Genomic DNA, 288,358 nt, shown 5'->3' with positions numbered 1-288,358 from the left:
TAGTTTAATTTAATTTTGAATTGAAAACTTGATACTCAATTCAGTTATTGGAAAACTTTTAAGTTTGTTTGGAACAACTTGGGTGTGTGTCACTGTTTCAACTGTAAATTTTGTGGAAGTCTAACTACAGATCAAGTATTCCCAGTGAAAATTTAGTGTCTGAATTGAGATACGCTGTGAGTGAAAAATCCCCACTGATTTCAAAGATTCAGTATAAAAAAATATAAACTATCTCATTTGTAATGTGTTTTATATTGATTAATGCTGACATGACAATATTTTGGATATATTGGGTTAAATAAAATATATGATTAAAACTAATTTTACCTGTTTCTTTTTATTTTTTTAATGTAGCTAGTAGAAAATTTTAAATTACACATGTTTTAGGAAAACTGGCAAAATCTGAATAAAGTCTGTGGTTTAGTTGATAGTGTTGTGCCAACGTTAATTTCTTAGTTTTGGCAAATGTACTTTGGTTATGCAAGATGTTAACCTTAGGAGAAGCAGGGTGAAGGGTTTACTGGAACTGTCTGTACAATTTTTGCAACTTTCCTATAAATCTAAAATGATTCCAACATGAAAAGTGTAAAATACCCCCCTAATTACAGATGTAATTACATTATATTTCTATTGGAGAAATATGTAATATTATTATATTTCTATCACAGAGCTTAGAACAGTTTTCTAAGAGAGACTATCTTCATCTTATAGATGAGGAAACAGGTGCTCAGAGGGGTAAGGAGTGGGATCTTGGACCCTGCCTGTTTGGTTCGAAGCCCATGAGATTTCTGCTGTACTCCTGTCTTCTACTTTAAGACTGGCACCCACTAGATCGTTCTGAGAATTCTTCCAAGGGCACTAGTGTGGGTGTGTGGACCCTTTGGTCAGGCACGGGCCGCGGGGGCAGGGACTGGTGGGTGAGGAGGAGGCGGGGAAACAGAGAGCAGAGGCAGGGGAATTTGCAGGTTGCTGTGATAATGGGACCGTCCAGGTGAGAGCCAGGCAGGGACTAAGGCCCCAGGTCAAAGGGGAGGGGCAGGGCTGAGCTGCCCCTTTACCTTTTATTGACGGGCTGTTTTCTTTTATCTCTGCCTTGCTTCGGAAAGGATCTCGGGAGCATCTGCTGCTGTCTCAAGGAAAGAGGGCAGGGCTGCCAAAGCCTTAGATGTGCGAGCCCCAAAGGGGACAAATAACGGGACCTCAGGGGTAGAGCCAGGGACCTGGGCGTGTCCCGGTGTGAGGAAGAGTCAGCAAGGACGCTCTGTTTACAACAGGCCTCGCTGCACCTCCCTCCTTTCTCATTTCAAACAGGAGTATTCTCCGTCCTGATGTAGAAGACTCTGCCTCTCGACCTGTGGCCCCAGAGCTCGGCCACCACAAGCCTAGGCAATCCCCATTCCTGTCTGTTCCTTCTTTGCAGCGGGTCCTGAAGCTGCCCTCTGCTCCCCATCCTGGCAGGCCCACAGGACCCAGCCCCAGGCCTGAGGGCAAGAACACTGTGCATGGAGTGCAGAGCCCCTGCCTTTCCCCAGGACCAGGCCTCAGGCTCCCCTGCCAGCAAGGGCACTACTCGACTGGGCTCCCAGGGCCAGGGCCAGCCCAGCCGGCTGTGCACCGTCTGCGGCCAGCTGCCCACCACCTTCCCACTTCCAGATGCCTCGGAGCGCGCCAGGCGGCCCTGTCCTGACGTGCCCCTTCCCCTTTGCTGCCCTGCCGCGCACTCCGCCTCGCGGCGGCCAGATGTGCCGGCTTTGGTGCTGGCGGCCCCTAATGAGGTCCAGATGTGCAGTCTGGCTTGGGCCGTGGCGGCTACCAAAGGAGAGGGAGGCCCTGGGAGGGAGGAGCCGGGCTGCAGCTGGGTGAGGCGGTGCTGGAGGAGGAATGCGCTGGGAAGGATGCCCACTGGAATGCGGGCTCGGGATGTCTCTGCCTAAATAAGGGCCTGGCCTCTCTTCGAGCTGGAGGCCCAGCTCCTCGAGGTGCAGCAGCGCTGTGGACACGCCTTCAGCTGTCCCTCGATTCTTTTCCCAACAATTGCTTTTTTTTCCCCTTTTTTGACTACTTATAAAAGTTATACACTGTAACGAAAGGCAGTTCAGAAAACCCAAATAAGCTGAATAACAGAAACGAAGAAAGACGAAAATAAAAGTCACCTGTAATCCCACCACCCTAACTACCATTAAAGTTCTGAGATGCATCCTGTTGGACTTTTTTCAAATACAAATACATACAGAGATTTGTTTGTTAGTGTGTTTAAATCGTGCTTCAGAGACTCTCAGATCCCGTGTTTTTCGCTCAGCTCTTTCTACACGAGTCTGCTGTACCAGTGTTTCCCAAACTGGTCCCGCAGAACCCCAGGGCCATTTTGCTATTAATAGGGGAGTCCTTCCCCGACTGCTTGGGACACGCTGGCTTACGCCAACTTAAATGGGCTTCTTTCCTAGAGGACTTCTCAGAGTCTCTAATTTACGGATGTGCACTCTGAATCATCAAGAGGAGTCCGGCGTTTCCTAAACATATTTCACTATGAAATCCCTTGAGGGATCCTCTTGAGGCTTGGGTCTGTGGAACATCATGTAAGAAATGCTGTTCTACGACATTCTCATCAAGGCTGCTCAGAAGCCAATTGCGTGCAGACACCACAGTGTATTTCAGCCTCCCTCAACGGGTGCACGTTACGGTTGTTTTCAACTTATTGCTATTACAAATAACTCTGTGATGACCATCCTTGTGCTTCCCCCTTTGTTGTTCAGAAACATTCCAAGAAGTGGGACTATTTCCCATGGGAGAGACCATTTTTAACTCTCAGGTTCTGGGGTCCCAGTGGCTCTTGCCCCAACTCCTCACCCAGCCCTTCTTCGGTAGGGGAGGGGTTTACCCCACTACCACAAAAGGGGGCACAGGAGGGCATGAGGGTGGGCTCTGCAAGCATTTTTTTGTTAAGCATTAAGCATTTTTGAGTGCTTGTATGCACTGGGCCTTGGGGATTATAGTGAAGAGTAAGTTTTCTTGGGCTATTATAAATAACACTGTAATGAACATGCATGAACAATTATTATTTTCCAGGGCCGGCCCGCTGGCGCAAGTGGTTAAGTGCTCGCGCTCCGATGCGGCGGCTCGAGGGTTCGTAGGTTCGGATCCCAGGCATGCACTGACGCACTACTTGTCAAACCATGCTGTGGCGGCGTCCCATACAGAGTAGAGGAAGATGGGCATGGATGTTAGCTCAGGGCCAATCTTCCTCCTCTTACTGGCATCGGATGTCAGCTCACGGCTGATCTTCCTCACAAAAAAAAAAAAATTATCATCTCCAAAGAACTATTGCAACCAGAGAGTAAAACCACATTTGAGGTGAGGAGAACCCTTTACTGGGTCACCCATGAGGCCTTACAGCCCCATAGCACCCCTGGGTGCCTAACAGGTAGAATGACGCCGTACAACCCCTAGCATCCTGCTACTTAAGGTGCCGAGGGAAGGCTATTTGATTTGGACTACAATAAGCAGGTCAGAAAAATGGTGCAGACCTGTGCAAGCCCGCCATTTATGTCTTCCTCCATATTATTTCCTTTGATCCTTGCAATACCCAGTGAGGTAGGGAGCAGTAGACTTAATAAGTTTATTCCACAGATGAGGAAACTGAGACCTGGAGCAGGAGACTTGCCCAAGGTCACACGACTAAGTGGAGGAGAGGAACTAGACACCGCCAATGCCACTCCACACCTCTGATCAACGTGTCACCTTAATAGCTGCATGCTGCTGTCAGCAAAGAACGCCCCCATTCCTGTGCATGGGGCTTTATCCACACGGGACACAGGACCCAGGTGTTCTGACAGGTGGGGGAAAGAGCTCAAAAGGTCTGGAGCTTGAGGCCCGCACTTCGAGGCCACTCCTGGTGTGGCCTTTGGTGGTGGTGGTGGGGTGATGAAAAGGGGGCTTCTCAGAGAGGAACAATATGGCCCCACGGGAAGGGAGCAGGTCTTCTTCTTTGCATCGCCAGGCCAGCGCCAGCACAAAGCGCTCCACGCAGGCTCCTAAACTGAAGACACTGCCCCCAGCCCCTGGGAGACTCTCTCCTATGGCAGTCGGTGTCTATGGTCTCCTTGGCTCCCCTCACCCTAATCCTAACCCTGACTTCTCCTCCTCCCTGCTCCTTCTCCATGCCTAAACCTCTAGTGTTTGCCGCATCTTGTCCTCCTCCCTCACCAGTCATTGAATCTGTCCTCAGAGACTCATGTCCCTTAGATACCCAGGTCCACAGCTGAGGGGCTGTAACTAAGCATGGCTCTGATCTTCAAGGGCACCTTCTTTTTTTGTGTGTGAGGAAGATGAGCCCTGAAGTAACATCCACGCCAATCTTCCTCTTTTTGCTGAGGAAGACTGGCCCTGGGCTAACATCCGTGCCCATCTTCCTCCACTTTATATGGGACGCCGCCACAGCATGGCCTGACAAGCGGTGTGTCAGTGCGCGCCCGGGATCCGAACCCAGGCCACCAGCAGCGGAGCGCGCGCACTCAACCACTACGCCACGGGGCCGGCCCTCAAGGGCACCTTCTAACCGGCTCTTAGCCTTATTTGTGTAGCAGATTTCTTTTGAAAACCTGAGCAAAGATAGGGATCCCAGAAAAACACCCAAATGCACATGCACGTGCAAAGACGTGCCCTCAGTGTCAGGAGCTCATGCCTGGACCCTCCCAGGGCCCTGGCCGAGAGATCCTGCTCCTGGCCCAGTCAGCCAGCACACACTTCCCTGGGGGAGGCTGCTTTCTGTAACCTTCTATCATCACTGGAACCTCATGCTACCCAATGAGCTCGCCTCCCACGGAGCCGCCTGCTTGCGGAGAACTAACAGGTCCACTATCCCTCATTCTCAGTTTCAAAACCCCGAACCTCTGAAAACTGTATGATAAAACCATTTTTACCATAAGGCTTTTGACTGCAAAGCCTGACCTGATGTGAACTCATTGGGCAGCAAAACCGACCTCAACTGAGGTGAGGCTATTTACAGCCTTTATTTACACCACCTCGTGTGTGAATATTCATAGACTTTGCTCAGCAGTGTTTATATGTTTACCAGGTGCTGCCCCAGGCCCTGCTGGGGGTATTTTATAACATACAGTGTAAGTGAACTCATCATGGCACCATTTCTAAACTATGAAAAATTCTGAAACCTATCTGGCCCCAGTGGTTTTAGGTAAAAGATTGTGGATCTGTATTTATAAAATTTCTCCTAAAAAAGTTCATAGGCTTACAAATAAAAGGAACCAGACACAGAGTGTGTAGAAGTATGATCCTATATGAAGTTCAAGAACGGGCAAAGCTAATTGACAGTGGTAGAAATCAGAACAGCAATTACCTCTGGGGAGGGGAATTGACCAGGAGGGAGCATGAAGGAACCTTCTAGGGCGCTGAAATGTTCTGTATGCTGATCTGGGTGGAGGTTACACAGGTACATACATATGTAAAAATTCACCAAGCTGTACACTAAAGATGAGTGCACTTTGCTGTATGTCTGTTATACCTCAAAATAAAAGTAAAAATAAAATTTATGGGAATATATTATCTCAAATTCAGCAACAAGAAGCTGCTACCCTTGGCACCCCATCCTCTCTGTGATGTCTTTGATCTTCCCAACAAAGCTTAAATTAAAATCATCTTAATATGTGTTTGGCTTGTCTTTACGCCCAAGAAACGAGTTTAACACAAAAGTCAAATTGAGCGGACATTTTTTAAACTCTGATTTGCCCTCAAAAAGAGCCCATCCCTAGAGCATATCTTGGCTTTGAAAGTACTGCAGGAAAAGCGCTCAGGACCTGGCTCCCTTCGGTGAGAGCCTCTCCTCTCACATCACCCACCGGGAAGGATGCTTCCCCGTCCTGCCGCCTCCGGCACGGCTGCTCAAAACCTAACAGCCAGGCGGGGAGCGCAGATCCAGGCCTGGCACCCTACCCTGGTGTTGCAAGTCAGAACTTGCACCCTGCCAACAATATCCTTTAATTGCATCTGATTAGCTGGAATTTGGAATTTGTATCTGAGAACAGAAGGGCACGGGGGACTCCTTGATTAACAGGGCAGATAATCGTCTATTGCTTTTCCCGTAGCTCTCCCGTCACTCAACATCTGACTGCTCCCAACCTTGTCCTGTGACACTCACTCCCACGACATCCCCACCCCCGCTTTCCCTCCCACTTCCTATCTGGGCCCTGGAGCTCAGCCTGCTGGGGCCTGGCTTCTCCACTCATGACCCAGGTCAGCCCAAGCGCCAAGCTTCCCATCTCCAGCCAGAGAGCACTGGTCTGATGGCCTTGAGGGGTCCTCGGCTACCTCAGATCGTTTTAGGAACAAGCTTTGTCAGGGTAAAAACAAACAAACCGACCTCCTTGGGCTTTTTCCTCTTCTTTCTAGAGTACGCTGTCCAATAGAAGTGTCTGTGCTGATGGGAATATTCTATATCTGTGCTGTCCAATGTGGTAGCCACCAGCTACGTGTGGCTATTGAACACCTGATGTGTGGCTAAGTGTGACTTAGGAACTGAATTTTTTATTTATAAAACATTTAAATTTAGAGCCAGCCCTGATGGCCTAGTGGTTAAAGTTTAGTGCTCACCTCTTCAGCAGCCTGGGTTTGTTTCCCGGTCGAGGAAACACACCAGTTGTCTGTCAGTTGCCATGCTGTGGCTGCGGCTCACATGGAAGAACTAGAAGGACTTACAACTAGAATATACAGCCGTGCTCTGGGGCTTTGGGGAGGAAAAAAAAAAAAACATTTAAATTTAAATTTAATTTAAATGTATGTGGCTAGTGGCTACCATATTAGACAGTGCAGCTCTAGAGAGAGGGAGGGGTTGGGGCATAACACTCCTTTAACCTAGCCGGGTGGCCTGGTATCTCAGGAAGTGTTCTGCCTGCTCTTTGAAGATATCTAGCCCTCCTCTCTCCAGCTCTCAGGTCTGTCTTCCAGAATAACTGGGAGCATTTGTCAAGCTGCTACAATGTGTCAGATGTTTTGCAAATGTAACCCAGATATATTGGGTCACCTTGAGGCCTATGACAGCATTCAAAGGAAGCTCAGGATTCCAACACAGCTTGGAAAGTAACACAGTAGGTCTTTCCTGAAAAGCACAAAGGGGAAAATATGTCACCAAAGCACAGAGGGACTTCTTATCTCCCTCCCCAAGTCCCACTCCTCAGAACAGCTGCTCTGCCTCTCTCCTCTCACACCCTACACCCCCACACCCAGGAATGGTTCTGCTGGCTTCTTCATCCTTTCTTATTTAAAGAAACCTGACCCACTCTGGGCTTTGCCCTGTCTCACCTCACCTGAAACAGCATCCCAACAGGCCAGGCTTCTTCCTTGGCAGGAGAAGACAAAAGAGGCAAATACTTAGCACACAACCTTTTTCTTTTATCCTTGTTACACAAAGTCATTATTATCTCCAGTTTACAGATGAGTAAACTGAGGCACAGAACAGTGAAGGGCACACCGACAGTGAATGGAGAAATTGAGACACAAGCCCAGATTTGTGAGACTCCTAGGACAATGAGGGGTCTTTCTGACCTCTCTCCTCAAGACTTACCCCTCCAGGGTGCTATGCCATCCACCCCTGCTCTGACCATAAGCTCACTACTAATGGCTGGCTAGCAAACCCATCCACATTAGTTTAATACGCTAGCCATAGAGTTCCTGGGTTACCCCACCCCCAGGAAATTGTTCATTTTAACCAGGAGACAAACGCTTGAGCTCAAAAAGTGACTCAGTGAGGATGTCAAATCCTAATTTCTCAGCCTGGACTTCGAGGCTCACCAGGGCATGCTGAGCCTCCTCGCCCGTCTCGTCCTGGTTCTGACAAGGCCAACCTGCTCTCCAGCTCATCCTGACGTGGCTGTCCATCCGGCCCACGGGCCAGGCCTTCCCCACTGCTGAATAGCCTGCTGCTCCGTTTGGTAAAAGATAAGTAACATGAAGTTTACCATTTTAACCATTTTCAGGTGTACAGTTCAGTGTCATTAAGTACATTCACATCGTTGTGCAACCATCACCACCATCCGTCTCCAGAACTTTTTCATCTTCTCAAACTGAAACTCTGTACCCATTAAACACTAACTCCTTACTCCCCTCTCTCCCCAGCCCCTGGCAACCAACTATTTTACTTTCTGTCCCTATGAATTTGACTACTCTAGGTACTTCATATAAGCAGAATCATATAATATTTGTCCTTTTGTGTCTGGCTTACGTCACTAAGCATAATGTCTTCAAGTTTCATGCATGTTGTAGCAGGTGTCAGAACTTCATTTTTAAGGCTGAATAATATTCCGTTGTACATATATACCACATTTTCTTTATCCATTCACCTGTCAATAGACACTTGGGCTGCTCCCACCTGTGGCTATTGTGAATAAGACTGCTACGAAACGGGTGCACAAATATGTTTGATCCCCCACTTTGAATTCTTTTAGGTATATACCCAGAAGTGGGATTGTCGGATCATATGATAACTCTATGTCTAATTTTTCAGGAACCGCCATTCTATTTTCCACAACTGCTGCTCTGCTTTTACTCTCATCCCACGTTCCTCTGACAGCTTCTACACTAGCTGGCATATTAGCCATCACACTTAAAAGTGTAGGGCTAAACTCATTGCTTCCAACCCAAAGAGTGCAGATCAATCCGGAGGAAACGCAATGGCAGTGTGCCATGGGGCTGGTTTTGACCTGGCCCATTCCAATGTTTATATTAGAAATTCCAATAGAGGTGTGTAGGTCTGCTAATCAAATACAGAGATGTTATAAAATGAGAGGTCTGGCACACACAGAGCAAAGATTTTTAAATATTGTGACAGGCAGGAGTGATGGAGCTATAAAATTAGCTTCTCTTCACTGAGTGCCTCGATGGACCAACACTGTACTAAGGTTATTTCCTTTAGGTATCATTTAATTGTCACACCTCTATGAGATCAGAAATACTGACCTACTTTACAGATGAGGAAGAAGAGACTCAGAGAAGCTCAGTAACTTAGCTACCCTGAGCTTCCAGTCAAAGGCATCTGACCCCCGAGTTCATACTCTTTCCATGGTACTATGCCATCTCTTGCTCTGTTCTATTACCAAAATGAACATGGAGAGCCAGCCTTGATGGCCTAGTGGTTAAAGTCTGGCACACTCTGCTTCAGCGGGCTGGGTTCAGTTCCCGGGTGCAGAACTACACCACTCATTTGGTGGTGTCATGCTGTGGCAGCAGCTCACATAGGAGAACTAGAAGGATCTACAACTAGAATATATGTACTGGGGCTTTGGGGAGGGAAAAAAAAAAAAAAGAGGAAGATTGGCAACAGATGTTAGCTCTTTCCCAGCAAAAAAAAATTAAAAACAAAAGAACGTCGGAGGGGTAAATGACTTTGACACAATTCACATTAAAGTTGGAGGAGACCTGGTTTGTCAGCATTCATGACATCAAGTAATTTTTGCTGAACTTAAAAGACAGTGATATAGCTCCTAAGAAAGCTCACATAAACTTGGGCTCCATCACTAGGAGTATAGCAACCAAACTGAAGGAGCTCACTGTCCTACTGTGCACCACACCAGGCAGTGACATCGAGAGAATGTGGCCAGTTTCAGACATTAGGCTTTTTTTTTAACAGCTTTCTTGAGGTATCATCGACATACAATAAACTGCACATTAAAATTTAAAGTATGCAATTTGATAAGTTTTTTTTTTTGAAATCCACACTTTTATTTGGTTGGGAGATTAAATAACAGGTTATTTCGATGTTTTAGAGGCTGTATGATTGGGCCTGCAATTTATCTGTGGGATTTTAATTAACTAATTTTTTTTTCAATTATTTTATTGAGGTCATAATGGTCGTACAGGCGTACACATTATTTATCAGTTTCTGTGTAGACTGCATTGTGCTCACCACCAATAGTCCAATTTTTATCCGTCACCATATATATGCGCCCCTTTACCCCTTTCGCCCACCCCCCAATCCCCCTCCCTTCTGAGTAACCACTAATCTGTTCTCTTTATCCATGTGTTTGTTTATCTTCCTCATATGAGTGAAATCATGTGGTGTTTGTCTTTCTCCGTCTGGCTTATTTCGCTTAACATAATACTCTCAAGGTCCATCCATGTAAAATTTGATAAATTTTGACATATATATATAAACCTGTGAAACCATCACCAGTATCAAGTGAACATAACCATCACCTCAAAGTTTCCTTGTCCCCTTCATAATGCTTCCTCCTGCTTCTCCCTGCCTCTATATCCCCAAGCAACCACAAAGGTGCCTTCTGTCACTATCAATTACTTTGCATTTTTATATAAATGCAAATTTATATAAATGAATTTTATATAAATGAATTCATCCAGCACTGACTCTTGTTATTTTTCATCTGGCTTCTTTGACTCAGTATAATTATTTTGAGATTCATCAATGTTGTTAAGCACACCAATAGGTTTATTTTTTTGTTTTTTGCCGAGTAGTATTCTTTTGTATGCATATACCACAGTTTGTTTATCCATTCACTGTTGTTGAACATTTGGGTTGTTTTCAGATCTTGGCTATTACAAATAAAGCTGCTATGGACATTTGCCTTTGAATGGACACATGCGTTCAATTATCTTGGGTAAATATCTTGGTGTTGAATAACTAGGTCATATGAAAGATGTATGTTTAACTTTTTAAGAAACTGTCAACTCTATTCCAAAGTGCCTATACCACTTCACATTCCCACCAGCAGTTGAAGAATTTCAGTTGCTCCACATCCTTGCCAGTACTTGGTATCGTCAGTCTTTTTAATTTTAGCCATTCTAATAAGTGTGTAGTGGTCAGATCACTTTTTAAAGAGTCATATTACAAATCAAAAACTTTATGGAAGAAAATGCTAGAAGGAGAAGGATCTGGAACCAGGACCCACAGGGAACTGGGAGGTATTTGGTTTGGAGAAAGATGGTTATCTTAAATATCTGGAAGAGGGATTAAATTTCTGTGTTGTTTTAGAAGTGCACTAGAGCCAGGTGGGAAAACCACTGGGAAATAGACTTTGCTTCATTAAAGGACTTGCTGATACAGCCTCTCAAAGGCAGAATGGGCTTTTGAGGAAGTGAGATTGCTGTCATTAGGAGTGTTCAAAGAGCAGAATTTGGAGGCTCCCCCATTCAGGGATGGTCAATTCAAGCTCATTCACATTGGTTGAGCACCTACTGGGCACTATGATGGGAGAGGGGCAAAAGGATACAAAAGCAAATGTTATCACGCCTTCGCCTAAATAATGTCATGTGATTAGGGCTCTGGCAAGGGTGACAGAGGGAGAGGGAGGTGGAGCTCCCCAGAGGAGGCGACATTGACCTGGGTCTCAGAAGTGCAGGGGATGCTATGAAAGAATTCCTAAACTGGGTGGGAGTTTGGATTAAATGACCTTCCAGTTTTGAAGATTCTAAGATTAAGCTGCATTAAAAAAAAAAAAAACGAAAAGTCCATCAGTGGGGTCCTGATAATATAAATTAAGGTCTATCCTTAGAATGGAATAATATATAGCTGAAACACAATCTAGGGTTTTCTTTACATATTGATATAGAATGATCTCCAAGATATATTAAGTTAAAAAAGCAAGACCTAGATACTATGTGCGGTGGGCTACCATATGAATTTTTTAAAAGGGGTCTGGTGATGGGCCGGCCCCGGGGCTTAGCGGTTAAGTGCGTGCCCTCCGCTACTGGCGGCCGGGGTTCTGATCCCCGGCGCGCACGGACGCACCGCTTGTCCAGCCATGCTGAGGCCGCGTCCCACATACAGCAACTAGAAGGATGTGCAACTATGACATACAACTATCTACTGGGGCTTTGGGGAAAAAAAAAGGAGGAGGATTGGCAATAGATGTTAGCTCAGAGCCAGTCTTCCTCAGCAAAAAGAGGAGGATTAGCATGGATGTTAGCTCAAGGCTGATCTTCCTCACAAAAAAATAAAAAAATAAATAAAAAATAAAAGGGGTCTGGTGAGGAAGAACACACACACACACACACACTCACACGCTTTCATTTGCATAATATCTCATATCTCTGGCCTAGTAACAGAGGTTGTCTTCGAGGGGAAGTGGCTGGGAGATAGATGTGGGAAAGAAAGTGTGTCTGACAGACCCTTCTGTACCCTTAGAATTTTAACAGTGTAAGTGCATTACCTATTAAAATAAAACTAAAATCATTAAAGGTAACTGTCTGTCTCAGCGTATTTTCCTAGAATGCCTTCCTTAGCCTTTTCCTCAGTCCACCTCCCTCCATTGAACAGGCCTCTGGGTGTGTCTTCCCCTCAGAGGAGGCCCCCCCGCCACCGCCCTCGCCAAGGGAGTTTCTATTTCCTTCCCTCCTACCTCCCCACAGCACACAGCGTCTAGACCTATGTTTCCCAAACATTAATTTGCATATCAACTTGTAAAAATTGCATACGGTATCTTGTAAAAATTCATATTCTGATTCAGTAGCCTGGTGTAGGTCCCAAGATTCTGCATTTCTAACCAGCTCCCAGGTCACAAACCACACTTTGAGTAGGGAGGGTCTAGAGCTCTGTAGACTCCATGATGAAGCTCATGGGTTCAGCATCAACAGGTTCTGAGAAGCTGCCCTGCTCCAAAGAGGAGGGGATGTGATGGTGGAGATTCGGACTGATGAGGCATGTCCATCCCTGGTCTGGTCCGAGCCTCTCAGCACTGCCAGCAGAGTGGGGGCCACTGACCACTGCCCCTGGTTTCCATTCTCATCTACCACTGTTTTTGCCTGGAGGACAGACTGACTCGCCCAGCTGCCTCCACTGAAGGGGGGCCCAGACAGCTCCCAAAGTGAGCTGGAGAGGAAGATGCGCTGCGTTATAGCACCGTGCACTGTACAAGGCCAGCTGGCCTAGAGCTCACCAGCCAGAGAAATGCTTTTCTGATTTCTATGGGCTAACAGTGGCTGCGGGCCATCCCCTCTCTCACACCCTCCCTGAAAATTCAGAAGCCAAATCAAACCTCCTACAGAAAATGAAACCAGACAACGTTTGGCACAGCCTTTCTCCCCGGGTAAAGAGCAGATGTCTTGGATCCAGGTGCGGCGGGACCACCTGCTCTGGCAGAGAGCTGATGGCCCGCAGGCGGAGGTCTCCCCGCTTGCCCAGGATGAGAAGTGACCTGTGAACCTGAAAGCTGCTCAACACCCCACCGCACTCCTTGCCCCAGGGGCCAGGATAGTTTTCCAGGCCACACACATGGGTTTCCCTGATGAGGCATTTTTCTGTATGACAAAACCCTGCTCTTGGCCATTGCCAGACAGAAATGAGCGTGGTGTGAGTTCTGGAGGGAAACCTACAAGCACGTGCTCTCACAGCTGACACCCCTGGCTGGAGCAGCCCCCCCCCGCAACCCCAGTGACCACTGGAGGACTGCCAGGAAAGGTGCCCTCTCCCCCTACATCATCCCCACCCACCTGTGACCATGCCTAAAATTGCACCATGCATGTTCATTCTTTTGGGATGAGAAATTGCATCTCTTAAAATGCTCCCACCCACAGGAGAGGTAGTACATTAAGCTGGTATCAGTCATCTACACCTTAATGTGAGTTAGTTGATCAGTCCTGGAATGTTACACCTGGAATGGGCCTAGTCCAACCTCTCTTTTTACAAGTGAGAAAAACTGAGCCCAGAGAGGAGGCGACTAACTCAAGGTCAGGCAGCAAGGTGGTGGCCAAGTCAAGGGCAGGAAAAGGCATAAGGGATGGATTGTACACAGATGACTGGGGCGATGTGGAGAACCCCATCATAATTGAGAGGAATGTGGGCATCTTTGAGCTTGCACTTCATAGGCTAACTCAGAGCTGTACCAAGCTTTTCCCCCAAGAGATGGTAGGAGTCAGAGCCAGAAGCAGCTCCCCACCCCGTCCTACCCTCGAGCATAAAATGTCTTTGAATTCTCTTGTTTTATCTTAAAGTTCATTCAAATGCAACATTCTACTCCAAAATATATTCTGGTTTGTTTTCACATAAAAATAATAGATTTATTTTGTCAGACACCCTTTTCCATTTACCAGATAGGCCGAGACCCAAGTTTGCGTTTCTGGGGAGGGGACTCGGATGGCTGGGATGGAGCGAGGAGACTTCTCACTGTTTGTCCCTTTGTGGCTTTTTGAATTTTGTGCCATGTGCAAACATTATCTACTCAAAAAATTAATAAAATTTAAACTTAAAAATATGGGTGGGTTGGAGTATATGGAAACAGGCCCTCTTGTTCTGACGGGAGGAAACGCAAACAGAAACATCTGCCTGGTGGACCATTGTGATATTTATCTGAATGTTAAACACACACGCTTTTTACCCAACAACGCCTAGTCCAGGGATCTAGCCCACACCGGGGGAAATGACGCCCAAGCACATGCATGGCTACATGACTCATGCCGACCCCGAGAGCCTGGCTGGCCTGAGCATCTAACCGTCTTTGAAGGCCTTGCCGACCCTGAACAATGCCCAGGAGCTACGTTTCCTACTCTCCAGTCTAGCAATCTTCTCACACCACCTCCCAAAGAATCACTCAGCATATAACAGTCAGATAATAACAATAGCTGATGCTACAGAGGGCTCAATTTGTGCCTGGCTCTGTTCCATAGCTAGACTCCTTCAGTTCTCACAACCACCTCATGAACCAGCTATTATTCTCATCAGCCATGTGTGATGGACGAGGACGCTAGGGTAGGTTAGTGCTAACCTTGCCCAGGGCCACACTCGCCAACCTAGCAAGTGGTACAAAGAGGATTCAGACCAAAGTCTGTGCTTTGAGCCTCCGCACTATCTGTCTGTCTGTACAACAGCTCACGGGCACGCATTAGCTACCATTTATCAACCAACTTCCACGTGCTAAGCCCCTGTGCTGGTCACTTTGTGGTGTTTTTAGCAGGTCATCTCCCTGTTGAGTGCTGGAGGGGGTGGGGGCAGGGGGTGTCACTGAGAGAACTGAAGAAGAAAACAGAAGACACTATCCTTGCCCTCAAGAAGCTGACAATATGTGCAAGACGACAACAATCCTTACATTCGTGCAACACTTCACAGTGTTCAAAGCCCTTTCATTATCTCATTTAATCTTCTTGACAATCCTGCCAAATAATTTTCATGGTCTCTGTTCCTGGATGAGGAAACCACAGCTCTCCAAGTCACACGGGGCTGCCCCCAAGATCATCCTACCAGGCAGGGAGGGGCTGGAACCTGACCCCAGGTCTCATGACTCCTCTCTGCTAAAGGGGAATGACATGCTGCCTCAACAGCCCAGCTTGGTGGTTTCCAACCTGCTCTAACGCTAAGATTCCTTTTCTCCTTTGGAAACTGTTGCAATCCTGCAAACCAGAGTTGTTGTTATTTTGGGCTTTAGTCAACTGGGGAAATTCATGGTGGAAAACAACCGGGGCTTCAGCACAGTTGAAAAGGAGCAGCACAGTCATACCCCAGACATTACTTAGACAGTCGGCAGACAATATTTGGAGTACAAATAGACATAGAGACTTCTTCCAATAACTCTGCAGCCCGTGGGTAGACAACAACTGGCTGAGACCATACTGCCAGAGCAGTTCAGAGACGAATACATCTCCGAAGCGCATCGTCTCGACCAGGTCACGGGGGGAAAAGGGCACCAAAATTCAACAGGATTGGCGGAAAGCAAAGTGGAGGAATTATTGGGAGAAAAGGAGCTTGGCTGAGGGAGACCGGTCTGCAGGGAGGCCCAAAGGGTAGGTGGGTGTATTTGTATTTCTTTTGGAGGGAAAGGTTGATTCTAGATCCCCAAGAGCATTTGAGCAGTTGGGGTAAGAAGCAGACCAGAAGTGGAAAGAGTGGTCTAGAGCAGAGACAGTGCAAGCCCAAACCCCTTATCCGACGCCTTTGGGGTCTGATGTGTTTTGTAATTCAGAATTTTGGGCATTTTAGAAAAGCGACATAGTACCTGTACCATACATTTTGTAATGCCCCTAGCAGGATGTGGACAGCATTCTATATTCAAACACATTAGTATTTCTTTTTTTTTTTTAAAGATTTTATTTATTTATTTTTTTCCCCCAAAGCCCCAGCAGATAGTTGTATGTCATAGCTGCACATCCCGCTAGTTGCTGTATGTGGGACACGGCCTCAGCATGGCCGGAGAAGCGGTGCGTCGGTGCACGCCCGGGATCCGAACCCGGGCCGCCAGCAGCGGAGCGCGTGCACTTAACCGCTAAGCCACGGGGCCGGCCCCAAGCACGTTAGTATTTCTGCCATGAAGTATATGGATCATCACAGGAGGTGGGACTAAAGAAAGACTGTAACTGGCCTTGCATTTGTTCAGGACAGGTTTTGTTGCCAAATGTGTGGTTTTCAGAACTTTGTAGGCTTTGGGAGCTATAGATAAGGGGTTGGACTTAAAATTAAATACCTGCCATTTTTGGCCGGCTTGCTATGTGCCGGGCACTATTCTAAACTGATCTACATGCATTATCTCATTTAATCTTAACGTTAACACCATCAAGTTATTATCCTCAATTAACAGTTGAGAAAACTGAGGCTCAGAGATATTGAGTGACTTGCCCAAGGTCACTCAGCTGGTCAGCGGCAGGGCTGGGACCGAATCCCTGTGACTCCAAAGCCAGGGCTCTTCCCCGCACCTGTGGAGGAGACGTTCATTCTGCCAACCTCACGATTTTGTTTAGGTCACCCCTCTTCAGCAATGAAATTACCCTTCGAGAAACAGAGAACTACTGATGTCCGAGGCTGTGGTAGTGGGTTCTCACCTATTACTGAGTGGCCTCCCCCCATACCATACTGTTCCCCTGTGCACCCACGTCTGAGCTGAACAGAACAGGTAGCCCCTCCATGCCCTGGCCTGTGCAGAAGGCCTCCATGCCTGGTGATCACTTACTGGCCTTTCCAGAATCCGCTCAAGGCATGATGGGGCAGCGGTTAAGCTCATGGATGTTAGAGGCCGGAGGCCTGGGTGCACATCCCAGCTCTGCAGCAACCCTGTAAGACATTATACCTGTCAGGGCTTTAGTTTCCTCACCTGTAAACTGGAAGTAATAATTGTACTTGCCTCGTTGCTGTTGCAAGGATTAAGTGAATGAGCATGTTAAGTACTGAGAACAGAGCTGTCCTAGAATAAGCACTTGATATTATTCCTATGAAAAACGCTTTTCTGCCCCCAACCAGTCACTCTCTTCTCTCCTCTGCACACTTGGCCATTCAAGCTCTTCTGCTATTTCTTTCCCACTTATGTGCCTACATATCTGTCTCTTGCTATTAAACTGTGAACACCTGGCACATCACAGACAAACATTAAGTGCTGAATGAATGAATGAGGGAAGGACTGAAGGAAGGAAAAGGCTCTGCCTGCAAAAGCTTATAACTTTACTATGGAGAACGTCATCAAGGTGAAAAGAAACCATAATCATATGGCCATCTTCTATAGGCATATCATCACATCCTACTTCCTGCAAAGCTGTGCGGAGTGGGGTTTGCAAAAATCACGTAAGTTGCAATCCCAGCCTCCATGGAGCTGACAGTCTACCCTGGGTGACAGGATGCGCCCATGTGAAAAACAGCTGCAGAACAAGGTTGTGGTATTTGCCAGTCAAGGGACCGTCAGTGCCACTGAAAGTCCAGAGCTGGGAGAGGGTAGAACAATATGGAATGAGTCACAAATGTGTGTGTCATCCTTGCTCAAGGTAAAACAGGATTGTTGGGTAACAATAGGAACGATGTCACAAGGCAGGATGAGCCAAGCACATGCCTCTGAGTGGCAGGCCCAGCCTCGGGTGTGGGGTTCAGAGGAGGGAGAGAAAGAGGAGGAAGGCTTCTGGCTGGTGGTCAGGGCAGGCAGATGAGACAGTGGGATCTGAGTCCAGAGTCAGGGTCCGACCCTGGCTCACACTGACTTAGAACCCCCCGCGTTCAGAGGTGGCTTCTATCTTCCCTGTGCTGATCTCCCACTGGACTGTGAGCTCTTCTAGGTCGGGGTCTGGGTTTCTGATAAGTTTTTCATTATTATACAAGTAACATGCTAGGTCTGGGTCCCAGTTTCTGATAATTTTTTTATTATTATGCAAGTAACATGCTTAAAGAAGACAAAGAAGGAGATGTGGGAGAAGGGGAAGAAGGAAGGAGGGATAAGGAAGAAGGAAGGAGAAAATATAATCAGAGGGGGAAAAATAACGTATAATCCCATCTCCCAAAAAAGTCACTCAATACTTTGGTGCCTGTCCACCCCCCCCACCCTTCTCCCCACCCTTTATCCACCCTTCCACCCACCCACTCATCCCCCCTTTATGTACCCACCCACCCTTCAACCTACCCATCCATCCACCTACTCATCCATTCATCCATCTGTATCAGAGTTCTTAGTTGTAAACAACAGAATCCACTCTAACAGAAGAGGAATTTATTAAAAAATACTAAGAGGTTTACAGAATCCAGAAGGGAAGGCAGGCTCAGAGGCTCAGTATTCAGGAATGATGCCCAGACCACCCAGAGGTACTTTTCCAGCCAAGCTAGCATGGCAGCTATCAATCAGCACAAATTCTGCAACTTGCGTCTCCTCCCTCCCTTCAACAATGGTGGAAATTGAGTCCCAAAACATCCCTGCTGTTGCTCTAAAGGCCAGATGCCTCCTCCAGGCCCCTTCCCCAGGATGCCTGCTTCCTTAGTTGCTCTCGTCCAAATCAAAATCTCATATGTGGGCCAGCCCCGGCGGTGTAGTGGTTAAGTTCGGTGTGCTCCACTTCGACGGCCTGGGTTCGGTTCCCAGGTGCAGACCTACACCACTCATCTGTCAGTGGCCATGCAGTGGTGCGGCTCACATACAAAAATAAGATTGGCAGCAGATGTTAGCTCAGGGTGAATCTTCCTCAGCAAAACAAACAAACAAACAAATCTCATGTGGGTGCATCAGATTGGTGGAACCTAGGTCACATGCTTACACTTAGTGACAAGGGAGTCTGGGAAAGCAAATTTCTGGCCTTTACTTTGGAGAAGTGGGATTTATGACGTTGGGAAAACCCACCAACATAGGAAAGTTGATCAAAAGATACTAGTGACCATAAGGCATGGCAAATGTCCCCTACACTATGCATTGTTTTTCTCCTAACAAATATAGAGTGATACCAATTTCATCCTTCTCTGAATCTCCAGTGCCTGGCACATAGTAGGCACTGAAAAATGAGGAAGGAAAGGGAGAAAGAGAAGGAGGGATAGATTACACATTTTCATGCTGCCTTCCTAAGCTAGGCTGAATAAGGACTTGATGATTGAGTCCATGGACTCCCAAGGCCTTTTGCAGATCACGAAGGAAGGGGACTCCCTTGCCCGGCCCAGGAGCACAAAGCTGTCCTTTCACCCCCATCAGAGACACACAGCACATGGTATGCAGCATCTGGACCACATGGGATACTGTGTCCTGAGTAGTCACTTTCTCTGTAGCCCACTTGTTGGCTTAATGTCACTCAGGCTGTCACTGCATCTCCTCCCCTCCCCAATCCCAGAGTTTTGTGGGGTTTTAATAGTCTCTGAAGGCCAGTTTCAAACAGTTGCTACAAAGGCAACATGAGAAGCCTCCCAGGGTGATAAAGCTCACTGGCACTAAATTCAAGCGAATCTGTTAAAATCTGTCTTGTTCTTCATGGTCAAGGTGTGCTATCCCAGAATTACAGGCGTCCTGCCTCTTAGAAGTTTAGACTGTAGGTTAATTGGTAAGAGGTGGGGCCAGCCCAGTGGCATAGTGGTTAAGTTTGTGGGCTCTGCTTTGGCAGCCCCAGGGTTGCGAGTTCAGATCCTGGGTGTGGACCTATGCACCACTCGTCAAGCCATGCTGTGGCGGGGTCCCACATGCAAAAATAGAGGAAGATTGGCACGGATATTAGCTCACTGACAATCGTCCTCATCAAAAAAATAAAAATAATAAAATAAAATAATTGGTAAGAGGCAAGACATGCACACTTAAATGACAAGGAACTTGCTTGCTGCCAAATGGGGTAGGAAAACCTCCCTGCTCCCAGGCTTCAGGAACTGCCAGGTCAGCGTAGGCTGGGCAAGATGAGGGAAGGCTGCTAAGAGGTGGGTGTTGAGGGATGAAGTAGCGAGGGTATTGGCTTGGTTGCTGCTGCAAACCTGCATTCTTCCCCAACCCCTCCAAAGCAGGTCAGATCGCGTATCTTAAATTCCTATAGCGTCAGGTACCCCTCCTTATCATGGCTGGATTTCACTTTGGTGATTATCTGATCAATGTCTCCCTCCTCCACGCCACAATGAGCTTGCCATTGTGCCCTAGGAAGGCGTTGGGTGGGCAGAGGCTGGTAAGTACCAGGTCAGGGCGAGGCTGCAGGGAGGGGAGGCTGAGACCCATCACAAAGACTGTCTGCAGACTCCCCCTCCCAGCCCTTTCCCCCAGGGAGGAGCAGCTGATGTGTTTCTGGAGCGTTCCAATCCAATTAGCGCCCTCCCCTGCTCCAAGGAGGGGCCCAAGCCACCACTCGCTTCCCTGAGGTGGAGACCTGGTGGGGAGGGGGTGCTGAGGAGGTCTGAACACCCTGACCCAGCTCCTCCTGGCAGCATGGCTGGCTCGCCGCTACAGAGAAGCTGCTATGACAGCGCCCGTTTCTAGGCGACTGTTCTGGGGAATGGTCTGTTTTGGCAACCAGAGGGCCCCTGGGTAAAGGGGGCCGCCGGCCGCCACGTCATTTGCATAGCAACCTCCTCCCTTCCCCGAGCTGCGTGCTGCTCTGCGGCAGCCCAGCCAGGCGGCTCGAGCCCCTGCCCTCCGCCCGGCCCAACCCAACGCCAGGCCCGCCCTGCGCCCTTAGCCCTGCGCCCTGCTCTGTCACCGCCTTATTGCCCCGGTCCTACCTCCGGGGGAGGCGGAGGCTGCTCGCTGAGCTAGAGCATTTCCAGAAAGGCTGGAGCCCTAGGGAAGTGGGGATATAATGCTTGGGGACAAAACAGAAATGGGGGAGGGCGGATGAAATATAATCTTTTTCAAACCAGAGTCAAAGTCACATGGCTTGGTAGCATCCAAATGCATTGTGGATAACGTGGCTGGCTCACAAAATGTTTCTTGAGGTGAACCCTAAGCTAAGCCCTGGGAGGTACTCAGAAAATGTCTTTTGGATGATTAAATTGCAAGTCTATGTGTGAATTTGGAAATGGATAGGCCTGGAAAAGCTATTTCTTACCTCAAAAAATCAGGCAGTGATATTCTTAAGAAATATTTTCAAATACTTGCAGGATGTGACGTAGTTTTATCTGAATTTCGGAAGAAACCAAAATAGAAAATAGACGGATAGAGAACTCCCGGAGGCCCCCTCTGTCCTGCACACGCCCACCCCGCCCACCGGCTGGAGTCCATGACGCCAGCTGAGATACCAGGCTTGGAGCACGTGGACTGACATTAACTGCCCAAGGACACATGCGCGGGGCTGGAACCCGAGAAGGGGGTTGGGCAGAGGCAGGTCACCCCAGCGGAGCGATCACATTCCCTGGCAGCTGTCCAAGGGGCAGCTCCCGCTGCACCTGTTTGTGGGGCGATTTGCTTTTATCAGTATTGACACAGCAGCAGGGCCAGGGAATAGCATAGTAATAAATAAATGAGAGACAGAGAGGAAAAAAAAGGCCAGAGCCACCAAGGCGAGGCAGAAATGCTGAGGTCCCTTTTTGCTTGTTGTATGTCAGCGCGTTCCAGCCTGTTTCCCCACCCCTGAAATCTCTGAGGATCACCAGCAGGCTCGCCATGGGAGCGCTGGGTCTTAAAGAGAGAGAATTGCAGAGTCGGAAGCGCCTTGAGATCCTGTTGTGCCAGGCCTTCCTAACCAATGGATCTCAAGGTTACTTGGTATCCTCACCTGCCACTTAGGGTTTGTCAGGAATCTCAGCAGGGAACTCCTTCCTCTCTCTGCCAAATTTCAATATCAGGGAGAGAGTAGGATTAAAGTGTAGGTTTTGGAGTTAGTCAAAGCTAGGATCAAATCCTGGCTGTCTAGCTGTGTGATTTTGGGTATATTAACAAACCACTCTGAGCCTCAGTTCCTCCCCAGAAAAATGGAGAAAATAATACTATGTATTGCTGTAAGGATGCAAGAGATGATATAAACAAAGGCCTAGAATAATTCCTCAGTATATGTTCACCTGGGTGCTATTAATACCTATGAACATCTCCTTAGGTTTCTTTAGAGGTTTTGGAGAAAATGCCAAAAAACAAAAACCTGGGGAAACTGATCTGTTGCAGAAATAGGAGAGGGGAAGCAAGAGCCTGACACATTCTTTGTCCTCCAAACAGGGCCAGACATGGCCTCTTGGTCTCTCAGCCTTGTTTCCAGTCTTCAGGGGCTGTGAGCCGACTCACCTCCATTCTAGTACAGCACGGTACGCTAAGTAGGACGCAAGCAAACCTGGTCATCAGAAGCCAGCTGACCAAGCCCAGAGATAAACCGCATTTGTGAAAATTACTTACAATGAGTCATTTTAGACACGGAGGTAGTTTCTCCAGGGGGCAGGCTACTGTAGCCACTAGGAAGGCGGGTTGAGCTGTCCGACCACTGGACTCTAACCCCAGCCCTGATATCTGCTGGTCATGTGCCCGTGACAGGTTACTCAACCTCCATAAGCCTCGGTTTCCTTATCTGTAAATCGGACTTAATAATGCCCCGTAAGCTTGCTGTGAGGATCCAATGCACAAAACGTATGTAGTGAGTGCCAGACGCAGAGAAAGTGCTTAATCACGGTAGCACTTGTGGTCATTGCTGTTAGATGAATGAGGCCAGGGACTGTGTCATATCCATCCATGTATCCCCAGATCCTCCAAGAAAGCCTGGCATTTTGTAGAGTACAGTTATGTTTGATGAATGAATGAATGGCGAGGCCTCTGCCCTCAAGAAGTGAAATCTATCCAGGAGATATAAGACATAAACTGCCTATGCCACTCACACGTAGGAGAGAGCAGAGGGTTAAAAGCCATTCTGCCAGTCCCCAAGCCCCAGAGGCAGACAGCCCCTTTGATCCCAGTTTCATCTATCCAGGATGCTTTCAAGAGAGGAAAACAGGAAGTATCCCTGATAGCCCAGCTTGCTGTTTTTTTTTTTTTTTTTAATGATGGGGGTGGGGTGAGGATGGTCCTTTGGGTCACATTTTGCCAGGAAATCAACCTCCTTCCTTTCAAAGGCTGGGGCTTCCAAAGGGGCAGATAAATAGCTGCTTGCTCAATGCAGGGAGAAAGATGGGGTCCAGAAATGGTAAGGCGGACAGGTTGGGGTTCCTTAGAGGACCATGTGACAGTTACTAGGCTGCAGATGTTTCTAGAGCATGCGGCCCTTCGCATTCACTCAGTCAGTCGCTGTTGACTAAGGACCTGGCCTTGGGCTGGACCCTGGGGTTATGGCTCAGTGTCTACTGTCCAGGGCATGAACAGTCCAAAAAAGACAAAGGACAGTGAGCTCAGAGAAGATGAGCTGAACACAGAAAAATGAGAATGCGCTCAAGGAGAGAAACAGTAGCAGTTAGGAGAAAGCAGTTACAGGAAAGAAAATCGGAAGGGAACAAAAGAAAAAAACGAAAGAACAGAGAAAAGTAAGTGTACAGGAAAAAGAAAGGAGAGCTTCTAAGAATCGGCAGCCAGGGTAGTAAAGGCCTCGTAATAGAGTAACTGGACACGGAGTACGTGCAGAAGGCCGTGACCTCCAGGGACACAGGATGACAAGAGGGGACAGAGCAGGAAGGAGAATAATAGCTTAAGACTGCAGATCTAATTCTAACCTAGCCAGCCCTGAAAAGAGAGCATTTGCTACCCCTCAGCGTGCTAAACTCACATTTATGTTTAACTTGTTTAAATTCAGTTTATACATTTGCCCATGATGGACACGAGAGAACTTTCTAGGAAAGTGGAAATACTCTATCTCTATTGTGATAGAGGTATGGTTTCCATGGGTGAATCCATTTGTCAATATTACAGTTAAGATTTCTGCATTCCGATGTGTGTAAATTTCACCTAACTATACAAAATAACCATCAAGTGGGAGGAGAGGAGGTAGAGGGGTGAAAAAAGAAAAACAGAATGTTGATGATTATCCAAGTTGGGCAAAGGATACGTGGGGGTTCATTATGTTGTTTTGTTGATGTTGAATTTCTTTGAAATTTTTCATAATAAAAAAGTTTTTAAAAATTGCCCATAACGTGTCACTGTTGTCCTCAAGCAAATCCCTGTCAGGTTATCAGGAAGGCAGCAGAGACGTTTTATCTAATCCTCTCTTCCTGTTATAGATGAGGAAATTGAGGTGCACCTTGACTTGTTCGAGATGTTCTCAGATATCAAGTGGCAGAGCTGACGCTGGAATCTCAGGAGGGAGCAGCACCCTTTTGACCTTTTCAACTCTCACCCACTTGTGGGGAGGCAGCTGGAATTTGCCCCTTACCCGGGGTCGCCTTTCCAACCCCCAAGACCAGGTCTTGATGTGCAGGGAGACTGTGCTGGCTAGAGGGGGTCTCTAGGCTGCAAATCACTTTGCTCTCTGTTTTTTGGGGTTTTTTTTTGCTCCACTGTTTTCATTCTGAAAGGTAATCCTGAGCTTGCAGAGATTCAATTAGATCCCCTAGCTGCCACTTCCAAAAGCAGAAAAGGAAACCCACACAATTAAAGATTTCCAGTAACCAAGAGTTAAAAGAGCGGGAGGGCAGAGTCCCGGCTTTGTGGCTAACAGAGGCATTACCCTAGTGCAGTCGATTCAGCTCTCTTACCTTGGTTTCCCCTCATTGGTAAGAAGAGAAGGAAGATTTGGGGTTCTATTATCTTACAGGGCTGTCAGGAGGATCTCAAGAGGTGTGGTTGGAAAACACTTTGAAAAGTAAAAAGGGGCCAGCCCGGTGGCGCAAGCGGTCAAGTGCGCGCGCTCTGCTGCGGCGGCCCGGGGTTCCCCGGTTCGGATCCCGGGCGTGCACTGACGCACTGCTTGGCAAGCCATGCTGTGGCTGCGTCCCATATAAAGTGGAGGAAGATGGGCACGGATGTTAGCCCAGGGCCAGTCTTCCTCAGCAAAAAAAGAGGAGGATTGGCAGATGTTAGCACAGGGCTGATCTCCTCACACAAAAGAAAAAAAAAAGAAAGAAAGAAAAGTAAAAAGAGCCTGCTGTGCAAATGTGAGGTTATCACAGACAGAGAAGGAAGGGCGGGAGAGGGGAGGATGGAAAGCAGGGAGCCTTCTGCAGGATTCTTAAGTACTGTCTTTTGGGTTGTGCCTTAGAGGAAAGACTTATGGGAGACACGGGGATATAACATTTACTGGTGTCTCGCACTATGCCAGACACTGTGTTTTGCTCTCTCTATAACATCTCATTTTCTCCTCCAAAACACCTTATGGGGACTCAGGTACTATTATTTTGCTCACTGTACAGAGGAGAAAAGAGAGGCACAGAGACCCTTCAACAACTCGCCCGAGGTCATACAGCTGGTGAGGGCCGAGCTGTGACTCAAGGCCAGGCCATCCTGGTAGGGAAGCCCACGCCTTTATCTGAGGGCTGGGGGGCCTGAGGAGGCTCCTGGGCACCTGGGCACCCGACTCACTGTCAGGAGACCTGAACTGAGTTCCAGCTCAGCTGCTTATTAGCCATGTGACCTGGGCCGAGTCATGTCACCTCTTGGAGCCCCAGTCTCTTCAGCTGCACAACAGTGATAATAAAACCCCTCCACTTACCCCACGGGGAGGATGTGAGGATTCCATGAAATCACTGATACTGAAGTGCTTTCAAATAGCTGCAAAGGGCGACAGAAGTGAAGAGATCACAATTACTTCTTCAGAGAAGCATTCCTGGATTATCGCAGGGTGACATTCCAGCTCCTCATGTCCTCAGTTTACCTGGAAGTCAGAACCTGGCCTGCGGTCTCTTCAAATATCGTTTTGGTGGAAAGCGAGAAGAGAGGTGACACAGATGGTACCAGCTTAGGTGTTCCCCAAACCAACATATGAGAACATTGGCTGAAGGTCCTATCCCAGTTGCAATTTCAGTGAGGGCTCCTTTCTCCTGTTTGTCGTAAAACAAACAGGGTTTCAGCTACTTGGGCAGGATTTAACTAGTGATCAGTCCTAGAGATAAGTGGATCACGCTCAACAAGCTCACTTGGGAGTAATTTGTACCCAAGGGCAGTTTATAATTTATGTTTTTGAATCCACAGTCAGGGAGCTATCTTTGCAGTGACGAGAGGCAGTCTTCCCATACTGTACACCCCCATCTGTCCAGGACCGAGGTAACTGAGAAACAGGAGACTGAGCAGTGGGCACGGGACCACAGTCAAATGTGTGAATAGCTTGTTCTTAGAAGACTGTAAAAATTTGAGGGCAGGATCTCTTTCCGTTTATCTGTTCTGTACATCCCCCCACTCCCTTACCCTGCATACCCGTAGCACTTAGCACAGAAGCACAGAGAATGTTTGTGAAATGAATGGAATTAGGGGAAAGAGAAGGCAATGGTTTTACAAGTTTCCTGGAGGCCAAGGCAAAGCCTGGTGTGTGACTCCCATGGCACCAGCATGGCTGCCCTAGCCTGGAAACTCACTGTCCTCTCCTCATGCTGCATTCACCTCTATCTAACCTTAGAGCGACCGTATTTCTAAACCCCAAATCAGGAAACAAAGCTTGACAGAATATTTGAAACCAACGATCTATATTCCAGAAGGATTTGTGCCCTTCTGTTTGCACTTGGATTTATAATATCCTCCTTCTGCATTTTGGCAGATTTTTCTCAACCCAAGATGCTAGTTTACAGCTTTCCTTACAGTGAGTAAGTTGACTCCTAAATACATCCAGGGAGATCCCTTGAACTCATCAGTAGACCTTCAAATTAACTCACCCTGTGACTGGTTGGGCCTATTCTGAAGCTTGCCCATTTCTCCATTTCCCTATTCTAATGTCCTTCCTGGAGTCCACTAGACTATCGCCCACCACCCAGAGCACAAATGGGGTGAGTGACAGACTATGGTCAGGATTCTGCTCAAGGGGAGAACTCTTAAGGTTCTGGGTGGGGCAGGAGGAGCCTGGGATTCTAATTCCGATTCTGCTTCCAGTCAATGTGTGTCCTTGGGCAGGTCACTTCTCTCTGGGTCTCATTTGTAAGATGAAGGGGGCTGGTGGAAAGCACAGACTCAAAGTCTTAATTCAAGCAGGCAGTCATGGGGTGAGAGAATTTGCCCACATACTCTGCTTTCCCTCCTGCAGTTGGGGGATAAGCTGTCAGTGCTCCTATCTAAGGCCAACACCTTCACTGGCTGCTAGTTCACATCCCCTCTTCCCTCCAGCAATGCTCCCTCCTCTCTCCTGCATCATCTGTTTTTCCCTCTTTGCTGAATCATTCGCATCAGCATATAAATATATATAAATAAGCTATAATTTCACTCATCTTAAAAAGAGTCTCTTTTGACCCTACTTTCTCTCTAGCTTCTTTCTCAAACCCATTTCAATCACACCACAACTCCACCCAAACTGCTCTTTGTTAAAGTCACCAGTTCCCTCCATTGTGGTTAAACCTAATGGTCATCACTTAGTCTTCATCTCACTTGACTGCTCAGCAAGGATCAGCTGATCATTCCTTCCTCCTTGAAGCACTTTTTTCTCTTGGCTTCCAAGACACTACATTTTCTTGGTTATTCTTCAGGGTCTCTTTTGCCAGGTTGTCCTCATCTCCTTCGCCTCTAAGTGTTGGAGGGTCCTAGGGCTCAGTCCTTGGATCTGTTCCAAATCTTCATTAATCCGTTGGCCATCTCATTCAATGTCATGGTGTTAAATGCTACCTGTCTTAGCCTAGGTTCCCCTAGAAGCAGAACCTTAATAAAAGGTTTGCATGCAGGTAATTTATACGGGAATGAAATTCCAGAGAGCAGAAATGAGGGACAGGGTAAGAGAAACAGAGAAGAAAGGGAAACCAATTCAAGAATGCATTATCAAGCTGACCACCAGTATGGGAGACTGATGTTTTTCTTCACAGAACCTTCTAAGGAGATTCAGATGTCCATCATGGGATGAAAAGGGATCTGCATTTGTCCATCAGCTTCCATTCACCATTGGTTAAGGGCGGCCTCATGAACATCAACTCCCCCATAATTCTGGGTTGTACATATGGCAGTGCTGAGTGCATTCCCCCTGTTATCCTATAGCCACCCATGGGCAGGAAGGAAGAAGCACACAGAGCAGGCAGGGGTGAGGCACTGTCAGTTTATAGCCATTACAAATCTGGCCAATATCAGTTGCATTACATCAGCTGGAGGACAAGATGGGGCCAAAAGGATTTAAAGCGGTGCTTAAGAGGTGTCTGGGGGCCAGCCCCATGGCGTAGTGGTTAAGTGCATGCGCTCCACTGCTGGCAGCCTGGGTTCGGATCCTGGGCTGCACCGATGCACTGCTTGTCAGGCCATGCTGTGGCAGCGTCCCATATAAAGTGGAGGAAGATGGGCACAGATGTTAGCCCAGGGCTAGTCTTCCTCAGCAAAAAAAAAAAAAAAAAAAACAAAAAAAAACAGAGGAGGATTGGCATGGATGTTAGCTCAAGGCTGATCTTCCTCACAAAAAAAAAAAAAAAAGAGGTGTCTGATACATTATCTATATATCCCGATGGGTCTCACATTTATATCTCCAGCCTGGATCTCCCCCTTAAACTCAGGACTCATATATCCACCTGCTTACTCCATATTTCCACTTGGTTGTCTCCTCAAAACCTGCTCCTCTCATCATCTTCTCTTAGTTAATGACAAGTCCATCCTTCCAGATGTTCCTTCCTTCCAAGACAAAGACCTTGGAGACATCCTTGAGTCTGCTCCCCATACAATTTAGCAGTAAATTATGCTGGCTTTACCTTCAAAACATGTCCAAAATGTGACCACTTCTAACCTCCTCTACTCCTTGTCCAAGCCACACGACCAGCCCTCATCTGGATTGCTGCAATTACCTCCTAATTGGTCTCCTTGCTTACTAGCTTATCCTATTACAGTCTATTCTCCACCAGCAGCTAGTGAGCCTTTTAAAATGTAAGTCAGATAATGTCACTCCTTGGCATTTCCTTTCCCCCTTCTCTGCTTTATATTTCTCCATAGCACTTATCACCATCTGACATAATGTATACTTCACATATTTACTTTGTCTATTTTTGTCCACTTCTACTAGAATGAGGGCAAGGATTTTTGTCTCTTTTATCCCCAGTACCCAGAAGAGTGCCTGGTGCGTGGGTGGTGTACAATAAATATTTGTTGACTAAAGTCCATCTCGTTCAAGCCTTTGCACTTTACAGATGAAGAAACTGTAGCCCAGAGATATGACCATGCAAATTACACCTCTTGATGCCTCTACTGTTGTTCTGAATGGCTGGTCTCCATGTTCAGCAACATTGATTGTTAGTTATTATTATGGACATTGGCCATCTAGCCAGTCTGAATAGTAGTTTATAGTCAGGCTCAAATGCACCTCCATGAAATCACTATAGAACGATTCCAAGGCAACGGAAACTTAAGTAACCCATGATCACGTGGTGCAAAGGGAGCAAGCAACAACTGGGGGAATTCAAGGTGAGGGAGTCTCCGCGGTGTATTGAGGGAAGTGTCACATTGAGATCCCCAAAGGCGGAAGTGAGTATTTCAGGTGTGGGAGCAGCAGGAGTGAGGAGACAAAATTACTAACCCCTAATACAGTAGTCCCCCCTTATCTGTAGGGGATACGGTCCAAGACCCCCAGTGGATTCTTGAAACTGCAGATAGTACTGAACATTATATACACTAGGTTTTTTCCTATACATACGTACCTATGATAAAGTTTAATTTATAAATTGGACACAGTAAGAGATGAATAACAATAGCTAATAAAATAGAACAATTATAACAATATACCGTAATAAAAGTTATATGAATGTGGTCTCTCTCTCTCAGCACGTCGTATTGTACTGTACTTGCCCTTCTTCTTGTGATGACGTGAGATGATGCAATGTGATGCGATTATGTGAGGTGAATCACGAAGGCACTGTGACATAGCATTATTTTCGGACCACGGTTGAGCAAGGGTGACTGAAACCACGGAAAGCAAAACCGTGGATAGGGAGGGACTACCGTATATGCCCTTTCCTGCCCCTCATCTCCATGGAGTGGAATGGCAAGACTGGGTTCACTTTGGGTTTGACCTGAGGGGCTAAGTTCTACTCAGCCATGTTCTAGCTGTGTGACCTAGGCAAGTTACTTAACCTCTCTGAACCTTGGTTTCCTCTTCTACAAAATATGGAAGATGATACCTACCACAATGAGTTGTGAGGATTACATGAAATAACAAAAAAAATGCTCAACAGAGTGACACAGGCAAGCAATAAGTAGTACTAGGATTATTACTATGATTCTTTGACCAGGTCAGAGGACTATGCAGCAGTAAGTGCCTGGGCGGATCAGGAGAAAGTTGTGAATGGCACAGAGAGTTGTACTGGGGAAAACGCTGGGGCCAGATCATGGAGGACACTGAACGCCAAGCTGAAGTCTTGGCAGTGTGAAGTTACTAAAGGATCTAGACCAGGGAACACACAGAACATTGAGTGACTGTGACCAAAGAGAACTTGACGGCCAGAAGACCAATGGAAAGGAAGAGCCTGCCATCACCCAGCCCTCCTCAGGTCCCTGCACATCCCCCGATCACTGCTCTGTCGGTCCTGTTGCAGACCTGTTTTAGGTCTCTCTATCTCCTAGAAGGGCCTGGAGCTCAGGGACCAGGGCGCAGTCATCCCTACCCTCAGAGCTTGGCACACGCCTGGCACATAGTACGGCTCCATGAGTGTTTGTTCTGGTCTTAATAACCTAGAGTGACTGCTATGGCAGCAATTCAAGGGTGTCATGGTGAAAGCCTGGGTGGGGATAGTGGTGGTGAGAAGGAGCAGGCTCAAATCATAGGAAACCTGGAGGAATTAGCATCTGTTGCAATAATTCTTTCTAGTAGAAAATCAAGAAGACATGGAACCCAGGCCAAGAGGGAAAATACGCGTCTGAGTCCCAAGTCTGCTCCCGGCTCTGGGTCCTTGGGTAATTTTTAACCATTTTGTGGGCACATGTGGTGCGCATGTCAGGGAGGGGGCAGATAGAATGCGAGGTAACAGAGGTAAACGTGTGCTGAGCTTTTAAAGGTTTTGAACTCAAGCTCTGCCAACCAGTAGCTGGTTGAACCTGGATATGTCATTTGCACTTTCTGAGGCTCTATCTAGAAAATGAGGATAAAAAAGGGATAATAATGCCTGCTCTACCTTCCAGGGTAGTGGAAAGGATCAAATAGATTGTGGATATTCAAATGATTTGGAAACTGTCAAGTGTTTTAAAATGTAAAGCAGTGTTAGGAATATGCTTGTGATTAATACTTGCATCCTCGGCCCGGTGATGTATTGGTTAAGTTCGAATGCTCCGCTTACACAGCCTGGGGTTCACGGGTTTGGATCCTGGGCGCGGACCTACACGTCGTTTATCAGGCCATGCTGTGGCGGCATCCCGTATACAAAATGGAGGAAGATGGGCATAGATGTTAGCTCAGGGACAATATTCCTCAAGCAAAAAGAGGAAGATTGGCAACAGATGTTAGCTCAGGGCTAATCTTCCTCACTGAAAAAAATAAAATACCCCCATCCTATTCTATTCAGTTCTTCAGTTAAAATGATGAGGGTACCAGCTTTGAAGGCCCAAGGCCTAAGTCACTTCACAAACACATATATAGGTTTTGTTTTTCTTCCTCTGTAAAAAGGGGAAACAAAGACCTCTGGTGACTGGGTTTCTCAGCTCTAAGGGTGAGTTGTCAGTCCAGCTCCTGGGCGACAGGGAGTAGCAGGAAACCATAAAGTCTGAGCCAGTCCTTCAGTCCTTCATCTCCCAGGTGAAGTTCCCACCTCCTCAGAGATCTACCCCCTGCTGCTTTGGGGAGCTACAAAGTGTCCACTCCTCAACTAGGGACTAAGACAGAAGATTGCCCATCTGAATATTCAGTTATAAATTACCACAAAATGGGGATTAGAGGAGAGATAAGAAAGACATTGTTTTTTTTAAATTTTTTTTATATTTTACTTTATTTATTTATATATATATTTTGTGTGTGTGTGTGTGAGGAAGACTAGCCCTGAGCTAACATCCATGCCCATCTTCCTCTACTTTATATGGGACACCGCCACAGCATCTGGACAATCAGTGCGTCGGTGCGCGCCGGGGATCCGAACCTGCGAACCCCAGGCCGCCGCAGCGGAGCGCATGTACTTAACTGCTGCACCACCAGGCCGACCCCCGCGAAAGACATTCTTTTAAAGCTCTCAGTGGCTCCAGAAAACTAGGTTGTACTAGACTGAAGGCATTTTGGCATCCATTAAAACTGCAAACTCTCAGACTCCACCCCAATCCCCTCCCCCAGACCTACTGAATCCGAATCTGCATTTAACACCATCCCCAGGTGATTCCTGTACAGGTTTCAACTATAAAGCATCCCGTAAGGGAAGGGTCAAAGGCAGGGAAAAGGTGGAGTTACAAAGACTCAAGTTGACAGTGCATATCAGAGCACTATCAGGGCATAGAGAAGGGGGTCTTGGCCAGCAGACTTGGAATATTAAGGTCCCAAGGGCAAAGGTCATTCCTACTGTGGAGATAGGTGAGTCTGGCTATCCAGCCTGATGCCCCTAAGCTTTCAAGTCATCTGACCATTCCTTGCAATAAACCTGTGCTCCCCAAACAGGTTACCAGTTGGCTTCTCCTTATAGGACATAACATGCTGGGCATATTGACGCAAAGATTCAGGTCCACTCGACAGACATTTTTCTCTTTGTAAACTAAACAATTGGCATGCCTATTTTATATACTAATCAAACAAAGTCAGATGAGGGCCCACTTCTGGACTATGATAAATTAACCAAGGTGAAAATTAGACAGCCCTGTCTTGAGACAGCCCAGCCAGACAGCAGGCCTTTTCCAACTAACCATCTCTCATCTCCATCCCTCCTCTATCTTTAAATTTCTAGCTATATCACGGAATTTGACTCCGTTGTTCGTTGTTCCTCTAGCATCACATTTCTCAATTTTGTGCTACCAACTGGTAAGTTCCTTGAGGGCAGCCAAGGGCTGCAACTGAAAACATATTTGTTGAAAGGGTCCATCACCTGCTGTGAATATAAACCCAGAAAAGAAAGGAAGTGCCTGCGATTAAAAGAAACCACAATCTCTTGTCTGGGGATTATTTCACTGAGGTTTTGATACCGAAAAAAACAGGAAGTAAATTATATGTGGACCAATAAGGGAACGGTTAAGTGAATTACAGTGTACAGATATATATACTCAACGTAGTGCTATGCAGCTACTGTCCACATAGACTACGTGTAGAAATCTGGAAAATACTAATGATATATATTCTGTGACAATCAGAGTCCCAGCAGGAAACAGACGGCACACTCAAAATCGGGAAATCTGAAGAGTTTAATAAAGGGACTATTGACAAAGGTGTGGGCAGCTTTTGGAAAAACATCAGAGCAGAGGGGAGCTGTTTCCACTTCCGGGCTAGGCCTGAAGGGGTAAGTGGTGTCCTACTGGAACATGGAGAGAGGACTACATGGAGAGGGGCTCCAGACAGGTGCTGTGGCCTTTAAGGGAGGGAATCGGCTAGTCTGCAGTGACCCCGACGGGAGGGAGGCGGGGATGAAATATCCCTCAAACCCAGGCAGACGCCGGAGGAGGGCAAAGGAGCACACAGCAGGGAGAAGGCAGCTGGTGAGAGAATCTGCAGGGGCAAACAGTAGATATCCAGCACCCTGAATTACTAGGGGGAAGAAAAGAAACCACGATGCAAAATTGGAGGTGCAGTACAGGGATGTTAAGATATATATATATATATATATATATACATTTGAAAAAAGGTCCACCGGAAATCCACCCAAAAGGCAATCAATTTTGTAGGAAGGTGTCGGGGCGTGGGCCGGGGATTCGGATGAGATGGCGAGTTGTTGATTTTCAATTATTGATAATGTGGCTATGCTGCTTTTCTAATAAAACAGAATCAATGAAGCAAGCTGAGGAAAAGTGAATGCGGGAGGAGAGAGCAGCGTAAGCTCTCCTCGCCTTACTGCATAGCACCCACTGGAGCCACGCCTCTGGTATCCTTCCATCCCTTCATTGTACGAAGGGGAGAAATGACTTGTTCAAAGTCATAAGGCAGATTACTGGTAAACTGGGAGGAAATCTGGATTTCCTCCACCACACGCGCGCACACAAACACACACACTCAGGTTTCCAAACCGTCCTAACCTCTGCATTCATCTCCACGCCGCCCCTGCCTCCTTTCCTGCCTCCACTCACTCCCTAACCTTGTTCTCTTCTGCCGCCAGTTCTAGAGCTACCCCGATTTGAAGCAGCTAAACGCCTCACACCCTTCATCTCACAGTCTGAACGATAAATCCTGCAGGACAGCTCATTCCATTCAAGCCCTTCACACTCTCCTTTGAGTAGCTGGGTGGTCTCTTCTGCCAAAGCGGGGGCTGCTTGCCCTTCCTTCCACTTAGCATTCCCCCAGGAGCCAAGGACTTCCCGGGAGCCAGGCATTCGCCTCCAAAACAATATCCAGATACGACACAGCCCTCCCAACCCCCTTTCAGAGCCAGACCATAAAATAAAGCCGCGTGGGCCTTGCACCCCTGGATGGATTCCTTTGTCTGGGTTGGAAACAGCCTGAAAAGATGAAAGGGGCTTCCACTGTGACCTCTTCGCCTCTTGTTATCTTGTGCCCACTCCCCTTAGCCTCTCTGAAGCAGACAGCAGCCTTTTCCCATGGTCACTGGGGTTAACAACGTCTTAGCAGCCCTCGGAGAGAGGAATGTGAGGAATGTACCTGCCTAAGGGGCGATTATTTTCATCAAGGACAGGCTGAAATGGATAATGAGGTCAAAAACAAATGCCATCTCTTTCTCAAAGGACTCTCTAAAGAGAGGCTATTAGATGTAGCTCATTAGTTGGGGGGTGGCGGATAGAGAGCTACTTTTTAGACCGCTGCTTGAAGAGAGAGGGAGGCATTTTGCCCAGTTTAGATTCTTCTCCAGCTCAGTAGGGGGCTAAGTTTAGACTAAGATTTAAGCTTTTATATATCTGAATTTCATTCAAGTATAGGCAACAAGTGACATCCCGGACTGAAAGAAAAGATTTGCAAGAGAATGTATCATAACAATACGGGTGAGGTTCACGGCAAAAAACCAAATATCTGAAAATCAAATTTGGAAAACTGATGAACCTGAGTTTATATATAAAAATATATTTATCATGTGTTAGCGTCTTTACAAAATGTCCCCTTTGCGTTAGTTATCATCAGCACCGTAATTCGGTCACTAACTCCCCACCCCTCAACCCCAGATTTTATCATAACTTGCAAACTGGAATCTCCACTTCTAAACTCTTTCCCTTCCAAATCTTCCTGTATCCAACACAGGTTCAAATGAAACTGAAGGCATCGTGCCCTAATCAAAAACCCTCATTGCCCACCATGGCAGAATGTGAAAACATTATGAGCTAACGTAGTGCCCCGGGGGCGGTGGACACTCTTTTCCCTTCCCTTTTTCTTTATAGCACCATAAAATGAAGTTCAAACTCTCTAGATGGCATTTAAAGCTCTCCAAAATGTGAACCTAATTAACTGTCAATCTGTAACACCCCCCCAACTTTGCTGACATGGTCTCGGGCAGTGGCAGAGGCACAACAAACTCTTCTGAGCATGTTTCGGTTCTTTTTTGGGTTTAATTTTCTCAGGGAAAAAAAAACACACAAAAAAAGAACTTCAGGGTTGGTTCAGTGTAGGAGAATCACTTGCTGGAACACTATGGGGGGACAGAGAAGGCCAAAGCCGAATGAGTCGCCTCCCAGAGTGCCCCATAAGACAGGAGGGGGCCTGGATGTGCACACATAAACACACACTGGAGAAAAAAAGCACACCCCAAAACAAAAATCTACAAAGAAAAGGGAAAAGAATAAACTGAGGATATAGAGTGCAGTGATGAAGAGCATAGGCACTTCCTAACCGGGGCTAGTATCTTATCTTCTCTCTAAGCCTGGGTTTCCTCACCTGTAAAATGGTGTTAATAATACCTACCTCTTAGGGTTGTATTACAAAAGGAGATGTGAGAAAAGCATTTAGCAGACTGTCTGGCCCATAGCGAGTTCTATAAGTGTTAGCTCTGACGCTGATAATGGTGTAGACCAGTATCCGCAGAAGCTGTTCTTTGCATAAAAAGACAAGCCTGCTCCCTGTGGAACATGCTGGACTCCAAGTTCCCTGACCAGGCTGGGCTCACTCTGGCCTTTGTACCTTTGCTCCAGCTCCTCTCCTTCTGGAATGTACTCTCCCCTCCTCATATCTCAAGATTCCACTCAAAGAACACCTTCCAGTGAGGCCTTCGCTGACCAGCCCCTCACCTCCAGCCCAGCAGAACTAATTCCTCCCTCCACCAAGGGACCATAGCTCTAGGACAGTACTTCTCACAGTGTATAATAATGGCTTATGTATATGCTGGTTTCCACAGTTAGAATATTAACCTCTTGAGTATTAGTTTTGGAATTCCCAGTGTCCAACACAGTCGCGGATCTAAACTGCCCAGATGGCCGATCAGTGTTTGTGGAAGGAATGAACAAAGGAATGGCTTGTCCCTGAGGGTACCTGCATGGCCTCACACCAAATCCCACCCACGGAGCCTCTCAGCCCTCAGACCCTTGTTGACACCTGTTTGAGAGAAACACCACTCCTGGCGGATCCCTGGAACCTACCAGGGTATTATTGCATTTTCAGCTGCTGCCTCCACCCCACCTTGTGTGAGCTGCTGACCAGCTGGAGATGCTACAAGGAGCGTGACTCAGGGTGGCCAAAAGATAGTTCAGTCCCCAAACAACAGAATTCAGTTATAGGATGGTGTCCAAACTGCCACTCTAGGAAATGTTTGCAAATCCACCTGTACAATGTCGTTTATTAATACTAACAACTTGGTCAGCTTGCCTCTTCTTCAGCTACTAGGAAGCTCAGAAGAACAAAATGATAACTGATTACTTTGAATTTTTGTCCAGTAGTCGTGAAAAACACAAACGAGCCTGGTCCTTCTCCCAACGCAGAGCCCCAGTCCCGAGTATTCATTGCGAGATATGGGGTCAAATTCAAGGGTACAGTCTGTGGTCTTGGCATAGGACAAAGATATTGGGTCCTCATAGGAATAAAGCCAATGACCTCAGTCTCGTTAGCACCTGTTATAGACAAGAGAACTAATGGGCCACAGCCAGAGCTTCAGGGCTGCCAGAGGGGTGATCCAGGGGGTGATGCCACCAAGGTGATGTAAGGGGTGAAGCTGGGTCTCCAGTCAGGTCTGAGTCACTTTAGGGCTGCACCACTTAGCTATGGGAATATGCAAGTAGGTAAATCTCTGAGCCTTGTTTCTTCATCTCCGTAATGGGGATAATAACGTAAACCAGAGGATGGAGGTAGGAGGATAAATGTGACAATGTAAACTACGTAGTACCGTGCACATCATGAGTGATTCCTCAATGAAAGGTAGTGGAAAGTTATAGATATATAAGCTGGAATAACAGGGGTCCAGTAAATAAGCGGAAGTTAGGGAATATGTATGTCTGTGGGTTGGGAAGGGAGAGAAGAGGGGAAGACGGCGGCTCTAGGATGAACTTTAGTCTCCAAAGGCAAGGGTGGGGGAAGGACTGAAGAGAAGAGGCGGATATCAAGGTGATGAAATCGTCTCTCCCAAAGTCCGAGAGTCATCTGCTCATCTGACAGCCCCCACATTCCTCACCATGTATCCCGCCTTGTCCAGGGCCCTGCCCCACTAAATCCACTAGGATCCGCAGGGACCCTGGGAGTCATTCAATGATGGTCTTATATTTTAAGATCTGGAGGGAAATCTTCAACATCATTAAATCTCACCAGGTCATTTTATCAACATCATTAAATCTCACCATGTCATTTTATCAGTGAGGGAACTGAGGCCCGGAGAGAAACAGTAACTTGCCCAAGGTCATTGTTCTAGTCCTGCCTCTGCCACTAACGTGCTGTGCAGCCTTGGGCAAGTTGCTTCTCCTCTCTGGGCCTGCAATTTCCTCCTCTGTAAAATGCAGGGCTTGTAGCATTTAGAGATCTAAGTTCTCTTCAACTCTGACCTTTGCTGTATTAAAATAATGGTCCCTTCTACCACTCTCAAGTTTAGACAGTAGATTCCTCACTCCCCCCACCTCAACATCTGTCTCACACACAAAAGTCAAGAAAAAACATGGTTGAGGGCCAGCCCGGTGGTGTAATGGTTAAGTGCGTGCGCTCTGCTTCGGTGGCCCAGGGTTCACAGGTTCAGATCCCAGGCGCACATCAACGCACCGCTTGTCAAGCCATGCTGTGGCGGCGTCCCATATAAAGTAGAGGAGGATGGGCACGGATGTTAGCCCAAGGCCAGTCTTCCTCAGCAAAAAGAGAAGGATTGGCAACAGATGTTAGCTCAGGGCTAATCTTCCTCACAAAAAAAAAAAAAAAAAAGGAAAGGAAAAACATGTTTGGATAACTTTTGAGCTCACTCAATTTTAACCAAGTACTAGTTTTCACCAGGCATGAGGACAAGAAGAGAGTGGGCATGCAGTAGAATCTGCCAGAGGAGGCTGGTAGCTCCCAGGCACATGCCTGGTGTGCCCAGCCCCTGTGATCTCGTCCCTGCAGGGTTCCCCAGAGCTGGCAGCGTGGCGGGGATAAAGAAGGCCAGCGATCGCACCTTACATGGCCATCCCTGAGGCCGCCCGGAATCCCTGGGATTACACAGACTTCTGGAGGGCTTGGAGCAAGTGCACGTCACCTGCTGCCGCCACAAGTGTGCCTGGGCTTCTGCAGTCTCCGTCTTGTGACCGAGGAATTTTTAAATGGAAGCTCTGAGCTCACAAAGAAGAAAATGTCTCCCTGATGTCACACAGTTGCTGCCAATTCATCAGCTCAAGCTAAAGGTCAGAGAGAGGGAAGCCACTGCTCCAGGGTCCTGTGGCTGCTCCCTCAGATGGGGCTTCCCTTCCAGCAGGCTTCCCGCCAGCCACCCGGGCCAGCCCCGCCGTGGAAGCCAAGCCGAGGGCTGTTTGCATTTCCAGGGCACGCACAGAGGCAGTCCTAACACCACTTAGCTGCTTCTGCCCTTCCCTTCGCAGACGTTAACCAGTTCATCCCCCCAGCCCTCTCCCACCACCGCTCTCTCCGCGGACAGTCAGGGCGTACCTTGGAACCTTGAGATAATGCTGTCCTGAGGGTCCTTCCCTGGGATCACATCAGCGGTAAAACCAAACTGCATAGAGATTCTATTAGTATTTTAATAACTAAATGCAGTGGACAAATAGCAAAGACTAGGAGTCTTACTGCCTAGGGAGACAGCCTGGTTCCACCACTTCCTAGAAGTGTGGTATTTGCCAATTACTTAACCTCTCTGAGCCTGCCTCCTGACCTGGAAGAGATAATAAGAATATTTATCTCATAGTGTTGTGCTAAGGATTCCATGTGAAGCACTGGGACAGAGCCTGGCGTATAGTAAGTGCCCAGTAAATGTCGGCTTGTACTCAACACTCACAGCTAGACCTGGGCAAGTTACTTAATCTGAGTCTTCGTTTCCTCATCTGCCCAGAGGGGATAGGCTTATGCAATTGACAGGGTCGCTGTGAGAATTCAGTGAGAACGAACATAAAGCAATTAACAGCACCTAGCGTTGGAAAAATAAATGGTGGCTGCTGGGACTATTCTCTCCATCAATCAAACTGTGATCGGTAAGGAAGGCACGATGTATTCATTATAAAACACCTCCTCAAAGCCTGACACAGTCCTTGGCCCCCCACAAGTCATAACCTAAAGATGAGACAGATAAAAAACATGTATGTGATCAAACTTGGACACATCAAATTTTTTTTTTAATTAAGTTTTAGGGTTTTTCCCTCTTTAGAGGACTGTTTTCAATTCTGGCCTAAGTTTCCAGAGAGAAGAGAGAGACGAAAGAGAAAGTTACGTGGGTAAGAGAGAAAGGATTAACTGGGGTGACCACAAGCAGACAGTAGATGGAAAATGAAGTGACGTCAAGGAGGAGGCTGAAATAACTGAGTAATGAGAGAGCAGTGGATTTCTCTAGAACTGGAAGGGACCACAGTCTAGGGCTCTACTTCAAATGTAAAGAACAGACCTGGAAAGACAACAGCAACAGCCACTGCCTGCCCACAGTGGCTCACCATGCCTGCCCCGTGCTGCCTGTGGGTCTCCCTCTCGTGGACCCTCGGAGCGCCCCAAACCCAGACGCCACAGTCAGTGATTGACTGAAGGCTGCCCCTCATATCCGTCTGTTGTCAACCCTGCCTCTCCTTCCTCCCTGGCACCCCCCCATCCTTCACTTCTCCAGGCGCAGGGAAGTTCCAGATGAAGTTGTGATAAAGGTAAAATTGAGGCTTTTCTTCTGGGGTCCTCTCTCCCCTTCCTCTCGCTCCACTCTGCAGTGACACAAACAGGTGCGTCCTGTCAGGAAACACCTCATTCCCTGGGATTCTCCCCCTCACCTCTTCCCCCCAGGCCTCCCACTTTCCCTTAAGACAAAGGTGTTCCAGGATCTCAGTTTTATCTTTCCATGGGGCATTAATATTTTAATGACAAGATCTAGAGATTCCACATAAATACATCATCTTCTGTAAACATTTCCTGAGCCTATACCTAATTGCCAGGCACTATGCTAGGCACTTTCACTTTCTCACAAGTACCCTCTTCCTGTGGGTGGACGCATCAGCTTCCCAGATGCTTCAGATGGGAAACCTTGGAGAATCACAGCGCATGACTCTCCCCACCCTCCTGCCCTGCAAATCCAGGCCACGACCGAGTGTCGAGAGATTTTACTTCTGCCCCCATACATGCTTCTCCCTCTCCATTTACACGGGGCACCTCTCCTCAGCCCTTCCTTGTCTGTCACCTGTACCTTTTTCACAGATGCCCCTGTCTCTGGCCTTATCTTCCTCTAACCACTCCTGCACAACTGCCTCATCTTCCTCAAAAACCCGCTTCATCACATTATCCCCCCCAACTTCAAATCTTTCCATGGTTCCCCCCAAATTTTATTGAAGGTCCTTCGTAACCCTGCCCTAACGCTTCCAAGTGGGATATATTCATAGAGCCATGCCTTATCTATGACAGGGGTTTCAGGGAGGGGTGGAGGAGGGGGTTTCAGGGTACCGGTCTGACCAGAGGGCTGTGTACACAGGAGGGCCTGGTGCCGTGTGGTTGGGGTGAAAATCTGAATCATAGTCACTGAGGGCAGCCAGATTCCTATCTGGGAAATCAGGGCAGTGTGAAGGGTGAGGCCAAACTGTAAACAGAATGAGGAATGAGGTCAGAAGCTGATGGGGACCAGAATCATGTCTAGATGCAGTTCAAGGAAACGGAAATGGTACAGGACTGAGGCTGTGAATTGAATTATAAGAGGGTATTGGAGACCTGCTATCCTGCTCTACGTGGGGATGAGGGTGGGGAAGCAGCCCTCGAAATCTCCTTTTCCTCTGGCTTTGCTCTTTGGTTTGTCATGTGTGTGTAAATGCTGTCTTCCCTGCTGCCCACAGTTTCACACCCTTCACATGTCCGAGGTTGCATGGCGGTGAACGTGGAAACAGGGCTACATCTGCCCCTTAGCAGGGGATGTGCTAAGGAGGCAAGCTTGAACTCACGTTCATAGGCTGGCAAATTACTTTCCATCTCCACGTCTCAGATTCCTCATCTGTAAAGTGAGAATAATAATAACTCCACTTCATAACAGTGTTACATAATAATAACATTACTATGAGGATTAGCCAAGCAAATATTTGTAAAACGCTTAGGACAGTGTTTGGCACATAGTAGATGTTGTATAAGTGTTAGTTAAATAAAAATAAGGTGCCCTGCTGGTAAATACGGCCAGTACTCAAAGCCAGTTCTAATTTTAACATTCGAGTCCTTAGATCCTCCACCACTAAGGTCAACAGCAGGTTATGATGAACTGAGCTGACTATAGGACTTTCAAAAATTAATTTTCATTTTCAACTAAGAATGGAAAAACATGCTGTTGGCTTGTTTTACTTGGGCATACAGGAAATATCTTTTGAATTACTACCCTTACTTGTTCTTAGGAAACCACTAAGAAATCCAGAAGGACCAGTTCAAATAATAGTACCCAGGCCGGCCCCACGGCTTAGCGGTTAAGTGCGCGCGCTCCGCTGCTGGCGGCCTGGGTTCAGATCCCGGGCGCGCACCGACGCACCGCTTCTCCGGCCATGCTGAGGCCGCGTCCCACATACGGCAACTAGAAGGATGTGTAGCTATGACATACAACTATCTACTGGGGCACTGGGGGAAAAATAAATAAACAAAATTTAAAAAATTAAAAAAAAAACAAATAATAGTACCTATCCCAAATTTAATAGACCTTGGAAAAAAAGAGTCAAACTTAGAAAATGACTGTGGGTGTGAAGAAGGAACAGCATGAATTAGGGAAGCTCAGTTGAACCTGGCAAGGTTCAAGGCAATAGCTCAGGTTGGAAAGGTAGCAGAGAGCAGATAACGCAAAGAGGAGGAAAGATTCTATTTATTTTTTGCAAAACTGTTGCGGAGAGGGTGTTTGGAAAAGAGAGAAAGAAGAGGGAGAATGTGAGTGTGTGGTTTGTAAAATGATAAAAAAAATGGACCCCGTGTATTGTTATAGTTCAGTAGCAATTCGAAGAAGATAGTGCAAAAGTCTGTTTGGTCTAGCAATCTATCAACCAGAAACCTTTAATAACTGATCCTCTCCCGCGACTACAATATGGCACTAATAGATGTTTGAAAATGATGAGCCTGAGAGACTGCAAAATCCCAAACAGCTTTCAGAAACAAGAGAATAAAGATTAAATGAAGCTTGGTATGGTTTGTGACAAGTGTATTTTATTGTATTCTAATTTTTCCAAAACAAGCAATATTTTTGTCATCTGTAGCATGTGGTGATTTATATGCTATCTAATAACTTTCTACCCATCATAATACTAGAACAATACGTTGCCTGATTATGGTTGGTATCAGGATTTAATAAATATTCCTTTTCTCTGAATCTTGTCTGCTTCCATGTTCCCACTCCTTATCTTTTATGCCTGTCTCTGCCAGAGCAGGATTTTATTTTAGGTGCACACCTGACCTGATGGTCTTCCACTATTTTTATTCTTCCCTAAAACAGAGTGTGTCCCTGGCCTTAGGAACCACTTACCCCGCCTCGCACAAGTTTCACCCTCCTGTTTCGCACTCGGGGTGGAGGTTCTGAGGTGGACATTCCCTTTCTCATAACAGACAACAAGGAAGGTCACTCACCTGTGTAGAATTTAAAAAATAAACACATCTCTTGGGAGCTAAGGGCCTCGGAGAGCGGGGTCGGTGACCATTGTGTGGTGCAGAGCACGTGGCTTAACTAGAACAGAAACAGATCCTGCCAGGACCACCCCGGGGATGCCCGGGACACAAAGCAGATTGTGCCCACAGGGCCCCACATGCCTCACCCGCAGAGGAGGTTCTCCCGCCTTTTCTAATTACCTTCCCATTCCTTTCGCTCCCCTTCTCAGCCCGCAGTTCAGGGCTCTGCATACCACAGGGGTCAGACACAAATAAAATCCATACATGGACTCCATTCTCGGGTCACAGAATTTGGTTAACGACTCAGACTGAAGATGGCCCCGACTTCCGCCACCCTTCCCCACCACGAAATCTCTGCTTGTAAACAACAGTCACTTAGTAACACCCTCCATCAGTTTCCTTTGGGCTATTATTCATCACCGACTAACCTTAAACCAACTTCATCTTCACAGGCCTCCCCCCAGAAGAGAGGAAATTCCACAGCTCTGATGTGATGTGAAACGTGATCTGCACGCCCCAGCACTCTTTCTTTCTCACTCTCCCAGCCAGTTCCCAAACTGAGTCTCCCTGGCTCCTCTCGAAGCCGCCTGCTCTCGTCCCCCTCTCCACCCCCCACATCTTTCCCTCTCCATTTTACACACTGTAACCTGATAGGCTGGAAATGCAGTTTCTTTCATCTCTCATTTCCCACATCCTGAAAGTCTGCAGAGAAGGAGCCCACCCAGATAAAGGAATTCCAAGCATGTGCATCCCACTCCCCCTTTAACTCCATTCACAAAGCAGATTACTAATGGCCCGAGGCTCCAGGGAGGCCCTACTCCCCTCCTCACCCCGCTCTCCAAAGAGTTTACTCATTCCTCCTCCTTGCTCCCCACCGGCACAAAAGCCTGAGTCCACAGGCCCAGAACCAAAAATTAACTTTTCCTTGGACTCTGATTCTAAAGAAAGCTTTCAAACTTCACTCTGATTGGGACTGCAACGGCTAGGAGATTCTGTCTACCATTCATCTGTGCCCTCCGAGTGTTTCTAGATAAGAGGGCTCAGGGAAAATGTGTCATTGGATCAGGGGGAAAAGATAGAAATGTAACACATGATGTTTCAAGGAGACAAGCTCAAGATCACAGACCGTTCTAACCCAGAGACATTTCTTTCCAACAGAAATTGTTTCGAGGCCAGAAGAAAAGATGCTTTATTTGAGGGACTGGGCAGAGAACGGGTGTGTGTCCGTGGAGAGAGGTTCTGGTAACATTTTTGCTAATAAATTTCTGGAGCTGAAATATCCTATTATAATTCTTCACTACCTGGAAATTAGTGATTACAAAACATGCCCCTGAGTCAGTTCTTTAGTCACTTTCTCATGAGTTCTGTCACTGATAGGGAGAGATTCTCTGACCTCAACCTCAAAGGGTAGGAAGTACCTCCCAAGCATCCCCTTTCATTAAGGATGATAAACTGTCTTATCCATCCTTCAGGGAGGGTGTGAAAGCTGTTTTGAATCTGTACCAGCTCTGGAATAATCAGTTCCCTGAGTTTACTAGTCGCTGTGTGAATCAGAATTTCCTGTATCAAAGAGTCCTCCCCAGTCCTGATATTAGGGAGTACACTTAATAGATTATTAATTCATATCGTCTTTGCAACTCAGGATAGTTAGGTAGCTTGCTTAATGCACTAGCAGTGAACCAAAAATATGCTCAAGTCTGGGCTCATGTTAGTGCGTTGGGTCATGCGTTCAATAGATTTAATTATTGCCCAAGAAGACTCATGGAATTCCAAGGAGAATTCAAGAGGCCGCCCTGGAAGATGCAGCAATGGTGAGAAGAAATAACAGACTGTAGCAGAACAGCCACATGGCAGCTCCTCAGATCATCCCTATGGTGCTGAGGAGAAATCTGGACTGTAGCTCAGCTCCAGGCCTGGCCCACGTTTGGCCTCATGTAAGTGCAGCCTACTCCCGATATCCAGGTGGTAACATGGGCTCAGCCTCCTTAGACAACAGCAGCACAGAGTGATCTACTCGATGCCTGCAATTCAGAGCAAGTATTATTTTCTCTGAGCCTCAGTTTCCTTATCTGTAACATACTAATCCTTGCTAATCAAAGTGTCATCCCCAGACGGGCAGCCAGGCTTCTGGTGGGAGCTAGCTAGAAATGCAGAATTTCAGGCCCCGCCCCCAACCTACTGCTTTTGGACAGTATTCCCAGGTGATTCCTGGGCACGTTACAATTTGAGATGTTCTGACCTAGACTCAGGATCTCTAAGGTCCTCTTTCTAGTTCTGAAATTGTCTGATCTCATTAAGTGGTTTCCAAGGAAGTTTTTCTTCTCTGATAAATGGTTTTCCCTCTTTCTTATGCCTCTGGTCTCTGCACTCACTGTCTTCCCGGCCAAGGAACTCAAGTTTCGGTAGGCATCGGATTTGCACGAGGAGCTTGTTTAAAATGCAGACTCCTGAGCTCCATCAAGAAACTCACCGAGTAGGCTTGGGGTGGGGCCAGAGAATCTGCATTTCAGCCAGCCTCCTCCAGGTAGTTCTATAGATTATAGTCCTTGGATTGCATTTTTTTCTTTAACTTTTATTACGGAAAATTTCAAACATATGAAAATAGACAAAATAGTAATAACGAGCAATCATATTTCAAAACCCAGCTTCAACAATTATCAACTCAAGGCCAATTTTGTTTCACTCAGATTATATTTTTGAAAAACTTTTGCATCTAGACCCTTCCAGTCTTCTCTGTTCCCTTCACCTCACTGTTTGTAGTCCTTTAAGGCTCAGTTTATTCTCCTTGAGGCAAGAATTGTGTCATCTTGTCGGGGAATCCCCAGTATCAACACTGTGCCTGGCACATATAGGCACCCAGTAAATGAATGCAATACTACATTAAAAAGAACTTTAAAGTAAAACATAAATTATCATCCCCCTGGATGCTTTAAACTGGAGATAAAGGGGATTATCTGATCTCTCATTTTTTTCAATTCTTTGCCTGAGACTCTTTCAGTGAGAGAAATTAAGGCATCAAAATGCATCTTACTAAGTGAAAGAATCAAGAAAAAGTTTCCAGAAGTCCTGATTGACATCCCTTTCCTTCTGGTCTCAACATTTTAAGACAGATTTTGTGTCTGTGTGTGTGTGGCAAGAGAAGGTAGGAAAATACCTCTGGGGAATGAGGATACCGGCTCACGGCTTTTGTTTCACTCTTTAAACTGGTAATAAATCTCTTAAAGCTCCCGTGGTATTCAGAACATCCTGTACAGGGCAAGGTCTTCCCACAGTTGTGAAAGGAATTCAAGTTTACTAAGTGGACAGGGCGCTGAAATCCCAAAGGCACAGCCCTGCCCTTCTCACCTATTTGCTAATTATAAAGGCTAAATCTGAGAATTCAGATGGGCATGCTACATAATAGGAGAGTGAGGAAAGGCAGAACCAAACTGAGGAAAGAGCTCTGCAGTTCCCAAACTCAGCTGACAATCAAGGGATAAAGCGGTGATTAGGCCTGATTATCATGCAAGGCAGCCCTGGTTAAATTGGAATGTAGCCGGAGAGACGAAAGGCTGGTTGGAGAGTTTGCTATGCTGGAGACATGCTTTGATGTCTGCAGGGAAGGCTGTGTTTCATTCTGCCATCCAGCCAACCAAAAAAATGTTGCAGAAGCAATATGAAACCTTCTACAATGCCGCATACGGCAAGCTAAAGCGGAGAGCCGGCGGCTGGGTCCGAGCTCTCCTCGTGAGTGTGTGTGTGTGTGTGTACTTATATGCCACTTTTCTCAGATTTACCGCTCCAGCCTCTTGGATGTGTCAGAAGACAGGAAAAGAGGGAGGAGCACACGCTCCGACTATTAACTCACCATCCTTGGCTTAGCAGATTCTTACGACAAGGGAGAATGTGTCTAAGCTCGGGGCAGCCTTTTTACCTGCTGCAGGGAGGACGCAAAGGAAATAGAGGTAAATTACTCTGTGTGTCCCTGAGAGGCCCAGAACTATGATAACAGATGCAGATAGAGTCATCCGAGGCTGCCAGCTACCACAGCTTTTATACCAATTGATGTAGGAAGAAGAAGAAGAAAAGGAGCCAAGAAAGTAGGTTAATCTCCCAGAGAAACACAAAATAGGTAGCAAGTAGCATTTTTACACCTTTCACTCTTTAATTGCTTCAAACCCAGAGCTGGAGAGCACAAGGAATTCCTTTTGTGTCCTTACCTTACCCCACTCAACCTTTCGGGGGTATCCCCTATGCTAATACATTGTTTTCGTATTTGAGCTAATTGCTCAGCCAGGTGCGTTCCCCAAACCAACCCCCAGCTTTCATTTCCATGCAAAGGACTTTGAATACAACTTGGTATTGGGAGACGATCAACTTTTTTCTAAACCACTGAAAACAATAGTCAGGTTTGCAGTCAGATGTCATCATGTTATTCTTTTACTTACTCTCAGGGTGCTCACCATAGGAAGTAGGATATGCAGTCTTGATTTTGCATTAAGAAAGTCCACGAAAATACAAATATCTTACAGGGAAGACTAACTGCCATTTCTATTTCTTGGGGGTTACCAAAATAAGACCCGCTCACCACCATACTACACCACGAAGTAAGTTGTTGATCAAGTTATCTTGAAGGAATTAAAAGAGCATTTATTGCATATCCAACATAGAGCTTCTTGGGTTTATTTCAACCTTTTCCTCTGCATTTGCGATGGATCAGCCACAGAATCATCTGTTTTTGCTGCGATTTCTTCTATATCGATGTTCACTCTTAAGATTCATGTAGAATAATAGTGATATGTATTTACCATAAAGGAAGGAGCCCGGGGAATAACTACAGATGCAAATGTCTATTTCATCTATCACTACTAACATTGCTGCTATACTTCAGAAACTATGTGAGTGAAGAATGATGCTCTGATGTACTAGGCTGTTCCTTTTTTTCCCCCATGTCATTTGATTTAGGAAAAACTACTCAATCCCTTCTATAAAATTCCCTGAAATTACTCTTGTAGTGTGCAGAATTTAGGATAAGTAAGTTGCTCAAGATGGAAAATACCCTTTCAGCTATCTTATTTTGTATAATATTTGAAAATGAACTGTGGAGTTTTGTTTTTACTCAGCATAAAAAAAAAAAAAGAGGAGAGAGGGAGGAAAAATGAGTCTTAGCAGCTGTGTGTTTTTTTAAATAATAAGAAAATAGCGTTCCCCAGGATTTCCAGTAAAACCCATAAGATTTAGGCAGTTCATCCCTAAAGTATGTGTGGGATGCTGGGAGCTCCCTGGCTTTTCCAGGCAACCCCACCCCCCAAAACTCCCCACAAAAAAACAAAAGCAGATGGGCTGCATCTGAACGAATCAAACTCCCCAGGGGCCGGAGCTCTCTGCTCTAAATGCTAATAGAGTGAGTAATCAGAAACCTACATTTGGTAAATTATTTATCTTATCTCTGGAACTCAGCAAAGCATTGAAGACAACAACTTCTGTAGAAAGATGTTGTTAGTCAAGAACTCTAGCTGGAATTTGCACTTTTACTAGAAAAGGGAAAAGTTCAGAGACCAGTGAGGCTTATGAAGCAATAATTTTTTTTAAATGACCAAAAGCAAAGCCAAGGAAAACTGACTTCACAGTTCTGTGGAACAGGTCTGGTTCATGTTTTGTCTAATGGGCCTTACGTTCCATCCGTATTAGGGTAATGGCAAAGCAAAGCAATAGAGAGTGAGGATCCCTGAAGAGTTGGGAATAGGTTCCCGCACTCCCCATCTCCACCGTTCCCTTGTAAAGGGTAGCCAGCCAGAGTAACCGGAAACAGTGGTTCTGAAATTTGAGCTTCCTGAATCAGAATGACTTGGAGAGCTGGTTAAAATTCAGATTGCTGGGCCTCACCCCTAGAATTTCTGATTCTGTTGGCTTGCTAGGGTGGGGCCTGATAATTTGCATTTCAAACAAGTGCTGCTGTTACTGGTTCAGGCATCACACTTTGAGAACCACTGGCCCGGAGGGTGGGGTCTTTCCACAATCTGATGTGGTTTCTGTAGAATCTGAGCACCCGCCCGCAGGATGAGGTATGGAGATTTGGAGGTTTAAGGGCTATCACTGAGATTTTGACAGTGGAATTCGCCCTAATGAATATTAGTACTTTCACCTATTTTACAAAATAAATTAACTTGATAAATCAATTCCATCCATGATTAACATTATATTGATAGCACATATACTTCCTTTATGTCTCCCATAGTCCCAAGCACTTTTGAGTTCAGTAGAATTAGGCAAATAAAAAAGTGAACATTTCATTTGAATAAATACGGTTGTATAAGTCACATTCACATTTACAAACACATTACAAATTTTGTTTTGCCTCTATATAACCATTAGTTCATCCACATTGTGAACTCAATTCTGATGGATTGAATTGCGAAGTAAGAGGAACCCAAATGATTTTCTTTCCCTTTGCTTCTTTCCTTCAAACAACAAATATATTTGAAGCACATACTGTATGTATGGATAACATACAAAAAAAGGTAAGACAGGGTATTGAATCTAAGGGGAGATGAAACCTAATAATACAAACCACATGAGTTAAAGTCATTCCTCACCAAATGTGGCGGCCAGGGAATACTTTTACAGAGGTGATATTTGAGTTGGGTCTGTTCAGAATCCTTCTATGGCTTCCTATCACCCTTCAGATAAAATTCATCCTCACACACAGTTCTTTATGATCATCCTATGGTTACCTGGTCAATTGGATTTCTCTCCACTCCTTTTTCTCCCCAGGGGCGGCCATACTCAGCAACAAGGTAAAAATCTGTGACAACATGAATTTCAGAAGTAATGCAATTGACAATTAATCCTCTAGCAAGCATGGCCCCCTCTCTCCAATGCGGGCAGACTAAAGAACTCTTTGGAGGGGGTATTGTGGGACCAACTGGGAAATAACTGCCTCATGATCATTTGACCCTTACTTCAGTGAGCAGTCTGTTGTGTACATAATGAGGTTCTCTACCCTTACTTTGTGTGCTGTTTGTGACAGCACAGATCCAACTGAAAAATAATTGTTTTTCTTTAACCTCACAATAAGGCAACCGTTCCCTCTATTTCACGCTTATAAACTTTTTGGACCCTACTCACTACGATATGATGGGTTTTTTCTGTCGATGCAAATTCATGCCTCTGGGTCTTTACACACGCTGTTCCTTCTTGCTGAAATTTGAATTTCCCCTTCCTGTCCATTGACTGCTTGGTTCTTCTCTTCCTATTTATGTTTCAAGACCCACATCAGGTGCTACCTCCTCTCTGAAGCCTTCCTTGACCCTGGAGATCAGATTTAGAGGGTGTCATAGCTTTCTTTGCATACTTGGTCCTAACTTGAATCACTGTAGAGTACGTGTTTAACTGTGTAAGAGGTGCTCATTAAATGTTTGAGAAAAAACGAGCCAAAATGGAGAGGCAACATATAAGCAAAGAGAGAAGGGAAAATGCAAGTCTTGCCATGGGGACAGCAAGTTCTATCCTGCCCTTATCCTCTCCTCGCACTCATAGGGAAAGAAAGACATGCAATTATGAGCAGAAGACCTCAGAATAGCTGGGCCTTAGTTTCCTCATCTGTAAAACTGGGATAATGACAGTACCGGCCTCATGGAGAGAGGGGGAGTGTTGTGTAAGTCACTTATTGCTGTTCTTGGCACATAGAAAGGGCTCGATAAATGTTAGCCATTATTTGCTATGTTAGATTAATTCCATGCTTTTAGAGCAGTCATATGGCTTTCTAAGGTGATGTTTCACAGGTATCTGAGTAAGTAATTGGGATCCAACCTATTATCAACTTTAGACCTAAGATCTCTGAAAGGTATAGGTGGCACTTTGGGGCTTTTCTGTGCTACCGAGGAGCCTAACAGTTGAACAGTTGAGCAGTACCGAGTGACATCTCCTGGCACTGAAGCTACCGCAATGACTGGGGAGAAGGGGGAGTGCATGATCTCTGTCTCCATACCAAAATGGCTTCATGGAGAAAAGTAGCCGTTTTGAGTTCTCCAGAGCGCACGACAAAGACCAAATGAAGGGAAGTTACAGAGAAACAGATTTTAATTTAACATTTAAAAGCTTCCCAACAAGTCTAGCTGTATGGAACAGGCTGCCTCATGAGGTAGTAAACTCCTTTATGGTAGCAGTAATCAGGGTCCAGATAATCAAAAAGGATGTTCTAGGATCCTTATCTTTAAGATTCTCGATTCTAGGGGCCAGCCTGGTGGCGTACTGGTTAAGTTCGTGAGCTCCACTGTGGTGGCCCAGGGTTCGCAGGCTCGGATCCTGGGCGCAGACTGACATATCGCTCGTCAAGCCATGCTGTGGAGGCGTCCCACATGTAAAATAGAGAAAGATTGGCACGGATGTTAGCCCAGGGCCAATCTTCCTCAGCAAAAAGAGGAGGATTGGCCACAGATATTAGCTCAGGGCTAATCTTCCTCACCAAAAAAAAAAAAAAAAGAAAAAAAAGACTCTTGATTCTGAAATATGAAAGGCTGTTAAGCCTCTGTTACAGCCATAAACTTGGTAGTTCAAAGACTTGGTTTCAAATCCCAGATTTGCCATTTGACTATGGGATAGTCGCTTAACCTATCTTTGCCTCAGTTTCCTCATCTGAAATGGGGATAACAACCTCTATTTTCCTCAGTATCAGAGGATTGGATCTTTTAAAATATGTAAATACCTTAGCACAGTTAATATAATTAACGTCTGATAAAAGGCAGCTATTTTTATTATCAGGTTCAATGTTCTCTCATCTGTGTGCTCATATAAATTCATATCGATGTCTAGGATCTTTTCACCTGTGAAGCTTAGCGGTATACTACCAGTCCTTTCTCAGTGTTTGCATGTCCCAGCTCACTCATTTAGGTTAATCTAGGCACTAGTCACTCAGCCGTCCCCAGAGATTAGGTAGAGAAGAGTTTACCTCTAAACCCAGGGAATGTGTGCTTTCTGGGTAGGTTCCAGAGTAAATGCCCTTTTCCTTTAAGTGGCATAAATAGTCCAGTCACTGCTTCCAAGCTCTGTTAAGAAGAGTAACAGACCTGTTTCCTCTAATGTCCCCGGAGTGCTGATAACTGGATGCCAAGGAGTTGGCCAGATCATGTGGGATAGGCAGCTGTCTACATGGTGTAATTTGAGGGGTATGAGGAAATCCCCCTGCTTAAAATATCTTCCCCCAATGGCCAGGACACGTGCCTGAAATGTATTACTTACTCTTCACAGTAAGGTGCGGCTGAAATGCAATTGTTATCCAAGAACGGACTCACATTCAACCATTATCATTCATTAGCGCCTCAGTTTAAATTAATTTATCAGATTAGTTGGTTGAGTAGAGTCTCAAAGATAAGCAGGCACAAGCCAAGTTTTAATGAGGGAAGCTGATACCAAAGGGTCAGAAGTTTGGGGCAGTAGGCCACTGCAGTGAGGGGCCCTGAGGATGGTCAGAACAGTTTGGGGGCAGCAAGGAGGTCGCGGTCAAAAGGCAGGAGAGGGGAGATGTAGAAGTGGGTTGGAGAGGCTCTGAACCCTATTCCAGTATTTCTCTATTTTGAATATTACTATAATTGAAGACTTTTTTTAAATAACACTTTTTTTCCCTTTGGGGTTATTTTCTTAGGTTATTTCCCCAAAGCGAAATTTCCAGGTTAAAATTAAAGTTTTGATTGCACGATGCTGAAATACTGTAGAGCCACTAGTTTGGTGTAAGTATATTTGGGTTGAAATGTTTTTGTATAATTTGTATAATCATCCCTGCAGAAGGCCATTCATTCTTTCATTCAACCAAAAGTTGAAGAGCTTATAGTAAGTGCCAGGTGCCGTATTAGGCTCTGGGGACACAAGACAAAAGTAGCAATCCCTACCTTCATATAGTCTAATTACTTATCAATTTTACTATTTACTAATAGACAATTTTACTATTCTTGAGTGTTGCATCTTTCTGTTACATTCTCAACATTCTTATTCTTTTATTTCCCTTGACTTTTCAGTTCGTTTCTCCAGAAAAATACGTAATCTGTCATTTTATATAGTCTTTTAAAAAGTCACCACAGTACCATGCTTGTTGAACTGATTCAAGCATTACAGTAAAATTTAGCTGTAATTCCATCTCCCAGAGAAGGCCAGTCTGAATAATTTGGTTAATTACCATTTTTAAGTCACCATATACTGAATGCCTATGATATACTTGCCAATTATTGAGTTATGTCTAGGAGGGAGCTATTATTAGCCTCAAATTACAGACAAGGAAACTGAGTCTTTAGAGGTTAAGATTACACAACTTCTAAGTGGCTGAGTCAGGATTGAGATCCACCTCTGTCTGACTCCAAAATCTGTGCTTGTATTGAACATGAAAGACTAATTTCTTAAACACGTCAATGGTTAACATCTAAAAATAGGATTGTTTTGTCATAGGCTTAGATGGGAGTTCCTGGATTTCAGAACCAGTATTTTCGTAAAAATTTTTACAAAGTATATTAGTTTGCTAGGGCTGTCATAACAAAGTACCACAGTCTGGTGGCTTAAACAACGGAAATGTATTTTTCTCACAATTCTGGGGACTAGAAGTCTAAGACCAAAGTATCAACAGGGTTGGTTTCTTCTGAAGTCTCTCTTCTTAGCTTGTTGGTGGCCGTCTTTTCTTTGTCTTTCCTCTGTGCCTGTCTGTGTCCTCATCTCCTCTCTTCTTATGAGGACACCAGTCATATTGGATGAGGGCCCACCAACATGACCTCACTTTATCTTAATCACCTCTTTATTTATTTATTTATTTATTTTTATTTTTTGTGAGGAAGACCAGCCCTGAGCTAACAACCAATGCCAATCCTCCTCTTTTTTGCTGAGGAAGACTGGCCCTGGGCTAACATCCTTGCCCATCTTCCTCTTTAATCACCTCTTTAAAGGTCCTATCTCCAAATACACATTCTGAAGTATTGGGGGGTTAGGATCTCAACATATGAATTTTGGGATGGGGGAGACACTATTCAGCCCATCACATAAAGTGAGCCTAAAGAAGCTAATCATTACGTGAAGATAGTTGGATAATGGCATGCTTTGCCTTACCATGTCCACACCTATAGTTGTTTCAGAAATATTTATGAACATCCGCTATGCTCAAGACTTGGTACTAAGTTGGGGAAACAAAAACTGTGAAGGACGTGGTCCCTGCCTTCAAGGAGCTCACAATCTCTCTGGAGAGCCATTTAGAGAGACCAGAGGTTCTCAAGCTCAAAAGCACATCAGTGTCACCTGGAAGGCTTGTTACAACACAGATCACTGGGCCTCATCCCCAGAGTTTCTGAGTCAGTGGGTCTGGAGTGGGCCCAAGAATTTGCATTTCTAACAAGTTTCCAGGTGCTGCTGGGCTGGAGACCACACACTTTCAGAACTACTGAGCTAGACATATTACGATCACATGTGACGTGTATGATCGAGGTGGCACAGGTGCTCGGAGAGCAGAGGAGGGGCCATTTTCTGTTTTCATGCTAAAGCAGCTGAGGAGACAACTAGGAAAGTCCCTTTGCACCTGAAAATTCCCCAGAAAAAGTTTTAGCATTTAGACCTGGACCTTGTAAACATATTATGGTAGGAAACAATGCATTGCCTATACCATTAATTTGCTACTTGGCAAATACTACTTTTCATTACTAATTATATCTGTATAAGAAAATAGAGCTTGGGGTAGCAATCAAGTCTGGATCCTATCCTCGCTCTGAAAATGCTAAGAGAAATTTGGCAAATCACTTCCTCTCTGAGATTTGGTTTTGGTCATCTATAAAACTAAAGAGATTAGATGAGAAGATCTTTACGTGTCCTTCCAGCTCAATCTTTATGATTCTATGTATCTTGTCTTATCAGGATAAAAAGATCCTTAAGCAGTAACTAGGACCATGTATTTTGTCACTATGGATCTCCATGGTACTTAACACAGTACCTTGAATATAGTAGCTGTTCAGCAAATGTTTATTGATTAATTGACTGAATCAGTCAATACCACTGCAAGACACAGAGATTTTTGTCTCACTGCTACAGAGATTACAACTTCCCCTCACCCTAAGGCTAAACCTTACCCCACATGCTTAGCTGCTAGAAGCTCCCATTTTCAGCAGTCATTCCTTTTTGCCACCACTCACTCACACTGCTAACTTTTACATTGTTCTAATCCCCATTCACTTATCTTGGGCACAATATTGAAGGAAATTATCCACTGACTCTATTGTCTTTCCATTCATTACCTTGCTTCCTGATTTTATTTAACCTGGCTCGTGGCCCTCTGTGCTCTGAGTGTGACCTCTAACACACAAAGAGCTGCCCCACACATTGTCTATCTCTTAATCAGCATGTATTCCATGAATTAGGACTTGTGCCTCTCTCCCTGTGGAACTTAGGCAAGTTCTTTACCTTCCTGGGTATAATAATAATTAAGAGGATTAAAGAAAAATATATAAACATAGGTGCCATATGAACATCTATCATATATATAGTATATATGTGCCATATATATGGCACACAAAGTGATTAATTAGAATAGTGCTTAGCATGTTAGCACATAGTAAATGCTCAATTAATATTAGGTATTATCTCTATAAATTAGACTCTACCTACTTCTCTAAGCCTTTTACTTAGGAACCTGGCAATCTCAATTTATAAAATTGCTTCTCTGAAAAAGGGAAAAATTTGCTCTGAAATCTTTATTTTGAAAAGAGCAAATAGGGGGCTGGTGTCATGGTGTAGCGGTTAAGTGCACACGCTCTACTGCTGGCCCCCAGGTTCTGATCTGTGGCGCGCACTGATGCACCGCTTGTCAGGCCATATGCTGTGGCAGCGTCCCATATAAAGTAGAGGAAGATGGGCATGGATGTTAGCCCAGGGCCAGTCATCCTCAGCAAAAAAAGGAGGATTGGCATGGATGTTAGCTCAGAGCTGATCTTCCTCACACACACACACACACACACACACACACACACACACACACAAAAGAGCAAAGAGCCACCTGTCTTTTCATTATAATATGCAATAAAAGTAGCAGGGGCAAAGATTAAGGCAGGGGAAATTCACAGGATCTTAGCTGTGTTCTCTTTTGGTTTAATTCAATTCAGTTTTTAAAAATGATCTGTTTAGTACCTTCCAAAAGGAGCTATGTGGTCTTTAAAAATTTACAATATAGTCTCTCCACTTGAAGAACTTACGGTCTCATTGAGGAAACATGGGTCCTTTCATGGTAGACACTCAATTAATGCTTCACGCTCTTAAAGATGATGCTATATGACAGTGAACACTTAGATAACCAAAGAATATGATTGTGTCAGATGACTAGGACAAATAATTGCTGTGAGTTTAAGAACTGTTGGCAGGAGTGATCAGGAAAATCTGCAAAAAATCCAAATGGCCTTGAGCTGGTCTGAAAGGATAGACTGAACTTGGGGATATGTATGCAATTTGGGCTAAAGTATGTAATCTGTGTTGTCTTTACAGCCCTGCTCGAGAGGACTGGCTACTTGCCAACCTAACTCCCATTCATAAGAGTGACTTCAGAGATAACTCTGATGACTGCCAATGATAAGTTTGATTCTCATCTAGTGAGTGGGTGTCTTTCTAATAAAGTAGCATCAGTGAACACAGAGGCAAGCTTAATTTATCCAGGGAAAAGTAACACCATTTCTATAAAAAGGGAAGCACAGCTCACTAGTTCTCCAGCGTGAGCAAGATTGTACTCAGACATTCAAAGACTCTTTGACAAAGTTATACATTGAAGGCCATAAAAAATGGTTCCGTATTTGTAGTACAGTTGTTCTAGTTCTGGCTGTGGTGAGCTGTCCATGTTTGTTTTAGCAGCACCCAACCTAAAAAGAGAACTAAAATGGAGTTGGAAAAGAGGAAGTCAATGTTGAAAATTTAAGTTTCTCCAAATTATTGAGTGGATTTCATCCAATCATGTTAATGTGTGTCTTCTTTGTAATTTGGATCTTGAACACACTGTGTGTTAACCACAGTATAAGCTACTATTCCTAAACCATAAACTTCAAGAGATAATTTGAATGGAGAATCTGCCTAGTCTCTTCCTCAACAAAGACTGAAATAAAGTCTATCCTCTTTTTCATCTCTTTCTTTCACCTTTTGTATCATGTCATCAGGAGGTTCTACTGATTTCTCTCTCTGGCTTTCTGCTTTTGATTTACATAAAGAAACTTTTTTTTTTTTTTTGCCCACAAACCCTAAAATGTTTATTATCTGCCCCTCCCTTTTTTATTGAAGTAAAATTGATATACAATATCCTATTAGTTTCAGGTGCACATGATAGTGATTCGATAGTTATATACATTACAAAATGATCACCATGATAAGTCTAGTTACCATCTGTCACTATACAAAGTTATTACAATATTATTGACTATATTCCCTAAGCTGTACATTATATCCCCATGACTTTATTTTATAACTGGAAGTTTGTACCTCTTGATCCCTTTCACCTATTTCACCTGCCTCCCAACCCGCACCCCTCAGGTAACCATCAGTTTATTTCTTTTTTCTTTCTTTCTTTTTTTTTTTTTTTGTGAGGAAGATCAGCCCTGAGCTAACATCCACGCTAATCCTCCTCTTTTTTTGCTGAGGAAGACTGGCTCTGAGCTAACATCTATTGCCAATCCTCCTCCTTTTTTTCCCCAAAGCCCCAGTAGATAGTTGTATGTCATGGTTGCACATCCTTCTAGTTGCTGTATGTGGGACATGGCCTCAGGATAGCTGGAGAAGTGGTGCGTCAGTGCACACCCAGGATCCGAACCCAGGCTGCCAGTAGCGGAGCACATGCACTTAACCACTAAGCCACGGGGCCGGCCCACCATCAGTTTATTTCTTGCATCTATGAGTCTGTTTCTGTTTTTTTTGTTTGTTCATTGTTTTGTTTTTTAGATTCCACATATAACTGAAATCATATGGTATTTGTCTTTACTTATTTCACTTAGCATAATACCCTCTAGGTCCATCCATGTTGTCGCAAACGGCAAGATTTCATTCTTTTTTTTTTTTTTTTTTGTGAGGAGGACCAGCCCTGAGCTAACATCCAATGCCAATCCTCCCTTTTTTTGCTGAGGAAGACTGGCCCTGGGCTAACATCCATGCCCATCTTCCTCTACTTTATATGGGACGCCGCCACAGCATGGCTTAACAAGCGGTGCGTCGGTGCGCACCCGGGATCCGAACCGGCGAACCCCGGGCCGCCGCAGCGGAACGTGCGCACTTAACCGCTTGCGCCACCGGGCTGGCCCCAGCAAGATTTCATTCTTTTTTATGGCTGAGTAATATTCCATTATATAATATACATATATATATATATACACACACATATACCACATCTTCTATATCCATTCATCTATCGATGGACACTTATGTTGCTTCCGTACTGTCCACTGCTAATAATGCTGCAGTGAACATAGGGGTGCATATATCTTTTCAAATTAGTGTTTTTGTGTTCTTTGGATAAATACCCAGAAATGGAATAGCTGTATCATATGGTATTTCTATTCTTAATTTTTGAAGGAAACTCCATACTGTTTTCCATACTGGCTGCACCAATTTATATTCCCACCAACCGTGTACAAGGGTTCCCTTTTCTCCACATCCTCACCAACACCTGTTATTTTTTGTCTTTTTGATAACAGCCATTCTGACAGGTATGAGGTGGTATCTCATTGTGGTGTTGATTTGCATTTCCGATGATTAGTGATGTTGAGCATCTTTTCACGTATCTGTTGGCCATCTGTATGTCTTCTTTGGAAAAATGTCTGTTCAAGTCTTCTGCCAGTTTTTTAATTTTTTTTATATTAAGTTGTATAAGTTCTTTATATATTTTGGATATTAACCCCTTATCAGATGTATGATTTGCAAATATCTTCTCCCATTCAGTAGGTTGCCTTTTTGTTTTGTTGATTGTTTTCTTTGCTGTGCAAAAGCTTTTTAGTTTGATATAATCCCATTTGTTTATTTTTGCTTTTGTTTCTCTTGCCTGAGGAGACTGGTCTAAAAAATTATTGCTAAGACTGATGTCAAAGAGGTGACTGCCTATGTTTTCTTCTAGGAGTTTTATGGTTTCAGGTCTTACATTCAAGTCTTTAATCCATTTTGAATTTATTTTTGTATATGGTGTAAGATAGTGGTAGAGTTTCATTATTTTGCATGTAGCTGTCCAGTTTTCCCAGCATGACTTATCAAAGAGACTGTCTTTTCTCCATTGTATATTCTTGCCTCCTTTGTCATAGATTAATTGACCATATACTCATGGGTTTATTTCTGGGCTGTCTATTTTATTCCATTGAGCTATGTGTCTTTTTTCATGCCAGTACCTACTGTTTTGATTACTATAGTTTTGTAGTGTAGTTTGAAATCAGGGAGCATGATGCCTTCAGCTTTATTCTTCTTTCTCAAGATTGCTTTGGCTACTCGGGGTCTTTTGTGGTTCCATACAAATTTTAGGATTCTTTGTTCTAGTTCTGTGAAAAATGTCAGTGGCATTTTAATGGGGATTGCATTGAATCTGTAGATTGCTTTGGGTAGTATGGACATTTTAACAATATTAATTTTTCCAATCCATGAGCATGGTATATCTTTCCATTTATTTGTGTCATCTTCAATTTCTTTCATCAATGTCTTATAGTTTTCAGAGAAAAGATCTTTCACCTCCTTGGTTAAATTTAATCCTAGGAATTTTATTCTTTTTTATGCAATTGTAAATGAAATTGTTTTCTTTTTTTGTTGTTGTTGTTGTGAGGAAGATCAGCCCTGAGCTAACATCCATGCCAATCCTCCTCTTTTTTTTGCTGAGGAAGACTGGCCCTGGGCTAACATCTGTGCCCATCTTCCTCCACTTAATGTGTGATGCCGCCACAGCATGGCCTGACAAGCGGTGCGTCGGTGCGTGCCCGGGATCCGAACCCGGGCCGCCAGCAGTGGAGCTCGTGCACTTAACTGCTACGCCACGGGGCTGGCCCCTGAAATTGTTTTCTTAATTTCTCTTTCTGATAGCTTGTTATTAGTGTATAGAAACTCAACCAATTTCTGTATATTAATTTTGTATCCTGCAACTTTACTGAATTCATTTATTAGTTCTAATTAATAATTTTTTGGTGGAGCTTTTAGGGTTTTCTATATATAGTACCATGTCATCTGTAAATAGTGACAGTTTTACTTCTTCCTTTCCAATTTGGATGCCTTTTATTTCCTTTTCTTGCCTAATTGCTGTGGCTAGGACTTCCAATACTATGTTGAATAAAAGTAGCAGGAGTGGGCATCCCTGTCTTGTTCCTGATCTTAGAGGAAAAGTTTTCAGCCTTTCACTGTTGGGTATGATGTTAGCTATGGCTTTGTCATATGTAGCCTTTATTATGTTGAGGTACGTTCCTTCTACACTCATTTTGTTGAGAGTTTTTATCATAAATGCATGTCAAATGTTGTCAAATCTCTTTCTGCATCTATTGAGATGATCATATGATTTTTCTTCTTTCTTTTGTTAAAGAAAGTACTTAAAGAAACTTTTATTCATTCATTCCCCATGTATTAGAAAATACAAAGAACATAAAAGAAATCATCTTTTGCTTCAATTCCTGATGTTACTCCTTCCTTCCCTCTCTCCTTTCTTTTTTTTTTTTTATTTATTTTTTTCCCCCAAAGCCCCAGTAGATAGTTGTGTGTCATAGCTGTACATCCTTCCAGTTGCTGTATGTGGGATGCGGCCTCAGCATGGCCAGAGAAGTGGTGCGTCGGTGCGCACCCAGGATCCGAACCTGGGCCGCCAGCAGCAGAGCGTGCACACTTAACCACTAAGCCACGGGGCCGGCCCTTCCCTCTCTCCTTTCTATCTATTCATATCTTACTCATCCTTTAAGACCACTGTTAAGTTCTACATCCTCCATGGAGCCTTCCTTGACCTCTTTAGCTTCCTCTGAACCCTGCCCTTGTGGATGATACCCTCAATTAGAACTTAATCATAGAATATCTTGTTAAATCCCTTAAATTCATCTTGTGTTACTTGGAAAAGCAGAATGGTATGGTGCCACTCTGCCACTTTGCTATGCAGCCTCGAGCAAATTACTTCTCTCTGTTTCTGCTTATTTATCTGCAAACCAGTGAAGACAGCAAAACTGCCCATATCCTAGGATTTACATTAGGATCCATATAAAGTGGTTAGAAAAATGCCTAACACATCTTTGATGCTCAGTCAATGTTGGCTGCTTTACAGTGTCTTTTTTGCTCCTTTCACCCAACCCATTTTCAGCACTCAGCCTTTATGTTCAATGAAATGTTGGTTTCTGCCCTCAATACGTTTATAATATAGTTGTAAATAATACAGAAAATTAAGGCTGTATATTTATTAAATGATAAATGAGATATACAATAAATAAATATTTTCATTAGCATCTTTTTAGCGCCTAGCGAGATGTTCCATGAAATCTTTTTGAGTGAATATTTTTTTCCTGTTACTTAGATGCACTTTGTTGGTTTTGCAAGTCTCACATCAGCAATTTTATTCTACATTTTAAAAGATGGAAGACAATTCCCTCACCAACTCCCAAACATATGATATTCTGTGTCTGTCCCTCTCTCTCTCTCTCTCACACACGTGAGCGTGCGCGCGCGCACACACACGATGGCCCTTTTTCTTTATCAGTTAGATATGCAGGGTTTTTGTTCATGTGCCTGATCTTTTTGATCTGAGGCATACACTTTCCCAGTCTTCTAATAAGGTATTTTATAATAGTCTCCAGGCTTCCTCGAGCCTTTATACATTCTAAACTACTCCTTTTTATTTTTACCTATTCAGTAACACTCAGGAACTATAAAATCTTTGTGTACAGTGCCTTCAGTAAATACTGATTATTTTTACTCAAATTGTCAGTACTGAATGTGTAAAATCCCAAAAATAAATCTAGGTTATTTTTTAAAAAAAACAAATGAATTGGTAATGAATTTAAATATACTTTACTGGAAGATAAAAACCCTTTCTTTCTCAAACCTTGCTGAGGAAACTGAAAGCTGACTAGAAGAGATTTATAAACTTGAAACAAAGCCACATCTTATTGAGGACAAGAAGCAGTTCTAACTTGACCACACAGATTCCCTGACCATTCTGAAGCTGGCACATTCTGGATTTCCTAGCTGTCCACCACTACCACAATTATTACAACTTAAAAAAAGAGGCTTTAATCTTTTAAAATTTAGGTCTTTTCATGTCTTACAGTTTGTAGTGGATAATCACATATATTCCACATATAAGACATATATGTGAAATTTCAATTTTTCTAAATAATCTTATAACTATTGAGGTAATTGGAGATATTTTAAGGTAAAGAAAGAAGTACATTACAGTTGGCTTTCTCCAGTCCCGATTTTCCTTTCTTTGTATTTCACCAAACAAGGAGAGAGTAAAATAAAAAATAATGGTGACTTTTTCAAAATTAAACTTTAAACTGAAAAATTGAGTAATTCTCTTTTCAGGAGAAAAATAAGAGATGCAGACCCAAATTATGTCCACTCAATTAATTGCAAATATCTTATAGAGAGAAAGCTCTACAGACCTAGTTATATAAGTGCACAACTCAGAGGTACTTTAAAAAACAGTGTACAGTTCAAACTTTTTCTAAACTTCTGTGATTACAGAAATTGCTGAAGTCATTCCTTTGACAATGACTTGATTAAATCTATATCAGGTAGAATATGGAAACCACCTAAGGATTAATTTGGCTATTGTTCAAGTTAACATTAACAAATTCTCCTTTTTCTAGAGAATTGTTAGCATAATTACAGGCTTTATCTTTCCAAAAGCACTTGTCATTTAATTATTAGCATGATTTTTCTGATTCTTTGTTAGATTCTTTGAGACAGTACAGGTAGTGCTATTTTTATTATTTAAACTACATTTTGATGAATCAAAACATATCCTCAAAGAGTAACTTTTAATGCAAAACATACTTGAATGTTTAATGATCTTTAAAAGCAGTTTTAAGTAAATAAAAGCTCTTTGCCAAGCAAGGTCCATGTTTTGTAACTTCCAGCTGTGAGGCACCCACCATATAAAGCAGACATATTAAATGTTAATCACTTTAGCTCTAACTAATTAAATATTTAGCCCTACCAAGATCTAGAGAAAGTGAAAAAGGTTGAACTTGATTTAATGTATACAACTATTTTGAATCACATTCTCTCCTAAGAAGATTAAAATCAAACTATTTATCCAGCATTTCACCTTTGGAACCCCCAAGGTGCAAGACCGTTCCAAAATTCTTCCTTTTCATTATCATTGTCATAATCACAATCAGCATTATTGCCATCATAGCTAATATTTACTAGAGGTTTACTCTGTGCTAGGTTACGTGCTTTACATGCAGAATTTTATTTGCTCCTTACAACAGCACTATGAGGTAGGTGCTATTATTATCTCCATTCAGAGTCTAAAGCTTAGAAGGTTAAGTAACTTCACGAATGTCACATAACTAGTAGGTGCCAGATCCCAGATTTGAAAGCAGGCTAAGTCAGTTTGAAGCCTTTGTTCCTAACCTTTACTTTATTTTGCCTAAGACCACTTAATTCACTTAAATTTGGTATAAATTGACTTTAATCATGACCTTTTAGTTGGGACTCATTTTGGTGTTCCCCTTCATCAACAAATGTTGGATAAAGTATGTGTTCAAGGGCCAGCCCCGTGGCTTAGTGGTTAAGTGCTCACGCTCCGCTACTGGCAGCCTGGGTTCGGATCCTGGGCGCGTACTGACGCACCGCTTCTCCGGCCATGCTGAGGCCGAGTCCCACATACAGCAACTACAAGGATGTGCAACTATGACATACAACTATCTACTGGGGCTTTGGGGAAAAGAAAAGGAGGAGGACTGGCAATGGATGTTAGCTCAGAGCTGGTCTTCCTCAGCAAAAAAAAAAAAAAAAAAGAGGAGGATTAGCATGGATGTTAGCTCAGGGCTGATCTTCCTCACAGAAAAAAAAAAAAGTACGTGTTCAAGGAATAGGGAGACAAACTATAATTGAAAAGTTAATTAACAAAGAGATGAAAACAAACAAACACATGATTGTCAGATGAGTGGTATGGACAGTGAACGAATGTTTGGAGTTTGTTTAGCAATCTGTGGTGGAACCACAATTGTGTCCTGAAGCACGGAAAGGCTATAAATAAAAATAAAGAGGAGAGGGCATTCTCAGAACAGGTTGACTGCCTCTGCAAAGGCAGAAAGTCTGGAAAGTGCTAGGTGAGTGGGAACAAGTAGGAATAGTCCAGTAGGACTTGAGAAAGGAAAGGGAGGGTAGAGGAGTTAGAGGTGGGGGTCACATACATTTATACTTGATGTCTTACTCAGTACCAAGGACAGTTTTAGACCCCGATAAGCGGAAGGCTTTGAATACTGGAGAGTTGATTTGGGGTCATTTCTTCTCTTCCTCTCTCAGCTGTTGTATGACCCCGTGTCATCCTACTTATGTTTCATTTTCCTATCTGCAAAAAAGAGACTAATTCTTGTTCCCTTGGGTTTTTGCCTAGTCATCAAAAATGAATGAGTTAGGCCACAGTACACAAACAAAAGGAAAATATGTAATATTTTAGAAGACAAATTCATAAAAGTTGTGAAATATCTGAGCATCTTTATAAAACAAGCACTATAGAAAACTTTTAATGAAACATTTAAATTCATTAATGACTGCAGCTATACAGATCCTGGAACCTCCTCATTTTTCCTTTAACAGGCAGGAACTTGAAAAAAATTAAAATGGGATGTAGTTAGCTTTCAATTACTTAGGCCACTAACAATTCAATTTGTGGATTACATAGAATCTTTATTTACTCATTTCACACGTCGTTATCAACTCTACATGAAGTTTAAAAGGACAAAGGATGAAAGTCGAATTGGTCAGTTTTCTATGTTATTTCCATGGGGGGCAGGGTGAGGGGGGATTTCCTTTGAGGCAAGACTGGGGCAGCCAATAATTGCTGGTATTGCCTGACTGGTAATAACAGGCTGATGAAAAGGGGAATGTAACGTGAAAACTCTGATTAAATCAAGCGCACCCTCCCACCCTCGTCTTAGATGAGACATTTTTCTCTCCCGCCCTCACAGAAGGGGCTGAGACAGCATCTGGCATCACAATACTGACATTTGTTTCGTGATTTCCTCTTTCCCGGGCACTCTGACACACATCACTCCTTGGGAATCAGGAATCACACTGGTACCTTTCTGCATTTTTAAAATAGAAATCGGCTTGAGAATCTGGGGGCTGAGCTTTCCACCGGCTGTGACCACCGCGATCTGGTCCCCTCCCCCGAATAAGCGGAGCTCTCCCCCAGTTTGATCCCAGGCCTGCGACACCTCCACTCCCTCTGTGAAACCGCCGTGACTCACATCTTGCAGCTCCTTCGCCCCCCACGCGCCCCCAACACACAAACCCCGAGGAGCCCACAGCGCGTCGTCAACCCGCCCAAGCCGAGTTGGAGGTCTCGGGTCTGAGTCACACAGAAAGACCACCCTCGTCGGCATCCCCCCACACACAGTCCCTCACACCCCGGCGCGCCGGCGGCCCGGCCTCCCCGCCTGACACACCAACGCCCGTCGTCGCTGCGCAACTTGTTATGCTCCAGCTCGAGCCCTTGACCCAAAAACCTCCGAGAAACGGAGAGCCGCAGAGCCGGCCTCGGGCGGCCTTTGATGGCTTTGTTATTGTTTGGGTTTGAATCGATACGCCCCTCCCTATCCTTCCTCCCTCTCTGCTCGACACCCAGCTCCCGCCTCCCCTCACGCCCCGCGCCCCTCCCCCTCCACTTTGGCGCCTTTTCCTTCCCGCCACGTCGTGGCGGCGTAGACACCATTCTGACTGCGAGAGCGGGGCGGGGCGGGGGCGGGGTGCGCCGCGTTATGCAGATCATCCGGCTTCTGGTTGGCTGGAGACGCGCCGGCGGGGGCGGGGCCGGGGCGCGGCCTCGGAGCGGGCGGGGCGGGGGCCGAGGGGAGTAGCCCCGTCCCGCCGCTTCCCCACCCCCTCTCCTCCCTCGGCCGGCCCGGCAGCCCCGCTCCCCGCCTAGGCCTCCCGGAGAGGCCCCGCCCCATCCCCGCCCGCCCGCGCGCCCCCCCGCCCGCGCGCCCCCCCGCCCGCGCGCTCCGCCCCTTTACTCCTGGCGGCTGGGCGAGCCCGGCGTCTGCTGCAGCGGCCGCTGTGGCGGAGGAGGCCCGAGAGGACTTGGCGGCAGCGGCGGCGGTGGCAGGACCGGCAGAAGCAGCAGCAGCAGCAGCAGCAGCTACAAGTCCTCTGTGTCGCGGCGCTGCCGCACGAGCCCCAAGAGCCGCCCACCCCGCCACCCTCGGCGCTGCCTGACCCCGCCGGCGTGTCCGCCAGCCGCCAGCCCCGGCAGCGCCCCCAGTCGTCCTCCGACTCGCTCTCGGCCTTCCGCGCCAGCCGCAGCCGCAGCCGCAACGCCACCCGCAGCCTCAGTCCCAGCCGTAGGCACAGCCACCGGCGCAGCCCCAGCCCCAGCTCCTGCCACAACTCCTCCAGACACAGTCCCTGCGCCGACGCCCTGGAGGTTGGGATGCTCTTGTCCAAAATCAACTCGCTTGCCCACCTGCGCGCCGCGCCCTGCAACGACCTGCACGCCACCAAGCTGGCGCCCGGTGAGCGTCCCCCCAACCCGGGGCTGGGGGGAGGCTGGACCCCCAGGGTAGGAGCCTGGGGGCTTGCGGCCCGGCACTGAGTCCCCTGTGTCTCCCCCTTTCCTAGGCAAGGAGAAGGAGCCCCTGGAGTCGCAGTACCAGGTGGGCCCGCTACTGGGCAGCGGCGGCTTCGGCTCAGTCTACTCAGGCATCCGTGTCGCCGACAACTTGCCAGTGAGTGGGCGCCCCGCCGTGGGGAGGGCGCGCCGGGCGGGGGGCGCACGGGTGTGCTTTGGCCCCGGCGATGGGACCTAATGGAGACTCTCGGGGGGGTTCCCAGGTGGCCATCAAGCACGTGGAGAAAGACCGGATTTCCGACTGGGGAGAGCTGGTGAGTGCCTTGGAGGGAGCGACCCCCAGGATGGGTGGGGTGAGAGGCACCCTCCGACTCCCGCCCTAAAGCAGCCCCCTCGCCCCTGCAGCCCAATGGCACCCGAGTGCCCATGGAAGTGGTCCTGCTGAAGAAGGTGAGCTCGGGCTTCTCCGGCGTCATTAGGCTCCTGGACTGGTTCGAGAGGCCGGACAGTTTCGTTTTGATCCTGGAGAGGCCTGAGCCGGTGCAAGACCTCTTCGACTTTATCACGGAGAGGGGGGCCCTGCAGGAGGAGCTGGCCCGCAGCTTCTTCTGGCAGGTGCTGGAGGCCGTGCGACACTGCCACAACTGCGGGGTGCTCCACCGCGACATCAAGGACGAGAACATCCTCATCGACCTCAATCGCGGCGAGCTCAAGCTCATCGACTTCGGGTCGGGGGCGCTGCTCAAGGACACCGTCTACACGGACTTCGATGGTGAGCCAGGCCCGGGAGGGAACTGCCCGGGAGGGAGCTGCCCAGGTGACTCGGCCTGGCCTGGAGGCCTCGGCCAGCTTCCCTCTCCGGCCCTTTGTAAAGGTCATCTGGCCGCCTGGCTCGATGCTAGCAGGGGTGGGGCGAAGGAGAGCCTCCCAGCGTAGTAAAGCCGGGGATTTCAAGCCAGCTGAACCTGTAATGTTTCTGGCATGATTTTATTTTTTAAGTGGAATTCAGTGGGTTCCAAGCTTTCCCGATGAATAAGAGGTTGTGGGCAACCGGCCGTAGCCCAGATTTCTGAAGTCTGACCCAGTTTCCCCGCCAGTAAAAGGATGGGAGGGGGGAAGAAGGAGGAGAGAGCGGGAGAGAGAAAAATTGATGCCGGTTTTGTCATTTTTGTTTTGTTTTATGAGGGAGTTAGTTTTCTGTACGGTAGTTTTTAGAGCTGCAATTTTTTCCTCCCCTTTCATCTAGGGACGGATAGGGAATAGAAACAGTAGTTTCACTAAATAATTCATTTTGTTGATTTTTTTTTTTTTGGTGTTGTAGGGTGAGGGAGTTGGGAATGAATGTTGTGAAATAAGATCTCTTGCTGGTTTGAAAATTAGTTGGGTGTCTCCGCAGAGAGGATGAAAACCTATCCTAGGGAGGGGCTTGGAGCGGGTTCTTTCAGAAGAGATGGGATGGAGAGCTTGAGATCAAAGCAGAGAGGGTGGGTCATCATCTGAGCGGCTTAACCCAACGAACGACAGCCTTTCAAAACTTGTGACTGGGGCTTGTGGTTTGTGTTTATTTGCCCTTGGAGGACGCTGGGTTGGGCTGCATTTTTTTGTATTTAACAGTTAATGGCTGGCCGGGTCCTCCCATGTTTTTTCCTTCGAGTCTTTGCTGCCCCCTAGTGAGCACCAGCGGGATGGCCCCCATTTTTTTACAACCCAAAGTTTGTAAACAGGAATCACGTGGTCTGAAACCAGCCCTGCCGCTCTGTCTACCTTTCTAATGAGGGGAGGAAAGGGTGTGGGTATCTGCCCCTGCGCTCAGAGGGTGGGGAGGAAGGCCTGCCAAAGGGCACCCTGACTTAGGATGTTGTGTAAGTGTCCCCGCCTGGATTATATCTGAGATAAGAATCTCACACGGGCTGCTGGGCGAGGTTTAATGCAATTTAAGGATAGTCTGTGGGATACCTCCCTTGATTGTGCAAACATTCATCCCTTCATCCCATTGCGGGTGGTCCTGCCACATACAGGCCTCAGGCTTTGGGTCTGCGGCCAGCCCTGTTTGTTTCTTGGAGCAGTTTGTAAAGAATTTCAGTTTATGGTCTGGGCTGGTAGAGAGGTGGGTAATGCGTTGGGTTGGAGAGAAGCCGTAAGCCTACGCTCCTCCGCTCCTTTAGCCCAGGGGGAAAAACGCAGCTCCTGAGAGAAGTGGGGTGGTGCTTTGTTTTTTTAAAGAGTTGCTCAACATACCACTTAGTTGCTTTGTGTTTTATTTTTGCTAAAACCGTATTTTCCTTCCTATTCCCCTGGCTTGCAGGGACCCGAGTGTATAGTCCTCCAGAGTGGATCCGCTACCATCGATACCATGGCAGGTCGGCAGCTGTCTGGTCTCTGGGGATCCTGCTGTATGATATGGTCTGTGGAGATATTCCTTTTGAGCACGATGAGGAGATCATCAGGGGCCAAGTGTTCTTCAGGCAGAGGGTCTCTTCAGGTAACTTCTGTGAAGCCCCTTGTTGAGGAGAACCAGGAATCACAAGGCTGTTAGTTCTCAGGGGACAGTCTTTGGATTCTGAAGAGCTCCACTCTCCAGGAGATGTTACGACCCTTGGCTTAGCAGAATTCTAGGCCAATGCTTCGTACTTGAGAGCTGGCCCCCAGGAATCGAATGGTTTGCATTTGAGGGTTCCTTGGGAGGTCAGAGAAAGAGCACATGTGAGAATATTTAGAAGAAAAGACCATTTAGTTTCACTGAAACGTTTGTTTAAGTACCAACAGAGTCCTGATCCCTCAACTCCTGGCTGTTCTGCCAGGGAGTGAAGAGTTGAGGGTTCTTTTGAGCCTTCTCCCTTAAGACAGGCTCTCTAAATATTGTGGTTCCGGGGACCTCATTGTGGGTGGTGTTCAGATTTGTAAGTCGGTAGGTGAATTGAATCACCTCATCACGCTCAGTGATGTCTCATCAAAATCCCTTGTCATCATCTTTCCTATTTCTGTTGAGTGGGCGTCGTGGGAAAGGCCCCAGCTATTGAAGTTTGAAAACCACAGGTTTAAGAGGGGAGCTGTTTTTTAGCTGAAAGCAGACTGGAGGGTCCAGATGTTGATTAATACCTTGCCATTAAAGAATATGGGTTCTAAAAAGTTTGTGGTCTCTGTTGAACCCCAGACTTGTGGGCCCCCCGGGAAGCAAATTGAGAAGACCTTTGCATTGCAAAAACAAGTTGAGTCATTCATAACCTCTGTTGTCTTGCTTTCTGCAGAGTGTCAGCATCTCATTAGATGGTGCTTGGCCCTGAGACCATCAGATCGGCCAACCTTTGAAGAAATCCAGAATCATCCGTGGATGCAAGATGTCCTCCTGCCCCAGGAAACCGCTGAGATCCATCTCCACAGCCTGTCACCAGGGCCCAGCAAATAGCAGCTTTTCCTGCAGGTCCTCCCCTCCCTGTCAGATGCTCCGGGGAGGGGAAGCTTCTGTTTCCAGCTTCCCAAGTACCGGTGACACTTCTTGCCAAGCAGGACAGTGCTTGATACAGGAACAACATTTACAACTCATTCCAGACCCCAGGCCCCTGGAGGCTGCCTCCTGACACGGGGGAAGAGACTCTACTCCAGGCGTCCTAGGCCTCAACTCCTCCTGTAGATCCTCTCTCCTTCTCATAGGTGTCCAGCACTGCTGGACTCTGCAAAACCCCGGGGGTGGGGGGTGGGGATGGGTCAGAACCCTGCCATGGAACTGTTCCCTTCATCACAAGTTCTGCTGAATGCCGCGATGGGTCGGGTAGGGGGAAATCGGGTTGGGGTGGGATAGGACTAGCACCATTTTAAGTCCCTGTCACCTCTTCCGACTCTTCTGAGTGCCTTCTGTGGGGACTCCGGCTGTGCTGGGAGAAATACTTGAACTTGCCTCTTTTACCTGCTGCTTCTCCAAAAATCTGCCTGGGTTTGGTTCCCTGTTTTTCTCTCCTGCCCCCCTCCCCCCATCCTTCATATGAAAGGTGCCATGGAAGAGGCTACAGGGCCAAAACGCTGAGCCACCTGCCCTTTTTCTGCCTCCTTTAGTAAAACTCGGAGCGAACTGGTCTTCCTTTTTGGTTTTTACTTAACTGTTTCCAAGCCAAGACCTCACACACACACAAAATGCACAAACAATGCAAATCAACAGAAAAAAAACTGTAAATGTGTGTACAGTTGGCATGGTAGTGTACAAAAGGATTGTAGTTGATCTAATTTTTTTTTAATTTCTTGCCTTTAAGTTATTTTACCCGTTTTTTTTTTTTTTTGTTTTTTGGAAAGATGCGCATTCTAACCCGGAGGTCAACGTTATGTATTTATTTATTTATTTATTTGGTTCCCTTCCCACTCCAAGCTTCCACGGCTGCTGCCACAGTTTTCTTTTCTCCTTTCCTCCTCTGACTTGGGGACCTTTTGGGGAGGGCTGCGACGCTTGCTCTGTTCATAGGGTGACGGGATTCAGGTGGGGCGGCTGCTGCAGCTCCCTGATGGCTGCCAGGCCCCTCGTCTACTTACCCTGGTGGGTATGGGTTCCATGGGTGATGGGGGAGGGGCGTTGCTGACTGTGTATATAGGATAGATATATGAAAAGCAGTTCTGGATGGTGTGCCTTCCGGATCCTCTCTGGGGCTGTGTTTTGAGCAGCATGTAGCCTGCTGGTTTTATCTGAGTGAAATACTGTACAGGGGAATAAAGAGATCTTATTTTTTTTTTTTTATACTTGGCGTTTTTTGAATAAAAACCTTTTGTCTTAACTTTCGGTTTTTAAGTGTTGTCCATGCAAAGGTGTGCTAATGTGCATTTATCGAACACTTTGTAAGTGCCAAAATCTTACCCTAGAAGGAAAAGGGGAACTTTCAGCCTGAATCTGGTTTCCTTCAGCGGGACTTCTGGGGTGGTCACCTTTCTGAAATGAACTTGTGGCCAAAGGGTAGGGGGCTGATCTTGGGTGGACACGATTTGACCTGAGGCGCCCAAGGAAATCGCAACTCTCCTGATGCAAATTCTAGAGCTGCGCTAATGCAGCACGTGTGGCTGTTTCCCACTTGCGCTAGTGACATTTCATGAAATAGCCACTTGTCACCATTGGCAGTGGAACTATAGAACATTTCCATCATTGCAGAAAGTTCTGTTGGACAGGGCTGACCTAGAAATATCAAATATAGTCTTATTGCTAACCTAACAGTTGAAGCTTTTTTCAACTGTCTCTCCCACTAGTAAAACATTTTGAGCATGTACTCTTGATATGTAAGTGTACTGAAAAACTATCACACCTGTATTACCCTCAGTTCCTGATGCAAGTTCCCTTCACCTTTAGTGTGGATTTTAGTTATTAGCAATACCAGGTGGGTGGGAATGGGATTTTGACTTAAAACAGTTATCCCCTCCAATGTGCTTGGTAGATGGCTTATAATGGCAGTAGGTGAAAATTTAGCTCTGCCATTTTCTTACTGCTTGTGCTTGGGTAATTAGTATTTTTAGTCCATGATTTCTTTGCAGGAGACTGTTTAAGCCCCTTGTCCATTTTGTGAGAGTTTAGTTTAAACTGAGTGGTAGAACCCGTGAATCCACTCAGTACACGTGGCCTGAATACATCCTGCTATGCCGAAAGCACACTGGAGGGTGTACCACTGTCGATTTGCATATCAAGTATTAGTAAATGTTGGTTTCTTGTTTCTTTATAAGCATCTGCAGCAATTCTAACATTCTTCCCTCAGTGCGTGCACACACACCCTCTGGACACCGGCCCAGATGCTGTCTTGTCGGGTTGCTTGAGGGTCCAGGCCACCATACCCTTCACCCCTTATTGTCTATCCTGAAGCTTGGCCCGGATCCCAAACCTTAGCTCAGCGTTCACGTGGCTGCGGGAGAGGAAGGAAGGATTTCTTGGTTCTGGGGTTTGCTTTTCTGAGTTCCCCTTTTCTCTGTCCTCCCTGCTCTCCCTGTGCCAAACACACACAGGAACTCCCAATCTCAGAGCATGAAGGTTGCATGCCTCACCGTTTCCAGTAAAGTTGACACTTGAACAATTGAAGGTTGCTCCAAAGTTTTAAGGATATCTAGCAAAGCCTCACCCTTTCTCCGTTGAAGTGAGTTTCTGGCAGTTTCCCCATTCTCTGTTGAGACTGCTGGGGGTGATGGAAGACAGTGTCTCTTTGAAGAAATACATATTGTGCTCCTAATGGGTGCAAGATATTAGGGGTTGTACGGGAAGGGTGAACGATCATATTTAGTCTCTTCTCATGGGCAGTTTAAAATCTAGTGTGGAAAGGGAGTCAGATCACTAATATGACTGTGTGGCCACAGGAATATAGAGGGGAGCAAGGGTTAGGGGTACTGACTTGGGAATCAGCCTGGGGCCTTGATTCTAGACCATTACTTACCTGGATTCCTTGGGCAAGCTATTACACCGTCTGAGACTAATCTCTAAATAGAGATACTGCTTGATTGGATTATTGAGAAGATTGAATTAAATAAAGGGTGTAATGAGAGCAAATACTATCTCCTGCTCAGGGATGCGTACATATGTAGTAAAAGTACTAAGAAGTACAGGGCAATAAAGTCCTAGAGTCAGGATAGTGGTTATTACCTCTGGGGAGGAGGAAGGGAGGTTGTGATTTGGGGAGGGGTATCTGCACAGGGGCCTTCAACTCTTTGGACAATGCTTTATTTCATATGCTAGATGGTGAAGACTGAGGTGTTTGCATTATTCTTTATAGCTTCTGGTTTGTCTTAAATATTTCATGATAAATTTTTAAAAGTAATGAACAAATTTGTGCTTATCACACAGGGGGCAGCAGATAGAGTTATTACTATCTTTGGCTGAGGTGATCTGGGAAGGCTTCAAAGAGGAGGCAGCATTTCAACGGGACTTGGAAGGATGAGCATCGGTTTGTTTGCCTGTAAATTGAGGCACTGAACACGCAAACAGAGCAGAGAGATCCAGAGGGGCTAATGTTTTTTTCCCCTGTTAGACCAGGGATCAGCAAACTACAGCCTACTGACTGAGTCTGGCACACCGCCTCGGTTTGCACAGCCTGCAAACTATGACCTAGTTTTACATTTTAAATTGTTGAAAAAGGATTGAGTGAAGAATAATATTTCGTAACATGTAAAAATTATATGAAATTCATTTGTCAGCATTCATAAATAAAGCTCACCCATTTATGAATTGTCTAAGGCTGCCTTGGTGCTACAATGGCAGAGTTGAGTAGTTGTGACAAAGACCTACCTTATTTTGGCAAATCCAAAAATATTTACTATCAGGCCCTTACAGAAAAAGTTTGCTAACCCCTGTATTAGAACATGGTCTCACTGATTCATCTGCATTTTTCCTGACACTTAGCAATACTAGCTAACACTCATTCAGTACCTACTACGTGCTCCGCACTGTTCTGCCTGCTTTGTGTGTATTAACTTATTTAATCTTCCAACAATTCTCTGTGAGCTAGATGCTATTATTTATCCCTATTTTACAGATGGGGAAAACTGAGGTGCATAGCAGTTAATTACCATGTCAAAGGTCACATACCTAAGAAGTGGCCAGATCAGAATTTGGACCCAGGCAGTCCATGCTCATTACTACTCTGCTACACTGCCACCTAATAGATGTTTGTGGAGTAATTGTCTCCAGGTTCCTTCAGGGTCCAGGATCTGGAGGTCAGGGCAGTTCTTCCCCAAAGAGTCAGGTAAGCAGTTCTAGTCTGTGGAAATATTCATTACTGGCTCTTGTGAGCTACCCTTCACTTGGGCCTGGGTGGGGAGGAAGAGTTGGAGGCCGTGAAGGGAGGAGAAAGGGGATTGGGGGGGTGGTTAGGGGTGGGGCAGGGACTCATTTCTTGTAAATGTTGCTCAGCTCCCCCAACTGCTCTGCTGGTTCTTGGAAACCCTTACCACAAAGGATCTATCGAGAACAGTGTTAAAGCAGATATGGCCTCATCCCCCAGTTCATTTCCTGCCCAGCCTTGCGCTAGTAACCCCGATTGCCAAGAGCAAGGTTGCAGTGACCCCTCAGCATTGCTGTGGGAGGAAGTGCAGAAATGAGCAGAACTAGGGTCAAGCTGAGAGGGCAGTCTTCATTTTTATTTATTGTAACAGGACATCCGAGGTACAGAATTGGATTAATCATAATCCTTGGCTCATGACATATTCTCATCATTGGTCCAGGCATGGTCCGCTGTTATTATTATACTATACTGGGTGGTGAACCCACCACCCAACTCAAGAAGCTGACAGTAACAGTGACATCCATCTATCCACATGTGCCTCTGTTAGTCCATTCCTTGCCTCTCCCAGATAGAAACTGCTGTCCTGACTTTTGTGTTTAGCATTCTCTTACATTTCTTAAAATAGTTTTTATTTTATAGACATGTTTCAACTTTTAGTTGTTCTTGAACGTTATAAAAAGAGTACCATGCATGTACGTGATGATCTAGAATTTGCTCTTTTCACTCGACATTATGTTATAAAGATTCATGCATGTGGTAGCACGTGGTTCATTTTCACTCTAGAATATTCCATTGTATGGACAGGCATTTGGGTTGTGGCTGGTGGAGGCCAGTCTTTAGGGGCCCCCTCGGTTAAATTGCTTAGAAGGTCAGCACACACAGCAAGGTGTGGCCCTTGCCCAATACTCCAGGGTGAGAGCCAGTGACCATGTAGCCATTCGAGATTTATCCATGGAGCACCAAGTATGCACCAGCCACCGTACTGCAAACACTGAGAACTCCTTTTTCATGTGTTTTCTCATCTGCCCCCTTCAGAGTTCACCATGATGCCAGCAAGGAGACAAGTGTCACAGCAAAGCAAAGATCTCATGTTGCATGGGCTCCCTGTGAGATCTATGGATCTGGCAGAGACTGTTGTGTATGTAGTGTGGTGTGGGGGTGATGGTATTGTGTGATGGTGTGTGTATGTGTGCAAATATATGTATCTTTGGTGTGCGTGGTGAAGCATGGTGGTATATATGTTTTTGTGTATGTGTGTCGGTGTTAATGTAGAGTACAGTGTGTGTGGGTGTTGTATATGTGTACATATGTGTATGTATATGCCGCTGTACATACACACTCATTCTTGCAGTTACTACCTGCTCACCCCACCTGGACTAAGGAGTCCTATTTCTTCGCTCTGTGGCTTGGCTCCTCCTTTTCCTGCCTCTGCCCTGATTCTGTCCTCTGCCCCACTCCCTTCTCTCACCTCTCTTCATCTCTGTCTTCTTCCTGATCTCCGACTCAAATCTTTCCTCCCATAACCACCCACCCAATTCTCTCCATTCCTCTTCCCAGCTCCTCCTTCAGATGGCCCAACCCAATATACCTTTGAGGTCTCATCTTCACCTGTCCTCCTTGCAATCTTCATAAAACTGTTGGCTCCTCTCTCCTTCTTGAAACTTCTCCCCTGGTTTCACAACCGCTGGTTTGCCTTCGACTCCTCTGCCGCTTAGGCCGTTTCCTCCCCCTCTCCTTGTTCTTTGAACTTGATGTTCTTTCCTTTCCTCACCCCAAGCCCTCTGCGTTGGTCAGGACCCCGGCAGGAAACAGATGGCACACTCAAATTGGGTAATTTGAGGAGCGCTGAAAAAGAACTGTTTACAAAGGTGTGGGGCAGGTGTTGGGAAACCACAAGGGGCAGTGCTGTACCCTGGGGCTAGCAACAGTAGGAACATTACCTTTCTCAGGCCCCAGGGGCAGAGGAGGGAGCAGGGACAGGAACCACAACAGTGTGGAGGAGCCTGCCTGACAAGAGCTGTGACCTTCATTGGAGAGAAGCAGTCAGCGAGGTAACCTCACATGGAGGGAGCCAGAGAAATAAATACCCTGGTTTCTCTCTCTTCCCATCCTCTGATCTCCTACCAGAGCCTCCCACTGGCTGAGCCCAACGGAAGCCAGAAGGCAGGGAGTCTGGTGTGATGCAGTCTGCATAGGTCAGCCTCTCGGGCCCGGAGCTCTGGAGAGGCAGAGGGAAGACACCCAGCACAGCGGCTGCAGGATCGCGCCTTCCCGGCTAGCTTCTCTGACAGTATTCTCCATGACGGCTCCCATAACTCCGGCGCAGACCTCTCTCCTGAGCTCCAGGCCTGGGGATCAGTAGCCCCCTAGGTACCACTGCCCAGGGTCTCCCAGGATCCCAGTAGCAATGTCTCTTGTGTGCCTGGAGGCAAATGATTGACACTTCCGCAACCCCTGGATCCCACCCGGCCACAGCTGTCCTCTCAGCTCCGCTCGTGAAGTTACCGAGAGACACAGCTCCCCGCATATTTTCTAAGTGAAGATAGTGTGATTTTTTTCTGCTTATAAAAATGACACATGCTTTTTTGTAAAAATAATGGTATAAAGTGAATTAAAATTATGTGATGTAATCCTACTACACCAGAGAGAAATACTTTTACCACATCCAGACTTATATATATATATACATACACATATATATATAATATATATGTATTCTTATATATATGTACACACATATATAATATATATTATTATATATACATATATAATAATATATAATATTTTTATATATACACATATTATCTATATATAATTTTATGGAACAAAGCTCATGTTTTTGGTAACGTGTTTTTTTCCCCCTGCTTAATAATGTGCTATTGAAATGTTTCCATTTCAAGAACTATGGATAAACATAATCATTTTGATATGGCCATAATATGGATGCACATTATTAATTTGTGTAATTTCCAATTTTCTACCATTTATAATTTTATTTATTTATTTTTCCCCCCAAAGCCCCAGTAGATAGTTGTATGCCATAGCTGCACATCCTTCTAGTTGCTGTACGTGGGACGCGGCCTCAGCATGGCTGTAGAAGCGGCACGTCGGTGCACACCCGGGATCCGAACCCGGGCCGCCAGCAGCCGAGCGCGCGCACTTAACCACTAAGCCACTGGGCTGGCCCTCTACCATTTATATATGAAATATTCTGTTACCAGATAGGGCTTTGGGCAGAGATTAATTATTGCAATGTCAATATCCATTATCCTTTTCCTCCTTGGTAATGGAACCTCTGCTTTTTAGCTAGTCATACGGCCTTTGTTAAGAATAAAGACTAAATACCTCAGGCTCCCTTGCAGCTAGCTGCGGACACATGACAAAGTTATGCCCAGTGAAATGTAAGTAAAAGTGTTGTGGGAGCAGATTCCAAGAAAATTCCTTTAAAGCCATCTGGTGTGCACTCTTCACCCTTAGAGGAAAAGAGAAGCTGTTATGAGAAGAGGCTGATGGGAGTGCTGAGCAGACAGAAGTGAAAAGCTCCCTCAGGCCTCTCCATTCAGCCAAGCCCTCATCACTACCACCTTGTTTTGTGGCGAGCTTTTAATATTTCACCAGAAAAAATACTTTTCCCCTATAAGTTAGTGGGTTTTTTAAATGTGTAGTATCTTTATACTTTCATTCTATCTTGGTCCCAATGTCTGCCCTCTCACACTCCTCATGACACATCTCCCCAATTTTATAATACAAATCAGTTAAAAAGTAAGATTTGATAACAAGCCAATTCTCATTTATTTACCTGGACCCATGGGGAAGATGATACAGTAAAACGAATAATCTAAAATGGAAGATAACGTAAAATGTGTATTTGGCTCTGGAATGTTTTCCTTCATTCAACACATTTTCACTGATGGAAAAAGGAAGGGAATGAACATTTTTTTAAAAACCAAATTTATTGAGGGATAATTTACAGGCACTAAGTAGCACTCATTTTAAGTGCACAGTCTGATGTGTTTTGACAAATGGACACACCCATGTAACCACTACCACAATCAAGATATAGAACATTCCCCCACCCCCGAAGATTCCCTTGGACCTTTGCAGTCTTCTCCCTATGTCACCCCCACCAGCCCCAGGCAACCACTGGTCGACTTTCTGTCACTATCGATTAGTTTTGCCTGTTCTAGAATTTCATCTAAATGGTGTCATACAGCATGTGCTCATTTGTAAGAACCATCATTTATTGGTTGCCTAGCCTGTGACAGGCACTTTACATGTGGGTAAGCCTTTCCCTTTTAGAGATGAGAAAACCAAGACTCAGACATTAAGTAATTTACTAAGTTTACATGGCTAGTAAATGGAAGCGTAGAAGTCTGACTAAGTTTATCTGTCTCCAAGTTTAGGGTCTTCATTACACACCGCACTGCACTGTCCTGGGTTTTATGGAAGCCCTAAAAGATGAATGTGTTAGGGGCAGATGTAAAGTCAAGGTTTACAATCTCATGAAAAGGCGAGAGTCAGGAACACGGAAGACCTAGAAATCAGACAAGAGGCTACATAATAAAATGCTGAAATAAATTGTAACCAAGCACCAAAAATATGTTGTCTGCGTTGTGTAGACACAGATAGCTACTAGAAGTCTAAGAAGAGAACAGTGGCCGAAAGTGTCAGGTTCTTAGTGGGGCAGGATTATCTATCACCCGGGCATTTACTTCAGACAAAATCATGAAGCTGGGTTGGGAAAATATGACTCAGAGGGGCCAGATCTCAGGTCTTCTTCCTTTCAGTCCTAGTCAACTCCATGTTGGAATCTGAAGTTTAGACAATCATAATTTAATAAGGCAAACACAGACTTGGTCCCCAAATCCCAGAACAGTAGCTCCAGGAGGGCAGCTGGGATGCTTCAAGGAGTTTAAGGACAAGTAAAAAGAAGAACAGACAATTCTACAGCTTCTGAAGGGTCATGTTTCAAAAGTCTGTTTGTGTATCATTTGTTTGAAATTCAACACATCTTCCCAGAGAAATCACATTACAAATGGAGGTTGGCCTCTCAGATCTGCCCTCAAATGCTGAGTTAACACACGAGGTGGCTGAAATACTATACAACTGCTATGAAAACAATACTGTGGCAATTCTAGAACTCAGACAAAACAGTGGATTGTGGACTCATAGACAACTTGAGCTCTCGTTTAGACCTCCCTCTTACCTGGTACAGGGATCTGCTCCATCGCATCCCTGTCCACGTGCCTCCTGCCTTAGCCAAGTCCATCCCCCTTGCAAGACAGAAAATTCTTCCTTGTTTCAAGTTGAAGTTTGTCTTCTGCTACCTCCCCTTCCTTGTCCCAGCTCCACTCTCTGACTCTGCCTGAATCTGATCACTCTTCCATGTGACAAGTCTTCAGAGTTTATGAGCAATAGTCATTTTACTACTTTTTCAACTTTTCCAAATGCTTGAAATTTTTCATAATAAAAAGTTGTGGGACAGCGGTGAAAAAGAATTCAAATGTCTGTCACCTCAGTAAGCATTTTCTCTCTGATATTGGCAAGGCCTGAATAGAGTAATCAGGAAAAATTATTGGCCTACTTGAAAAAAATGTGACCACAAAGTACCCAGCTAATCAGACATCTGTCAAGGGTGATAAAATGGCGGAAGAGCCAGCCAACATTTAGATGACTGGGAGAAGTCTAAGACAAAAACCTTTCTTCTAGGATGGTGTCAGGAAGATTTGAGACTATGTCAGAGAAAGTATAGGGTGGACCAGGCATGTAGAAGTTGTTACTAAGTACTGTCGATTCTCATTATTCACAGTAGCTGTGTTCTACAAAGTTGCTGCGAACACTGAATTAGTGAAGACTGAACCCTTGTTCCTAGGGGAAATACAGGGTTAGGTTTCTGTGAGCCTCTGGTCACAAACATTTTATGTGTGTTTCTGTTTAAAGACGTCTTATTAGATATATATTATTGACTCATCCCCATTGAACTCATGGCCGACAGCCTTATAACTCACTATAACAGCCCCATAACCGGGGGGAGCTTATCTAATATGTGTTTTCTCCATGAGGCGTGGAGAAAACAGCCTTCTTCCACTTAGAAACACTAGACAGTGCTTCAGCGCTACACTTGGGGGCGGCTTTAAAGAGCAAAGTCACCAGCAAAAAAGCACAAAAATGCAAAAAACATGGCACTAAATATACCACAAAAAGGACACTTGTTTACAGTGTTCTTTTAGTCCCTACAGTGAAACTAGAAGGCAGGGTGTCACCTGTGCTCCCTTAGCTGGCAACGCCGGCAAGTCAAGCAGGCGTTAGGGGGATTCAAACTTTTTGACGATTTGCACGTCTGCAGTGACCATGGGTATCGATTCTGAGGTCACAAATAAATTCTAGCAAGAAGGAAAATTTACAAATACAGAATCCGTGAATAATGAAGATTGACTGCGTTATGACATTGATGGTTGGAGTCCCTGGGAATTAAGGAGCTTTTTTCCCTTTGCATTTACCCTTTCTTTCACATACTTTGTTTCTTTGGAGAATCGCGAGGTAGGCAAGGTAGCTGGTCTTATCCCTGTTTTATAGACGTTGAGGGTGCCAAGACTGTTGAGTGGCAGGGAAAAGACAAGAACCAGGACTTTCACCCTCTGTCCCAGGGTTTGTCCACTATAAGTGGGTTTTAGTTCCAGTTACCACAAAGGGTAATTATTCAAGCTTACCCAACTGCTACTCAATTTTGAAATCTTCATATTTCCAGTCATCTAGATACTCAGTTAAGGAAGTCATTTTTTATGCAATTATTTATTTATGTCAGTATGAACGTATGGATATTTATTTTATTCTCTGAGTTATAAAATCCAATACTATTGTTACTTACTTTTTTCCTCAAACTGTTCCAGCTTTGGCCATGGGGAGCGTTTTCAAGTTTGGTTCCTGAGTTTTCCATGAGCTCTCATCCTTTTCTGAGCACTTTTCCCCTTCCCACCACCACAAGATGCTCCAGGCTCATCCTACGTTTTCCTTCCTGAGCCCCTAATCAACCATTTCTCCAAGGAATCTTTGTTCCTTTTACCGAACAACGGTATTTAAAAACCAAATCTGGGTTCTAGAAGTGCTCAATTGCTCCTGGGGTGTCATTGCTGCTATGCTCTCTCAGGGGTCAGAGCTATATATATATATACTGATCATGCATAAACGCAGTTCTATATTTATTTCTGTCTCTATTTATGATACCAGTGAAGGAGCTTTTTATGAAGGTTGTTCCTATGTCTTTACAACCTAGTATGTAGTAGGTTTACAATAAATATTTGCTGAATTGAATTTAATTAGAAAATTAGGGGAACAACGTGATGCAGAAAAGGGTTTGAGGATTGAAAGAGAGAGCAAGATAAAGGCATCTTTGTCACCTGTTGACACTGAAGGGGCCCAGTCTTGGATTCAGAGATCGGGGTTCAAGGACCAGCTCTCACCACTTAGCCCCAGGACCTTGAATCAGTTACCAAACCTCTAGTGGCTTAGGTTTCCCCATCATAAGAAGAAGGACTAACTGGGCTAAGTGATTCTTAAGATTCCTTTAAGCTTGGGAACACAAATCTGATCACATCACTCACTTGCTTAAAATATCTTTTAAGGGAAGGTAGTTTCTTTTTTTTTTTTTTAACCATAATCCATAGCAATAAATATAATTTACAGTATGGCCTGGGATGTGTGTGTGTGTGTGTATGTGTAAACATTATACATATATGAACACACACATATGTACATACACACAAGTCTGTGTATTAGGGATTGGTCTGAAATAATGTAACAGAAATGTAAGTGTGCCTTAAATAAGACAGAGGACATCTTTCACATAACTTGACTTCTCTTTTATAGTCTGGGGGTGTGCTTTTCAAGGCTCTAACACCCTCAATGCACAGCTTCCAACTCTGGGCCCAAAGTGACTGCTCCAGTTCCTACCATCATGTCTGTATCCCAGCCAGTGGGAAAAAGGAAAGACACAAAGGAGTGCACGCCATTCCTTTTAGGAGCATGACCCAGAAGTGGCACACACCACCACTGTGCACACTATGTTGGCCAGAACTTAGTCACATGACCACACCTGACTGCAAAAGAGGCTGGAAAATGTAGTCTCTAGCTGGGCAGCCATGTGCCAATGTGCGGGGATCCGATTATTAAAATGAGGAAGAGGAGAATGGATTGATGAAAAACTTCCAGTATCTGCTGCAATATATGAAACCGAAACAACATTTTCACACAATGTACTTTTAACACAAAAGGAATTGTATCTATTTCATTCTAGTCTATTCCTTTCAATTTCCTTTTCATTTTTTAAAATACTGGTCTTGACCTACTAAATTAACTTCACCATATTTGAGTGAAACACGTGTTTTGAAAGACACTTCCCCAGAGCAAAGTGCAGACCCCTCGATACAGCACGGTGGTCCCTTCAAGACATGGCTCCCGCTCCCCTACAGCCTCCTTTCTGGCTGCTGCCCACTACCCCTGCGGCAGCCCAACCGAGCTCCCACATCCTCAGACACATGATCGCTCCCCACCTCCCCCCTTTGCACTTGCTGCCTTCTGCCCTTCCCCCGAGCCTCACCTGCCCCAACCCCAACCAAACTATCGGCCTGGTTAACCATCTTCATTGTTCAAAGCCTGACTTGTGTGTCCTCTCCTCTAAGAAGCCTTTTCTTATACCTGTAGAGTTGATCTGCCTCTTAGTGCTATCTCCAAACCCCTTATTATCCTATATCACAAGTTATGTTCTTAGCTGACGGCTTCCCCTCCTCCCTTGTGAGCCCCTCAAGGGCAGGAAAGCAGGTCTCAGGCATCTCTGTATCACCAACACCTTTCTCAAGGCCCAGCACAAAGTCCAGGCCCTCTGCACGTTTGTTGAATTGACCAGAAGATGGGAGACTTCTTGCAGAGGAGGGGAAGCCTGCCCTGATTTCCTCAGGCTGAATTATTTCTAACTGCTTTGCTCTCCTAATGCTTTCCTTGAACCCCACACACTGCCGGGTTGTGATTAACTTCAGGGGCTCTGGAGCTAGGCTGCCTGGGTTCAAATCCCAGCAATGCCACTATGTGTGTGACTCTAGAAAAGTGACTTAACCTTCCTGGGCCACAGTGTCCTCATCTGTAAAATGGGGAAAACAAGATGATTTGCTTCATAGCACTGTTGTTAGTTCGTTCATTTGGAGCAGTATCTAGTAAATACTTGATCAGCATTAGTTATTGTGGTCTATCTACATATTTCTCTCCACTAGAGTGGAGGGAAGCTTTACGTCTCCCTTGGTGCTTGTTGCACAGGGCTTGCTGATGGTAGCACTCCATAAACGTTGACTTTTTTTTTTGCAAGTAACATTAGCCCTGAGCTAACATCTGCCAATCCTCCTCTTTTTGCTGAGGAAGATTGGCCCTGGGCTAATATCCATGCCCATCTTCCTCCACTTTATATGGGACACCGCCACAGCATGGCTTCACAAGCGGTGCATTGGTGCACGCCCGGGATCTGAACCTGGTGAACCTTGGGCTGCCGAAGTGGAGCACGCGAACTTAACTGCTACACCACCTGGCCAGGCCCATAATAAATGTTGACTTTAATGGGCAAGTCATCTGGAAATCCAGACCAATATCATTTTCATATCTGGCTAGCCTGTCAAATTGTCACAAAGGGCAAGTCAATGAACATCCAGCCAAGTGTAACCTACTCAGGGAGAAACAGCCTGCCACATCTATTGAAATTCTTTGAGCAATTCAGCAAGCATGGCAGACAAAGGGAACTTGTGGATTTGTTTATCAAGACTGTCAACAATTCTTTGACCGAGTTTGAACTACCCTGAGGTAGTGAGGAGAAATGTTTTGTTATGAATGGGGAGTTGGCTCTGCCTTGGGAAACAGAAGGGGGGTAGATGGGTTCTTCTCTGTTTAACAGTGGGGTCTCCCGAGGGTGACAGCTGGGTCTCCCATACCCCTGTGTCACTTAGGACCAGCTGCAGGAAACCAGAGACAACTCCAGGTATTTGAGGCAAAAACAGATTGAAAATAAGGAATTGGTTCCTTCAAAATCTTTGCAAGGGTACAAGAGGCTTTGTGCTGGGCCTGTGGGAATGACTCCTGCAATAACACCACCGAGCTTGCCTGCCAGGAGAGCTGCTGTTGCTGCCCCCTGCAGGAAGGTGAAGATTAGGAGGCTAACTTCGGAAGTGTAGATTTTCAGAAAACACCACCACAACAGCAACTCAGGGATCAGGAAGCTACAGCTGCCCACAAAGCTAGTGACTGAGCTCTGGAACGTTGCAGCAGAGACACAGGGTGACCCCATGACCTTGCTTGCCAGCAGCAGTCGAAGGTGGCAGAGAGATGGCCCCTCCCTTACTTCTACCTTCCCACGCTCACGCTCCACGTCCAGCCTCCAGGACCACAGCTGCAAGGGACTCTAGGACATTTGGTTTTAGCTTTCTCTCTGAGACACAGGAAGGCACAGTGGAGGGGTTGGCAGGGATGCTGGGCCCATCGGTCCACCACATCCTCCACGCCTGCGCTCACTGTGCTTTAGCCACTGGCTTGCTGGCTATTCTTTGGACACACCAGACTTGTTCCTCATGCTTGGAACTTTGCATTTGCTGTTCCCTCTGCGTGGAATGCGCTTCCCACAGATCTTCCCAGTCCTGTTAATCATCACCTCCCCAGAGAGACATTCCTTGTCCAAAGGCCTCCTATGTGCCCCTCTCCACTGGGTCTTGGGTCTGTTCCTGAAACAATCCATCTCAAGAAGATGGAATGACTAGGAATGGCTAAATTCCACTATTTGGGATAAAACTCTATCGTATCACCTTGTTTTATCTTCTTCTTAGCACCTCTCACTAGCTGAAATTATTATACAGCATACACGTATACGTTGACTTGCTTACCACTTATCTTCCCTCCTTAGAATGCAAGTTTCATGAGAGCAGGAACTTGACCTGTTTTCTTCATGCCTGGAGCTCCAGCATCTAGAACAGAGCCAGATGAATAGCATGTGCTCAATAAACATTGGTTGAATGAACCACTGCGGAATGGTGATAACGTCGCCCTTTTGGACTTAGCTCTGTTACCTGATTTATCATATAATATTGTAATTACTTCCTCACAGGCCCTCTCCTTGGTTCAGGGCCAAGACTACATCTTGTTTTTTATTTTCGCTTCACTTTGTAGTACAATGCCCAGCAAATTGTTGACAAGTCGTGCATTTTGATGAATGAATAAAAGAAAGAAGGCGTGAATGCACATGCTTAGGAAGGATAGGTGTGTTCCAGGATGTCGGAAGGTGGGAAGGAGGGTGGCTATTGTACGAAGGTGATCAAATGCTAAATAAAATCATCTCAATCAGGCCAGAAAATGCCAGAGATCCTTGAGTGGGAGGGTGGGGCAGGCAAGGTCTGCCTGAGGTCAGGGTGGCCAGAAGGAGGCTCAGCCTGCTTAAAAGAAGGTGCAGGGAGCTGAGAAGGAGCTGCCAAGTGTCCACTTGCAGAATTACAAGCTCTCTAGTTGCTTGGGCACTTTTTACAACTACTTTCTCCCAATCCCTCTGAAAGGGATCCTTTTGTCCCCCTAAAACTCTGAGAAGAAAGGTGGCTTTGAGTTCCATTCTCCACAGAATTCATCAAATACATCTTGCTGGTGTCACACTGTTGAGTCAAGAGAAAAATCAAAGATCCCCTTTTAAATAAGATGCATTCCAGTGTTGCCCATCGTAGGATACATTTCTGAAGGGAAAAGGCAGCCTTGGTAGGAGGTAGAAGATTTTAGAAAAACATAATGCCTGAAAAAATTTTGACCTTTTTATATCTTTAAGTTGTAAATTATTTCTGACAATCACCATATAATTGTTTAAGTCAGCCTTTTACATATACACAAACACGCAAACACATGCACATAAACACAGATACCGAAATACACAGGCAAATATACACAAACATTCACATACACCAACACAGACATACAAACACACACAATCACTTGCACAAACACACGCACATAAAGCCCTTGTTTATGAAACAAAATTAAGACAGTCAGAAGGCGTTTGTAAAACCTATATCCCAGGGAAGAAAATCATGATCCATTCATGAAAAAAATTTAAGCCTTTAACCGAGTGTCTGTTTTACTAACAACTGGTGAGCGGATGAAGAGGAAGGGGAAGGAGGCTGAGGAGGGCTTCACTGAGGAGCTCGCCCATGCGGAAGGCTGTCTCCAGAGTCAGGAGCTCAGCCTGGGTCGCCACGGCAGCCTCACCCCGGCGCCGGCTCTCAGGGGCCTTTGTTCACCACTTGTTGGGTGAGCAAATTGACTGGAAAAAAAAGAGAAAAGAAAAGCATCAGTCTATATATACAGACTGATAGTCAGAAGAGACTGAAGAAAGGAAAAAAGAGGGCTTTGAAGGCCGAGAGCAGTAGCAATGGATGTGGGCAGTTCTGGGGGAAAGGAAGCAGGGGAAATGGAGACCCAGGGCCACGAGGAAAACAGAAGTAGAACAGGTGGAAACATTTGCACATCTTGAAAGCAGTGGGGAGAAGTCAACCCAGAATGAAGTCTGTCCTCCATGGGCCATGGCTGCTAGGGGAAACTTGAAGTCACACGGGACAGCAGTGAGGTGGGAAAGATGCTCAGAAATACTCTGGGGTTGTTTACCTAAGAGCAAGCACCTTCTGGGAGCAGCCAGCAGAGGCCGTGGGAAAAGGGGAGACCTTCTTCTCTCTGGGGAAAGTCAGGCCTGCTTGCTTCCTCTTGTCACCTTCGTCCCCTGCACAGAGCCCCTTACTTCCCCCTGAGGTGGAAATGATGAATAAGAGCTTACAGCTTACTATCCCAGGGGTATCTGCACCTTCTCAGGCTCCCACCTTTGTGTTTCCTCCCCTCCCTTCTCAGAGCTAAATCATACTCTCTTCCAGGAATCAGCTTAAAGGTCTCCTCCTCCAGGAAGACTTCCCTGATTCTCAACTCTCCAAGAGTCGGGATTCCTCCTGTGGCCCACAGTGTTTCCCCCAGCACCTATCATCCTGGGCCCAAATGGCCCGGAGCAGCTGGGCCCCTCACTAGGCTGGGAGCCCTTGAACATGGGCTGTGTCTTGCTTTCCAGGACATTCTCTCGTTCCTAGCTCAGGGCCTGCTACACTGTAGACACTCAGCAAACATTGTGAAGAAAGGGAGGACGGAAGCCGGAGGTCTTCACAGGGTTGGGTGGCAGCTCTCAGGGTACTGCCCTTCCCAGGGACACCTGCACCCTTCGAAAGTATTGGTGGCATGGAGCTGGAAGACTCCGTGGTGTTTCTAGTGTCAGCAGCTGTGTATGGGAAGAGGATTAGGGAAGGAGGAGAGCGACAAGGAAGCTGAAATCGTATCTTTGACTCCAGAAGTGAGCGAGTGAAGAAAGGAGTGGGAAGAGGAGGCTGAAAGAGGAGTGGGAATTTGCCCCTCAGCAGCCCATCCACCATAACCACCATTGGGAAAGTAAGGAAAACAGGCCGTTCTATTCTGCTGAGGGTTTGGGTCCATTCGTTCCACAAATATTTATTGAACACCTGCTGGGTGCTGGGTGTTGTTCCAGGTGCTGGGAAAACAGCAATGAAGGTAATATGGTGCTCATATTTTGGGGGTTGGGGGTGGGTACTAAAGAGGTGATAATAGTCAGGTGATAATAAGTGTTATGAAAAAAATAAAGCAGGGTAAGTGGGTTAGAGAGGGAGGGAGTGGGGAGGGGCTGTTTCAGGTAGGTTGGTAGGGAAGGCCTCTCTGGTGACTTTTGAGCAGACATTTGAAAGAAACAAGAAAGGAAGCCAGTGGATATCTAGAATAAGAACATTCCAGGCTGAAGGAACAGCAGGTGCAAAGGCCCTGAGGCTGGAGTGTGCTGAATGTGTAAGAGGAACTGCAAGGAGGCCAATGGGCCTGGAGCAGAGGGAAGGGGGACAAAGAGGCTAGAAAGGAGATCAGAGGGATGACAGGGAACTGGATCACTTAGCCCCTAGCATGACAGGGTAAAGACTTGGGATTTTTACTCTGAGTGTGGTGGGGAACCCTGGCAGAACCTCTAGCTGGGTAGAGGAGGGACATGATCTGACTTAGGTTTCAGCAGGATCCCTCTGGCTGCTGGGTGGAGAACTGACTGTAGAGGGAACAAAGGTGGCATCAGGGAGACCAGTTAGGATGCTGCTACAGCAATAGCCTGGGGCAAACAGTGGTGATGCTCCCAACTTGGCAGCTGGCTTCCCTCAGAGAGAGCGAGCAACACTGAAGTCATCGTCTCTTTGTAACCTAATCTTGGAGGTGACATCCCATCACTTCTGCAGTGTTCTGCTTGTTAGACCAGGGTCACTAGGTCCAGACTGTGTTCCAAGAGAGGTGATGAGTGTGAATATCAATTGGCAGGGATAGTTGGGAACCATGTTAGAGGCGCCTGCAACAGCAAGGAAGCAATTGGATCAGTAAGTGCAGATTTCAGGGGAGAAGTCCAGACTGGATGTGTCAATGTGGGGGTTATCCACCATGGGCCTGGGGAAGGGGAGCTGGGGGTGACAGAGACAGAGAAGAGAAGGGGACCAAAGACTGAGCCTGGGAGCACTCCAATGTTTGGAGGTCAGGAAAATGAGGAGACAGTGAAGGAGAGAGGAGGAGGGCCAGCCAGGCGGGTGGTGAATGGATAGTGGTGGCCCTGGCGTCCCGTAGGTAGAGAGAGAAACCTGTTTGCAGGACGGGGAGGGATCAGCTGGTCAAAACCCATGGAGAGGTCCGGCAAGAGAAGGCTGAGCTCAGGGTGGGGCAGTGTGGAGATGAGTGGGCAGTCTCAGTGCAGTGGAGGGGCTTCTAGAGAGAAAGGGAGGCCAGGAAGTGGAGGCAGATACAACAATGCTTTTGATGAGTCTTGGTGTAGAGGGGTGCAGTCTTTAAAGGTTTTCTTTGTTTTATAATTTTATTTATTTTTTCCCCCAAAGCCCCAGTAGATAGTTGTATGTCATAGCTGCACATCCTTCCAGTTGCTGTATGTGGGACGTGGCCTCAGCATGGCTGGAGAAGCAGTGTGTCAGTGCGCTTCTGGGATCCAAACCCGGGTTGCCAGCAGGGGAGCGTGCGCACTTAACCACTAAGCCACGGGGCTGGCCCGAGGGGCACAGTCTTGTATCTGAGCCAAGGTAACTCTTGGTTGAGCTGATTCTTGGAATTCTGCTTCTCCCTTCACCTCTTCTACACACAGGTCCCCAGTATCCCCACCTCCCCACCACCAAGCCAGCTGGAATGGGGGATCAGAACCCTGAAGTGTGCCCACGTTTAATTTTTTGTTTCTGGTACCAGTGAGTCACAACCAGTCAAGGCACGCCTTGTGAGACTGAAGCAGGGACACACAATATTGGTCCCCACTCATCAGTTAGAGGTTCTCTAAATCCCAAATCAGCCACCCCTGGAGGATCTGCCTTAGAAGGCAAACAGCGCTAAGCAAAAGCTTATTCCTGACTGCCATCTGGTGGTGATTTGGGGAACTGCCCTGGATCCAAATTGATCCCTTGTAGGATGGTGAGAATTGGTGAACTGTTAGAATAGTACCTGGCACTTATTAAGTGTTGAGTAAAAGTGGGCTACTGTTGTTACGCTCATGGTTTGGAGGGTGTGGTCAAACGAAACAGTGTCCCTTGACTTCACTCCCCAAATTTTTTGAAGGAAAAGAAAATATCCTAAAAGGAGGTCCCTCTTTTTTTCTTTTTTATCTTGGTAAGAGTGCCTCAGGGAATCAAGTAGGACATTCGTGTACGAAGTCAGATGCTCTAGATTCAAATCCTGCTTTTGCTACTATGTGACCTTGATCACATCACTTAAGTGCCCTGTCTCAGTTTCACCAAACCATAAAATGGGAACATTAGGATTAAAACTACACAAGGTGGTGAATGTAAAGGGCTCTCCGTAAAAGAGCTCTCCATTCGTGAATAGTAGTGGCATATTAGCTCTCAACCCTGGGGGTGTATTGCTTCAAAATAGTGGTTCTCAACTGGGGGCAATTTTGCCCCCCTGGGGAACATTTGGCAAGGTCTGGAGATATTTTTGGTGGTCACAAGGATGGGGGAATGCTACTGGCATCTAGCAGGTAGAGGCCATGGATGCTGCTAAACATCTACAATGCACAGGATAGGCCCCTACAAGACAGAATTACCCAGTCCAAAATGTCTACAGTGCTTAAATTGAGAAACCTGGAGCTTTCTTTCTTTTTTTTTTTTTTTTGAGGAAGATCAGCCCTGAACTAACATCCATGCCAATCCTCCTCTTTTTGCTGAGGAAGACCAGCTCTGAGCTGACATCTATTGCCAATCCTCCTCCTTTTTTCCCCCAAAGCCCCAGTAGATAGTTGCATGTCATAGCTGCACATCCTTCTAGTTGCTGTATGTGGGACGCCGCCTCAGCATGGCTGGAGAAGCGGTGCGTGCCCAGGATCCAAACCCAGGCCGCCAGTAGCGGAGCGCACGCACTTAACCGCTAAGCCAGGAGGCCGGCCCCTGGAGCTTTCTTTAATGGAGATTCTTCTTGACATGCTATGAACCAACATAAGGAACTGCTTTCTAAAAAGTATGAGGGAAGCAGAGCGATGCGTGAAGCTGGACAGGTTCTTTCTATGGTTGTATGCAGGAGTAAAATGAGGCTCCAGACTCCTGTGCTCTCCAATATGGCAGCCACAAGCCAGCCGCATGTGGCTGTTGAAATTGAAATTACAGGCACACCTAGTTTTATTGCACTTTGCCTTATTGTGCTTCACAGATATTCTGTTTTTTCACAAGATCCTCCACCAGCAAAGAGATTATGACTTACTGAAGGCTCAGGTGATGGTTAGCATTTTTTTTTATCAATAAAGTATTTTTTAATTAAGGTATATACATTGTTTCCTTAGACATAATGCTATTGCACACTTAATAGACTACAGTATAGTGTAAACATAACTTTTTATGCACTGGGAAACCAAAAAATTCACGTGACTTGCTTTATTGCGATATTCGCTTTATTACAGTGGTCTGGAACTGAACCCGCAATGTCTCTGAGGTGTGCCTGTAATTAAAATGGAATAAAATTTAAAATTTGATTCCTAGGTTGTAATAGCCATGTTCCAAGTGCTCAATACCACATGTGGCTAGTGGACAGCATAGATAGAGAACATTTCTATCAGCACAGAAAGTTCTATCGGAGAGCACTGCTCCAGCAGGACTCAGCAGAACCACGCGCCTGTGGGGCAAGCCACAAGAAAAAATTAGAAACTAAGGACGTGCAGAGAGGAGGGGACCATGAAAGACAAGAGCATACACCAGTGAGATGGCTAAGCAAGCACAAAGGCAGTATATAATTAAACGCTAAAACAAGTCACAAACACACACACGCACAACTCTCCGTCCTTCAAGAACCACCCTTAAGTGCAGAAAACTCAAGAACCCCGAAAAGGCAAGCAAAATCAGCAGAAGGCAGGCAAGTAAAGAGGGAGCCGTGGTTGGGGAGTGCTGTCTTCTCTCTCTTCTTCCTGGCACGGTTTAGTTCCTCTTGCGGTACAATGTTCCTGGCCTAAGAGGTGGCCCAACAGGCGGCCACAAATCGACTACACTGATGGAGGAGTACCTGCGGCGGCCCATCTTGCCTAACATCTTGGGGTCCTTGTAAAGGGAGTACATATGCTTGGTGACCAAGGGCAGACAGAGGAAATGCAGGAGCATGCGGGAGATTTGGATGGTCAAGTGCAGGTAACTCAGCTCCTTGAACTGCTCTTTGATGGTCCCGTTGATGAGCAGGACCATGGAGAAGTTGATGAGCTCATAGGCGATGATCCACAAGACATAGCACAGCAGCCCCACGTAGTTGTTCACGTGAAGGCAATAGAAGAGCAAGCAGCTGACCACGATGGTGACGACGGATAGGCCAATGCTGGTGTTTCTCCTGTTGATGACGACCCAAGAGACTACCTCAGAGTTCGTGTCTGTGTAGATGTTGAACTTGTCCTCGTAGCCAATGAACGTAACCTGGTTCGAGTCAAAGATGAGGAACTGGATGGTGTTGAGGACAGAGAAGATGCCCACCAAGAAGGAGAATGTCTTGTCATTCATTTTATATTTGTTTTACCAGAGCATCTGCTGCAGAAAAAAAAAATCATGGCAATACATGACAAGATGGCAGAGCTAGCCCTAGACAAATTCCTCCACACTAGATGCAAATGGGGGAGCTAAGAGCAACAGTGGCATATGGACAGGTAATGGGCTGGAAGTCAAGGGACATGGGGTCTTGTCCCTGCTCTGACCTAACTAGCTATAGGTGACCACATCATTGGGAAGTAAGCACATTATTGGCCTGGGATACTCCTCACGTAGCTTCCAGCTCTGCTGTCCAGTGACAGCTGTGCTTTAAGTTGCCAAAAAGGGTGCTCCTATCGGTGTCAGGCTTGTGGGAATTAGAAAGCTCCTGTCTCTGGAATAATGATAGAGTCAGTTCTGGGCTCCTTTCTGTGACATTTGTTTCTCTGAAATCAGAAAACTAGCCCCTTAAGGGCCTGGAATCATCCCTGACCCTCCCCCGGGCCTCTCTTTCTTTCCTTCCAAGTGCTTAGAAAGGGAATATCCCTGCTTTGCTCCCTGGGTCTGACCCAGACTTGTCCCAAGTCATGGGGTTGGGCCGGCAGCAAGTGAACTGGGGGAAGGTTTATGGATCCAAGACTTACTATCTTCTCTGCCCAGGGCGAAGGTGCCTTAAAAATAAGCCGCCGTTGTCCGGGCCAAGACCCAGCAGGCAGACCTCCCACTGCAACCTACGTTAGACCTGAACTCTAGAGACTGGCTCCAGCCAGGATGGAGATGCCTAAGCCCAGGCAAACCCTGCTGAGGGCATGTTTGTCACGGAGGGCCCAAGGCTAGGATAGGCTGGGCTCAGTGCAAACGTCCCTCCCAGGCCATCACCTTCTTACCAGCTCCCAAGTCAGAGAACTCCAGAGCAAAGCTCGCTCCTCTTCTTCACCACAATGGCAAGCTCCCACCGTGAGGGGAGAGGCAAGGGCAACAGTCACACGTGAGGGGGACGCATGCAGTTTTCTGGTCCATGTGTCTCCAATGGGGGACAAGCAGTTCGAAGCCTGACACGGCCTCCTTCTGAGGTGACTGGAACAGGGCTCCTGCTCAGTCCTGTTGGAGCAGAGAGGCTGCCATTGGCCCTCCTCCAGACTTCTTCCTCCCTCCATCAATCCCAAACATTCTTTGTTTGTCAGTAGTAATTTTTTTATCGCAGTAAAATATACCTAACATAAATTTTACCATTTTAACCCTTTGTAAATGTACAACTCAATGGCATTAAGTACATTGACATTGTTGGGCAACCATCAGCAGCACTCATCTCCAGACTTCTTCATATTCTTTCATATGAAAAACTCTGTATTCTGTACAGAGTCTCTTACAGAGAAAAACTCTCTACCCATCAAACACTAATTCCCTGTCCCACCCCACTCCCACCCCTGAGGTCCTGTCAACCACCATTCTACTTTCTATCTCTATGAATTTGATTATTCTAGGTCCCTCATATAAGTGGAATCATATAGTATTTGTCCTTTTGCATTTGGCTTATTTAACTTTGCATAACCTTTTCAAGGTTCATCCAAAATCTTCTTCTTCTTTTTCTTTTTTTGTGAGGAAGGTTAGCCCTGAGCTAACATCCGTTGCCAATCCTCCTCTTTTTGCTGAGGAAGATTGGCCCTGGGCTAACATCCATGCCCATCTTCCTCACTTTATATGGGACGCCGCCACAGCATGGCTTGACAAGCGGTGTGTCGGTCTGCGCCCAGGATCTGAACCTGTGAACCCCGGGCCGCCAAAGCGGAGCTGGGGAACTTAACCACTATGCAACCAGGCTGGCCCCTCATCCAAAATATTCTTACATGTTATTCCCCACTATCCTCTCAACTCTGCGTGACTCCAGAATTTAGTCCTTGATACACAAACCTCTCGCTGCACCCCAGGCCCTGGAGGGTCCCAGGTGGGGCAGGAGAGGCAGTGTGCTGGCCAGTGGATGGCTACATTGATAATTCCTTGTCCCCACCAACCAAACTTCACCTTGTCCCTGCTCACAGAGCAGCTTCCAGAGCAGCCATTACCCACGGAGTGCTCTCCTGCACCACCCGAAAATAGGGCCCCAAGCCACACGGGCTTGTTCCTGTGGTTTAAGCTGTGTGGCAGATTTCAAGGCAATGTCTTTATAACTCCCACTGGTTCCTCATCCTGCTGCCCCTGCCTTGGTTTGGGCCCTAGAACCTCCCTCCTCGGTCACTGTAATAACAGCCTAACTTCTCTTTCTGCCTCCTGTCGAGTTCCTCTGGTACATTCTATTCATTCAACATTCATTCAGCAAACATCTATTGAGCACCTAATGAGCTTGGTACTGGAGATACACAGGTAAACATTCTAGTGAGGAAGCTAGACAATTAAAAAAACAAATGAATAAAATGTTTTTTAAAAAATTTTAAAAAGGAAAAGAAAATTTACAATGCAGCGTGATAAATGCTGTGGAGGAGGTGGTCCAGAGTCCTTAAGATGTAACAAGATTTAACCCAGAATGAGAATCAGGGGAGACTTTCTGGAGAAGGCAATCATCGAGCTTGTGTCTTAAAGGACGTGGGCATTAACTGGGTGGAAAAAGGAGGCACTTCACCCCTGGCAAAGTGGACACATCCAGGTAGGCACAGGGACAGGCAAAAGCCATTTTGGAAACAGCAAGTTTGGTCTTGAGCAGAGGGGTCTTGAGCTACGTGGGTTGTCAGGCCAGAAGGAAGGGGCCTTATCTGCCACCTGCCATGTGGAAGTTTCTCTGAAAGAAAATGGAGAGATCTGGAAGAGTCTTAAGGGGGTGTGTGTGTGTGTGTGTGTGTGTGTGTGTGTGTGTGATTATCTGATTTGCATTTTAGAAAAATCTTTCTTGCTGCTGTGAGGACCATGGGTCAGAAATGGGTCAAGACGGGACCGGCCCGGTGGCGCAAGTGGTTAAGTGCACGCGCTCCGCTGCAGTGGCCTGGGATTCGCCGGTTCGGATCCTGGGAGTGCACCAACACACTGCTTGACAAGCTATGCTGTGGTGGCATCCCATATAAAGTGGAGGAAGATGAGCACAGATGTTAGCCCAGGGCCAGTCTTCCTCAGCAAAAAAAGAGGAGGATTGGCAGATGTTAGCACAGGGCTGATCTCCTCATAAATAAATAAATAAGTAAATAAATAAATAAATAAATAAATCTAGTGGATAGATTTTTAAAAAATTAAAAAAAAAAAGAAATGGGTCAAGAGTAGGGGCAGGCAGAGCAGTTGAGAGGCTGTTGAAGGAAATGGGATGAAGCAAGGCAACAGAGGATGTTGGGGGAGCATTTGGGTTTGGGTCTATGGCAGAATGAGTCTGGAATGAGCACCTGGGTGGAGGGTGGCCCATTCACTGACGTGGGGAGCATGAAGGCAGAAACATACTTAGGATGGAGGTGGGGAAGATGATGATGAAGACAGCTTGGGAAATGGTGGATTTGAGTTCCCCTGGGACATCCAAATAGACATGTCTACTACAAAGTCACCTCCATCAGCCTGGAACTCCAAGAATCTGAGCCTTTATTTTTGAAATAAAGGTTTGCCAAATATGGAATTCTTGGTTAAGAGTGGTTTTTTGGGGAGCACTTTGAATGTCATCCCACTGCCATCTGGCCTCCATTGTTTCTGCTGAGAAATTAGCTATTGATCTATTGGGATTCCCTTATATGCGATGAGTCATTTTTCTCTTGCTGCTCTCAAGATTTTCTTCTTGGCTTTGACTTGAGCATTTTTACTATGCGGTGTGTGTTTGTGGATCTCTTTATATTTAGCCCAATTGAAGTTCATGGAGCTTCCTGGATGTGTAGATTAGTGTTTTTCAATAAATTTCAGGTGTTTTCAGCCATTATTTCTGCAAGTATTTTTTCTGTTCCTTTCTCTGTCTCCTCTCCTTTCAATACTCCCATTTTGCGGGCCGACCTGTGGCTTAGCGGTTAAGTGCACGCGCTCCGCTGCTGGCGGCCCGGGTTCGGATCCTGGGCGCGCACCGACGCACCGCTTCTCTGGCCATGCTGGGGCCGCGTCCCACGTACAGCAACTGGAGGGATGTGCAGCTGTGACATACAACTATCTACTGGGGCTTTGGGGGGAAAATAAATAAAATTAAAAAAAAAATACTCCCATTTTGCATATGTTGGTTGGTAGGCTTAATAATGTCCCACATCTCTCTAAGGCTCTGCTTATTTTTCTCCTTTTTTCTCTCTACTCTTCAGATTGCTTAAACTCTAGCACATATCTTCAAGTTCACTAACTCTTTTTTCTGCCAGTACAAATCTACTTTTCAGCCTCTCTAGTGAATTTTTCATTTCACTTATTGTAGTTTTCAACTCCAGAATTTCCATTTGGTTGTTTTTTATAACTTCTATCTCTTTATTGATATTCTCTATTTGATATTTTATTCTTTTAAGATCAGGAACAAGACAAGGATCCCCACTTTTGCCACTTCTATTTAACATAGTACTGGAAATCCTAACCAGAGCTAATAGGCAAGAAAAAGAAACAAAAGTTATTTAAATTGGAAAGGATGAAGTAAAATGATGTCTGTTTACAGAGGACATAATCTTATATGCACAAAACTTTAAAGATTCCACCAACAAAAAAAAAAAAAAAAAAGAAAAAAGAAAATTGCTAGAACTAATAAACAAAGTCACCAAAGTTGCAGGATACAAAAATCAGTTGTATTTCTATACACTAACAATGAACAACCCAAAAAAGAAATTAATAAAACAAGTCTTTACAATATCATCAAAAAGAATAAAATACTTATGAATAAATTTAACCAAGAAAGTGAAAGACTTGTACACTGAAAACTAGAAAACATTGCTCAAAGTCATTAAAGGAGATACAAATAAATGGAAAGACATCCTGTGTACATGGATTGGAAGAGTTAATATTGTTAAGATGACAATACTACCTAAAGTATTGACCTACAGATTCAATGTAATCCCTATCAAAATACAAACAGCATTTTCTTTTTAAGAAATAGAAAAATTCATCCTAAAATTCATATAGGCTCTCAAGGGACCCCAAATAGCCAAAACAATCTCAAAAGAGATGAACAAAGTTGAAGGTCTCATACTTCCTGGTTTAAAAACATATTACAAAGCTATAGTAATCAAACAGTGTGAGTATCTGTCATAAAGGCAGACATATAGACCAATGGAATAGAATAAAGCCCAGCAAATAAACTGTCATATATATTGCTATGGACAAAATTGTCTCCCCCCAAAATTCATATGTTGAAGCCCTAACCCCTAATGTGAGTATATTTGGAGATAGGGCCTTTAGGGAGGTCATGAAACTTAAATGTGGTCACAAGGGTGAGGTCCTAATCCAATAGGATTGGTGTCCATATAAGAAGAGGAGGAGACACCAGAGACCTCTCTCTCTCTCTTTCTCCACCTGTGCCATGTGAGGACAGAAAGAAGGTGGCCATCTGCAAGCTTGGAAGAGAGTTCTCCCAGAAACTGAATTTTCTGGCACCTTGATCATGTATTTCTAGCATCCAGAACTGTGAGAAAATAAATGTCTGTTGTTTAAGCCACCCAGTCTATGGTATTTTGTTATAGTAGCTTGAGCAGACTAATACCTATGGTCAAATAATTTTCAACAAGGGTGACAAGACCAGTCAGTGGGGGAAAGGACAGTCTTTCCAACAAATGGTGCTGGAAAAAACTGGATATCCACATGCAAAAGAATGACGTTAGACCCTTATGTTATGCCAAATACAAAAATTAACTCAAAATGAATCAAAGACCTAAACGCGAGAGGTAAAACTATAAAACTCTTAGAAGAAAACATATGGGGAAAGCTTCATGACATTGGATTTGGCAATGATTTCCTGGATATGACACCAAAAGCACAGGCAACAAAAGAAAGAACAGAAAGAAAAACAGATACATAAATTGGATCACATCAAAATAAAAAACTTCTGTGCATCAAAGGACACAACCAATAGAGTAAAAAGGCGACCCATAGAAAGAAAGAAAATATTTGCAAATCAAATATATGATAAGAGGTTAATATCCAGAATATATAAAGAAGTCCTACAACTCAACAACGACAAAATAACCTGATTAAAAAATGGGAAAAAGACTTGAATAGACATTTCTCCAAATAAGATACACAAAAGATCAATAAACACATGAAAGATGCTCAACATTACTAAATATCAGAGAAATGCAAATAAAAACCACAATGAGATACCACCTCACACCCATAGGATGGCTATTACCAAAAAAACAAAATAATAATTTTGGGTTGGGTTTCTGGGGAGGATGTGGAGAAATTAGAATCTTTGTGCACTGTTGATGGGAGTGTAAAATAGTACCACTGTGGTGGAAAACAGTATGGTGGTTCCTCAAAAAATTAAAAATAAATTATCATATGATCCAGCAACTCAACTTCTGGGTATATACCCAAAAGAATTGAAAGCAGGGTCTCCAAGATATATTTGTACAACCATGTTCATAGCAGCATTATTCACAATAGGCAAAAGGTGGAAGCAACCCAATGTCCATCAACAGATGAATGGATAAACAAAATGTGGTATATATATGCAATGGAATATTACTCAGCCTTAAAAAGGAAAGAAATTCTGACCCATGCTACAACATGGATGAAACTTGAGGACATTATGCTAAGCGAAATAAACAGGCAAAAAAAGGCAAATGCTGGGGGGCTGGCCCCATGGCCTGGTGGTTAAGTTTGGCATGCCCAGGTTCAGTTCCCAGGCACGGACCTACAATATTCATTGGCGGCCTTGCTGTGGCGGCCACCCACATACAAAATAGAGGAAGTTTGGCACAGATTAGCTCAGGGCAAATCTTCCTCAAGCAAAAAAAAAAAAAAAATAGAGGAAGGTTGGCAACAGATGTTAGCTCAGGGTGAATCTTCCTCCAAAAAAAAAAAAAAAAAAGACAAATGCTGTTTGATTCTGCTTATATGAGGTACCTAGGGCAATCAATGCATAGATACAGAGAGTAGAATGGTGGTTGCCAGGGCCTAGGGGCAGGAGAGGATGGAGAGCTGTTGTTTAATGAGTCTACAGTTTTAGTTTTGCAAGATGAAAAGAGTTCTGGAGATCTGTGGCACAACAATGTGAATGTACTTAACACTGCTGAACTTTACACTTAAAAATTTATGATGGGAAATTGTGTTATATATATTTTACAATTACAAATATTTATATTTTAAAACATAGAAGTGAAATAATATTTTTCAGACAAACAAAAGCTGAAAGAATTTATTGTCAGCAGATCAACACTACAACAAATGTTAAAAGAAGTCTTTCAGGCAGAAGAAAAACGATCCCAGATAGAAATCTGGACCTACACAAAAGAATGAATAGCACTGGAAATGGTAACAACATGGGTAAAAAAGATAAATAAATAAAGATATTTCTCTTATTATTTGAAGCTCTTTAAAAGATAATTTAAGCAAAAATAACAATGTAGGATGAGGTTTATAATATATAAAAGTAAAATATATGATAACAGTAGCACAAATAGGAGAGGAAAATTGGAAGTATACTATTGTAAGGTTCTTATGCTATATGTGAAGTGGCATAATATTACTTGAAGGTAGAGTGTGATGAGTTAAAGATGTATACCATAAACTCTAAAACAATCATTAAAATACACAACAAAGAATTATCTATAATAAGGTAGCAAAGGAGATAAAACGAAACCATAGAAATATTAAATTAATCCAAAAGAAGGTAGAAAAAGAGGAAAAAGAACAAATGGGACAAATGGAAAACAAATAACAAGATGTCCACTAAGAATAAATGATCTAAATACCCCAATAAAAAAGCAGAGGTTGTTAGAGGAGATAAAGAAGCAAGACCCAACTATATACTGCCTATAATAAGCATACTTTAAATATAAAGACATAAATTGGTTAAAAATTAAAAGACAGGAAAAGGTATACCATGTCAACACAAATCAAAAGAATACCGGAGTGGATGCATTAATATCACATAAAGAAAGTTTCAGGGCAAAGAATAATCCTGGGGATAAAGAAGGTCGTTTCATAATGATAAAGGGGTCAGTTTATCAGAAGGATATAACAATCCTGAACATTTGTGCACGCACTAATAGAGTTTCAAAATACATGAAGCAAAAACTAATAGAAATACAAAGAGAAATAGACAAGTCCACAAGTATAGTCAGAGATTTCAATACCTCTCTTTCAGTAATTAATAGAACAAGCAGACAGGAAATTAGAAAAGATATTAGAAGATTTGAACAATACCATCAAACAACCTGACCTAATTGACATTTATAGAACACTGCACCCAACAATAGCGGAATAAATATTCTTTCTAGGTACACATGAAACATTCATCAAGATAGAACATATTGTGGACAATAAACTATTTTCAATAAATTGAAAATGATTCAAATAATACAAAGTATGTTCTCTGATTATACCAAAATTAAATTAGAAATCAATAACAGAAAGACTTCTGGAGAATCCCCAAATATTGAAACAAAGTAGCACATTTATAAATAACTCACAGATCAAAGAAGAAATCAAAGGGAAATTAGAAAATATTTTTAACCAACTAAAAATGAAAACACTGCATATCAAAATTTGTGTGATGCCATTAAAGCAGCACTTAGGGGAAATTTTATAGCACTGAGTCCCTGTATTAGAAAATAAGATTATAGACAGCTAATTTTTGACAAAGGAGCCAAGAACATACAATAGAGAAAAGAAAGTCTCTTCAATAAATGGTATTGGGAAAACTGGACAGCCACACGCAAAAGAATGAAAGTAGACCATTAACTTACACCATACACAAAAATTAACTCAAAATGGAATAAAGACTTGAATGTAAGACCCGAAACCATGAAACTCCTAGAAGAAAACATAGGCAGTATATTCTTTGACCGTGGTCTCAGTAGTATGTTTTTGAATATGTCTCCTCAGGCAAGGAACACAAAAGAAAAAATAACCAAATGGGACTATATCAAACTGAAAAGCTTCTGCATGGCAAAGGAAACGATCAACAAAACGAAAAGACAACCAACCAATTGGGAGAAGATATTTGCAAGTCATATATCTGATAAGGAGTTAATATCCAAAATATATAAAGAAATCATACAACTCAGCAATAAAAAAAACAAACAACCCAATTAAAAAATGGGCAGAGGGTCCAAACAGATGTTTTTCCAAAGAAGATATGCAGATCGCCAACAGGCACATGAAAAGATGTTTAACATCACTAATAATTAGTGATGTTGAAACCACGAGACCTCACTTCACACCTCTCAGAATGACTATTATTAAAAGACAAGAAGTAACAAGTGTTGGAGATGATGTGGAGAAAATGGAACCCTCGTACATTGCTGGTAGAAATGTAAACTGGTGTAGCCACCATGGAAAACAGTACGGAGATTCCTCAAAAAATTAAAAATAGAACTACCAAATGATCCAGCTATTCCACTTCTGGGTATTTATACAAAGAAAACAAAAACACTAATTCAAAAAGATATAGGCACCCCTATGTTTACTGCAGCAATATTAACAATAGCCAAGACTTAGAAACAACCTAAGTACCCATCAACAGATGAATGGATAAAGAAGATGTAGTATGTATGTGTGTGTGTGTGTGTGTGTGTGTGTGTGTGTGTATATATACTCAGCTTTTATTTATATATAAAATGGAATACTATTCAGCCATGGATGGACCTTGAGGGCATTATGCTAAGCTAACTGAGTCAGATGGAGAAAGACAAATACCATAAGATTTCACTCATATGTGGAAGATAAACAAACAAACACATAGATACAGAGAACAGATTGGTGGTTACCAGATGGGAAGAGGAGTGAGGGAGGGCAGAAAGGGCACATTTGTATGGTGATGGATGGCAACTAGACATTTGGTGGTGAACATGATGTAGTCTATACAGAAGTCAAAATATAATTATGTACACATGAAATTTATATAATGTTATAAACCAATGTCACCTCAATAAAAACGAAAATCAGAAAGATCTTAAATCATTGACCTCAGCTTCTACCTCAGTTTTGAGAAAGTATAAAAAGAAGAGCAAATTAAACTCAAAGTAAGTAGAAGAAAATAATAATGATCAGAGAAGAAATCAATGAGACAGAAGACAGAAAAAGAATCGACAAAATCAATGAAACCAAAAGCTGGTTTCATTAAATATTAGTAAACCTTGGGGCTGGCCCAGTGGCGTAGTGGTTAAGCGTGCGCGCTCCACGTCAGTGGCCCAGGGTTCACAACTTTGGATCCCAGGTGCAGACCTATGCACCGCTCATCAAGCCATGCTGTGGTGGCATCCCATATACAAAATAGAGGAAGACTGGCGCAGATGTTAGCTCAGGGACAATCTTACTCAAGCAAAAAGAGGAAGATTGGCAACAGTTGTTAGCTCAGGGCCAATCTTCCTCACTAAACAAAAACAAAAACAAACAAACAAAAAACTAATAAACTTCTAGTCAGGCTGATCAGAAAAAAAAAAGAGAGAAAACACAAATTAACAGTATCAGAAATGATAGCAGTGATTTCACTACATATTCTACAGATATTAAAAGGATAATAAGGGAATATTATGAACAGCTTTATGGCAATAAACTTGAACTTAGGTAAAATGGACAAGTCTCTTAAAAGACACAAACTACTAAAGCTTACTCAAGAGAAAATAGATAACCTCAACAGTCCTGCAACTGTTTTTAAAATTTGTAATTTGTAATTAAAAACTTCCCACAAAGAAAATTCCAGGTCCGGATAGCTTCACTGCTGAATCCTATCAAAGATTTAAGGAAGAAATAAATACAAATTTTACATAAGCTCCTACAGAAAATTGGAAAGGAAGAAATACTCCTTTCTATGAAGCAAGCATTACTCTGATACCAAAACCTGATGGAGACATTGAAGAAGAAAAGAAAACTACAGACAAATATCCCCCATGAACATAGATGCAAAAATTCTAACCAAAATTTAACAAATCGAATGCAACAATATATAAAAAGGATTGTACATCATGACCCAGTAGAGTTTATCCCAGGAATATCATGGTTGGTTTAACATCCAAAACTCTATCCAAGTAGTTTACCATATTAATCATCTGAAAAATAAAGACTATATGATCATCTCAACACATGTAGAAAAAACATTTGACAATGCAACGTTTACTCCTGATTTTAAAAAACTTCAGCAAACTAGGAATGGAAGGGAATTTCTTTAATCTGATATAGGACATCTATGAAAAACCTACCACTAACACCATACTTAATAGAGAAAGACTGAGTGCTTTCCCTCTAAAATCAGGAACAAGACAATAACATCCCTTTTTACTACTTCTACTCAACGTCATACTGGAGGTGCTAGCCAGTGCAATAAGGCAAGAAGGGGAAGAAGTAAAACTGTCTTTATTTGCAGACAACATGATTGACTATGCAGAAAATCTGATGGAATCTACAAAAACATTACTTGACCGAATATATGAGTTTAGCAGTATTGTAGGATACAAGATCAATACAAAAAAATAATTGTATTTCTATATCCTAACACAAACAACTGGAATTAAAATTTAAGAAGTAACACCATTTATAATAGCATCAAAAATATAAAATACTTACAGACAAATCTCACAAAAGATGTGAAAGGCTTGTATACTGAAAACTACAAAGCATTACTAAGAGAAATTAAAGAAGACAAGTGAATGGAGAGAGATACTGTTCTCACGGGTTAAAAGACTCAATATTGTTAAAATGTCAATTCTCCCCAAATTAACTATAGATTCAATGCAATCCCAATCAAAATCCCAGCAGGCTTTTTTAAAATAGAAATTCTAAGCTGATTCTAAATTCATATGGAAATGCAAAGGACCTAGAACAGCCAAAACAATTTTGAAAAAGAACAGAGATGGGGGAATGTGATTTAAAGACTTATAAAGCTACCGTAATCAAGACAGAGTGGCATTGGCACATAAACTAATAGCCCAGTGGAATAAAATAGAGTCCAGAAATAGGTATCTGGGTATATATAAAGTCAATTCAGTAGAGAAAGGATAATCTTTTCAACAGTGTTGGAACAATCAGATATCTAGGAGTAAAAAAGTGAACTTTGATCTGTCTCTCTCACCATACATAAAAAATACCTCAAAAGTGATTATATATCTAAGTATAAAACCTAAAACTATAGCTTCTAGAGGAAACCATAGGAGAAAACCTTCATGATCGTGGGTTAGGCAAAGATTTCCTGGACATAATAACCAAAAGAGTGATCCATAAAAGAACAAATTGATAATCGGACTTCATTGAAATTAAAAATCTCTGCTCTTCAAAAGACACTGTTAAGTGAATGAAAAGACAAGGAACAAACTGGAAAAAATATTTACAAATCATATATCTGATAAGGGACTTGTATCCAAAAAATATAAAGAACTCCCAAAACTCAACAATAAAATAACCTAATTTTTTAAAATGGGCAAAAGATTTGAAGAGACACTTTACCAAAAAAGAAATCAGGATGCTAAACAAGCACAGGAAAAGATGTTCAACATCATTTGTCATTAGAGAAATGCAAATGAAAACCACAATGAGATACCCCTATATACCTATTAGAACGGCTAAAATGAAAAACTTATTGTCCATACTAAGTGCTGGCAAGGATGTGGAGGAATTGGGATTCTTAGACACTGCCAGTGGGAAGATAAAATGGTACACCCACTCTAGAAAAAAGTTTGTCAGTTTCTTAAAAAGTTAAAATGGTATTTACCCAAGATAAATGAAATCATAAGTCCATACAAAGTCTTGTACACAAATGTTTATAGCGTTGTTATTCATAATTGCCCCAAACCGCAAACCACTGGATGTCCTTCAACGGGCAAATGGATAAACAGACTGTGGTATATTTATGCCATGGCATCCTACTCAGCAGTAAAGAATGAGCTATCAATATACATAATGACATGGATGAGTCTGAAGGCATTCGGCTAAGTGAAAGAAGCCAGACAAAAAAAGAGTACATACTGTATGATTTCATTTATGTAAAATTCTAGAAAATGCAAACTAATATATAGTAACTGCAGATCAGTGCCTTGTGATGGTAGCGGGTGGTGCAGAAAGGGGCAGGAGGCAGGGATTAGGAGGAAACTTTTGAGGATGATACACACGTTCATGAATTCAATTGTGGTGATAGTTTCACTGGGATGTACTTATGTCAAAACTTAACCAAATTATATACTTTAAACATGTGCAGTTTATTGTATGTAAATTATACCACAAGAAAGATATTATATAAATAAACAGTTAACATAATGTCTAATGTTTGAAGTGGAAATTTTCTCAGTTTTCCTTCCATCCTGGCTTAAACTGCTTCTGACAGTTTCTGCACCTGAACGCAAAGTGAAGTCTGTTGATCTGTGATAATGTGTAATCTTGTACTGTCTTACATGGGTGGCTAATTGATTCATAAATAGTGATTTAGTTTCTCCCACTAAAGTGCAAAATCCTCAGGGTCAGGCCTCATATCATACACTTTTTGTATCCTCCTACAGTGTCCAGCACAGTGACAGGCCAGAAAAGTTTAGCAAAGACCTTTTGATTAACCAAGTGCTTTTTGTGATTCTTGACAAATTTGGGCAAAGGAGGACTTAAGACAGAAAGTAAAGAATGATTTTTATCTATTTTTATTCTTTTACTTATCTGGAATATAGCAGGAAGAAAAACCAGAGCACAAAGCCACCCCAAGGCACCAACAGTATCCTTTGTGCTACAACAATCTGAGGTATAAATACAGATGTGTCTGTCCCAGGGTTAAACTAGAGAGCTGTGGGTTGACGGCTGATGAAGACATACCAAGATGAAAGGATTGGCAGACTGCAACTCAGCTTCATTTACCACCAATAAGGTGGTACAGACCAGAATAGGAAGGAGGAACTCAAGGAGTGCTTGATAAATAACAGTGCCCTTTAACTAAGCACTTTCAATGAGCAGGATGTTCCAGTTGTGATTATAATCACATTTCTCTCCACATTCCCCGAAAGGGTGGCAGTAGGCTCTTTGTTTGCTGAACAGATGGGCAAAAGTGAAAGAGATGGAAACAGAACTGCCATGAGAACCTGGGGGATCTGCCTCTCACGGGAGAGAAAAAGGCCAACGTTATTCACTATAGTGGCGGGAAAAGTTGACTATCTTTGATTTCTGCCATGGGAACTCTCCTCTGCCTGTAGAAATATATCTGTTGTAGGGAACTATATTGCCCTGGCCTTCATTTTTGTAGATGGTGTGGGCATAGGTGACGACAAAGAATATCCAGAAACAGTGCATGAATATACGGGACACCAAGCCAAACCAGCGCATGAACCTGACCTCTCCAATGAGAGACTCTTTGTTGGTGAGGACTTGTATTACAATGTTGGCAATTTCATAGGAAGGAATCCAGGCGATGTAGATCATCAAGCCCGTGTACATCCGGGCATATACGGAGTACAGGTGCAAGCAGCTGATGATGATGGTGATGGAAGACAGGAAGAGGACTATATTCCAACTCCAGCAGGTGATGAACTGATTTATCAGCATATTTACACTCTTGGCCCGTCCCTTCAGCTCAGCGCAATCGCTCCCCTTTAAGTGCTTCTGTTCGAAGGTGAGGTACATGTCAGTGGCCACGATGGTAAAGACCCCTGATAACACGGTGCCCGTTTTGGCGGTTATCCCACACCAGTGCTGAGGTCGGTGGGATCTCATGCTGAGACCTCCTGTGAAGACAAACAGGAGGAGGGACAATTCTGGTTCTTCCCAATGTCGTAAATTACCAGGGTTTCTGCCTTATTCCCCAAATTCACCCTGGAGAAACAACAGAGAGAAATATGGAAACCAGGAAATAGCTTTGGGAAGACAGAAGACTGTTTAAAACTGATTGGGAGCGTGACTGGGGAGGAGGGAGGATGCAGTCTGGGGCTGGTGGCCGTGAGCAGGTAAATTAGACAACTGGTTCTCAGGCCTGGCTGCACATTAGAATCACTGAAAGTACCCATGCCCAATTAGAACATTCTCTGGGTGGGATCCAGACATCAGTATTTTTCAAAACTTCCTAGTGATTTTTATATGTAGCCAGTATTAGAAAACACTGAGTAGAAAACGTTATTTAAATTATGCTCTTATCTTTCCTAGCACTGCCTTGGGCAACCATTGCCGCCCCCTGATGGAGAAAATGGGCTGCACTTGTCCAGACCTTGAGTGCAGGTGTCTCAGGAGAAAAATCAGGGCAGCACAATAGCCCTGCTGAGGTGAGGAGTTGATGATCAAGGCAGTTGGTGGACACCAATTGGCTTTGAGCAATCACTCCACCACTACATATCAAAACTTAAGAAATACAATGAAAGGTGTGCTTTAAAAGAAATTTAGAGGGGGCTAGCTCCATGGCGTAGTGGTTAAGTTTGCTGCGCTCCGCTTTGGTGGCCTGGGTTTGCGGGTTCGGATCCCATGAGTGGACCTGCACCACTCATCAGCCATGCTGTGGTGGTGTCTCACACTAGAGGAAGATTGTCACAGATGTTAGCTTAGGGTGAATATTCCTCACCAAAAAAGAAAGGAAGGAAGGAAAGAAGGGAGGCAGGGAGGGAGGGAGGGAGGGAGGAAGAAAGAAAGAAAGAAATTTAGAACCTTAGGATAGAATAGCCTTATAATAGAAAAGAAAAAGCAATAATGAGCTAAGTGTTCAACTCAACAAGTTAGGGGAAAAATCCCAACAATAAGAACAACAAAAAATAGGAGGAAAAAACTAAACAGAAGAGCAGAAATCAATGAAAGGGATATAAAGATAAAGTAGAGGGACTTCTGATTGGTTAAGTTATTGGGGCCAACTTGACGCTAAAAACAACTAAAAATGCTGTATACAATAGTTTTAAAATAGTCTTAACAGCACAGAAGTGCTGACAAGGTAGATGTAGAAGGCCAAAGTCTTGATACATAACAGTGGGACTCCGGAGTTCAGGAACTGGGACAGGTAAGCAAGCACGGATGTCAATTTTGCTCTGAGGGTATTGGTCAATCTGGGCAAACTTGAATTTCATTATGAGAGCTCTGTAAGGTAAAGAGGAATAAAATCAAACCTCTGGGTCTGCCAAGGTAGGGAGTCTCTTAGAAGGCCTTCCCTATATTAGTTGTGGCTCCCCAAAGGGCTGATTAGAGTAAAAGTGAATCAGAAGTAAACCTGATCTTTCTCCCAAGAGACTCCAAGGAAAGTTAACTTAGTACTACACTGAACATATGGGGAGAAAACTCTCCTCAAGACATTGTCATCATAGCTAGCTTTTTTGTGGATTTGTAGTCCAAATTACATGAAGTATTCAAAAAAACTTTTAAGTCATAAATCTAGTTTAAAGTAGTCCTAAATTGGAAGTGTCTCTAAGTGTCTGGCAGAAGCAAACTCAAATCCTCTCTGGAGGAATGCATCTTTGTGCTGGGCCTCAGAGAATCTCCATCAGTTATTTTTCAGGGACAGGGAATAGTACGTGGTGAAAAATAACCGAGCACACAAGGAACAAGGCCCTGTAAGTGAGAACCAGCAGAAATAACAGACAGCAGAAACAGAACTGCAAAAATACCCGATTATGAAACAATTATGATTACTACATTTTTTTGCATTATTTTTAATTGTGGTAAAATACACGTAACATAAAATTTACCATCTTAACCATTTTTAAGTGTACAGCTCAATAGTGTTAACTATATTCACATTGTTTTGCAGCCAATCTCCAGAACTTTTTCATCTTAGAAAACTGAAACTCTACACCCGTTAAACAACAACTCCTTATTTTCCCTTCCCCCCAACCTCTGGCAACTACCATTCTACTTTCTGTTTCTATGAATTTTACTCTTCTGGATATATGATATATCTCGATATGATATATCCAGAGTAGTAAAGTAGAATAATACAGTATTTGTCTTTTTGTGACTGGCTTCTTTCACTTAGCATAATATCCTCAAGGTTCATCTATGTTGTAGCGTGTGTCAGAATTTCCTTTGATTACTACATTTAAATAAATAAAATATAATATTGAAAATATATGTAGAAACAGGAAACCATAGAAAATAACCTAGCAGATTTGAAAGAGAACCAAGTAGAATTTCTGGAGATGGAAAACTCAATACCTGAAATTAAAAATTTAGTGGGTGTATTTGGTAAGATTGGACACAGATGAAGTGATAATTAGTTAACCAGAAGATAAGTCAGGAGAAATCATCCAGAATGTAGCACAGAGAGACAAAAGATGGAAAATATGGATGAGAAGAAACATGAAGGATCTAATAAGACATTCTGACTCAGAGAGAGAGAGAGGAGGAGTGAGGGAGGAGAGAAAATAGGGTAGAATATTTGAAGAGATAATAGCTGAGGATTTGCACAACTGAAGAAAAACACCAACCCACAGATTCAAGAAACCTCACTGATTGCTACTAGGATAAATAAAAGGAAATCTACACCTAGACATATGGTACTAAAATTGTTGAACACCAAATACCAAGAGAAAATCTCAAAAGTAGTTGCTGATCTTTTTATTCATAGGAGCACAGTTAGGCTTCTAAAGGAAACCAAAATCCAGTAGAATTATAGATGTGCTAAAGGAAAATAACTGCCAACCTAGGATTCTACACTCAGCTAATACATTTCTCAAGATCGAGAGCACATGGTATGATAACCTTTTTATAAAATTCAAAAACAACTAAAATTAAATAATATATTGTTTGGCCTACATATACATGTGGATAAAATTTGGTTAAAAAGCAAAGGAATAATAAACACAAAATCTGGGATAGTGGTTACCTCTGAAATATAAGGGTTCAGGGATAAGAAAGGGGCATATAAATAAATCTGAATTGTAGTTAATCTTCTGTTTCTTGGGTTGAATGAGGGCAGTCATAAATGCTCAATACAGCATAAAAAACAAACAAATAAATTAGTAAACAAAAGTGGGCCATGCATTGTATTAGTAATAACTTTTTTATGACATAAGATTATGAGTAATCCAATTTGGTACACCTGAGTTCCCTAAGGAAAAACTAGAGTAGATAAAGATGTGTAATCTAGTCTCACTCCAAAGGTCCCTGTGGCATAATTGGCCCTGCAATGTTTACTGCCTACCACCCACCTGAATCATACAGCAGACTTCCTCTTTCTAGTCCTAAAAAATCTCCTTAAATTTTAGGGTTCCCATTGGTCTATCTCTGGCAAAGACGGTTAATTGTTTCCCAACATCCATTTCTCTCTTCTTACTTTTCGTTTCAGCTAGATACATGGCCACTGGGCTAAAGACTACCTTTCCCAGCCTCCCCTGCAGCTTTATGTGGCCATGTGACCAACGGAATGTGAGTGGAAGTGATGTGTGCCACTTTTCAGTCTTGCTCATAAAAGGATAAGGAGGGGCCTCACCTTCTCCTTTTCCTGCTTCGTGATTCTTGGCCATGATCAGAACTGATCTTCAATCCAGACTTGGAAGCCCTTATTGAATGTGGTAAACACCCTATCAGCTATGGATCACTGTTACTTGAGAGAGAAATAAACTCCTATCATAAGTGAGTCATTGCCTTTTGGGGTTTCTTTGTTACAAAAGCTTAGCCTGTACTGTAATATACCTAAACTTCACCACATTAAAGCTAAGCCCAATGAGGACCAGCGATCCACTGGGATCTAGCACCTCTCTTGACTTTGCCCTTTTGAAGAAACCAGCAGATTCTCCCTGTCTATGTTTGTCTCACTGAGTCTATGGTTCTGTTCACCATCTCCTTATAAGAGATGTCTCCCTTTAACCTCAGGGTCACTATTGTCTTTACAATTAATTTGGTAACAAATCACGTATTGTCTTGTGACATCTTTTATATTGTTTTAAATTGCTATTTAAATATTTTATACTAATAATAATCATCCTAATGGCTACTAATGAGGACATTAGAGTTTGAGAAGTTAATTAATTTTGCCTAAGGCTGTATACTTGGTCAGTGGCAAAATCAGGATTTGAACTCAAATCTGTCTGGCTCCAAAACCAATCTTAACACTCAACCCACTTGTGTTTTGTCTGCCCCAGACATTTGTGAGCTCAGGAAGCCCAGAGACTACATCCATCCCACAGTTCCTAACAGAGGGCCTCAACTAAAGTAGGGCCTTGATTAGAACAGGCCCTTGAGAAATATTGCAATTCTTCCCCCATTGTCTCTCGTCTTAGTCATCTGTTCTCAGTATTCTCAGGGCCATTACGTTCCTCTCTATTTTTTCTCCCTTTCTCTCCTAGCTTCTCTCCTTTCTTTTCTTCCCTCCTTGTCTTCTTCCCTCCAACACAGTAAAACTTCTAAGTGTGTACTCTTGATTGCTCTAAGAGGAGGCAGTGGTCTTTAAGCTGGGAAAGAAGAACAGACTAGGAAAACCAGGGAGCTAAAAATTGCAACACGGCCCTCAAACATGTTTTGTTTGAACAGCACAATCTTTCAAAGGAATCTGAATTAAAATGCTTTCAGGTAAGGTGGATACTGTCCTGTTGCTACAGTCTCCACCACTCCCTATTATCTCTATACCCCTAACCTCATCCATTTATTTTACTTGCCTGGCCCCAGAAGGCCTTGCAGTTTGAGACTCTTGCTTTAGAAGTCTCTTTATTTCATTTGATAAAGCAGATGTGACATTTTCTGTAACATAAAAACATTATTATTAATACTTTTTCTGTATTCTTATTTGTGACTTTTAAAATCTTAGTATTGGCCGGCCTCGTGGCTTAGCAGTTAAGTGCACGCGCTCCGCTGCTGGAGGCCCGGGTTCGGATCCCAGGCGCGCACTGACTCACTGCTTCTCCAGCCATGCTGAGGCCGCGTCCCATATGCAGCAGCTAGAAGGATGTGCAGCTATGACATACAACTATCTACTGGGGCTTTGGGGGAAAAATAAATAAATAAGTAAAATTATAAAAAAAAGAAAAAATAAAATCTTAGTATTGGCTTTTTTTTCCCCTATAGGATTATATCTCTCTCAAGTTATATGCTAAGTCAATAAAAAATTATGCTTTAATTTTGCAAATTAAAATATTTACTTCTTGGGAATATACCAGTCAATGAAACGAGATAATAATAATAATGATAATAATATTAAACATTTACTAAAAGCTTACTTTGTTCCAGGCACTGTTTTAGAGTTTCACAAGAATCTTATGAGTGTAGCTGTAATTGTATATATTTATTTCCTTGTTGAGAATGGGGGGAGGGGTGCATTTGTACTATTTATGCATTCAGACCCCCCAATGTTGATTTTTACTTGTCAGGAGAGGAATCATTCACAGTTTCCGACAACCATTCAGAATTTAGCTACAACTTGCCCTGAATAGAGTAAGCCCTTGCCCCGTGGGAGGTGGCTCTGCTAATTTTCTGATGCTTCAACAGGACTTTGAAGAAGTCTTGATTCATCTCCCAAGTAACCTTCAACTTTGCTAGTGACTTTATTTGATTCATTTTATTATTTGGCTCGTTCTAAGTTAAAGTCACCTGTAGATTTAATTTCTAGTACTTTTCCTTAAGTTGTTGACTCTTCAGTTGGTTATTAATTTGTTTTCTATTGCTGCTATAACAAATTACCATAAAATTCGTGGCTTAAAACAACACAAATTTATTATCTCATAGTTCTGTAGGTCAGAAGGCCCGGTTGCCTCAAGACTCAACTGGTTTGTCTGCTTAGGTTTCACACGGCAGAAATTAAGGTGTCCCTGGCTGGTTGGGTTCTTATTGGTAGGCTCTGGGGAAGAATATGCTTCCAAATTCTTTCAGGTTGTTGGCTGAATTCAGTTCCTTGCAGTTGTGGAACTGAGGTCCCCATTGCCTTGCTGGATGTCAGCTGAGGGCCACCCTTTGCTCCTAGAGGCCTCCCTCCGGTCCTCGCCCATGGGCTCTCAGAGCCAGCAGTGGTGCACCAAATCCTTCTCATGCTTGGAATCTCCTTGACTTCTCCTTCTGCCACACCTCTTCTGCCTCTACTGGAGACAGTTTTCTTCTTTTACCAGCTTGTGTGATTATATTAGGCCCATCCGGGCAATCTAGGAAAATCTCTTTATCTTTAGATCCTTTACCTTAATTACACCTGCAAAGTCCCTTTTGCTATACTCACAGCTGTGATACCAGTGGCAAAGGTCATAGGAACTGTTATGGGCTGAATTGTGTGTGTGCCCCCCGACCCCAGTTTATATGTTAAAGTCCTAACCCCCAGTGCCTTGTGACGGTATTTGCAGATAGGGTCTTTAAAGAGGTAATTAAATTATTGTGGGTCCTAATCCAATTTGACTGACGTCCTTATAAACAGAGGAGATTAGGACACAGACACACACAGAGGGAAGACCATGTAGGACATAGGGAGAAGACAGCCATCTACAAACCAACAAGAGAGATCTCAGAAGAAACTAACCCTGCTGACACCTTGATCTCAGACTTCTAGCTTCTAGAACTGTTAGAAAATTAATTTCTATTGTTTAAGCTACTCAGTCTGTGGTACTTTGTTATGGCAGCCCTAGAAAACTAATACAAGGGCCAAAATTTTGCCTACCTCAGTAATGAAGGGCCCTCGAATTCTTCTTTGGATCTGGGTAAACTGCCTATCCACAATTGGACCGTTTTCTTACAAAAATTATTTTTTTTTGAAAAAGTGTTTTAACAATGAGTTTTCTTTTAAATGAAAATAACATAGCAATACAAAAAAAAATTTTTTTTAAGTTAGGCTGTGGGATTAAACCAAATCATTCAAGAACCTACTTAAATCACTGTCAGTAAACTCCATTTAATTTTTCAGAAGTCAACAGAAAGCTCATACTCTCTGGGTGTTCTATCCTTAATATGTATTGTTTTCAACTTAGGGTAGGGCTGCTGTGCCCTGGATTTGCTTACCACTTCAAGACCATTATTCCTCTTCAAACTGCTGCTTCTGAGGTCTGCCTGAGAGTGTAGCTAAAAAAAAATGAAGGACTCTCAGTCCCTAGCCCACACCTGCTGAAGTCAGAATCTCTGGATGTGGACCCAGACAAAAATCCCAACCTTGCATGAACCTAACTGTCTGCCTTCTCCATGCCTGACACTGGGTAGCTGAATAAAGCTGAAGGAAAAGTTACCGTAAAAAGTATTTTCTTTTTTGCTTTTGTACGTCTTTTTTGGGAGGGGCAGTGAAAAGAAATTTATTCTTGACTCTGGGCTAATATATTTGATTACCAGGTACAAAAAGATATCTTGTTCTAAAAAGTAGAATTTTCCCAAATGGATGCAAATAGAATCACAGATCACAAACAACATACAAAATAGCAAAAGTCAGAAGAACTCTCCACCGAAAGGCTTCTGCCCATAATGGATTTTCTATATACTTTTTCCAAACCTCCAAGGATAGTCCAGACCAAGGGTCCTAAGAGATAGTTTCGTACCACTATTAATTCATGGTCACCAATTTCAACTGGGCCTTCAACACTGGTGGGAAATCCTGCTACACTTCTCTGGTTAACTTCCTCCCCTGTTCCCTACAACAACTATTCCAAACCTTCTGTCCCTGGATCCACAGATCCCATTTCCACATACACACCCCTTTCCCCGCTACAACGAAGTACCTTTCTCCCTCTACCATCATCTATGTCCCAGAGCCCATGCTCGTGCCCTCTCTGGAACTGAAGCCAGGTACCTGAGGGTTACTGTAAATATTCAGTAAGAACACAGTCACCCTTCCACCTTGTTCCCAACACAGACACAGATGAAAGGAAGGTAATCCACGCATCATTGTAAGCTTATGTGCTGTTTTCTTGTTTAACCTGAGGGGTGACTCAAGGGTCACAAGGATTTATCAGCTTGTTTTGCAGAAGAAAAAGAATGCCTTTAAGGAAGTTACAACCACCAGATAACAAAGCCCCCAGCTGCTGCTGACACCCAGAAGTCTGGTTGCCCAAGGGCTTATCTGGAGTGGAAAAAACACAGACTTCCCCTTTGTTTCTCCAAAACTCCTCTTCCCAAGCCCTTTAGCTCTACAAAGACCCATGCTTTCTTTTTTCATGAAGGAGGATTTGAGAGAACCTATCCTCTCATCTTCTTGTTTTGGCCAATTCAAATAAACCTTTCTCTACCTCCAAGCACCAGGTGCCTCAGTGATTGGCTTACTGCGCATCAGGCACACAAACTTGAGATGAAGAGGTTCGGTATCAAAACCTTCCATTTATCACTACAGTTGACCACTCATCTCTTCAAGCATCTTTTCTTGGCTTCGGACAGCAAACTTACCCTGTTTTTTTCCCACTTCTCTGGCAATTCCTTCTCAAACTCCTTTACTGGCTTCCTTCTGCTTATTCCTAAATGTTAGTCTTGCTCAGTGCACAAACCAAGACACTCTTTTCACTTTATACTCTCTCCCTAGGTAACTTCACTCACTCCCATGGTTCAGTTGCCACCTACACGCTGACAACTCCAAATTCAGTTGAGTCTTCTATCTGAAGATTCAAACCTGCATATTCAAATATCCTCCTCCATCTTTAGACTACTCTAAACTCAACATGTCCCAAACTGAGTTTATGAAGTCTCCCATCCCCACCCCAACCTGTTGCTACTCCAGTGTTTCTTATTTCAATAAATATTATCAGCATCCATCTACTCATTTCCCCATGTGCCTCCCTCTGTCTCATCCCCTCATCCAGAAACACTCACTAAGATCTATCTACTCTCCCTCCCACATATATCTTGAGTCACTCATTGTTTTTCCCATCTCCACTGCCACCACCATAGTCCAATCACCATCATGTCTCCTCTGGGCTACTGCAAGTAACACTACTCATGAAGTTGTAGTCTTGATATAGCCACGAATGATGATACAGCCATGTAGGGAGTTTGGGAGAAAAGGCAGTGGGTACGTGTGTAGGGGATAAGAAGTCCTCATTTATCATGATGGAAAGTCAGTGGGTAATGTCTAAAAGTGATTATTCAAGAAATATCAGTATAAGTGTATAATTTAGAGATAAAGAGGTAAATAGGTGGGAAAATAGATGAATTGAAGGTGGTTGCCTGTGGGAAGTCCGACTACAGGTAGGGAGGGGAGGGCAGAGGACTGCTGCTTTTATTATAAGCCTTTAAGCATTATTACTACATCTACACATATAATTTTAATAAAAATAAATTTATGAAAATATAATTGTTTCATGAGTTCCTAATAAATCCAGATCATTAAGTGAATCCCATTGGCTCCCTTTACGCTGATGTAGCTTTCTTTAATACAATATCTTCTTAGCCCTGGAAATGGCTAAAGCTGGCATTGTGGAAGGACAGCTGGATAACTGTGCCATAGTCTAAACCAAGAGCTAAAAGTGTTAGCACGAAAAGTAGTTGGTGATAGGGCAAAGCCTTTTCATCTGTGAAATTTTCTAAAAACGATACACTATTTCAAACACTACACAACTAGAAGTGATTGATTCCACCTTTGAATATTTACAAAATTTTAAATTATTTTAAATTAAAGATATCTCTATGTAGATTTTAAATAAACTATACTAAAAAAATAAAAAAATTATTACTATAACAAAATATTATAAAAGAAAGAGTTGATTTTTATCCTTCCACTTCATTTTGAACTCAATAAAAGCGTGTAATGTTTATTTAAAAATATTCTTTGTTTTTGAATTCAATGAAAGTGTGTAATGTTTACTCAAAAACATTATTTGTTTTTCAGGCCCTGAACTAAGCTTTTATCTTACTTGGGCAGGTCTCATTCAACAATCTGCAGATCAGTCTGGTCCCTTCTGTGTGGGCTACATTTAGGGCACTGGCATGTATATTTTTTTGGAAGCACTGCCCTCTGGGGTTCAATCTCAGGATTGGGGGAGCGAGTTAATTGGTCGTGCTCTGAGCCATCAAGGGTGTCCTGAAAATGCAAGGGAAGAAACAGGTTATAGACAATTGTAAGGGAGGCATCAAGGTTAAGGAAGCAAATTTTCAAGTCAAATGGCCAGAGTTCAAATCTTGGCTTCCCCATTCACTGTGAACCTATCCTCTCCAGACCTTGGCTTCCACATCTTTAAACTGGGCATTACCAGTTACCGTTTTTTACTAATTTGACTAGTCTGCATAACAAATGACCCCCAAACTTAGTAGCACAAGATAACCACTTATTATGCACATGGATTCTGCAGGCGAGGACTTTGGACACAACACAGGAGGTTAGCTTAACACTGTGTGTGATGAGGCATTTGGACAGGGCATGTCCAGGATGACTTGTCCGTTCATGAATTTTGGGGCCCTCTCCTGGAAGACTCGTTCATTCATGTGTCTGGCAATTGCTGCTGGCTGTCAGTTGGTGGCCTCAGCTCCTCTCCATACGGGACTGTCCATGTGCTCTCTCTCTGTTGGCTCATTCGGCTTCTTCACAGCCTGTTGATTGGTTTCCCCACAGCGAGTGTCCCAAAAAGAGGGAGCCAGTGGAAGCGTTACCACCTCTTCCTAACTTAGCCTCAGAAGTCCCACAGCGTCTCTTCTACTGCACTCTATTCTTGAGAGTCAGCAAGGCTGGCCCATAATCAAGGGGAGGGGAATTAGAGTCTACCTTTTGTGGGAGGAGTGTTAAAGAATTTGCCAAGGTGCAGGGAATTCTAGTTATCCCAGTGGTCATGATCCAGGTTCCCACACTTGCCAGCTTGCTCAGGGAAGCAAAAGTGATCCTAACAAGGAAACATTCACCAATGACCTGACATTCCCCACCTTCCCCCCCGCCCCCACCAACATTCCTCATGGCTGAAACTAAGGGCTCTCTGTGTGCCCTAAGCCCATCAGATCAAAGTCTCTATGTGTCAGCCTCTCTCTGGTAGCACAAAGCAAGTAACTGAAAACACAAGGCAAATCATTTGCAAAGCATGATTGCAAGTCTTACAGAAGAGGCAGGATCTCATTGTGCAGCCATTAAAAAGGATGTAGAAAAACTGTTCAAATCACACGAAGCTATTGCAAACATGGACATGACAGAGGTAGACCAGTTAATAACCAGAGAAGAGAAAATCAGTACGAATGCAATAAATACCTCAATAAACAAGGGTTTGAGGATGAATAAACTGCTACATATTTGTATAATCGAACGTTAAATGGTTGTCATAATGAATGATTGTAGCAACACACAAGAAGAATATGTATGAATCTTACCAATGTAATCGTTAAGTGAAAACAGTACCAAAAGAAGACATAAAGTTAAAAACAACTATAGGTATATATTCTACACACACACTTTTTAGGACTATACAGAGATGCAATAAAACTATAAAACTGTATAAGGAAACTATATAAGGAAAGTAAAGGAATGGATGAACTTGGGATTCTAGATGCTGATCACCTCAGGCCAGGGGAGGAAGTGAGATGGGTTGGGTGGATCAGTCAGGTCCAAATTCGTAACCAGATCCTATTATTATTTGGGGTGGAGGATTTGAGGACTTTTAGTACTGTACCTATTACAGTACTAAAAATAACTAATATTTAAAAAGTAAATAAAAGAGAGCCATGCATGCACCAAGGATTACGATAAATCTAATTGTAAGAAGATAAGGTATAATCAAAAATACTAAAATAAAACAAGGATAATAACAGCACTTACCTCATAAAGTTGCTGTGAGGATTAAATGAGTTCATATATTTAAAACACTCAGAACAATGCTTGGATCATAGCAAGCACTATACTATATAAGTATTTTCACCATCATTATTTTTACTTTATGCCAATGGGTAACTACTATTTGTTATGCAAGTAAAACTACTGTTTATTAAACTGTGTTGCAGCAGACACCATTACCTTCCTTCCCAATACTCGATTCCTCCTTCTTTGCTAACAGAAGTCTGCTTTTGTTCAGGATAGCAATCAATCTAGACACAGGTAAAATATTTGCTTTTCCAGATATTTGCTTGTATCAAGGGTGTCCAGGGGACACAGTTCTGGCAAATGACATATAAGTAGAAATCTGCTAGGGACTCCAGGAAAACTTTTACTTTTCCCGATAAAAAAAGATGAAGTGGCTGGCACCATCCCTACATCTTCCTTTTTCTTAACTTGAATGGGTGTGATGCCTAGAGCCATAGCAGCTATTTTGTTACTATGAGGCAACAGTCATGAAGACAAAACCAAATACGCTAAGGATGTCAACACTGAAAGAGGAAGTCTTTTTGTATTTTACTGATTACTCCTGACGTTGAGTATTCTTACAAGTATTGACATGTGATTTAAAAATCTATGTCTAGGGGCCAGCCCCGTGGCGTAGCAGTTAAGTGCATGCACTCTGGTGCTGGCGGCCCGAGTTCAGATCCTTGGCGTGCACCAATGCACTGCTTGTCAGGCCATGCTGCGGCGGCGTCCCATATAAAGTGGAGAAAGATGGGCACAGATGTTGTTAACCCAGGGCCAGTCTCCCTCAGCAAAAGGAGGAGGATTGGCATGGACGTTAGCTCAGGGCTGATCTTCCTAACAAAAAATAAAAAAATAAAAATAAAAATCTATGTCTAAATAAGTCTAAAAAATTATTATGATAAGTAGAAAACAAAAATTCAAGGTGATGAGAAAGCACTGAGCATAATTTAATCAACAGTATTTTTTTCTCAGTGGTACCTGAAATAATGGTACATCTTGCAGTTGATGGCATCTTAGATTAACTCAATTATGGTAAGAACTATATATTTTCAGTTCCTTTCACAATGTGACTTGCAATCCCAGCAGAACATGTTGCTGCGGGCTCCTTTTCATTGGATTTCTTGCATTATTGGGTCAGGGGGAGGAAAATAACAATGACAACGAGCACATAATAAGGCTTTACAGCCTAAGGCGCCTATATCAGTTAGGAGTACATCTGACTGCAGGGAACAGAGACTCAAACAACAGAAGTTTAAACAAATAGAGATTTATTTTCCTTTCATAACAAAAAGTCTAGCATGCCCTCTGAGGGATGTGTCTGGGTGGCTAATTAGAGGTAAGATAGAAAACTGCTTGGTTTTTTTAAACCTTTAAGTATATTTGCCTATTTTCCTCCCTCAACTATTGTATTATTTACCTATCGCTCTGCAACAAATTACCTCAACCCTTAGAAGCTTAGGATAAGAAATGTTTTCCATCTCACAGTTTCTGTGAATCAGGCATCTGGGAGTGGCTTAGCCAGGTGGTTCTGGCTCAGGGCGTCTCATGTGGTTTCAGTCCAGCTATTTGCTGGGGCTGCGGTCATCTGAAGGCTCTGCTGGGGGAGGAGATCCTTGTTCAAGCTCACTCATGTGGTTGTTGGCAGGAAGCCTCAGTTTCTTGCTGGCTGTTGGCCAGAGACCTCAGTTCTTCACCTTGTGGGACTTTCTTTAGGCTGTCTGAGTGTTCTCACAACATGGCAGCTGGCTTCCTCCACGGCAAGTGATTCAAGAGCCAGAGAGAGACCAAAATGGAAGCTGCATTACCTTTCACAACCTAACCTCAGGAGTGACATCCATCATTTCGGCTGCATTTGATTGGTCACACAAACCAACCCTGGAGGGGACCATGGGGAGGGGCTACACAAGGGTGTAATCATCAGGAGGCAGGGATCATTGAGGGCCAACTTGGAGGCTGGCTACCTGTTTTAGCACAAATTTGCCATCATTTGGTATTATTATTTTAAAATCATTTTCTATCTGGATTCTTTCCATTTAACCTATGCAGTAGGTAAAATTTCATATTTTAATTTTTGCATCTTATTGATTACTCCTAAGGTTGAATATTTTAAAAGTATTTGTTAACCAGTTTTACTGCCCTTTTTACAAGTTATTTATGTCCTGTACCTAATACATTCATGTATTACAATGTTAGCGATTTTTTTTTCCAACCTGTATGAGTTCCTTTTATAATAAAGGTATTATTCTTTGTCAAAAAGAAAAAAATAGAGGTTCCTGTCTAGGTTGTGGGGAGTGTTAAGACCCTGCAATCTTACTGGCAGAGCTGCAGGGAGGGGACAGGGCCTCAAAAGGGATTTCTGGGTATTGAACTGGGACAGGGCTGGACCCCAAGCGCTAGGGACTCCCCCTTGACCAAACTTGAGTCAAGCTCCTCTGAGTCTTCTTTTTGACTAGGCCCCGACCTTGGGCTCTGTCCTTGGTCTGCTTAGTCCAATTTGAGCTTAGTCCAATTTGAGAATCCTGCTGAGTGAGTTGAGTGAAAATCCCTCACCTTTGGTATCTGATCACTCTGGCTTGCCTTCAGCAAGAATCCCCCTAGCCTTGACGTTTCCTCTTAGTAGTTTTCCACCTGCTGATCCCCACCCTGCTACTTAGCAACAAATCTCCACTTGTCCTTGTTGGACAGGGGTTGGGCCCGATTTCTCTCCCTTACTACAAAACACCCATTGCAGTAGTCCCTCTCGAATAAAGTCATCCTTACAGTCTTTAACAAGTGTTATCAGTAATTTTTTCTTTAACATTCTCCAACTTCAGTAAAAATACCTGCAACTCATATGGGGCTAGGAGCAGGAGCTGGTGGCCTTCAAGGCTCCACTCCATGGGCTTGACTAAGGTGGCTGTCACCACCCCCCATTTTTTTGGTGAGGAAGATTAGCCCCGAGCTAACATCTGTTGCCAATCCTCCTCTTTTTGCTGAGGAAGATTGACCCTGGGCTAACATCTGTGCTCATCTTCCTCTACTTTATATGTGGGACGCGTGCCACAGCATGGCTTGATAAGCGGTGTGTAGGTCCGCACCCAAGATCCGAACCTGTGAACCCTGGGCCGCCAAAGCAGAGTGCGCGAACTTAACCACTATGCCACCAGGCCATGGATGGCCAAGGATGAGAGGCTGGCCCCTATTTCTGGCATCAGGTTCTACATCTGGATTCTGAGGCATCCCTGAGAGCCAGGGGATCCCCAGTGATAACAGACATTGGATCTCCTTTTAGCCTGGCAGTACCAGGCCAATTTAATTAGATTTTAAAAAAAGAAAATGGATACTTCGTGTATATACGAGCTTGAGTTCTTAGAGACATATCATCTTCTATGTTTTCTTGTAAAAAATCCATCAACTTAAAAAAAAGCTACTGAGATAATTTATGACCTCTTCTCACTCCCTTTCCCCTGGTTTTATATACCACAGTACGAATTTGTACCATAATTGGACACTTTAACACAAGAAGTGGCTCTATTATTTTATCTTTAAGAAATAATATAAAATCCGACTCAGCTCTCCTCCTCAAGGAGTTAGGAGGAAATTTGATCTCAATCAGTTTTTTTCACTCCCTCCCTCTCCTTCCCCCTGTCCCTTGCTGGAGTCACTTAGAACTCCCAAGTTCACCCAATCCTGGAATCTCAGGGAAGGGCTCTGGACTTCAGGCTGGTGTGGTCACTGTGAGAAGCTTGATGTCCTAGCCTCAGCTGTCCCACTGCTCATAGCCCTGAACGCTGTGGCTTAGAGCTCAGTCTCCAGCCCAGTGTCCACACAGCTAACCCATCAGATATCCTGGCCCTCTAGGGTCTGGAAGGGAGTCAAACACAGGCCCCAAGGTGGGCAGAACAAGGCACCTCTCCCTTCTCCCAAGGTTAGGAAAATCCCACTTGCTGTAGGGGTTGGGATCCATTCCCTTCTCCCTCAACTTTTCAAATCAACATTCCCTACCCACCCACATAATCTAGATCTCTGCCTTCGAGAGCCTAGATTTTCCAAAACAAAAGTCTTTTAACTTTCTAATGGAGGAAGAGATGGGCAATCTTCTTAAACCTACAGACAGAAAATGCTTGGCATGCTTTGGTGGTGAATCAGCCAGCAAGCAGGGAAACCAGCCCCAACTCTGAATGAGGTAATTCTGACAATAAACCACACGGCTGCCTATAAAATCCTCGTGATCTGACTTAGATCCAACTTTCCAAGGATGTTCTCTGAGCATTCCTTCTCATGGATATAATGCTCTCACTTCCTCAAGTATCTTTTCTCTCAAGTATCTTTCCACCTGGCTCACCCCTACTCATCCCTCAAGGCCATTTGAATCCTCAGAAAGGTGTCAGCAGGCCAGCCCCGTGGTCTAGTGGTTAAGGCCAGTGCACTCTGCTTCAGCGGCCCAGGTTCGGCCCCGGGCGTGGACCTACACCACTTGTCAGTGGTCATGCTGTGGCGGGAACTAACATACAGAATAGAGAAAGATTGGCAACAGATGTTAGCTCAGGGCAAATCTCCCTCAGTAAAAAAAAAAAAAAAAAAAAGTGTCAGCACCCTAGGATGGCATCTGTAATTCTCTTGGCCTTTCTTTTGTGGTCATAAGCTGACTGCCATAGTGCCTCAGACCAGTATCCCACACAGGAGTGCACCAGTAAGCTCTCCTCCATGTTTGTCTCTTTCATAGGAAAGAAACCATTTCCCAGAACCCCCTGGTAGTCTTCCCCTCAAGGGTCATTGGTCAGAAGTCAGTCACATGGCCACCCAGAGCTGCAGGGGAGGCTGGAAAAGCAAGTTCCTGGCAAAGCTACGAAAGAGTGCCATAACTAGTCATATAAATCATGATTTATTCTCAGACTGGGAACACAGTTGCCCCATCCCTCCAAAAAATGAGTCCCCTTAACAAGTAAGAAAGAAGGAAATGGCTAATAATGTCTACCAGAGAGATTTTTTTCCATTAATTATCCCTTCTTCTCCATTGACATGGTAGGAACTATCTGTTTGCCCCTTCTTCCACAGAAGCAGAATTTTTAGATATACACAGAGTTGGCCAAAATAAGGTTTGCCTTTCCCAGCCTCCCTTGCAACTAAGTGTGGCCATGTGACCAGTTTCTGAGAATGGGTTGAAAGGGGAAGAAATGAATGCAATCACCAGGTATTAAGGAGAAGTCATGTCCTCCCTTTTCTTCTTCCCAATGGCTGAAATGTGGATGTGGTAGGGAGTCATCTTGGACCAAGTGGGCCAGGACATTATGGAGCATAGAGAGAAGGAGCCTAGGCCTCAGAAGATTTCACAGAGCAGAGCTGCCACACTAGCCTAGGCTTTTACATGAGAGAGAAAAATTGTAAACTTCTATCATGTTTAAAGCACCGTTATTTTGCAGCCACACTTACATCCTAATAAATACAACTGTCTCCAATCTTCTGCCTATAAACATGCTAAAGTCTCTCCCACCTCAAACAACTCTCCCTTGACCCAAGAGAAACTTGTGTTTCTCTCTAATTTACATTCAGTCTTTCTCTGTGTTAGAGCCAGTAACAGATACCAGCTCTTGGCTGATTTAAACAGAAAAGGCACAGCTCTTGGTCTTTTGGAGAAGGCTAGAGTACTGTCAGTTATCTATTACCACAATAATGCCACATAAACAACCACAAAACCACAATGTCATACAACAACGAACAGTACTTAGTTCACGGGTCTGTGGGGTTCAGCTTATCTGGGGCTGGGCTAAACTGGGCTGATCTCAGCTGGACTCACTCGAGCGTCTGGGGTCAACTGTTCGTTGGCTAGACAGTTCTGTTGATTTTGGCTGAGCTCATTCATATGCCTGAGGCTCAACTGGCTGTTGGCTGAGCTAGGATGGCTTCAGCTGGGATGACTCAGAGAGACTTGGCCTAGCACCACATCTCTCATCATCCAACAGGCTGGTTAAGACACGTTCTAATGGTAATGGCAACAGTGAGAGTGCTATTGATAGAATGTTTGTGTCCTCCCAAAATTCATATATTGAAAACCTAATGCCCAAGGTGATGGTATTAGAAGGCGGGGTCTTTGGGAAGTGATTAGGTCATGAGGGTGGAGCCCTCATGAGTGAAATTAGTGCCTTATTGAAAGAGAACCCACAGAGATCCCTAGCCCCTTCCACCACGTGAGGACACAGCGAGAGTTCGGCAATCTGCAACCCGGAAGAGGGCCCTCGCCCGACCGTGTTGGCACTCTGATCTTGGACTTCCAGACTCCAGAACTGAGAAATAAATTTTGGTTGGTTATAAGCCACCGTGTCTGTGGTATTTTGTTATAGCAGCACAAACAGACTAAGACAGAGAGCAAGCGCAGTCACACAGGTGCTTTTCAAGCCTCTGCTTGTGTAATGTTTGCTAACATCCATTGACCAAAGGCAAGCCACAAGGGTGAGTCCAGAGTCAGAATGGGAAGGTGTGACAAGATAACACGGATGCAGGGAGAGGTGAAGAATTGAGGCCATTAATGCAATCAATCTACCACACCACATTCAGAGATTTTGCTTACAGGGTGGTAGCCAACATCACACCACAGAGCTGGGCCACTGAAGACACTGCTGCTGCCACTGATGAGCATTTGACACCATAGTTGCAGTGAGAGACCTTCTAGCACCAGACCCTGGGCGTTGCTGTTGTCACAGCTGTTCCCCTAAACAGGATGTTGCTGCCACAACTGGCAGCACACAAATAGTGTGAATTCTTTTCTGTTTCTGCTTCTTTGTATCACAAGCCCCTCTTGATTCAAAGTCTAGGTTGGACAGATCTTATCAGCAGAGCCTATGGCACGTGCACATAACTTAGTTCACATGGAAGGATGGGAAAGTCAGGAGCTGGCATTTTTAGCTACCATACTGGGAGGTGGGCTCTGCTCCCCAGAAAGCTTCATAGGCTGAATAATTCTCTATACATGGGCATATACCATGGACAGCTAAAACAATCAAAACAGAATAACAACAATGAGGAGGAGAGGAGGAGGAGGAGGAGGAGAAGGAAGAGAAGGAGGAGAGAAGAAGGAGGAGGAGGAGAGAAGAAGGAGGAGGAGGAGGAAGAGAAGGAGGAGGAGAAGGAAAAGGAGGAAGAGAACACTAGCCTCTCACTCACTTCACAGCTAACTTTCTTGCAAGAGTACTTCTAGCTCACTTTTCTCTTCTACTTCTCTTCCATTTCACTCCTGTAGTAATCAGTTATTGCCACACTAATGATGCAAAACCCAGTGATTTACAACCAAAAGCATCTATTTTTCTCACTGACACTTCAGGCTGCAAGTTGGCTGGGTTTGGTTCCAAGCTTCAGTTTGGGTTTTTGTCTGCTCCATGTGCCTCCTTGGACCAGCAGCTCCCCAGGGTATGTTCTTCTCATGATTAATGGTAGGAAAGCAAGAGATGAGTGGAAACATGTGATGCCTCTTAAGGCACACTGTCACTTCTGCTCACGTTCGATTGGCCAGAAGAAATCTAGCAGGGAAATACACTCTGTCCACTCTCATGTGCTACAAGCGCACATGGTAAGGGGCAGTGAAGAACAGAGAACAATAATCCAGTCTATTGCAACTCTTCATCTGGCTCTGACCCTGCTGGCCCATGTGAGTCAACAGTAACCCCACAATTGCCAAATCAAATAGTTTTCAGAGGATGGGAGGCAGGCAGGTGCCAGGTCATGTGGTACATTTTAGGCCATGGTCAGGAGTTTGGATTTCATTCTACGGGTAGGGGAAGCCATTTAATGGTTGGATATGTGACGACAGTGGTCTTTCTACAATGCAAATCTGGTCATGTCATGCCCCTACTTAAATTTTCAGTGGATGTCCCATTGCCTGGAGGAAAAGGTAACACAATCCTTACATGGCATTAGAGGTCCACCATGACAGGACCCTGCTCCAGTATCTCCTGTCACAGCACCTCATTTTTTGGATTTTGTTCTTACCTTGTAGAGCTACTTATGGTTTATTTTAGTTTGGATTCTCCTAGAAGCTGATCCTGAGACAAGGGTTTGAGTGCAAACCATTTATTTGGGAGGTGACAGAAACACCAGTGGGGAAGAGGTGGAAAGTGAAGGAAGAGTGAGCTATAAAGCCAACAACCACTGTGGACAACAGGAGCTTAACTCTGTAAGGAAACTCTGGGAAACACACGCCTCACAATGATCCGACCTGAGGGTGAGCGAGCTGGGGTATTTACATACCAGCTCCTGAAAGTCATGTTGAGAACTGTTCCCGGGAGGAGTTAACTCCTAGGCACTTGTATATGCTGTGAGTGTGGGAAGTATGGCTTTCTGAAGTTCTTGGGAGCTGAGGGAAGAGCCTTCAGGCAAAGACAGCACACAGAGAGATCACGGAATACAGGCGAGGTACTGACAGTGTCTCCTAAGTAGTTTCTCAAATGCAACTTCTCTTGTAGATGCCCATAGTTCCATAAATGGTTCATCTTTCTGTCTGGGATGCCTTTCCCCCCACTGTCTACCTGGTAAACTCCTACTCATTCTTCAGGACCTTTCTCAGCTCCCTAAACAGAGAGGACCATGCCCCATTCTGTGTTTTCTTAGGACATAGTACACACCTCTACTTTTTATCACTTATCATGCTTTTCTTACTAGCCTGACTCCACTACCAGATGATACACTTGTTGAGGCAGGGGCTGCACATTCACAGCTCCTAATATAGTTTGGCACCTGGAATATAACAAATGCTCAACAAAAGCTAGTTGGATGGAAGGATTACTTTCTATCCACAGAGTCTGACAGTGATCCAGTGGAGTGCTGCATTGAACTGAGGCCAACCTGAGGTGAAATCATAACAGGATTTTTTTTTCGTGAGGAAGATCAGCCCTGAGCTAACCTCCAATGCCAATCTTCCTCTTTTTGCTGAGGAAGATTGGCTCTGGGCTAACATCCATGCTTATCTTCGTCTACTTTATATGGGACGCTGCCACAGCATGGCTTGACAAGCGGTGCTTCGGTGCGTGCCCAGGATCTGAACCTGCGAACCCCGGGCCGCCGAAGCAGAGTGCGTGCACTTAACTGCTGCGTCACCTGGCCGGCCCTTCATAACACTTTTTCTACCCCTTTATCATCTCCATGGCATTCCCCTTCCTTCATTCACCCGATACCTTCCTCTTCTCTCTCTCTATCCTAATATCAAAATCTGCTCCTAGATACGTCTTGTACATCAAAGGAAGACAAAACCAAGAGATAGGAAACCTGGGTTCCTGTTCATCTTTGCCATTGACTAGTTGGGGCATCCTTGGGCAAGTCTTTTCCTTTCTGAGCTTCAGACTCCTCATTTGTAAAATGATCTTGAACGTCCCTGCCGATTATTAAGGGGCTCTGTAAGAATATCTTTAGAAAGATGACACACAAGGAACTGGCAACAGTGGTTGCCACTGGAAAGGAAAAATGAGTAGCTGTGGGCCAAGGATGTGAGAGAGACCAACTTTCTCTTTATACCCTGCATTAGTTTCCTAGGACTGCTGCAACAAATTACCACAAATTTGGTGGCGTAAAACAACAGAAATTTGTTCTCTCCTAGTTCTAGAGGCTGGAAGACCAAAATCAAAGTGTTGGCAGGGCCACGTTCCCTCCTAAGGCTTTTGGGGAGAATCCTTCCTTGCCTCTTCTGGGTTCTGGTGGCTCCAGGCATTCCTCGACTCATGGCTGCAACACTCTGGACTCTGCCTCCATAGTCACATTGTCTCCTCCTCTCTGTCTGCATCTTCTCTCTCATAAGGACACTTGTCATTGAATTTAGGGTCCAACCAAGTGAACCAGGATGATCTCATCTCAAAATTCTTTATTGAATTATATCTGCAAAGACCCTTTTTCCAAATAAGGTAACATCCACAGGTTTCAGGGATTTGGAGGTGGACATATATTTTGGGGGGCCACATTCAACCTACTACATACCTATTTGTATGTTCTGAATTGGTATCATGTACAAATTTATGAAAGGAAAGAAGGAAGGAAAGAAAAAAGGAAGGAAAGAAGAAAGAAAGATTTATATGTGACTGAACAGATACTAAGGTTTCTACTTTGCCTCCTGGTCAAGCCAATTTTGTTCTTCTCATAGGATCTGGCTTTGAACCACCTTTTCTCCCCCAAATTTTTATTTACTGTTGAAACCATGTTATAGGAAATGAAAATGGAACTCTCGACACATGTATGCAGAATTAGTACAGCCACTTTGAAAAACAACTGGGTACTATTTTGTGGAGTTGAACTGGACAAAGAATTCCAGACCAGCAAATCCACTTTTACATTGATATCCTAGAGAAACCCTTCCACCTGTCCACTTATCCAGGAGACATGGATAAGAGTGTTCAAAGCAGCAGAGTTCACAGTAGCACAAAATATGAAACAACCAAATGCTCATCAGTACTAGCATAGATAAGCTGTGCTAGTTATAAAATGGAATATAATACAGCAGTGAAAATGAGTGAACTATAGCTACACTCATCCACATGGGTAAATCTCAAAACCATACTGTTTTCTAAAAGAAGCAAGCAACAGAAGAATAGATACAATACAATATCATTAATACAAACAACATATTATTATTATTTTTGATGAGGAAGATTTGCCCTGAGCAACATCTGTTGCCAATCTTTTTTTTTTTTTTTTTTTTTTTTTGCTGCGTAAGATTCTCCCTGAGCTAACATCTGTGCCGATCTTCCTCTTCTTGTATGCAAGCCACTGCCACAGCACGGCCACTGACAGACTAGTAGTGTAGGTCTGCACCCAGGAACCGAACCCGGGCTGCCGAAGCATAGCACGCCAAATTTAACCACTAGGCCACAAGAGCTGGCCCCAAACAACATATTTAAAGTTACAAACATAGGTGGAAAAGTATAAAGAAAAACAAGATGATTAATACAAAATTCTGCATAGTGGTTATACCTGAGTGGGGGAGAAAGGGGTATGCCCATGGGAAGGGACCCCCCAAGAGGCTTCTAAGGTACTGCTGATGTCCTATTGTATAGTGTGGGGAATGGGTACCTGAATGCAAATGTTATTATTATTCACTGAACTGTACATATTAGTTTTTTTTGTTTTTGCTTTTTTTTGGTTTTTTTTTGCTGAGGAAGATTCGCCTTGAGTTAACATCTGTTACCAATCTTCCTCTTTTTTGCTTGAGGAAGATTCGCCCTGAGCTAACACCTGTGCCAATCTTCCTCTATTTTGTATGTGGGTCACTGCCACAGCATGGCTGACAAGTGGTGTAGGTCCACATCCAGGAACCAAGCCTGGGCCGCTGAAGCAGAGCACACGAACTTAACCACCAGGCCACTGGGCCAGCCTCTGTACCTATTAGTTTTATATATTCTCTTGTGTGTATGATATAATTAACATCCCATGAGAAAAACCTACTATAGGTGAGGATGTGGAGCAATGGAAACCCTCACTCATTGCTGTAAGGACAAACATAGATTGGAAAAACCATTTTGGAGAGCACTTTGCAGTATCTAGTAAGGTAGAATTTATGTATGTTCTGTGATCTAGCAATGCCTTTCCTAGGTATTCCTAGGTACCTTAGAGCAGTGGTTTTCAAACTTTCTGACAACAACGTCTTATCAAGAAATACATTTTCTGGGGCCGGCTCTGTGGCTTAGCGGTTAAGTGCGTGTGCTCCGCTACTGGCAGCCCAGGTTTGGATCACGGGCACGCACTGACACACTGCTTCTCAGGCCATGCTGAGGCCGCGTCCCACATACAGCAACTAGAAGGCTGTGCAACTAGGACATACAACTATCTACTGGGGCTTTCGGGGGGGGAAAAAAAGGAGGAGGATTGGCAATAGATGTCAGCTCAGAGCCAGTCTTCCTCAGCAAAAAGAGGAGGATTAGCATGGATGTTAGCTCAGGGCTGATCTTCCTCACACACACAAAAATGAATAAATAATAAAAAAAAAAGAAATACATTTTCCATTACAACCAAGTACACATGTACACACACACACACACACGTATAAGTGTGTATAAAGTTGAAACACAAATTTTGCAAAACAATGCCTATCCATATTACATGCAAAACATTCTGATCATTCCTATTCCTGTCTCTTCTTTCTTTTAATTGAGATATAATTGACATTTAACACTATGTAAGTTTAAGGTGTAAATATTCCTGTGTATTCTACTTCATGAAAGTTCCCAACCTTTAAATTTATTTCAACCCATCAAGAGTTGACCAACCGTAATTTGAAAAAGACTGCGCTAGAGAAAATTTTGCATAAGGTAATGTGTAAAGGAATGTTAACTGAGCACTGTTCAAAATAAAAATAATTGGAGACGACAATTAAGGAATATTCACATAGTGGGACACTATATCGCAGTTAAGATGAATAAACTAGAGCTCCATGTATCAACAGAATGCTGAGTGAAAAAGGCCAGTTGCAGAAGCATATGTACAATGTGATGTTATTTATAAAGTTTCAAAACATGGAAAACATGTTGTTTACGGATACACACATATGTAGTAAAAGTCTACAACATGCATGAGAATGCTGAACACATAACTCAGGATGATGGTTTCCACTAGAGAGACGGAGGGTAAGGAGATCAAGGAGGGTCAAAAGGGGACTTGAATTGTATCATAGGATTCTTTTGTTTCTTAACCTTGTTCTTATATGTTATTTAGTTTTTATTCTTTGGGGATTGGCAAACTACCACCCACGAGCCAAATTTGGTTTGCTGTTTTTGTATGGCCTGTAAGCTAAGAATGGTTTTTACATTTTTTAATTGTTGAAAAAAATTTGAAAGAAGAATACTTTGTGATGTGAAAATTACATAAAATTCAAATTTTCATGTCCACAAATAAACTTTTATTGGAATACAACCACGCTAGTTTATTTTCATATTGTTTGTGGTTGCTTTCATGTTACACCAGCGGAGTTGAGTAATTCCAACAGAGACTGCATGGCCTGCAAAGCCAAAAATATTTATAACCTGGCCCTTTATAGAAAAAGTTTGCCAGCCCCTGGTTTATTGTGTGACATACATTCCATAATAATTTAAAAAATTGTAAAGCCATTCCTGATTGCCTAGTGGTTAAAGTTCAGCACTCTCACCGCTTCAGTGGTCCGAGTTCGTTTCTTGGTCACGGAACCACACCACTCGCCTGTCAGTTGCCATGCTGTGGCGGTGGCTCATATAGAAGAACTAGAAGGACTTACAACTAGGATATACAACCACATGCTGGGGCTTTGGGGAGGGAAAAAAAAAAGGAGGAAGATTGGCAACAGATGTTAGCTCAGGGTGAATCTTTCCCTGAAAAAAAACAAAAAATCTCATTTTACTTGAATGGATAAGGGGGGGAAGTTTAAAAAAAAAAATTGTAGCATTAAAGAAAAATTCCAGAAATAAAAAGATGCATAATTCTATGATCTAACAAAATTTGCTTAATTTTTCCATGTTTTCTTCCAGTCTTTGACAAAACCCATATATTTTTATTGAAATCAGGCAAAGACATTGTGCATTCAGCTTTTTCCCCACTGTATATCATTTCATAAACTTTTTCAATGTGGTATGTAGCAAATTTGCACATTTTAATGGCATAGCATGGTTCAAATTTACAAACCACACACCATAATTTGTGTAACTACCTCCTCATGTTTAAACCTTTATATTCTTTTCATTTTCCCCCTCTTTATTACTGGCTACACCACAAAGAACATCTTTGTACACAGAGCTTTTTTTCCCCTCCTTTTGGCTTATTTCCTTAGAATAAATTCCTAGGAAAGATTCTTTCTAACCTTTCTAAAGATTCTTTCTTAATCTTCCCTCCACGCCCCAAATTCTAACGACTCTCTCTTCCTTTCTTTACTCCAATAACATCTTACTTCTTCAGTATTCCTCTTATCCCTTTGCCTTCCCTAATATAACCGATGTCTCTCATTTGGCTCTTTCTTGTGGTTGCTTAGGGACCAAAAAGTCTCTCTTGCTCTTAGATCCCAGTTTGACTTTACCATTCCTTTGGTGGTCCAACATTCTGCAGTGCACTGTGAGGGCTGTTTCTTGCTCTCATTTCTTAACCTTTCCTCTCATCACAGGGTTCACTCCACTCCTTTGCCAAGGTTAAAGTCCGCCAGTGATCTCTTTGTAACTAAGTCCAAAGACTTTTTTCTCAATTTTTATCTTCCCTATGGAACTCCTGCTCTGAAATGACTTCCCTACTGTACTTTAGGCCTTTTCTCTTTCTTTTTCTGTGTGCTTCTACACATGGTTTATCTCTCCCATAGAACTTTCTTTAAGGATTGGGATATGCCTACCTCTTTTGAGTGCACATTCAACCCATGCATAGCTCATTCCCTTAATTCTACTTTGCCCCTGTCTAAGTTGTTTTACTCTCCTTTGAATGAATATGACGTTGAGGAGGGAAAAGTTAAAAACCTGCAGGCAGACAACATCTACAGTTGTCTCGCAGGCAACAACTCTACTTACAGTTTCAAAACAATCAAACCTTTGAGATAGATTCAGGGATCACAGGTCATACTGTGCTAGTAATAGAGATTTACAAAGTGAGGTCCACAGACCAGCAGCATCAGTGTCACCCGGGAGCTTGTTAGAAATGCAGAATTGTAGCCTCCACCCCAGACCTACTGAATCAGAATCTAGGCTTTTACCATGATCTCCAGGTGATTCAGTAGGTACCCGAAAGTGTGAGAAGCACAAGTCTAGTGGACCAGAGTGCCTGCCACTACAAGCCTCCATCAAGAGTGTTCCAAGGACCCCTTGGGAACCTAAAACCAATGATTTTCACCTCTAGTTGGGCAAAGTTTGGTGTGAGGGTGATCAGGCTGCCACGGCTAACACTCCTTTGATGGACAGGGTTGATTTGATGGATCTCCTGGCTAGGTGGGTGGCCTCCCTCCCTCATCATTCTAGGTAGAGGTTCATTCCTCTGAAGTTGCAAAAGGATTTGAAGAGGACAATCTTTCTCAAGGGAGGAAGGCTGTTCTTCAACCAAGAGCTTAGGCAAGCTTATAGAATCTTTGGTAAAGCGGATACATCCTGCTGGGGATTAGAAAACATGGTTAATATCACCTTTTCCAACAAAAAATGTGCATGAACAACAGAGAACCAAAAGACAAGAATAGTTTATCCTCTTCATTCTCTCATTCAGTAAATATTAAGCACCTACTATGTGCCAAGTGCTATTCTGGGTGCTGGGGTTATAGCAGAGAACAAAACAGACAAGATACCTGCCTTAGTGGAGTTTACATTCTAGGGGATGGGATGACGACAAACAAGTACATAATATGGTAATGAGTGATAGTGCTTTAAAGAAAAATAGAGTGGTGGAGCCCGCTATTTAGACGGGTGGTCAGGGGAGGCCTCCCTAAGATGAAGAGACTTCTGAATGAAATGAGGGAGCAAGCCAACAGATATCTGGAGGAAGAGAATTCCAAGCAGAGAATATGGCTAATACAAAGGTCCCGAGGTAGGCACATGCTTGGAGTGTTCAAGGAACAGCAAAAAGGCCAACCAATGTGACTGGGGCAGATAAGCAAAGAAGAGAGTGGAACCAAATCACGCAGGGTCTTTAAGGAGCTTGGATTGTATGCCAAGTGTGATGGAGCCATTGCAAGGCATTGAGCAGAGGAGTGACATAATCTAACTGGCATTTTATTTAATTAATTAATTTATTTGCTGAGGAAGATTCTCCCTGAGCTAACATCCATTGCCAATCTTCCTCTTTTTTTTTTTTGTTTGAGGAAGATTAACCCTGAGCTAACATCTGTGTCCATCTTCCTCTATTTTGTATGTGCGACGCCTCCAAAGCATGGCTGACGAGTAGGTCCAGGCCCGGGATCGGAACTCACACCGCCTAAGGGGAGCATGCGGAACTTGAACCACTCGGCCACAGGGTCAGCCCCTAACTGACATTTGAAAAGGCTCTCTCTGGCTGCTGTGTGGGGACAGATTCCAAGGGGAGAGGAGTGGAAGCAGGGAGGCCTAACAGGAGGCTGCTGTAGGGACGTGGTTGGTTTAGATTCAGGTGGTCATGCTGGTGGTGAGAAAGGGCCCAACAATCTCAACTTCCCTCACAAAGACTATTTAAAAAGTTATCACCAGATGACTTGAGTGATTTTTTTTTTTAATCTTAGATGGCAAACTGGCTTAGATGGAGCAAAGAGGAGAAATAATAGCACTTCTCTGGGTTGAACAATGTTACCAGCACCCCCGGGGAATCGGTGTTATTTAACATTTCATAAATGATTAAGAAAAAAGAATACTTTGAGACATTTCTAGATACACAAATTATACTCTGCTTTCCACATAGTGAAATGTCAAGTCAATAGGGAGCATCTTCTGGAAAATTTCTAAAGCTATGTGAGTAGTCTGGAAAGTGCCAGGTGACTAGCTACAGGAACAAGTGTAAGACAGCTCACACAGGGGGAGACAATTCAGATGATACCTTTAAGATAATCAACTCTGAACTGCCAGTTGCCACCAAGGAAAGTGATCTAGAAATTGCTGTCGATTATCCTTTCAAGACACCAGCTCTTGTCAAGTCCAAAATGCCAGCAAAAGTTCTGGGTGGTGTTTTGAGAAAACACCAGTTTCAACAAAACCTCAGGAAACCCCTCCTGGAGTTCAGTGTGCAGTGCTGGTCACCACAGCCTAAAAAAAAAACCAGAGCCAAAGAAAGGCAGCTAAAATGACTAACAGGCTAGAGGGGCTTTTGTTTGATGCATTAAATGCCCATAAATGTGACTGAGACAAGATAAGATGAAAGTCTATAAAAGCATGAAAGAGTCAGAGAAAGTAAAAATAGCCCTTTTCATACAATCTCATGATTGTGAAATTAGGGGACAAAAGAAGCTTGAAAATGGGGGTAATGTCTATGTAGAAAGAGGCCATTGGAGGGCATATAAAAGAAGGTCCTTCTTTAGACAGGAGGTCCTTAAGCATTCTCCAGTATGTGGAAGGACATGTGGTAGCAGTAAACAGGAGTGGGGATGGGGGACAACCAGCCCACCTCAACAGTAATTTGTTGGGACAAAAACTACTCTGGACTTGGGTGTGCCCCCTGCCTCCCCCCACCCCACCCCATCACTGTGACATACAACCACAGGAACTCAGAGCAAAAACACCAAGACATGCAAAGGATTTAAATGCTAATATTAAATCCCATTCTGAGTCAAAATTAGATTGAAAATAAATTAAAGAGTGAAAGATTTATAATAGATTAATAAGGGAAATTAAGATGTTTGGGAGTACATCCTTAATCAGTGATTCATGCCATGGAGATATTCTATGTCCTTGCAAGAAATGTTACTCGGTAGTCTAAATTGGATGGATAAAATAAGAACATTCCCTAAACACTATTTGTCAGCATCTAGGTTCTTATAGTCAGAAAGTGACAGTTATTGACTGAAAGAGGGATTAGACCATTTGAACTTCACCCACGGCTTAAGTCCTTTGGCAGTGTTCAATTAGCAGAAGAGATGGAGACTCTGACGAACTAACGGTTACTCACGTGTGGAACAGTTAGCAGCCCTGGGCTATCGGATCCGTATTAGTCTTCCTTCACAGAATTAAAAAAAAGAAAAAAAATCCGGGTCCACGTAACAGAGAAGGGGAGGGTAATAACTAGAGTATAATTGAGTTGGGAGATGTTAAAAACGGGCTGCAACCAACACATAGGACCTTACTTTTAGGTCAAAGATTTATGTATATTAATACATATGCTCTCTCTTTTCAAAAAATATTAGACTCAGAAACCTCGTTCTCCCCAAGATAAATAGTATCCTTTCCTTCTTCCCCTAGGTCCCTTACTTTACCTGCCTCTTCCCCTCCCGGGCAGTGGGAACTTTCAGCCCCGCCTCCCTGCTCGTCCAAGCTCCGCCTTCCTGGTCCACCTGTGTGCCCAGCCCCTGACGTTACCGCTCGGCTTCAGCGGCCTGCAGGATTCCGGCTCCCGATTGGTCCGTCCCACCACGGTCTGCGCAGCCCACCAATGGCAGCTGCGCTGGGTTGGGGGGTGCCCACATCCAAGATGGCGCCTCCAGCAGCTGGGAGCGGGTGACCGGCGGCTTGGAAGCGGCCTGGGTTGGCCCTCCGATTGCGGGGTCCTGGGGGCATCTCGCCAGGTACCACCCCCGGCCCGCCTACAAGGCCTTCCCCGGGCCAGAGCGATGGCCGCCGAGAACAGCAAGCAGTTTTGGAAGAGGAGCGCCAAGCTGCCGGGGAGGTGAGCCCAGGACGCTGAGGGAGAGGGGATTGGACCAAACCGTTCCAGATCCTAAACCATAAATCCCGCGGGCCTGGGGCGCCACCGACCCCGGAAGGCTGGTTTGGGGAATTTGGGCTGGAAGAGATGGGGCTGCCTGGTGGCGGCAGGACAGCTGTCAGGCAGAGGACCAGGCAGCGAGCTTTGGTGATGGCTGGTTGTGGGAGCAGACTGGGGTCTGGGGGCGGAGGGCTCAGGAGGGGCTGCCCTCAGCCGGGAGGTGGCTGAAGTCCTGGGGTTAGAGACAGTGGAGTTGGATGAGTAGCCAGTGTCGGTCCTGGGTTAGGAGGGCCATCCCCAGAGCTGCTTTTCGCTTTAAAAAGAACTCCCTCTTGGTGGTCGGGGGGGCGGTCTCCACCACACACAGGTAGTTGTTTGCACGAGGATGGCCCCTTCTCTTGCTCCCCGAGCTCAGTGCGTACGAATCTTTCCCCTGGACTCCCAGGAGGTTCTGGTGGGCGCTTGGGACCGTCTGCGAGGGGACAGGAAAAGTGAGGAAAATTCCCAAGTTTGACCTAACTTTAAGTTGGTTTTTTCCCATTAGGAATTAATACAGGGTGACCCAAGAATCGAAGTTATTTCTTTAGCATTTTCTAAGGATTTATTCAACCCTAAGTGGCTTCTTCCCCCCTGCGTTGTAGTGTTCTTCTTGTGCAAATGCACTAAATTCTTTCTTTCTTCAGTTATTTAGTTGGAGAGTTGACTTTCTAAGCTTTTTTTTTTCCCTTTTTGGTGTATGTTGAGACGCTTAGCAGTTGTACATCCATCAATCTGCCGTTGATTTATAGTTTCAATTTGTTTTGGGCAGTCTTGAGAAGTATAAAGAAGAGTGTATGTTTCAGTAGTGAATTTAAGATTTCTGCCAGCTACAGTCTACTTGGTGATGAAATTCATGTTTGGTTGGGCCCCACATGCAGCCTTTACTAATTGATTCAGGCCTTATCCTCCTGGGATAATCCTTTGAACTTGTGGCCTTTTTTTCTTTTTTAATAGCAAGAGAGAAATGAGGGTCAGTGGTGGCTACAGAGCAGTCTTATTTTATTCAAGATCCTGTTAGACATATGGAGAATAGAGTGTGAATCAGCTTTTAGCAATATAGTATTAAAATAATGCAAGGCAATACAGAGATAGCTTCACATTGAAGTGCTGTGGAATTACAGTGTTAATATTACTGCTAAAGACTTCTATGTTTTTAGATAAGCATCACTTCCTGCCAACTGATTCCTTTTCCTTCCTGGTCTAGTGAGCTCTCCTCTCTCGCTAACTGCTGTTCTCTGGGGTTTTCCATGGTGAGATCATTAAATTTCAAATCCTAAGGTTATGATCAGAATCAGTGGGAAAACTGTTAAATCAGGAAGCAGTATTTGGGATGTGGGACATGGCATGGTCTTTTGTGCCTACTGATTGCTGGTTGTTATTTACAATTTTTGTTTTCTCTGTTTCTTCTTTTGGACTGTGGGAATGGTCAGCCTTTCTGAAAGCACTACTTTCGTGAGCTAGGAAGAGGAGTCTTTTTGGTTTCTTAAGTTTCTGGCTTCCTTTTTCATTTTGAAGAGGAATATAGAGGGATAATGGAGAGAACATTTGAGTTCAGAAAGATTTGGGTTATTTTTTGGACTCTCTTACCTCTGTGATCAAGGACAAATGATTTACTCAATCTCTCTAGGCCTCAGTTTCCTTATCTGTGAAATGAGGATACAAATACTTTCCACAGGGTTACCGTGAGTCCTAAATTAAACATCCTATTTGTAAAGAACCTAGGACAGTGTTTATTTAGCACATTATAGTTGCTCAATGAATACTAGTTATTAGTATTACTGTTATTATTAGAGCAAGTAAACATTTGAAAGAATGTTTTCTCAGATCCTTACCCCAGTACTATGTATTTATGTTCATTGTTTATTTTAAGGCATTAAAATGTTGCCCCAATTCATAATAGTTTTTAGTACCTTGCTTGTGGAAGAGAAGTAGTGTTCAGCTGTGTGCTCTTAGCAGGGAAAGCCCTGGGAGCCCCTGATTGTGGGAGAATACTAAAGTTCTTTTAGATAGAAAGTGCTTTGATTTAAGGAAAATGTTAGGGCATTTTCTCAAGAATAGAACTTTTGTATTTTTACTCTTTCAGTCTTAGTGAAGTAAAACTTTCTCCTGGGTGGGGAAATGACACAGATGACTGTGTCTAAGCCCATGGCAACCTAGAAGTGAAACTAGTTTACTCTGCAAATTGAAAAGTAAAAATTCAAAGCAGTAGCAGATTACCTTCAAATTCTTTGGTTACGATCAAGCAACTTTAATGACAACAAATAGGAATTATATATAGTACAATAGCCTAAGTTCAAAATGAATTAAACATCCTTTTTAAAAATAACAGCTTTATTGAGATATAATTCACATACCCTAAAAATTCACACTTGTAAAGTGTACAATTCAGTAGTATTTAGTATATTCATACTAACTGTCTAGTATAGATGGTTTTGTGCAACCATCACCATTAATTTCAGCACATTTTCTTCACCCCCAAAAGAAACTTTGTATCCATTACTAGTCACTTCCTGTCTCCCCCTCCCTCCAGTCCCTGGCAACCACTAATCTTTCTGTTTCTATGGATTTACCTATTCTGGACATTTCATATAAATGGAATAATGTGATTTGAGGCCTTTTGTGACTGGCTGTTTTTATTAAGCATAATTTTTTTTAGGCTCATGCATGTTGTAGCATGTATCAGTATTTCATTCCTTTTTGTGGCTAAATAATATTCCATTGTGTGGATATACCTTTGTTTATCCATTCATTTGGCATTTGGGTTGTTTTCACTTTTTGGGTATTATGACTAATGCTGCTGTGAAATTCGTGTGCAGGTCTTTGTGTGGATGTATGTTTTCCATTCTTCTGAGTATATGTAGGAGTGGAACTGCTGGGTCCTATGGTAACTTGATGGAATTAAACATCTTTTTAAGTTCTCTCAGTTATTCCTAAGAGCCCCATGTGCTTATTACATCAAATGGTCCTTGTGCAGATGCCTAGGAAGATAGGAGGCATGTGGTTGGGAGTGCAGGCTCTGGAAACTGGGAACCAGTAGATAAATAAGTTCTGGACATCTGATGCACAGCATAGTGATTATAGTCAACAGCACTGTATTATAAATGTCAGAGTTGCTAAGAGACTAGATCTTAATTGTTCTCACCACAAAAAGGAAATAGTAATTATGTGGCATGATAGAGGTGTTAGCTGACACTATGGTGGTAATCATATTGCAATATATAAATGTATCAAACCAACACATCGTACACTTTAAATGTACACAATATTATATGTCAACTATATCTCAAAAAAAAAAAAAAGGAATGCAGGTTTTGGAACTTGACTGCCTGGGTTCAAATCCCAGCTCTGCCACTTCCTTGCACTGTGACCTTGGGCAAGTTACTTAACCTCTCTGTGCCTCAGTCTCCTTATCTGTAAAATGGGGACAGAGTATGTGCCCCATAAGGCAGTTATGAGGATTAAATGAGATAATGCATAGAAAGTGCCTAGGAGAAACTCAGTAATATTAGCTATTATGAAAATGATAGTTGTGATTACAGTAGCTCCTGTTTTTATTTGTTTCTCCCCCTTGCTCTAGTTTCTGAAACTGGAATTGAAAAACTTTGATCAGCGGTGTGTCTGGAGCCCCCAGTGAGTCCTGAGCTCGGTGGGGGTGGGGGTGGGGGTGGGGTGGGCAGGCATCACCTGTTGTTAATTAGGCAGAGGGTTTTTGGAGGCACAGGGAAGCCTAATGCAGGGCAGCTATGGCTATCAGGTGTTCATTAGTGATGAGGAGATGATTTTGAGCCATGTTCTCAAACTTGAGTGAGTCACCTGGAGGACTTGTGAGTTTCTGATCCAGTAGGTCTGAGGTGGGACCTGAGAGGTTGAGCTTCTAAGAAGTTCCTAAGTGATACTGCTGCTGCTAATCTGGGCTGCGCTTTGAGAACCACTGAGAAAAGAGCCCTGAATTAGACTGAAAGAATCCTGAGTTCTGTTTGGGGAGCGAGGGGGCGGGGCTTTTGCCATGTGGGTCTTAAACAATGTATGCATCTCCTCTTGGCTGTGTAATAAGCATCTCACATTCGACAAGTCCAAACAGAACTCTTGATTTCCACATCTGCCCTCTCCTGGAAAGCTGTTCTTTCCATCTCACTTAATGGTCCCACCATTCACCATGTTCTTCAGACCAAAAATCCCAGTGTTTTTGATTCTTCTCTTAACTGCTGGGCCTTCCTGCCACATCCAATTCATCAGCAAGTCCTGTTGGTTTATCAAAATATATTCCGAATCTGAGCTCTTCTCACCACCTCTCCCCCTGCTACCGTGATCAGACTGAGTCCTCTCTCGCCTGGGCTACTGCTGTTGCCTCCTGATTGGTCTTCCTCTTCTCTTCTTGGCGCTCTACAGGCCTCTTATTTGTAGTTAGAATAAAATCCGAACTCTCGAAGTCTTCCAGGCCCTTCATGGTTGGAAAGATGGGCCAAGGTAAGGACTTGGATCGTTATCCTAAGAGCAGTGGGATGCCATTAGGAGGTTGGTGGGGGCTGTGACAAGATCAGATTTGCATTCATAAAAATATCATTCTGGCTGCCCTGAGGAAAATGGCTTGGACAGATGTTTTCAATGGTTAGGGTTGGGGACACACGGTTGGTGTTTTGGGTGGGTTAGTTTTAGGTTGTACTAGACTGTAGGACGTTTAACATCCCTGGCCCCTGCCCACTAAATGCCAGGAAGGCAGTTATTTGTACCAGTTATTGGTACAAACACCCTTCCCACACACATGTACACATTTCCAAACCCTCCAGCCTCCCCTCCCTTTCAACACTCCCAATTTCCCCCTCCAACCCCCACCCCCACCACCACCCCTGCCCCTGCTGGGGATCCAAACAGTTTAGTTAAGAGGCTACTGCAGTCAATAGAGGGAGAGGCTGTGATGGCTTGGACTAGGGCTTGGCGAGTAGAGGTCAAGTTTGAGAATATCCACAGGACTTGGTAAATTATTGGATTTGGGGAGTGAAGGAGAAGGAGATACCAAGGAGGTGTCACTTCCAGGTTTCTGGCTTAGGTGGTCAGTTAAGATTTTGTGTCATATGCTTAGAGAAAAAGCCAAGTTTTAGGGTGAAGTACTTAAATACTCTACGCTTGATTTCCTTATCTGTGAAATGAGAGGTTTGGCTTAAGTGAGCTTCAAGACTCCTACAAGTTCTGAGTATTAAGTTTGAACTTACCTAGTCCAACCCTTGTCAGTGGGTATTTCTCTTTTGCTCTGTCACTCACACCAAGCATGATTGATAGGTAGGAGTAGATGGTGGGTGGGGGCGCTGGAGGCAGCCTTTTCTATCTTGTGCTTTTGAAAGTAGCAAATTGCTGGCCCTGCTGAATGTCTGAGTGTCATGAAATTGTAGAATGTTAGAATTCGACCCTACGACCACTGCAGGTGAGGAAACTGAGACCAGAGAGGGAAAGTGACTTGCCTCAAATCACACTGTAGGTTTCTTGACTCCTTGTCCATGCTCTTACTACTGCTTCCCCCTTCCCTCAATCTCTGCTAAGATTAAGACACCCTCTGTCCACGCACCTTATCCAGTCCAACGGATGCTTCCAGTGAAAGGATGTGGATGAGACTTGGAATGGGAGAGGCAAATGTGAGCCAAAGCCTGGCTCATTTCTCACATTCTTATGTCCAATCCTTCTGGGAAGGGCTTCTCCCACTTTTTAAGCAAAAGTGTTTATTGTTAAGGAACTCTTTTTAGCATTAAATGAAGTTGAGAAAAATGCCTGATCACTTGAATTACTTAGGAGCCCATAGATTTTAACTAAATCCTTCTCTGTTATTTGGTCATTTTTCATAAAATTAATGACTCTGATGGTAGACTCAGGGTAATGGTCCCAGCCTGTCTGGGCAGGTACATTACAACCTATTCTTAGCTTGAAAATGTTTTACTGATAAAGTAAGTGACTAGAAGATACTAAATTGTCACCGGAACAGCGTAGATCCCCAGTTCTGGAAGACTTCCATCGAGTGAGTGTGTGAACCTGAGTCAGCTGCCAACATGTTTGGCTTTAAATTGGATAGCTCTGTTCCCATATTTGCTTTAGCTCCTTTGTTGGCGCTAAACAAACACCTGTTGATTTTATCTACCAAGGTTTTTGCCCTATTCCAACTATGTAAACGAGCTATGCCAACACATTCCGTGGTGCTGGTTTTATTAGAGAGCATGACGGAGGTTAACCCGGATTTTTGCTTTGTTTTGTCTCCGTTGCAGCACATCCCGGGGCATTCTTTTCTCTGCGTATTCAGGGTGATTTCTCTGAGATGCGGTGTGTTTGCCTCTAGTTTTTAGGTCTAGCTAGACAAGAGTCAGCTTAAGCAGAGGCCCGGGTTTGTAGAGTTCTAGTCTTCACTCACGAAGTATTGTTCAGTGCCTGCTGGTGTGTGTCACGGTCTGCCAGGTGGTGAGGGGACTACAGAAAAAGACATGGTGCCCCCCTCCCTGCTCTCTAGAAGCGGAAAATCCGACTTGGCACCGTGGCCTCCTCTGGTGAGGATGCTGTGTGTTATTGACTTTCTGGTTTTTCCACTAAGCGTATGTTACTGTTGTAATCAGAAAAACTTAAAAGTGGAGCTGGGTGAAAACACATTGTTGAGTGAGAAAAGCAAGATGTAGAATGTTATGTACAGTATGCAGGCTTTTATGTGAAGTTTTAAAACATGAAAGTATGTTGTTTATGGATACATGAATACATGTAAAAGTACAAAAACAGATGGGAAGGATTTCATGCCCACTTTAGGATAGTGGTTATCTCTTGGAGGAGAAAGGGAGACAGGCCTGGGGATGGCAATTGGGACGCCAGTAGTCTAACACCTTATCTTCTTAAAAAAGGAAATATGGCAAATATTAACATTTGTTAAATCAGAGTGATGGATTTATGGATGTTATATTTTTCTCTGTACTTTTCTTTGTGTTTGAAAATATGAATTAAATGCTTTTTACGCTTGTTGTTAGAGCATTTTAATGTTTTTTAAATTTGTGTTGGAGAGATCAGCCAGCCATGAAATTAAGTAATATTTAAAGTAACATGATTCAGAGTCAAAATAAGTCGTATATACAGTGTGATGCCATTTATATAAGGTTTTAAAAAAATGTAAAACAATGCTATATATCATTTAGGGATAAATATATAGAAAATAAAAACAAAAATGAGGGTTAAAAATGCCAGATTCAGTAAAATGGCTTCATAGGAGGGGAGGGAGGGATGTGCTGGGGTTTCAGCTTCATAATATCTTATTTCTTATGTAGGTATTTAGCACCTACCTGAATGTGCCTCATATTATGATCTAAAGCTTTTTTTATTTTAAAAAGTTTATTTTTTAAAAGCAATATGAACCCTGATTTATATATTTTGGGGAATCAGAGAAGGCATGGGTTAGTGGACACTGGGGATAGGGTCAGAGAAAGTCTCATGGCGGGGTGTAGAATTTGAGGGGAATGTTTCAGGATGGGTACGATTTTGAAAAGGAGTAGGGAGAAGAGCCCAGTGTAGTAATTCAGGTATGTTTGGAAGGCGGAGTGGACACCAGCCTGCTCTAGAGTTGAGTTTGGGTTTGGAGGGCTGGGGGCAGTCAGCCCCATAGGTGACTTATAAGTGCCAGGAAATTGAGCACCTTCATCCCCAGGCTCTTTCAGTGTATCTTCATTTAGTCTCTATGATCATCTTGCTTTCTCTTCCTTTTCTAACTTCTTGCCTCTCCTTTTTGAGATTCAATAAACTGATTAATAATACAAAATGTTCTAGGTACAGATACATCACGATTTAGTTCCAGAGTATGTTGACAAATTCACTTTGAGCTTTGATGCCTTTGCTGATGAAGTCCAACATTTATCTTGGCCTTTCTGGCTGTGCCAGCACATTGGGCTGACATCTTTAAAACAGTCTACCATGGGGGCCGGCCTGGTGGCGCAAGCGGTTAAGTGCACGTGCTCCGCTGCGGTGGCCCAGGGTTCGCCATTTCGGATCCTGGGCGCGCACTGACGCACCGCTTGTCAGGCCATGCTGTGGTGGCGTCCCATAAAAAAGTAGAGGAAGATGGGCATGGATGTTAGCCCTGGGCCAGTCTTCCTCAGCAAAAAGAGGAGGATTGGCAGATATTAGCTCAGGGCCGATCTTCCTCATTAAAAAAAAAAAAAACAGTCTACCATGATTTTAAGAGCCATTTTCTGGATGATAAGTGATGGCCTTTGGCCCTTAATCCTGCGCAATTAGGACTGTTTATTCCTGCATGGATTACTGGCGGGTGGTAATACTCTTTTAAGGAGAGAATCTAACGATCCTCTCTTATTTTTCTACCCAGTCACCTGACCTAACTGGCCCACTGAGATCTTCCTGCAGAGTTTGTCCTCTGATCTTTATATGTTACTACAAAGAGGCTTGTGAACTTGGAGTTCAAGTGTACTCATCTTAGAGTATTTGCAAACAGTAAAATACAAATCAGTGGCCCTTTTGGTTTGTTTATGCTTTAATTTTAGTTTTGTCTAAGCCCTCTCTCTCAGCCAAGCTTTCTCTTTGTTTTTTGATCCCTCTTATTTTCTCTCTCCTTTTCCTCTGCCTAGTAAACACATTAAAGTAGTATTGTTTGTATTTCTGTAGTAGTATATGTAATGGTTTGTTTACAAATTACTTAAAAACCTTCCAGAGGAGTTTAAGGAGTAGAGATTCTTACAACTGCAAGAGTAGGGGCCATATCCATAACTAAACATCCTAAGCAAGATTATTCCCCCTGGAATCTTAGTAGAAATCAGTGTGAAAATGATTGAATTAGCAAAATTTTTATTTAAAAGCAACTTTGGGATCACATCTTTTATGTCACACAAGGTACTTGGCAAACTTGTTCTATTTTCTAAATGTTGGGTAAGAAATAAATTACAAAAATGGGGGGAGGAAGAAAACCAGCATTTCTTGGGCACTGAGTATGTGCTGGGCAGCGTTTTAACATTTGCAAATCTACCTCACTACCTGATGGTGTTACCACCTGCCAGGAATTGTGCTAAAGGGCTTTCTACACGTTGTCGCATTTAAACCTCCCAACCCTCTTAAGGTTGCTTAATTTATTTCTTACAAAGGTGATACATGTACATAATAGTAATTCAGAAAGGTCCAAAAAGGTTTGCAGTGAAAACTAAGTTTCTGCCACGGGGTCCTCCAGTCATCCTGTTCTTCTTCTAAACCACTGCTGCTGGTGTCTTGTGTATTCATTCAGAGATACTCGATAAATACATAAACCTGATCATATATAAATATGTGGGTTTTTTTTTTTTTTTCTGCTGAGGAAGATTTGCCCTGAGCTAACATCTGTTGCCAATCCTCCTCCTTTTGCTTGAGGAAGATTGTCCCTGAGCTTACATCTGTGCCAGTCTTCCTCTACTTTGTATGTGAGTTGCCACCTCAGCGTGGCTGGGGAGTGGTGTAGGTCCGCACCGGGGATCGAACCTGCAAACCTGGGCCGCTGAAGTGGAGCAGGAGAGCTTTAACCACTATGCCACGGGGCTGGCCCCATGGATATGTTTTATTTTAAAGATTTTTACAAAAATGGAGGCATATTAGGCATGCAATTCTGCATCTTTTTTCAATGAATGTTTTAGAGTTTGTTTCATGTCAGTGGATATAGAACTACCTCGTTCTTTTCAACAGATGCACTGTAATTTATTTAACCAGTCTCCTGTTGATAATAATCCTTTTTCTTTTAATAGGTAACTTCAGTCCATTTATATGTATTGGTATGACTGATAAATTTGGTCTTAGTTCTATTTTTAATATTTTCTTTTAAAAATATCTTTCACCATAAAGACTATTTGCTTTGGGATGTGGGTGTGCAGGTGTATATTCTGATAATTTGGAAGGTTTATCTTTTTATTCTAGTGATTGCATGTAACATTATACCATATTTTTTCAGATAATATCTATTGACTCCCTACCATGAGCAATGATGAAATTAGTATATATTTCCTGCCCCCTTCCCCACTTGTGTTTAGTTGGTTATGCTATTTTTCTTAGTTTTATTTTATATCTTAAGACATACTTATGCTTCTATTACTTGAGCTATCAGCTTTAAATATCTTTTGAGCTTTGTCAGTAAAAGATGAGGAAATCGATGTACTTATTTGTCCACTTTTTCCTCTGTCCCTTTTTATTTATTTATTTTTTTTGCTGAGGAAGAGTCGCCCTGAGCTAACAACATCCTCTGCCAATCTTCCTCTTTTTGTATGTTAGCCGCCGCCACAGCATGGCCACTGACAGATGAGCGGTGTAGGTCTGTGCCCGGGAACCGAACGCAGGCTGCCAAAGCGGAGTGCACCACGCTTAACCACTAGGCCACCAGGGCTGGCCCTCCTCTGTCCCATTTTAACATTTACCGGTTACATTATTTTTACATTCTCTTCTGCAACCATAAAGCCTCAAATTTAAGATTTAGTCTTAAGGTTAAAGCAATTAAATGCTCCCCATCAGTCCTTTTGCCATAGTTTCTCCATTTGTCTCTTTGTTAATTGAAGTTTTTTGCCTAGTAGTTTCTTCCGGAAGGAGTCAAGGAAACCATGTGCCCTGAGTTCTTACATGTTGAAACGTGTTTTTCTGTCACCTTTGCACTTGAACAACAGTTTGGCTTGATATATAATTATTGTCAGATCACTCTTATTTTTATTGTGAATAATTACAGAAAAGTACGTGAAACAACTGTGTAGTATGATAGCTTGATGAATAATCACAAAGTGAACACCCTAGAAGCCCCCTTGTGTCTGTTCTTTATCACCTTCCTTCCCCCTGGAAGTAAGCACATTCTTTTGTGTTAATCACTCCTTGCTTGCTTCGTAATGTTACTACCGTGGATGCATCCCTAAAGAATAGAAATCATTTTTGCCAGTTTTAGAGGTGTATATAAATAGAATCATACAGTATTTGCTCTTTTATCCTTTACTTCTTTTGTGCTCAACATGACATTTGTAAGATTCATTCACGTTGTTACTTGCAGCCTTCATACATTTGCATTGCTGTATAGTATTCTATTATACGAACCTATCACAGTTTATTTTTCTGTCAGTGGACACTTGGGTTATTTCTAGTTTGGGTCTAAAAGGAACCATAATGCTATGAATAGTTTGCTCTATGTCTTCTGATACATATATGTGTATATTTCTCTTAAGATATATATTTGGGAGTGAAAATACTGGGTTTCGGAGTATGCATATTTTGTTCTCCTAGATATGGCCAAACTGATTTTTGAAGTGGTCATATCACATTGCAGCCCCCCCAGCAGTGTGTGAGAGGTCCTTGGGTCGCTCTGCCCTTGATATATAGTGTTGCTTCACTGTCTTTTAGCCCAAGTGATCCTTTGGGGAGGCAATATTCCCATTTTACAGAGAGAAAACAGGTTCAAAGTGGTCAAGTAGCTTAGTGCAAGTTGACAGAGGTAGTGGATCCCAGAACTGGCATTTGAACTCTGCTCTCTCCAACTCTAAAACCCGTTGTCTTTTCATGCTGCCTTCTTTACAGATAGGACTTCCCGACAGTCAGGTATGTAAGACACTGAAACCTCACTGGTTTCAGTCTCAAAGACTTCTGTTTAAAGAGTAGGTTGCTGTCCTTTGGCTTGGATATAGTTGTTCTTGCAGGTAACCTGTTTCTAAAAGTCCCTTCCAATTTTGTGATGCAGATGGTACTCATCCAACATATTTAGTTTCCTGACAACTTGCTTCTTCCTTTCTTCTCTCTTTTAGCATCCAGCCTGTGTATGGAGCACAGCACCCTCCTCTGGACCCTCGGCTCACCAAAAAGTAAGTCAAGATATTTTTCCTTTCATGCGTGTACTTCTTCCAAAACCTCTGAACCCGCCCCTCCCCCCCACCGCCACTTTGTTGAAATGACGGTTTCTACTTTGACTTTTTCTCCTCTGTGCTATTTTGGATCAGAAGATGAGCAATCTTCTTACCTCTAAATAGTCCATTACTAAGTGGGAAGTTAACTCACATCAGAGATGGAAACTGGTATGTGTAGGGTTTGGTGTTGGATTCTCTGTTCTGGTGAAAAAGTCTTTATTGATTAAATATTGTCCTGAAATTGATTGATCAATGACCTTCTAGCAGGAGATCTGGTTTCTGGGGCTCATTGCTTCCGAATGTATATAGGTCTGCCACCTTTTCCTCACTTATACTATGAGAGCTAGGGCAAATAGAGCGTAACTGCAGGGCTGGCATTCTTCAAGTCTTCTTTCTCTTTGACACACCCAAGGAAACCCAGCCTTACAGTGGAGTTAAAAGCTCTCTGGAGGCTATTTCTCTAGTAACATTCTAATAGATTATTTTCTTTTTTTTTTAAATTTTATTTATTTATTTTTGCCCCCCAAAGCCCCAGTAGATAGTTGTACGTCATAGCTGCACATCCTTCTAGTTGCTGTACGTGGGATGCGGCCTCAGCATGGCCGGAGAAGCGGTGCGTCGGTGCGGTGCGCGCCTGGGATCCGAACCCGGGCCGCCAGCAGCGGAGCGCGTGCACTTAACCGCTAAGCCACGGGGCCGGCCCATAATAGATTATTTTCAAACACAACAGAGACCCTAGTTAAATCCAAGATGTGTGGGTATGTATCTGTACCCCCAATTATCGCTTTATCACACCTTTCTCTCATGGGCCATCAGCCACAATGAATTTAAATGAGGAGATGGGTTGTCTTGTTAGATTTTCTAAGAACTTTGGCCTCTATCTTTGGGCATGCTTAATTATAGACTTATTTATAGGAAAGCTGTGGTTTGTAGTGAAAGCTGAATGATTTGAGAGAGACAGGAGACCTGGGTTCTCAACCTTCTGGGGTCTGTGTAATAATATACACCCTTTCTTCCTTCACAGTCAACGGGGAAGTGAAGATAACGTATGTTAAAGTATTTTGAATACCTAGAAAAATGCTATATCAAATATGCATTATCAATATTTTAATTTTTTTAAATAACTTAATGTGTGGTGAACTTTCTGTAATTCCACAACTCGTTCTTTTTGCGATTTGGCCGGTATGTAGAAGGTGCAGTCTTCTGAATTACTATGGGAGCATGACTGCTGTTCTTTTCCATAAGATGCACGATTTTTTATCAGAAACCACTAGAATATAAGCTCTTTGAGGGTAGGGACTTTGTTTTGTTCACCACTATACCCTTAGTACCTAGAACAGCACTTGGCATGTAGTAGGCACTGAGTAAACATTTATGGAATGAAGGGATGAAATCACTGCAGTTACTTACACAATGAGCTTTTCTTTAATGTTTCTTACTTTGTACCTTGTATTAGCTTTTCTTAAGGGGAGCATATTTTCTATGATATTTGTGTGATATTTCCATTAAGTAGAATGAATTCTATGATTTCCTGGTTTGACCAGCACTGGACTCTCTGGTCTGTTGGCCAGTGTAGCAGGCTCTATTGATTACCTACCCAACAGCCTTTCCAACCCCTGCTGCTTCCTTGCTCAAGAACCATAATTTTGGGGCCGGCCCAGTGGCGCAAGCGGTTAAGTGCGTGCGCTCCGCTGCGGCGGCCCGGGGTTCGCTGGTTCGGATCCCAGGCGCGCACCGACGCACTGCTTGGTAAGCCATGCTGTGGCAGCGTCCCATATAAAGTGGAGGAAGATGGGCACCGATGTTAGCCCAGGGCCGTCTTCCTCAGCAAAAAAAATAAAATAAAAAAGAGGAGGATTGGCGAATGTTAGCTCAGGGCTGATCTCCTCACCAAAAAAAAAAAAAGAACCATAATTTTATTCAGCTGTTGAGCAGGTGACAATGTTTTTAGAGTAGGCATCTGGATTAGGTTAAGCCTTTTATAATAATTCCTTGGTAATCCCAGTGACTGGTCTACGGTGGGCTCGTCTCATTGGTTCTGGCCAACGAGAGGCAAAATAAAGTCTCCTGAGTGAGGGTTCTTAGAAAGATTTTCTTTTTTTTTTTTTGGTGAGGAAGGTTAGCCCTGAGCTAACATCTGTTGCCAATCCTCCTCTTTTTGCTGAGGAAGATTGGCCCTGAACTAACATCTGTGCCCATCTTCCTCTATTTTATACATGGGACACCTGCCACAGCATGGCTTGATAAGCAGTGAGTAGGTCCACACCCGGGATCTGAACCTGCGAACCTCAGGCCGCTGAAGCAGAGTGCACAAACTCAACTGCCACGCCACCAGGCCGGCCCCTGAAAGATTTTCTTTTTCGATCAGAGAGAGATCATTTTGTGAAGAAAGCCTCTTTTTGCCTTCACTCACATTTCATGCTTTTGACTGTGGTAGTGTGAAAATGAGGTGCTGAAAGCTGTAGCAGCTGACTATAACGTGAGGGAGAGACCAAGAGAATTGCAGACACCAGCCCGGTGCTGTGACTTCATGGTCTTTACAATTGAAGCATTGTAGTTGATTATTCTGTTCCTTGTAGCCAGTTCCGTTCACAGCCAGGATTTGTTGATTGGTAATAGATCCATTCCAGCGTATTTCATAATGGCCTTTGATAAACACGTGGCTAACATGGCCGGCCGCCTGTACGTAAGGCAGTGGGGTGGACTGTCCCATTTTCTGTTTGGGTCAGAGTCACCGTTCCTTGTCTGGACCTGTCTGTCAGTGTTCCCTGATTCTGTGTTTAGGACAGGTCTTGAGGAATAACATCATATCCCAAACTGCCAAGATAAACTTTATATGCTCTTGTTTTCCCACCTGTTAATGATATAAAACCGTGAATGTTTTCACTGATCATACAGCAGAGCCGCAATCCTACTTTCAATCGAAGTAATCACTTAGCTCGGCAATTTGGGAGGAATATAATTGTCGCTGAATAAATTGCTTCCCTTTTTATGCACGTGGTGGTTTGGTGTTATTAATTCTCTATAACATGGGACAACATCTAGGTCTGCACTGGACCACTTTACAATTCCAGATTGTTACTGTAAAACATTTATCGCCCTTATTTTAGTACCTTTGTTGGGACATTTTCATTACTTTCTCTGCTGCATGATTATTGTTCCACTTCAGACTGCCATTAATTACTGTGTGTTTAATCCCCATCACAGCAGAAGCCTTTACATTGGGTCTTCAATCATCTAAACTGCAGGAGCACAGTGAGGCGTTCCCCATCTGTGTATATTGACTTTAATTTGCCAAATTATTGCCATTAGTGATAATATTGCCTGCAATAATTTTTATAGCTCAGATAAAACTAATCTTACTTCAGAGTGGCCCCACTTGATGGTATGACAAGCTTCTAAATTTATTGTTTTCTGAGTTGATACTAAAGTATGATAGGTCCTGGGTCTGACTTATAAAGCTAGTTCATGTGAAGCCACACTAGTTATTGAGATGACTGGATTTATTTGAATGTCACTAAATTCCCCACTTGCTTCACATCTCTTACCAGTGTCAAACATTTTTCTAAATAAATTTGTTTTTGTTTTTGTTTTTTTGTGGGGAAGATCAGCCCTGAGCTAACGTCCGTGCTAATCCTCCTGGTTTTTTTTGCTGAGGAAGACCGGCTCTGAGCTAACATCTATTGCCAATCCTCCTCCTTCATTTTTTTCCCCAAAGCCCCAGTAGATAGTTGTATGTCATAGTTGCACATCTTTCTAGTTGCTGTATGTGGGACATGGCCTCAGCATGGCCGGAGAAGTGGTGCGTTGGTGCGCGCCCGGGATCCGAACCCGGGCTGCCAGTAGCGGAGCGCGCGCACTTAACCGCTAAGCCACGGGGCCGGCCCTTTCTAAATAAATTTGTGTTATATTTCTATTAAGCTGTATCAGTAAAACAGTGTAGTATTAATCAAATTACAGAATGATTGATCTTTTGTTTCCTAACCAGAATAACCTGTAGGCACTCTTTTTCAAAATATCCTTAGGTGTTTGTGTTACCATTTAACACAAACACATTCACCAAACAACTAAATTTCTCTCAAATGTGCCATTTATTATGTTTTTGTGAATATTTAGTGTCACCTGCATTTCTTGCATCCCTTTTTCTTCACTACTTACTAGTTCCATGGTCTTGGGCAAATTACTTAACCTCTCTGAGCCTTAGTTTCCTCATCCATAAAATAGAAATAAGACTCATCTCACAGAGTGGTTGTGAGGATTAAATGAGATACCTGTGAAAGTGCTTTCTAAACTATAATTTGGCATACTGTTGTAAGGGGATATGGTAAAGGTGTCTATCAGAGGCCAGTTTGGTTGTAACTTTGATTTGGTTGTATTTAAATAATCTTAGTTAAACTTCAAGCCACACTGTGGCATTCTTGAACCTTGGGTTAGGTATAAATTATGTGGGACCTTGTTAAAATAAGGCAGCCTCTAAACCAGAGGCACCCCCAGCTTTGACTTTGACTACTGGGGTCAAAAGGGAAGAGAGACATTTCTCCTCCAAAGACCACATCCCTAGATGTGGCATCTTCCCATTCTGGCTGCCAACATACATAGCCCGTTCCCAGTAGACAGGAAGTTATTCCTATTAGGTGAGAGAATCAGGGCTATCAGCCGTGCATGCTTAGAGAAATTATAGCTGTGGTGTTATGTGCTCAGTTTGCTTGGCAACTCCTCTTCCCAGGCTGCAGATCCTACTAGGCCTTGACTCTCTTGTTTTTAATCAGTTTTTCAAGGTTAAGTAGTTAGAGAGTGCATGCAGCCTCTCTGGTCAGGTAGACCTGGATCTGAGCCCAGACTTCGCTGCCTGCTCATGACCTCAGTAAGCCTCAGTTTCCTCATCCGTAAATGGGAATAATAATAATAATAGTACCTCACAGGCTTATGAATGAGCATTAATGAGAAAATGGGTATATACAAATATTAGCACAGAGCCTGGCACCTAGTGAATAACCAACAAATGTTAACTATTATGTATAATTTTATTTATTTATTTATTTATTTCCCAAAAGCCCCAGTAGATAGTTGTATGTCATAGCTGCACATCCTTCTAGTTGCTGTTTGTGGGACACGGCCTCAGCATGGCCGGAGAAGCAGTGCGTCAGTGTGCGCCCAGGATCCGAACCCGGACTGCCAGCAGCGGAGCACGAGCACTTAACCGCTAAGCCACGGGGCCGGCACCTTAACTATTATGTATATATGAATTTATATTATCTCCTCTGGAGAGAACAAATTCATAAACATGGAAAAGCTTCAGAGCCTTAAATCTGCCCATCGTTGTCACTGGTCTGTAGGTTTTTCTGCTTCCTCTGAGTGGTAAGCCAGGTGCCTTTCCACTCTCACTCTGCTCTTTCATTTGCGTGGTTCTCACCAGCTGCCTGCTGTCCTCAGACTCCCAGCCCTCCAGGTGATACCAACCCCTTCCTCCATGACGGCCTCTTTCTTCAGGACAAAGCTGACTTTTTTTAATCAGTTGGTTGAGTTTTGGGTTTTGTGGGTTAGGTATCCCTAAAACAATTTCTAGCAGCCTCCAAATGGTCTGCTTTGAATCGCATGTCTTTCTGTCACAGAGAATGACAGCCTTTCCTCCCTTCTTTCCTTTTCATTGTGTTGGAATATGTCCTTCCAATTTCTGTTTGCAGAAGTCTTCATGTGAGTAAATTCCTGTTCTTGATCTAGTTCACATTTATATTGAATCTTCATCTGCTTTAAAAAATACAATGGAATTCGTTAAATGCGTGAAAAAGTGTAAAGAAGAACATAACAAACACTCATATACCCACCACTCCTTCATTTGTATAGGAGGCTCAGTGTCTGTTAGAACCTGCCACTCAGTGTGGCCCATCTCTTGGGGTAGTGTTTTAATCCAGTCCAGGGTGTGGATATGCTCCTCCCAATGTTAGACTATCAGCATCCAGTCAATTCTTTGACCTGAGTAAAATTCAGCTTCTTGATTTGATGGTTTATTTAAAGAATTCTCAAAATACCAAGAGGATTTTTAGGAAACATCAAGCAGAAGAAGACAGTAGTTGGGGCCGTCCTTGTGGTGTAGCGGTTAAGCGCGCGCGCTCCGCTGCTGGCGGCCCAGGTTCGGATCGCGGGCGTGCACTGACGCACCGCTTGTCAGGCCATGCTGTGGCAGTGTCCCATATAAAGTGGAGGAAGATAGGCACAGATGTTAGCTCAGGGCTGATCTTCCTCACAAAAAAAAAAAGAAGAAGACAGTAGTTAACCCTGGGATCCAAAGTACTTGATAGCACTGTAGGATTCATCATGTGCAGTGTTGAGGTACGCGTGGCCTCCAAGGAGGAAAACAGTAGTAATAACCACATACTCCTATGCAGTATTTTATTGATGACAGATCTTGCTTACACGGCTGCCTATCCGTTCTTGACAGTGGACCCTCGGAGGTGTGTACTGCAGGTGGTGGATCCTGGATCCCCCTTTACAGAGGAGAAGCAGTCATAGTGATTAGTCTAGAACATGCAGCCTCAGCAGGTCTGCAGAGGAGTAATTTGCCTTCTGGCTCGTGGGTGGATTTTTGACGTGCAGATATTTGCACCGCGTTTCCTCAGTTTCATTTTCTTTGATTTGGGCTCTTATTCATTTCCAATTGTCCATTCACTAGGTTTATAAGTACTCTTACTTTGGGGATTGATAATAGGCAACAAAACAACCTTTTCCCGTTATTAATAAAAATAATATACTCGTAGAAAACATGAATAATTCAGAGAAGTATAAAAATGAAATTAAATATCACCTATAATTCCACAGCCCAAAGATAAGCACTGTTAGCATTTTGATGGGTTTTGTTCCTGGTGTTTTCTATGCATATACTTTTTTTAAATATAGAGATCATAAAAATATGTGATTTTGCTTCCGATTTTCGCTTTATTGAGATCGTTTTCTGGTGATGTTAAATAGCCTTCAAGATGTGATTTTCAGTGGCAGTATAACATTCCATCTGGTCTGAACCATAATTTATTTCAGCGTTTCCAATTTCTAGATGTTTGTGTTTGCAGTTTTTAACCAAAATAGATAACACCGTTATAACTGTTTTAGATCATTTTTGTTTGACTCTCTGATTATTTTCTTATGGTCAGAGATTGTGAACTGTTTTAAGGCTCCTGGTGTCTATGTTGCCAGGGTATTTTCCAGAGGGTTGAACAACATACAGCCCTACCTGCAGCGTTAGAGAGCTGATCTCACTAGACCCTGGTCAGCACTGAAGAGAATAAACCTGAATCTTTGCTAATTTTGTGGGTGGAAAATGGTATCTTGTTGCCATCACATTTGAACTGTTATATCTTTTAATCTTGTGTTCTTTCTTGTATTTTGTGAGATGTATTTTCCTTTACTCTGTGTGAGACTAGTATATGAAAATAATGCTTCACTGATATCTTACTGCTTTTTGGGTATTAATAATGGGGACAGTCCCATGAGCTGTATGAGTTACCAGACGGTATTTATCGATGTTAATGATAATTATCTTTCAGAATAAGTATTGGACTCATCTAGGGATATGGGACAGGTTAGTAGACCACCCACCTCTACCCAAAGGGAAGAAGCATCTCTTGGAAATGGGGGACCTGCAGCTCTTCTGGCAGAGCCTTGCTTTCACTCTAGAGCTGGCATGCCTTGCTGGGGGAAACAATGAGACATTGTAATGATGTTTTTACTCCATTGCATTCTAGTCCCCAGGTGTAAACTCACACAAGGCTCTATCCTCTGCTTCCCTGTTTGGGGTATGAGGGGCGCTAGATAAGACTGAGTTAGAAATGTCCCGACCACGTAGTCCCCTAGAACCAGAATAAGGGCCCCTGGACCTTAAGGAGGAGACATAAAGAGAAGTAGTTCAGGAAAGTAGGAATGGTCTACGTGACTCAGGACTAGACTCTCTCTCCTAATGAGTTTATCTAGTGTTTCCCAAACTTAAGTCATGTACCATCTTCAGGAGTTTTTGCTATATTCTGTACTATTATTTACTAAATGCATTTTAAAACATAAACTAATTTTATTTACTCAAATAGATTTATTTTTTAAAATAAACTTTATCACTTCTATAAATGGAAAACCATTATCATTTGGCAAAGATAGAAGGTATCCTTAAACACAGTGAAAAATAAAATAATCTTATTAATTAAATTCTAGGCCAGATCCTGTTGCTTGCAAATATGTTAATCCTGAGGCAGCCCTCACTTTGTTAAAAAATAGTCTTAAAGACAGAGTAGCACCAAACTGAGACTGTCTCCTCAAGGCTGGCAGGAGGACTTTAACTGAATAAAAAAGGAACAAACTTGTTCATTTTGGAACTCAATGTTTAATGCTACATGTGGAATACCTAAAATTATCTCTTGTTCTACCAGTAGTTGATGTCCTAATCTAAGGAATAGGTTAGGTTATGTTGCTATAACAGATTAACTCTGAAGTCTCGGTGGATTGACACAACAAAGGTTTATTTCTTGCTCATGCTACATGTCCAAAGTGGAGTCGGGCGGGAATGATGGGCAGACTGCTCCATGTAGTCACTGTTATCCAGGCTGAGGGAGGCGCCATCATCTGGAGTCTTGCCAGTTACCGTGATAGTAGAAAGCTTATAGAGAACTCACACCTGTTCTTTTATACTGTGGCTTGGAAGTGATTACCTCGCTTCTCTCCTCAGCCCATTGGCCAGAACTAGTCGTATGGCCTTGCCTAAGTGCAAGGGGGCTGGGTAGTATAGAGGAGCACACGGAATATTTGGTGAGCATTGCTCTCTTTGCTACATCTGTGTCTGTAGCATAGGGCTGGTCTGGATGCATCTAGATGAGAAATGTATATGGGCGGTTTTTGTCTGGAGAAGGTAATGATAGTATAAGATAGTTTATAATACTATTAATATTATATTAAGCAAGTGAAGGTGGTCAGATGTGTAAGACCATTCCTTGGTGATGGTGTCTCCTTTCTTAAAGCTTTATTAAAGAACGGTCAAAAGTCCACACGGTTCCTCTGAAGAATAAGAAGGCCTCCAGTTTTCATGAGTTTGCCCGGAATACCAGTGATGCTTGGGACATTGGTGATGATGAGGAAGAGGACTTTTCTTCACCTTCTTTCCAAACTGTGAACTCAAAAGTTGCTTTAGCAACTGCAGCCCAAGTCCTAGAAAACCACAGCAAGCTGAGGGTGAAACCAGAACGATCCCAGTCGACAACATCCGACGTTCCTGCCGGCTATAAAGTCATAAAGTCCAGCAGTGACGCCCAGCTGTCCAGAAATTCCAGTAAGTCCATCCTGCTCCCCACCCTAGCCTCAGCCTTTTCGACAGAGTGCATTTTAAATAAAAACAATTTTTCTTGAGGGCATCGCTCAGGTCTTCCATTGGACAGTCAGTCAACAAACTCCAGCCTGAGGTGTGACATCAGTGAGCCTAGCTGGTCATAAGCTGTGCTTGCTCCTCCCACCTTGGTGGCTGCCTGGCCCTGGGATCTAGGCTTCATTTCCTGACACCCGAGTGTTGCCTGCCCTTCTCTTCTTCCTTTATTTATGGTAGAGTCCAAAACTTTTGTGTTTTGATTCCTTCACGTTGCTTTAGGCCTGGTCAGGTTAAAGAATATTGGCAAATGTATTTAAAGTTGTTAGTGGCCGAATTTCACAAATATTTGGCATTGTTGGTTGGCCTCCTCAGCTGTGGGGAACAGCCACTAGCATAAGGTCATCTTTTTCCTGTTCCGGGGGGAAGGAGCAACATGTGCCTGAAGGCCCTGTGTCACAGCTCCCTGCCCAGCAGGTTGGGTGGCGTGGGAGGACATGCCCCTTCTGTTTCTTTTCAGGAAAGTGGCTTCAGTAACAGCTAAGGTGATGGTTTTATCTGATGTTTGGGAACGCTCAGTGTACTCTTTTAAGTATCCATTGCTGTATTTAATGTTGCGCTAAAGGGTTTCACGGAAGCCAGTTATTCTGAGCTGGAGAGGGAAGTGCCATCATTCTAGTGAAAGTTGAAACAGCTGACTGGTAAAGGGTGAAAGGAAGTAGAATGTCAGAGCCCTGGAGCCTGTGCTGGCTTATGTTCTAAGAGAACTTCTTTTCCAGTTTCAAACTAAGCATGTGGTCATGAAATAAGGCTGTGAGGCCTTAAAAATCATTCCACAGTTGCTTTCCATCGCCGATTCAGGCCCTAGCTCGAATCTCCAATACCATGTGCAGATGGACATTCAGTGTTGATTGACCGGGTGGACACAGCTACAGGCTATGGAAAGTGTCTGTACACCGTGATTGACGGTCTCCAGGGGGTTCCAGTGTGAGGAAGGCCCCAGCCCAATCCCTAATGAGCTGCCCTTGTGCAGCCAGGACTGCCTAGAGCATTCATTCCCTTTGGAGGTTCCCTGCTGTGAGCATCTCTCTGTTAGTCACTAATATCAGAGGTGCTCATCGGTCTCAGCTCTGCAGTGTGTGGTCTGCGTTTTCTAGGCCCCGTGTTAAACCAGGCATTTAAGCCAAGTGCCCTGTGGCACTTGTTTCTGTAAATCTTCTGGTTGTGTTGGTTGGTTAGTATTCACTAATTCTTGTTGTGACTACTGCTTTTTAAGACCCAGATATGTAAAGAATATGAAACAATCATGAAAGGACAGTCAGAATTTAAAAGTGAGTTTTGTTTAGGGTAGTAAAATAAATAAGGGTTGTGGAGTCAGATAGACCTAAGGTAGCATCTCGACTCTCCCTTGCGAATTACTTAAACCCTCTGAGCTGCAGTTTCCTCTTCTGTAAAATAGTACTAAATTGCTGCCTTATGTTTTAAGTATCAAATGCGATATCATATGTAAGTGTGACTAGCATGGTGCCTTATACTTTGTAAGCACTCAATAAATGTTAGTCCTATATGGCTTATTTCTCCTACCTACCATCTAGTTTAGAAAGGTCTAGAACCAGGCAGGAGTTCAGCTTGAGTCTGTGTTCCTGTTATTTCAGTTGTATCCTGGCAGAATTGAAAGCTGGTTCATTTCGGTGGGAAATGCAGGAGCACAGAGGAACTGCAGCCACCCAAAGCAGCATTCTTTAGGCCAGAGCGGCTCACCCGGTGTGCAGGGCCCACTGGTGGGCTGAGGACAGGCTGGAGTTGTGCGGGGGATATGATCCTCTCAGCCCGTGGGGGCAGCAGGGTGGGCCTGGTGCCTTAGGAGAGCAGCCACCTCCTTTTATATTGCAGTGTGCTTTACAGTTTCTTATGTGCTCTATGACGTGGAAAGGGAAGACAACACTGCCTTAGACCACCTTGCCTCCAAACTCACTATTAGGCACCAAGAAAAGTTCCAGATTGAGGTAGCAAGAAAACATTTGCTTTTCCTCTGGAGTCACCAAAAAATTTCCCTAAGTTGCTACAGCATCTGGAGTCTCTGTTAGCACATAAGGTGCGTTGATATGTGTGATAAAAATGCAGCCCTTCCTCTGGGCGGACGAGTGAAGTGCAGTTGGGTTTCTGTCCCCTGGCTGCCCCTCAGCGGGGCACACACCGTGCAGCCGCAGCTCTGGGAGAGGAGACCAATACTCAACAGTCAGGTTTAGGGTTTCTCAGAGTCTGTGCTCTTCAAACAGCCTGTTCTCTTTCTCTTTCAAATTATCTCAGGTGATACATGCCTGAGGAACCCACTCCACAAACAGCAGTCACTCCCTCTCCGACCCATCATCCCCCTCGTTGCCCGGATCTCGGACCAGAACGCTTCTGGGGCACCCCCGATGACTGTCCGGGAGAAGACCCGCCTAGAAAAATTCCGTCAGCTTCTCTCCAGCCACAACACCGACTTAGGTGAGTCCCTGTGAGCCCCCGGCAAGGTAGGACCTCTTGGTGACTGGAATTCTCGGAGACCTGGAAGCTATTACTCTTTATTCTTCCTTCTTTTACTTTTCCAGCATCTCCTGATCTGGTGCCCATTGCAGTGACATGCAGGTATTAAGTCAAAAGTATGTTACTAGAAATTAGGGACCAAATTAGGTGGGACTGGATTCTGGGGCCTGTAGACCATAGTGCGACTCTTCTGGCTTTGGTCTCCTCTGCCTCAAGGCGAGTCTCCCTGAAACCACACCCACTGGTCTTTCTCTTCCCTCTAACTCTAATCTCTGAGCTGACTGGATCACCACTGCAGGGCCGCGTCCTTGGCACTTGGCTGCTCAGGGCTGGCTGTCTGGGGCTTTTTCCCTGTGCTTGTCAGTAGCTGGTGGTGGTGGTGATCTCTTCCTTGAATGGTGGGAGGCGTCAGGCAGTGCTGGCTGAGGTTTGTTTCAGGGTGTCTGTGGGAAGAGCTAAATCCAACGAAGCTGTTATCTGTTTGCAGATGAACTGAGGAAGTATAGCTGGCCAGGGGTTCCTAGGGAAGTTCGACCCATAACCTGGAGACTCCTGTCGGTGAGTTCCACCCACTGTGTAGAGAAGCGTGAGCCTCACACAGCCCTTCCCACCTGACGAGGTTAGTCTGGGCACATGAGTCTCACTCCACAGACTTCTCTAGTCCTACTGGATATGATGGAACTGTGGGACTGTAGGCCTGTTTCTGTGCATGAAGAAACACATTCTCGAGAGTTTATTCCCGCACATGTAGAAGAGCACAGGTTTGTTCCTGTAGTCACAGTCTCACTTTCTCAAAAGCCAGGAGGCAGAAGGTAGTGAGGCGGGGTGATCCCAGCACGTGTTTGGGCAAGCTCCCACATTCCCTGTGCTTCACTCCTTTTTCGGGAAGAATAACCGAAGTAGTTGAAACACTTTGCAGCTGTGAAGAGCAGATAAATGGGCCTCCCGCCAAAGCCTGCTCTAGTCCCCCTCTCACTAAGTACAGAGCACCGTGCCAGCTACTGGGATAGGACCTCTTGGACTTCCTGAGTGTGTAAAATTCATTCATTCATCTAGTAAGGATTTATTGAGGCCCTGCTGTTTGCCAGGCACAGTGCCAGGTGCTGTGAGGGTATACAAAAATGAATAAACCACAGTCCCTGCTCCCCAGGCACTCGCTGTGGAATGTGTTACATAGCTGTCTGCAAGAGAAAGGGTCTTGCTCCTGACTCTCCCCACCAGAGTCTTGCGACCCTGTAATCGTTGCCTCTGTCACTTGTAGTAAATTTGAATGCTATTAAGAGTAGATTTGGTGAGAAGGGAAGGGGAACAGGAGATATAAGAATGGGGAGCAAGATCTAGACCAGGGGTAAGAGTGCAAGTTGGCCTAGAGCTTTGGCTAGGAGTGGGGCTGTGCCAGAAGTTCTGTGTCTAGGCTCTGCAGCTGCTGTGTCACAGATTACATTCAGCTTTCTAAGCTGTTAATTCTGAATGTTACTGTGGAAAAGAATGTGTAACCTCACAGACTTACATGGCACCCCACTGAAACGTGCTGCAGGTGGCCGTCTCCCTCTGATCCTCGGAACTATTGCCTTGCACACATGCAGCCCTCCGAGGTCCTGACTTGGGTCCAGTTCCCTTCTGCTGACCTACATTCACTGCTCTCCTGTGCCAACTCTGGGAGCTCGGACTGCTCACCAGCAGTGCGAGCTCCGAGCATAGCTCAGGGCTACAAGAGTAAATAACACTGGGGCAGTTGGCTTTGCTTCATCTGCCCACATGTGGATCTCATTGAATGAGGAGAGGACAAACACTGGGTGGCCAAAACCAAAAAGGATTCACCCTTGTCCTCTTGGCAGTTTTCCTTCTGTTCCTTTGATAGTTTCCAAACCACTGCTCAGGCTGAAATAAAAAGTAAAGATTCATCCAACCCGTGTCTGTCCCCATCTGACTAGCAGTCCTGTCTATAGGGCTATCTCCCAGCAAACACCGAGAGGAGGAAGTTGACCCTGCAGCGGAAGAGGGAGGAATATTTTGGCTTCATTGAACAGTATTATGACTCTCGCAATGAGGAACATCACCAGGATACCTACAGACAGGTACGGTCATCACCACTGCCTTTTTGCTTACTAGTCATAATCTTAAGGTGTGTCTCCTGGGAGTACTATCAGAGTACAAGCTTTCCAAGTCTTCAGGCTGTGGTGTGCTGGTTAGGAATTAAGTTTATTCCCAGAAGTGTTTCTCCTCTTTCTAATTCAGTAGCGCTGACTTTAGCCATTTTAAATAGCTTTTGGGGGGCACTGGTCAGTGGCAGTGCTTCTCAAACTTTAATATGCATACAAATCACCTAGGATTTTGATAAAATCACACCTAGGGATTATGATAAAATGCAATTTCTAATTCACTAGGTCTGGAGTGAGACCTTCACTTCTAACAAGCTCCCAGGTGATGCCAATGCTGCTGGTCCACAGACCACCCTGCGAGCAGGAAGGGTTGTGGGGCACCAGATGAAAGATGAGTTCACTCAGGAGAGGTCCAGTCCCTCTGGACTCGGACATCAGTGTGTCCTGGCAGCTGCAGTGCCTGTTCAGCACCCACGTCTGTCTGTCTGTCTGCAGGAGCTGTAGCCATCAGCGGCCTTCACAGGGAGTGTTTCATCATTGCTCGCCGTGGTTCCCACAGCCTGTGGAAAGGTGGAGGAGGGGAAGAGCAGTCTGGTGGTTGCAGAGGGGAAAAGACTTGGGGAGGCAGCTGTCTACAACAAACCCCAAGAACTGAAGTAGCTTCTGCCACTGCTGACACAGTCCTTAGGATTGTTAGGCTGGGCACTGGGAAATCCAGAGGCTGAAACCAACTATGGTAACCTCTTTGGTAACAGAAGTCAGAACTTTTGGTGCCAGTTGCTTAAGGCCAACTCCCCCGGTTCCTCCCCAGTTCTTACACGTCATGACTTCCTGAACAGGTCCTTCTCTAGTTCCCTGTCCTGGCACATTTTTGCAGCCGTCAGAGCTCTTTTACTTCTTGGGAACTGTTGACGAGTAAGATTCTGAAAGGGGTACACATTTTGATCTTACCTGTTAAATAAGTACCAGCCCAGAGTGAAACAGACTTTAGAGCAATAGGAAAAAACAGTTGATTCTCTTAGGTTGTGAAGCCTATTGCTATTTGATGTAAGTGGTTTATTAGAGGAGCTTTCCTCACTATTCAGTAAGCTATTGCTATCATGGAAACGTATTCCAGATGGACAGGTAGGTTTAACTAGCCTTTGTGTGTGTGTCAGTTCTTTCTAAAGATAAATTGTGCTCTCACTCTTACTCCCTAGATTCCCAGTTCTTAAGAAAATAACTTCTCAAAAGAATAAAACGGCATTGTGTTTTTGGACATGGCTTCTCTTTTTCAGATTCACATTGACATTCCAAGGACGAATCCTCTCATTCCGTTGTTCCAGCAACCACTTGTACAGGAGGTGAGGGAAGTACCTAACATTCTCGCCCCTCCCCTGCCATGTCTCTGCGGTGCCTATTCTGCGTAGATGAGTGCTATAGCCCTCCCTCCAGCCATGGGCAGGTTTATGGCTGATCATGGTAGTACCTTGTTTTCAGATATGGAGCTTTGGTCCTTTCAGAGCACTTTCTCGTGCATTCTCGTTTGATCTTCATAACAAACCTGCAGGCCGAGTAGTGCTTTGAGAGGGTGAGGGACTTGCCCAGAGCCTTGAGGCTACCTGGTGACAGAATGAAGACTAGAACCCGCATCTTAGAATTCCTAGTCCTGTGTTTGCTCTACTTTATCAAGACAGGATAGTGATTTTTTTTTTTTATTGTGGTAAATATACATAACATAAAATTTGCCATTTTAACCATTTTTAAGTGTACAGTTCAGTGGTATTAAATACATTCACATTGTTGTACAACCATCACCATCATCCATCTCTAGAACTTTTTTTCATCTTCCCAACCTGGAGCTCTTACCCATTAAACAATAACTCTCCATTCCCCAGCAGCCACCTTTGTACTTTCTACCTCTGTGAATTTGACTTCTCTCGCCACCTCAAATAAGTGAGATCATACAGCATTTGTCCTTCTGTGACTGGCTTATTCCACTTAGCATAATATCTTCAAGGTTCATCCGTGTTGTATCATGTGTCAGAATTTCCTTCCTTTTAAAGACTGAATAATATTCCTTTATATGTATATAACATATTATTGATCTATTCATCTATCAATGGACAGTTGGGTCGCTTCCATGTTTTGGGTATTGTGAATAATGCTGCTATGAATGTAAATGGGCAAATATCTGTTTGAGTCTCTGTTTTAAATTCTTTTGTATGTATATCCAGAAGTTGAATTAGTAGTGATACTTGGAGACCTAACAAGTTAGCAAAGCACATGGAAGGTCTCACTGGAACTATTATCTTTTGACCTAAGCAGTACCCATGAACTCCTTGAGATTAGAGATTTTCTTTGCAGCTTCATAGTAGCTAGGACTCTGGGTGTAAGTGCTGTTTGAATTGCACTCAGTTATCCTCATGATAGAGACAGATGGTGGTAGAAATGCTCAAAATAATTACTCTTTGATTTTAGGTCATATTCATAATTCTGTTTAAGTATATATATCTCTACTGGTGGAATTTCTCATGACTTACCAACAGCATAAGGAAGATTTTGAGGGTGACACCATTATTTTGCCTATAAGATTCAGCTCAGGGCCGGCCCCGTGGCTTAGCGGTTAAGTGCTCGTGCTCCGCTGCTGGCGGCCCGGGTTCGGATCCCGGGTGCGCACCGACACACCGCTTCTCCGGCCATGCTGAGGCCGTGTCCCACATACAGCAACTAAAAGGATGTGCAGCTATGACATACAACTATCTACTGGGGCTTTGGGGGGAAAAAATAAATAAATAAAATTATTAAAAAAAAAAAGATTCAGCTCAAAGGAAGTTAAACCACACTCAGGATCCTTTTGTGTCTCCCATTCACTTTCCCACAGCTCAGCCCTGCTTATTCCTCGTTTTAACTTGGAGATGTTTAGATACTTCTCTTTTACCTGTGCATGCGTACTCTAAACTTGGAGATGGGGAAAGTAGTTTGTTTAAAAGGCTTCTCCTAGTAGTGGAACTTGACTACAAAGAAGGAAACTCAAACTATAGTCTTCCCAATTTTTCTTGAATCATCTTTCCACCTAGCAGGCTATAGTCATCTTAGAGTAAAATGCCAACCAAGGAGTAGAGAACTAAGTAACACTGAGTATTGAAGGACTTGCTTTGCAAACCAGAAAGACACTTGAGCATTGACTGTAGTAAGTCAGAATTACCCACACTCATAGAAGAGGTGTAGGAAAAACCTTTAGGGATTATCCTATCCTCCCCTCTCTGCAAGGCAAGATTATCCCAGTCTTTTTCTGTAGTGAGGATTCTGTAGTCTCCCCTGGTAACCAGGCTTTGTGCCTTTCAGTTTCCATCTCTTTGGCATCTTCATTTGTACACTGTGAGTGCACTGCATCGTCCCATCCTTACAAGAGAGGGATTATTGCAGATCTCCTCCTGATTCTGAACAGCTGGCTTCCATGCCCTTGGCCAGTGTTAAAGCCAGTCACCAAGGATTTGTGTATTCACAAGGGGCTGATAGTGTGGAGTAGAAGCCCTGGTGAGTCCTTCAGAAGGACTGACCTAGAGGAGCTGACCAGAGACGTCCAGGAAGATGCAGACTACAGGAGGTATGAGGAGACAGAGTAGGGCAGAGAATCCTTGAGATCTTCCTGAGCATGGTGGGTCTAGCTTGAGCTACAGCTTCAAGGGAGGGAGGGGGTCATTTAGCAGCAGAGAGGAAGAAGGTAAGAGGTCCCCCGTTAGAATGTTGGGCCTAACACAAATGAGGATGCCACATACTTCTCTCAGCCCCAGAGAGCAAGTGGGCAAGTCTAGTGGAGGCAGAGAGGCCAGCTCCTTCTGGGCAGGGCTTTGTTCTCACTGCCTGTAAGGGCAGGAGTGTGGACGGTGGGAGTGCTTCTCAGCCGTCTCTGCCAACTGGAAGGCAGACTCAACACAGGGGCTGGGCAACTTCTTTTATTGTGTCTCTAGATTCTCCACTTCTCTCTTATACTAGCTAACCAGCTCCAAAACCATGCGACCATTTCCTTTTTGCTGTTTTCCCTGGGAAGTGTTTTCTCCCTTGTGCCTGACCTTTGAGAGGGCCTCTTCAGTCTGCCCCCAGAGCCGACTGGTTGGGGCTCTGCAGAGCCTACGCGCTGTGGAGGCCCTCTCATCTCGCATCCCCCTACACGTAGTCATCGTCACCTCTGCCGTCCCTCTGGTGTGTTTCACGGAGACGTGAGGCAGCCTGGTCAAAGCCAGTCTAAGGAATGTGTGGGGCCCAGGAATGGTGGTCACCAGGATGAAGCCAGCGAATGAGTATTATCAGGTCAAGAGAAGATGAGGGAAAAGCCCAGAGGGCCTAATGAAAGCAGAGGGGCATGTAGCTGAATGGGACAGGGCCGGACTCTCTAAAGGGGCCATAAAGATTTTTTCTTTCTCCTCAGTCTAGGCCTCTGGCCTCTTAATGGCTAATATATTTAACCTCAGAGGCTTTCCCGTGGAGGGCCTGGCTGATTTCTCTGTTCTCAAATTCCCAGCTGTAGGAGTCCATAGGATTTGGTTTATTTGACTTCCTATCCCCAGCAAATGTCTGGGTTGCATCCTGATATATGAAGTGATTTCCTGCATTTATAAAAGTCTGTCACTAGTTCCTAGTCAGGCTGGGTTAGAACTAAATCTAGATCTAGATCTCCTTCCGTCTCAGCAGGGAGAAAGGGGAGGGTGGAGAGAAGGTATTTCCTCTCTTAAGTCCTGTAATGACCAAAAGATTTAGAACACTTAGATGTTCTGATATCTTGCTCCTGAAATAAAGAAACGTATCTACAAGTGAGACTGTGGTGGCCTGATTAATGACATCTGTAGCAAACCTTTTTCTAAGCCATTTGTGTCATTACCGTTTCCTTTTCCCAATTTTCTGTCATGGTGACTACATACTGAAAAGATAAATAAAGAGCAAGAAGTATCTACCCCTGCTTAAAAACAGCTAGCGTCTTAGAAACTTTTTATATTTATATACTTTCTGTGTCCCACGGTATTCAAAAATTTTTCTAAAAATTCTGCAACCCTGAGATAAGCTGTGAGGTTGGTAAATGGAGGGAGGGAGTGTGTCCCCATGATTTAACAGTCATGTCTTCTTTCTCGTTTTCCTAGATCTTCGAAAGAATTCTATTTATTTGGGCCATCCGACACCCTGCCAGTGGGTATGTCCAGGGAATTAATGACCTGGTCACTCCGTTCTTTGTCGTCTTCCTCTCAGAATATGTGGGTAAGAAGCATGAGCACCAAGTTGAACAAGCTATTGCTCTTTCTTATCTGCGGTCTGTTTGTTTTTCCCAAGAGTGCAGCCGGTAGGCACGTATTGCTAGAGAAGAGATAGTGGCTTTAGAATACACAGCTAAACCTGTTTTAGCAGTAGCAGCCTGGAATTTATCTCTTGAGGTGGTCACAGATCTCACCTAAAAGGACCTGCTTTGTCACAAGAATGACCAAATTGATACATTTATGTTCTGCCGTAAACAGATGGTTTGATGGTTTGTTTGAGGTTGCTTTAGGATTTTTTTGAGCTTAGCTTAAACACAGGCGCTCATCCATGGAAGCTGGAATTTTAGATTGTCCATCAGGCCTTCACACTTCAGTTTACATGCTGTCCCTTAGGAGCAGGTCTGGACATGTAGAGGAGGGAAGATTGTGGCACCAGAATCCAGCTCACGTTGGAGGTGATGGAATGGGCCAATGCGAGCTCCAGGACTTGACTTCTCCCCTCCTCCACCTCTTACCCCACTGCGTTCTTGTCACTTTGGGTAGAGTGATGAGATGTCACCGTGGCAGTTAGGTTTTCTTACAGCCCCAGGCTTCTCCTCCCGTCAGCCTAAATTAGGCAGAGTCTTGAAAGGAGTTGAGAATCCTCCACTTCTCCTCTTGGTTTCCTTAATCACTTGTGCTTAGAGATTCACAGGAAAACCCGTCTGTTATGGCCTGATGCTTTGTTCTCTTAGTCGGTTAAGGAGAAGCTCATGTGGGAATCAGAGCATTAAAAGGGATCTTAGAAAACCATCAGTCTAATCCTCTCATTTCACAGATGGGTTATGAGATTCCCTGCCTCCTTATTGGTGGCAGAGGTAGAAGTAGAACCCTTTTCTTTAGACTGGGGGTGGTGGGTTATTGTGGTGTCTGGAGGAAGTCATTGCTGTAGGGGTGGGAGGGTAATGAGAAGTGGACTAGAGTGGAGCTCCTTAGAGGGAGAGGGCATAAGAAGTGTCTCACTTGATCCATCCCATTCAGGTTTTCTGGTGGGGCTTAAAGGGATGGTGTTTTGGTCTTTATGAGGCAGTCTGAAAAAGTTAAGACAACTGAATGACACCATCCCTTGTTCCCCTTAAATGACAGCAGCCAGGGCAGAACTGGGACTAAGGGTAGAAGGTCACGCTTGCCCACTCTACAGGTGATGCTAAGCAAAAACAAGGCTACTTAAAATTTAGCTACCAAAAGCATATATATAAAGCTTTTGCTAGTGGACTTTTTATTTTCTGCTCACATTAATAGGTCAACTTTTGGAGGCAGCTTAATTCTGTGTGTGTGACTTTAACTTTATTAAGAGCAGTGCAGTTCATCTTGGGTTGCTTCTTGCAATAGTTCTTTTCTAAAATAGTGTTAAACTGGGCTGGCCCCGTGGCTTAGCGGTTAAGTGCGCGCGCTCCGCTGCTGGCGGCCCGGGTTCGGATCCCGGGCGCGCACCGACGCACCGCTTCTCCGGCCATGCTGAGGCCACATCCCACATACAGCAACTAGAAGGATGTGCAACTATGACATACAACTATCTACTGGGGCTTTGGGGGGAAAATAAATAAATAAATAATATTTTTTAAATAAATAAATAAATAAAATAGTATTAAAGGATGAGTCTAGGAAGGTATTAATCCATTCATTAATCTCCATTTGAAGTCTAAATGCTGGCATGGAATCTCAGTAACAGTATTATGCCAGTTAAAAATAATCCTCAGCAGCTGCAATTCTAATTGAATATTTAATTATCTTGTTAGCTGCCATTTATATTTTGTAACCAAATTTTCCTTTACTTTCTATAGGCGCCCATCCCATTACTACTTCCAAGCACTGTGCCTTTTTTTAATAGATGTAACTGCATTCTAATCTTGGTATTGGTTTGTCAGCCCCACCTGCTGACCAGTGAAACCTTTGCTGACCCACAGTGTTTCCACAGTGAAGCCTGGGCTTCTCTGCCCTTTCTAGGCAAGGAAGCCTTTTTGGCAAGGCTGCACTCAGTTTCACTTCTGCAACAGACTTCAGATGAGTCTCTGGTACCTTCTCCTAGACCTAGGAACGTGGGGTCCGTTTTTTTTTTTTTTTTTTTTACAAAAACTTTAATCACGGTAAGTGTCAAACATATGGAAAAGGCGCCATGGCATAGTGGTTAAGGTAGCGCACTCCACTTCGGCAGCCCGGCTTCGCAGGTTTGGATCCCAGGCGCAGACCTACACCACTTGTCAGCCATGCTGTGGCAGCGACCCACATATAAAGTGGAGGAAGATTGGCACAGATGTTAGCTCAGGGCTAATCTTCCTCTAGCAAAAAAAGAGGAGGATTGGCAACAGATGTTAGCTCAGGGCTAATCTTCCTCAGCAGAAAAAAAAAAAAGTAGAAAAAGTAATAACATAAATCCCCATATACCTATCACCCAACTTCAACAGCTAGTCCTGCTTTGTCTGTACCTCTATCCATTCTCCAACCCTTTGTGAATTATTTGGAAGCAAATCTCGGTATCAAGCATCATATCGTTTCATCCATAAATATTTCCGTCTATATCTCTAGAAGGTAACGATTAAAGAAACTCACAACCATAATGCAATGATTACGTCTAAAGAGTAATAATAGCTCCTTAATATGATCTAATATACAACAATATTCAAATTTTCCTGATTCTCATAAATATATTTAACAGTTTGTTTGAATCAGGGTCCAAATCAGGTCCACACATTCTAATTGGTTGATATGTCTCTTAAGTCTCTCTTAATCCATCAGTTCCCATCCCTCTTACCCTTAGGATTTTGTAGTGTTAGCCTTGTTTTTCCAGTTTTTAACGTAGGGCTTTCCAATGCCAACCAGTAATATCACCCTGATTTTTAAAGCACTTTACCATTTGCAAAGTACTTTGACATACCTGATTTCATTTAGTAGGCCCCAGTGTCTCTTTAAGGTAGATGTATCAACCCATCTTACAGGTAGAAATCCAAGGCTCAGAGATTTAATAAGCTTTCCAAACTCAAACTCAGGTCTTTTGACCTTAATACCTGTGCTCTTTATATGACTTGGTGGTATCTCAACTTAGATCCGTGTCCTTAGACCTCTAATGGCTCCTTCTACTTGATTCTCTGCTTCAAAGCAGGCAGCACATTTCTTATTGCTCTTTGCCTTTTTAAAAAAATCTGCAGTAGAAGTAAATGCTCATCAAAACAATATAGAAGTGGGCCAGCCTGGTGGCGTAGTGGTTAAGTTCGTGTGCTCCGCTTCGGCTGCCCAAGGTTCGTGGGTTCGGGTCCCAAGCATGGACCTATGCACTGCCCATCAAGCCATGCTGCAGAGGCATCCCACATATAAAATAGAGGAAGATGGGCACAGATGTTAGCTAAGCGACAATCTTCCTCAAGCAAAAAGAGGAAGATTGACAACAGATGTTAGCTCAGGGCCAAACTTTCTCACTAAAAAAAAACCAAAAAAACAATATAGAAGTGTTATTACCCACCCCACCCACCCCGAGATAAGTACTATTGACCTTTCGGTGTGTATTCTTCTAGACCTTTTCCAGTGTGTGGATAGACCTGCATATGTTATTTTCCTTTGTTTTGTTCAGAACCATGAGATCAAACTAGCCATAGTTTTTTATATCTTGCTTATTTCCATTCACAAATATCTTGGCCAGCTGTCCAAGTCTGGACATAACAGATCTACCTCATCATTTTTACCACTTACATTTATTTCCATAATAACGCTTTACTGTAGTTTATTTAACAGTTCTTCTCTAGAAGGACATTTAAATTGGCTACAATTTTTAGCTGTTATATTGCAATGAATATCCTTGTACATATTTTCTTGTGCATTTGTGTTAAAATACATATTTCTCTGAAGAAGTCCCTAGAAGTGAAATTGCTAGTTCTAAGAGCGTGCCAAATAGGTACTACTAAATTATACTCCAGAGAAGTTTACACCAGTGTATCCTCCAACCTCTAATGTAGGGGTGCACTTTTCTTCACATCCTTAGCACAACTGGGTATCTTGGTCTGAATTGTGCTTCAGCAGTCTGGCAAATAAACCATGGTTTGTGTTTCCATTTTTATTTCCATTTGCTCATCAGTGAGGCGGTTTATCTTTTCTTATGTGTATTAGCATTTGTTTCTTTTGTGATCTGCTTGTTCAAATCTTTTACCCATTTTTTCTATTGAATTGTTGGTTTTGTTGTTTTGTAAGAACTTTTTGTAAATTAGATATATTCATCCTCCATCTGGTATGTGTTAAAAATATTAGGTTGAACCACATGAAATTGCTAATATTCAGTCATTTTTGACCCCCCCCAAATGGGAATTTTATATGGTTCAACCTAATGTATTTTTTCTCCAAGACCATTATTTGTCTTTTTAACTTTGTTTATTGTGTCTGCTGATATAGAACTTCCTAATTTTTATGTAGTCAGATCTATCCATTCAACAGGTATTTATTGAGCTCCTACAATGTGCCAGGGGATCGAGTGACCAAGATGATAGTCACAAGGGCTTTGCCCTTGTGGAACCTCCATATAGTAGGGAGATGGGAGGGGGGCTGACAAACAAGTAGACAAGTCATTGCAAAGCTGGAGGAGGACACAAAGGAAAGATCTCCTCTGTGGTTTTTGGATTTGGTATCTTGCTTAGAAAGCCCTTCCTTTGCCACCCCAGTATTATAAAAATACTCTCCCAGGCCAGCCCTGTGATCCAAGTGGTTAGGCTTGCCCAAGTTCCACTACGGCAGCCCGAGTTCGTGGGTTCAGATCCCAGATGCGGACCTACTCCACTCATCAGCCATGCCGTGGAAGTGACCCACTTACAAAATAGGGGAAGACTGGCACAGCTGTTAGCTCAGGGCGAATCTTCCTCAAGCAAAAGAAGGGAAAGACTGGCAACAGATGTTAGCTCAGGGTGAATCTTCCTCACCAAAAAAAAAAAAAAAAAAACTCTCCCATGTTTTCTTCTAATGAGCTTGTGGTTTTGGTTTTACATTTAGCTTTTTAAATTCTGTTGGTAATTTATTTTCCTGTATGATGGGGGTTGAGATTTAAAGTTACCATTCCAACTGGATAATTTATTGTTTCAACAACACTTATAAATAGTACATCCTTTCTTCACTGATGTGAAATCCCTTTTCATAATATAAATTCCTTTATTTACATGGTTCTACTTATTTCTGTTCCATTTATCTCCATTTCTGTGTAAGTACTACACAGCTTGGATTTTTGAACTTTATAGTGTGTTTTTTTATTATCCCAAGGCCAGTCTCTTTCATCATCCTTTTTTAAAAATTATCTTGGCTCTTCTTCCAGATGAACTTTAGAATCAACCTGCCGAATTCAGGAGATGGGGAAGCCTTTGGAATTTTTATTGGAGTTGCAGTAAATTTATAAATTAAGTTTTGTGGGGTTTTTTTTATAGCAGCTTTATTGAGATATAATTCATACGCCATACAATTCACCCATTTAAAATGTACAATTCAGTAGTTTTTAGTATTTTTATAGAGTTTTGTAACCATCACAACAATCAATTTTAGAATATTGTCATCGCTCTGAAAAGAAACCCTGCGCCCCTTAGCCATCACCCCCAAGCCCGCCATCCTCTCTACCCTTAGGCAACCACTAATCTACTTTCTGTCTTTGTGGATTTGCCTTTTCTGGACATTCCATAAAATTGGAATCATACAGTATGTGGTCTTTTGTGTTTGGCTTCTTTCACTTAGCATGTTTCTGAGGTTCATCCATGTTGTAGCATGTATCAGTACTTCATTCCTTTTTAGATATTCCACTGTATGGATGGATATACCACATTTTGTTTATCTGTTCATCAGTTGATGGATATAAATTACGTTTCAAAGAAACAAGGCATATAGACTTCTCTCCAGCCTCAAGGCCTTTCTTGTACATAGATGCAGCATTGTTTGTGGTCTTCAAGAATAATTCTCTTGTCTGAGTAATAATGCTGCTTTCTTCCCCTTCTCAAATGGTGCCATATTCTAATAAGGCAGCTGCTGTAAGAAGCATTTTGCTGGCCTCTCTGATATGACTGTCCCTACTGCAGGAGGCCTCAGGTATCCTTCACGCATGGAGCAAGCCAGGCAGTTGCCCTCGTCGTCCTGGGCAGGTAACACTGGCAGCCTTACCCCCCACCGCATCTCTCTGAACTATAGCATGGAGGATCTGCCCTAGTAGAGCTGTGGGATCCACAGGCCGCCGGGACATTGTTTAGCCTCTCTCATATCTCCTCCTGTATCTGTTCCCTAGCACTTTTATAAATCAGTACCTGAGCTTACTTCATGCTTTGTGTCATGTTTGCTGTAAAATAGTTGGAAACAGGGACATCCAGTGACTTTCCTCTGGGTTGCTAGAGAAGTTTTCTATAGCTAGCCTGGCCCCCAAGCAGCTTCTTTATCTGCTGAAGCCAGCTGCTTGTATAGAAGTGGATCCTCTGTGGATAAGCCAGCTGTGTCTGGGTCCAGGGGTGACAGTGCTAGAGGGTCACCTCTGGGGAGATACAGTCTCTAGACTGTGATCCCCGAGACTGTGGAATACTGCTAGACTCTCATCTCCGAGACCTGTAGGGCTTAGATTATTGATCTAGCACTGAGCATTTTAAGGTCAAATGTAGTTGAGAGTATGATCATCACCAAAATAAACTGCTTAACAGTAGCTATTTCAGTGATGCATATGCGGAAATCAGGTAGAAGAGTGGAGCTCATGACATGTCCTGTTTTCAAAAGAGTGGTGCCTGGTGATTTCTTTCATTACAAAGTGAAACGCTAAGTATCAGATACCTCTCCCTCTTTTCCTCTGCATGCAGCAGTACAGCAGGATTTTCATTTCAGGTTTTACTTAGAAGCATGACAGCGTGGAACTGCCAGAAGGAAAGTCTTTCCCGTGCCTCTGACCCGTGTGTTCAGTTCCCTGCATGGCATTTCTGCTTGGTTGTGTCATAGGTCATCAGTTAGGATTAGCTTGGCTGCGTGTGACAGGGAACCCCAAATGATGTACCTTAAGCAAGATGGAAAAGCTTATTTCTCTCACATTAAAAATCAAGAGGTAAGTAGTCTGGGGCTTGTATGCTGCTTCAAGATATCAGGGATCCAGGCTCCTCTCTTGTTCTGCCATTCTCGGCGCGTGATTTCCTTCTCTTGATCCAAGATAGCTATTTGTGCTGCAGCCATCACATCTCTACTCCAGCCAGTATGGAGGAGGAAGAAGGAAAGGCATTCTCCTTCTGTATAAGGACACTTTCCAAGTTCGTGTTGCTTGGGTTTGAATCTCTTTTGTCTGGACTTAGTCTTACAGCCATTCCTATCTGCAAGTGATGCTGGAAAACACAGTGTGTATCCCAGGTGGCCAGTTCCTTTAGGGGTCCTATCACCAAGGAGAAAGGGGGAAATTATCTATGGACAACTGGCAGTCTTTGCTACCCCCAGACTCCTCAGACTCAGTGTTTGACTGACTCCTCTCCTCCTCACCCCCAGCCACTCTTTTCTGTCATGTGGCAGCATTTCCCGTCAATCAGAAATGCGAAGAATTGTTCATGATTCTTTTTTCTCACTCTTCCATATCCAGTCAGTTACAGAGCTCTGATGGTTTTATGTCCTGAGTATTTCTTGAATTGTTTCTCTCTTCATTCCTCCTATAACTGCCCTAGGTCAGGCCTGGATTGCTGAGATGGCCAAGTGTGTTTTCCCATCTCCAGTTTTATCCCCTTCATACCCATCTTCCAAACCATTTAAACGCAGGTTTGCCCACACAGCTCCTCTGTTTAAATGCCTTCAGTGGCCTCCCCTCACCTACAGGTTGAAATGTCCAGGTTCTCCAGCTTGTTGCACAAGATCCTGTGTGATCTGCTCCCTGCCTCACCCCTTATTTCTCACTCCAAAATTGACATTTTTAATCTAAAGGCTTGTCCTTGCACCATCTCTTTATCTCCTGGGCTAATCCGTTAAGACTCCCCTTCTTCCTGGAAGCCTGCCCTGAGCCTTCCCTCCTGCCCCCGCCACCCCAATAGTACTTTCCATAACCTGCACCTTTCTTTTGTAGCACTTTATCACACCAGTTGTTGCCTGTGTATCCCTCCTGTCCTCTACCACCAGACTGTATGATTCTTTGAGGCCAGAGACCATTTTAAACATCTTTATGTTCCCAGTGCCGTCGTTTTGGTGTCCAAAACAGGCATTCCATACGTGTCTAGATGATTCAGAGAATGAAAATTTCATAACTTTGCAAGATATTCAGAAATTAGTACAGCTTTGCTGGGCTTGGCCACTGGAGGGCAGTGAATTACAGTATTCTGATACTGGGCCGAGTTAGCCAAAAGTTCTCTCTCTCCTAAGGGATGGAGTTGGAGTACCACTGCTCATTCAGCAAGTATTTATTGAGCACCCATACTGTGCCAGGCACTGTTCTAGGCACTGGGGATACAACCACAAACAAAGTAGACAGAAATCCCTGCCTTTTACTGCTAGGTATTCAAGGAAAATGAAAGCCTGTAGTCCCCAAAGGACTGTACAAGAGTGTTCGTAGCAACTGTATTCATACAGACAAAAACTGGAAACAACCCAAATATCTGTTAACCAGAGAATGGATATTCATACAGTGGAATAGTGCTCAGTAATAAAAAAGAACGCACTACTGGTAAATGCAACAACATGAAAGAAACCATCTCAAGAGCCATTGTGTTGAACAAGAGAAGAGAGAGATCAAAAAAAGTACACGTTGTATGATTCCATTTAAACGGAGTTCAAAAATGATCTATGGCTACAGAATTCAGAACAGTGGTTGACTCTGGTGGGAGATGGACTGGAAAGAGACGTAAGGAAACTTTCTGGGGTGATGGAAATGTTCTCTGTTTGGACTGGGACATTCTTTACACAGATGTATACATGTGTCAAAACAGAACTGTGCACTCATGTGTAGTCTACTGTATGTGAATTATGTGTAAAAAGAAATCCCTTCCACAAAGCTTAAATTCTGATGAGCGGAAACAGATGATAAATAGAAAAATAGGTAAGGTATTTGTTAGATTGTAGTAAGTGCTGTGGAGGAAAACTATGCAGGAGAGGAGGGCAGAAATGTGCCCTCTTGGCAGGAGTGGGAACAGGAGAAGGTTTTAAACAGAGTAGTCAGCCAGGGTCACACTGAGAAGACAGTGTTTGAGCAAGGTCCTGAAGGAGGCAAGGGGGCAAGCCATGCAGTGAATTTTTTGATAGTTAACACTCAAATTTTTAGAGAAAAGGAGTTGTTGTTAATAACTCCCCGCATTCCCAGGTGCCATGGACCCTGTCGCCGTGTCTTCCTCCTGAGCTGTTGTGGATTATACCCCGGCTCCATGCTCTCAGTTCTGGGAGGCTTCATTCTCCATCTCATATTCAGTTCTTTGTAGCTGCCCTGCCCATCCTGTTCTCTGTCTAGTGAGGTGTGGGGCCAAAGATGAAACTGGACAAACTTCCGTAGTAATGGTGGGTTTTCATTATTGTCTTAAGAGAACTTTCCTATTTTGCTTCTTAGAATGTAAACTTTATATTGAAGGATAACATACATTTTTAAAAGTACGTATATGATACATGCACAGCTTGATAAATTTCCCCTAAATAACCAGCACCACTATCAAGACATGGAACGTTTCCAGCATAGCAGACGTCCCCTTCTGTCCCCTTCTAGTTCCTCCCCCTCACCCCTGCAGGGGTAACTACTTTGCTGACTTCTAACACCTCAATAGTTTTGCCTATCTCTAAACTTTATATAAATTGAAGTATATAGTAAGGATATTCCATTTTCCATTTTAATGCTGTTATTTTGGAGGAAATTGGAGAGTGGGGCTGATGCTGAATTTTTTAGCACTCACTCACTTGGGACTCTAACCCTCTCCTCAAAATGCCTCCTGGCCCCGTCTTCATAGATAAAGCAGCCTCATACGTGGTAGGCAGTTGAGGAATATTCGAGGCTCTTCCCAGCAACAGACGTATATGTGGAGATAGCCCCGTCAGAGTGCAGAGCTGAGCTCCCTTCAGCAGACACCTGAGAGCAGTGTGTGCGTTTATGGGATGCCTAGTGCTGGATTTCCTACCAGGTAGGAGGTGAGTTCTCCAAGGGCAAGTTGTGGCTTGTCATCTCTGGGACTATAAGACCTAGCCTGCTCTCTTCCTGGCAGTGAGCCGAGTGGCACGTGCATGCGTGCTTGCTGGCACTCTCTCTCTCGTCTGACCCAAGAATAAGTGAGAAATTGTAACGGAGAAATTGAGGTAGCCAACATATTTAAGATGTTTGAGCCTAGATGAGGAGTCTCTGGGCAGTGGACGTTGGCATTGGGAGCCCTGGACTCCCCACAGCCTGTTTGTATACAGTGTCTTGGTGACATGCTGCCTGTCTCTGTGGGTGGTCTTTGGGCAGGTCCTAGAAGGTTACGTGTGTGTGCTGGACCGGGCCCTTCCCTTGCCCCCATAACCTGAATACTCAGTTTGAGCTCATGTAATCTGGTATCCTACAGCCAGCACCAAGAGGCTGAGTTAACAGGCACTAATGTTTGCTAAATAAAATTAAAAGTAATATAGGAGCCTGAGGAAAATAGAGAGAATTTGGTGGTATGTTGGTTTTTAAAATTAGTTGTAACCAGGGTATCATGACACAATGTCCGCCCAGGCTACCCCACACTGAGTAGTGTACAGCCAGAGTTCATGTTTCATTCTGAGTTAATCTTTACCTTTTAGTCACTGCCCTGATTGACTGGCACAGTGTCAGGAAGGGCTCCATGGTCAGCTGCTTCTCTGAGTCTTTGAAACAGCATGTCTCCTCTTACACAGTCTGAAACACAGTCCTCGTGAAACAGAACTGCCTCCCTGTGGGTCTCTGCTCTGCGGGAACCTCAGAAGGAGTCTTTCCTCTGACCTCCTCCCTGGAAGAGACCAACTCTCCTCACTCTCCTTTCTCTGCCCGGGTGGTTTGTCTTTCCCAGGGTTAGCCAAGGGCCCTGCACCCTCTCTCTCCATGCTAAGGTTTGCAGTGTGTCCTGGTCTTGGCTGTTGCCGTCAAATACTTGCCTGAAAATGAATAACACCCAACAATAAGTTTCTACAGCACTTGAATCACTTAAAAATTATTACATACACGTGTATGTATAGCAGATGAATTCCTTGACACTTTTCTTAAAAATGTATTTTTCTGGGTGAAATATTTGTTTCTATTTTATGAGGTTCTTTAGACCATATGGCCAAAAAGATTTATATTTTTCTTTTCTCGGTTTACTTTTGTGATCAGAAAATATTACGTAAGGTATTCTTATGAGTGCAGTTTTAAAAAACAGAGAGCAATCATGTAAGCTGAGGCTTTGGAAAATAGAAAGGCTGTCTGATGCCCTGAATCCTCTCGTGCCTGCCAGTCAAGGTTGAATCATTCTGACCCAACAGATCACAAAATCTAGAAATTGCCCTGCAATCACAGATGGTTCCTGGGAAGTGCCTAGAGCAGTGAATGGACAAGTTACTGTTGTCAGTTTAAGCAAAACCAGTTCTTCCCAAAGCTGTTGGGGAGTTTTTAAGGCATCTGTGAGGCTGATTTTAGACCCAGGACCTGGAGTTCTTAGAAAAAGAAACACTTTGCTGGAGCCACCACTCAAGTACATTTTATCAGCTAATAAATGGGCATGTTCTTGTCAAGCCCAGGGTGGGCAATTGGAGTTTTACAAAGAGTTTTTGAGTTTCCTCTTTTTGGATGCTTTGCCTCTTAAAATAGCCATAAAATATTCCTTAAAATCTCATTCCCTGCAGTCTGAGTCCTGGCTGCTGTGTGCTCTGTAATGACAACCAAAGACGCTGCCCTCATTGGAGACTGCGTTGCTGGCGTGGTTTCCCATTCCAGCTTCAATTATATGTTGAATTTTCTCAAGTGGATGTTTAATGATCCTTCTGAACAGACTGTTTATGCTGAATGAAGCCCTTCAGAGAGCATTTGGACCTCGCTTTCTCTACTGCTTTTTGCTGGTGCACTCAGCTCACAGTTTTTGAGTGAATGTGTGAATTTTATCCTCCCAGCAGGCAGAACACTAGAACTAAGCTCTCCTCCCACATTCTGAAATGCTTGTAAACTGTCCCACTGTCTGTGAAAGCAGAGGGCTAATGGGCAGGCCAGGCATAAGGGCAGAACATGAGAGAACAAGAGCCCCCGACTGGACGCCCCAAAAGAGGGTCAGCGTCTTGTCTGTTGGTCCCTTTGCTCCCTGACAGCTAAAGGTGTGGAATTGGTGCAGTTACTGTGAGCAGCGTCTTAACAACTTAAGACCTCATGTTGTTAGATTTTCCTCCTTAAGACCAAAAGGTGGAGATGGAAAGCTTTGAAAATTGACTTATTTTTAAGGTATGTTTTGGGATTAGGTTAAATTTGGCTGCAAATAGAGATCCAAAATAACAGCAGCTTAAAGAAGATAGAAGTGTATTTGTTCCTCATTTAATAACAATAATACTAGCTAACACTTACATAGTGCTTATTTTATGCCACGCACTGTTGTTAGCACTTTTCACCTATTAACTTATTTAATCCTTACAATATCCTGTGACGCTGGTAGGATAATACCACCTTAACCCATAAAGAATTGAGGCACAGAAGGTAAAGTCATTTGCCGAAAGCCGCACAGCTAGTGAGTGACAGAGCCAGGATCTGAGTTACACGGTCTGGCTCCAGAGTCTGTGCTCTTGACCGCTTGCTGTTCTGTCGGACAGAAAAGCCCCGGGCCGCTAGGGCTGATGCGGCAGCTGTGCCTTGTTCTCAGGGACCCAGGCTCTTTCTCCCTTGTTACTCTGCTCTGTGTGGTTTCCATTCCCAGTGCATTTCCACTGCAATGTTCTGGAATTATAGAATGCCCAAGTTGGGAAAGACCCTTCAAATTATTATGGAGCTCTGGCTCTGCATTTGGGAAATGTGTGGGAGTGGTTTTTGTCTTGAGCTTTCCTTGTACAACTCTGTTCTCTTAAAGAGGGAATTACTGCCCAGGATGGTTAGCGTGAGCAGCCACGCTCACTAAAAAGGAAAAACACTCTCTTCGTGCGCTGCTGAGAGCCTGGTCCTGGAGAGTGGTCTGGCGGTACCTGTGGGCTAGGTCAGCCTGAACCTGTGGCCCAGAGCAGCTCTCATACAGGGGCAAAAGGGACAGTTCCTTGGGGCATTGTGTGTGGTAGTGGGGGTTGGAGGCACCTGGACACCCATCCCCAGGGGACAGATCCGTGACATGGTGGAGGCACACGTGGGACAGTGACCTTGAGGCGTGTGCAGCAACACAGAAGGATCTTAGAAATGTAGTACGAAGCAAAAAGAAAAAGGAAGATTCTCAGCTGGGTCTTAGAGCCCAGTATCATTTAATTAAATTAATAATATATATATATATGGCCACCAAAGAAAATACTTCATAAGTGTTTAAGTTAGGAAAAAAAGAAGATGTATTTCTCAGAAGGATTTTTTTAACGTGATTTCTCAAATGGACTTGTATATATTATGTGAAATCTTAGTTTCTGCAAGCTTAGTAGTGTTTTCAAAAATATTCTTTATTCTTTTTTGGTGATAAAATGCAGGTATAGTCAATTGTAGCCCTTTTTTCCTAAAATAATGTGCATTTTTTTTCCTGATTATAAAAATTTATGCTTATTGTAGAAATTTTTAAAAGTCTAGTAAAGCTTGAAGAAAATAAAAATCTTTCATCCCTACCACCTGGGGAGTAAGCACTGTAAACCTTGTGATATATTTTGTCTTTCCTCTGTGCTTATATAAACACACATAAATATTATATGTAGAGTAGAGAGTAGACCGTAAATAATTTTGTACCTTGCTCTTTTCCCTTAACACTGTGACACGCTTTCCCATGTCATGACAAATTCCTTAAAATTTTCATCTCAAATAAACGATATTGTGCCTGCCATGTGCCAGGCACTGTTGTTAGCACTTTACACGTACTAACTGTGGCTGTACTTCGAGTAGGACTCTTAGGTTGTTCCCAGGATCATAGCTTTTCTGACAAAGCACCTCCCCTCCACCAACGGGTTTTTACAGCCCTTGATGTCCATTAAAAAAGGCTGTTTATACAGGATGAGGATCCGAGAGTTGTTGCTCATTGTCCTGAGAAGGTTCAGTTGTAGGTCTTAGTAATCATTCTCGTAAATGAAAGGGCTGGATTCTGAATACGTTTTGTTGGATGCCTGTGTCTGCAGCACAAGGGACTGCAGTGAACATCCTGTTTTCAAATTGGGGCTTGTGGGTCTGAGGAGAAAAGCTGCCTTTGACACAGAACTCCAGGGCCTGAACATTTCCATGTGTGGCCTCTGACAGGCATGCAGGGGCCTGTGGGTTGAGGTGGCCTGTCTTGTTGGGCAAAGAGAGCCTTTCTTACTACTTGCACCTTCCTGTAGCAGGAAGGAAACATCACATGGCCTTTCCCTTCTTCAGGCTTCTAGAGGACTCCTTATGTTCTCCGCACTTTCGTCTCAGACCTCAGTTGTCTGTATTACAGACAACTTCTCACTCCTGTTACTTAGTGTGGGATTTCCATGAGAAGCTAATAGATGGTCCTCTTTAAAGGAAGTCTCATGGCTAAAGAAGCTTGGAGAATGCTGGATAAGCAAGGTTGAGCAGATTTACTTAATGCAGAATTATACCTTATACCTTCTCAGATCCTTTTGTATGCTATAATCTTTGTGAATCTCCAAGATGGGGATATGTAATGCAGCATTTATCAACCATATTTGTCTATGGAACCCCTTTTTTCTTGAGTATCGTATAGGATTGATGTTTTGCAGAACCCATCTTGGAAACTACCAACTTGGTGAAATTAGATCCTAAAAGCTCCCACAGGTTTGGGCCATCTTCCTTCACACATTCATCTTCCCTTCTGAATGGTGAGGCTGTGGGTCTGCCTTGTCAGAATTTGAGGATTCCATCTTTAAAATAAACTGTGGGGGCTATCAGATCTCAGCTCTTCTCACTACATATAAGTGTGAGTGGCTAAGCTCACTGAATTTTTGAAATCAAAGGATTTTTCCAGACCGCCTCCAGGGGGCTGGATATAGCTTGTTGAACGTAAGGCCTGAAGTATCTTTTCTGAAACTGAATGAATAAACAGAGGAAGAGAAAGATATGTTGGACCCAGTGGAATTGGTGTGAGAAATGGCCTGTTCAGTGTTGTAATGAGATCCTCAAGAACTTTCCTGGGACACCTTGCCCCCCTGACAAGGGGAAGAGGAGGGCGGGCCCTTGTCCTTGGCATCAGGTTAGCCTGGCTCTCCTCTGGCCTTAAGGACCCCATTGAAGATACTAGATTTCATCTATGTCTATTTTTTAGAGAAGACGTCTCAACTTGCTTCATCTTTTGTTTTACAGAAGAGGATGTGGAGAACTTCGACGTGACCAATTTGTCTCAGGATATGCTGCGAAGCATTGAGGCTGACAGCTTTTGGTGCATGAGCAAGCTGCTGGATGGGATCCAGGTGAGCAGGTTCTCCCCTTGAGGGACGCCTGGGTCCAGGGCCTCCTGCAGGCCTTGGGTTCCTTATTGCTCTTCCGCATCAGACAGGGCCCCCACCAGTGTGGCTCCTCCTCTTTTCGGTTGATCCGTCTCTACCTCTTTCATTAGCTTTAGCTTTCAGCGGACAATGGTCTAGTGTCCCCTGGAGTCTCAGGAACTCTGCACGTTGCCCTGGCTTTGTCATCAGAGCAGGCCCCTCCTTTCTGCTGTGCACCCCGAGCCATGTGGTTTGCCTCCACAGTGCAGGGCTCTGTTAGGCTCTCCCCACACTCTGCTGTTCTGTGGATTCCTTTGTTCCTCGAAACACTGGCACTGGCTTTGGAGAAACAGCTTGTGCTTTTAAAGGTGTTTCATTGGACTCGGGGGGTGGTAGCATGACTGTTTGGAGTCCCTGTTCATTCTGGCTCACGTCATTTGCAGGATAACTACACCTTTGCACAACCAGGGATCCAGAAGAAGGTCAAGGCATTGGAAGAGCTTGTCAGCCGGATTGATGGTAGGTTCAGAGGAGGAGGAATTCTCTAGAAAAGCACAGTATGATCTGACACAAGCCACTTATGCTCGTGGGTCCCCTCCTCAGCCACTTTCCTAGCCAGGACCCTTTCCAGTTCACTCTCTGCTGTTGGCAGCACCAGCATCCTTCCGAATCTCAACAGGAAGGTGAGGTGAGAACTCAGCTGTTACCTCAAGTTCTTTCTCTCCTTAGTTTTCTGTCACCAAGTTCTGTCTGTTCTCCAGCATCTCTCCTCACACTCACCCTTTCTCCTCCATTTCCCTATCCACAGCTCTGGTCCAGCCATGCCTGAATTTCTGCACCTTCTTCCTAGAAGGACTTGCCTGCTCCATACTCTTTCCTCTTCTAAACCATCTATCACACAACCACATCTTTCTGGAGCACTGTTCTGGGTCACGTTCCTCTTCTACTCTGAAACCTCCTGTGACTTTTAGCATCAAGTCTGTAGTCTCACCTTGTCCTTCGTGTGGTGGTGTGACTCAGGACTCCTGGGCTTGACGCAGGGTCCTCGGGTCTGGCTGATACCCCAGCAGGACTTTCCATAGCCCCCTATGACCTGTGTGGGCTGGGGGAAATGAGACGTGGCTCTTCCTGAAGCAGAATATCTTTGAGGAACAGGAGCCTTGCAGTGATTCCTTGGCTCTGACTTGGAATCATGGAATGTTAGAACTAAAAGGCAACTCAGGAAGCCCGCCTATTGATGGATGAAGAAACTGAGGCCTAGGGAGAGAAGTCAGAGTTAAGTTTCATGAAGAGCATAGATCCTAACAGCGAGGTCTTCTGTTAGGTGGGATCTCTAGCACCAGTTAAGTTCTAAAGCTACCTTAGGACTCCACCAGTTACTACACGACAATAATTCTCATTTCCTGGTTTCCTCAGTCATGGATTTTCTGCTTCACCCAAGCTTTGCCTTCCCCTCCCCCATACAGAAATTGCATATCTTTTTCTTTTCTTTCCCAGCTTCTCTTTTCATGAAAACCTTCCCTGATTTGTTCCACTCACTCCAGCTCCTTTTATGACTTAGGATTTCAATCTTTCCAGCTCATTTGCTTATTTACAGTTATTTCCTATGCATCGTATGTGGGATGTTTTCTTCCTCTTGTTGCCCTGACCCAGCTGTTAGCCCTGTGGCGGGGCCCACCTCCAGCTCTCTTACATCCCTCACCTGGGTCCTGGAACAGGGCACATGCTGCCAGAGGCAGGGCTGCTAAGCTGTCCGACAGAGGCCGGTCATCAGTCAGGTTCCAGAGGGCAGAGGCTGTGGTTTCTGCCGCTGTCTGCCCTATCCTTGTTTTCTCTGCCCTCACAAATACCAGATAAATAAAGGCATAGTACTTAAGATAGTGGATTTTTAAATGTATATATCTTTACTGTTTCTTTGACTTATAGAAGTAATTCTTACTCATTACAAAAATTTAAACAATTCAGAAAAACACAAAGTAAAAAGTAAAAATGCTCCTCCTTCCTTAAATTCTACTCCCCAGAAATAACTGTTGTTAATAGTTATTCTTTCAAAAATTATATTAAGTATTTACCACATGCCAGGTGCTGTTGTAAGCTTTTATTTTCTCATTTTGTCATCCCTAAAACCTTCTGAGTTATGAATCATCATCCCTATTTTATAGATTAGGAAACTGAGGAAGATAGTGATTTTTTAAAAAATCTATTAAGCGTTATTTGAAGGGCCGTCATGTAGAACAGAGATCAGGTTTGTTTTGGGTTGCTCCAGAATATCACATAGACACCAAGGAGTGAGAGATTGGAGGAAGCTAGTTTCTGTTTAATACGGCGAAGCACTTTCTGGTGAATCACTTAATACGTCAGTAGGAGAGGCTGCCCTTGAGTGGAGTCAGTGAACCTCTTTCACTGGCAATGTTTGAGTCCCTGCTGGCTGCCATCTGTCAGGGATGCTGAAGAGGAGGTCCTCACCAGCAGGAGGATCGCCAAGGTGACCCCCAAGGTTCTTTTCCATTCTGTCTCCTTCTCTGATGAGTAATAAGGTCAAGCAACCAAGTGAACCTTATGTCTCCTGCTTTATGGCTAGAGCAGCCCTGTGAAGGAAGGCAGGCACCTAGAACATCATTGTGGGGTATTAAAATAGCTCTTCTGTGTGTGGGGCTGCATCAGTTATCCGTGGGGTGTTGCTGTGAGATGGTGAATCAAACACACCGTCCTATAGACAGTCAGATTCCAGTGTGGCCCCTCTCTGTCTGGCTTCCCCAGGGGGAGGTGGTGAAAAGGAATGGAAACTGCCTTTTTGGCTCATGTGACTTTTTCAGTCCGATCCCCTAGGTTGTGCCCCCAGGGCCAATGACACTTCCTGTTTCAGAGCAGGTACATAATCACTTCAGGAGGTACGAGGTTGAATACCTACAGTTTGCCTTCCGTTGGATGAACAACCTGCTTATGCGGGAGCTTCCCCTTCGCTGCACCATCCGCCTGTGGGACACATACCAGGTATGAAGAGATCTCCTGCCCGCTCCACGCCAGGGTGTCCCTCAGGCGCCCAGCCCCCTGCCCTGGGGTGGAGTTTAGCTGCTCAGAGGGTCCCCCACCTCCTTTCTGCTTCTGTGACTGCCTTAGCCTCATGGGCAGGGCCTCTGCGAAGTCTTTACAGGCTTCTGTTTGCCCAGCCATGAGAGGGTGCTGTGCTGCTTTCCCACCTTGCAGAGGATTGGAACGGAGAGGACTAGAGCCTGGTGCTCGGACGGGCTTGACCTAACTCTGTTCTTTCCCTTCCCAGTCTGAGCCAGAAGGGTTCTCCCACTTTCATCTCTACGTGTGTGCAGCCTTCTTGATCAAGTGGAGGAAAGAGATCTTGGATGAGGAGGACTTTCAGGTGAGTGGCCAGAAGCTCAGCCTGGGCTAGAGATGAGCATCAGAATGGGAGTCATCCGGTTAGTGGGGCTGCACAGATAGAAGGTTTCTCAACAGCTGCCTGGCTGGGAAGAGGAGAGGAGAAAGGAGGCTCAGAAGAGGTTGCCCCTCCCAGTTGACAGGAAGTCACTGTGGCCCAGAGTTCTTCAGTATGAAGGGTCTTAGTGGCAGAAAGGCTGCAGAGCAGCTGGGCAGGCCTAAGAGACCTTTCATCTGTTCATTGACAAGAGTTGTTGAATGCCTGCCACATGCTAGGCACTGTTGAAGGCGGAGGATATATGGGGAAAAAAAATAGACAGAGATCTCTGTTCTCACAGAGCTTATGTAGTAGTTGGGGAGAGATTTATGGTAAACAAACGCATGGTAAATTAAAAATGTTAGAAGATGATAAGAAATATTTGTTTAAAATAGAGTAAGATAAAGAGATTATTAGGTGGTAGAGAAGGGACAGGTGGCAATTTCAAATAAAGTAGTCAGAGTAGGCTCACTGAGAAGGTGACATTTGAATGCAGGCTTTGAGAAGGTGAGGGAGCGAGCCATGTGGACATCTGGGGAATAATGTCCAGGCAAAGGGAATGGCCAGTGCACAGGCTTTAAGGCAGCAGCGTGCCTGGGCTGTTGAAGAAATCGTGATGGTGGCCAGTGTGGCCTGGAGCAGAGTGGTCCAGGGGAGGAGTAGGAAGAGATGAGGCCAGAGAAGTCACAGGGACCAAGATCATGGAGGACTTTGTAACCACTGTCAGTGGCTTTTACTCTGAGTGGAAGGGGAGCCATAAGAGGGTCTTGAGCAGAGGAGGGACATGATCTGACTTATATTTTCAAGGATCACTAGTTTCTCTGTAGACTGTAGGTGTGGGCAAGGGTAGAAGCAGGGAAACCACCCAGGAGGCTATGGTAGTCCCCCAGGTGAGACATGAGGGTGGCTTGGACCTGGATGGTGGCAGCGGAGGTGTGACAAGTGGCCAGATCTTGGGTATATTTTGTATGTAGAGCCAACAAAATTTCCTGATGAATTGGGTGTAGGGTATGACAGGAAGGGATGGGTCAGGCTGACTGTAGTTTATGAGAAGGCTGTAGGAGGAACAGGTTTACGGAGGAAAATCAGGAGTTCAGTTTGGGGCATGTCGAATTTTAAATGCCCTTAGACTTCCAAATGGAGATGTAAAGCAGACAAAATAAATCTTAGGAGTCTGGAGTTTGAAAGAGAGAGAGATCTGGGCTGGACATATATGTTTAGGAGCCTTTGGCTAGATAGTACTTAAAGCCAGGACACTGGGTGAGATCTCTAAGTGAGTGTGAACACTGGAGAGAAGAGGACCAGGCCAAGCACTAGCACAAAGGGCTCTACACGAAGAGGCCGGGGAGAAGAGGTGGACGGAGCAAAGGAGGCAGAGGGGATGACCAGTGAGGATGCGGCATCCTGGAAGCCTTGGGTGGGGACGTGAAGAAGACTGAAGGGCATGCGTTAGGTGGCGGAATGCCAGGCAGCTGCTCCGGGGGGCCCAGGAAAGGGGAAATGGAGCAATGGGGATTGAGGAGACAGTTTGCCAGACTCTACGGTCCACAGGGAGAGAGGCCTGGAGATTGTTCATGGTCCTTATCTTTGGGGGCAGCAGTGGGCTTTTGTTTTTCTGCTCTGCATCTTTCTGAACTGAGAGGTTTTTTTAAAATGGGCATATATTTCTTTTAAAAGCAGGAGGAGAGAGCCAGAGAAGACTGAATGTTTTTCTAACTAATAACGTGTGTGTTCTCAAGAGCGGCAGCTCTCCATGTGACCCCTGAGCACACCACTTTGTAATTGGTGTTAGGTGGTTCACGAACAGAAGCCTGTTCCACAGATAGATGGAAAGACAGGACCCAACTTGCCCAAGTAAGGGCTTTGGAAGAAAAAGGGGAGAGTGGGCTTCTGTGGGTGGGTGCTAGCTATGGCGCTGAGGCTGCAGGCGGCTGATGAAGAGCCACGGCTTCTGCCAGCAAGCAGCATGTGCGACGTCCTAGGATAAATGAGCACAAGGGGCTGGAATGGCCGTGTGCCATGTGAGCTATCAATTTTGATCATGTGGTTGAGGTGGAGCAGGATCTCAAGAGCGTGAGGTTTAATTTAGTTATCATGAGCCAGGCTCAGAGGGCCTTGTATGTGATAAAGGTACTTCTCAGATTAGCTCAGGGAGGTGGAGGTGATTCCTGGAATGGCTTCTAGCAATTCACAGTATTGACAGCATAGGACAATAGTCTGTGACTTTAAAACTATGTTAGATATAGAGATGTTCTTCTTTACTGGGTAGCATATTCCATTATCTGATGGATTTGAGGTCTTTCTGCAGTAACCCACAGAATAACAGTGGGGCTTTTTTTTTTTTTTTTATAATGTTATTTATTTATTTTTTTCCCCCAAAGCCCCAGTAGATAGTTGTATGTCATAGCTGCACGTCCTTCTAGTTGCTGTATGTGGGACGCGGCCTCAGCATGGCCGGAGAAGCAGTGCATCGGTGCGCAGCCAGAATCCGAACCCGGGCCGCCAACAGCGGAGTGCGCTCACTTAACCGCTAAGCCATGGGGCCGGTCCAACAGTGGGGCTTTTTATCCGCTGCTGTGTTAACACCTCAGTTAGTCCTACTCATGGAGGAGTCGCGCCTCTTTTTTTTTAGACGAAATAGAATGGACAATTAAACTGGATGGTCTGCAAAGTTCCTCCCACCCCCGCAGTTTTATAAATCTATGAAGAATAGAAGAAAAAAATGGCTGTGTTAGGAAAGACAGGCGGTGTCCTTTAGGAGACAGAAGCGTGGTCCGGGTGTGAGGAACAAGGGCACAAGAGCATGTGTGAGATCTTGAGATACCAGCCCATGACCGCTGCAGGGGGAGAAGACCCACACACCCTAACGGCTGACGGGCCGCCTATAATGAAATCCCTGCGAAGGAAGCTCTGTCAGCAGACACAGGCATCCCCGAGGGCCAGACAGGCCTCGCCTGGGAGAGAGGTTTTAGGGCTAAAAGCTGGATGACTCGAAGAAAAACCAGGTGAGGTAGCTGCAGAAATAACAGATTGTGGCAGGTTCAGCAGACCAGCCGCTTGTCGCCCTTAAATTAAGAGCAGGGAAGAAGAGCCCGCTGTGAGGGGAGCCATGGAGGGAGTCAGGGGGAAGCAGCACCTTCCTTTTAAAGTTGGGGACTATGTAGAATAGTGCAGTTGTTAAGCCACCATCTCTGGAGCCAGTCTGCCCGAGGGCAAGTCCTGGCTCTGCTGCTTTTCAAGGTGTGCAACATCAAGCAAGTAACTTGGCTCTCTGTGCCTCAGTTTTCTTACCTGTAAAATGGGGATAAGAATGTGGTGTGTGTGTATATATATACCGTGGAATACTACTCAGCCCTAAAAAAGACAAAATCGTCCCATTTGCAACAACATGGCTCGACCTGGAGGGTATTACGTTAAGTGAAATAAGCCAGAAAGAGAAAGACAAACAGTGCATAATTTCACTCATATGTGGAAGATAAACCAACACACGGACAGATAGAACTGTTTGGTGGTTACCAGGGGCTAGGGGGGTGGGGGTTGGACACAATGGGTGGAGGGATGCAGTTAATATGGTGACTGATAAACAATAATGTACAACAAAAAAACTCACAACAAAAAAAAAAAACTACCCATAAAAAAAAAATGGGGATAAGACTAACATGTGAAGCAGTTAGTGAGAATGGTGTACTTTGCATATCGCCCTCAAAAAACAGCTTATTATCATTGATATTATCACTCCCTGATATTACTTCCCTGTCCTCCTGAGTCCGAGAACCAGTGAAGTAGACAGAGCTTTAGGAACCCAAGTCTCTAATTAAGCGGTTTTTAACTTCCCTGAGCAAATCACGCTAGGCTAATCCTGAGTGAAACTGCCCAGCTGGTGAACAAACAGGGCTGGAGAAGGGGGTGTCAGAGGGTGCGGGGGCAAAGGGTAGTGGCGAAAGCCCCCAGAAGGAAAGGCACCTACTTCTCCCTGGCCAGGCAGTTGTCTAGGGTCACACTGCCTGGGAGAGCGAACCAAAATCTGATGACAGGAGGATCACATGAAGAGGTTTCCTTCCTGAGACCTCTGAGCAAGTAAACCTGAGGCCCATCTGTGCACAGGTACTGCAGGGGCAGAATGGCCCAGTCCTCTGGGGCCCATTGAAATGAGGGCTGCTTGAAATGAGGGTTCCAGCAGAGCCAGGCCAAGGCTCTTTCGCGGTAGAGGGAGCCCTCAGCCATTCCGGCCCTCAGCCTGGGCTGGTCTAATAGAATAATGATGGTAGTGTTAGGTTGAATTATACGAAATTGTTCATAGGTCAGAACAGTCAAATATTGGCAATTTCATAAGGTTCACCCTGATAATAGCCAATTCTTAGCACTTGTAATGTGCCAGGCACTATTCTAAATGCTTACTTGTGTTAATTCATTTAATCCTTGCAACAGTCTCACAAGGTAGGTCGTAATTACTGTCCCCACTTTACAGATGGGGAAAGTGAGTCACAGTGAGTTTTTTTTTTTTTTTTTTTTTAAGTGACTAGACCAAGGTCCCCCAAGGAGTAAGTGGTAGAGACCTGGAATCCATGCTCTGTGTGTGGATTGTGCTCTGCTGTCTCTGCCTCCTCCTCCTGCTCTCCTCAAGACTTCCCCCACCCCGCAGCACTCCTCCCTTCTCATTGGTGATTGCTAACAGGCTTTCTTCTCACAAGGTAAATGTTTGACAAAAAATTAGTGGTTTTCAAATTGAAACAGAATTCCTCCCAAGTCCTCCTTTTGATCTCCTACTGTTCTGGCTCCTGGGTTTTTCTCCTTCCACTTCCAGAAGGACCTGTGACCTCCTGATCCCCTTTCATGCTTTCCCTCCCGGGGGCCTCGAAACCACCCACACATGTCTTTGTGGGAAGGAGGAGCTCTAATGGTCACCAAGACTGACTGCAGCGATGCAGCCCGCTGGAGCAGAGAGGGGGCCTAGGCTCCTGGCCCCCAGAGAGCTGCCAGGCTTCAGAGCTACCGCACATGAAGGGCTGAGCATCAGACTCAGGAGGGGCTGGGGATGAGGGATTCCACTAAGACCAGGTTTTTAAAAGTGTTTCTCTCTCTCTCTCTCTAACTTTTTATTTTGAGATAATTTTACACTTATAAAAATATTGCAAAAATAGTAGAGTTCCCATATACCCCACCCATATCCATTTAATGTTTACATCTTACATAACTGCTACAATTGAGCAACGAGGAAATTCATGTTGGTAAAATACTATTAATCTATAGACCTTATTTCAATTTTTCCAGTTTTCCCATTAATATCCTTTTTCTAGACCAGGATCCTAATCTGGGACAGTTCTTAAGTCTGTCTTTGTCTTCCATGACAAAGAAAATTTTCAAAACTTTTGAAGAATACTCATTAGTTATTTTGCAGAATGTCCTTTAATTTGGGTTTTTTTGATGTTTTCTCATGATGAAATTGAGAGTTATGCCTTTCGGGGAAGAAACCACAGAGGTGATGTGTCCTTCTCAAGACATCGTGTCAGGAGTACATGGTGTTGGCATGTCTCGTCACTGCTGCCCTTGATCACCTGGCTCAGGTGTGTCCACCAGGCTTCTATTGTAAAGTTACCGTTTTCCCCTTGGTAACTAATAAGTATTTTCTGGGGAGATGCTTTGAGACTATGTAATTACACTGTTTCTCATCGTTCTTTCACCCTTTAATTTTAACATCCGTTAATGGTTCTTGCCTGTCACAGTCATTACTGTGACGTTTGCCTAATGGCAATTTTCTATTTTCATCATTCTTTCTATATTTATTAATTGGCCTTCTACTCTTAGGGAGAGTTGTTCCTTCTCTCCCATTTATTTATTCAAGTATTTATTTATATCAATATACGATTCATGGGTATTTATTTTATGGGTTATCCAACACTGTCATTATTTATTTTGCTGTTCACATCATCCCAGCTTTGCCCCTTGGGTGCACCTTCAAGTTGGCTCCTGTGTCTTTTTGGCTCCATCATCTTTTAAGCACTTCCTTACTTTGTGGCACCACAAGATGTTCCAGGCTGATCTTGTATTTTCTTTGCTCCAGCCTCGGAATCAAGCATTTCTCCAAGGATCCCTGGTTAAGTCAGTTTTTTTGCCACTGAAAAATATTTAAAGGTGTCATGATAACTTTGGAAATAAGACTGTAGGAAAGCATTTATGTGAATTTCGAGAACAGGCAGAACTAATTGATGGTTTAGGTCAGGTCAGTGGTGGTGCAGGGAGTATTGACTGGAGAGGAACGTGAGTCTTCCGGGGCCCAGGTAGTGTTCCCCATCTTGATCCGGGCATCGGTTACGAATGTAAAATGTCATCCAGCTGTACGCTTAACTTGTGTAGTTACCATATGCACATTATGCTGCATTTAAAAGTTAACGAAAACGACAGAAGGGCACATGATAGGAGAAAGGCACATGGTTCACTTTGTCGTGAGGCCACCATTGAAAGGTTGGGAGGAAGTAACTTGGTGGAGGAAAATGCAACAACACTAGGATCTGCCTACCAAATAGACAGTTGATCATGTAAAAATTACATCAAAATGGATAAATGCTTCCTTTCTCACGTGGGAAAGCTCAAGGGTAAATGAGTGTACTTGAATTTTGGTACCAAGTGAGGATCTTGTTTTTGGCAACTTGGAGGCTTGCAGGAAAAAGGGCGACCACTAGGACTCAGGGTTGACAAGTCACAGAAGCGGTGGATGTAGGGGGGCAGTGTGCAAGAGGTTGTGCAGCACTGCATGTGCCGGAGCATGAGCAGTAATGGTGGGAACCTTCCTGGCTAAAGGAAGCTTTGGTGGTGGTCAGGGAGAGCCATGTCTGCCTCACCCTAATGCAACATGGCCTCCACGTGCAGCGTGGCCGAGGGAGGGGATGGGGGCCTCTCTCCCCGGGCTGTGAGCGTGAAGAGGGCTGTATCTGCCTGAGGGTCCTAAAAGGAGGAGGTAAGCAAAGGGAACTCGGACTCGGAGGAACTAGGCTGAGCATGTGAGAGCTGAGAGGCGTGCCCTCCCCACTCGGATGAAAGGCTGCTCCAAGAGCAAGCCATTCACGCTGCCCCCGGCTGCACTTTGCCTGATGCTAGCTCCCTGATGACAAGGTAGGAGAGGACGTTGCAGCTGCAGCCCCCACACCAAGATCCGCAGAGGAGTTTTCCTGGCAGAGGAACGGCCAGAGCAAAGGCCCTGCAGGGTAAGAGGCTGAGGTGTTGGAGGAGGGGAGAGGCAGGGAGAAGGCAGGGTGGCCGGAGTGTCCCGGGGCTGAGGGAGAGCGCTGCCAGGACTGACTTTGGAGACTGTGGGAAGGAGATCGGGCTTGATTCTAGAACAGGGGAACGTTGACCACCTTCTTTTGTCACATCAGCAGCCCACCCCCTAAAGCCTGGCCCAGTAAGGTCTGGGCCTTGGCCTGCACTGCTGGCTCTTTGGAAATGGAAAGAGGAGGGAGACCTTGGCCCACCCCAGAAGGCCGGCCGAGTGAATAGGGGTGTGAACTAGGAGAGGTGTACACTCCATTGTTAAATAACAAAATCTCAGCAATGAGAGTGGACTTTCAGCTCTGCCCTCTGGCCAAGGCTAAACCCAGAATGTTAAATGAGACTGGGAAAGCCACAGAATTAGGTCACTGGAAAACATGTTTTTATTCCTGACACCCAATGGCACGGTATGCCATCGAGGCAGGTTGTGGCCGTCAGACTTCTGGGGGAGACTTGCCAAAGCTGGTTAATGTTAAATCCAGGACAGGAAATCTGAGTGAGTGCTGTGAGTGAGGAATGCATGGCAGGCCCACTGTGGGTCAATGCACCAGCACATAGTTACAGCCAAAACAAAAGGAGTTGTTGGGAGGGAGAAGGGAAACACTTCCAAAAATCGAAAAGTCAGTGTGTGTTTAGAAGAGCATGAGCCATGCCAAATTGTAGGCACTCAGACAAACAGCGTACAGAACATTTATATAGCCTGGCAGTGGTTCCATGATGGTGGGCAGCGCTGGGATGGAGGAGGCCTCCTGGAGAACACTGACCCGCTCATCTGTGAGTGCGCTCGGGAGCGGCTGGTGGCCATGAGTGAGGAGGACCAGCTGGTTCCTGACAGCACTGGCATGCGTGAGATCTTCAGTCTGATTCGCTCCATTGATGACCCGGAGCATCCACTGACACTAGAAGAATTGAACGTGGAGAGCATGTCCGGGTTCAGGCGAGCAACCCCGAGATCACAGTGGCCGAAGCCTTCACATCCACCATTCCACACTGCAGCATGGCTACCCTTACTGGCCTGTCCATCAAGGTCATCAAGGCCCATCAAGGTCATCAAGGCCCATCAAGGTCAAGCTTCTGCGATCCCTTCTCAAGCATTTCAAGATGCACATTTCACCCGGGAGCCATGCCTTGGAGCATGCAGTGAAAAAGCAGCTTGCGGATAAGGAGAGGGTGGCAGCTGCACTCGAGAACACCCGTCTGCTGGGGCTTGTCAACTGGTGCCTGTCGCCTGCTCCTGAGCCGGGCTTTCAGTCCCCAGCGCCACCCAGCACTCATGGCCTTATTTTCTTCAATCACTAACAATGAGAAACTAACATTTTGCATTTGATAGTAAACCCCTAATTTATATTAAAAAACAAAATTTGTGCAGAATAAAGTAACCCACAGGAAGCCTGAAAACTCTGGCTGTGGCATAATATATCTTGGGAAAGCTTCTGCCCAAATCAGAGAGAACAGACACCTGAGCAAATGCTTGGTCACCGTACAGTCGAAAAAGTCATCACAGGAAAAGCAGGTCTGTGAGAGCCTGGAAGAGCGTGGGGCCTCACAAAGATGTCGGGGCAGGTGCCAACAAGGCTCCAGATGGCACAGAACTGATTTTAGGGGGACTCTGAGGACCAATAATCAAAGTTCCTTTAAATTTATAAAAAGGAACTGGCAAGGGAGTCGATGGGACCAGCTGATGACTCGAAACCAAAGCAGCAGCTGGTTTCAGAATCCTTTGCTTTCATCTTATGGAAGAAAACCTTGGAGAGAGTCCCACCCCGAAAGTGTCTTTTGTAAGAGACAGGTCAGAGTTACTAAATGAAATAGTGCTAAGCCGGTGGGATGTTCCAGGCCGAGGTAACAAACTAAACGTAAATAAATCCCTTGAACCAGATGGCATCCACCCACCACTTCTGCAGGAACTCCAGTGCGACTGTGAGACGTTGCCCATCTTCACAGATAGCCAGTGCATTGCCAGTTTGAATCCTGCCCGGAGGAGGGGTTCAGAGGGAACCCCTGGAGCTGAAGATTTTCCACCCAAAGCAAGCTGGTGTGAGGAAAGACATGATTCCTAGACACATAAACAAAACAAGCCACTGAGGGGACCCGACATGACTTGCTGTGAGGGGAAACTTGCTAAATGCACTAGGTACTTTGACGCTGGGGAAACCAATGGAAAAGTTTAACTCTCAAAAAGTTTACAGCCAAGGACATGTTTTTGAAAATTTACATTGAGACCAGGGGAATTGTTTTGCTACCTCACTGATTCTCAAAACAGGAAGGATTTGTTTTAAAGCACTCGTTTGACTAGGAAAGTATTTTTACATGCCTGAAGACACTTTATATTTGCAAAGAATGTTCCAATATTGTAAGTGATTCAACACACGGTATCTGATTTAATAGCATATGTTTTGTGTGGCTTTTAAGTTCTTTTGCTGTTAATTATCAACATGTCCTGTCTGTGTTATGCTGGCCCTTATCACTGAGTAAAATTAATCAGCTCTCCCCGATTCCCTTCAAACAACCTCTTCTCTGACTTCTTTCTGTTCCTTCCACAGTATGCCCCACTTCTCTTTTCATGCCAAGGCAAGTAGTAGTTATGAGCATAGTAGTTATGAGCACAAGCTCTAGAACCACATGGCCTGTGTTCGAATCGCGGCCCAGCACAACTCTGTGACCCTGGGCAAGTTCCTGAACCCCATTGCCTCAATTTCCTCATCTGTGAAATGGAGGTAATAATATGTATCTCATGAAGTTGATGTGCAGATTAAATGAGTTAATATAGAGTACATGTAAAGCATTCAGAGCCCATCTGGTCTATAGTCAGTGCTCAGTAAGTGGTAACTCCTGAGATGATTGTCCTTGAGGTTCTCCCTCTTCCTCTCCGTTCTCCCATCTGTTGGACACTCTCTAATGGGGTTCCCCTGCACCTTCTCCTCACCAAGGTCTCTGCTGATTACCTACTACCCCTTCTCCTTTGGCCCCTGTATCTAGTGGTTGTCTTTTCTCCCCTCACACACACATACGGCTCAGATTCCTCCTCTGCCATATTCCTTTTCTTTTGGGATCTGTGGATTCTCAGCAGGTACCTGGGCCAGGCCCTTTTCTGCTCTTTCAGCCATTTCCAGCTTTTCAGCTGTGAAAGCCATTGCCCCCTTTCCGTTAATTTGGAACTGCTCTCTGCTGCTTGCCCCACAAGCTGTCTTCTCATGACTGTAGCGTTTCATCTGACACATGTCATGCTTAGTGCTCCCAAGAGCTGGCTTTGTAACAAATCTTCAGTCGTTCCCTGCCCCAGCAGTGTCTCTTCTCTACCCCTAGATAAAAGCACCTCTTTTGTGATTAATACCTTCTTCCCCCAGCCATGATCATTCAGTTTCTACCTCTTTATCCCAAATTTATCAGTACTCTGGGCAGTGTTCCCATTAACAGCACTGATGGGGTGCAGTTCCTAGGCATAGCCACCAGATGGCAGAGTGGTTCCTCATACCTCAGCCTCACTGCCCTTGGGGGAGGTGGGGAGTTAAGTTAACTTGCCCAGGGGTAGAATTATTTCAAGGCTTCTGGGAGGTTTCTAGCAAGGCTAGAAGGATTGGAAATTACAGGTATATCCTATCCCAGCAAAGAACATTCTTGTCTAGAGAGATCACCCCTTTCTTGTTTTTTTTTGTTTATCCAAGTGTATGTAACCGTTATAGAAAAATTAGAAAATACAAAATAAGCAAAAAGAGAGAAAAAAATCAAGTACCTGAAATCTTACCACATAAAGGTGCTATATTTCCTTCCAGACATTTTGCCATGCAAATCTATATGAATAAATACATATTGTGTACATGTGACCATTAATGGAACAATTTTGTATATTTTGTTTTATAACTTCTTTTTATCACTTTGCAAAATATAGTGGATGTTCTCTAATGTCAGAAAGTATAAATCTATATAATTTCCCTATTTTTGTATTTTTTAGACATTACATTAGTACATACTTGTGCAAAAATTGTGGAAACATTAAAATAATACCTTGGCTACGGGGTATTCCAGTTTACACATTTAGCTTAAATTATTTAATGAAAGGTCACTCTCTGTGTGCCATCTAGGGGTTTCCTTCCTTGGGATCTCACTGTTAGGCCTGCATCTCAAGTGTGCTTTTATTTCTTCAAGAGCTTTTTAATCCCTCTAGTGCTAACCGCAAACCTGGGCACCTACTAGAATCATTGGAGAAGATTGTGAAAGGTGTTGATTACCAGGTCCCATCCCAGGTCTTAGAATCCAAAACTCCAGGAATGAGGCTTGGGCCTGTGTATTTCTAAGAGTTTCTGCAGTCACTTCAGCTCTTGCAGCCTGGTTGGAACCACTGGCTATGATGACAGGTGAGACATCACTTAAAGCCTTAAGGGTCTCATTGAGGTTCCAGGCCCTGGAATCTTCTTGCTTATGTGCTGGATGAGGCTAAGCAAGTATCCTTTCTTCAGCTCCCCTTCCATGGAAGGCAGGGGCTGTTCTGAGTCAATGAGGTATTTCCTTAGGAAATAGGATAGCAACTTGATCTCACCTAGCAAGTTGATTGAAAGTAGGAATGAAGGGGCCAGCCTAGTGGTGTAGTGGTTAAGTTCAATGCACTCCACTTCGGTGGCCCAGGTTTGCAGGTTTGGATCCTGTGCGTGGACCTACACCATTCATCAAGCCATGCTGTGGCAGCGATCCACATACAGAATAGAGGAAAGATTGGCATGGATGTTAGCTCAGAGACAATCTTCCTCAAGCAAAAAGAGGAAGATTGGCAACAGATGTTAGCTTAGGGCCAATCTCCCTCACCAAAAAAAAAAAAGGGATGAAGTTCTATCCCAACCAAAGCAATTTGTACAAAAAAAGAAAGCTTTCCAATGAATGAATGAAGTTAAAAAATTTAATATTATCGTTAATGTGGACAGGGGTGTTAAACTAGATTCTGAAGGGAAGTATAAGAGTTCTTGTGGGCTGTGATGTGGATCGAGAGAAGGGCGAGCTACCAGAGCAAGGGACTTTAACTAGGGTCCACATTTAGAAGTCAGGGGATCCCTAGACATGAATGGAAAAATAGTTACCATTTTATTTTCAATGACTCCTAACTCAAAGTTAGCATTTCCTGCAATAATGAATGTAGGCCACAAAGCGCAATAATATTAGCAGTACCTGTCTTTGTCGTTAATGGCAAGTATTTTCATATCGTGTTAGGTTGTTGTGGATATCTCAAAACGTTGCTTATGTTCATCACTGCTTTTAAATTGATGGTTATTTAATCTGCCATTAGATCTTGTTATAGAATATATTAATAAAGTACATATATTGCAATATCACAGGTTTTTAAAATATTTTGATAACTATATTTCAATTTAACTGGTCTCCTTTGTGATACTATGTATTTTATTTTATGTATTTAGAACCATTATTCTGAGAAGTAATCCATAGGCTCCACCAGACAGCCAGAGAGTCTAAGGTACAGAAAATGTTAAGACCTCTGTAATAGTCTGCCAAGAGTTAGGCTAAAGGTCAACTCCCTGAGGAGGATGCCGGCAGAAAGAGGGATACCTTTTCTAGTTTGTAGAGGTGGGGGCACTTAGGGCAAGGAACAGGAAGCAGGAGAGAAGAGTCACAGGGGCCAGAGGTTAGGGAGTTCATGGGGGAAGGGCAACATTCAAAAAAATAAGTTGAGATGGAAATGATGATTCTCTTTTAAAAAAAAAAAAAAAAGTACTGAGGCAGACATAAAGGACATAGAACCAAGGCCAAGACAGAACCCAGAGAGAACTGTTATTGTGAGAAATGAGCACTCCAGAGATGTTCAGAGCAGCTAAAAGTAGGGTTTTTGAAAGCAACGTTAGTATCTGGGTGGGTTGAGTGACATCACTAACTGGTTGAGTAACTGGTCTGGTTGAGTGAATTCAGTAACAATGATGTGATGGGAGGGAATGTTTACCTGGAGAGTGTGGGAAAGAGAGAAGGTGATGCCAGCAACCATGGACTGGAGAGTATGGACCTATACAGAAGAATATAGCCTGACTGCTTTCTCATTATGTTCTTCCTGTGGGTTCACCATTTTGACTGAAGGCTTTGCATTCTATTCTCAGGCTTGGAGATCTCTGGGAAAGGGGTCACAATTAACAGTCTGTTTGTTTAATGAGAGTATTCAGTCCTGGTGGAGATCTAGGTAAATGAACATTGCTCTGGAATGTATTTTCTTGGTGAGCGTTAAGTACCTTTAAAATGTTCATGCCCTTTGACACCATAATTTAATTCCTAGGAATTTAGCCCAAGGAAATAATCTAAAATATGACTTTATGCACAAGACTGTTCATTATAATTTCATTCTAGTGAAAAACCAGAAATAATTAAGTGCTCGAAACAGGAGGATGTAGAGTAAATGATGGTGCATCTGCATCATGGGAAATTCTTTGGCCATTGAAAATGTCTACAGGAGTTTTTAATATTGAAGGAAATGCTTATGATAAATGCTAAGTAGATTCAAAATTATAGAGAGGAAATACTTCAACTGTGTAAAATGTGCAGAAAAAGGACTGGAAGGAAATATGCCCAAATGTTTAAAAGTGACTTCCTCTTGATTATGAAGTTATGGGTAATTTATTTTCTGCTTTTTTACTTTTTACTAAACAAAACTTCCACAGAACGTGTATTACTCAAAAAATATTCTATCACACAAGTAATATACAAAGACTTTATTGTAAAAATTGAAAACAAGGGACTCAAAAGATATAGAAGTATAATGAGAAAAACGTGAAAGTCTCCCATCCCTGGAGGTAACCACTATTGACGGTGTACCACCTGGCCTTCCAAAATTTCTGTGTGTGTATATATATATATACACACACATATATACACACATATATATGCATATATTAATTTTAAGTATATTGTTGTGTTTATATATTAAGTATATTGTGTATATATACGTATATATGTATATATATGCATATATTAATTTTAAGTATACTGTTGTATTTTCTAGTTTACCTAAGTGGGATCATACTATAAGTATTTTTCTGCAACTTGCTTTTTTTCCCTCAAAAAATGTCTTAGATATCTTTTCCACCTTGGCACATGTAGTCCTACTTCACTTGTTGTAGGTGCTGCCTTGTATTTCACGATATGGAAAATCGTGGTTTATCTAACCATTCCCACACTGACGGACACTTCCCTAGTGTCTTTTCCCCACTATTTGAAGCACTAATGCAGTGAATACCTTTATACAGGAGTGTGAGTATTTCCCTAGGAGAGGGACATAGGAGTAGAGTTTCTGGATCAAAGACCAGTGCATTTCTGGGGTGTGTGTGTGTGTGTGTGTGTGTGTGTCTGAGGAAGACTGGCCCTGAGCTAACATCTGTTGCCAGCCTTCCCCTTTTTTTGCTTGAGGAAGATTGGCCCTGAGCTAACATCTGTGCCAGTCTTCCTCTAGTTTGTATGTGGGTCACTGCCATAGCATGGCTTGATGAGTGGTGTAGTTCTGCACCCGTGATCTGAACCTGCGAACCCCAGGCCCCCGAAGCAGAGCACACCAAACTTAACCACTACACCACCGGGCTGGCCCCATGCATTTCTGATTTTGATAGACATGGCCTGTGTTTGTTAAGATGATATAAACTTGTCTCCTATAACCAAGACCCTAGAATAACAGTGGCTTAAAACAAGATAGTTGTTTACTTCTTTTCAATCAACAGTCTAGGGGTAAGCAGCCCAGGGCTAACGCTATGGCTCCCGAGTGGCAGGGATGCAGATTTCTTCTCTTTTGTTGCTCTGCCATCTTCAACACATGGCTTTAATCTTATGGTCTGAAATGACTGCTTCCACTCCTCCATTTATATCCATTTTCTAGGAAAGGGAGAAGTTTAGGGCAGAATCCAGAAGTGACACCCTCCCAGAATTGGCCAGAACTTAATTGTATTGGCCATGCATAGCAGTGATGTGCCATTGGCAGCTTTGTTCCCAGCTAAATTTCTGTTGCTAAAGGAAGAAATCTCATAAAAGATATACAAGCCCTTTACACTGAAAACTATAAAACATTGCTGGAATGTTCGGATTAGCTAAAAGCAGAGTTTTTAAAAGTAATCATAGCGTGTGGGTGGGCCATTGGCATTCTGTATGTTACCTATTCACATCACTCATATGTTTTCCTATTGGGTTGTTTCCCCGTTTTTCTTACTGATTTGTAGGCACTCCTTTTTGATTATGGATGTTAGCCTTTTGTCTTCATAGGTGTTAAAATATTTTCTTATAGTCAGTTTCTTATATTTTAACTGTTTTTGGTACCTCTTGACATGTTAAGGTTTCAAAATTGTATGTAATCAAATCTATCAGTCTCTTTATGGCTCTGGGTTTTGTGTCTTGCTACTATTATTTTTATAATTAGAAAAATAAGAAGAGGGCCGGCCCCGTGGCTTAGCGGTGGAGTGCGTGCGCTCCGCTGCTGGCGGCCCGGGTTCGATCCCGGGTGCGCACCGGCGCACCGCTTCTCCGGCCATGTTGAGGCCGCATCCCGCATACAGCAACTAGAAGGATGTGCAGCTATGACATACAACTATCTACTGGGGCTTTGGGGGAAAAAATAAATAAATAAAATTAAAAAAAAAAAAAGTAAGAAGAATATCCGAGTAAGAAAGAGTGACAGAGAAAGAACACGAAGCAGCAGCAACAGCATGGGTAGATAAATTACAGAGACAACCTAAAATCTCACATTCATTTTTTATTCTAATATCCTCTTTAGTAGGCTATCTCCATGGAGCTGTCTGAGGGACGTGGGCTTTGAAAACTGAATAGGATTTAGATAGGTGGAGGAGAAAAGGTGTTCCAAGTGAAAGGAACAACATAAATTAAACTGTGGAGGCACAAATAAATCTGGCTGAAGTGGACCTGGCTGCGTGAGGCGTGTACGTTGGCAACAGCAGGAAATTAGCTGGACAGGTAGGTTGAGGACAGTCTTTGGAGAACAGGGTAGAGGAGACATATAGCGATTACAGGTGAACATTGGGATTAGGAGAAAGGTGTCAAATGCAAAACGATATGCAGCAGTCTCATCAATAAAGGTTTTTTAAAAAAGGAAGCAAATTAAGTATCTAACAAAAGATAAATGGTTGAATAGATCAGGGTTTACCCACATGATGGAATACTGATAATGAGTATAATCATTTTTGAAGGCTGCATGGAAAAACATGAAAATTACATTAAAAAAAGATTAAAAAGCATATGAAATCCTAATTATGATTACAACTATTGAAAGAAATATGCATGTGGAAAAAGACTGAAAAGGAACACTTCAAAGTTGAGAGGTATATTCAGATGATGAGTGGTTATCTTTCTCTTTTAAATATCCTTATTTATTGTTGTCATTCTCTGTAATATTTTTAAAGAGGCAGGTGTTAGTGGATCAGAGAATCAGCAGAGGCTTTTCAAGCCTTCCTGAAGGTGAACTAGGGGCCGAGGGCTGTGTGCTGCTTGGGAGAAGGGAGGCCAGATCCTTTGGGATGGATGACCCAGGAGAAAGGGACCCATTCCAGGGCCTGCTGGTCCCTTGCTCTGTAGTCCCGGGATGATAAAAGTCCTTTTTTGCATTCCAGGGTCTCCTCATGCTGCTACAAAACCTACCTACGATACACTGGGGCAACGAAGAGATTGGGCTGCTTCTTGCCGAGGCGTACAGACTCAAGTACATGTTTGCCGATGCCCCCAATCATTACCGCCGATAGGTGCTGCCTCCCCGTGTGGACCCAGACTGCCCCCATCTCTGATGGCAATCTGATCACTGTGGCCACTGTGCGAGCCGTGGACCCCAGCCAGGAACCACTCCTGCTGTAAAAAGCTCACATCCGCCGCCCAGGTCTTAACTTTTTGGCGTGCCTGTCCACCAGTCGATGTCTCCAGATGGGTCTCTTGGACCGCTATCAGTATTCCATGCCGTGTGGATGGGCCCAGCTCTGGGAGAGGACAGAAAAGGAGGTACAGGGTTGTCTGCCCCTTTAAAAGAAACTGGACAAAAGAAGGGGAAGACTCAGGGTCTCAACTCACATTGTCCCTACACAGACTGGCTATCTCTTGCCTCCCAGCCCCAACTGATACTGTTGTTTTTTGTGACATAGTTTGATTGGATCACAGGTCAAAAACGCCTTATGTTTTCAAAAGACTCCTGGTCCCTCTGCCCTCTCACCTGTTCCTAGCCCTTTCCCTTCTACCCTAGTCTGAGCCAGTGAGGGGCAGCTTTTTAAGACCATTGTTCTCAGATGGAGGAGGCACTGATGCTTGTAACTCTGGGAAGAGGCCTACACCCAAGGGCTAGGAATTTTATTTTTCCTTTTCTCACCAGTTTGTGTGTGTGTGGGTATACACACCCATCAGCGTTTAGTTACATGTCTGAATTTCTGTATCCAGACTAGCCCCGTCAAAACCAGCTGGCAAGGGCCCCAGTGACCAAGTGTACAAGCGTCCCTTGAGAAGGATCAGGGCAGGGGAGGGAGAAGGGGCTTTTTACCTCTCCAAACCCTTTTTCCGTGATGACCCACTCCAAGATATTATGTGTAAATTGTGTTATTATGTATATGGTTAAAGATGTACAAATATATGTCCTGTTTGTAGCAGATATGATTTTATATTTATAATGTACATCAACATGTGAAAGCAATCTAGGTCACTAGCACAGACGAAGTTGCCAGACAGGTGGCTTCCGCGCCTCCAGGTTGGGTTCTGGGTGCCCTCCTGTGAGGGAAGTGAATGGGAGTCTGCTAGAGCGAGCATAGCTGAGCAGATGGAGCTGCTTTGAAAACCACTGGCAGCCATCCCAAGCATCAGTGTCTCAGAGTTCTCTCCTCTTCTCTCTTCCCACCCCTCCCCGGGCCTTTCTGGAGCATCTACCCTGCTCCTTCCCCCTCTTCAGCAGAGAGAGCTCTCTACCCTTCACCCCAGCAGCCTCCCAGAGAGAAGACTAGAGGCATAAACCCTTCTGCATGTTTTTAGCCCCTGCCTTTCCCCCAGAATCTGGGGAGGGCTTTTGTTTTTACATTTTTAAGTCAGCATTGGATTCAAGACAGAAGCTGTGACTGACTTGTCCGTGCCAAGGAAAGAGGTTTCCTGTGTGTCCCTGGGGTTTGGGGCTCTTCCCAGAAAGAGACATTCGATGTCGCCCACTGTCACCATCACAGCCCACACAGCTCATGAGAGGTGTGACCCATGTTCAGTTTTTGGTGTTTGGTAATGGAGAAGTGGGAGGGATGCAAGCAGCTGGCAAGCAGCTGTCATCCTCTTGGGAAGTCAGGCAGTGTCCCCAGTGGGTGACACCCTTGAGTCTCTGCCAGTGAAGCCCCACCACGCTGGCATGTTGCATTTCTCACCTGGAGCTGTTTCTCAGGCATTCTTCCTAACCCTTTTCCTTTTCCCCATCAGTGTGCCTCGATAGTCTCCTTCACAGAGTGAGAGGGCTGTGACCTCCCTCAACCGGACTAATTAAAGAGAGACACTTGTGTTCCCAAGTGGTGGTTTTATTTTTTTAGTTTTTATGTTTGTATGGGAAATTGTGGATGACGTGAAAGAATTGTAAATAAATAGTGTATTTCCTCCTCCACTGCTGATTTTTCTCCCGTGTATCTGTGTAACCTGGAACATAAGGAGTCTCCTTTTCTGCGTTTTTTCTTGCTGATAATGGTAAGTATGGGGTACAGGCCTTCTGTAGGGCAAGCAGAGGATCAACAGAAGATCAAAAGCTGTCTCAGAAGAGGTCAGCAAACACTCATTGAGTACCTACTCTGTGATGGTGAAGGTTTTCTCTTAGTAACCTGTCTCAAGAAAGGCAATTGACTGCATTTTGCATCTACAGAGGATAGATTGGAATGGTTTCTCCACCCAGAACTTCTTCTTAGGATTCATTTGAGTGTTTCTTGGTTTCACTCATTAGGAGTTATGTTAGGATTAAATTCAGCTACATGTAACAGAAACCAAAAATAACTGGTTTACACAGCATGGGAATTTACTTCTCCCTCACGTAAAAATTCAAAAGTAGGCAACCCAGGGCTAGTATAATGAGTCTGTTTCACAAAGTCTTTAGGAAGCTGGACTCCTTTTCTAGCTCTTCATGGTCTAGATGGCAACTAGCACTCCAGCTGCTACATCCACTTTCCAAGCAACTGGGTAGATTACAGAAAGGACAAAGGAAAAAGAATGAAGGACAAAGAAGAAAAGATCAAATGGAATGTGCCAGCAGTGTTTTAAGGAAGGTTCCAGAAAGCTGTCCCATAATACCGCCTCTTACAACTCACAGGCCAGAACTTAGTCCCATGGTGGGTCACCCCTAGTTGCAAGGGAGGTTGGGGGTTAGTCTATTCCTGGCAACCATATGCCTGGCTCAAAATCAGAATTCTGATTACTACGGGGGAAGGGAGATCAGATATTAGGATTCAGGTAGCAATCTCTACAATAAGGACTTTTGAAAATAGAGACCAGACTTTCCCATAAGCATATGTTCACAATTAACCTTGGAATTTAACTTTTGTCAAAACATGGACAGTATTTCTACTTGATATTATTTGGACTGGGGCTATTAACTGTTCTTAAGGCTGGTAGAGAAAATAACTAACCTGAACTAGTCTTCATTCAAAATTTCTGTTTTTCATTTATGTAGGAAGTCAAGCATTTTCTGAAGTGTTTGATCATGATTAGAAAATTGATGAAACCTTTCAAACTAATCCTGGCATACTCTGAACTGCAGTTTATGCAATGTTTCTGCAGTCTAAATCTCTACAATTCTTCCTAAATAGGCCCTACCTCTGTTTTTATTCATCTGTGAAAGGAGAGGAGCACAGATTCCTCATATAGTGACCTCATTTGCTTCTAGAGGCAAGAGCCTCTTGTTGACAGCATTTGGCTTTTCTTGGATTGGACTGTGCATGTCAAACATCTTTGTAAAGCTTTAAGGATTGGAGTCAGAAACTAAGCCCCAGTAACTGAGCCCTTCATACCTCTCCTTGGGACTACCACACTCAATTCCTGGTTGGAGACAGTGTTGGAAGCTACCCTGGACACCAAGGAGAGGACACCATAGACTCATGATGAAAAAGAGGAAGTTCACAAAGAACCAGAGAACATAAAGTGAATTGCCACAAGACCAGAATCTTCTGAGCCTGTGCCAACTTGCCGGGATAGTTGCAGCACACCTGCAGCTAGAGCAAATCAGAGCATGCCCTTATTTTGGCAAAGGCTGAATTAGAATTCTTGGAAGCAGGGAGAACCTCGTTGGTTCAGCAGGTGGCCTGTGAGCTATGGCTTCTGGGTGATGAGTGTGACAGTCCCTGCTTGAATTGATAGCTGTGGTGTGGAGTCTGTGAACCAGGCCCTGGGGACTCACTACTTTTGCTATAGGGACCCCACCACACCTGTCCCACCCTACCCAGCTACCTGAGAGAGGAAAACCCAGACCTTCTCTTCCAACTACTGGTCTCCAATCTTTTTGTCTATCCTTTTAATCTATGTCTTTATATTTAATGTGGGTTTCTTAAAGACTTGGGTCTTATTCTCCAATCCAATCTGACAATCTCTTGTTTTTAACTGGTGCATTTAGGCCATTTACAATGAATATTATTAATATGGTTGGATTTAGGTTTACCATTTTATTTTTTTTCTGTTTGTTCCCTTTGTTTTTTGTTCCTCCCCCATTTCCTGCTACCTTTTGGATTATTTGTATATTTTTCAGTATTCTTTTTTTTTTTTTTTTTTTTTTTTTTTTTTTTTTTTTTGTGAGGAGATCAGCCCTGTGCTAACATCCGCCAATCCTCCTCTTTTTTTGCTGAGGAAGACGGCCCTGGGCTAACATCTGTGCCTATCTTCCTCCACTTTATATGGGACGCCGCCACAGCATGGCTTACCAAGCAGTGCGTCGGTGCGCGCCCGGGATCCGAACCAGCGAACCCCGGGCCGCCGCAGCGGAGCGCGCGCACTTAACCGCTTGCGCCACCGGGCCGGCCCCAGTATTCTTTTTTAATGTACCTATTGACTTTTGGCTATATCTCTGTATTTTTTTAAGAGGTTGCTCTAAGGATTACAATATACATACCTGTTTACAGTCTACTTACAGTTAATATTTGATCACTTCAAGTAAAATGTAGGAGCCTCACAACCATGTAGATCCTTTTACCTCCCCCTTTTATGTTATAGTTATATGAATTATGTCAACGTACATTGAAAACCTCACCAGATGCTGTTACGATTTTTGCTCTCAATAGTTATACATATTTTAAAGAACTTAAGAGGAGACTTTACCTCCTTTATTCCTTATGTTCCAAGTTTCCTTCTGATATTGTTATTTCCATTCAACCTGAAAAACTTGAGCATTTCTCTTAGATCAGGTGTGCTAACGATTCTCTTAGTTTTCTTTCATCTGTGAATTGTCTTTATTTTGCCTTCATTCCTGTATATATTTTCCCTGGATATAGTTATTTTCTTTCAGCACTTTAAAGATTTTGTTCCACTGTCTTCTTGCTCCCACGGTTTCTGATGAGAAATCCACAGTCTGAAATCATTCTATATTTAATTCATCATTTTTCTCAGACTGCTTTTTTAAAAAAATTGTGGCAAAATGTACATAACAAAATTTGCCACCTTAGTCGTTTTTAAGTGTATAGTTCAGTAGTGTTAAGTACATTCACATTGTTGTGTGACCATTACCACCATCCATCTCCAGAACTCTTTTCTTCTTGCAAAACTGAAACTCTGTACCCATTAAACAATAGCTCCTTATTTCCCCCCTCACCTCAGCCCCTGACAACCACCATTCTGCTTTCTGTCTCTATGAATTTGACCACTCTAGGTACCTCATATAAGAGGAACAATACAGTATTTGTCTTTTGTGACTGGCTTATTTCATTTAGCATAATGTCCTCAAGTTCATCCATGTTGTAGCATATATCAGAATTTCCTTCCTTTTTTAAAGCTGAGTAATATCCCATCATATATATACACCATATTTTGTTTTTCCATTCACCTGTCAATGGTCAGTTGGCTTACTTCCATTTTTTGGCTATTGTGAATGATGCTACTGTGAACATGGGTATATAAAAATCTCTTTGAGACTCTACTTTCTTTCTTTTTTTTTTTTTGTGAGGAAGATCAGCCCTGAGCTAACATCCATGCTAATCCTCCTCTTTTTGCTGAGGAAGACTGGCTCTGAGCTAACATCTATTGCCAGTCCTCCTCCATTTTCCCCCAAAGCCCCAGTAGATAGTTGTATGTCATAGTTGCACATCCTTCTAGTTGCCGTATGTGGGACGCGGCCTCAGCATGGCCGGAGAAGCGGTGCGTCGGTGCGTGCCCGGGATCCGAACCCGGGCCGCCAGTAGCGGAGCGCGCACACTTAACCGCTAACCCATGGGGCCGGCCCTGAGACTCTACTTTCAATTCCTTTGGATATAACATGCAGAAGTGGAACTGCTAGATCATATGGTAATGCTATTTTTAGTATTCTGAGGAACCACCGTATTGTTTCTCAGACTGCTTTTAAGATTCTTTTCTTTGAGTTTCAGAAGTTTGATTATACATTTTAGTGTGGGTTGTTTTCTTTTTTGTTTTTTGGAGTTTTTTTTTTTTTTTTTTTTTTGCATTTATCCTGTTTGGGGTTCACTGAGTTTCTTGAATCTATAATTTTATGTCTTTCACCAAATTTGAGAAGCTTTCAGCTATTATGTCTTCAAATTTATATTTTTTTCTGCACCAATCTCATACTCCTCCCTTGGGACTACAATGACATGAATGTTGGACCCACAGTCCCTAAGACTCTGTTTATTATTTTTTCAGTCTTTTTTTTTCTTCCTGTTCTTCAGATTAGATACTTTCTCTTCACCTATATTCAAGTTCATTGACTCCTTTTCTGTCAGCATCATTCTACTATTAAGCCCATACAGTGAATTTTTATTTCAGATATTGTAGTTTTTGGTTCTAACATTTCTGTTTGGTTCTTTTTATAGTTTCTCTGCTGAGAACTTCTATCTGTCCCTTAATTTCAAATGTGTTTACTTTTACCTTATGGAACATAGTTATAATACCTATTTTAAGTCTTTGTCTGACAGTTCCAACATCTCGGTCATCTAGGGGTTGGCATCTTTTGAACATCTTTTTCTCATAAAAATTGACCACATTTTCCTAGCTCTTTGTATGTTAAGTAATTTTGGATTGTATCCTGGACATTTTGAATATTACGTGTGAGACTCTAAGTCTTATTAAAATCCTCTAGAGCAGGGGTCAGCAAGCTATAGCCTGTGGGCCAAATCCACCCCTCCTCCTGTTTTTATAAATAAAGTTTTATTGGAACACAGCCATGCCTATTCATTTACACGCTGTCTATGGCTGCTTTGGCACTACAGCAGCAGAGTTGCGTAGTTGAGATAGACCATGTGGCCCACAAAGCCTAAAATATTTACTATCTGGCCCTTAATGAAAAAAGTTTGCTGACCCCTGCTCTAGAAAATGTTGATTTTGTTTTGTTTTAGCAGGCAGTCAATCTAGTTAGGTTCAAACCGCAAGTTCTGTGGGCCATCGTTCCAATGTCATTTCAAAGCAAAGGCTTTGCTCTGCTGCTCTGGGTTTGTTTTGACCATGCAAAACTTGTGCCAGTTCATGTACAGGATTAGAGGATCCCCTTCTCTAACTGGCTTCTCTCTGGGATTCCCCCATACGCTCTGGCTCACAGGTGCTGTTTCCTAGTCAATTAGCCAGAATGACAGCATTTCTCTTGAAATTTCAGCTGCCCATACACTGCTCCACAATTGAGGCCTGCCCTTGGGACAGGTCCGAGAGAGAAAAAAATTTTAATTGTAATTCCTCCCACTCTAGTTCGCAGCGACCTTTTTCCAAAGTCATCTGGTCAGGGAGATGGGGTTTGTGACATAATAAGAAATATATATTTGGTCTCTTCCCCCAGTTCCTGACACAGAACTTTTAAAACCTTTGGAATTTCCTGAGTGATAGGGGTGTTGGGAGCATCTTTTGTTCTAACACTTGGTCTTTGACCCTGGTTTCTGACAGAGAACTCCTAAATCCCTTGGAATTTCCTGAGTGATAGGAGCATCTTTTGTTCTAATGAAGTGACTCTTGGTAGGCTCCTGGATAGCTTCAGAATGGGGGCTGGACACCAAGACACCAAGCCATGATTAGAAGCTTGGAACTTTCAGCCCCACTCCCCATCCTCTGGGGTGTGGACAGGGGCTGGGAATTGAGTTAATAATCAATTATGCCTATCTGATGAAGTCTCCATAAAAAACACCCTTACTGAAGAGGTTCAGAGAGCTTCCGGGTTGGTGAACACATCCACGTGCCGGGAGAGTGGTGTACCCCAATTCCACAGGGAAAGAAGCTCCTGCACTCAGGACCCTTCCAGACCTCACACTATGTACCTCTTCATCTGTAAACATAAGTAAGTGTTTCCCTGAGTTCTGGAGCAGTTATAGCAAACTATCGAACCTGAGGAAGGGGTTATGGGAACCCCTAATTTGTAGCCAATTGGTCAGAAGTACAGGTGACAACCTGGGACTTGCAACTGGCATCTGAAGTGGGGGCAATCTTGTGGGACTGAGCCCTTAACCTGTGGGGTCTGCACTAACTCCAGGTAGTTAGTGTCAGAATTGAATTGTAGGACACCCAGTTAGCATCTGGAGAGTTGGAGAATTGGTTGATGTGGAAAAAAACCCCACACATTTGGTTTCAGAAGTGTTGTGAGTAGAGTTGTTTTCTTTTAGGTTTCTCCCAGAATTTGTGCTGCCTCTGCTCCTGTGAAGCTCTGCACTGGGGCCTACTCACAGGTCAAAGCTATGAGAGAAAGGAGGAAAAATTTTTGAGAAACTCACTCCATACAGATAGCTTCTTCAAGCTGTGACTCCTCTCCCTAATTTGCCTGCTTGTTTACTTTTCAGAGTTCTCAGGTAGTTGTGTTTTGTCCAGAATTTTTAGTTGTAATTAGTGGCAGAGAGAGGCTGCAGTGGGTTTACTCCATGTTGTCTAGCACCAGACATCCTCCAAACATTTTTGACCACAACCTACAGTAAAAAACACATTTTACATTGAGCCCAGTACAGACACACACACACACACACACAAATATGAGCAACATTTCACAAACGATACTTACCCTCACTATGTGTGATGGCCTCTGACTTGTTCTATTATATTCCTTTTTTTTTTTCCTTTGGTGAGGAAGATTGGCTCTGAGCTAACATCTGTGCCCATCTTCCTCCATTTTGTATATGGGACGCTGCTATAGCGTGGCTTGATGAGGGGTGTGTAGGTGCACACCCAGGATTCCAACCTGCAAACCCTGGGCCACCGAAGCAGAGTATGTGTGTTTAACCACTACGCCACCGGCCTGGCCCCCTATATTCCTTTTTTTTTTAAATGCTGGTCAAGATTCATTACTGAATGTTAACCTGAGTTTGAAAAAAACAGCTCTAAACATTACGACTGAAATGGGAGAGTTAATGCTGCTACTAGCTGAAATAAACTTAGGCACATTTCAACAAATCCTGAATAATAAATACCAGAGCTGATAGTGCAATAAATCTGTGAGTCAAAAAATGTAATGAGAATTGTATTATAACCTTGGATAGTAGAACTCAGGGTTCTCCATGTAAGAAACACCCACTCTCCCTTTCTTTAGCCTTGGCAAAGGTGACTCAAGTTAGGAATTTTTGTGATTTTTGTAGTCCCAAAATAGCCAACTCAGAGTGATATGATTCAATTGTAAGTCACCCTGAGCCTAATTTTATATTAGGTGCTTGATACCATGTATTACTTGCAAAATAAATAGCCTGAAGCCGACTCTGCAGTGAGAGGAAAACAAGGCAGTAATTACTGGTGCTGATTCCCACTGCCTTCTTTTCCTTCCTCTTGCCTATCTCTTTCTTTCCTCCTTTCTCCCCCCCTCGTTAATAAAATCAGATGGGTAATAAATATTTGAATGGATACTGATCCTTGGCAAGTTCAAAGATGTGCATGCTTAAAGAAACAGCCAGGGCCACAAACAAAAAGGAACAGGTGATTTCCTGCAGTACTAATTTCAAGCACCTCCAGAACAGCCATCTTAATTACTGATTACAGATAACCTTCAGAATATAATAAACTTGATGACTCATTATAAGTACTTCCAAAATATAAAGAACGTGATTAAAGCTATCAGAAATATCTTACGACTCTATACTTGAAATCCTACGTTTACGTAAAATAGCACTTAATACAAAAGCTGTCCAGAGCAGATGGTCCCTTTTTCCCTCCTCACCCACTTCTGGTTTTCTAAAACATTTCCCTTTCAAAAATAAGAGACATCTTTCCCTGATTCCTTCAGCATAGAGTCTTACATTTGGGGATGTGTGGAGAAGAGATGGTGGTAGAACAAATGAGTAAAAGAAAAGGTGGGAGTGCATGAGAATATGGAGCCATCAGCTCCACCTCCCCACTGCTGCCACAGACACGCACACACACGCTGGATCACCCCATCTGGAATTTTACCTCCACCCAGTCACCTTGAATTCCTTCAAGTCTAGGGATGCCATCTGTGTACTCACTGCCCACCCCACCCCAAAAATGATGAAATGCAGCAGTCTGTTGAAAAGTAGGCCTGTGATCTCAAGGTTAGAGAGTACTTAAGGAGAAACACAGGACTTCACTTGAGGTGCTACATCAAGACCCCTTTCTTCTCTGCTCAGTCTTTTGAAAACATAATGAAAAAGTTCCTCCTCACCCTTATTGAACCCCACATAGGGGAACCACACTTCAAATCAATTGGCAGAGCTGTGCCCCCAAAGTGGATCAACGCTTGCTCACAGAAGGAATTATTTGGGTTAGACATTTTTAAAAAACTCATCTTGCTTGGAGAGGGGTAATGCAAGAGTCTAAAATTGATCGAAGAGATTTCTACTTGATAACTTCACCAATTTAAAGAGGAGAAAACATCTTGTTTTCATGTCTCTCAGACAAGAGAACATGGAAAAGGCATAGGGAGATAGAGTTTATACCTGTTAGAGGTCGCTACTGCAGAAGCTGGCACTCCATTCTTCTACAACAGTAGCTAACAGTTTTGAGGGATTTACTGTGTACCAATCATAACTATTTTACAGGAATTAACCAAATTAATCCTCATAACAATCTTGTAAGTTAAATGCTGTCCTTATCACCTTGATCTTACAAATGGCGAAACTGAGGCTTGGAGACAGGTCAAGTAACTTGCTCAAAGTCTCATATCTAGTAAGTAGCGGAGCTGGGATTTGAGTCCAGGCAACCTGGCTCCAGACTCCACGCACCTCACTACCATGCAGCAGTAGCCTCTAGTTTACCACTGAATTAAGTAAGGGCTGGCCTCACACAAAAGCCACAGAGTTAGCAAAATGTGGTCACTTGTACTCCATCCTGTTACCTCACCTCTATTCAGGGAGGTTAAAAGAAAGGAAGTGGGAGAGAAGGAGAGAAAGAGAAAGCTCTAGCATCATCATCATTTTAATTCATTTACTTGATTTCTAAGGTTTGCCTGAGACAGCTCACTGTCCCCCAAAATTCATGCTTCCCTTTCCATAGTATAGAGTTGTTTCTGGGAACTGGCTGATCAACCAGGGACTACGTTTCCCAACATTACTTGGATCTAGGTGGGGTCGTGTGTCCAGTTCTCTCCAATAAAATGTGAGCAGAAGGAATATGTGTCACTTTTGGGACAAGACAGTTAAGAAGCAGGTGTGCCTTCTCCATTCTCTCTTTCCCTGTTTTGCTTTCTGGATGCAGAGGACCCCAAGCCCTGAAAAATAGAGAAGCCATAGGATGAAAGTAGTCCAAGTTCCTGAATGACTTAGTGGAAGGCTGTCCACCGACCAGGAACACTGCACTGAACAATTACGTGAGTAAGGAATAAACTTCTATTGTGGTAAACCACTGGAATTTGGGGTTTGTGTGTTACAGCAGCCAGCATTACTCTAATATATAAAGCACACAATCAACAACTGTCCAAGAGCTCCTCTGCCACACCCTTCCTGTTCCAGTTTTGTATTGCCGCATAACAGAACACCCCAAAACTAAGGGGCTTAACACAACCATTGTATTATTTTCACAGACTCTGTGGGTCAGGAACTCAGATGAGGCACAACAGGGATGACAATTCAGGGATCACTATTCCATGATGTCTGGGGCCTCAGCTGGAAAGACTCAAAGGCTGGGGGTGACTCATGGTCAGGGGGCTGGTATCATCTAGGGGCACCTTCATTCCCACGTCTGGCAGTTGATGCTGGATGTCAGTTGGACCTCAGTTGGAGCTGTTGGCCAGAATTCTGTATGTGGCCTCTTCCTGTGTTCTCTCCACTTCCTCACAGTGGCTGGGTTCCAAGAGCAGCCCAAAAAGGCCAGGTGGAAGCTATCACCTTTTATGGCATAGCATCACTTCTACTGGAATCACATGCCCACCTAGATGCAAGGGGAGGAAATAAAGACACCATCTCGCAACATGAGGGGTGTCAGTGTCACACTGTAAGAGCAAGTGGGATGGGCGAGCTTGCTGTAATCATCTTGGAAAATAATCTGCCACACTTCCTTTCCGTATTTCTGTCCTCCCTTTCCCTTTCTTCTTCTTGTCCTGTGCTTCCTCCTCTTCTTGTTGTTTTCCTCTCCCACTCCCTAAGCCTCTCCATTGTCAACTCTTTCTAACATTCCTCAGCTCTGTTCAGTTAACATTAATTGAGCACATGTAATGAGCCAGGTGTCAAATCCACAGATCTAGATAACACCCTACTTCCTTTTCTGCATCCTGCTCTTTCTCCTCAATTTTTCCCTCTTGAGATGGATATAAGGCAAGGTTTCTTAACCTTACTGCTATTGACATTTTGGACTGGATATTTCTTGTTGCAGGGGCTGTCTTGTGATTTGTAGCATCTCTGGCTTCTCACTAGATGCCAGCATCACCCCTGCCCCTGTCATAACAATCAAAAATGTCCCCAGACATTGCCAAATGTCCTCTGGGGGGCAAATCACCCCCAGTTGAGAACCACTGAGATGAAGGAATATAAAGGGGAGGTGGAGTTAATAAAGTCTCCATATCTTAGAAGGCAGTGTCTCCAAACTGTTTTGATCGTGCACTCAGCAACAAAACAAAGTCTAAGCATACAGCCCAATATATGCATATTTATTTATTCATATAAAGTCTATGCATATCCTCTATGTTGTTCTTTTATTTGAGTATAAAATATTCACAAAAGTGGACATTTTTAAACGAATGGAATTAAAACCTACTTAGACATCCTGATATATTCTTCCACAAGCAAATGGGTCATCTTGGGTGCTCCCTGGGGTATGGCCATTCCACCTTACAGACCACTGCTAGACTCTAATGAGTGCAGCGTTTGGGGCTCTATAGAGAGATCCAGGCTCACAGCTCTGGCTTCAGTTTCCTGCACTGCCATTTACTAGTTGAGCTTCATTCATTCATTCATTCATTCAATAAAAATGTCAGGAATACAGTGGAAATTAAGACACACCCTCAAGAAGCTCATGGTAAGGAGATTCTTGAGTAAACCACTACACATGTATGCTGGAAATGACGATTAAGTAAATGGATGGCGATAGTGGGAGCCAGGCTTCTCACTTAGGTAATGGAAAGTTACAGATAAGCAAGGGGGGAATGACTAGAATGGTCCAGGTGCCAGGTGGTAATGCATTAGAGTTGTAAGACATCAGTATGCACATGTTTAGCTTACAGATAGAGATAGACAAGTATGTATATGTATGTATACATGTGTTGTTACATACATACATACAATATATATGCATACATACATAAATATTCATAGATATATAGATATAGAGGGGTTAGTAATCACATATATATTTACTTGCTCTGTCATCTAAGAGAGCCTAGAAGCAACAACATTCCAGTGGCAACGAGCACACCTAGTACCCAGATGTTGGTTTCTAATGTTCAATAAAACACAATGATGGGAGTAATGTGGCCAAAGTAGGAGTAATTTGAGTAACAAAGTGGTTTTGGATTATAACCCAAAGTATCAAGTAAGTATCCATGAGTCCATACTGATATAAATAAATGACTCAATAAATAAATGGGGGAGAAGAGACAAATATCCTATGCAGAAGAATTTCAAATAACTTACACAGATACCCTACCCTTAAGGAAGTGGAGCATAACTCCCCACTCCTTAAGTGTGGGCTGTGCATAGTGACTTCCTTCCAAGGAGTACAGTATGGAAACGGGGGGAAAGAGTAACTTTACACTCCCTCAGCCAGGTGATCAAGATTACCATCAAGAGTGATAATTCATGTTGATAGCATGTACCCGTAATATGATATGATGAGAATGGCATTTTACCTCTGTGGTCTTCCTCCCCAAAACCTACAGTCCCAGCCTAATCATGAGAAAAACATCAGAGACATCCCAATTGAGGGCCATTCTACAAAATACCTGGCCAGTACTCCTCAAAACTACCAAGGTCATCAAAAACAAGGGAAGTCTAAGAAACTTCACAGCCAAGAAAAGCCTAAGGAGACATGCCAAGTAAATGTCAGGATGGCCTCTAGGCACACTTGCTGTTCCTGGGACAGAATGCTAAGGTGAGGTACAGGCACCCACAGACACCCATCCAAAGCTTAGGGAAGCGTCTGCATGAGTGTGCAGTTACAGCTCCCACCAATTTTCCTGACCCTCTTTGACATCACAGGCCAAAATTCCTGATCTGGCAGTGCCACGCAGATAAGACGCTCCTGGCTGGGCTTGCAACCAAGGTTAAGAAATTAGGTTCTGGGCTGGCCCGGTGGCGCAAGCGGTTAAGTGCGCGCACTCTGCTGCGGTGGCCCGGAGTTCCCCGGTTCAGATCCCGGGCGTGCACCGATGCACCGCTTGTCAAGCCATGCTGTGGCGGCGTCCCATATAAAGTAGAGGAAGATGGGCGTGGATCTTCCTCAGCAAAAAAAGAGGAGGATTGGCAGATGTTAGCTCAGGGCAGATCTTCCTCACAAAAAAAGAAAAAGAAAAGAAATTAGGTTCTGAAAACAGACCTGAATTGGCATCCTACTCCACCACTTAATTTGTTACTTTGAGAAGATTACTAAACCTCTCTGTGCCTCTTCTGATCATCCCTAAAGTAGGAATTATAATCGTAACCACTATCATCCTATTGTTTGTGAGGAGCAAATAAGATAAAGTATGTAGGGTGCTTGGCTTAGTACTTGGCACTTAGCTCTCAATAAATGTTAGCCATTTACTTTTGCACTGTGTTTGATTCATTTAGTATGTATATCTTCTTCTGACAGAATTTAAGAAAATCGTTAACCAGGTATTGGAAAATCGAAAAGCATTGAGTTATCAAAGAGGTATTCACTACAGGGAGCAGCTACCACACTGCACTGGCGAATCAAAAGGAAAGAGTTTGAGGTTTTTTTCTTTTTTGTTTTTGTTTTTTAAAATTAACAGCTTTATTGAGGGTAATTTACATACCATAAAACTCATCCACCGGAAGTGTACGTATGCTTCAGTGACTTTTTTTTTAATAATCTTATTTATTTTTTCCCCCAAAGCCCAGTAGATAGTTGTATGTCATAGCTGCACATCCTTCTAGTTGCTGTATGCGGGACACAGCCTCAGCATGGCCGGAGAAGCAGTGCGTCGGCGGGCGCCCGGGATCCAAACCCGGGGCCGCTAGCACCAGAGTGCACGCACTTAACCTCTAAGCCACAGGGCCGGCCCACTTCAGTGACTTTTTAGTAAACATACACAATTGTGCAATCATCACCACAATCCAGTTTTACAACATTTCTATCACCTCCCAAAACTCAAGCCTATTTGCATTCAAACCCAGCTCCCACACATAACCACAGGTAACTGTGCTTTCTGTTTCGATAGATTTGCCTAGTATATTTTTAAAAATTCGTTAGTAAAAGGAGCTCGTGCAAAATAGATGCTATGTAGGAGCAGACTTAGATTTAAAAATTATCACAAATTTAAAGTTGTTTAAAAGTTATAGTTTTAAATATCCTGGAAATCGTCATAAAGCAAAATTTAAAAAAAGAGAAAAAGGGAGAAGTTCTAGTTCGGGGCAGCTAGGACTGGGGTGATGGTTCTCGAGAGGGTGTGACCAGAGTTTTAGAATGCCTTGGGCGACCCCGGCCACACCTGGGGCTAGGTGCCTCCACACCTGCGCTGCCAGCCGCGGCTTCCTCTCGCGCAGGCGCAGTGACTCCGCGTGCTGGCCTGAAGCCAGCAGGGCGCGGAGCCCGAGCGAGTGTTCGCATCGATCGCGGCGAGCGCGTAGCGATTGCTTCTGTCTGTTGTTAGGTATGGCGCCCGCGAGGAAGCGTAGAGGCGGCGGGAACCTGGGTCGGGGTCTCGCTCTGTGTTGACCACGACCCAGGGCCGAGTGGGCTATGGGGGAGCCCGGTTCCTTGGTTACGGGAGACCGCGCCGGTGGCCGGAGCTGGTGTTTGCGGCGGGTGGGGATGAACGCCGAGTGGCTGCTGCTGGAGGATGGAAACGAGGTGAGGGGGAGGGGTCTTCCCGAGGCGAGGGAAGGGGGTTGGAGGAGGCAGGGGCCGGAGGGGGCCAAGGCGTCGGCGGGAGGGGTGAATGGAAAAGAGGAGGTGGGAGCGGGGAAGAGGAGAGAGACGTGAAGGGTGGGTCCTGGGGGAGAGAAGGGAGAAGGGGGTTCTGGTGTGAGCGGTTGGTGGCTCCGAGGTGGGAGGTGGGGGGAGGAGCAGGGACCGCGGAGGAGAAAAGATGGCCCCTTTGAGGGAGGCCTGGGCCCGCGGCGCGAGCAGGGCAGGGGGCCGGGCTGCGGGAAGGAGCCTGGTAGAGGGGCAGAGCGAGTTGAGGTGGGCGTAGAGGATGTGAGGACCAGCTGGGGTTTCGAGGGGAAGGAGGCGGCTGGGTTGGGGAGGGGACCGGACAGCCGTGTTTGGGTCGCTCGGAGCCCTGCGGTGTCCTCCACGGGCGGCGGACCTGTGAGGCGGAGCTGTCCCAACTTCCCGGAGAGTCGCGAACCGCCCAGGGGCCGAGGGCTGCGGAGCCGGAAGGACTGCCGAGAGCGTGAACTTATCGAGTTTGTTTTGAAAACGATTGCGAGTTTCGGGTCACGTCCCTTAAAACACTCTGACTTTGTTGTAAAAATCTCTCTTCCTTTCCAACACTTGAGGAAAATGGACGCTTTAGGGTGGCCACATTTGTCCTGTGAGTCTGGGTACTGGGTACCGCCGAGTGGTACCCCCTGGGTGGGGTCGGGAGTAGGGATTCAGAAATACAAGCGTCTCTTCTCCAGAGGCTGCTTATATTGTTTTCTAATGTAATAAATGCAAAATACTTAAAAAAAATTTTTTTTAAAGAGGAAAGGTGAGGCACCGTTCCGGTTGGAGGCCCTAGGACTGGAGTGGTGGTTCTAGAGGGGGTTATGGAAGAGGAGGCAGAAAATTAAGAGTGCAGTCAGCTTGAGCTGCTGCACTTGAGCTTGAGCACAAGCTGGATCAGGGACCAGCTTGTGGTAACTGAGAACCATTTGGGTTTTGGAAATAATTTGTATGACAGATAAAGAAGTCTTTTGATTATTATGTATGTTTAATTAGATTTATCCTGTAAACTATACAGTCTCAATTCAGTCTCCCAGGTATTTATGGAGGACTTACATTGTTTGGCGTGCTATAAGAGAGCCAAATAATAATGACTTCTGCCTTCAAAGAGTTTGTCGCTTGAATGGGGAAAGAGGATTTTATACAGTGAGGCAGTCTGAGAAGGTCCAGGCAGGCTGTACGATCAAGTGCCAAGACGTGGATTACTTAGTACTATCCTAGAGGAGGGGTTTCTCAAGTCAGAGGAGGGATTCGCGTCCAGCCTTAAATGTTGCTAGATTAGGGGGTTATAAAGGGTTACTTATATGCTGTGATTTGAAGAACACCAGGAAAACACCTCTGCCCCTAAATCTCTCTTCTATCCAGGTGTCATTGCCTAAAAGTCCACATTAGGTTTTCATTCTTTTAGCTTGAACATTGATCTTTTTCTGCACAACCCCTTCCAAAAGCATATACCTTTGGGAAGTTTAACAAGTTGAAGATACTAACACCTGAGTAATAGTAGCTATACAGGCATACCTCAGAGATATTGCCGCTTCGGTTTCAGGCCACTGCAATAAAGCGAGTCACAAACTTTTTGGTTTCCCAGTGCATATAAAAGTTATGTTTACACTATACTGTAGTCTGTTAAGTGTGAAATAGCATTATGTCTATAAAAACAACACATACCTTAATTAAAAAATACTTTGTTGCTAAAAAATGCTAACCATCATCTGAGCCTTCAGAGAATCATAATCTTTTTGCTGGGAGGGGGCTTGCTTTGATGTTAATGACTGATCAGGAGGGTGGTTGCTGAAGGTTGGAGTGGCTGTGGCAATTTTTTTTTCTTTTTGTTTTTCACTTTTAACAGCTTTTTTTTTTTTTGTGAGGAAGATCAGCCCTGAGCTAACATCCATGCTAATCCTCCTCTTTTTGCTGAGGAAGATCCGCTCTGAGCTAACATCTATTGCCAATCCTCCTCCTTTTTTTTTTTTCCCCAAAGCCCCAGTAGATAGTTGCATGTCATAGTTGCACATCCTTCTAGTTGCTGTATGTGGGATGTGGCCTCAGCGTGGCTGGAGAAGCGGTGCGTCGGTGCGCGCCTGGGATCCGAACCTGGGCCACCAGCAGCGGAGCACGCGCACTTAACTGCTAAGCCATGGGGCCAGCCCTTAACAACTTTTTATTTTGGAATAATTTCAGACTTACAGAATGGTTGCATGAAAAATACAAAGACCTCCCAATACCCTTTCTTTAGATTCCCAAAATGTGAAATTTTACCACTTTTGCTTTATCATTCTCTCTCTATATATATACATGTATGTAAATTTATTTTTTCCTGAACTATTTGAGAGTAAAATGCAGATATGATGCTCTTTTACGCCTAAATACTTTATTAGGTGTTTCCTAAAACAAAGACATTCTCTTACATAACAACAGCACAATAATAAGATCAAAAAAATAGCGTTGATACAATAATACTATCTAACCTAGAGACTTTGTTCAGATATTACCAGTTGTCTCAATAATGTCCTTAATAACGAGAGGAAGAAAATTATTTTTCTGGTTCAGGATCACCCATTGCATTTAGCTGACAAGACTCTAGTTTCTTTTTTTTCAAAATTATTTTATCGAGGTCGTAATGGTTTATAACATTGTGTAATTTCAGGTATACTTTATTATATATCAGTTTCTTTTTTTTTTTTCAAGATTATTTATTTATTTATTTTCCCCCCAAAGCCCCAGTAGATAGTTGTATGTCATAGGTGCACATCCTTCCAGTTGCTGCATGTGGGACGCGGCCTCAGCATGGCTGGAGAAGCGGTGCGTCGGTGCGCGCCCAGGATCCGAACCTGGGCTGCCAGCAGCGGAGCGCGCGCACTTAACCGCCAAGCCACGGGGCCGGCCCTATCAGTTTCTGTATAGACTACATCGTGCTCACCACCAATAGTCTAGTTTTTATCCGTCACCATACATATGAGCAATTTCTTAAAATAAGACAGCAGTGAAGTTTGCTACATTCATTGACTCTTGAAAGAACGATTTCTCTGTAGCATGCGATACGTAGCATATTTTGATGCTGTTTCATAGCATTTTACTCACAGTAGAACTTCTTTCAAAATTAGACTCAGTCCTCTCATACCCTGCTGCTGCTTTATCAACTAAGTTTATGTAATATTCTAAATCCTTTGTTGTCATTTCAGCAGTCCTCACAGCATCTTTAACAGGAATAGAATCCATCTCAAGAAACCACTTTTTTGTTCATCCATAAGAAGCAACTCCTCTTCCATTAAAGTTATGTCATGAGATTGCAGTAATTCAGTTATATCTTCAGGCTTTATTTCTAATTCTAGTTCTCTTGCTCACATCTGCAGTTACTTCCTCCACTGAGGTCTTGAACCTCTCAAAGTCATCCATGAGGATTGGAATCAACTTCTTCCCAACCCGTTAATTTTGATAGTTTGACCTCTTCCCATGAATCATGAATATTCTTAATGACATCTGCAATGGTGAATCCCTTCCAGAAGGTTTTCAGTTTACTTTGCCCAGATCCAAGAGAGGAATCACTGTCTATGGCAGCTATAGCCTTACGGAATGTATTTCTTAAATAATAAGGCTTGAAAGTCGAAATGACTCCTTGATCCATGGGCTGCAGAATGAATGTGTGTTAGCTGGCATGAAAACAACATTAATCTTGTTGTACATCCCCATCAGAGCTCTTGGGTGACCAGGTGCATTGTCAATGAGCAGTAATATTTTGAAAGGAATCTTTTTTTTCTGAGCACTATGTCTCGATAGTGGGCTTAAAATATTCAGTAAACCATGTTGAAAACAGATGTGCTGTCACCAGGCTTTGTTTTCCATTTGTAGAGCACAGGCAGAGTAGATTTAGCGTAATTCTTAAGGGCTCTAGGATTTTCAGAATGGTAAATGAGCATTGGCTTCACCTTAAAGTCACCAGCTGCGTTAGCCCTTAACAAGAGAGTCAGCGTGTCCTTTGAAGCTTTGAAGCCAGGCATTGACTTCTCCACTCTAGCTGTGAAAGCCGTGGGTGGCATTTTCTTCAAATATAAGGCTGTTTTGCCTACACTGAAAATCTCTTGTTTACTGTAGCCATCTTTGTTAATGATCTTAGCTGGATGGTCTGGATAACTTGCTGCAGCCTCTGCATCGGCACTTGCTGCTTTACCTTGCACTTTATGTTATGGAGACAGCTTCTTTCCTTAAACCTCATGAACTAACCTCTGGTAGCTTCAGACTTTTCTTCTGCAGCTTCCTGACCTCTCTCAGCCTTCACAGAATTGAAGCGAGTTAGGGCCTTGCTCTGGATCAGGCTTTGGTTTAAGGGAATGTTGTGGCTGGTTTGATCTTCTATCCAGACCGCTAAAACTTTCTGCATATCAGCAATAAGGCTGTTTGCTTTCTTAGATTTGTGTATTCACCAGAGTAGCACTTTTAATTTCCTTCAAGAACTTTTCCTTTGCATTCACAGCATGGCGCAAGAGGCCCAGCTTTCAGGCTGTCGTGCCTTTTGACATGCCTTCCTCACTAAGCTAAATCATTTCTGACTCGTGATTTATTTATTTATTTATTTATTTTTAAAGATTTTATTTATTTATTTTTTCCCCCAAAGCCCCAGTAGATAGTCGCATGTCATAGCTGCACATCCTTCTAGTTGCTGTATGTGGAACTCAGCCCCAGGATGGACGGAGAAGCGGTGCCTCGGTGCGCGCTCGGGATCCGAACCTGGGCCGCCAGCATCGGAGCGCGCGCACTCAACCACCAAGCCACGGGGCCGGCCAACGTGATTTATTTTTTATTTTTTATTTTTTTTGTGAGGAAGATCAGCTCTGAGCTAACATCCATGCTAATCCTCCTCTTTTTGCTGAGGAAGACCGGCTCTGAGCTAACATCCACTGCCAATCCTCCTCCCTTTTTTCCCCCCCACCCCCAAAGCCCCAGTAGATAGTTGTATGTCATAGTTGCACGTCCTTCTAGTTGCTGTATGTGGGACGCGGCCTCACCGTGGCCGGAGAAGCAGTGCGTCGGTGTGCGCCCGGGATCCGAACCCGGGCGGCCAGTAGCGGAGCGCGCGCACTGAACCACTAAGCCATGGGGCCGGCCCCTGACTCGTGATTTAAAGTGAGAGACATGGGATTCTTCCATTCACTTGAACACTTAGAGGCCATTGTGGGGTTATTAATTGGTCTAATTTCAATATTGCTGTGTCTCAGGGAATAGGGAGGCCCAAGGTGAGGGAGAGAGAGGGAACAGCTGGCCGGTGGAGCAGTCAGAACACACACACTTATTGATCATTTGCCATCTTATATGGATGCAGTTCATGGCGCCCCCAAACAATTACATTAGTAACATCAAAGATCACTGACCGCAGATCATCATAACAAATGTAGTAATGAAAAGTTTGAAATATTATGAGAGTTACCAAAATGTAATACAGACAGGAAGAGAGCAAATGGCTGTTGGAAAAATGGCGCCGGTAGACTTGCTCGATGCAGGGTTGCCACAGACCTTAAATTTGTTAAAAAACAGAGTATCTGAAGCACAGTAAGACAAAGTATGCCTGTACTTTATTTTGTATAGGGTTTGACCTTTCACATAATTACTTAATTTGAGCCCTGCACGTGTACTACAATCCCCCATACAACCCTGGCAGGTACTTAGAGGTCAAGTGTTAACTCATTCTTTCAGATTCAATTGCTGTAGATTAATTTATTACTTTTGAATAGCACAGGGAATCTTGGTGGCAGTGGGGACAGAAAGAATTAAAGCACCTGTGGCAAGGGCAAGAGGACTATAAAGTATTCCTCGGTGGATTTTAAACTCTTGGATAATTTTGTGTGGGGCCATGTCTCTGGGGAGAGACCTGTATAAACCAGAGTGAATGGTGAAGATAGTAGAAAGACTGGCTTGCCTTGGAGCCCTATGTGAAGGAGAGGCCTACCAGGCCTGGCTGGCTGTGAGGTTGGGTCTTAGGAAGTAGTTGGAGTAGATGAGAGGCCTGAGTCAAAGCCAAGAGATGAAGTCTTATTGTAATGGTCCCCAAACTGTAGTCCACATGCTGGTAAGCACACTATTTTAGGATGTAAGCTGAAACCATTTAATTATAACAGCAGAGTCAGGTCAGTTTCCTGCCTTCCCAGTTCCCCTCACAGTTTCAGACAAAATTTCACAGATAACGTAATAAAGCAAGGTTCCTCTCATTTCACTGAAGGGAATACTGTAGTAAATTGTCTCCCTGAATGTGTGTCTTTAAACTTCTTAAACCAATCCAGCGAATTTGCTGGAAAAACAAATTAGGTAAAGATTTATTGCAAATTAGCTGGTTTCCTGGCCTTATAAGTATCTAGGTTTGGGAAAAACCATAGTATCTTCATTTTTTCCTTTTTCTTCTCTTGTGTTTGGTTTTCATGAAACTTTCTGCCCTAAGAGGGTTGGACAAGGGAAAGGATGATTCTAGAATATTTGCTGGTCACGTGGGAAACAGTAACAGTCGTGGCCAGGAAGAAGAGGATACTGTTAGTGAAGGTGGGTAAAAACAAGATGATCTTGTAGACCAATAATGTCATTAAGCTCAAAGGCTTGCAAAACTGTTGTGAATGGAAACAACCCAACATGTGAGTTGGCGGTTTGTTGGCACTCAGTCCCCACGGGAAATTTAGTTTTATGTTACAAATGATGGTGGGATATCCAGATAAGCTCATTGCAGACTCTTTAACCGTGGTGTACCAAGGTAAATTCTAGGACCAGACAATGAAGGAAAGGATGAAAAAGTCTTTCCTTTTTTCCTGGATTCAGAGTCTATAGGAGGCAATTTCAGAAAAAGGCACTCATCTGCCTTTTCTGTAGTACTTTCCCTAGGCTACTCACAATGGCAATCTGGCTGTCTCCCTTCAAGTATTAAAATGGGATATGCAATACTTCGTTTATTAGAAATAAAGCTGCCTAAATGGAAATTCTTACTGAATATGGATGCCAGTTAAATCCTTAAACATTCCATTTTTAAAGGATATATGTATTAATTCAGAGGAACTTCTATAATTAATGGAATTTCTGGAAAACTGTCAACTGAAAAACTTCAGACTCAGGGTGTTGGTGGATGTGGTCACTACAACATTTTAAAGGGGAACAAGTCAGATTGTAAGAGTTCCTGGCTGCTGCTCATAGTTTTCAGTGGTAATGACCCAGTTTCCAACTTCTGACCTAAATAAACACCCATCCTAGAATCTGGGAGCACTCATACGCAAAATCTCTTTTTTCTTCCATTTATTTGCAAATATTTACTGAGCACTGGTGCTGCCAGGTACAGAAATACAGTGGTACACAAGACAGATAAGGGCTCTGCTCATGAAATTTATATTCTAGTAATGGTTCTGGTAAGGGGGAGACGGAAATAAATAGGTAAAACAAGATATTTTTGGATTGTGATATATGCATGCTAATAATGTGAAGGAATATAATGGGAGGGGCCCAGGGAGGGAAGCAGGCAGCAGCTTTAGACTGGGTAATCAGGGTGGGCCTCTGAGGAGCTGAAACTTGAAAGATGAGAAGGAGCCCATGCAAATGTCTGAGAGAAGAGTGATCTAAGCAGAGGGAAGAGGTGAAGTGACCTGAGGCAGTGAGTATTTCTGGTAGCAGTGAGTTTTTCTGACCGTGGTGTGAGATAGACATTTAGGGCCTATTGGAGAATTTTAAGGAAAGAAGCGAAATGATCTGATTTAAAGTTTTTACATTACCATGCCAGCTGCTAAGTGAAGAATAAAGTTTGGGGGGTTAGCACAGGAGCAAAAACAGCATAACTGGAAGAGGCCAAGCTATTTGGACTAAGGTAGTGGTCATAGAGATAAGAAGTGAGCAGATTTAGGACATATTGAATTACAGCCAGTAGAATTTGCTGATGATTTGAATGTGAGATGAGAGACAGAGAAGAATCAAAGATGGCATCTGGCATCCAGGTGGTTTGATGTAGTGTCAGTTACTGAGATGCGAGTTTGTGGGGAGGAATAGATTGGGGCAAGGAGAGTCGTGATGGTCTTTCAGGGTCTGAGGAAGACAGGCATGATTCTGAAAGATTTTCAAAAGGAGCAAAGGGGGCAACTTTTAGAAAACCACAGATCATTTGGCTTAATGTTCCCAAGTAAAGTTGTGGTATGGGTCATTAAAGAGGTGGCTTATGCACCAAGAAGAATAAGCAGGGAATTCTAAGATCTGGATCTCAGAAGAATTGCATTTCCTTCCTTGACAGGGTTATTATGAATTAGACTGTCCGTCAGGAAAGTACGATAGATGTGAATTGGGGCTTCTTTGCAACCCTTTCCAGTGGCTCTCATGCTGTCCTTGTGGATCTGATGGAAAATATGGACTCAAGGCAAAGACTTTGGTTGAATTACAGCTGGTTGAAGGTGTACCCAGATTGTGTGGTAGAATGTTTATTAGGCTTTCCTGACAGCTTTGCCATTGGCTGCGTCCTGTTTCAATCTTTTATCTGTCTTGAATGTAGGTACAGAGGGCATCATATCAATTTGGTGGGTGACTCAGAACTGTAAGGGGTATTGAGTATGTCTGATGGCAGATTAAGAATTCAGAAAGGTTTTGACAAGCTCATGTGATAGGCTGAACTAACAAGATGAAATTTAATAGGAATCAGTGTAAGGTCCTGCACTCGAATCCAGATTTACCAACTAGTCAAGTATAGGATAGAAGAGACATGACTTAGCATAGCAAGTCTTGGGGGAGGGTTAGACCAGGAAATTTAGTCATTCCTAAGCCTGAGGATACATTGGCAGTGCGATAGATCTGCTGTGAAAGCTAATGCAATTTATATGCTCCAGTGATAATATCTAGAACTGGGACAGTGATACTTGGATTTGACTGTGTAACAGAAATTAAGTTTATTTTTCTTAATATGACATCCAGGAATAAAACTAAGCCAGGAGTCTCTTCACAGACCCATTAGAATGACAAAGAGACTCAGACCTATGCCCTGAGAGTTAGGTTGAAGTAACTGGGAGCATAGGGCCAAGAAAAGAGAAGACTCGGTAGACACTTTATAGCTGTCATGTGGGAAGGGGATTGGAGATTTTTCTGATGGTACCCAGGGCAGAGCCAGGGCCAACGGATGGAATTTTTAGGGAGAAAGATGCCAAGTTAGAGATATTAAAAAATTGGAGGGACTGTCTTGTATAGAGGCTGTCATTCTTGGCAGTGTTTAAGACTAGTGGGTGGGGGTATGTAGAAAGAATTCCTCCGTCTCATGACTTTTCAGAGTCCTACCAACCCTGACGTTCCGTGATTAACTCCATTCAGCTGTCTCTTGTCACAGCTTCTTTTTCTACCTGATGGCTCCCATGGCAGCTGGAGGAGATAGTGGATGAGCTATTTGGGTTTCACAGGAATCTGGTTTCATAAGTCAGGACATGTGTACACTGCTAGTTGACAAGATTGTAAAGGACCTCCCTTTTCAGCACAATGGCTGATTGTGTCTCTTACATTGTTGTCTTCCTAGGTGACTGTAGGGCGAGGATTTGGTGTCACATACCAACTGGTATCAAAAATCTGCCCTCTGATGATTTCCCGAAACCACTGTGTTTTGAAGCAGAATGCCGAGGGCCAGTGGACAATTATGGACAACAAGGTACAGGAATCCATAGAAGCGTAATGACTTTTATTGAGTTTTTATTTTTAAATTACTTTTTTTTTTGGCATAGGTGATACATGGTATAAAATTACAAGATTCAAAAGTATATCTTCTCCCCTAGCCACCCAGTTGTCTTCCCCAGAGACAACTACTTCTGCCTGATACCAGAAATTTGATTATGCCAAAATAATTTCTAATGACTTGAATTGAAGTTAGTTACTTTGAGGGAACACCTGAATTGGGGCAGTAGGTCCTGCTTCAGAAACTGGACTAAGATACCGGGGGAATTGGCCTTTTGTAAGTTGAAGGTCCAGAAACCTTGGGAACCTGAAGAAAATTCTGGAGTACACCTGTGGTTCAGGGCATGAGGAGGAGAGAGGAGCTGAGCTGACTGTACTTAGCTCCTTCCCTTCCCCACTCCTTTCAATCAGAGCAAACCACCTCCCCCCTTTTTTAACTTATTTTACGTATTGGTGTTTGAGGAAGATTTCCTTTGAATAAAGCGATTTTCTGCTTTAAAAAATTTGAAAACCACTTATCTAGTGTGAATACTAAGGCATGTGAAATAGTATATAAAGCCCAGCAATTAGGAAATACATAAAGTGCAGATATATAAGCACCCAGGAATACAATGAAAATAGAGGTTATGAGGTAAGAAAAATTCTAATGTAGACAGTTTAGGATTAGAAAGTATAAAATATCTTCAGACACCATTTTACACTGCTCTGGTTGGAAGGATTTTAAAGAGACCTGTTAGAAGGAAGAATATTAAAATGGTTCTGAGACCAATTCCGATGTGTGTTTGAGAGGTTTACCTCCACACCGCCAAGTGATGCTTGGGTGTCCTACAGTTTGACTCAGTACTGACACTGTCTACGGAGATAGCGTCAGATTCCACAGGCTCAATCTCACAAGACCTCTCCACTTCAGATGCCATTCACCAGTTGCAAGGCTAGATTAACACCTGTGCTTCTGACCAACTGGCTATAGATTGGAGGTTCCCATGACCTCCTCCCCCTTTGGATTCAATTAATTAACTAGAGCGACTCGGAACTCTGGAAAATATTTACTTATGTTTACCAGTTTATTTATTTTTTAAGATTTTATTTATTTATTTATCTTCCCCCCAAAGCCCCAGTAGATAGTTGTATGTCATAGCTGCACATCCTTCTAGTTGCTGTATGTGGGATGCGGCCTCAGCATGGCCGGAGAAGCTGTGCATCAGTGCGCGCCCGGGATCCGAACCCGGGCCGCCAGCAGTGGAGAGCACGCACTTAACCGCTAAGCCACGGGGCCGGCCCCTGTTTACCAATTTATTATAAAAGAATATGATAAGGAATACAGATGAACATCCAAATGGAAGAGATGCATAGGGCAATGTATGTGTGAAGAAGCATGGAACTTTCATGCCCTGTCTGGGTGTTCCACTCTCCCGTCACCTCCATGTATTCACCAACCCGGAAGCTCTCTGAACCTGTCCTTTTGGGTTTTTATAGAGGCTTCGTTACATAGCTATGATTCATTAAATCATTGGCCATTGATCATTGGTGATCAGTTCAACCTCTAGCCCCTCTCCCCTCCCAGGACGTCGAAGGGTGGGACTGAAAGTTCCAGCTCTCCAGTCACAAGGTTGGTTCCCTTGGCAACCTGCCCTCATCCTTACTTAGGTGACCTGGGGCATTCTGAAAGTCACCTCATTAACATAACAAAAGACACCTTTATCTCTCACCACTTAGGAAATTCCAAGGGTTTTAGAATCTCTGTCCCAGAAATGGGAATGAAGACCAAATATATATTTCTTACTATAATTCGTGGTATCACAGGTATCCTGCATGCTGCCCACCAGTCTCATTCTGCATGCATAAAAATGCTAGATTTAAGCTGTTAGAGAAAGTACCTTCCTGCATGGATTAAGTTAGGTTGGCACTGTGTTGAAGGAGAGGCTAGAAATGCTAAGTAAATTGGTTCAGCACTCTTAGCAAGGCCTTATGAGTAGAATTGAAATTGGCACTGAAAAGGAGACCTTAGAGATGATCTTGTTTAACCTCTTCTGGGGACAGATGAATCTGAGGCCCAGAGAGAAACTGACTTGCCCAAAGCCTTCTACATAACTGACTGGTTGAGTGAGTGAATGAGCCAGGGCTCAAATGCAAATAAGTCTCTCTGCTATGCTCTGTTGTCAAATACCAGTAAAGGACACAAGCAATTTGCTATACTGGTTGCATAATTAAAAAAAAAAAATAATTATGTGAATTTAAGACATTGCTGCAAGGTTTTAAAGCCCCTGCAATAGCTTATATCAGACCACCTTATGAAAAGATGTTTTCCTTGTTAGAGTTAGCTATCTGAGAAATGGGGTTACAGTATTATAGAGGTGAGTTCTCTGCTGCTTGTTTCCTTGGTTATGTGAGGTATAGACTTGCTCCATTTATGGGAGAGCAGATTTTGAGAGGTTGGGAAGCCACTAGCTGACTGATTTTAGTGTTCCTTGAATGTCAACCTCAGGGACACAGAGGCAGCCTGTGTTAGCAACAGATCATGGCTGCGCTCCCAGGCCACTCTCCAGTGTTTGCTTTGTACTGTTTCTTCTAGGGTTGCTGTTATCATGACACTCCTCTCTCAGGTCTCAGACCAATAGTATAGAGGAAAGTTACGCTCCTGATTCTTCCAAGTCTTTTCTGTGCAAGCGATGTAAGCCATTTAGCTTTGATTCAGTTTGTGAGGTAACTCTGATTTTTGAGAGAAGCTGTGACTAGGGTGTTTTGATGTAGCAACTATTCTTATAGGTAAAAGCCCCTCCTCTCCCCTTTTTTCCTTAACAGATGCTCTTTTTCTTTCTGATTTCTTTCTGGCATGATGCCTTGGCAGCCTTCTGTTGAAGGATTTGGATTTCAGGTGCAGGATATTATTGTTATGGTCATATTTGAAGTCATTTGCCAAGTCTCTTTCAAGAGGTAGATATTTCTAATAATTCAAAACTCAGAACTCCATTCTCTCTTCATGAAATGGTCTCATGTGCTGGAATAGCCAGAAAGTGAAAGCTTAAGTACAGATCCAAAAATTGCAACAAATGGATTTTGGTTTAAAGTTGGCTTTAAAAAAATAATAACGTTGCAGGACTTCTAACTCTGCACACAAAATATGAGGATAGTTGTAGCTGTGTAGATTTCAGTTAACTGAGAAGCTCTTCAGATAGTTCGTCTTATGTATTGGTATCCAGCTCTTTCAGAAAGTCAGTTGTTTCAGAGTCACAATCTGAAATGCCTTGGTGGTTTGCTTGTCTCCAGTCCTAAGGGCTCAGGTGTATCGTTTGAGCCTGTCTCATTCTTCTCCCACCATGTTGCTGTTCACCTGCTACCTGGTGATTCCTACCTTTGTCGTTCTGTAGGCTCTGGCATTTAAAGTCTCTGGTGAGTTACACTTTGTGTGAACAAACCTTGCTGCTTGGGATAGTTCAGCTTCTGGTTCTTTAGCAGCCGGAGCAGTGGTTCTCAACCGTGTTTCCATTTTTGTCCTTACCATCAGTATTTTTTTTAAATACCATGTATCACATTAACATTAAGAACTTCCATTCACCAAAAGACATCATGATATCAAAAGAGAGTGAAAGGCAAATTCAGAGTAGAAGATATTTGCTACACACAATTGATGAAGGACTTATACTTGGATAAATACAGAACTCCAAATCAGTAAGAAAGATAACCCAGTTTTAAAAATGGGCAAGAGCCAGGCACTTCACAAAAGATTGTATCCAAATTTTCAATATTCATGAAAAGTTGTTCAGCCTCATTAATGATCAAGGAAATGCAAATTAAAACCACAACGGAATACCACTACACATCCGCCAGAGTGGCTAAAATTAAATACCGATGATGCCAGATATTAGCAAGATATGGAGCAAGTAGGGCCGGCCCGGTGGCGTAGTGGTTAAGTGTGCGTGCTCCACTACAGCGGCCCGGCGTTCGGATCCCGGACGCACACCAACGCGCCGCTTGTCAAGCCTTGCTGTGGCAGCATCCCATATAAAGTAGAGGAAGATGGGCATGGATGTTAGCCCAGGGCCAATCTTCCTCAGCAAAAAGAGGAGGATCGGCATCGAATGTTAGCTCAGAGCTGATCTTCCTCACCAAAAAAAAAAGATATGGAGCAAGTAGTCTTTTGGTAGAAGTGTACATTGGTACAACTATTTTGAAAAATTATTTGGCAATATTTGTTAAAGTTGCCCGTATATATACCTCATGACAATATTTTCACTCCCAGGGAAGCAACCCAAATGTCCATCAATAGTGGGATGGATAAATAAACTGAAATATTCTTACAGTGAAACAGTATATAGTAATGAATATGAGTGAACTACTACCACAGTCATGTGTTGCTTAACAACGGGGATACAGTCTGAGAAATGCATTGTTAGATGGTTTCATTGTTGTGCGAATAAGAGTGGTCTTACACAAACCTAGATGGTATAGCCTATTATACACCTGGGCTATATGGTACAAATCTTATGGGACCACTGTTAGATATGCGGTCCGTTGTTGACTGAAACAGTGTTATGCAGCGCATGGCTATATATCCAATAACATGGATAAATTGCACAAACATATTGAGTGAAAGAAGACAGACACAAAAGAATACACATTATATGGTGCCATTTATATAATTTTCAAAACCAGGCAAAACTAATGTGTGATGTTGAGCCAGACTAGTAGTCACCATATGGAGGGGGAGGGGCTTAGTGGCTAAAAGGGGGCACTAGGTGGTGTCCGGGTTGCTGATAATGTGGTTTGTTTTTTTTTTAAGCCTTGTGGTATTACATTGAGATGTTCACTTTGTGATTATTCATCTAATTGTGCATTATGATTTGTGCACTTTTATGTTTGTATGTTATGTTTTAGTAAAGAATTTAAAAAAATACTGACTGGTACACACCTGTTAGGATTTCTAAAATAAAACAATACCAAGCAGTAGTGAGCATGCAGGGTAACTGGAACTGTTAAACATGGCAGGTGAGAGTACAAAGTGGTATTGGCCACTTTGAAAAACAGTTTGGCAATTTCTTACTGTTAAACAGTTAAACCCAGTGATCCTATTTCTAGGTATTACTATAAACTAATGACAACTTAGGTTCTTACAGAATCTTGTCCATGAATGGTTATGGTGGCTTTATTTGTAGTCACCCAAAACTGGAAAAAACAGCTAGGGAATGGATAAACAAACCGGTACACCCATACCCTGGAATACTACTCGGCAATAAAAACATCAGACTACTGTTAATACAACAACGTGGACGAATCTCAGTCATTATGCCAAGTTAAAGAAGCCAGACTCAAAAGGGTACATTTTGTATGATTCCATTTATACAAGATATGTTTGCCTATGTAGGGCAGAGAACAGATGAATAGTTGCCTGGGAATGGGGGAAGGGTTGACTGTAAAGGGGCACTGTGTGTTGACACAATTACACACTATATGTGTTTGTATATAAACCTGACTTTAAAAATCCTGATACCTAGTTCCCATCTCAGACCAGTTAACTCAGTCTGAGGGTGAGACTCAGCTACTGCTATTTGTTTTAAACATTTCCATAAATCATCTGGAAAACTCCAAGAAAACATTGCCTTTTGGCTTTGAGTTTCCACTGTCCTCAAGAACTGATTAAAGACACTGGACAGAGATTGAGCATCAGGTGAAGTAATTAGTGTTTAAGAGAGTGTGGGTTATCCCACCTTTTCCCCGTTGATGGCTAAGAGACATCGGGCAGGCGTTTCTTTGGTTATCACTTTGCTGCTGCTGACACTGTTCAAACTGGTGATTATGAAAACCAATATCAAGAAAGGCTTGATCGGAGTTTGATTTATTTAAACCATTGTATTTGAGATCATATCCTGGGCAGTACTCAATTGTTTTCATTCTTTTCTACAGTCATCTTGTGAACAGACCTGACTCAGGGCTGTGGTCCAAATTATACCACTAGGTGTCACCAGGGGGTGATGAACGGGTAAACATAGAGGGATCCAAGGATAAAATGTGATGGGAAAATTTTGAGAGCTTATTTTCCAGACCTAAATGGGCTCTGAAGGAGGCAGGTTACTACAGACCTTCTAGTGGAGGGCTGCATTGTGTCTTGAAAGTTTGCCCCAGCTTTTTAGGATTCCTTGTTCTCTCTAGCCTTGGGCTGCTTTGTAACCTTCTTTATTTATTTATTTAACCATATCTTTGCCTTTGAGATTTTTCTTAAATGTCTGTAGCTTGGCATTAGGTGCAGGTGGCCTCCTGTGTCATATTACTTTCTTTGAGATCTTTTTCCTACATATAATCTAAAATTGTTCTACTAAAAAATTGTTCTCAAATAGATTCTTCTGGCCTCCATACCCCTCCTTTGTTATTTCCCCACTTGTTATATCAGAAGTCAGCACAACTGATCACTCCCCATAATATCTCGCGCTGAATATGAATAGAAAGTTTGAGAGAAGGTTGGCCAGATAAGCCAGGTTAGGCCCAAGGCAGTGGGTTAAAGCCTGTCTCTCTGTGTATATCTATGTTCTTCTTTTTTTCTCTCTCCTCGCTCAAGCCAAATAGTATAAAACCAGAAACAAGGGCCTAATACCAATCCAGAGCTGAGATCCTACTGCCCTTCATCCTCTGTGTCTTATGGTGAAGCCCCCTGTCCTTCATATTTGGGTTGACCAGGTATTTTTTCTGGCTGAAAGGTAGCTGTTGTTACCAGCATAAACAGAAATCAGTCCCAATTCAGATGTGAGCTTCATCTCTGGCCTGTCCTCCAAAGTTCAGTCCTTCATATGGGTTAAAATGCCCACTTGTCTCTTTCAACTCTAAATCATACATTTGTTTCAAGTCTATTTTAGAAGCCTTCATCCCCATTTAGCATCTCTTAGCTAACCCAGCTATAGATGATATCCCTTTGCATTTATAGGCTGTGCTGTGTAATCCCACATTTGCTTATATGTGCCCTGTGTTTTCCTTTCCACAGTCAGCTGCTAAAAGTTGTTTTCATATCTTCTACTTTTACACTTGGTATATTTACCTTGTAAGATGCTGAACATAGAATTGAAGTGATTGTTGATAGATCAACTGAGCCAGAACATAATACTAGTAGTGAAGACTTATATAATGCTTACCCGGTGCCAGGCATTTTTCTAAGTACTTTACATATGTTATCTCTTTAAATCCATACAGACACCATAAGGGAGAGACTATTATTATCCTCCATTTTATAGATGTGGTAACTGGGGCATAGAGAGGTTAAGAAACTTGCCCAAAGTCACACAGCTATTGAGTGATGGAGCCAGATTACAAAACCAGGTAGTCTGACTCCAGGGTCCATGCTCTTCACCCCTATGCTGTGATTTAATTAAAACTATAAGAGTAAATATTTCTCGAGCATTTATTATATGTGAGTCCCTGTGCTAAGTGTTTACATGTATTATCTCATTCATTCCTCGTGGGAACAGTATGGGGTAGGTACTGGACTATCCCTATTTTACAGACAAAACTGAGGCATAGAGAGGTTAAGTAAATTGCCAAAAGCCATGCAATTAATAAGTCCAAGGTGGTGCATTCGAGCTGTGTACCCAAGTCTGTCTGAGTCCAGAGCTCCTGTTCTTAGCCACTGTGCTGTATTGCCCATGGACCTCTGGTGCTGTTAATGGGGTCAGATCCTACCTGCGGTTTGACCCCAGTACAAGGTATTGCTACTCTCTTTTTTGGTTTGTGTACTGGGAAGTGCTTTGCTCATTCACCAGTGTGTTCAGGGGCCACATCCAGAGACAGTGTTGTATGACTTTCCTGGCCAGGCCTACCTTTTGAACCTAGTCATTAGATGCCGCTTCCTTCACTAATAGCAGTTTTTTCAGTCGTGGGCCATTGCCCCCAGTGTAGGTCAGTAGGAGCAATTCAATTTCTGTTTCTGTTAATGCTACTGTATTTATTTAAGTAATTCTTCCACAAGTAAAAAGGTGATTCTGCCTGTTATACAGACAGTTCTCTGTGGAGACATGAATGTGAAATACAGGTAAAAAGCCAAAGCGGTGTTTGAAGAATGCTGTTTCTGAACCTTTCATTTCTATTTGTTCTCAAGAGTTTTCCTTATGAAAAGGCACAGAAGGTTTTGCAGCAGTAGGAGAGAAATTCTATTAAGAGGAGGAAGATCATGAAGCTTATCTTGTCTTTCTTTCCCTTTCCTCAGAGTCTGAATGGTGTTTGGCTGAACGGAGAACGTCTAGAACCTTTAGAGATATATTCTATTCATAAGGGAGACCACATCCAGCTTGGGGTGCCTCTGGAAAATAAGGAGAATGCAGAGTATGAATATGAAGTTACTGAAGAAGACTGGGAACGGATGTATCCTTGTCTTGCCCCAAAGAATGGCCAGATGATAGAAAAAAATAAGGGCCTGAGAACTAAAAGGAAATTTAGTTTTGATGAATTAGAGGGTCCTGGAGCTGAAGGCCCCTCAAATTTGAAATCCAAAATAAGTAAAGTGTCTTGTGAACCTGGTCAACCAGTGAAGTTACATGAGAAAGGTGAAGTGGTCAGTCCACCCTCTGAATATTTGAATCCTAAGTTGACTTCTCTTGAGCCAAGTGAGAAGACCACAGGGGCTCACGTTTACCCTGGCCCCGCAGAAGTCGTAGAGCTTCATCGAAAGAAGCAGAAAGCCTCAAACCCTTCAGCATCTCAGAGCAGCTTAGAGCTGTTTAAGGTGACCATGTCCAGGATTCTGAAGCTGAAAACACAAATGCAGGAAAAGCAGGTAGCTGTTATGAATGTGAAAAAGCAGACCCAAGAAGGGAACTCAAAGATGATTGTGAAAATGGAGCAGGAACTGCAGGATTTACAGTCCCAGCTCTGTGTAGAACAGGCCCAGCAGCAGGCCAGAGTGGAGCAGCTAGAGAAGACTTTCCAGGAAGAGCAGCAGCATCTCCAGGTACGACACAGGAGGGAAGGACAAGACTGCCCCTCGGGGGGGTGGGCAGGCTCTTTGTGATTCTCTGGCCAGACCTCTCTGTTTCTGGGTCAGGGACCAAATGCTGAGTGCCAGGGACAGGAGGTGGAATGGGAACAGAAAACTGAGATGAGAGAAGGGGGTCGAGTAAAGGGTTAAGGCTTCAGCATGGTGATCAAATCAAGAGCCAGAGTTGGGGTGCCGAGATGGAGTGTAAGGTGGCAGAGCCACTTGGGATGTAACTGATCTCAGGATGCAAAGCTGAGGCATCTCAGAACTGAGGTAAATTCAGAGAGAGGTTGGATGAAGGTCAGGATGCCGCAAAACCACAGCATACTCTAATTAAACCGAGTTGTCTTCATGAGTTATCTATCTTTGCTTTGTGGTCAAAGGCAAATCATTTAGCCTCAAGGCAGGTATGGGTCAGCTGGTTTCTCTGCCTTGTTGTACCTGGCAACTTGTTAGCTATGATGGTTAGTTAACTCTAGCTAACCTAGGAAGTGGGAGGCTGGAAAGGCAGGCAGTGTTTTTGTTTCTATCCTGAGCAGCCAGCATAGGAGAGAACAGGTGCACCATAACTCAACTGTTGAGTTAAGTGATAAGCCACCTCCTATAGTGCCTTTAGCAGGAAGGTAGGATAATGACTGTCTTAGCTGTCTCAGGGTAAGACCAAATGTGTCCCCATCCCTGAGTCATTTGCTTAGATGACAAGCTCTTGCACAAAGCTTCTAGGCTAGAGTTGATCTGGTCCCTGTTCAAAATGTCAGTTCCCATCTGGCAAGAACCGCACATTTTACTCCCACCTACTTGCTCAGGTAATACGGAATGTCAAGAATTCCCCACTGTGATCTTAGAACTGAGAAGGGCCAATCAGGATTGAAGTGAATAAGCTTTTATCTTTTGTTTACCTTTGCTCAGGGCAAGGAACAACCAGTAGTGTCGACTGAACAATTTATAAATTTCATTCTAATCTCTGGAATCCCCTTGAACTGGTAGTATTAGCAAAGGCCATGGATTAAATAGGTCTTTCTAAGGGTATATGCTGAGTGCCTATGTGTACTTTTTTGCTTCCCTTATCCAGCCTGGACTAGTTCTTGAATTAATAGAGGGAGGTTTATCTCTACATATTTAGTGTATCACACCTTCACCAGAGCAGAACTCTTTTAAAGGCTAACGTGTTCAAGAAAAAGAGTTACTGTTAATTAATATTGTGGCTGCTCTGGGCGTGCTTCAAGATATAGCTGTAAAATCTTTTTCCATACCAAAATGGTAAAGAAAGGCAAAAAGCACTGCTTTAAATAATTTCTCTGGGTATGAGAGGGTCATGTGTAAATTGCTCTTGGTGAAGTGTATCTAGTCCTTTGTTTATTAGCTGCATTTCCGTCTGCCACCAAGCCCTTGGGATTTATCTTACCCCTACTACTAGTTCAGAAGCTCATTTAACCCTTGCTCCTTCACACAGATTTTTTTTGAGCACCCATGTTGCCTGGCCCTATACTTGGGTTTGGGTGGTTATAAAGATGCTTAATAAATGGTTTTTGCCATTAAGGAATATGTCTTGTGGAGGAGACCAGATGTATTATACACACAAAGTAATCAGAACAGTTTTGAGTCAATATATTTAAATTAGAGAATAATTTCAAGTTGGCATATTAAATAAGTAGGTAATTCTTAAAGTAAGGAGGGAAGGGCCCGGACGTACTTGTGGAAGGTGCTGGATGTAGGGTAATGATGATGTGGAAGGCATTCACATCAGAGGGGGCTGATGGAGGAAATATAGCATAAGCTCAGGCAAGGCGGGAGAAGGAGCAGTTTATGCGCCGGAAGTGGTAAAGAGACCCAGAGTGAGGGACAGTGAGGGAGGAGACATGGTGGAGCTCATGAGTGCCAGTCTGGGGGAGTCTATCTGAGTTTAGATATCAGGTGGCTCAGAAGCTCTCAGTTTACATCCTTTTGGGAGTCACAGCCTTAACCAGTGGAGACGTGGAGGATTAGCCCAGAGTTTCTCCAGAACAACCTGAGTGGTGGCTTGAAGGTGACAGCCCTCGGGTGTGCAGTATTTGAGCAGTTAACTCTGCTTAAATCCATTACTGCCAACAGCTTGAAGTAAAACGGGAGGTTTTCCACCTGCTCCCTGCCCCCTGTTGTTCCCAGATGCTCACGCTAGCTGGTTCATTCTGCTTGTTGCTGGATTTTATTCCTTCTTTCCCCTCCCAGCGGGAAACTTTCCATTTTGTTTTTGGCTTTGCAGGGCTTGGAGAAAGAGCAAGGAGAAGAGGACCTGAAGCACCAGCTGGCCCAGGCTCTGCAGGAGGTGACTTATCTCTTGCCATTGTACAGAGATTATAGTGGGCTGTGGAGTTGGGGGCAGCCAGGCTTTGTGTGGCCACTGGCTGCCTCTGCTGCTTAGCACACACCTCTGTGGCATTTCCAGTCCGTAGACAGAGGAGGTGGCAGCTGCTCACACCATCATGTTGGAGGTTTGGAGCCTCACAGACATGCCAGACCTCAGCATGAAAAGTTACATCTTCATCTGAGCAGAAGTTGCTCTAGTGAAGATGGAACGGAGCCTGTAGCAATTAGGAGGCTCCCTGGGGAAGTGGCTGCACTTCCGGGAAGGTGAGGGCAGCAGAAGGGAATTGCGAGCTGTGACTTGGCCACCAGGGCCTATTAGGGCCTCTGTTACCTCACCATTCTTGAGCTGAGCCATCCAGAAACTATTCAAGAATGTTCCAATTAAGCATTTTAGGTCAGATTGAGAATGTACAGTTTAACAGTCAGCAAAACATCAATTTACTAGAAGGGCAAGGCTCACAGGAATAAAATTCTCCTAAAAGATTACTTGTAATTTATTTCATTTAACTTGACTACCTCTTTCATCTGATTATTTTTTATAAGCTGTTTTGCATCTTTAAAACCTACTTTGTCTTCTCTCCTTTATGTGTTATGATTAGTGGTTTGATGCAAGTTTAGTCAGGAGGTTAGTGGGACGGTTCATATCTCCTTGAAAAAAGTGACCAGTCACATTAAAATTTGGTCAGGAGAATCTATCCTTATGTTCTTTTATTGCATATCTATCCCCCAAACTTCTTACAGTGTTAACAGTCACATATTATTGTAAGCTTGGGATGGTGCCTGCCTTGATTTCCTTGGGCATGCACAAACAGCCTTGGAAAGAATTAGGTGAAAATTAATTCAGTCTTTTTGGAATTTTATTTTCTAAGCTTGTTTATTTTTTAAGGTGGGAGGGTAGGCATGTTTCCCATTTAGAGCATTATTAAATTAATATTCAGATACTGTTTTGAAGTTGACTGGAAAAGAGTAAGGTTCTGCTACTTGGAAATCTCCAAGGGATCATTGAGTACCCTGCACCTACTACTCTTGTTCCTCTTCTGAGACAGACAGGAAAACATAGTATCATTTTGCGTGAGGTACTTGGCCAGTCTCCATTCGTTAGCCTGAAATGGGATACCTTTAGGTCATGATTCTATAACAGCCTGCCTGGGCATACCACTCGCTCGGCTGAAACATGGGTGTTTTTTGGTCCACCCTGTTGGTCCCTCTGAAGCTGTTCTTTTTCATTTACCAGGCCATTATAACAACTTTCATTTACATAGACCTTAAAAAACTTTTCTAGTGCTTTCATTATCTGTTATTTTATTTTCTTATGAACACTGATGGAGGAGGGGCACCTGTTTTCCCATTTTAATAGATGAGTAAGTTAAGGTGCACATCTAATTAGCAGTCCAGATGAATACCCAGGCCTTCTGACATAACTGCTTTTTTCAGGAGACCACACATTTTCTTTTTTTTTTCTTTTTATTTTTTTATAATTTTATTTATTTATTTATTTTCCCCCCAAAGCCCCAGTAGATAGTTGTATGTCATAGCTGCATATCCTTCTAGTTGCTGTATGTGGGACACGGCCTCAGCATGGCTGGAGAAGCGGTGCGTCAGTGCGTGCGAGGGATCCGAACCCGGGCCGCCAGCGGCGGAGCGCACACATTTAATCACTAAGCCATAGGGCCTGAGACCACACATTTTAAAATTTGTTTCTTGAGTAATAGCTTTTCAGAAATACTTACCTTTACTTTACCTTCTTTAAAAAAGGATTTGAGATGAGATTTAAAGTATAGGCTATACTGAAGCATGAGGAAGCTCAAAAATTATGTTCCATAGAATTGCAACCTCTTGACATTCAGTGTAGGCAGTTAGTCACAATGAATGAGCTGTTAGCTCTCGGGCGTGCCAGCTTCCGGAATACACAGGCAGGGTTCAGGCAGCATTGCCTTATGAGCATTGCAGTGTGTAATTTGTAGAATAAATAGGTTAAAGGTCTTTTTTATTTTAATGAAAATGATTATCTAGTTTCCCTGAATCCCATTTCTCCCTGATTATTTCTTAAAAGCCACTCACAGTGCTGGGTAGCCTGAGCTACTTACTAGTTCTTGATCATTGGTTCCCAGTATTACTTGGGTGGCTTTTTAAAAATATGCACATTCCTGGGCCCCGAGCTAAAACTACAGAATCAGACCTTCTGGAAGGTGGTATAAGTTCTTCATTTGATTTGGGTGGCCGTGGAGGTTGGGTTATTTCCTGTGGGATTAATGGGTTTGATAGCCTCTCTCCCTATTTGCCCCCTTCCCTGAAAGAAAACAGCAGGTGAATGGGATGTCCTCAAGCAACAAAGGCATTATTATTATTATTATTATTATTTTTGTGAGGAAGATCAGCCCTGAGCTAACATCCATGGCAATCCTCCTCTTTTTGCTGAGGAAGACTGGCCCTGAGCTAACATCTATTGCCAATCCTCCTCCTTTTTTCCCCTTTTTTTTTCCCGTCCCCAAAGCCCCAGTGGATAGTTGTATGTCATAGTTGCACATCCTTCTAGTTGCTTATGTGGGACGCGGCCTCAGCATGGCCGGACAAGCAGTGCGTCGGTGCGTGCCTGGGATCCGAACCTGGGCTGCCAGTGGCAGACCGCGCACACTTAACCACTAAGCCACAGGGCAGCCCCAAAGGCATTATTTTGAAATTGCCAATTCATTGATCCCTTGAACCAAAGCCATTGACAGAGAGAGGGAGCAGGCATGTGTGTGGCTAAAAGGAAGGATGCCGTGTAGCTTATCTTGAGTATGTATCTGCTATGTTTCTGCAGCATCAGGCTCTAATGGAAGAGCTAAATCGCAGCAAGAAGGACTTTGAAGCAATCATTCAAGCCAAGAACAAAGAATTGGAGCAGACCAAGGTACTGGAAAGAAGATGAAGGTTTAGAATTTGGTTAGTACATGCAACTCAGCATTTTCAACAGTGCAAGGGTTGCTATGGTGAATGAAAAGAGAGATTACAGCTGTTCCCTGCCTCAAGGGAAATAATCTGTAAAATTATTCAGGCCTGTGGAAGGTTCTTCTGCCTGTAAGACAACATCTATTTCCTTCCCTCACTCAGAAGCGAAACGCTGGGAATAAAACAGTCACATCCTGCAGTCTAGTCCGTTGTCTATGGGTAGGTGCTCCTTCAGAGTGTCTCACTGACATAGGTGAAGGAGTGGTGCAGTCAGAATAAAAAATAGTTCATTCTGATGGGTTATGTAATTATTTCCCACAATCAGATCAATGGAACTCTTAAATTAGGGGTTATAAACACAAATGCCCACTAGGGTCAGACTGGTAATAGAAATGAGTGAAGAACACAGTAGGGAGCTGTGAGGACACAGGCACTTGACCCCCGCCACCCCACCCTAAGAGGCAGCTCTTCTCTGTTGCAGCCAGTTGTTGCCATTGAGAAATGCTAGCACAGTGTTGTCAGATCTTCTGAGTTTTCCGCAGAAGACAGAAATCCAAATGTTTATGTGAAATATCCCAATTTTCAAATATTGGCAACAAGTTCAATTTTTTATTTTGTTTTTTAATACCATGAGGGCCAAACTACAAGTCTATGGGCTGGATCCAGTCCACAGGCCACCAGTTTGTACCCTCTGACCTGAAATTAATGCCTGAGTCTGACTGCATCTCTCAGCCCACCCCTCCTCACATACAGACCTGGAGCAGAATACAGAAAAGAGGAGACTCTCTTTTCAGTTAGTTTGATATCCTTATCCTCTGGTTAAGTCACAGTACTTTTCCTCCCAATTTATAAGTTCTTAGGGAACTTGACTCCAGTTAGAAATGAGTCCACAGAGCCGGTCTTCCTCAGCAAAAAGAGGAGGATTAGCATCGATGTTAGCTCAGGGCTGATCTTCCTCACACACACACCAAAAAAAAAAAAAAAAACAAATGAGTCCAGATCCTCTTCACTACCCTAAGCAGTCTGAAAGTCTTTGCTTGGATTAGAAGAGAAAATAAAAGATGAAAAGTGATCAGCCACTCAGATATACCCTAAATGACTTCTCCTCTCCCCCTCAGGGGCTCCTAATGCTTTCTGTTTTGGGGTTGAGGTGCTAACTTAAATAAATGTATGCTTCAAGAGAACACACTTAGGATCCTCCCTAAAAAGTGTATCCACAAGTGGTCTGCCCTCTTAGGGAAAGCACAGGGAGATTGCGCTGCAGACCTCTGCAGGAGTGGGCAGTCGCTAGCACCGTAGAGCTTGGGGCCTGAAGGTACTTCAGAGAGGCTGTCTCTTCAGCCTCCTGCCTGCAGGGAATATAGGTATTATCCTTATTTTATAGAAGAGGCAACTGCAGAGAACACAAGGGACCTTATACACTAATTCCAGCTTCCTACCTTTATGAACTGTTCTTCATGTCTTCTTTCTTGTCCAGTAAGTTCTTAGTTGCTTGGGATGATTTTATATCACCTCTAAACTGCAGTTCGCTATAGTATAGCATGCTTAATGCCTTGTTCTGGTCTTGGGTGGTTGGTGCTTGCCTTGAAATACCTTCAGTTTTTCTCATTTGGTTAATTTTGGAAAGGAGACAAACTACAAATACTGAAAAAGTGGAGAACAGAAAGAGAGGAAGATAGTGCCTTATATAAGAAAGCAGTTCCGAGAAACAGGAAACCCTAGGGAAAGTGTTTTATTCTTGTGTTGCTGCACCAGGATGAATTTTTAATGTAGACTCCTCTTGAATCCTATTCCAGAGGATTAACTCCATCCCTGTTCTATTTTGCCTTCTTGTTGGCTCTCCCGAATGACAGGTGGGGTTGTGTGTCTTTACAGGAAGAGAAGGAGAAGGTGCAAGCACAGAAGGAGGAAGTTCTTAGCCATGTGAATGACGTGCTAGAGAATGAGCTCCAGTGTATTATTTGCTCAGAATACTTCATTGAGGTAATTAATGAGCAGTGGCTCACTCCTCCTCACTCTCGCAACCCTGCATGAGGCCTCGGCTTCACAGGCTGCTTCTGCTATAGGAAACATTCTGAAGAGATTTTTCTTCCAGGAACTTAATGTAGCTATTTGACTTCAAAGTGACCTCTAGAGATGGCTATTTCTCATTTGTTTTTGCAGTCTTCTTTACCTTCATTGTCCTGTTTCTTATTTCATTTGTTCTTGAGTATTTATGTGGTATTATCAATATTTTTAGTTACAGTAAAACTCTGTCTTTATTGTTGGGGAGAAAACAGGGCTACATGGCATTGGGTTTTTGAAGTATCAGAATAAAGCTGATCATTGAAGCTCCTCTCTTTACTCTGAATGGGCACGGTGCTGAGTGGGTGTGTAGTGCAGCCTTTAAACAGGGTGGTAAATGTCACTGATGTGTATGGTTGCTTTGGGAATTCAGCAGCCAAGTGAAGCAGATTTCAGGGACTCTGAGGCTCCTTATGAAAATGAAACATCTCTCTTCTAGGTTACCGTTTGTGATCCTGTCATATTTTTGCATAGCTCTCTTTTATTTTTCACAAATTCTAGCATTTGTGACCAGTTCATCTTACACCACAAGTGTTAAACTCAAGTTGTTAAATGATGACAGTGCTTTTCAGACTCCTTTACAAAGGAAAACGCATACACATGCTGCTTCCTATTTTCTGGTGGTCTTTAGGGAGGTTGAGTCTATTAGCCTCCTGAAAAATCTCTCTTGGGCAGACCTGTTTCTTTTGCTCTGGATCCGCTTTGACTTCAGGTCATAATTTCCCCCATAGTTTCCAGTCATTTGATTTCCTACTTTGGAGAAACTCAGTGTTGTTTTGACAGGGCTTATGGACTCTGCTAGACAAGGAGAGAGGGGTTGGAATGGGTGATGAGTTAGCCAACCCGGAGCATCTGCACAGACACAGACAAACAACTTGACCTGTGTTTTGTTTACAAACACCGCCTGACCTTTTCTGCTGGCCAGCTCTTAAAGTCAGTGTTGGAAGGAGGTTTCATTTTAATCAGACAGGTTTTTACTCCTGTGTATGAGAATTTATCTCATATAGTAAACAGAATGTCTCCTAGTTGGCTTTCTGGGCTCAACTTGGCATTTGAAAAATACATAATTTCTGTGTTATTTTCCACTGATATCCTAAAAGCAGAAATGAAGACTTTTGAGCCTCAGGATAAGTAGTATCATAGGAAATGTACATAAAGAAGAGTAACGAAGAGAATGGTTTATATTCTTGGGAGTGAAAAGGGCCCTGGCAGAAATCTGACCATTGGAATTACTCAGAGGAGCCCCTCAAATACAGGTTTCCTTTTGCTTTGTCTCTTCTCATAGGCTTATTTACTTAGGGGTTCAGGCACTGTCAGTGAACCCACTACACTTCTTAACATTTTTTAGTTCCTTTTTCCTCAGCCTTTTTAGTTGTCTTTTACATTTATTTTGCTTTTTTAGTTTCTTTTGAATAGAGATGATACCTCCTACCATTCTGTATTATTGCGTATTCAGTATGTGCTCCCCTTCGTATATTAGAATTGAGGTTCTGATTCACCATTAGGAGGACATAATTTGTTTTTCCTAAGAGAATTCGTGATGTATTTCTACGAAACATTCACACACTTACTACTCCTACTTGTGTCCAGTGGCATTTGTTTGCAAGGTAGCTAACCCACATTGGCAGTGTGGTCTGAGTTCGTGGAACAAAATGGACAAATTAGCCTACCTGGGGCCTGAGTCTGTGAACTTAACTTTCAGAAAGAAAATGAATTGTCTAACTTGAAGCTTAAAATTTCCCATCCCCAAGAATGATTCTAATACCCTTTGTAAGCCCTCTAGATGGGGTTATGGTTAAATTTCCATTTGGCCTTGGGAATTAACTCCGGGCCTAGCTTTGAGATCACAACTGCCCTGGGAAAGTGTGTGACAGTTCTGATGTGTGTGTTCCCACTCCTATTTTAGGCTGTCACCTTGAACTGTGCCCATAGTTTCTGCTCCTATTGTATCAATGAATGGATGAAGCGGAAGATAGAATGCCCCATTTGTCGGAAGGACATCAAGTCCAAAACTCACTCCCTGGTCCTGGACAATTGCATTAATAAGATGGTAGATAATCTGAGTTCAGAAGTGAAAGAACGACGAATTGTCCTCATTAGGGAACGGAAAGGTGAGTGGGTATGAACAAGAAGGTGAGTACCCTCAACAAAGGAGTTATTTATGAACTTCAGCAAATATTTTTTGATTGGAGAAGAGAGTCAGATAAATGATTCTTGAGCTAAAGAAGAAGTGGAAGAAATGGGAAAAAGTAGAGTTAAAGATGATGAATGTGTGAGAAAGAGTTGAGGTAGAATTAATTCAGTTATTTGAGCAGCAGAGAAGGGGGAGGCTAAAGAGTACGTGCCTTGGTTATAGGGGGTAAAAAAGGGTGTGATTAGGAAACACACGGTCGGACAGTTTGCTGCACTGATCACTAGAAGGTGCCGTTGTTCAGGACAGTTTAGTTGCTGTCTGGGGTTGCAAAAACCTTGGGTTGGATATACAATCAATTATAGATAGGATGTATACAAGTCAAAGATTCACAACTTGGAGAATGCCTGAAGAAAACATATATACAGGTTCTATCTATAAGAGTCACAGTTTAATTACCAAATTGGGCATATTGTTAAACCAGAAAGATAAATTTAATCTTACCATGTTATCGTTGGTCATCCTAATATATTTACCAACAAGGCTCCCAGCTGGAGAGAGCTTAGATAAAGAGATTGGGGAAGGGATGGGTGAGTTTTCCTAACAAATGATGCTTGCATAGTGAATAACTGCTCATTTAAGCAAGTGATCTCATCACACTTGGGACCTGCTGCGTTGAGGGTTGCAGAGCCACTCTGCAATGTCCTTGTGGCAGAAGGAAATAGCCTGGGGCAAAGCACAAGGAAGCTAATGGACAGGAAGGATTGGTTACTGGGCAGGGATGAGAGTGCATAGAAGCAGGGTGGATCTGATTATCGTGTTCAGTCCCTTTAATAATTCAGTACTGCACTACCTTCTGGGAAAGCTTCAGGGCCAAAGTGCTGTGATGTCAATTCCTGTACATAAAGGCCTAGCAGAGAAGAACCAGAACCTTGCTGCCCTTACAGGTGCTTCCCACCACCTGGCCACTGGTAACCCATTGTTCATGTGTGTCTTTGGACACATAAGTCCAGAGAAGCTGACGACTTCAAAGCCACACTGTTAAGAATAGGATCTTCTGTCCACGGCTTCCTTTCTCCTAGCCCTTCAACAGATATCAGCCACTTTGAGTAGGGCCAGGAATCTGATGGTACTTTGCAAGCAGATGTGGTATCAAACTGGTCCTCAGTCGGTCAGCGAGAGTGGAGGCAGCAAGCCTGTCACAGAGCCAGGTGGTGCAGGTGCTGAGCAGGAATCGTGCTTGAGCCTGATATGCCCAAGGAAGACATTCTGACCTGTGGGAGGGTTGGGTGGCCGTCGGGTGGTTCTTTAGAACTAAAGTGTTTGCCGCTTTTCCGACAGCTATGTGCTACTGGATTTTTTGCCCAGTTTTAAGCCCCCACAGATTTTTTTTTTACCTCTCAGGAGACACTTGATTCTGACAGAATCCCATTGTTCTTCCTCTCCGCCTCCCATCACTCTATAAGCATTTATGGGAACACCGTGCACTGGGATATAAAGAAAGATATAAGGCATTGTCTCAGCTCGCACAGCACTCATAGTCTGTGGAGGAGATAGAAAGGCAAGTAGGTAGTGTGATAAGTTCCACAGCAGGGTGCTAGGAAACTGCAGAGGAGAGGACACTCAATTTGGCCTGGGTAGGTGGAGGTATGGGAGAAAGCTTCATGCAAGAAGTGCCATTTGAACTGAGTCTTAAAGGTTCCCTGGGGGTAGCTTTCCAGGCAGAGGAATCAGCACAAGCAAAGCACAGAGGCAGGAGAAGCAGTGACCTGTTCCTAGCAGCGCCCCCCTCATGGCCCACACAAGACATAATGTCTGCATGGTGCCAGAGCAGCATGAGGACAGCCAAGGCTTAGGAAATGTTTACTGAGGCGTTGTGAATGCCTTGTTTTCCTCTCTCTTCACTTTCTGAGAGGAGCAGTGACCTGGGAATGCAGATTTGACAAACATCAACCTTTGAGCTGAAGTGTGATGGGTCTGTGTGGGAGTGGGGACTCCCAAGTACTTTCTTATTTTTATTTTTTATTTATTTTTATTTATTTATTTTTTTTGTGAGGAGATCAGCCCTGAGCTAACATCTACCACTCCTCCTCTTTTTGCTGAGGAAGACTGGCCCTGGGCTAACATGCGTGCCCATCTTCCTCCACTTTTATATGGGACACTGCCACAGCATGGCTTACCAAGCGGTGCATCGGTGCACGCCAGGGATCCGAACTGGTGAACTCCGGGCCACCGCAGCAGAGTGCGCGCACTTAACCACTTGCGCCACCAGGCCAGCCCCACCCATGTACTTTCTTCACCCAGCCCACTGACAAGATTTCTTATCACAAGTCCAAGCACAATAGATACTTCATGCAGCATTGGAAAGGGAAAGAGGAGCCCCATGTCCTAAGTTCATCTCTGACTCCCCTCACATAGAATTAATTCTGCAGAGAAAATAATATCAAGCCCCCTTTTCTCTCCAAAGGCCAAAGAGGGTGCCTCTTTGCCTTTTTGGTAACACTAGGAGCCTACACAGTAAACCTGATCAGTCTCCCTGTTGCATTCATTGGCTGAGAGCAGTTCTGGCACCAGTCTCAGTTTCTGCAGTTATCACAGTGAGTGCAGCTTTGAGGTTTTCTTTGGAGACAGGCAGAAGGTTCTGAGGCCCCATTTAGGGAAACGTGCCAGAGCCATCAGCAGCTTCACTGGGCTGCAATGTGGGGTTTAGAGAAAATTCTCAGTTCAAATACCAACCTTCCTTGCCAATTGAAAGCTGGTTTAATCCCCAGTGCATTGGAATTTTAAAAAGGACCAAACTTAGGATCTGGGAACTAGGATTGGCAAGCCTATAATTGTCAAAGTTGTGATACTACAGGGCTATTTTCCTGCTGAGCAGGGATTGCTCTTATCGCAAGTTCAGAGAGGGAGACCTGCCTGTGTGTGGCAGCATGGGGCTCTGATTCTGCCAAGAGCAGCCCCACTCCAGGCCTCCCTGCCTGGTTGTCTTCAAGTTCCACATCCCCATGGGAGGAGTAATTCCTCTTGACTGATTAGCCATTGATCCCTTATAAACTCTGTGAGGTCAGGTTATACAGAGGAGGGGAGGAGGAGGAGGAGAATGTTAGGATGCCAGATCCTGTGTTGGAGAAGGGATGCTCTGGAGCTGGGGCAGATAACAAACATCCAGTAAGTGCTTGTCGCATGAGTAATTGTGGCTCTCTGGGATATTGACATGAGATTTTTCTGAAGGGAAGACATTTTTTGGTATCCCCTGTGGAGGATCTCCCTCGGGAGCTGGTGAGATGCTGGAGCAGAGTGTTCTGTCAGCTGCTCTCCCTCCTCCGTTTGTTCTCATTAAATGTTGGTTGGTTGACAAGTGTTAACATTCTCACTTTTAGCTTTCTCTAGCAGTTTCTTTGGGTTGTGGTCAGGAAAGAAGAAAGCAAATTATCTAGAAATAAAATCTTAGTCTTTTAGAACAGTGATTTTCAGGCCAGGGGCTTTTTTCAAACTACATTCTCCAGCTCCCTTGACACTATAATATTGAACTGAGGCTGCTAGTAGGAGTGTGCCATGGCCTTCAGGTGTGCTGAGGTGGGGAGAAAGGTTTATGAACCACAGCTTTCCTGAATCTGTGAGGCAGAGGCCCATCTAGTGGTTGGAAGTCTCTAGGAAGATCTGCCCAGGCCAGACCACATGGGCTGTGGTTCTTGCTCCCTCCTGTAAGCTAGGAGGAGAGTGATCCAGACATGGGACAGGAGAAACTGGCAGTCTCTGAAGAGAGTCTCTGCCTGCCCACCTGGAAGGCTTTCCTTAATGTTGCTCATTGTCCCTTGCTAAAGGACAGAGCCTTGTAAAGGAGTATGAGGGGAATGGCAGCAGACTGCTCCTGAACCTGGGCCTGAAATCAACCCTCATCACCGACGGCTCTGCTCCCATCAACCTCCTCATCACAGCCTTGTGTCTGCTGGGGCTAGGGTCTGAGGCCCACCCCTGGCCAAAAAGGCAGCCAAGGGGCCCAGCCCCCGAGAAGGCCTGCTTCTCCAGTTTCCTGCTGCCCCTCAAGCTCTTGGAAGCAAGAGCATCGTGCCTTAGCTCTGTTCTATGTTGACAAATAAAACTGACACTTCTGGGCATTTAAAAATAAGGTCGACCTCACCTAGAGAGAAGACTTGTTAGCAAGTACTTCTAATGCACCCAGTCCCACCCCTAGAGAATCTAGAGGGTGATGTGCATGAAGACAGCATGCCTGCCTTGTGTAGGAGACTGTTCGTCTAAGCGAAAATGGCTCTCAGCAAGGTTGGCATGGGGTGGGGCTGTCCACATGCTTGCACTCAAATAGTATATAGCACTGGACTCTAAACGTTTATCCTTTGCAAAATTGTGATGGGATAGAAAATTACTGAACTTGTTACTAAAAGCTTTTTCCTTATTTTTACATTACCTCCTCTCATTTTTGCCCCTCCTTTTTTCCTTCCCTTCTCTTATTTTGTCTCCTTTTGTCCTTCCTTGCCTTTTCCCTTGATGGGTGTCTCCCCTGTTACCCTTATTGGCATCTCAGAATGCACAGTTGGAAATGACAAAGGCAACATAGGAGCTGTTTACTCAGTGGGGCAAGGGACTGTGATCTTAGTAAAAGTCAGCTATGGGATAATTGGAATATATGGAGTAGCAGCTTAGGAAATCCTAGAACCTCAAGTATCTTGATGCCTCTATAGTCCTTGGGATTTTTGAATGGTCCTTCCATCTGGAGGTCAAAAGCCTGTTGCTGACTTTAGTGCTCTGTGGTGGAGTGTCTTCTCCCCTTCACCAATACCACTTTACCACAAGCACCTGGAAAAGCTTTCACAGCTTAGGAGAGTGGCCTTCCTTGATGCGATTAATGATCCCTCAGTGCACCCCAAATGCATAGACAGTTGGGTTTGAGGGAACCATGCATGCTCGAGTGAAGAGATCCAGGGCTGACCTTGACTACCTGCCTACTGAGTCAGGCACTCTGGTGAGCCCCACCATGTTGTAGTGAAGGGGAAGACTAGCGCTTGCTGGCCAAGCCTTGCCCACCAGGCTGGGGAGCAGGGCCTGGAGGGGAAACACGACCATACACTAGAGCTTCGAAAGAAGCAAGTGTGAGCAGTTCTGGCTATCTCTGGGGGTCTAGCAGGAGGTACTTCAGATCATTCATTGCTGTTTTCCACAGCAGAAGTTCCTCCTGGCATTTTTTTTTTTTAACGATAAAACGAGATATTTTGGCTCTCTAAAACAATTGATCCTCCCTCTCCACTAATGTGTAACTTTGTGATTTGCTTTTCAGACATACTTCCAGGAACTTAGTGTGGAAGACCACTTGTGTAAACATAGAGTCGAGTTATTAATCAAAGCAGCTTTTCCTTGAGAGTTTCTTGGTTCCTGCACTTAACTCTAGATGAACACAGTATTTTTAGAGCTCAGATAAGTTAGTATTCTGGATTTCCATGAACTAATCGTGGAAAGTGCCTGCGGTCGCTGATTATCTCCCCCACCCTTCCCCATAGTCTTAGGTATATCACCATTGAGGCTTCTTTGCATCAGCCGGATATGTATCCTGCCCAACTGCCTGTTGCTATCATTCTTAAGAAATCTTAAGATCAGACATGCTCCTGTTCCTGGCTGGAGCTTCTGTTTGAATTGCTTTCTGCTTTCCTACCCTGGAGAGTTTGGACCTCTTTTACCCTTGTGCCATGAAACCAGAACCAGAACTAGCCTCACAGAAACCTCTCTTCCTTGCTTCCTTTCTCTGGGCCTTTCCTTTGTCTCAGCACCTGCTAAGTGCCAGGGGCTGGGGATGAAAGTGAGCAGGGCACGTGCAGCCCCTGCCTTCATGGAACTTTCAGTCTAGATATAGGGCCTAGGCTGCTTATAGTAAAATGCTATAATAAGAGAAATGAAGGGTACTAGGTAAAGGTCAAGGGCAGGCAGGGAAGTGAAGGGTTGTGGGTGTATATTACAGGTAGAGGGGCCAGAAGCAAGAAAGCAAGAGGATTTTGAGGGCTGAAAGAAGTGCAGTGTGGCTGGATTGTCGAGTGCTCGAGAGTGTTGAGTAGTGAGGCTGGAAAAGTAGGCAGGACTGGATCATGAAGGGTCTTCTAGACCATGTTAAAGATTTAGCCTAGGGGCAGTGGGAGAACTATCAGAAGATTTTAAGTGGAGCTGTGACTGTTTGTGTTTATATTTTTCTGGATAGGTTAATGTGGCTGCAGTGAAGAGAATAAGTGGTGATAGGAACAAGAATAGAGACAGTAACCGCGGCCAAAGATGATGGTGGCTGGGCTAGAGAAGTAGCTGTGGGGAGGGAGAGAGTAGATGAACTTGTGTGGTGATTAAGGGAGTAGAATATACAGGTCTGTGGGACTGGCTTGCTGGGAAGAATGAGAGGGAACTCGGAGTCGAGGATCACTCCCAGGTTTCTGTCAGGGGAAGCTGGGTGGATGATGGTGCCTTCACTGAAATAAGCAGCAGCTTGGCAGGGAGATAAGTTTAGTTTTAGACTGAAAAGTAAGTTGAAGGCACCTGCGGGCATCAATGGAGCTGTTCAGTGGGTATTTGAGTATGTGGATCTAGAAGACAGGCCTGAGTTAAGATACTAGATTTGGAGATCGTGAGCCATGGAAGTGGATGAGCCCCCTCTCTGTGGGTGATAAGAGCAAAAAGTCATGTGCCTGTCCCTGAGAAACGCCAACATGTAAGGGATGGGTAGTGGAAGAGGAGTGTGCAGGACAGATCCGTGAGGAATGGCGAAAGGGAGATGGAAGAAGAGGGACGTGTGGGACAGGTGACAAAAGCCATCAGAATGTGTGCTTTGAGCCTTCCTGACCACGCCCATGTCTGAGGTAGCCTCTCATCACATTCTAGACATGTCCCTATTATTTCTTTCAAACACTTGCCAGATTGAAGTTGTATTTGTTAGTGTGCTCTTGCCCTAGATTTATAGACTTGAGGGCGGGGATTTTATCTTATTCTGTGTAGTAGTCTCAGGGCCTAGAAGAGTGTTTGGTAGGTCTTCAGTAAATGCATGTTTATGAATGGTTATAAAGTGAGGAGTCAGCAGTGTGAAATGCTGCTGAGAAGTTAAACAAGGTAAGGACGAAAAATTGCCCTTTGGATGTAGCAGGTATATGGGAAATTGATGACTTTATCTGGTGCAAGTTTGAGAGACTAATGGGGTCAGAATCCAGTTTGCAGTGAATTGGAGAATGCGTATGAGGTGAGGGAGTAGAGAAGAGTAAGAATAGACAAGTTCTTCAAGAAGTTTGGCTATGACTAAGATGGTGGGGAGCAGCATGAAGAGAAGGCTGTAGTTGGAGGAGGAAGTGGGGTAAAAGGAAGTTTTCATTTTGTTTTTTAAAGACATGCGAGATCTGAGCATGTTTAATTGCTGATTGGAAGGAGCCTGTAGAGAAGGAGATGCTGGAAAGCCAAGATAGTGGATAGGACGAGATCATTTGGAAGGCAGGAGAGGGGAAGGAATGCAGAGCACAGACGGAGGAGTTAGTCTTTGAAAGCACGCAAGTACATCCTCTTTTATAGAGAAGGAGTATAATGTGGGAGGGTAGGCAAGGAAATTTGCTTGAAGGGAGTCAAGAGAATTTTTTTTTTTGTGGCTTCTGTAGCTTTTCTGTGAGCTATTAGGTGAGGCCATTAGCTGAGAGGAAGGGAGCCTCGCTTGGTTCTCTCCGCTCTCCAAGGCTGAAGGCATGCCCAGCTCCAAGGCCCACCATCTCAAAAGCTGTCCAGAAGTGGAAGAAAAGTAACTTTTATAATCTTCTCAATCCTCCTACCAAAGCGTTCCAGAACTCAGTCTCAGGGATGGGGACAGTTTCCTTGGTGGCGTTATTATGCCCTTAATGTAGGCCAGGATCCCTACTTCCCTGGGATCAAGGAAGCAGAAGCTGTCGGAAAAGACTGGAAGCCAGTAAATAGCCCCTCCTACCCCCTCCCTCTCTGGACAGAGGAAGAACTCCCACCTCTCCCTACCTGTTGCTGTGTATGTAATTCTTTCTTTCCTTCAACAGATATTTATTGAGGGCCAGCTCTGTGCCGCGCACTGTTCTAGGTGCAAGGAATAGAAAGAGAAGTGAAAATCGAATAAGTTAGATGTGATTACTGCTATGGAGAAAAATAAAGCCAGAAAGAGGTCAGAGAGTGATGGGGAGAGCATTGGCAAATTTTGGTAGGGTGGTCAAGGAAGGTGTCACCAAGAAAGTAGTATTAGAGTAAAGCTCTGAAGGCAGTCGCCATGCTGCCACCTGGGGAAGGAGTGTCCCAGGCAGAGGCAATAGGAAAGGAGAGGGAGCGTGGGGTGCTGGAGGAACAGCAAGAAGGCCAGTGTGGCTGAAGTGGAGTGAGTGATGGGGAGAGGAGTAGGAGAGTAGGAGGGGAGGTCAGAAGGTTGGGCAGGGGGCAGATTGTGTAGGGTCTTACAGGCCTTTGGAAGGACTTGAACTCTTACTCTGGGAGAAATGGGGAGTGGGCTTTGAGCCGAGTGACATGATCTGACTTCTGTTTTCTCGGTTCACCATGGCTGCTGTGGGGGGAAGAGAATGAGGGTGGCAGCAGGGACGCCAGGGAAGGGAAATACAAGCTCTTCTTTTATTTCTCCTTTTTTTCTCTCCAAAGCAAAGAGACTGTCCTGAAGACTGCTCCATTTGAAAGACTGCCAGGCAATGGGAGCTTGGGATGGTCGGGCGGATTCTCTGTGGACGGGTCTTGGGCTACTCTGAGACAGAGCGTGGGATAGAGCCACGTGGAAGAGAGACTGAGTTAGGAAGTCCTCCATCAGGAGCCTTCCACGTTGGCCAGCCCTGCTGCCACCATTGTCTAAAGCACCACTGGTACTCACTGCACCGACTGCTTCAGGGTACTTAATAGACTCTGCTTCACTACATGTTGAATGGGTTATAGAGTTCTGTTCTGCTTTTTAAATTTGTTGTTGTTTTGTTTTGGTACCTCAGAAGCACCTCTGTTGACATTTGTTTTGGACAGGTTGGGTGTACCCCTGTGGCTGTCCCTGAAGGCTAAGGCAGCCTCTATTTGAGAGGATGGCATACCTCTTCTTTGTGAAAATAAGATGTCATTTCCTGGAAATAAAATGTAAAACCTATCCATTGCTCAGCTGGGCTTTGGTCTATTTATCTTCCTTCCCTTCCAGCTCCCAGACAGTCTCACAGGTAAACACTGGCAGCTCATAAATTGCAACCAAGAAAGCGACTGTATCAGATGATAGACTCAAGTGAATGTCAGCCTAAGGCCAAGCCCAAGATCATGGCCATAGCAGATGGGCTCTGTTAAGCCCCTGACCGTTGTGTTTCCTTTTCATTCCAGAAGTGGGTCACTGCTTACCTGCTTTTGGGATGGGGTGATTCCCTTCTTTCAGCTGGCGTTCAGAAGTTGTTTCCAAATCTATTTTTACCCAATGTCAGAAAACATGGGCAATGATTTTATGAGAACTTGGTGTGCTTTTTTTAAAAATTAAAAGTCCTCTTTTTTGTTGCCTCCCGGTTTTAAACAGAAAACTCATTTGATGTTTGGGAGATAAAAGCTTAGGAAAACCTGTGGTATCCTTGGTTACCAGTGATGAGAATGAAGGAAAATATAGGAAGTTGAAAAGTAGTCATTTGAAACAAGGAGCTCTCTAGTAGGATTATGAAACTATTTGTGCATTATGTCATTCAATGATTTGCTTCCAGATGGAAAAGTATTTTCCTTTTTCTTTTTACTGCTTACCCGGAGAACCATTCTTTGTAGTTCTTTATTCATACCCCATGTGTTTTCATAAAGGTTTGGAAACTATTGGCTCACCAACTTTTTAGGGATAGTAGGTTTTTTCTTTTGTTGACTGTCCTGTGACTATTGGAATTCTGAAATCCCTAGTCTTCCTTTCCATCTTTCTCAACATGATTACTGATTGAAATACTGGTGTAGCCAAGGAAGAAATAAGTTAAACATAGACAAAAAATACTTCAAAAAAATCTAATATAGCCATGTAATAAAATTCTGGAGAAATAGAGAAAAGAAGGAAAAGATTATTACAATCTTGATGTAATAATCCTTTGTTTCCCCCATACATGTGTTTTGTTTATATGATTGTATGGGCATATAAAAACTTTTATCTATTCTGTCGGTTTTTTTAAGTTCACATATCATAATTCACTTTTAGAAGAGTACAGGTGTACCTTTTTGAATAGGTGATATGGTCAACATGGTGTGAAATCAGAAGGTACAAAAGGGACATAAAGTGGAAAGCCTGTCACCTTTTTTCCCTAGTGACCACTTCCCTGCACAGAGGTGACGAGTACCAGTTCTCTGTGTGTCCCTCCAGAAATCTCTGTCTCCACAAGCAAATACACTTGTGTAGTCTTTTCTCTTCTTTTGCACAAATGATAACAAACTGTACACTATTCTGTACCTTGCTTTTTTCAGATGTGTCTTGGTGACAGTACCATATCAGAACGTAAGGAACTTTCTCTTTCTTTGTTACAGCTGCCTATTCACTCTATTGTGTGTCTGCACCATAGTTTGTTTTTCCAGTCAGTTTTTGATCTGTGTTGCTTCAAACCTTTTACTCTTTCTTTTTTTCATACGGCTCTCAAAGAAAGTTCTATTAAAAATCTCAGAATATATACTTTTAACTAAAACAACAAAAAGCAACAAGAACGAAAAGTTATATGGAACCCATAAAGTGATATGTGAAGAAGGAAAATCTGGAAATCCACATACTGGGAGTTCTCTATTAAATTCAAGGGGGCTCAGATCTGTTTCTTTTAAAAAATATTTATGGATATAACTATTTTTCTAAATATTTCATTAGTAATAGTCTTATAAGTCTGGTTCCATAATAATCTATAACAAAACTACTTCCATCTGAAGGTCCAACAGTCTGCATTGAAATAAGAATGAAATCAGTTAGGCTCCCAATTCCACAAAACTCCACAGTGCAAAACTTCATCAAGCCCAAGGCAGAGTATCCAAGGTAAAATTGATCTGCTCCCAGCCATCCGAGAACAAGACAGTGCAACCACTACTTTGTATGAATAGATATTTTGACAAGATATGGGCTTGAGAAAATCAACTTCATTTCCAATAGAATGTTGCATTGCCACTGAAATCCTTATGAGTTTTGATGGGTGCTAGAGAACATAGAACATGAGCTGTGTAGTTTATACAGTTGACTGGTTCTTGCGTAGCATTGTTTATCTTTATATATTTACAAATATGTTGTCCCACTTTGAGGTCGTCACACTTGTGTTTCCTTGCCGCCCGTGATGGTGGTAGCAACCCTCCAAGGTCTCGTAGTGACTGACATGAGCCACAGGATACCCAGGTAGCCACCATGTTGGGAACCAGTGCATCTCAGTTTTTACCCGTAAAACAAGGCTGCAGTGAACACCATTATACATATATCATTAGAGGAAAGATTCTCAAAGAAGAAACATCTCGACTTGAAGAGCCTGAAGGCCATCTGCAGAGACTGAGTTCACCAACTGATCGTCTTCTCCTTCAGCTGCTGGACACAGAGTGACTTGCAGCCTCTCCCTTAGAACACCACATCCCTCTCAAGTGTACCACACAGATTAAGAAAGTGAGCTCTTAAATACAGACTTAAAAAAATAAAAAGAAAATATTTTTTTTTTTGTGAGGAAGATCAGCCCTGAGCTAACATCCATGCTAATCCTCCTCTTTTTGCTGAGGAAGACCGGCTCTGAGCTAACATCTGTTGCCAATCCTCCTCCTTTTTTTCCCCAAAGCCCCAGTAGATAGTTGTATGTCATAGTTGCACATCCTTCCAGTTGCCGTATGTGGGACGCGGCCTCAGCATGGCCGGAGAAGCGGTGCGCTCCCGGGATCCAAACCCAGGCCACCAGTAGCGGAGCGCGCACACTTAACCGCTAAGCCACAGGGCTGGCTCAAGAAAACATTTAAAAAGTCCGACTAGCTGAGTTTGAATCCCAACACTGCCATTTATAACTGTGACCTTGGGCAAGTTATTCAACCTCTCTGAGCCTCAGTTTCTTCATCTCTAAAATACCCTGATGTGTTATTGTGAGGCCTAAACAGTTATTCTACTTATTGCACTGCTCACAAACGAAAACCTGGATGTTCTATTTTTAAAAGAAACCAAAAATTAACCCAAACTTTTGCATTATTTCTCTGAGCTACAGTATGTTCTTTCTCTGGAGAGATGTCTGATACTAAACATCATCTACGTTTTGCTTGCCTAGAAAAATACATGGTAACTTTTCTGCCTTGTAGCACCAAACCACAGTATAGCTGAGCCCCACCACTGTGCAGTCTGGCTCTAATTAAAGGCATGTTCTCTACAACAGGGCTCTGAGAAACTGGGTAAAGAGTGTTTGTTTCAGATTCCAGCTTTATTAAGCAGATGAATGCAGCCAGCTAGTTCTGTGAAGTGCCTTGCAGTGAGTGGCAGGTGTCCCATCTCCATGTAATTACGTTAACCTGGAAAGGGCTCCCTCTGCCTCTAGGCATGCTTCATCCCAGCCATCAGACTGTGCCAAGGTGGGGGACTTTGCCCTTTATGGGTTAGATAGCTGGATACTCATCATCTGTTTCTCTGATTGGAAGCTGCTGCTTTTATGGGAAGACTTAAATCCCCTCGTTATCGACAGCCCTTTTCTCTCACTGTTTTTTCTACTCTGTGAACGACCATCCAGGCAGTCACCACAGCTGCAAGAGTGCCTGGGAGGGGCAGCTCTCTCCAACTGCCAGTTTGCTTTTTACAGCCTGACTCAGGATAGAATCTCCTCACTTCATATCTAAGGATAACCTAGAAACTTAGAGGTGCACTAGGTATGTTTGTCTCAACAACTCATTCCCCGAGGGCTCTAAGGAATCCTATGATTAACTATTTGATATAGAAATTAAGAGAAGGAATGTCTATGTTGCATTAGTGTGGTCCTAACCTAGGAAGAACCTAAGAAAGTTAGGAGAATCCTGGAATCACTGTCCCTTGCTCAGAGATGCAGTCTTGTTAACAGGTGCAGGGCAGATTTGAGCAGAATGCTGCCATTGGTAACAGCATGCCAAGGGCTTGTTCTCCTTTTGAACACCAGTTAAATTTCCCACCCGGTCACCTTTTGCATAAATGGGAGTTGAGGCAGTAGGAGTAGGGGCTCCTAGGGAGAAGAGGGGACCTTATGTTGATGAAAAACAATGAACTGCCTTGTTCAACTGATTTCTTCAGTTTAGAAGAGCATATAAATCCTCTAATCCATTTTCCACACCTTATCCCAAGGTGGCCTTCTAAAGTATACGTGAGATCATGTCTTGGCCACCTATGTCTCTGCTTGAGTCATGGGCAAATGACTTAAATTTTCCAAGCCTCAGTTTCCTCATCTGCAAAATGAGGATAATAATGCCTACCTCATGGAGGTTGTTGTGAAGATTAAGTGCAATTAAAAGTATGTAGGCTGTAGCATAGCCTGATACCTAGCAAGAGCTCAAGTGTTATCTATTGCTATTATTATCATTATTGCTATTGCCAGAGAACTTATATTGCCCATGTTGCAAAACAACCATGTGGTCTAACGGTCATGAGCACTGGCTGAGGACACAGACACACCTGGGTTTGAATTCCAGCTCTATCTTTACTATCCATATGAGCTTGGGCAAGTCAACTAATCTATCTTCTGATTTCCTTTCCATAAAAGAATAATAAAATCTCTCCTCCAGGGTTTTTATGAGGGTGAAATGAGGTAATGTATGCATATTAAAATTAGGTTTGGCTAATTCAAGGCCCTAAATAAGCCATTTTTCCCCCACATGAAAGAAGCTGAAGGGAGGCTCTGTTGTTATTAAGGACTCAGGCTCTTTCTGTCTTTCTCCTTCACCATCCTTAGTGGTTGCCTGATAGTCCAAGACAGCAACTATCTGGGAAGTTTTAAGACTTCCCAGAAGTTTCGCCCGGCAACTTCTACCTACACATCATTGGTCAGAACATAGAATATAGTGACACCCAGCTGCAAAGGAGGCTAGCATTATAGTTTTTCTGCTGGACAAATTGCCACCCAGAATGAAACAGCATTCATCAAGGAAGTGAGGCTTCTGCCAGCAGCCACGTGAGTGAGCGTGGAAGTTGATCTTCCAGCCTAGTCAAGCCTTTAGATGGCTGTAGTCCTGGCCAACAGCTTGACTTCAGCCTCATGAGACACCCTGAGCGAGTACCACTGAGCTACGCTGCTCCCAGATTCCTGATTCTCAGAAACAGTGTGAGATAATAAATGTTGTTTTAAGCTGCTAAATTTTGGGGCAATTTGTTATGCAGCCATACGGTAGGAAGCAATTATTATATTAGTAGTATCTGTGACTTAGTCACCAATAGAATCCATAGCTATTTTCATATCAAGTTATAGTTGCTGTAGATATTTCAAAATATTATTTGTACTCATTACTTCAGAATTATAGTATTAGATCTACTACTAGATAATACATGATTACAGTCTTCATTTACTTACATTTGTGAGATGTAGCTGGCCAGCCACTGGGCAACTCTGCACCTAGTGATCAATTTTTTCTCACATTGATAACTCAGATTTAACTTTGTTGCTTTTCAGGAATTTCTATAAAAAATTGTTGATCGAGGGCTGGCCCCGTGGCATAGTGGTTAAGTTTGGCGCACTCCACTTTGGTGGCCCAGGTTTGCAGGTTTAGATCTGGGGTGTGGAACTACACCATTTGTCAGCCATGCTATGACAGCAGTCCACATACAAAATAGAGGAAGATTGTCATGGATGTTAGCTCAGGGTGAATCTTCCTCAGCAAAAAAAAAAAAATTGTTGATCAAACAAACAAACAAAGGAGGTGAGTTGTTTCCATTGTTGGTTCAAGTTTTGCAAACCAGACAGTTCAAATGAGTGTTAACTCTCCATAAGGCAGCTTGACCTTGTGTAACATGAACAAGTGTGTAGTCTAGAAGTGTGAACTAGGCAGTTTCAAACATGTCTAATGGGTGAGGTGAATGTCACAGGATATTATTTAAGATAATTTATTATTGCTAACACACGATACAGGTCTCGTATGGAGTTACAAATTCCGTGAGTAGCAGAGGTTCTTTCTTTTACTTTTCCCTTTGAAAACATTGTCTGTGTTTTGAAGTAAAGGCAAAGACACACAGTGGTTATATGGGTGGCATTTGTATATTATTTTTCCTTGAAAAATACTGAGCTTTTAAAATAAGAAAAATGGAGGCAAGACTCCCAAGTATGGCTGAGTGAAGGGATCAGCATATCCTTCCCCCAAAAGAAACTAGTGACAAAAGCAATAGTTGACAAAAAGAAAAATTGATAAAAACAACCATTTCAGTGCTCTAGAAACCAAGCAAAGTCATAAAACAATCTGAGAACCGTTAATGCTTGGAAAACTGCTGAACTTCAGGTAAGAATACTGGGAATCTCTGGTGTTCTGGCCTAGGGCTGTTTCCTCACACTCTTCCTCTGCTTATTTGACACAGAGGTTCTAAATTTGGGGGCTGTCAGGATCAGCAACTTCTCTGCTGTGGTCAGTGGGGGCTCACTCAATTTGGAGTAGTGGACAATGGACAGACCCAGCAGTGTTGCTGGTAAAAGTGACAATCTCAGAGGCAGGCAAGTGAGGATGGCCAATGGCTCTACTAGCTTGAGGTTGTAGTCTTGGTTGGGGCAAGCATATTCCAGGCTTAGGCTGCATGCATGCACAGAGGAGACCAGAGAGGGCCCAAATCAGCTCTACACGCCTTATCAACTTGGAGGTTAAGTGTATGTCCAGAGGAGACCAGAGAGGGCCCAAATCAGCTCTACACGCCTTATCAACTTGGAGGTTAAGTGTATGTCCAGAGGAGATATAAAAGGGCCCAACAGAAGGTAAAAGCTGGATAAGATTTGAAAATGGCCTAAACTTTGAATGCACTCCCCTACCCATACATAGATTTACCAGTAGAGGACAGAAGACTTACTGATTTGAGGTGGTTGAGCACAGCTTCTGTCTCATCAGTGGCTGACCACTAAGCCACACAGAAATGAGGCAACCCTCAGGAAGCCAGAAATAAAAACAACAATCAAAAATAACCAAACGGGCCGGCCCGGTGGTGCAAGTGGTTAAGTGTATGCGCTCCGCTGCGGCGGCCTGGGGCTCGCCAGTTCGGATCCCGGGCGCGCACCGACGCATCGCTTGTCAGGCCATGCTGTGGTGGTGTCCCATGTAAAGTGGAGGAAGATGGGCATGGATGTTAGCCCAGGGCCAGTCTTCCTCAGCAAAAAGAGGAGGCTTGGCAGATGTTAGCTCAGGGCCGATCTTCCTCACACACACACAAAAATAACCAAACAGAACAGAGACATCAGCAGCCACATACTGCAGGAGAGACAGATTTCATGGGTTTAGCCCAGACAAGTTACTAAGCAGAGAGACAATAAACAAACAAAAAATAACAACAACAATAACCTGCATTCAGAATTCAGAGTTGCTACAAGATACCTAAAATGTCCAATTTTCAACAACAAAAAAGTTACAAGACACACAAAGAAATGGGAATGTGTGACCCATATTTAAGAGGAAAAAAGCAGTCAATATAAATAGACTGAGTGACCACAGATATTGAAGTTAGCAGACAAAGACTTTGAAGAGGCTATTATAATTACGTTCAAAGAAATAAAGGAAATTAAGTTTAAAGAATTAAAAGAAAGTATGACAACAATGAATCAACAAATAGAGATTCTCAATAAAGAGATAGAAATAGTAAAAAAACAAACAAACAAAAAAGAACCACTGGGCCAGCCCTGTAGCGTAGCAGTTAAGTGCACATGCTCTGCTCCTGGCGTCCTGGGGTTTGGATCCCAGGCGCGCACCAACACACCGCTTGTCAGGCCATGCTGTGGCGGCGTCCCATATAAAGTGGAGGAAGACGGGCACAGATGTTAGCCCAGGGCCAGTCTTCCTCAGCAAAAAAAGAGGAGGTTTGGCATGGATGTTAGCTCAAGGCTGATCCTCCTCACACACACACACAAAAAGAACCAAAGTATATTCTTGAGTTGAAGAATACAGTAACTACTCAAAGTAGTCTATACATTCAATGCAATCCCTATCCAAATCCCACCAACATTCTTCTTTGCAAAAATAGAAAAATCTATCCTAAAACTTGTATGGAATCTCAAAGGACCCCATATCAAAACAATCTTGAAAAAGAAAAACAAATTGAAGGTCTCACACATCCTGGTTTCAAAACTTACTTTAAATTGACAATAATCAAAACAGTGTGGTACTAGCATAAAGACAGACATATAGACCAATGGAACAGAATAAAGAGCCCAGAAATAAACCCTTGCATATATGGTCAAATGATTTTCGACAAGGATGCAAAGATCATTCAGTGGGGAAGGGACAGTCTTTTCAACAAGTAATGTTGGAAAATCCAGATATCTACATGCAAAAGAATGAAGTTGGACCCTTACTTTATACCGTCTACAAAAATTGACTCAAAATGGATTCAAGACCTAAATGTAAGAGCTAAAACTATAAATCTTTTAGAAAAAAACCTAGGGGAGAATCTTCATGACATTAGATTTGGCAGTGATTTCTTGGATATGACACCAAACAGGCAACAAAAGGGAAAAATAGATAAATTGAACTTCATCAAAATTAAAAACTTTATTGCATCAAAGGACACTATCAATAGAGTGAAAAAGCAACCTATGGAATGGGAGAAAATATTTGCAAATCATATATCTGATAAAAGATTACTATCCAGAATGTATAAAGAACTCCTACAACTCAACAACAAAAAACCAAACAACCCAATTCAAAAGTGGGCAAAAGACTTAAATAGACATTTCTCCAAAGAAGATATACAAATGGCTTGCTAATAAGCACAGTAAAAAATGCCCAGCATTGGGCCGGCCCTGTGGCTTAGCGGTTAAGTGCGTGCGCTCCGCTACTGGCGGCCCGGGTTCAGATCTCGGGCACGCACCGACGCACCGCTTCTCCGGCCATGCTGAGGCTGCGTCCCACATACAGCAACTAGAAGGATGTGCAACTATGACGTACAGCTATCTACTGGGACTTTGGGGGGAAAAAAAATTTTAAAAATGCCCAGCATCACTAATCATTAGGGAAATGCAAATAAAACCCACAATGAGATTGCAGTATCACTTCATACCCATTAAAATGGCTATTATGGGGAAAAACAAAAAACAAAAAAATCCCCCAGAAAATAAGAAGTGTTAGTGAGGATGTGGAGAAATTGGAACCCTTGTGCATTGCTGGTAGGGATGTAAAATGTGCAGCTGCTGTGGAAAACAGTATGGCAGTTCCTAAAAATATTAAACATAGAATTACCATATGATCCATTAATTCCATTTCTGGGTATATACCTGAAAGAATTGAATGCAGGGACATGAACAAATACTTGTATACACATTTTCAAAGAAGCCTATTCATGATAACCAAAAGGTGGAAGCAACCTGAGTGTCCATTGATGGATTAATGGGTAAATAAAACATGGTATATTCATATAATGGAATATTATTCAGGGGCAGGCCTGGTGGTGCAGTGGTTAAGTGCGTGCGCTCCTCTTTGGCAGCCCGAGGTTCGCGGGTTTGGATCCCGGTGCGCACCGACACACGGCTTGCTAAGCCATACTGTGGTGGCGTCCCATATAAAGTAGAGGAAGATGGGCACAGCTGTTAGCCCAGGGCCAATCTTCCTCAGCAAAAAGAGGAGGATTGGCATCGGATGTTAGCTCAGGGCTGATCTTCCTCACACACACAAAAAAAGAAAATATTATTCAATCTTGAAAAGGAAGGAAATTCTGACACATGCTACAACATGGATGAACCTTGAAGATGTTGTGCTAAGCAAAGAGAACCAGTCACAAAAGGACAAATATTACATGATTCCACTTATATGAGTGACCTAGAATAGGCAAATTCATATAGATAGAAAGTAGAATGGTGGTTTCCAGGGACTGATGGGAGATTGGGGAGTTATTGTTTAATAGGTAACAGAGTTTCAGTTTGGGAAGATGAAAAAGTTCTGGAGATGAATAGTGGTCATGGTTGCACAATAATGTGAATGTGCTTAATGCCACTGAACTGTACATTTAGAAATGGTTAAAATGTTAAATTATATGTTACATATGTTTTACCACTAAAAAGTAAAAAACTAAATGAAAAATTCATTAGAGTGGCTTAGCAGCAGATTCTAGAGGGCAGAAGAATCAGTGAACTTGAATATAAATAAATAGAAATTACCCAATCTGAAGACTGAAGAAAAATAAACAGTGCTCAGAGACCTGTGGGACAACATCAAGCATACCAACATATGTCTATTGGCTGTATTCAAAGGAGAGGAGAGAGGGAAAAGAACAGATTTTTTTTTTTTTTGTAAGAAATAATGGTCAAAAACTTCCCAAATCTGTTGAAAATGTGAATCCATATAAACGAGAATGCAACAAACCTCAGGTAAGATTAATACAAGGAAATCCACACCTAGACACATCATAGTCTGTTGAAAGACAAAGAGAAAATGTGAAAGACAAAGAGAAAAATGACTCTTCATATACAGGGAGCATTAACACAACTGTTGGCTACTTCTTATCCAAAACAATAGAGGCCAGAAGACAGTGGAATGGCATAGTCAATGTGCTGAATGAAAAATTCTATATCTAGCAACGCAACCCATCAAAAATGAAAGTAAAATAAAGACATTCCTAGATAAAGACAGAAAATTTGTTGCTAGCAGAGCTGCCTTATAAGATATACTAAAGGAAGTCGTTTAGACTGAAAAGAAAAGACGCTAGAAAATGACTCAAATCTGCAGGGAGAAATGAGGAGCACCAGAAATAGTAAATATGTGGGTTAATATGAAAGGCTATGTAAACATTTTTTCTTATTTCTTAACTATCTTAATAATCATAAGATTATATAAAGCAATTATTATAACATTGTATTGCTATGTGAAATAATATGTATGATAAAAACTTTGTGGAAAACTGTAAATGATATAAAAACCAAGTCATTATTTCTAGGAAGGCACAGAAAGTCATTCATAAACATGTGCAACAATAGCCAGGTTCTTGGAAGGATACAATTCTTGAACTACTGCAGCTGTAATCTGTATGTCTATCTGAGGATTAAAGGTCATTAAAGGTGATAAAACCAGATAAAATATACACTTGCCTTGTTTTATGACTTATTATACATATTTCTTGAATATCATTTTACTTAACATACAAATTACTTATTTCTCTGTAGGTTCGTGAAAACAATTTACTTAAAAACCATACAAAAATTGAGTTTCAAAACTGTCACTTGGAGCATTAAAATAAATAACAATAGTAATGTATAATCACCTAATGCTATTATAACAACATACATACATACATACGTTAGGGAAAAGGAAATGTTCTTACTTACAATAGAATGCCAACCATTAAAGTTAGAAGGAATGATGAAGTTAGAAAGCCACCATTTAGTAGATATCACAGTAAAAACTGATTCAAGCATGAGTCGTCATCAGAGCTAAAACTAATTGGTAGAAGTCTGATGAGTAACGGAACATCTATATAGTTTCAAAATACTTAATTGCAAAGGGAAAATAGTAACTTTACAGTGGAGAAATTTGAGAGACACCCCCTTAAATAGGTGATCAAAGTTACCATCACTAGTAATGATAAAAATTGACATCATGCTCCCCTTCCCCATTTCTGTGGTATCCTTGCCAAAAGTACATAACTCCAATTTAATCATGAGGAAACAGTAGATAAATTCCAATTGAGGGACATTCCACAAAATAACTTTTTTTAAATATCAAGGTTATGAACAACAGACTTAGGAATTGTTCCAGATGAAAGAGGACTAAAGACATATTACATAATTTCTTGTATGATCCTCGATTGGTCCCTGGAACAGAAAAATTTTTTTTCCATCTTCATTGAGGTATAATTGACAAATAAAATTGTAAGATATTTAAAGTGTACAACATGATGATTTGATATATGTATACGTTGTGAATGGATTCCCCCCGCATCAAGCTAATTAACACATCCACCACCTCATATATTTACCTGTTGTTTTTTTTTTTTATGAGAACATTTAAGGTCTACTCTTTTAGCATATGTCACTTATACAATACAGTGTTATCAACTGTAGTCACCATGTGATATGTTAGATCCTCAGACCTTATTCATCTTATAGCTGAAGTTTATACCCTTTTACTAACCTCTCACTTTTCTACTCTCTGTTTCTATGAGTTCAACTTTTTTTTTTCCAGATTCAACATATAAGTGGTGCCATGCAGTATTTGTTTTTCTCTGGCTAGCTTATTTCACTTAGCATAATGCCCTCCAGGTTCATCTGTGTTGTTGCAAATGACAGGATTTTCTTATTCCATTGTATATGTATACCACATTTTCTTTATTCATCCAAAAATGTAATTATTTACTATAAAGGACATTATAGGACAATTGGTGAAATATAGATAAGGTCTGTAGATTAAAGTATCAAATCAATGTTAACTTCCTGATTTTGATCATTATACTGTGGTTAAGTGAGAGACTATCCTTGTTCTTATGAAGCAAACACTTTAGTATTTAGGGATAAAGAGGTGTCATGCCTGCAGTTTACTTTCAAATGGTTCATAAAAACAAGTATTTACATAGATGAATTTGTGTGTGTGTGTATAAAATGATAATAGAGAAAACTATATATATATAAAGATATGTATATGTGTATATACAGAGAGGAAACGATAAAGTAAATGTGGAAATACGTTAACTATTGGGGAATCTAGTCCAGGGTATATTGGCATTCTTTGTATTATTCTTGAAACTTTTCTATAATTCTGAAATTATTTCAAAATAAAAAAAATAATAAATTGAATCAAATGTTTTGTTTTAGCTTTATTTTGTATATATATTTACAATATATATATTTTTTACAAACTCAATTTAAAATGAAATGTCAAAGAAAAGGACAAATGATGAAAACTATGTATTATATTGTTTCACTTGCATTAATGAATGTGATGGAACACAAAAGGCGGGGGGGGGCTGTGAGTGTAAAAATTAATGTGAATTCAAGTATAATGTCAGCAAAATTGAAAGAGTATCTCACATCTATCCAGCCCGAAAGGGCATCTAAATAAGATGTGTCTCTCCACAGATATCTCTCAATGTACCCGATCCCTCTTTTTGTTTCCTGTACGTATGCTGATGCCATTAAGGAAAAATTCTTATTTTGTGAGTCCTTTTGGAAACTACAAAGACTGAACATTTTGGAAATTGCAAAAATATTTTTGCCTAATAAAAATTTGGAAAGAAAACCTTCATATTCTGCACAGATGGAGCCCCTCAGATGCTTGGTAATGAACCTAGTTTTGCTGCCTTCATGAAAAAGAAAACTTCACATCAACATCACTCATTGTCTTTTTACATAGATATGCCCAGACAATAAAAATTCTTCTAACAATCCTAAACAAGAAATTTTGTTAACAGCCATGAATGTCGTCAACTTTATAAGAGACAAACCTTTGAGTCAAACACATTATAAAATTTTTTGTAAATATATGATTGAAAAATATGAATTCCTTCTCCACCACACAGAAGTTCACTGGCTTTCATGAGGATATGCCTTCAAGGGCATTTTCAAACTAAGGGCAGAAGTTTTTCTTTAACTGAAATTTAAAAAAGAAAGAAAGAAAAGAAAATCCACTCTTGGGACATTATAAGAAAAGGAATTTTATCCATGTATTGGTTTGCTTGGCATATACTTTTAACCATGTGAATGAGTTAAACCTTTCAATTCAATGTTATGAAGTCAACGTTATAGTTGCTTCTTAAAAAGTTTAAAACATTCTTGCTTAAAGTGATCAATAAGGAAGAAACTGGAAGATATGCTTTTCCAAGATGGAACTGTAATACAAAATTCTGTCAATTTCTTTGAAAAGAAAAATTTCCGGAACACTTCAGAAGTCTTTCAGAAGTTATTTCTATCTTGATGGCTTCCAAGTTGAACTACAGATATGCAATCCATTTCTTTCTTATATAAACTGAATCGAAGATGTTAAGATGTTGACCTAACTGAAGATGAATTCATTGATCTTAGAACAAAAAAATACAATTGTAGTTTAACTCAAACATATTTGGAGAATTCTGGTGTTCCTTGAGAAAGGATTATTCTTGCCTTGATTAAAAAAAAAAAACTCTAGAAGATTTAATTCCATTTGCAACAATAGATCTTTATGAATTTATGAATGGGGACTTTCAACACTTGTGACCATCAAAACAAAAATTAAAAATTGAATGTTCAACAACACATGCATGTCAAAGACCATCTCACAATTTAGTTTTCTTATTTAAGCTAAGGAATACCTTTCTCACTGTATATATATATATGTATATATGTATGATATATATATATATACATGTATATATGTATGTATATATGTATGATATATATAATGTATGATAATTTTTTGTGGTAAATTTTACATCCAGTGAAATCACAGATGTTGAATGTGAACAGTTCCGTGAGTTTTGACAATGTATGTACCTGTGTAACCACCAAATCGAGATATAAAACATTTCCAGCATCCCAGAAATTCCTTTTCAGTCAATTCCTCTTTCCTAGAGCCAACCGCTCTTCCGATATCACCGTAGATTCGTTTTGACTGTTCTTCAACTTCATATAAATGGAATCATAAAGTACATACTCTTCTGTGCCTGGCTTCCTTTGCATAGCATTATATCTTTGATGTGATTATGAATAAACTGCTGTGAACATGCGTGTATAAGTCTTTTTGTGTGCATGTTTTCATTTCTCTTGTAAATACCTAGAGGTAAAATTACTGAGTCATAAAGTAGGTGTATGTTTAACTTGATGAGAAACTGCCACACTGATTTCCAAGCAATGTATGAGAGTTCTGGTTGCTCCATACTCTGGTCAACATTTGGTTTTGCAAATATTGTCTGGGCATATCTGTGTAAAAAGACAATGAGTGATGTCGATGTGAAGTTTTCTTTTTCATGAAGGCAGCAAAACTAGGTGCATTACCAAGCATTAATTTTATCCATTCTAGCGGGTGTGAAGTGGTATTTCATGGTGGTTTTAATTTGTATGTTCTTGATAAATAATAACATATAGTTAAAATGGCTTTTTGGTATACAGTTCTATAAGTTTTAGCAGGTGTAGATTTGTGTAACCACCACCACAATCAGGATACAAAACAGTTCCATCACCCTAAACAATCCCTCATGGATCCCACTTTGATTTATGGCCAAACCCTCCCCCATTCCTAACTCCCAACAATCACTGATCTATTCTTGGTCTCTACAGTTTTATCTTTTCCAAAAAGTCTTGTAGATGGAATCATACACTATGTAACCATTGGAGCCTGGCTTCTTTCACTCGGCATTTGTAATTCTTTTGTATTGTTGCATATGTCAGTAGTTTGTTCCTTTTCATTGCTTGTGTAGTATTCCATTATATAGGTATACCATAGTTTAGTTTATCCATTCTCCTATTTAAGAATATTTGAATGCTTTCTAGATTTTGACAATTATGAATAGAGCTGCTCTCTATATAAACATTTGTATTTGGTTTTTGTGTGAACATAAGATTCATTTATATAGGGTAAATAGCTAAGTGTGACTGCTAGGTAGTAAGGTAAGTATATACTTAAGTTTATAAGATACTGCTGAACTGTTATCCAGAGTGCTTATACCATTTTGTATACCCACCAGCAACATACAAGAGTTCCAGTTGCTTCCCATCTTCACCAGCACTTTGTATTGTCAGACTTTTTTTTAATCATGGGCATTCTAATATGTATGTATCTTACTGTAGTTTCAATTTGCATTTTCCTAATGGCTAATGATGTTGAGTATCTTTTCAGGAGCTTACTTACTGTCCATATATTTTGTTTGGTGAGCTATCTGTTCAAATTTTTTCCCCATTTAAAAAATTAGGAGTGACATCAGTATCAAGGTGGAGTGAGCCATTCCCTTTGTTTTCCCCGTCAAAGTTACAAACAATCAGACATCCATTGACCAACAGAGGATTCCCTACACAGCACAACAGGACGCAGAAGAGATCCATGCATCTGTATGTCTGAAGGTGGGTGGACTGGACCCTTTGGGAAGCAGTGGAACTAGGGGAGCAGCCCCCACTCCCTCACCTGGCAGCAGCGATCCAGGGCGTGGATCTTTGTGTTGGCCTGCACACCTCCAAGCAGTCACTACAGGAACAGAAACAGTAGGCGCTGCACTTCGTGTGATTGCAAGGGAAGCAGAAGAAGTGTGTGCCACAGCTCGTGCAACTGCAAGAGCACATGGTGGGAGCAGAAAAAATAGGTATAGTTTGCTCCCTGCCCATCTCGCAGTGGATCCAGCACGAGTGCCCCTCGCCATCCCTGGCAGTGGCCAGGCCTTTCCAACAGTGGGGATAGTATACAAAACTAGGATTTTCCTGGCTGGGGCAGGGCACCCTGACCTGAGTTTTTAAAGCACACTGACTAGCACCAGAGAAAAGAGGCTGCACAGTGAGCAGCCACAACAACCTCTTGCTTAGCCCCTGCTCCCCGCAGCAGTGGCAGCAGGAAACTGTGACTAGAGGCTTGAGGAACCACAGCACAACAGTGATCCAGTCCCCAGTGGTGGCACCTCCAACACTGGCTTTAGCAGCAGTAGGGGCTGCATAAAAGTCCCCAGGTCCCCAGGCCCCCAGCAGCAACAGTGACACCTGTGAACCCAGCACCCCCAGACAACCTGGGAGGAGCAGCACAGATGGCGCACAGGGCAGCAGCATCCGAGCTCATGGAGAACCACTGGAGGAACATGAGACCCAGGCGGCCCTGGAAGAAGCAGAAGTGCTCACAGCCTGCTGACCCCAGTAGCGACACCTGAGACTGCGGCAACATTGTAAGCATCAAGGTACCAGCAACCTCAGAGGCACAAGTGACACAAGGAGGGCCCTGATGATGCCTCTAGCAGAGGCAGAAGAGGGCAGAAAGTGCAGGTTCTCAAATACAACCAGAAGCAGCTCAGAAGCAAAGTAACCAAAGTCTACCAAAATAAGAAAGGTGGTTACTACCATAAATGCACCAGCAGAGGATCAATTCATCAAACACCACGAAGAACTACAGTAACATGGCAGAACAGAAAGAGAATGACAACTCTCCAAAAACCAAACTTGAAGTCACAGAAGATTACAATCTAACTGACAGTGAATTCAAAATAGCTGTCATAAAGAAGCAGTGAGTTACAAGAAGACTCAGAAAGACAGTTCAGTGTGCTCAGGAATAAAATTAATGAACAGAAGGAGTACTACACCAAAGCGATGGAAACTCTAAAAAAAAAAAATTCTGGAGATAGACACAGTTAATGAGATTAAAAATAATGTAGAAAGCATTAAAAATAGAGCAGACTATATGGAGGAGAGAATTAGTGAGCTCAAAGATAGAAACCTAGAAATGATTCAGGTGGAGGAGAGAACTAAGATTTTTTAAAAATGAAGAAATTCTTCAAGAAATATCCAACTCAATTAGGAAAAGTAATATAAGGATTATAGGTATCCCAGAAGAAGAAGAGAGGGAGAAAGGAGCAGAGAGCTTATTCAAAGAAACAGTAGCTGAGAACTTCCAAAACCTGGGGAAGGAACTGGACATACAAGTACATGAAGCTAATAGAACTCCTAATTACCTCAATGCAAGAGGACCTTCTCCAAGGCACATAATGTTAAAACTGTCAAAAGTCAACTACAAAGAAAACATATTAAGGGCAGCAAGAGAGAAGATAATAACCTACAAAGGAACCCCTATCAGGCTTTCAGCAGATTTCTCAGCAGAAACCCTACAGGCTAGGAGACAATGGAATGATATATTCAAAATACTGAAAGACCAAAACTATCAGCCAAGAATATTTATCCAGCAAAATTATCCTTCAGATATGAGGGAGAAATAAAAGGTTTCCTAGACAAAGAAAAGCTTAGGGAGTTCATTGCCACTAGACTTTCCTTTCAAGAAATGTTGAAAGGAGCCCTCCTACCTGAAACAAAAAGGCAAAGGTTTACAAAGCTCTGAGTGAGGAGATAAATAGACATAGTCAGAAAACTGCAGCTCTATATCAGAATACGTTAGTAAACAATTAGAAAGACTAAAGGGAAAGAAAAGCATCAAAATCAACTATAACTACTTCAATTTGATCACAAACTCACAACACAAAAAAGAATAGTTTGTGACAACAAAAACATAGAAAGGGAAGAGGAAAAGGATGGAATCTGCATAGGCTAATGCAAATAAGAGGCTATCAGAAAAAGGACTATCTCATCTATGAGATCTTTTATACAAACCTCATGGTAACCATAAAACAAAAAATCAGAGCAGAGTCACAAAACATAAATAAAAAGAAATCTGAGAAAAACATTACAAAAAACCACCAAACTGATATGGCAGACAGAAATACAAAGTAAAAAAAAAAATAAAAGGAAATACAGAACAACCAGAAAACAAAAGATAAAAAATCATTATTAAGCCCTCACATATGAGTAATTACTCTAAATGTAAATGGTTTGAATTCACCAATAAAAAGACACAGAGTGGCTGGATGGATCAAAAAACATGACCCAACAATATGCTGCCTCCAGGAGATACATCTCAGCTCTAAAGACAAACATAGGCTCAGAGCGAAAGGATGGAAGATGATACTCCAAGCAAAGGAAAGCAGTGTAGGAATACTTATATCAGATAAAACAGACTTCAAGACAAAAAAGATAACAAGAGGCAAAGATGGGCATTATATAATGATAAAATTCCACAAAGAAGACATAACACTTATTAATATATATGCATCTAACACAGGAGCACCAAAGTATATAAAGCAATTAAACAGAGAAATTTAAATTTTCTCCTTTCTCTAAAAGGAGAAATTGACAGCAACACAATAATAGTAAGGGACCTTATCACCCAACTTAAGTCAATGGGTAGATCATCCAGAGAGAAAGTCAACAAGGAAATAGTAGCCTTAATGAAACACAGACTAGAGGGACTTAATAGATATATATAGAACATTCCATCCAAAACCAGCAGAATACACATTCTTCCTAAGTGCACATGGAACATTATCAAGAAACAAGAAAAATCTCAAATAAACAATGTAACACTATACCTAAAAGAACTAGAAAAAGAAGAACAAACAAAGCCCAAAGTTGGTAGAAGGAAGGAAATAATAAAAATCAGAGCAGAAATAAATGAAATAGAGACTAAAAAAACAATAGAAAGGATTAATGAAAGTAAGAGCTAGTTCTTTGAGAAGATAAACAAAATTGACAAACCCTTAGCCAGACTCACTAAGAAAAAAAGAGAGAAGACTCAAATAAAATCAGAAATGAAAGAAGAGAAATTACAACGGACACCAGAGAAATACAAAGGATTATAAGAGAATACTATGAAAAGCTACACACCAACAAATTGGATAACTTAGAAGAAATGGATAAAATCTTAGACTCTCATAACCTCCCAAAACTGAATCAAGAAGAAATAGAGAATCTGAATAGACCAATCACAAGTAAAGAGACTGATATGGTAATCAGAAACCTCCCAAAAAACAAAAGTCCAGGACCAGACGGCTTCTCTGGTGAATTCTACCAAACATCCAGACAAGATTTAATACCTATCTTTTGCAAACTCTTCCAAAAAATTGAAGAGGACTGGACGCTTCCTAACTCATTTTACGAGGCCAACATTACCCTGATACCCAAACCAGACAAGGACAACACAAAAAAGGAAAATTACAGGCCAATATCGCTGATGAACATAGACACAAAAATCGTCAACAAAATATTAGCAAACCAAATACAGCAACACATTTAAAAGGATCATATACCAGAATCAAGTGGGATTTATTCCAGGGATGCAGAGATGGATCAACATCCCCAAATCAATCATGTGATACAGCACATTAACAAAATGATGAATAAAAATCACATGATCAGGCCAGCCCTGTGGCTTAGCGGTTAAGTGCACGCACTCTGCTACTGGCGGCCGGGTTTTGGATCCCGGGCGCACACCGACGCACCGCTTGTCCGGCCATGCTGAGGCCACGTCCCACATACAGCAACTAGAAGGATGTGCAGCTATGACGTACAACTATCTACTGGGGCTTTGGGGAAAAAAAGGAGGAGGATTGGCAATAGATGTTAGCTCAGAGCCGGTCTTCCTCAGCAAAAAGAGGAGGATTAGCATGGATGTTAGCTCAGGGCTGATCTTCCTCACAAAAAAAAAAAAATCACATGATCGTCTCAATAGATGCAGAGAAAGCATTTGACAAGATACAGCATCCATTTATGATAAAAACTCTCAATTAGATGGGTATAGAAGGAAAATACCTCAACATAATAATGTCCATATATGACAAACCCACAGTCAACATCATACTCAGTGGTGAAAAACTGAAAGCTATTCTTCTGAGAAGAGGAAGAAGACAAGTAGGCCCATTCTTTTTTATTTATTTATCTATTTTTTCCCCCAAAGCCCCAGTAGATAGTTGTATGTCATAGCTGCACGTCCTTTTAGTTGCTGTATGTGGGACGCGGCCTCAGCAGGTCCAGAGAAGCGGCACATCGGTGCACGCCCAGGATCCGAACCTGGGCCTCCAGCAGCGGAGCGCACGCACTTAACCGCTAAGCCACGAGGCCGGCCCACAAGTATGCCCATTCTTGCCACTCTTATTCAACATAGTATGGAAATTTTTAGCCAGAGCAATTAGGCAAGAAAAAGAAATAAAACAGATCCAAATTGGAAAAGGAGAAGTAAAACTGTCACTATTTGTGGATGACATGATTCTATATATCAAAAACCCTAAAGAATACACCAAAAGACTATTAGAAATAATCAATGAGTACAATAAAGTTGCACGGTACATAATTAACATACAAAAATCAGTTGCATTTCTATACATTAATAATAACCTACCAGAAAGAGAAATCAAGAATACTATCCCATTTACAATCACAACAAAAAGAATAAAACACCTAGGAATAAATTTAACCAAGGAGTTGAAAGACCTATACACTGAAAACTATAAGACATTACTGAAAGAAATCGAAGAAGACATGAGGAAATGGAAAGATATTCCATGCTCGTGGATTGGAAGAATAAACATAGTTAAAATGTCCATATTACCTAAAGCAATCTACAGATTCAATGTGATCCCAATCAGAATCCCAATGACATTCTTCATGGAAATAGAACAAAGAATCCTAAAATGTATATGGAACAACAAAAGACTCTGATCGGCCAAAGCAATCCTGAGAAAAAAAGAACAAAGCTGGAGGTATCACACTCCGTGAATTCAAAATATACTACAAAGCTATAGTAATCAAAATAGCATGGGACTGGCAGAAAAACAGACACACAGATCAATGGAACAGAACTGAGAGCCCAGAAATAAGACCACACATCTAATCTTCGACAAAGGAGCCAAGAACATGCAATGGAGAAAGGAAAGTCTCTTCAATAAATGGTGTTGGGAAAACCTGACAGCCACATGCAAAAGAATGAAAATAGACCACTATCTTACACCATACACAAAAATTAACTCAAAATGGATTAAAGACTTGAATGTAAGACCCAAAACCATAAAACTCCTAGGAGAAAATATCGGAGGTAGCCTCTTTGACATCAGTCTTAGCAGTATTTTTTCGAATACTATGTCTACTCAGGCAAGGGAAACAAAAGGAAAAATAAACAAACGGAACTATGTCAGACTAAAATGCTTCTGCGAGGCAAAGGAAACCATCAACAAAATGAAAAGACAACCCACCAACTGGGAGAAAATATTTGCAAATCATATATCTGACAAGAGGTTAATTTCCAAAATATTTAAAGAAGTCATATAACTCAACAACAAAAAAATGAACAACCTGATCAAAAAATGGGCAGAGGATATGAACAGACGTTTTTCCAAAGATGATATACAGATGGCCAACAGGCACATGAAAAAAATGTTCAACATCACCAATTATTAGGGAAATGCAAATCAAAACTACAATGAGTTATCACCTCACACCTGTCAGAATGGCTATTATTAAAAAGACTAGAAATAGTAAGTGTTGGAGAGGATATGGAGAAAAGGGAACCCTCATATATTGCTGGTGGGAATGCAAACTGTTGCAAGTCTTTGGTTAATTTCCAGTTTCTGGAAAAGTTGGTTTTGACAATTTTGCCTGTATTTTCATTGCTTTTCTGGAAGATTGTATTTCAGAGTTCTTACTCTGCCATTCCAGCAGTTGGAATTCCTGAATCTTTTTTAAGAGGTTGCTGTAGGGATTGCAATATATGTACTTAACTTTTCACAGTCTATTTAGCATTAATATTTTATTACTTTAAGTGGAATAGAGAAACATTACCATCTTACAGTTTCTTTTGCCCTCTCCTTTTTAAGTTGTAGTTGTCATATGTGGTACATCTACATACATTGAAAACTCTATCGGACAATGGTATATTTTTTGCTTTCAGTTATCATGTAAATTTTAGCCCTGAGCTAACATCCGTTGCCAATCCTCCTCTTTTTGCTGAGGAAGATTGGCCCTGAGCTAACATCTGTGCCCATCTTTCTCTACTTTATATGGGACGCCTGCCACAGCATGGCTTGGCAAGTGGTGCGTCGGTCCGCACCCGGAGTCTGAACCTGTGAACTATGGGCCGCTGAAGCAGAGCGTGCACACTTAACTGCTACACCACCAGGCCAGCCCCAGTCATGTAAATTTTAAAGAACTTAAGAGGAGAGAAATAGTCTGTTATATTTACCTAGGTGTTAACCATTTTTATTGTTGCTCCTTCATTCCTGACATTTCTGATGTGAAATCCACAGTCATTCTAATTGTTGTTGCCGTATATGTGATGCATAGTTTTTCTCCAGTTGTTTTCAAGATAACTTCTTTGCCTTTAGTTTTCAGCAGTTTGGTTAATACGGGTTTAGGAATAGGTTTCTTTGATTTTTTTTTCCTGTTTAGAGATTGCTGAGCTTCAATCTCCTTGAATCTGTAAGTTAATGTCTTTTGCCATCTTTTGGAAGTTTTCAGCCATTATTTCTTCAAATATTTTTTCTGCACCAAATATTTTTCTTTCTCCTTTCCCTCTAAGACTCTGATGACATGAGTGTTAGACCTTTTGGTATTTTTCCACAGGTCCCTGAAGCTCTATTCAATATTTTTTCCTCATTTCTTCTCTTTGTTGTTCAGATTGGATACTTTGCATTGATCTATCTTCAAGTTCAATGACTCTCCCTCTGTCATCTCCATTCTGCTATTGAGCCCATGTAGTGAAATTGTTTCTGTAACTGTATTTTTCAATTCTATCATTCCCATTTGGTTATTTTTTATATTTTTTCTTTCTCTGCTGAAACTTCCTATCTTTCTATTCATTTTAAGTCTTCAGTCCTTCTTCTTGGATTACGATTATAATAGCTGTTTTTTTCAAATGTGGTAAAAAAAACAGATAACATAAAATTTACCACCTTAACCATTTTAAAGTATATGATTCAGTAGTGTCAACTATATTCATATTGCTGTACAACAAATCTTTAGAACTTTTTCATCTTGCAAAACTATACGCATTGAACAACAACTCCCCATTTCTCCCTCCTCCTAGTCCTTAGCAAATACAATTCTACTTTCTGTTTCAATGAATTTGACTACTTTAGATACCTCATATAAGTGGATCAGACAGTAACTGTCTTTTTGTGACTGGCTTATTTCACTTAGCATAATGTCCTCAAGGTTCATCTATGTTATAGCATATGACAGGAGTTCCTTTTTTTTAAGGCTGAATAATATTCCATTGCTTATACACACCACATTTTTTTTCCATTCATCTGTTGATGGATGCTAAAGTTTCTTCTGCCTCGTGGCTATTGTGAATAATGCTGCAGTGAACATGGGTATGCAAATATCTCTTTTCAATTCTTTTGGATATATACCCAGAAGTGGAATTGCTGGATCATATGGTAATTCTATTTTTAACTTTTGAGGAAACTCCATACTGTTTTCCATAGTGGTTGCACCATTTTAAATTCCTACCTACAGTGTACCAGAGTTCCAATTTCTCCACACTCTCACCAACACTTGTTATTTTCTGGGGTTTTTTTCTTTGTTTTGTTTTTTAATAGTGGCCATCCTAATGGGTGTGAGGTGATATCTCACTGTAGTGTGGATTTGCATTTCTCTAATGATTTGTAATGTTGAGCATATTTTTATATGCTTGTTGGCCTTTGTATATCTTCTTTGGAGAAATGTCCATTCAAGTCTTTTGTCCATTTTATATTGGGCTATTTGATTTTGTTGTTGTGGTGGTATAATAGCTGTTAAAAAACCTTTGTCTCTTGAAGGATACAAGGTTAATATACAAAAGCCAATCTCTTTCCTATATACCAACAATTAACAAGTGGAATTTAAAATTAAAAACAATACTATTTATAATAGCACCCTAAAAAGGAAGTATTTAGGTCTAAATATAACAAAATATGTACAAGATCTATATGAGGAAAACTATAAAATTCTGAGGAATGAAATCAAGAAGAACTAAATAAATGGAGAGACATTCCATATTCACAAATAGGGAGACTCAAAATTGTCAATGTCAGTTCTTCCCAAATTGATCTATGGATTCAATGCAATCCCAATCAGCTTTCCATCAAGTTATTTTGTGGATATCGACAAACTGATTCTATAGTTTATATGGAGAGGCAAAAGACCCAGAAAACCTAACACATTATTGAAGAAGAACAAAGTTGGAGGACTGACACTAACTGACTTCAAGACTTACTATAAAGCTATTGTGATCAAGACAGGGTGTTATTGGCAAAAGAATAGGCAAATAGATCAATGGAACAGAATAGAGAGCCCAGAAGTAGACCCTCATAAAGACAATCAACTGATCTTTGACAAAGGAGCAAAGGCAATACAATGGAGCAAAGACAGTGTTTTCAACAAATGGGGCAAGAACAACTGGATATCCACATTCAAAAAAATTAATCTAGAAACAGACCTTACACCCTTCACAAAAATTAACTCAAAATGGATAACAGACCTAAACATAAAATACAAAATTATAAAGCTCCTAGAAGAGAACATAGGAGAAAAGCTAGATGACCTTGGGTATGGCAATGACTTTTTAGTTACAACACCAAAGGTATGATCCATGAAAGAAATAACTGATATGCCAGGCATCATTAAAATCAAAAACTTACATTTTGTGAAAGACAGTGTCAAGAGAATAAGAAGACAGATCACAGAGTGGGAGAAAATATTTACAAAAGGCACATCTGATAAAGGACTGTTATCCAAAATATATTTAGAGCTCTTAGAATTTAACAATAAGATAACAAACAGCCCAATTAAAAAATGGGCCAAAGACCTTAACAGACACCACCAAAGATGAAAAGATGCTCCACATCATATGTTATCAGGGATATGCAAATTAAAACAACAATGAGATACCACTATACACCTATTAGAATGGCCAAAATCTGGAATACTGACAAAGTGTATTCCAAATGCTAAGTGCTGGTGTGGATGTGGAACAACAGAAACTTTCAGACATTGCTGGTGGGGATGCAAAATGATACAGCAAGATGGTACTTTGGAAGACAGTTTGGCAGTTTCTTATAAAACTAAACATACTACATGATCCATCATTTGTGCTCCTTAGTATTTATACAAAGGAGTTGAAAACTTATGTCCACACAAAAACCTGTCCATGGATGTTTCTAGCAGCTTTATTCATAATTGCCAAAACTTGGAAGCAACCAAGATGTCCTTCAATAGGTGAATGGATAATCTGTGGTACATCCAGACAATGGAATATTATTCAGTGCTAAAAAGAAATGAGCCATCAAGCTATGAAAACACATGGAGGAACCTTAAAGTATGTTATTAACTGAAATGTATGTTATTAATCTGGAAAGGCTACCTACTATGTGACTCCAACTATATGATATTCTGGAAAAGACAAAACTATGAAGACAGTAAGAAGATTGGTGGTTGCCAGGGGTTGAGAGTGGAGAGGGATGGATAGCCAGGGTACAGAGGATTTTTAGGGCTGTGAAAATACTCTGTATGATACCATAATGATGGATATACAGGTCATTATACATTTGTCCAAATCCATAGAATGTACAAGAGTGAACTGTAATGTAAACTATAAACTTTGGGTGATTATGCCATGTCAATGTATGTTCATCAATTGTAAGGAATGTACCGTTCTGGTGGAGGCTGATGATAATGAGGGAGGGTATGCATGTGTGGGGGCAGAGAGTATATGGGAAATCTCTATACTTTCCCCTCAGTTTTGTTGTGAACCTTAAACCGCTCTAAAAAAATAGTTAATAAAAACAAACAAAAATAACCCTTTGTCTAGGGGTTAATCTCTATAATATATAAAGAACTCACACAACTGAACAACAAAAAAACAAGCAACCCGGTCAAAAAATGGGCAGAGGAGATGAACAGACACTTCTCCAAAGAAGATATACAGATGGCCAATAGGCACATGAAAAGATGTTCAACATCACTAATCATCAGGGAAATGCAAATCAAAACAGCACTAAGATATCACTTCATGCCCATTAGAATGGCTACAGTCACCAAGACAAAAAACAACAAATGTTGGAGAGGATGTGGAGCAACAGGAACCCTCATACACAGCTAGTGGGAATGCAAACTGGTGCAGCCTCTATGGAAAACGGTATGGGGATTCCTCAAAAAATTAAAAATAGAAATACCCTATGATCCAGCTATCCCACTACTGGGAATCTATCCAACGAACCTGAAATCAACAATCCAAAGAGGCTTATGCACCCCTATGTTCATTGCAGCATTATTCACTATAGCCAAGAAGTGGAAGCAACCCAAGTGTCCCTCTACTGACGATTGGATCAAGAAAATGTGTTGTATATATATACAATGGAATACTACTCAGTCATAAAAAAAGACAAAATCGTCCCATTTGCAACAACATGGATGGACCTGGAGGGTATTATGTTAAGTGAAATAAGCCAGAAAGAGAGAGACAAACACTGTATGATCTCACTCATATGTGGAATATAAACCAACACATGGACAGAGAAAACTGTATTGTGGTTACCAGGGGCAATGGGGGTAGGAGGTGGGCACAATGGGTGAAGGGAGACATGTATATGGTGATCGATAAACAAAAATGTACAACCAGAATTTCACAATGTATAAACTATTAAGACATCAATAAGAAAAAAAATAACCGTTTGATAATTCCAACATATGTGTCCTCACAAAGTATGAGGCTATTGATTTTTCTTTTTTTTTTCAAGTTTAGCTTTTATTTATTTATTTATTATTATTATTATTATTATTTTTTTTTTGGTGAGGAAGATCAGCCCTGAGCTAACATCCATGCTAATCCTCCTCTTTTTGCTGAGGAAGACCAGCTCTGAGCTAACATCTATTGCCAATCCTCCTCCTTTTTTTTTTTCCCCCAAAGCCCCAGTAGATAGTTGTATGTCATAGTTGCACATCCTTCTAGTTGCTGTATGTGGGACGCGGCCTCAGCATGCCCGGAGAAGCAGTGTGTCCATACGCGCCCGGGATCCGAACCCCGGGCCGCCAGTAGCGGAGCGCGCGCAGCTAAGCCACGGGGCCGGCCCTGATTTTTCTTTTACCTTAAAAAATATTGAACATTTCCTAGTTCTTTGTATATTGAGTAATTTTGGATTTTATCCTTGACATTTTGAGTGTTTCGTTATGTGACTCTGGGTCTTGTTTAAGTCCTATGGAGAATATTGATTGTTTGTTTGTGTGTTTCATAGGTTTTGTTTGTTTATTTAACAGGGAACTGACCCAGTTAGGTCTAAGCTAAAAATTCCTACCTATCTTCTGTGGGCTGTGGTTCTAATGGGTTGTGGGCTATGCTACCATTGTCACCTTGTGACTGCCTGAAAACGGGTGAAAGTGAATCAAAGAAACAAAAATCAGGGGATTTCCCTTACTTTCTCTGATCCGTAGAGACCTCTTTCTTGCTTCTGAGATGAGAAGTAGATGGTTTCTCTTGGAGCTCTATCTGCACCTTTTACACAGTTCTAGGTTACAGGCTGCCTTTCAGTCCTGGCTGGGAGATACCAGAGGGGGAAAAATTAAGAAACTCACCCCCGATTTGGTAGTTCTGTGACTTCTTGTTTCCTTCCCCAATAATCTGGCTACCATTTACATTTTAGAATCCTCAGGTAGGCGTTCCATGCATTCTGCCCAGGTTTTAAATTACATTTAGTGGGAGAAATGAGTTGGAATATGTTTTCTCCATTTTGACAGGAATTGGAATTTTCTGTTTTTCTTTTTATTATTGGGTATTTTATATATATATATTTTAGCTACAAGTCATTTGTCATATGTGTATTGTGAATGTTCTTCTCTCATTCTGTGGCTTGCCTATTCAATTTCTTAACAGTGTCTTTTTTTTGTGTGTGAGGAAGATCGGCCATGAGCTAACATCCCTTGCCAATCTTCCTCTTTTTGCTGAGGAAGATTAGCCCTGAGTTAACATGCATGCCCATCTTCCTCTATTTTGTGTATGGGATGCTGCCATAGCATAGCTTGGTGAGTGGTACCTATGTCTGCGCCTGGGATTCAAACTCTGGGCTGCTGAAGCGGAACGCGAGAACTTAACCACTACGCCACCAGGCCGGCCCCTTAACAGTGTCTTTTGATGAGCGGAAGCCTTTTATTTTGATGAAGTCTATTTCATCAATTTTTTCTTCTGATTTTATGCTCTCTGGGTCCTGTGTAAAAAAATATTTGTCTACTGCAAGTCTCCAGAGATATTCTCCTATGTTTTCTTTCTTTTATTCTCCCCCCCGTTTTATTGAGATATAATTGACATATAACATCCTATTAGATTAAGGTATACAATATGATTTGGTATATATATATTGTGAAATAATTACCACAATAAGTTTAGTTAACATCCATCACCTCACATAGTTACAAATTTTTTTTCTTATGATGAGAACTTTTAAGATCTACTCTCTTAGCAACGTTCAAACATACAGTACACTATTGTTAACTATAGTCACCTATGTTTTTCTTTTATAAGCTTTATCATTTTAGCTCTTATGTTTAGGTCTAATCCATTATGATTTAATTTTACATATGCTGTAAGGTAGGAATCAAAGTTCATCTTTCCCCTACATATTTTTCTGGTTGTTCCAGCACTGTTCATTGGATTCACTCATATATATTAAAAAATAAATTCATCTTTAACTTTCCTATTGAAAATAAACGTATTCCCTCATTATTTAATGCTTTACATTAACATTAAAAACAAATCACAAAATATGTTAGATATGTTAACTGTATTTCAATATAATTGATTTCCTTTGTAATCCTGTACATTTTATTTTATGACCTTCAAATTATTATTTTGAGAATGGGACCATAAGCTTTATGAGATTACTGAGGTGTCCAAGGCACAACACATGTTAAGAACCCGTGGTGAGGTGGAAAGACTCAGCTTTAGAAACAAAGAGAACTGGGTTTAAGTGCTTATTTTCTGCTTCCTACTCTGTGACCTTGGGCACATCGTTTAACCTTCATTCATCTTCCATACTTCCACAGATTCAATAAACATCTGTTGAACACCTACTACCAGCCACTGTATTAAAGATTTAATACAGACAGACAGATAGAACCTTTCCTGTGCAGAGTTTACAACTGAGTGAGGGAGGCAGATGAGTCAACATGTCATTACACAATACTGGGGTAAGTGCTTTGATAGCGGTAGGACAGTGCTATGCGAGCTCAGGGGTGGGACTCCCAATCTAGACTTGTGGGGTCAGGAAAGATTTCCAGAGATAAGGACAGTAAACTGAGATCTCAGAGATAAGTGGACATTAGCTAAGCAAAGAGGGGGGACAAGTAATCCAGGCAGGGGGATGAACACTTAAGAGACTTGTTTGAGAAGCTGAGAGAAAACCAGGATGGGGAGAAGTAAGGGACCAGTAGCACAAGGCACAGTTGCAGAAGGGGTCAAACTGTAGGGTCTTGTAGCCACCTTAAGGACATTAGGTTCACCCTAAGAGAAGTGGGAAGCCACTGATGGGTTTTAATCATTGATGGGTTGTGACAGGATCAGAATAAATTTTTTTTTAAATTTTATTTATTTATTTTTTTCCCCCAAAGCCCCAGTAGATAGTTGTATGTCATAGATGCACATCCTTCTAGTTGCTCTACGTGGGATGCGGCCTCAGCATGGCCGGAGAAGTGGTGCGTCTGTGTGTGCCTGGGATTCGAACCCGGGCCGCCAGCATTGGAGCACGTGCACTTAACCACTAAGCCACGGGCCGGCCCCAGAATAAATTTTTAAAAAAATCACTGGTTTTGTGGAGCATGCACTAGAGGGATCATGACTGGAGTCAAGCACAACGATTTGGAGATTATTGGAGAAATCCTGGAGAGAGAGGGTGAGTGCATGGGTAGTGGCAACGGGGATGGAGAGGAATGGATAGATCTGAGAGATAATTAGGAGGTGAACTCAATAATATACACTGGAGGCTCCGGGGAATGAGGACGATGGAACATCCTCAGA

At 43.3% G+C, this 288,358-nt stretch overlaps 5 protein-coding genes, 2 long non-coding RNA genes and 1 pseudogene across 13 annotated transcripts; 3 read left to right on the top strand and 5 right to left on the bottom strand.

The window, feature by feature from the left end:
* Positions 1 to 6,770: 6,770 nt before the first annotated feature.
* On the bottom strand, positions 6,771 to 16,992 carry LOC131413707 (uncharacterized). Its single transcript, XR_009222013.1, has 3 exons — positions 16,893 to 16,992; positions 7,317 to 7,349; positions 6,771 to 7,108 (listed from the first exon to the last, which is right to left on the bottom strand). It is a non-coding gene; the product is annotated as an uncharacterized LOC131413707 (long non-coding RNA).
* A 1,406-nt stretch (positions 16,993 to 18,398) lies between these two features.
* On the bottom strand, positions 18,399 to 43,977 carry LOC131413706 (uncharacterized). 3 transcript variants are annotated; one of them, XR_009222010.1, is made up of 5 exons: positions 43,354 to 43,977; positions 41,709 to 41,758; positions 25,696 to 25,754; positions 21,193 to 21,262; positions 18,399 to 18,820 (listed from the first exon to the last, which is right to left on the bottom strand). It is a non-coding gene; the product is annotated as an uncharacterized LOC131413706 (long non-coding RNA). The 3 variants fall into 3 exon arrangements; XR_009222011.1 differs by lacking the exon at positions 21,193 to 21,262 and having other exon boundaries at positions 18,399 to 18,868; XR_009222012.1 differs by lacking the exon at positions 21,193 to 21,262.
* Positions 43,978 to 66,593: 22,616 nt separating this feature from the next.
* Positions 66,594 to 71,860, top strand: PIM1 (Pim-1 proto-oncogene, serine/threonine kinase). Its single transcript, XM_058554462.1, has 6 exons — positions 66,594 to 67,046; positions 67,153 to 67,259; positions 67,366 to 67,416; positions 67,508 to 67,874; positions 69,408 to 69,584; positions 70,351 to 71,860. Exons 1-6 carry the CDS (start codon positions 66,965 to 66,967, stop codon positions 70,506 to 70,508), a joined length of 942 nt encoding a protein of 313 aa, XP_058410445.1. The 5' UTR covers positions 66,594 to 66,964; the 3' UTR covers positions 70,509 to 71,860.
* A 20,503-nt stretch (positions 71,861 to 92,363) lies between these two features.
* On the bottom strand, positions 92,364 to 92,930 carry TMEM217B (transmembrane protein 217B). Its single transcript, XM_058555474.1, has one exon. The coding sequence runs from the start codon at positions 92,928 to 92,930 to the stop codon at positions 92,364 to 92,366; it is 567 nt and encodes a 188-aa protein (XP_058411457.1).
* Positions 92,931 to 107,066: 14,136 nt separating this feature from the next.
* TMEM217 (transmembrane protein 217) lies at positions 107,067 to 137,660 on the bottom strand. Its single transcript, XM_058555473.1, has 2 exons — positions 137,534 to 137,660; positions 107,067 to 107,665 (listed from the first exon to the last, which is right to left on the bottom strand). Exons 1-2 carry the CDS (start codon positions 137,658 to 137,660, stop codon positions 107,067 to 107,069), a joined length of 726 nt encoding a protein of 241 aa, XP_058411456.1.
* TBC1D22B (TBC1 domain family member 22B) lies at positions 137,575 to 206,667 on the top strand. The gene is made up of 13 exons (XM_058554461.1): positions 137,575 to 137,769; positions 149,601 to 149,657; positions 158,693 to 159,000; positions 161,341 to 161,520; positions 162,047 to 162,117; positions 163,509 to 163,637; positions 164,939 to 165,004; positions 168,779 to 168,893; positions 184,266 to 184,372; positions 184,831 to 184,906; positions 187,254 to 187,381; positions 187,668 to 187,763; positions 204,674 to 206,667. The coding sequence occupies exons 1-13, from the start codon at positions 137,714 to 137,716 to the stop codon at positions 204,800 to 204,802; spliced, it is 1,518 nt and encodes a 505-aa protein (XP_058410444.1). The 5' UTR covers positions 137,575 to 137,713; the 3' UTR covers positions 204,803 to 206,667.
* A 13,731-nt stretch (positions 206,668 to 220,398) lies between these two features.
* Positions 220,399 to 257,870, top strand: RNF8 (ring finger protein 8). Of its 5 annotated transcripts, none has more exons than XM_058554455.1 (8): positions 220,399 to 220,592; positions 230,176 to 230,304; positions 238,513 to 239,253; positions 241,523 to 241,585; positions 244,430 to 244,519; positions 246,433 to 246,540; positions 248,528 to 248,732; positions 257,387 to 257,870. In XM_058554455.1, the coding sequence occupies exons 1-8, from the start codon at positions 220,482 to 220,484 to the stop codon at positions 257,401 to 257,403; spliced, it is 1,464 nt and encodes a 487-aa protein (XP_058410438.1). In that variant the 5' UTR covers positions 220,399 to 220,481; the 3' UTR covers positions 257,404 to 257,870. The 5 variants fall into 5 exon arrangements, with proteins under 5 accessions (XP_058410438.1, XP_058410442.1, XP_058410441.1 ...); XM_058554457.1 differs by lacking the exon at positions 220,399 to 220,592 and adding an exon at positions 227,106 to 227,198; XM_058554459.1 differs by lacking the exon at positions 230,176 to 230,304.
* Positions 257,871 to 259,553: 1,683 nt separating this feature from the next.
* On the bottom strand, positions 259,554 to 274,669 carry LOC131414257 (TM2 domain-containing protein 1-like; annotated as a pseudogene).
* Positions 274,670 to 288,358: the final 13,689 nt, after the last annotated feature.

Source organism: Diceros bicornis, chromosome 14 (assembly GCF_020826845.1).
Source record: "Diceros bicornis minor isolate mBicDic1 chromosome 14, mDicBic1.mat.cur, whole genome shotgun sequence".
Lineage (NCBI taxonomy): Eukaryota > Metazoa > Chordata > Mammalia > Perissodactyla > Rhinocerotidae > Diceros > Diceros bicornis.
The sequence above is the reverse complement of the archived record's forward strand: the minus strand, read 5'-3'. Positions and strand labels throughout refer to the sequence as shown.

What these genes read in the sequence shown, in the direction of transcription:
- TMEM217B (XM_058555474.1), bottom strand. Translation starts at nt 92,930, where the DNA reads ATGAATGACAAGACATTCTCCTTCTTGGTGGGCATCTTCTCTGTCCTC.
- TMEM217 (XM_058555473.1), bottom strand. Translation starts at nt 137,660, where the DNA reads ATGCCCCCAGGACCCCGCAATCGGAGGGCCAACCCAGGCCGCTTCCAA. An exon ending in ACCCAGCGCAGCTGCCATTG is followed by an intron (nt 107,666 to 137,533) that starts GTGGGCTGCGCA and finishes TTGTCTTCACAG; the next exon opens with GAGGTCTCAGCATGAGATCC.
- PIM1 (XM_058554462.1), top strand. Translation starts at nt 66,965, where the DNA reads ATGCTCTTGTCCAAAATCAACTCGCTTGCCCACCTGCGCGCCGCGCCC. An exon ending in CGTCTACACGGACTTCGATG is followed by an intron (nt 67,875 to 69,407) that starts GTGAGCCAGGCC and finishes CCTGGCTTGCAG; the next exon opens with GGACCCGAGTGTATAGTCCT. An exon ending in CAGGCAGAGGGTCTCTTCAG is followed by an intron (nt 69,585 to 70,350) that starts GTAACTTCTGTG and finishes TGCTTTCTGCAG; the next exon opens with AGTGTCAGCATCTCATTAGA.
- RNF8 (XM_058554455.1), top strand. Translation starts at nt 220,482, where the DNA reads ATGGGGGAGCCCGGTTCCTTGGTTACGGGAGACCGCGCCGGTGGCCGG. An exon ending in TGCTGGAGGATGGAAACGAG is followed by an intron (nt 220,593 to 230,175) that starts GTGAGGGGGAGG and finishes TTGTCTTCCTAG; the next exon opens with GTGACTGTAGGGCGAGGATT. An exon ending in GCTCAGAATACTTCATTGAG is followed by an intron (nt 246,541 to 248,527) that starts GTAATTAATGAG and finishes CTCCTATTTTAG; the next exon opens with GCTGTCACCTTGAACTGTGC.
- TBC1D22B (XM_058554461.1), top strand. Translation starts at nt 137,714, where the DNA reads ATGGCCGCCGAGAACAGCAAGCAGTTTTGGAAGAGGAGCGCCAAGCTG. An exon ending in TAACCTGGAGACTCCTGTCG is followed by an intron (nt 162,118 to 163,508) that starts GTGAGTTCCACC and finishes TCCTGTCTATAG; the next exon opens with GGCTATCTCCCAGCAAACAC. An exon ending in AGCAACCACTTGTACAGGAG is followed by an intron (nt 165,005 to 168,778) that starts GTGAGGGAAGTA and finishes TCGTTTTCCTAG; the next exon opens with ATCTTCGAAAGAATTCTATT.